The following is a 281,965-nucleotide window of genomic DNA, read 5'->3' as shown; positions in this document are numbered from 1 at the left end:
AGAAATGCCCCATTAACATATATGAAAAATGGATAGACTTCCTAATTGCAAAATAGAATGAACAAGTATGTTCTGCTTGATATTCTCTTAAAAACACAAAGACACATTTGCAGCATTGTTGTATAGTAAGTGATGCATTATTGGTCCACATGAAAGTTATGGATGCTAAACGAGTGAGGTGAAGGTGCAGACAGAAGATCAGCCACATGCGGCGACCGTCATGAGACACGAGAGTTTGCTCCGTTATTAAGAAAAGCATGTGAATCCAAAGGAGCTGCAGTGATCCATCATTGCACTGGGTAGCACTATTGTTAGCGTAACGCTCATCAGAAGAAAACCTCACCTGGGACTTTTTCACAAAGATCAGCGTCTCACCTTTGCGAACAGTGCTTCAGTAAACCCCGTGGAAATGAGTCATGTGACCAAATGTGTTTTTGAGCAAAAGAAAACACCTGCTTTTAGATTTATGGGGCAGCTGCTGGCACAGGAAACATTTCTGAGAAACTCAATTTAGTAAATATCAGCAATTCCTACATGCAGACTGTCAAAGGAAAGGTGAGGTTATCCACCAGAGCAGGTGTGAGTGTGAACGGTCATCCGTCTCCCTGTTTTAGCCCTGCGACAGGCTGGCGACCTGTCCAGGGTGTACCCCGCGTCTCGCCCAACAACCCAGAATTGTATAAGCAGAAGACGATGGATAGAATGATTGATGCAGCCCTCAACAACAGTCCCAGTTTCTCATGTGGCCCCTTGGGAAAATGAATTTTTTCACCCTTTTTCCAGATCCACCCTGAGCCTTAGGAAACACACTGAAGGGGAAGCTCTCACGGAGCTCCCTCACTCTCCTCTGACTTAAAAATCAGTGAAAGTTTTCAGGCAGATCTTAGCTCTTAAACATACTGATCCAAGACAGCCCAAATATATTTCAGAAAGATTTATAGTGTAAGTTCTGCTCAGATTACAAATGAAAGCCTTTATGTGTAGTCTATGAATGCATCACATTATGAATGAGTTTACTTCAGTGGCTGAGCGAATAAAACCAGTGACTGTTCCCTTCGGTCACCAATTTATAATCAGTCATACAACACATGATCAGAGTTTAGTATATTTAGCAAAACTGGGATAAAAAGTCCATGCAAGCATCAACTGAGAAATAAAGGGACCAGTGTTGTGCCAAAAAATGATTGATATTTCCAAAAACGATCACCTGTATTTAAACTGTTATAAATGAATTTCAAACTTATACCAGATATAGCTCTCATGAGTCATTTTAAACTTTTTTATCATAAAGCAGAAGTTAATCGGTTTTTGGTAGCATAACTTTAATATATCCTTTATTTATCCAGGTCTGGCATTAAGAAAGACATGCCATGGAAGAGAGCCAGAGATTGATAACAAGTATGATTCAGTGCAGAGCGGTCTATTAACACATAGTGAGTGAGAAAGGTGACTGAAGAAGAAATACTCAGTGCATCATGGGAATCCCCCAGCAGCCTGCACCCATTGCAGCATAGCTAAGGGAGAATTCGGGGTCACCTGATCCATCCCTAATTATATGCTGTAGCGAAAAGGAAAGTTTGAAGCCTAATCTTAAAAGCAGAGATAGTGTCTGTCTTCTGAATCCAAACTGGAAGCTGGAAGTGTTGTCAAGACGTTAGAAGTGACCAAAAAAGGACTGGGTTCATTATAATTTAGGAACAATAACACAGAGTCACAAAAAGGCTTATAAAATGAGTCTTTTTTTTCTTTTATACATAAACAGTTTATAAACCCCGCTGACCACCGCCCGTCTATCCGTGTAAGCACATCTGTGACACAGAAAAGTCACAGAAATGTTGGAAAGTTCTGGCACCGTGAGCGCGCGGGGGCCTGCAGTGACGGGCACTTCCGTGCTGTGATTTAATTGGCTGAAAGTTTGTAAGCCAGTCTTAGGCTCCGCCTTCCTCCCTGTGTTGAAGAGTAGCGCAGCACTATAAAGGCTGTGAGGCGGCGTGGACGTGGACCGGGTCACTGACCGGAAGTAACACAGCAGGTCATCACAAGACCGAGAACCGGCAGGCTCCCAGGCAGGTGAGTGGCTCATCCCACAGGTGTGTTTCGTCCTGACAGCAGTCCTAGAGCCATGTTTTTAAGCTGTTTAACCAACTAACTCGTGCTGGTTACCCAGCTGAGCTTTAGCCTTCGGTCTTACTTCCAGTTAAAGCTGCGGAAACAGCTTTTCTTTCAAATAGAACTCAATGAAGACGAGAAGCTAAGGCACAGATCGGAGACTGATTCGGAGAAGCCGTTGGTTTGATGCTGTGTTAATTAACGAGTCGTAGTTCCTATTATGGGTGAAAGTTCACCGAGCAGAAAGGGGAAGCAATGAAAGAGGGACCTGATTAGCTCTGCTGGGAATCATCGTCATGCTGCTCAGAGCCTTTGCTTAAACTAATGTTGTGCACTCGGTTACCTGAATCTTTTTGAGCTTCTGAGCCTTTCAAAATCAGGCAATCTGTTGTTGTGAGATTTCATCTCAGGTTGTGGCCTCAGTGTGTGGGCATGTGCTCCGAGTAGTTCAGACAGGTAGTGACTTTTCCCACTCGGATTCATTTTTCAGTGGATAATATTTTCGGTGGATGGTTTCACAAGATAAAAGGCAGAGCTCTGTAGACCACATTATGTTTCACTTCTTTTAAATCGTCGGGTGACCCCCCCATCAAATAAATCCAGGGACCATTGCAGGGCTCTGACTGCTTTCCAGCCCATGCAAAATAACATCACACATCTGTGTGTCTTTTTTAGGTGAAACTAATGCATAGAAGACACTAACCCTTTCAAGACTTTCCCTTTAACCTACATAAGATAACATAAGTGTCTCAGTAGTTTCTGATAAAGCGAAGTCACCTTTGAAATCAAGACTTTGAGTTTTAGCTCTGGCTAATACACAGTAGTTTCCCCATCCCCCTGATGTGGCTCAACACTGCAAGGATGTCACACACAATGCAATAGGAAGAGGCTTGATGGGCTTTTATGGCCACTGTACTGGATTCAGTTGTCAGTGAGATGATCATTTTGAGAAGTCTAAAGCAGCGGGTTGTGTTGCATAAAAGCCTTCTTCATAACTTGTACTGTTATCGCAGGTTCATCTCGCACTTGATATCAGGGTGCACACTGTCAGACTTTGCTTTGTAATAAAGCTGGTGAAGATCTCATCAACTGCCACTCAGGGAAAAAAAAAAAAACGGTGTTGCTCAACCAAGCTGTTGCAATAACGTGTAATTCTGAGTCACACGGAGCCCAGAAAGACCTCTTCTGGAATGCCAGAGCTCACGAAAAACAAAAGTGAAATGATTTTATTCACACTGACATCCAAAATGTGTGAAGTGATTGAATAGTAGCTCTATAAAAATGCCATTCGTAGCTGAAGCTGTTGGATTTGAGGCTCGTCTCTTGCTGATCGCCTCCTCCTGTCAGGTCGATGAAGCCGACCTGAGCACTGACTTCAGGTTGCCGCTGGTTGGCTGCACTCCTCAGGATGCTGCTGGCTGTTTCTCCAGCAGGACGATCTCAGGACTCCTACTTCTCTCATTCATCTGCTTCTGTTGTGTACATCAGGTCATGCATGTCAGACGCTTGTTAACAGCATCCCAGTTAATACAGGTGGAGTCCATTTGTCTGTATGCCATCTGGCAGAACGCAAGCAGATGCCATCCACATGTTGCAGGCACCAAAGGGAGAAGGGACGGATTTTGCTGCAGATGTTTCTTTCCAACTGGCTAACGGGCCTCTTTCCTCCTTCCTCCTCTTGCTTGTATCTCTTTGTTGTCTTAACTGTACGCTTAAGATACAAAGACAGGTGTGTGTGTGCGCTAAATACCAAACTGAATATCCCCTCTTAGTTCAATCTGATGTGATGAGTCTGCCTACTCTCTGAGGTTTTCCTAGCTCAGGATGGGTCCTTTGGGGGAAGTGACTACCCACCTAACAAAAATTGGTCAGAATACAGTGAAGCTAATGAGATTGTATTACCTCATTAAATAAAACTAAATGCATTTTCTTTAACTTGTAAAGAATATTATTTGTATATGAGACCCTAATTTAAATATACAGTACTGTGCAAACGTCTTGAGCCACCCCCAATTTCTTAAAAAAAATTAATAATAATATTTCAAGAAAGTCTGGCTTTTGGAAACAAAATATAAAGTCCAGGCTTTCTCGAGGTCTTTGAAAGGTTTTCTTTGGACATTGGCTGCTTTTTCACTTTACTTCCTTTCCTATTCAGTTCTTGTATCTCACTGTTGAATCTTTTTTTTGTTTGTTTAGCCACGTAATGTGACCTATGAATCATTTGTCCACACATAACAGAAGACTTGGAAACAGGACCAACTTTAAATGGTCTCTTCAGGCACTTTTTTACCAACAGCTTGTCCCAAAAAGACATCATTTGGTCCTTTTTTCTTTGGATAAATGAAGGATAAATGAATCGAGATTCCCAAAGAGCTGTTAGGTGAAAACTTGGCATGGTATGGTGTGTGTACTTAAGAAGTGTGAGGCCTAAAAAAAAAAAAAAAAAAAAAAAAAAAAAAAAAAACCATCTACAGCAGAGTATCTGAAAGTCATGTCATTAATTAAAAGGAAAAAAATTCAGCAAAGGCCGAACGGATGATCTGGACCTTCAGCTGATCCGTCTACTGTTCACTGACACCTCATCAGAAAATGTCTCGGTGGAAGGGCGGCTGTTAGAAGCCTTTCTTGATGAAGGGAAACAAGGAGGAAAGGCTGAAGTCTAGCACATCTGGGCAGAAAAACACACAGTGGAACAGTCAGTCATGGATCAGCCTCCCCAGAGCCTGGACCTCAGCATTATTGAAGCAGTGTGAAGAGAACAAAAGGCAGAAACATCTAAAGAGCTTTGAATGTCCTTCAAGAAGCCTGGAGAGCTATTCCTGAAGATCCTCACAGAGAGCTGCTCAGAGTTCAGACTGAGCTGAAGGATAAAACTGCTTACACCAAATTTTTCATATACTGTTCCATGTATATTTGCACGAGTTGGCACATTATTATTATTATTATTATTATTATTATTATTATTATTATTTTTTTTTTTTTTTTTTTTTTTTTTTTTTTTTTTTATGGTGCTTCTGATTTCTGTGATGCATTACACACAGGTGTCCTAATACAGGTTTTTATAAATCCTAATTCCCACTCCTAGAAGAGACATGACAGGCTGGCTAGGGTTGAAATGACCTGCAGTGAAAATGAATAAATTACTAATGAATTTTACAGCGTTGCATGGCCCAGTTAAGTATTACATTTGATCTTCATTTAAGACACTTTTTCATTGTATTCATGTAATATGGTAGTTTTTCACTTGAGTAATTATTTTGGCCTAGTTCTCATTTAAAGAAATATCTTACACCAGCGCAGCACTGCTCGCCGTTTCCCGTTAGATTAATAATATCAGAGGTCGTCCATTCTGCCTACAAGCCTTCACGGGAGCTCGTGAACACTCGGTGCCCTGCGGGACCACGGTTCGTGCCATTAGTTATGATTTTCCTCGGACTCTCATCCATAATTTGAAATTATCAGAACTTTCATAACCACGGAGTTCTCTCGCATGATTTATCATCCCTGTTTTCTTTTTATGTTGTAGTCACATTTCCTTCGTTTTTAACGCGAGTGCGAGAAAAATGTGAGGATCCGTGTTCTGTCAGGGAGCTGTGCTCGCACTTAGAAGTCCAAGAATTGAATTAAAGGAATAAGCCCCAGATGATTTTTGTTTCACTCTTTTTAGCAACAACGGGGACTTCTGATGTGTCGTCCAGGCATTTGTACTTTCTTTATTTCTAATACACTTCAAAGCATAAATCATTCTTGGGAGTTTTCCTTTGAAGCTGCTGCTGCTGCCAGTGATGTTAGTCATGTTACCCTAACTGCTGTGAAGAGCTGTTAAAATGTCAGGCTTTTATTCTTGCAGTCTTGAATCAGATTTTGGCTCAAATCTTTCCTTCAAACACAGATAATCATGCAAGAAGAGCTTAAAAATCATAAGTTCAGTGATTACGTATGCATAATGCCTACGCCTCGACTTAACAAACACCTGTCTCACTAATTCTTGCTTCATACACGGCTTTGTTTTAATGATGCTGGAAGTTGACAAGAAAATACTCACTTCCAAATATATCAGTATCAGTTTTTAATGCAGTTTCATCTGTGTTGCATCATAGTGTTGACAAATGAATTTGGCGTGGCTGAGCTGCCTTTCCGCATGCATTAAACTGACAGGACAAAGATTCATGTGAGATAAAGTATACCAGCTATTTAAACACGGAGTATCATAGAGAAAACTGTTATTTCATCATGCACAGCGGGCAATGTGAGGCGAGTCTCTGTTTCTGACACTCTGTATTCCACGACACAGATTGAATCCAGCAGTCACAATGGCAGACAGCGGGAAGACTAATGAGACTGCAGCTCCGGCAGCAGAACCAGCTAATGGAGAGCAGCAGGTGAGGGGCACTGTGACCTGAAATGATACCTAATACATAACACGAGTCTACTGTGAACTCATTTGACACTTGATATTTCCCCGTTTTGATCATCTACTCTTGGAAATTATTCAGTATTCCTTATTGATTACTAATACAGAGCTGAACTATACTGTACTGTGAGACAGGATTGGGCTTTCAATAACAACGATGGTTCTGTTTTTGTCCTAGACTGTTGTTTCACGAGTGAGCAACTTGCCCTTGGTCAGTTCGGCGTGCGAGGTGGTTTCAAATGCCTACAGTACCACCAAAGACAGCGTTCCCCTGCTGAAGGGAGTGATGGATGTAGCCGAGAGCGGGGTCCGGACTCTGGGTGCAGCTGCCACCGCAGGGACCAAACCTCTGTTGAACATGATCGAGCCACAACGTAGGTTCCCGTCTCTGCAAATCCGATGTAACGTATGATAATTGCACAAAGATGTACCTCAAACAGATATTTCATGCTGGTTGCGCATTAAAGGTGAGAAGCTGAAGTCAAATCCATTGCTGCCTCAGGGATGGAATGCAATAGAATCATAAGAATGTGTTTCTTTTATTGTCATGAGAATAAACTTTCCAAATTTAATCGTGGTGTAATTTGAATCTCTGACACTCATCCAGTTCTAGCTGTACTGTAAACCTGACATGATCCCGTTGTGTGTGTGTGTGTGTGTTTGTTTTTTTACTGAGTGGTATTACTTTGACTGATTCTCGTCTTGTCCTTCTGTTGTGCACTTGTTGCAGTTGCCACTGTAAACGAGTACACTTTGAAAGGATTGGATAAGATGGAAGAAAAGTTGCCTATTCTTCACCAACCAGCAGACAAGGTCAGAGTGAAACCTGTGCTGTTTTAATGTAGCATCAAAAAAACCTAACCCTGTTGTGCTTAAATGCCGTCATAAAAATCCAAAATGATAGACTTGATAAAGAAAACTGCTCTCTGGCCTCCATCATGTGCTTTCTTTTCTTCATATTGGTGCATTCTGGATGATTTTGACAATACAGAAAATGCAAAATGCTTCACTGATCATTGCAGATTTACCTCTTTTCCACTAACGTGTTGTCACTGCTGGCACTAATGCAAACTGAGTAGTGGCACTCTTTACAGCAGCATGAGCACAGTTTATAATCTAGCATTAATGACGAACACTGGGGTAATTTCAGAGGAAGAAAGTCGTGGCAGAATTTTATTTATTTTTAATTCTCAGAGTCGGCACCAAATCGAGCTCCAGCACCACGTTGGTTTTCAAAAGAAGGTAATTATCTTATCTCGACTTCCTCAGGTGGTGTCAGACACAGTGGGAATGGTGTACCAGTCTGTGGCAGGGGCCAAAGAAGCCGTGGTGGGGGCTGTGATGGGTGGCGTCGAGCTGACCCGGGCAGCAGTCAGCGGAGGAATCAACACCGTCATGGGCACCAGGATGGGCCAGATGGTCAGCAGTGGGATGGGCCTGGCCCTCAGCCGATCCGAGGACTGGGTTGACCAGAACCTACCGCTCACTGAGAGGGAGCTGGGTCAGTAGCTGTACTAATCACTTCATCGAAAACACTGGGTGGTAATGAACCCATTTGCGTGTTGTTGAATTATATGAATGTGTCTTGACAGATAAAGGTTTAAAAAAATGAATAATTGAGATTATCCCAAAAAATAAGTCTTAAAAGCAGGATGAGGTAATCTGGTGAAATGGGGGGGTGGTCATCATGACTGTTGAATTCGACCACTGTGACTGAACACGTGGATGGTCGGTGCTATTCATAGAGAGGCAGGGCATTCCAGTGAACTTCCCTTCTGTTAACTTGGCCCAAAAAGTACCTGCAATTTCCAGCACTCACAGCTTTGACACCTGCTACCGTGATGTCATGTTATCGTGACAACCTGCCATACTCCAATGTGGGAGCTGCAAAAGAGTCCCTTCTCTGATTGTGGCTATGTGGCACAATTGCAACTGTGGCAGCAGCACAGTTGAAGTTGTTCCTTCGTAACCATCAAAGTGGCTTTTAATGGAGGCACAGTGATGCAGCGTTATGTCCTTTTGCTTGCACAGAACTGATCAGAGGCTCTGTAGTGGCTCTGACCAGCAAAACTTCAAACAGATGGGGAGTGTGTTTCCATCAGTCATGACATACCCAACACCCTGTGCAATGAAGATGCTACATATGCTAATGGTCTATTTCTTTTAGTAATCTCAGCGTCACACATCTGATTTAACACTCGCCTTTTTCAGCTGCTGTGTCCGAACCTGCCAGCAGCGAGGTAGCTATATCTTCAGACAACCCCAGCTACTTTGTCCGGTTGGGGAAACTCTCCGCTAAGGTACAGGAACGAGCTCTTCAGCACTCTTTGGATCGGGCACGTCACTACCGGGACGCGGCCTATGGTACGGTGGCTCAGATTACCAGCACTCTGGACCTGCTAGAAAGCGCCCGCGCCAGTCTTGGTACAGCAGGTAACCAGATAGGAGGGGCCTCGGAGAAACTCCTGCAGCACTGGACTGAGTGGAAGCAGAAGCACGAAGGACATGATGGGCAGACGGAGTCTGAGTCAGAGCCAGACGGGACCAAAAATGAGCCTGAGGTCAGGACCGAAAGTCTTTGATTATTCAACTGTGTTTTACAGATGTATAGCATAGCAGCATTTTTACTTTAAAGTAACCTTTAACACATCATGAACATGAGGACTTTTCTCTGAAGGGGAAATGATACAATAGTAGATGCAGGTTGGTAATACTACTGCATATTTTCAGGACTGAGAGGTCTGTGTTCCCAGACCTTAACTTTAGCCTTAGTTTAATTAGAATTTGGTTGTTAATCCTTTTAAAATCACGTTAATGAATAATATGAATGAATCTGCCGGGCCATTTTAACAATCCACTGAAATCTGCCTTGCATCCACCGAGGTCTTCAAGGTCAACCTAATGATTTATTGGTGGAAAACTGACAAAGTCTTAGAACTTACACACCACACATGTACAGTTTATATTCTCATAAAGTTTCATCTCACATTTGACCTCTGACCTCTCCTTCAAGGTAAATAGACTGATTTTTGAAGGTTGAAGTGATAATGTGTAGAGCCATTTAAAAATTACTCTACACACAACAAAGGCTGTTATTACAGCCTTTGTTTGTATTGAGAACCTATAGGCATATAGGGAATGAAATATGGGAATTCTAAATATCAAATTACTTTGGACCTTATGACCTCCTCAAGGTCATAGGGTCAAATTTTCATAAAATGTCTTTTGTTTCAAACAGCTTAATTCTTTTGCCTTTGTTTGTACTGGCAACATTTACATTTCACATCTGTCTGTCAAGTTGATCACAGAATGTGTGTGTTAAAGACATTATTGTCAAAAGAGAGAGAATGAGCTGCCTAGTTAATTAGAAATGTATTATATGATATAATCATCTCTATGAATAATGTCCAGTTACTTACAGATCAATCTATGATCTGCTCCTAGATAATGTTTGTCTTTACTGCACTACAAACTTCAAGTACATTTTTAAAAGAACAAAGAAAACAATATTAATATATATCCCCTTAAATAAATGCTGCCCAGAGAGAGCTGGCTTGGCATAGGTTCGCACTCTGAGAGCTTCTTATTTACTTTCCACCGTCGTTTCCTTCTGTGTCATTGTTGTGCTGTTTACATTTGGACTGTCCCGTTATCAGATCTTTACATTTTATTCATTTGTTTTTTGTTTCCACTTACGTTCACAGCAGCTGGAAAAGCAGACCCTCTCTATGGTGCGTGGTCTGAGCGACCAGCTGCGGTCGGCGTGTGCCAGCGTGGTTTCAAGTGCTAAAGGTCTGCCGAGCACAGTCCAGGACCAGCTGACCGCGGCTCGACAGTCTGCCGAGGAGCTGTATTCCTCTCTGAGGAACACGAGCACCATCACACCGGTCCTCCTCGAGCGGAGCCGTCATCAGCTGAACCAAGTACGCACCGTGCTTTGCTGTCTTTACTGCTCCAGCTGTGCAGCTGCTTAATTAAATGTAGCTCATAGCTCGAGTTTTTATTTTCACCCACAGCGCCATCAATCTCCACGTTAGTTCTTGTGTAATGTCACTGGAAAGTCCCATGCACTGCTAATGCTATGACATTTAAGTGTATGTTAAACAGTTACTGACCACTTTATTAGGTACACCTTGCTACTGCTGTGTTGAACCCTCCTTTTTTTTTTTTTTTTTTTTTTTTTTTAACAAGGCCTGGTATTTACTGGTATTTGAGTTACTGTTGCCTTCGTGTGAGCTCAACGCAGTCTGGCAGCAAGGTCTGGTTATTTTCCTGTGACGTCACCAGGCATTTTTATCTGGAGAACTGCTGTCTTACACATTGGATAATATTGTTAATTATTTATCTATTTGTTGGACCATTCTCAATCCTGGATATGGTCGTGTAGGAAAAGCCCAGCAGATCAGCAGTTTCTAATCATTTTTCTTTCCCATTCTGATGCGCCATCTTAACCTCAGCAGGTCGTCTTGACCACATCGAAATTCAGAGAGTGGCTTCCATGTGATTGGCTGATTAGATATTTGCATTAACAATCAGCTAATAAAGTGGCTAGTCAGTGCAACTAATTTGTTTTCAATCTGTGATGGTGCTCAGTATTATTTCAGATAATTTATCCTCTTATTAACTATACATTTTTATTAAAACTGTACGTGTGTCTGTCCATCCCAGGTTCAGAAGTCTGTGGATGGTGTCATGGACTATCTACTGCACAACACGCCGCTCAACTGGCTGGTCGGACCGTTCGCTCCTCAGATCACTGAGCATGCAGAGGGCGACGCAGCAGAGAAGGCCGGACCAAACGAGTAGACGCGAAGACTTCCTGTGCTCCTCTGAGATAATTCAAAATGGTGTTAGAGGACTATTTCTAGATGTTGATGGATCAGCTCAAAATAGGTGCCATAATATTCATGAAAAGCTGTCATCATCATAATTCTATCAGTTTTTGACACTACATTTATCATACAGAAGTTAAAACTTAAAATGTGGCCTTAGAAAATCATGGTTTTGCACTTTATTATTTATGATAGATTTGTTGGGGTTTTTTTTTTTTTTTTTTTGTTTGTTTTTTTTTTAAATCTCTGAAAGATTAATCTGTGTCTGTAAACATTTTTGTTAGGAAGGAATTCAAAACCTTCCCAAAACAAAGTAAAATCTAGTGGCTTATAGGAAAAATAATATAGAAAAGACATGAGGACATCTTGGATCAGATGCATTTCGTTTGTTTTTGAATTTTACCTTCAGTATTCACTTTGTGGAAAGAGTTAATTGTCAGTAAACTGATATGTAAATAAATTTCTAACACTGCAGAATCATGTGGGAGCGAGTGACTCTTTATTTATGTTTGGAAACAGCCTGACACACAGGTTAGAAACGGGAGATGTCAAACAGAAAAATGAGGATAAAAATAAGTCTAGAGAGATTATTTGTTTTGTGAAGAAGAAATGATTGATTTCCCTGTTTCATCACAAAAATAAGTCTTTTTGTGGCTGTGGAACTCAAGAAGCAGCATTAGATCAGTAACATAAAACAAAATAACTGTAACATTAAAACTCATAAATAAAAAGGCCAAAGTCAAGGATCGTGTCCACAGAGGGACTGGGGCCGAAAGATGCTGCTCTGACCTTGTGTGTGATGATCAGCTGTGGTGGTGCTGCTGGTGGAGGTGGTGTAGGTGTAGTTTGCTGTGCTGGCCCGTCGCTCTGAGGGCTGACACTGGCGGTGACGTCATGGTCGTTGTTTCGAATGTCGGGAGCTAGCGCTGGGTAGGAGGCCGCGCGCTCTGCTGGGGACACAGCTCACTCAAATCTGAACCCCTCCGTCGTCGACAGCCGCCGATTAACTACGTTTCAGGTAATGTCTTCATCTCCGACTGATTCGGCAGATTCCCGGGATGCGGTACCGGTCATAAACCCAGCCGGGACGCTGTCGGGAGGCGCTCTAGTTTTGGGTTGGCTGATTGCGTTAGCAACTCGGCTAACAGATAGCCCGCTAACACTAGCGTTTATTCGATTGAAAAGCCGCGATCTGCGTATAGTTCGTCACCAAGGACGCTGTAGCTTTTAACTTTCGTGTTTTTCACGATGACACGGGGCCACCGGTCGAGTTTCGTCCTTCCTTTTACACCGGTATGCAGTGTCAGACAGACCAAACGTCCAGCGAGGCTGTTTGCTAATGTTTGCTGTGAGCTATTCAAGCACAGGACGCCAATTGTTTTCTTGTGCGGACAAACTCGGACTGGGAACAGCCAGCTGGAAGTTGTTCGGCTAAACTGCAAGCAGCGCACTTTTAACGTTTGCCAGCGCGTCGGTATTTAGGGTTTCGTACTGACGGGGTTTTTGTTTTAGTCTCGTTGTCTTTTTCGCAACTTTCTCCATGACCGAAAACGTCTTGTGCGGCGGAAGAAAGCGTGAAACAGCTGAGTTAGCGCATGTTTCACACACCGTCATTTACCTTCTAGGGTGTGTGTGCGGCTCTTTGGACCTTTTGTTTCCGTCACCGTGCACAGCTCTCCGTGTTTGTTCAAACTAATCCCACAGCTTCCTACTTTTAAAACTCGTGCTTGCTTTGATGTTGTAAGAGGTGCAGTACATTCGGCGAGCCGTTTCACTGGTATTTCTATTCCTGCTACGTTTTTGTGTTTTCCAATAATTTTGGAGCATAGTTTATTTATTAGTATTTTCAGTGTGCCAAAGCCCAGGCCTGATTTTTTTAGTAGTCGTGGACTTTGGCCTTCAGAAGTTGGGGTTGGTCTTAATTTTGGTTTATGAAGTTATAAACCTGCGACAGACCTTCATTACAGCTGCAAGTAGTGGACCATAACCTTTAATTCACAAAGACCTCTTTTCCACTTGTCCAGTGCCTAATCTAGAGCTGGTTCAGTGCATTCCAGTAAAAGGGGGGGGGCGGATGACTACTTTCTGTGCCAGAAAAGTGTGAACCAGCTCAGTGCTGCAAATTTACTGGTGGTAAAAGTTGAAAGGGGCTTCAGCTAGAAAGTAACAGTATTTACCGATTAAGCCTCAGGATTAGTCTGCTGTGATTGTCCTTTTCTTTAAGCTATGTAAAGATCAGTCCTCGAGCCTTTCAGAGCTGGACTGGCTCTGTGTCGGTGCAAAAGAGGTAAAAGAAGTCATGATGTGTTCAAACTCTACTCTCATGCTGCAATGCCAATCTCCAAGCTCTTTTAGCTCCAACCTAAAAGCTTTGTAATCAAACAGGGACTGCTAATTATTCTCACTAACTTCTGCAACCCCATTTTCAGGATTATCCTCTCCCATCCCCCTTACCCCCTCTGTCAGAGCATGGCTCAGGAGACCAATCAGACGCAGGTGCCAATGCTTTGCACTATGGGATGCGGTTTCTATGGTAACCCCCGCACCAACGGCATGTGCTCGGTCTGCTACAAGGAACACCTGCAGAGACAACAGGGAGGGGGGCGGTCCAGCCCCCCTGGAGAGAAAGGTAGGAAGATGGGAGAGACATGACCTATAAAAAGCAGGGGTCTGCTGGATAAGGGTGTACCAGGTGAATAAGTCAGGAGCTTTTAAATGAGTCACTCAAAAAGTGCACTGGAAATAGGGAGCCGAACTAGCTAAAAGGGGCTGGAGAACAGAGGTAGCATTAGCTGCCTACACTGTGGCATCAGAAAGCAAGAGAGTTACATTGCCATCTGTTGTTGTACATTAACTCAAAGTGCATCTGATCATGGTAAACAAATACATGTAGGGAATGTCAAGACGCTTAGAAGCAAGTGGAAAGTCATCCATGTGTGAGGCAACAACAGATTTTGTGTCATTTGTGGTATCTGACTGTCCTCCTCCCCCCTCCCCGACACACACACGTGCACACAGCTGCTACTTCACCAGCGGGATCACCAGGGTTGGCCAGTGCAACTGTGGAGAGCACAACCTCAGAGGCGGGTACAGAGGTGGCAGGAACCCCACCTGAGGAACAAACAACCAGGTATGCTGAGTTACGTGTAGAAAAGCGCCGAGAGCCGTGTTGTTTCATTGAGTCATTGTGAATCAGTGTTTTAGATATGATTCATCAAGGAAAAATATACTCCGTGTTGGCTCTTTGACTAGTCCAGTCAGTTCATACTAGTACAGCAGCTTGCCTCTGCAGAAGGCAAAGCGGGTAAGCAGTTGTGTGCATATTTATTTATGAAAATAAAACCTTCTGTCACCATGGTGCAGTCATTTTCTGGGTGAAAACATTTTTACCTTACCCTGACGACCCTAACCTTCTGGTAAGAACTTTTCAGCTATTTCAATTTGCACGTCGACATTGACAGGTGAGGTTGTGATGAGCTTCTGATGATTATCAAAAGCCAAATTAAGTGTACGATGGGCTGTGTTGTCATTGACACTGGAAGAAAATTAGCTAGAGGATGGTGTAGTTTAAAACTTAGCTTGAGGTCCTGTTCTGAAAAACTGCAGTGTAATGCTGAATAATTTTTTGCTGGCCAAGTTCTTTTTCTGCTATTCGGCGTTTTGAAGGGCCTCTTTTATAATTTGCTTTAACTTTACCAGTGGGCTAACCTTTTTAAATGTTAAAAAAAGATTTAATTCATGCCATTGTGAGGAAAGTGTGATAGGTAAGAAAAGTTCTGCGAGGCTCTTGAAATTGCTAAAAATGGTTTTATATTGCAGCGTGTGCACTGGATCTGTTTCCTCCCGAAGGGGACAAAACCAAAGCAAAGAGAGTACCAAGATAAATTTAATCATTTCAATTCTTTTTTGTATTTGTTGTGTTTTTTTTCAGTATATTTATTTAATCTAAACTGAAATTTACTGACTTGATTTGATGCCCTGTTAGTCCCAGCTCCACCAGCCCAGTAACTCAACAGATGACAGCTATGAGCATCTCCCAGGATTCAGGAGCTGTGGATTCTGATCGAGCAGAGGCCGAGGAGGGTGAAGAGGAGGGTACTTCAAACAGCACAGGTAAACATCGTAGAAAGCAGTAGTTCATTCCCTACCCACCGTCCACACGGTCGGCCCTACTCAAAGCAGAGGAGGACACTATTAAGAACTGCTGGGTGAATAAACAATGGGATGCACTCGCCACCCTGTTCCAGAAGCATCCCTGAAGTGATAAACACAATATGCTCTGTGATGACTCCATTGGTTTCCCCGTTTTATTTCATTTTGCCTTCTGCTTTGTGGCATGTTCTGTGTTACAGTCAAATAACTGTGGAAGGCAATCATGCCAGAGTGTTTTTAAGTGTCTTAAAAATATTTTATAAAGCTTAAGTTACGGCCTCTGACCCGGCTAGAATATTTGATTGGTTGAAGTTAATTGTGTTGTCTTTTTTGCATATGCATAAATAAACATACAGCTGTTTTACATACGGTTGTTGTTTTTTCCCCCACTAGAGCCAGTCGGGGAAGCTGCGCAGGCTTCGTCTGACGGCGACCAGACTCCTGATAAAAACAAGAAAAAGAATCGCTGCTTTTCTTGCCGGAAGAAAGTAGGACTTACTGGTAAGTGAGGGAAGAATTTCACTCGCGTTTCTTATCTGTTTATCCAGTGTTTTATGAGTCAGCCCCTAATAAGACATTGATTTGGTATGTGGTGCAATGTCAAAGACATCTTTAATATTCTCCGTCTGCAGACCTTTTGGAGCTAAACCTGTTTTTAAAGGACATAAATGACAGCTGCACACAAATGATTCTCATGTGCATTTATTCTGTGATGATCGCTTATGTACAGCGAGCGACATACTGCACTTAAGTGATACATTTCACAGTGTGGAGCTCGGTCCTTTTTTTGCCTCATAGGAGACTCTGAGACTTAATAGCAATGATTATATATCAGCTTAATTGAGACCACATCCTGAGTTAGTATGTAAAAATGGGCTCAGTCAAACTGAATTTGTATCAGTGTAAGAATAAGTCTGCAAAATAATCGGGATGTTGTAGGACTGGGTGATGCATTTCTTTCTTTATTTTTTAATATAGCCTCAGTCTCCCTCTGCACCTCGAGCTGACTCCATTTTCCTGCAGCTTGGAGAGAGACACAGGGCTGTTCCCAACAATGAAAAATAACTCTTTAGTTTACGGATAGACAACATGAAAACTGAGTTTTCATAATGTGTGTGTGAAGTCTGTGAATTTTAACTCACTGAAGTTGAAAGATCTGAACCAAGTCATGTGGTGGGATTTACCGACCTAACAAGGCAGCAGTCAAGGAACAATTGCCGTGTTTTTGTAAGGTCAAATGAATGTTTTTGTCAGTGGCGTCTTAGTAGTCTGGTCTGATGGCAGGTAATGCATCTAATATGCTGTATATAAACCCAAACATATGTGGGTTTTACTGCTGGCCCTATCTACTGCAGCACATAGTTTCCTTGCTGCTCTGTCCTCTTGTCTGCTCTAACACACTGATTTGGGGTCAGCACCCGAGAAATGAAACAATCCCAAATTGAAGAAAATAGCCATTCTGCCCCAAAATAATGAGATGTGAGTTTTGGTCTCTGGTGTCCAGATACATGTGATGTCTATAATAAAGCGTCCAAGTTTAATTGACCCATTTGCTTCTTTTTCCTCAAGGTTTTGACTGTCGCTGTGGCAACCTGTTCTGCGCCATCCATCGTTACTCTGACAAACACGACTGTCCCTATGATTACCGGAGCGCAGCCGCTGCCCAGTTACGCAAGGAGAACCCCATTGTGGTGGCTGAGAAGATTCAGAAGTTATGAGGACTGAGAGCAAAAAAGAAGTTTCTGACTTAGTGAATTTGAACAATGGCGACTTGGATGAAAACACCTGATATCGTGGCTTCATTTGTTCATGGTAGTGTAAAGCGGGCGGGGTGGGGGTGGTGCGGTCGCAGCCACAGTCCAGACACTTCCCTTACTAGCATCTCCCTCTCTCTCCACTTGTGACTGCAGCGTGTGTGTGTGTGTGTGTGTGTGTGTGTGTGTGTGTTTGTATGAAAGTGTGTGTGTGCGTGCACATTTGCTTGAGAGCTGGGGAGAGAGCCATGAGGGCTTGGTGGACATTTGCCGTGGGAAGGGCAGGAATTTGATTTTTACCCCTTTTTTTGTTGTTGTTTTTCCACTTAGCGGGATCGTGTGAGTGTATTTTTATACAATCCCTGTAGGTAGCTGAAATGAACGAGGATAAGCTGTTAAGGAATGTGTCAATCGGGATAATGACAGAAACACATTTAGGGGGTCTGGTGACTCGTATATCAGCAAGACCTTTAAAGGGCTTTGGAATATAGTATTTTATCCCAGACTGAAAAATGATGTCAACTACTTGTCAAATTGGCAACTCCTTTACTCTGTGGGTGACCACATGTAGTACTCCAAAGTCTGAGTTTTCCACATACGTCTCTCTTTGATATGTAGGCTTGTATGGATACTGGGTGCATGAAGAGTCATTGGAAGGGGAAAGCCGGGGAGGGAAACAAACAACCTTGACTTAACTGTGTGATTGAATTTTTTTTTTTTCTTCTTTATTTTAATGAGCGTATGACATCAGAAGATCTATATTAATATATTGTAGTTAGCTTGAATTGTGTGATTGCATTCTATTTATTTTTTATCGTTTGGTTGGTCTGTGCTGGAGGATTGGCAGCATGTGTCCGCAAATCTTTAACGATTTGCTCTTAACTTTTACTTCGATTATATTTAAGTAATTCCATCCCGATTATGTAACCAGTGAAGAAGAAAATGCGCGCCCGAGCTCTGACGTGACGGAGCGGAGCCGGGCCGAGCCGCTCGGAGGGAGCGAGTGCAGTAGGATGTCAGTCATTAAGGCTTTGGGTATGAAGCACAACGACGTGTGTCAGCTGCAGAGCACAAGCTACGGTGCCACGCCTGCTCAGTTTTGTTCAGCATTCGGGTCAATTGCAGTTTATATCCGAGCTGTATCGCAGCCTTGCTGATGAAATTGCCTTGTCGAGTTGCTGAGATTTTCCTTCTTCGTATGGCGGCGCGCTCGCCTCGAATAACCTTTTATGTTCTTTGGAGCCGGTATGAAGCTCCACGTTTCTCCTACCACCAGCAGACCACTGACACATGCTGAATGAAAACTGACCCGGGTCGCAGTTGCTCTCATAGATGATGACGTACGTTCTGCTCAACGTTGCAGTGCCGCAGAGTTGCGTGCTGTGCTTTTACAGTGTGCTCAGACTGCTTCTAGCTAGCTTCTTCTAGGAAGATCAGTCCCACGTGCATGTGTGCAGTCAAACACGCGTTGCTGTTTTGTGACTGCGTAGTTTGAAATGAAGCTGGAATGTTCAAAAAGCCGCACAGCAGTAGCACAATGCATGGCCGGAACCATAAGGTTCCCGTAAACAGGACTCTGTTTTGTTTTTTTTCCAAATGTAAATACCATACAGCTCCTCTTCTTATAGTATAACCTCAATGTAGATTTTTGCCAGGTAATAAAGGTGGGGAATTAAGGCAACAAATAGTACTCTCTGTATTAAAGTGCTTTTCATAATTATCCAAAAAAATGTGCTACAACTAGCACTGATGCTTCCCCATCTTGTTTCCTAATTTTTCAGGTTTTTACGTGTAATGTTCAAATTGTTTAATAACCACTAGTATCCCCTGCAGGCCACGTGGTTTCTATTACCATACTAGCTACATTCTTAACCAGCCCCCCCCTCCCGAGCTATATTAACGTTGCTGAATAACAGAGTATCTCAGTCAGTGCTTTTATCCTGTTACTGATTTGTAGCAATAGCGATATTACTGAAAGTTTAAAGGGCCCCAAGCAAGAAATAGAGGGCCGACTGAGGGTTCATCTTTTCATTATTAAAAGCTTTCCCTGTAAATGTTGCTTGATGCGGTTCATTATATATTAATGAAAGCTGGAGAAAAGTTGCATTTGAATTTTCAGGGAATGCAATTTAAAAATAATCCACCGCAAAAGGCGAGGGAGAGGAATAACACTCCTCCGTGTGTCGGCTTAGTTCTGCCTCTTCTGATTGAAAAAGAGCCTTCGTCGAGTCTTTGTGTTAATGGCCGACGTGATGACTTGGCATGGCAACGCCAAGACGTTTTGCCGTGGATGAGTTGAGCCCGTAGTGACGGTGATTTAACTTCTTCCTCCGTCACACCAACAGTGTAAATTTCGAATTGAGAAGGTGTTAACTGTGATATTCAGGGGGACGAGTGGTTGGTGCTGCTCTGCAGTTCGGTGTGTTTTAGACACAGAATTCTCAGACTTGCTGGGTTGATGATTATAAAACATCGTTGCATACGGTAAGCTCGGTTTTCCTTTACAGATTAATTGTCTCTTCATAGGAGAATTTTCCTGTGATGATTGTTCAGTTATGTAAATCATGGGGGGTTTCATGGTTTACGCTCATTTTCTATTGACTGCTCATATCAGTGCTCCAAACGTTTCAGCATGTTTTTCCTGATAAATGTGAGCAGTTTGAATGTAAACCACCACAAGTCACACGAGAAGTTGTATTGCCGTCAGACTGACTGTCCGTTGGCCGACGATGGTTGTCTTTATGTGATTTGAGACATTTGAATCATTCAAATCTTTTGACTGTTTGACTTGCCACCAGCAATTAGGGCTACGTGACCTGAGTAACTGAGATATTATCAGTGCATATACTTGTGTTTGTTTTTTTTTTTCCCCCTTTTCTGTTGCATTGATTATTGTTTGATGTTCTCACACCTTTCATAATCAGTGTCTTCATCATGCACTGGTTTTGATTGAGAATAATAAACCTGTGAGTTAGGATGAATTTTCTTCAGCTTCACTGCAGAGATAAAGACATATTATTCTGTCTTTCAAGATGAGCTTTAGGGACTTGAGATGAAATCTACGATGTTCACAGAGGTGTAGTTGCCGTCCCTTGGCACTCCAGTCCCCCAGAAACACCACCAGATATCTTTTTATTTTATTTTTTCTTTTAAGAGTTAGGATTGTATGATGTGTAAGAGTAAGTATAAACAATAAAATCACAAAGTTTATTTTAATTTACACTTGTCGTTTGTATTTATTTGTCTTAATGTATGCTAAATAAATACTCATTTTTAAATCCAAGCTCCTTGCACTCTGCTTTAGAAGAAAACCTCAGTATTTCACTGTGATACAAGCTGCATGTGGAGATGTGGAAATATACGCGTTTTTACAGCTAATGTAGTTGTGCTGTTATCACCACAGCAGGAATAGCGTTGTATTTAACTGTTATAAATGATTTTTCACATTTTGTAAAGCCATCAGGTGGGCCAGTTCGTAGCCTTTGGAGGTCTTGTTCTAATCTTTCGGCAGTTTGACAGCCCTGCGCTTAGAGGGAGGTGCGCCACAGGTCAATAAAGGTTTCTGAGTTATCACCTTTATCCATACTACTTTCAGATCTCCCAGAATGCTTCTGTCTATAGAACAAGGGCTCACTTTGAGTATGAACATGCTTCTGGACTCATGAAATCATTCCCAGGTCAACACGTACAACACCAAAACACAGAATGAGGAAATATCTTTTGAAGGAATGCCTCAAAGCCTTTCTCTAGCACATGGAGAACAGGTTAATTTTTTCATTTATTCTGTTATCTGTCTGAGTAATCTGAGTTTGATATAGGCTATTCCTGTGTTATTATATGTATAATTAAGCCCGTTTATTTACATGTATAAGACATCCATCCTACTTCCGTCATGATTTAGTCATTAAGGTTAACAATTACAAGTTACACTCTGGGCAGTAGCTTTGTTGTTTGATGTCATTCAGTGTTTAATAAAGTGCCAAAAACTGCTCCACTGATCAGACATTTAAAAAAGCAAAAAGAAAGCAGGCGATGGGATATGTTAGGAGTGAATTCGGATGAGCAGAGGTGTTCCTTTTTCAAAGGGTTAATTCAAACTAGCTTTCCAAAAATCATTAACATTTTTCTAAAAATTTCAGTAACAGTTGCCAAACCTGCTTTGCCAGTTGTGTCAGCCTGTTTCCTTATTGTCAGCTGTTACAGAGAATAATTTCCTTATACTAGATCCAATAATTAAACCCTGGACATCCAGCGTCTACCTAGATGCTTCAGCTGGCCCGATTAGACCTCTCAGGGCCCTGTGGGTTTGTACTAATGTGCCTAATGGACCTTGAGCATATTACAGCCATATTTGTGTTATTAAATATAATCCCTGAGTTTCCTGCTGTGACATATCAAAATATCTGCTGTGAATCTATGAATCATTCATGGCTGATGCAGATTTTTGGGTATCCAGAATGTGACCTTAAAAGGTCTCGATTCATTACTGTAAGAAAATTGGAATTTCAGCTGATGGTCATAGTAACATGTTTTAGAAAAGAAACATTAGATATTCCTTTAAATCTTTTCTTTCAGCTGATCTCTTTAGGGCTCGCCACAGCAGATAACTGCCTTGATTGCCCCTTCTCCCAGCATCCTCTTCTGTCACACCAACCCTTTGCATGTCCTCCTTAACTACATCCATGAACCTCCTCTGAGGTCTTCCTCTTTTCCTCCTGTCTGAGAACTCCATCTTCATCATCCTTTGTCCACTATATTCACTCTCCCTCCTCTGCACACGTCCAAACACTGAGCTGTCCCTCTGATGGATTCATTTCTAATCCTGTCCATCCTGCTCACTTGCAGAGAAGATCTCAGCATCTTCAGCTCAGCCCCCAATTTTTGTCAGTACCCCTGTCTCCAAACCACGCATGACAGGAAGTCTCACTGCCATCTTGTAAATCTTCCCTTTGACTCTTGCTGCTATCCTCCCCTCATAAATCACCCCTGACACTTGTCAGTTCCAGTGCAAAGGTGGATCTCTCAAAATCTGTGCAAAAATAACTGAAGTAAAGGTGTAGGTGTGCAGGGCTGTTTTAACAAGGCCATGATTGGCCTACATAACAGGTTGTAAAGCTGACACTTGCATTTCTCTTGAATAGATTGTAAAGGTGGCTCCTGAGCCAGCAAAGCTCTGTGTGTGTGTGTGTGTGTGTGTGTGTGTGTGTGTGTGTGTGTGTGTGTGTGTGTGTTAATATAAACTGTTGGGGAGAGTTACAGCTTTACAGCGTTGCCCTGTGGGAGACCCACCTTCCTTTAGGACACATTTACTTTAATTATTGGTTATGGTCAAACTTCCTGTTAAAAGGGATTTCTTACTTGGAAGTACTTACAAGTATATATTACTGTATACTTGTATTCTATTGTACATATTGTATATCTTATTCCTCTGCTCCTCTGTCTCTCTTGCTGCACTGAGCATGTGTATGACAAAAGAATTTCCCTCGGGATAAATAAAGTTCTTCTTATCTTATCTTTATCTTATCTTGATCATTGATTTTTTGGGTGGGGGGGGTGTTGGTGTTTTTCTTTGTATTTTTTTCTTACATCTTTACAATATAAAGCTTCTTGGGGTGACTGTTGTTGCGATTTGACTTTATATAAATAAAACTGAACTGAGAAATTAAAGGGGATATAAGCTGTTAACTGAATTGAGATCACACATAGATCCATTAGGGCACAATGTGCTCTTTATTAAATAAAATTAGTTGTAAGTGGCACATATCATCTTTGATGAATCAGCCGGGTCTCCAAGTAACTGCGATGACACTTGGATTATGAGAAATACCGTGAATTGAGCTTCTTTATCTTTAAAGATACAAATTAACAATCAAGTTCAAACGTGTCACCTTTTACAGCGCCGTCATCCGCGCTGATAACACCTTTCCCATAATTGTCCAATGGAAACTTCCTGCGTCACATCCGGTCAGCTGTCACTTCCGGATGCGGTGAAACAGCGGAGAAGTAGGAAAACACCGCATCTGTGTGGATTAATAACGACAGCCAGGGCCGTGTATAAACGGGGAGGACACGCCAGCAGCGTCCAGAATGGGCTCGCGGACAGAAGCGTTCACACCGGGATCTGCGTTTTAACGGCGCTTTACGTCACAGCGCGAGCCCGCTTTTACCGAGCAGCCGTGTTTGTGTCTTCTTGCTAGCTTAAGCCAGCGTAGCGTTAGCTGGGACGCGCAGAAAAACAGCGTCTCTCCGGGAGTCGAGGGGAAGACTTGTCCCTACTGTTGGTCTTCATCGGTCACTCCTTCGGACAGAGGGACAAGGGGCACAGAGGGACATCTCTGTGTTCGTGTATAAAGTTAGTTTTGGTCACTTTGAGGGCAGGACTTTTATTGGAAATGAGTCTCCCAAACTGAGAAGTCGGAATCTTAAACTAAAACCAGCTGCTGGTGTTTTTATTTATTTAGCTCTCCAGGACGCGTTTGGAGAGAAAAGCGCGTCGTTCGTCTGTCCCAGCGCATAAAATGAGTGGAATGTGGCGTTCAGGGACTACAAAGGAAAGCCAGCAGACACTTTGTAAATAACACTTCCCTGTCAGCCGGAAGGCTCCAGCTCTTTTTCCTTGTTCAGCTGACAGGGCTGCAGGCAGCGTCCCGAGTTTGAATTTGGGTCAGGCTGAAGGAAGACTTCCTTGTTTGTTTCGTTTCAGCACAGCTCGTTTCTCTTTGACCAGGCTTCAACTCAACAGGTAGGTCTGCTGGTTCACACGGGGGGGGTCACGTTGGTCCCCGTGTACGTGCATTTATTCTCACTCATGACTTGTAATAAAAACAACGAGCATTAGTCACTGTGGTTTACCTGGAACTCTGTAAAGATCAGTGTGAAGTATGAAGAAAATACGATGGGTCTGTGGCTCAAGTCTGTTAAATCATTTAACACATTTAATATATGGTCTATCACAGCTGCAAAAGCCCAGGTTGGCATTCAAATTTCTTAAAAAAAACAACAACAAACAAAAAAAAACAGATAAACTTATTCTGTGAATAATTATTGAGCCACATTTAAGGAGATTAGGGCGCTCAAGGTGGCAGACTTTTACAGATTATTATTGTTGCTGGGTAACTTTTTTATGATTGACAGTGCATTAATTGAGTTCCTCTAATTTAATGTTTGAAATGCTTTCTGCCAAAACTGGTTAGACAAATCATCATCCCCATTGTAGGCACCCACAGACTAAGGGCCTTGTGCATTAAATTGTAATAAGTGTTTCATTGTGTTAACGTTTGCATGATGTGACTTCATTTGCACAGTGATCCTCTTGTCTGTGTTCTTCTTCTCAGTGAAGGATGAATGGCCTCTCTCTCAGTGAGCTCTGCTGCCTGTTCTGTTGCCCGCCTTGCCCGAGCCGCATTGCAGCCAAGCTAGCTTTCCTGCCCCCAGAACCCACGTACACCTTTCTGCCAGACCCAGAGGCGGGCCCCGCTGCGTCAGGGGCGACGGGGACATCCAGCCTGCGGGCGCGGAGTGGCGCTTCGGTTGCTGGAAGCGGGGGGACCGGGGCCGTAGATGGGGGATGGAAGCTTCACCTGACGGAGCGAGCAGAGTTTCAGTACTCTCAGAGAGAGCTGGACATGACGGAGGTGTTTCTCACTCGATCCAGCCGAGGGAACCGAGTCGGCTGCATGTACATTCGCTGCGCTCCTAATTCCAGGTAAATGGAATTAGCTGTCAGCTGTGACTGACAGGTATGTCACACTCGCTCTGAAGCATTTAAACCGTCTTCTTCCTCAACAGTCCTCTTCACGCCCGGGTTTGCTTTCTTTTCTTTTCTTGTTGACTCAGCTGACGCAAAGATTTTCTCTTCCTGGTTTTTTCTGTAGATCATGGCACACCCGTCAGACTTTATTCTATTGTTTTTATTCTTTCTCATTATTTTCTCTGCTTGTTTGTAGAGCCCTAAAGTTGAATTTACTGTTGTTCGTGATACTGATCACAGTAAAAAAGATTTTCACACTCCCTGACAAGATAAGTTTCCAGTCAGAGACAAAACATTTGCAGCTATGTGGCGTGATTGACTTTATTGGCCGTTGTTGGTAAATGGCTTTATAAGAGGAAATAACCTTCTGCATCCTACAAGGTTTGACAGTATTTTATGAGATGTAAAAGAATTTAACTCTAACTGCTACTGATTAATTTACCAAATGAATTAAAAAGAAATGGACAGGCTTGTGTTACAGTCCATTTATCTTGCATTAATGTGTCTCTAGTATTACAAAGAATGATCCCAGGCCTGACGTGATATGGCAGAGTCATTGTTTTGCTGCTTTCTAAGTGGAAAGGCCAAGAGCAAAGCTGCGGGCTGCAAGAGCTCATAAACAAAACCACAGAGGGAGAATTTCAAAACAGTCGGTGTGTAGAAAAAGTATCAGGTTACTCCAGAGAGCACAACACGCATTCATGAATAACAGCCAAGGGCTAGATACCCAGCGTTCACAGTGGATACCCTGCTTCTCAGGTTATACTAAATGTCTGGAAGCAAGAGTCCTTCGTGGTAAATAATCCTTCAACCTGCAGCAGTTTTATAGAATCAAGTACCTTTTTGATTTAAACAGCAGGTTACTTGTGATTTGATTAATTTCTGTACATAGTTGTTTGTCTGTCTTAAAAAAAAGTTCTGAGTTTAGCTATGCTATTGTTGGCAACGCTAAACAAGAATATTTCTCATGTAACCACAATGTAGTTCGCTATATATCATATTTACTGATAAGAGCACAGCAGAGGCTGGATCATTGGCTCCAGTGCTGATAGTGATTTTTATTTATTTATTTTAAAGGAAATAGGAAAACCAACAAGCGTGCACCTGTCTCTGTCTGTTAGCTCCTTACTAACCCTTCGTCTGAATCATTCCTGCAGGTTTACGGTGCTTTTCTCCCACGGCAATGCAGTTGACCTCGGCCAGATGAGCAGTTTCTACATCGGCCTCGGCACTCGCATCAACTGCAACATCTTCTCTTATGATTACTCGGGCTATGGCGTCAGCACCGGCAAGCCCTCCGAGAAGAATCTGTACGCAGACATAGATGCTGCCTGGCACGCCCTGCGTACACGGTATGTGATGATGCAGTTGGCCCAAACGTGTCCTTCGAGGTGTAATTTTGTTATCCCAGGTGAACTTGTTCTGTCAAGATGGGGCATGAGTTTACAAAGGATACAGCTGAGATCAAACGATGTTTAAAATGTGCACAGGCAAAAAATGCCTTTACTGTGAGAAGTACTAAAGAAGAGAAAAAGCAGAAAACGGACGTTCGAATAAAGGGGCGTGATGACGGGGTGAATAAAGGTGGTGGTGAGGACAGAGCAGAGTGAGGACAGATGCTGTGGGAATAAAGAAGAGAGAGATGGATGGATGAGGGAAGGCTAAGGGGTGATGTATCTCAAGGGCGTTGTAGGGTGATGAAGTGTCTCATTAACAGAAGCAGCGCTGTGCTAATGCAGCTGTAGCCTGGGGGTTACAAAACAGAGCGCTAACTACAGGTTGGCTCATGTAAAAGTCACCGCTGTGTGTCATTCTTTACTCAGGTTTTAATTTCAGCATGTTGAAAATATGCATGTGCTTTCCGAAATATAAAGGTTTCCGTGAAGATACTCCTGTTTCAGAAGAATTTCACCGTTAGTAAACTTTTGTGTCGTGTGTGGGCTCGTGGGAAGTAAAAGATTCACTCATTAACGGAGCTGCGAGTAGTCATGAAGTGAAATAAAAATTTGAATTTTTGAAAAACTGGTTAGTCGTTTTTGGTGACTATAAAAAAATGTACCTGACATTTGACCTTTGACCCTTAAGGAGCAAAATTCTTTTTGAAAAATAACCAAAGAATTAATGAAAGTACTGTCAGTAATCATTAGTACACCAAAGGTAATGTTTGTGGTTTTGGCTGCTCTCTCTCGTCTGTATTACACGTATTTTTTCTTTCTTTTCATTTCTAACCAGGTATGGCATAAGCCCAGAGAACATCATCCTGTATGGGCAGAGCATCGGTACAGTTCCCACTGTAGACCTGGCGTCACGGTACGAGTGTGCCGCCGTGGTTCTTCACTCGCCTCTAACATCTGGTATGAGAGTAGCGTTTCCTGACACAAAGAAAACCTACTGCTTCGACGCTTTCCCCAAGTAAGAAAGAGTCTTCTTACTGTTCACATGTTTTGTATGTATGAAGCTATTCATTACAGCATTTTGTGTTTACGAACAAAATGTTAATTTGATATGAACTGGTTTTGTGTTTGCCTGCGTTGTCCAATTAAAATGATGTTTGATAAACTGCAGAATATCAAACACATCATTGTAATTGGCTGTGAAAGCCGTATATATGATGCATGCTCGGTCATCCAGGTAAGGAAATCCCAGACAGTTGAGCCATTATGCAGCTGTGAGTCAGCTGAGACTGTATAAGTCACGTGGATGAGCTGGAAACAGGATCGGCTTTCTATACTGCCCTCTATCTGTTCGTGCTTCATCTTCTTTCTTGCTGTCTCTGAGTAGGGTGTTTAAACGTCATGCACAAAAACAAAATGCACAATCTGTGTGCCCTGACTGTTTGACTGCCTGTTGATATTTTCACATTATTATTAATCTGTCAGCAGAAAAGCATGATTCCCACTTAGACTTGTGAAAGTGTGTTTGGTCCAGGGAAAACAGACGTGCTGAAAGAAAAGCTTCTCTTCTTCTGAAATGCTGTTTGAATTATTTATTTGTTTTTCATTTTTTCAGTGTAGTGAGTCTTATTTGTTGGAAAATCCTGTTGACATTTTTTTTTTTTTTTTTTTTGGGACTGGAAAATCACGAAGGCAAGGTTGAGTGCATTTACAAACCACTCACACTTATACTGGGTGTACTGGTATCGACTGGATGATTGATAATATCTGCTGATTTGTAGGTTATGATTCGTGGCTGCTCTTCCTCACTATGGAAATGCATTGCTATTATGACCACTCAAAGCACTTTGCAAGACACATCTAACCGTGCATGCTTACATTGCTGCGGAGCTCACACTCACACAGGTGACTACGTTAGGATCCCCGACATGTTTGTTCTGTGGGAGATGTGAACTCCCCAGGGTAAGGCCACCAATGGGGTTTGGACTACAAACCGTCTTTGACTGAGGTGTCTGTGCTAACTATTGTTCCACCATGCCGCTGTTTATTTTCAGACTTTACATAATTACGTCTGGAGGACTCGTCACACACGCTGCCCTGTGTGTGTGTGTGTGCTCGTTTTGTTTATTTTTGAGATACGAGGTTAGCGCTGATCAGTGTTTCCCTCTGTTGTGGCAGCAGGCACTTTGTTAGATGGTCATCTTGAGTGTCTTGGAGTAACTTGGAAGTTACGCACATAAATATCACCACAATTCTTTTATGTTTTTCATTTTCTTTATTTTCAGTGCTGGACAGCTGAGCTGTTTCCATTCACTTACACTGAGTAACAAACATAAACCACAGCTGGACTAACTGTGGTTGCTCAAGTCTCACTGTAAACTTGCAGTTTCCTACCAGAGGTGGTAGGAAAACCAGCCACTCCCCTCACTCAGGAACAAGACCCGAGTGAGGGGACTTCTGGAGAACTCAGCCTTGACCTGGAGTGGGCACTCCACCCTTTTAGAGCTGAGGGCCACGGGGTCAGACTCGATAACCTGATCTCCAGTCAGAACTGTCCACACTGTTTCAAAGCGTTCTCTGTTTCTAATTTCTGTTTTCCTCTTTTTCCATTTCAGCATTGAGAAAGTGTCCAAAATCACTTCCCCAGTGCTCATTATCCACGGCACGGAGGACGAGGTGATCGACTTTTCCCACGGCCTGGCCTTATTCGAGCGCTGCCCGAAGGCTGTGGAGCCTCTCTGGGTTGAGGGAGCGGGACACAACGACATTGAACTCTACAGCCAGTATTTGGAGCGCCTGCGCCGCTTCATAGGACAGGAGCTGGCGGTACAGCACGGCTGACCATCAACACTACGCTCGTCATAATTACCATATTTCCCGGTCCGCTCAAAGCACCTCACCTCCTTTTGTCTGAGATGGAAACCATCTGACCCGTCTTAACCGTCCTGTGTGACGTGTGCACATACTTCAGGACGCAGTTCACCTTTAATGGACCGTGGATCATTTAGACGCAGGGGAAAAGAGGCGTCTCTTCATAATCACAGTGGAGACTGTTGGGGTTTGTGTTTGTTTGTGTGTCTTTTAGCAGAAACTTTAATAGTGCAGATACATGTACTGTGCAATAACATGAAAAAGAGGGAAAGGTTTTCACTGATAGATGAAAAGTAGAACAACGAAGTGATCACATGACCTGGAAAGCTCCTGTCACCACCTCAGCGTACACTTCGAGTGGAACTTCATTTCTGCTAGCAGCTTTTTATTAGAGGACTTTTGTTGAAGCAGGTATTATGTTTCATTGAATTATTGCACCTGTACAGTTAAATTGAAGCCAATTTAAACACAATATATCATGTTTTAAAGGTAGTTGTTTACCTGCATTTTGTTGGCGCAGACTGCATCATCTTTAAAATCGTTTCTAACTTTCATCACGAAGGTTTGAAACCGCTCACAGCTTTTAATCTTGGGAAAATTATGCTGACATAAATATGAGTTTATATTTTGCGTCTTTAATCTTGTTTTTACGTATTGAACTTTTCGCTCAGGTAACTTTTTCGAGTGTTCGCGATTGTTTACCGCGCGGACAGCTGAAGCGCCTCAGATTTCATCCAGCCTAAAATCTGTCCTTCCAACGAAGCGTTCAGCCGAACTTTGATCCTAAATCTGAGCTGCAGTCCAGACCTCCAGTTTGCTGAGCCGTCGATGCCCCCTCACGCACACATCTGTGTCCCACTGCTGCTGTGGGATTGGCTGTATGAAAGAAAGACGTTGAAGAGGCTCAGATGGAAAATTCCTCCAGTTCTTTCATTTAATGGAATGCGTTCGAGTCCATTAGCCCCGTCCGTTTCTTTTAGCCTTGTTTATGTCTCGCACTGCTGGGTCACAGCTGTCGGCCTGTTCCTGCTCCTCACGGTGCGCAGAGACGAGGAGAGCAACACTAAAGTTCAACACATTACTCACCTGCACCCCGTCATCAGGGATTGTTTTTGTAGTGAAGGCAGGGGGAGTAACCACATTCAGGTCCACATTCTGATAGTTCCCCAGTTTCGCAGGAACATCTGTGTGATCAGAGCACATGTTCTTCTTTGAACATGTCAGCAAGATTTATCAGAGTTAAGCAGGAACACTAACACCAGGCACCGTTTTTGTCAAACACTAAACAGATTAGTGTTTCATCTCCATAATTTAGCCTTTATAACAGCTGCTTGTATTATTGTTCTGTCTATGTATACAGACCTGCATAATGATTAAAGGGGACCTGTTATGCTTATATCCATTATTAAACATCACCAAGTTTCAGACGATCTGGCGAGTCGAGGTCAGAGTGCTCAGATCCTGTCTCTGGTTCTGTGTGATGTCACTGAGAGCCATTGTTTATTATGATCTCAGAAAACTGATCAGGTCCTGAGTTCCTGCTGTTCACGAGACCCATTATAAGACAAATAAGGATTATTTTAGGCTGGGAATCATGCAAAGCTACTCTAGTAGAGCCCAAGAATAGAAATATGGAGCTGGAAAGGAGCATAATAGGTCCCCTTTAAGTATCATTTTTGTTTTGTGAGGTGCGTTTTCTGTCTTCTGGGAATATTTTTTAGGAAACATTGGCACATTATTTGATTGATCTCAATTCTTCAGCTTGTTGTTGGAGAAATCTGACTAACCCGTAACAGGAGCCTGACCTGCCTCGTACCTGAAATGGTACAAACAGATGTTGGACCCTGTTGGAGTCGCTGTAGGTGGCTCTGAGGGTAAATGCATATCTGTTGTGGGGGTTTTTCCATGTGTTTTTTTTCCTTTTCTTTTCTTTATGGTGATCCAGCAATCCACCAAAGTTTTAAAACTGTAACCAAAATTGTAATATTTATGACAAATTGTAAAGGAATCGAGTGTTTTTGCTTACGTGCGTTGTTGTATTTGAAGCTTAGGCACGATTGGATTAGACGAACACTCAGATTCCAGCTGTTCTCAACATTTTTGAGGAGAATTTTTAGGCTCGGTGGACAAACCAAAGCTTTTGTTGTTAGTGCTTTACCCAGTTTACCTGCTGCTTATGTTTTATATCTTATGTAAAGAACATCAAACTGAGCTTATCTTCTTATTTACTTCTCTTCACATTTGGATACAGATTCATTGTAAAATTCTCTGTTTGCTAAATAATCGTGTTTTATCATATCACGTTTGCTTTGAAATATGCAAGAACCGAATATGAACTTGATAAATTAACCAAGTTGGGATTATTTGTTTTTCTCTAAGCTGTTTATAATTTCTCATTTGTGCGGGGAGGAAACCACGTGTGTTTGAATATGTTTGTGTGATGAAAGAAGATGAAAGGCCGGCTTCATGCCGACACATGAAAAGCTTTTTCAGACGTGTGGGTTTCTGCTGAGGATTGTTTCAGTTCTGGGTTTTATTTTCATCATCAAACATTCTTATCAATTGTTTATTATACTGACAGTTTTTTAGTTTTTAAAGATTTTTCATGAATTAAAGAGAATAAGTTAATAAATCATAACCAGAAGTTGATATTAAATGTGACTTTTTTTTTTTTAATTTGGTGTCTTTGCTTAAATCTGCCAGCGACGGGTGTTTTCAGCAGTCCCTGATTTTGCGCTCATGGCAGACCTGGCACTGGCTGAATGAACACCTGTCTGCTGTGAAAGGCCTCATGGGGCTGAACAACGAGGCTCCGGGACCGGCTCGGGCGAAGACAAAATGAGTGTTTAATTGCCTGGTGTTGTCTTCTTTGGCTTATGTGTTGGACGGCTTGTTAGCATCTGAGCCGACAGAGGCTCAAATCGTGTTTTAATTAAAGCAGTACAAGGACTCGGGTCTGTCCCAGCCTCCCCTCGCTGCCTGCTACCGTGTTGAGCTGTGGGGAAACGGAGACAGATGGCTCATAAGCTCCTCCCCCTGAACACACACACACTTGCCAGCTGTTTTCAGTGGACCACATAAACTGCGGTGTGTCACTCAGAGGCTCGTACGGATTAACAGCAGCTGCAGCAGTGCGTCCCTCTGTGTACGGCAAAGTTAGTGCATCCTGCAAGAGCAGAGGATGACCTCTAACACTGAAACACAAACCTGAAGCTCAACAGCACTTATTAATCTGCCTTTAAATGTTCCTAACCTGAGGATTGTTGTCAAGATTTAGACTGAAAAAGGAGAGCGAGCACGAGTCGGAGTACAGAATAACTCCTCCTTGTGAATACTTTATCAGCTTCAGGAGAATAAATAACATTCACTCACATGACATTTAAAATAGCACAAAAGTTCAAACACATATGTGAACATTAACGATGGTGCACTGATGCTGCACCTGTTAGCTGAGCCAGCCGAGACTTATAGTAGTCGGAGAATGTTGAGGTAAATTTGCAGACTCGTGTCTTTGAGTGCAAATAACACTATCCATGACAACACAAAGTCAGTTAAAGTTCAGGTTCCCAGTCTGTCCGGTTAGAAAGCACAAACCACTGCGAGTTCTGTTCAGCTGCTTTGGTGCAAATGAAACAGACGACAGGATCTCTAGACGATTCTTCTTCCTCCCTACTCATTTTTCTCAGGTTTTGCTTTTTGTTGGTGTCCTTTTCGTACTGGCAGGAAGAGATGGTCTCAGAAAGGTACATCCATGCATGTCTTCACACCAAGGTTTGCTGTGAGCGTCTGTCACAGAAGGACCGGTATCTGCTCCTCTGTGTGAGAGGAACTGGAGGAGCGCCGACATGTTTCTGACCAATCTGTCAAAAGGAGACTCCATGAGGGTGGCATAAAATCCCAGCATGTTTAACTGGAGCTGTGTTTAGAGCCCAGCACTGTGCACCCTGTCTGCCATTCCCCTGGCCAGCCTCCGAGCAACACTTCTCACAGACACGTCTTCCCGGTTTATTCCGTAGCCATCGACCTTAAACTACTCGAGCACAAATTCCCGCTCTAACCTGGATCAAACTCTATCCTTAACCCTGAAACAGGCCTTTGAAGGTGAAGTGATGACCCTCAATCACAGGGTCTAACGCTACATTGGTCCTCATAAGCGCACCCACCCACCCACACATACTTTTAACTGTTTGTTTCATTTTGTATTGCCTCTTACATGGTGACTGCTTTGAACAAGTAGACTAGTCTCTGCTTTTTAGTTCTTTTCATCATTTCATGTTTGAATTACAATGAAATTCTTTTATTGGCAGTTGTTAGCCTGTCGGCTGAACGAGTCCTTGAAACAACCAAGCACACCCACCAGCAACTTAACCAGCACATCACACAGGGACAACCTATTAATGTCTGTGATAATATTTAGAATGTAAAATCTAGTGTTTTTAAATAAGGGGAATCTCATTTGCTTCTGCTGTGTCCTGTTTTACAGTAAAACCTGTGGATGTCACACGTTCGTCTTTGAATTCCTGAAAACAAATTGTATAACCAAGGAAGGAAGGTCATGACTGCTGCATTCAAGTCAGCACAAACGTTTCCCACTCAGCAGAATGAGTTGGGTTCTGTCCAGAGCAGCAATGTCAGTCCTAACAGAGCGGAGCACGTGATCTGCCACTGCACAAGGGTAAAAATACAGACACGAAGCTTCCTTAGGCCTTACGGATAATAAAGTCATTAAACACGACAGGCAATGAGTCAGAATAGTGATAATAATTTATTTATTCAGAGTCTTTGGCAGTGGAAAACAAACACCGAGGCTGAATTAATGAGAACATTTTCACGTGACGTTTGGTTTTTATCTGCGGTGGAGTGAAAGTGTGAAGGCTTCTGACGTGTGTTCAAACAGACGAACAGATGGGCGTTTACGCCGTTAAATGAAATGAAGTATCCCGCCAGATTTATGACACTCTGACACAATTAGCATGTATGTTAGCAATGCTCCAGTCTGGTATACATGTGTGGCCTGAACTGTGTTACAAAAGCATCGAAAAAGCAACAAAATTACAAAAAAGAAACTCATTTAGTGAAGAGGGAGCAAACTACTTAACGTGGTAGTTTGCACACTCTCCCATATTCACATCCCATTGGCATCTGCTACCAACTGTCAAGTGCAACTCTATAATTCATATAATGAAGGGCAAAGAGGTACAAATACTTTCCATTTCAGTACGATACTCCGCTTTATCCTTTTTGTTCTTGTACAACTCGGTTTTTTTTTTTTTAGATCTGAGAGTCTCTCTAGATTAGAAAGAAGCTCAAATACTCTTTACACCCAAAACATTGGGCAGGTAAGGCAATTCAACATTTGCAGAGGACTTGATAAAACCAAGTACTGGAACCAATCAGAATGCACAAAATGATGCATTCGTCACACAGCTCACAATATGGGGAAGAACACACACACACACACACACACACACACACACACACACACACACAAGCCAGACGTAGCTGTCTGACTAGGGAAACCAAAGGCATCACAGCTTCTGTCAATTATTAATATCATTCAGAATACTGTTAGAGGTCCATTCATTCACGAACAAAGGCAACAGTCGGCTTCTCCTTCTTCCACTGCTCCATCTTCTGTCTCTGCATTCAGCACTCTTCTATTAGGAGGAAGGTAAAGCTTGAGCTACACGTACGTCACAAGACATAAAGGAGTTCATTCAATATCAGAATACTGTTGGAGGTCAGGAGGTTGATGCTCCCATAACATGTGCAAAAAATATCTGTTGTAGTAAAGAGTTCAGGCCACTTGGGGTCACTGTTTCACTCTGTCACAGGCATTAGCAGTTTAATCCACATCCAAGGTTCACGTTAAGGCTGGGCGAGGAATGGCACAGTTCGGGATGAGAGGGAAAGTCCGAAAGCTCGGAGGGTTCCACCCTGGATCCCAGAGAGCTCCTCATCCATTTATATGTCCACCCTCCGTCGTGTCTCGCCCTGGGTTAGTGGTGAACCGGCAGGGTCACAACGTGACTTTGCTGGGTCTAAGCGAGAGGCTCGAGCGGTGCTGGGTCCGCGGGAGCGTGGAACTACATCGGCTACGGAGCTGCACGGGCCGACCTGCCGAGCCCCGCACCCGCAGCAGGAAGTCAAAGTTGGCCGACGTGTTCATGGCGTAAAAAACGTTAGCGTTGTCTGGAATCACCAGTTCTGAAAGAAATTAAGAGCAGGACAAAAATCAGGTAAATTTTACAACCAGTGATACCATCTTCACAACAGTACAGAGAGCAGTGTGGTTCACAAAGCCTGAAAACAGCTAATTAGTGGAAAAAATAAATTTAAAAAAATTCTGACGTGCAAATCTTAAAGAATTGCGTTTTTATATAACAGCTGCTAGAGAGCAATGTTAGCTTACTGATAGCTTACACAGATTTTAAAGTCGATATTTTACCTCTCTCCTCTGAGATGACCTGCACCAGCTCGTATCCTTCCTCCGGCTCCACCTCCAGGTTGTGCTTTGCCATTGCTCTAGCGATTACAGCTGGGGTCTTATCCTGATTGGTCAGCTGTTTGTGGGACAGATTAGATTAAGTTAGCTTTAACATAAACTGTGAAAATGTAAATCTTTAGCAGAAGCGTCAGTATTTATTCACCAGTATGCTCTTGTACAGATTCCCGTTGCCGTGTTCCAGACTGACTCTTATGATGCAGGCGTCCTGGGCCTGGGTGTTATAGGCGAGAGTCTGACTCGGGGAAGACAGGGGTGTGAGGGAGATGGAGCGTCGGTGCATACAGGAAGGCCCGGGGAAGGAGGGAGACGTAGGAATCACGGAGACGCTGGCTGTGGAGGAGTTTGTGTCCATAGAGTGGAGTGAAGTGCAGGAGGATGATTCTGATAGCTGGGGGTCATGATGAAAAACAACAATTATTTTCATTTTTCATTAAAATTATTATTAAGATTCATTATCATCTGACACAACTCCAACATTTACTTCATTTTGCATCTTGTGTCAAAAGAGTTAAATGTAGCTTATACGCTCGCCGGCCACTTGGCTCATTACACCTATTTAACCGTCCAATCACATGTTAGTAACCCAGCAGATTTAGCCATGCAGACAAAGTCAAGACAACCTGCTGAAGTTCAAACATCAGAACGAGGAAGAGACATGATTTAAGAGACTTTGACTGTGGCGTGGTTGCTGGTGTCAGACACACTGCTCTCAATATTTCAGAAACAGCTGATCTGCTGGGACTTTCCAACAAAACCATCTGCTTTAAGCTGAAGAAAGGCCACAGGAACTCCACTCATTACAACCAAGGTCTGCGGAAGAGCATCTCTGAACACACAATAGTTGTTGTGGCAGATTGGCTACAGCAACAGAAGTCCACACCAGGCGCCAATCCTGTCCGCTAGGAACAGGAGACTGAGGCTACAGTTCATACAGGGTCAGAATTAGGGCGCGAGGGAACAGGAGAGTCAGATCAGGGATGCAGCAGCTGTGTGATGAACTGCGTGTTCATATCAACGCGGAACAAAATCTGAATAATGTTTCCAGCACATTGTTGAATCTGTGCCATGAAGAACTGCACCAGTTCTGAAGGAAAATGCGTACCTAATGAAGTGGCCAGTGAACGCTCAAAAATTAGAATATTTGTTAATTCTCATGTGCAACTTCATACGTGTAAAAATGTTAATCCAATTAAAAATTTAAATGGAATCGACTCGTTTTTAATAAAGTTGTGTACTTTTTAGTGCACAGCACTTCTCGCCGGTGGCTTTGTCACCCACCTTGTTTTGCTGGGAGTCGGAGGTGTGAGTCGGGGTGGCGAGTCCCTCGCTGTCCGACGGACTGCCGGAGTCACTGGAGGACACGCTGACCGAGTCCATGCTCTCTCCAGAGCTGCCAGTAGGGGGCGAGCGTGGTGTCTCTCTGATTGGAGAACTGGCCGAATTGCTGTCTGTTCCAAGGAAAAGCCTGAACAGAAAATGAAGCGAGCTGTTAGATGATAAAACTTTAAAAAGTCCCTGCAGTTTCATTTCCTCATTCTACTCTGAACTTCACTTCAGATTTAAAAACAACACTCGTCTTTATTAGCTTCTAAAAATGTCTCCTTTCTTAATGCACTTACAAGCTGAGCCTCTTCACCATGCTTTTTCGAGGTTTGGTTAAAGTCGGACTGCCGTCACCGAGACCTTCAATCTCACAAGACAAGGCATAGCTGCAAGAAAGAGCATTAACAGTGAACCTTCAACCTTCAAGTGGATGGTGGTTTCAAGAATAGCAGTGAGACAAAAAAAGCGCTCAGAGAGCAAAACAACATGTAGAACAGATCAGTGGGAACTAAAGAAATGACAAAATCAGCAGGGAGAGACGATAAGAAAAGACAGAACAAAGCTGCTCTGGTGTATTTGTGGGGGAACAATGGATCCAGCAGACCATGACTCATGCACTAATTTGCTTATTATCACATGGATAACGGTGCAATGAAAATAAAAAAGGTATTCAGAGTAAAGAGTGTACCTTTCCTCCTCGCTGAGCTGAGGCTGTCCCTTAAACCAGCGCAGGAAAGCTGGGTCTGCAGTCAGACAGTAGCTGTTACAGGCCGACTGGAGCAGCTTGATCTGAGCGATCACCTCAAACTCCTGCAGAGGCACAAAGAAGGTTGCTCAGAGTAAACACCACGTGAGTAACTGTAATCACGTCAAAGGAGGCAGACTAAAGACTCACCCTGCGTCTCTTCTCAAAGTTGATCAGACCACCCTGCAGAAGACACAAAGAGCACGCCGTCAGAGCTGTGACGTCAAGCACCAGCGGCCGCTTACGCAAACAGCGTTAGGTGGACAGCTCCACAAAGGCACCGACAAAATTCCTCACGCACTTATGGAAACTTAGGCCCCAGTTTCTGACAGATAGACTTTCAAATGTTCAAACACTTGCACACACGATCAGCAGGTGCTCTTACCTCCACTAGGTCAGGCAGGGCCGTATCCAGCATGGTCAGGTCGGTGAGGAAAGTCCCCAGGTACGGTATCGTTCCCTGCATCGCTCCCTGTGGAGGAACGGTTTGATTATTCCGTGAGATGCTGCAGTAAAGTCACATCTTTATTTACACTTTGTTCTCTGCACATGGCGATGATAATAACAATGGGAGCGTGGCACGTGGAGTAAACAGAGCTGTGTAGCATCACGATCTGCACAGGCTAGCAGTCAGTGTAGAGTACACTGCTTTGTTTGGCGTTTGTTTCTAAAGCTCGTTGTCAGCCGGCATTTGTCTTACCATTTCCTTCTGCAGCTGGAGCCTCTTGTGGGTGCGTTTCTGGTGCTCTTTGGCACAGCTCTCGAGACTGGCAAACTTTGACGTGCCTTCCTGTGGGGCAAACAAAAAAATGGCTCCAATTCTGGTTCCAACCATGCGGCGAACGAGCAATTTTGGGATTTCGAGTAACAGATGGTTACTAAGCTAAACTGGATCGGATATGAAATGAACACACTCACCCTCATGAGTAGCTCTCTGCTGGTCAGGTAGTTGTTATGGTCCGAGAAAATGTCGGAGAGCTCCTCGAATGTCTGCACGCTGTCTCTGCACCAAGCACAGATACGCGTCAGCTAACGTGATGTGACATGGCAGGAAAACACGCGTGCAAAGCACAACGCAGAATCTGAGAAATCTCGTTACTATCAAAACCAGCTGAGATCATCTGCAGAGCCGAGAGTTCGGAGGCTTACTTGTGCACGCAGGCCCACACTCTCTTCAGTCTGTACAGAGGGTTGGACTGAAGTGCCGACACAATGGCTCGCAGAGATGAGAAGTTCTTCCGTATTCTGCACTCCTGTTAAAAAACGATCACAAGTCAGATGACATTCTTACTGATTCCAAGCGTTCGTGAGCGAGTCTGTCTCTTTGGCCGACCTGCGCGATGTCTATCCAGCGCTGGATGACCCGTGCTCTGACGTGAGGCCTGAGCTGTCTGTGCTTCAGCACGGTGTTCACCACGCAGGCCGCGACAGCATTGAACTGCGTAATGGTGGCACGGATGGTGGGAGCGCTGTGCTTGTTGTGCTTCTTGTCCCTCTGAGACCAGACAGAGCCCAGACAATGATGGGGTACGACCTTTTTAAACAGCACCTAAAACACCACCAAGAAACCCCCCCCCCCAAAGAGTACGATGTTAGTGAGGCGACGCAGAAGAAACAGGATGTAACCTTTCCCTCCTGTTTCCACATCATTTCCCTCCACTTACCGCATCCATGTAGGTCAGCTGCTCGGCCACCAGGTCGGCGTCAAACGACAGGAAGTCCTCCTGGACCTCAATCTCTGCTTCATCCTCTTCCCCCAGGCTATATGAGTGGTTGCTGTGGAAACCAGCTGAAAATAAACAAAACAGGCACATGAAATAAGCGACATATCTGAGATAACGCATCGTTTCTCAGCGACGGAGGAAGACATTTTAAAGGAGACCCGCTGTGCTTTTCCCCATGAATACAGGAGGCAGTGATGTGAGCCGTTCTCAGTGTAAACACTGGATCCTCATTAAATATGGTCAAAGTTTACAATACTGACGTCAGCATCATCTGCATGATACCACAGAGAAGCAATACTCATAATATGAACTCCACCCCACCCAAGTGCTCTTCAAATCCTCTGTTTGTGAGGGGCAGCCAATCAGAGGGAAGTTAGCTTAAAAGCAGGGGCTTAATGGCTGCTTGAAGGCCCAGCACAAGGTAAAGAAGGAATTTTAAAATTGTGAATCATGCAAAGCTTAAAAAGATAAATAAATAAAAAGAAAATAGCGGTACCATCAGCATCATCCATGCCGGCCTGAGCCTGCAGCTGTTCCAGCAGACCCTCTGCCTTTCTGAGAGCCTCTGAGCCTGGCAGAGCCTTGCGCAGGTAGTCCATCACCCTGTGGAGACAGGGGTAGTCTGGAGGCTCCTGGAAGTCTTCGGGACACTGATCGAGCCAGGCACGCAGGATCGAAGCCAAGGTGCTGTGGAGAGAGCCGGGAAACCTTTTAGAGAGCTGGAAACACAGGTGAGCGGGAACACTGATGTGCACATCACACTGCAGCTCACTTTCTGATGGCACCGGTGGTTTCAGAGCCATGGCATCTGTCAGCGCCTTGCTCGTTTTCTTCCATGCTTCCATATCTGCCACAGAAAATAAGAAGACGACGCGTTTTAAAAATCGCCACAGCAAACAGGCAGAGTATTATTTGTCAGTTCGGATCGTGTCATTTCAGCCTACTTGTCGAGCAGCAGCTGCAGTACGGTTTGCGTGCACGCGAAGGCTCTGTAGGTGGAGAGGAAGATGGACGTGTAGGTGAGGTCGTTGTCTCCGAACGCCGTGAGCAAAGTCTCCACCAGTCGCTCCAGCGTTCCAGCGCGGATACTTCGGATTTTGCAGGTCTCCAGCTGGCTCACCGTGTGGCCAGGAGGCAGGCGATCCCCTTCCGCCTAAACAAGAAACATGCGAATTATGAGAAATTTAAGCAAAAACCACCAGAAACCGCAGGGTAAGTCTACCGCAGGGACAAAACACAGTGATTCCTTAATTTTCCTTTAACTTGTCACCCATCTGCCATATACATTTTTAAACTGTTGCACTTCTGCAACTGGCTGGTGCTTGTAATGCTTTCACCAATACATTTAAGGAAAGGGTCTCTGAACTCTGAAAGAAATGGAAACAAACAACGAGGGCTCGAAACATCAGGGGGATGGAGGAAACAGTACGGTGACCTATATTTAATTTGAATTTCTCCAGATGTGTCCGACTATTGTGTCTACGGGGAAAACAGAACCGGTGGTTGCAAAACAGCCGGGGAGAGAGAGAGTAAGGGGTGGCACAAGACCCAGAGAGAGAGAGAGACCTTGGTGAAGTTAGCACGCTACAACAGGAAACGCTCCAATCTGCTTTTAATCACAGCGAAGCCCCTCCTCCACCATCCCTCCAGACAGAGAGGAGGACGGCGGCACAGTCGACTTCTCCCCTCCGATAACAGCTCGGAGCACACAAAAAGTCTGATTATTTATCTGTCCGAGGCGATCCACGGCACAGCCACAATGCGCACAACTGCACGCACACACACACGCCTCAAACTGTGCAGACTGGAGCTGCTTTTGTTCACGTACAGCTGACTGTTTATAGTAAATATACTCATCTCATTGGGAGCTCGCTCTTTGTTCTGCACAAAAGACCCATGTTGTTTTAATTAGCTCTAATTGGGCTTACACCACTGTCAATACATCCAGGCAGTGTTGGAGGCTCGCAGCCGATATCAGATTCTTCTTTATGCGCCAGCTCTCATCCCTTATGTCAGCCACACAGTTCCAAAGAAGCTAACAAACACAATATCCCGAAGATCCTTTAGCATTTTCTGGGAAAACTCACCAGAGAAACTATGAAACTAAGAGAAACAATGCTCCTAATTGCCCCCTCTGTGCAGTATAATGATGCACTGCATAACATCTTATTACGGAGACATAAACAGCTCTGTGGAGGAAACGGCAATGCCTTATATTCACTGAAAAAATCCACAACTGTGGGAAACTGTGTCACACCAGCATTCTGCAAAACAGGGGAACGCGCGGGCTTTGTTGGCAGCTCGGAAAGTCAGGAAATCACATGCTTTGGCTAAACGGTCCAGTTCTGGTGAAGCTGTTCGTTTTCAGCAGGCAGCTCAAAGGTGTTGTCTCCACTGGGAGATTTATAGCTCGAAAGTTAAAACAATAGGAGCCTCGGTGGAGCACAATGCCGAGAGAAAAGCCGTTTCAGACAATACAGATTAGGTTTGCTGTTTTTAAGGTCAGCAGTCTGAACACAGATAACTGGACTGCTTTAAACAAAAAAACCCATCTGGACACGATAAAATCTAATCCGGACATTGTTTGCTTTAAAAACATTCACTTTTTTCCCTCTACAGCAGCTGAGAGTGAAGAAAGGAGGTTTTAACAGAGTCTGAACTACTAACGTTTGAAGGTTTGGAGCTCAGCTCCTCGTCAGGGCCTACTCACCCCCAGCCATCTCGCTCCCTTGTTGGCCGCCTGCTGAATCTGGACCCTCTTCAGCGTCACATTGTAGACTGCTCCATCCTCTACTTCCTCCCCCCAGTCCTGCACCGAGCTCTGAAAGAAGAATATCGGTGGAAATATTAGAAAGTTCGGGACAGACGCGCTGCAGAGCTCACCTACACAAGTGTAACTTCAGTAGTTTAACAAGAAAGGAAAGTGATTTTTGCGTATGAGAAAAGCAGAGGGAACGGAAAAAACGCACACATAAACAACCCCAGTGATTAAAAACTAAGAAGAAGAAGTGAAGTGCAGTAAAACATCAAGAATGACCAACTCCCCAACCCCCATCCCTGCAGCCTGCCAGGCCTCCCTCCCTCCTCCTCTCTGTCTCTACTCCCTCTTTTATTCCCAATCCATCTCTTTCATGATGTCTTGGTGTCTCTGGAGCTGAAGTCAGAGCCGGACAGCTTTTCCCCGAGCTCACCCAAGTTGTAGATAAGAGCCAGAATGGGCCAAGTCTCCAGAATAAACACCTCCACAGTAATATTTACATTGCTTTTTTCCCCCCTCTATGAACATATGAGTTTGTCAGTTTGTCTGCTTCTACAAGTCAGCGGCGCTTGATTACAAATCAGTGTTGCAACCACACCGAGACTAAAAGGATCCACGGAGTCGAATGTGCTGCGTCTGCTGCTGGTTGTAAATCACTGACGGCAGCAGAGCGCATAAACAAACAGAGGGAGCAGAGAGGAATCAAAACCCCAAACTGCTGCTCAGATAGAGCGTGCAAACAGAGGCCGAGGCCGGCTCAGACACCAACACATGGAGACGGAGACGAAAACAGAAGGAGCGGACAGCCATCGAAGGATAGGGCGCCTGTAAACAGCACACAGGCAAAATCTCAGCCAAGTCCTCACACAAAGGCAACGGACGCCAAGATTACTCGTCCCCATAAAGTCCACACAGAGGGGCCGCCAGCAAAGAGATCAAGGGCCAAAGTCACCATTAGCAGGTTCAATGGTCAGTCCTGGAGACCAGTGGCGTGCATGCCATTACTCGGCAGTGTTTGGATTTGAACAGAAACACGTGAGGGGCAGAAATTCAAAGAAAGCCAAAAACAAAAAGATGTGATTTTAACCAACTCTGACAGATGAAACCAGCCAGCGCGCCTGCGTTACTGCAAGTCAGAGGATCTGAAACATGTCTGCATGCCCGTCCCATGCTGCTGTTCTCCATCTTGTCCTATGGTCAGCAACATGTTTCTCTCCCTCTCTCTTTTTTGGCTGCTGCCCGCTGGCTGGCACAGAGACAGATAAATACATCAGTGTATGAGTCATGCAGTCCACACACTCCCAAAACAATAGCGGGAGGTCTCTGTGCTGGCTGGCCGGGCTGCTGAGTTCACAGTCTGCACACACGGACTGCTTTCTGAAAGCTGGACAGATTTTTGTTTTTTTAAAAGCTAAACTCTCTTTGTGTATCAAGTTTGCTTTTTGTTGTTGTTTTACCAATGAAAATGCAAATGAAAGCAGCCAGGAACATAAGAGAATAAGTTATCCAAGCATCCAGAAAACAGAGTTCACAGAGAGCAGGAGGTGAGCTTTTTACTCTGCGCTATCTGGGATCCTTCAAAGATCTGCACACAGATGACAAACATTACTCTCTCTCTGCAAATAATCCTAATCTGCACATCAGCCCATCAGCTGGTTGGGAAGAATAACGGAGATAAGGAGAGTGGCGCTGATCTGCTCGCCTGGACCCAGCTGCACGGGCTGTGATGGCCTCGCCTGTTGTTCCCCCTCTGCTTTTTGCTGTTGAGCCCAGAAAAAACCCACGAAGAAGTTTGGATCTGCAGCATCAGGTGAGGACATTTCTCAGCATTACCCACTGAACCGAGCTCCACGTACAGCCAGGTTCGAGCTCAGCGCAACATCTTTACGCAGCAGTAAAAACAACCCTCACCACCACCCCCGCCCTCTCCCCCTCCTTCAGTTATCCGCTACTTTCCCAAGCCTACAAACACTCACCCCCAACCCCCCCTTTTCCACTCTAACCCCCCCCCCACGGACCACAAACAACAGACACTGCGAGTCTGCGCTTGGATTTTTACCATCTTAGTTTTCCAGGCGAACTTCATAGTGAGCGCTTCTCTCATGATCTGGAGGCAGCATCAGAGATCGACGTTTCTCCCGCACGTACACAAGAAGATGCGCTCCTTTCAAAATAAACTGCGATCCGCAAACTTTCACTGCGCTCTTTTCCAAACTCCAAGCCCTCCTCCTCTGTCAACAGGCGCTCGACTCTCCGCTGAATGAGCAGACTCCTCCTCCCTGCACTCGCAGCAGCCCCATTTAAACTCCTCCCCCGAGCTCTTTCTCCAACTTCCATCAGACTGACATCAGTTTGCGCACGCACACGCAGGGCTGGGACTCGAGCGTGCAAAATATTCCACATGCATAAATGTTCTTCCTCCGAAATTTATAAAAAAGACTCAAAAAAGACTAATAACGTGTTTGTAGTATAACCTGGTTATAACCTGGGTTTCATTCATTAATCACCAATAACGCTCATTTGTTTTATAGTCATTTTCATTCATTGCTGTTTTTTTAAGTAAACTATATTTTAGGCTCTACCTTCGTATAGTAAAACTTTTTTTAAAAATTAATGTTTACATTTAATGTATAATATATATGCTTGTAGAAAAAACACGCATTAAAATATTTAAAGTAACGTTTCTTTTAGCCACTCTTTACTGTTTGTCCTCATTAAGTGAAAATTCATCCAGAATATTCACCAGCTCGTGGCTGCTGAGAGAGAGCATGAAGCTTCTCAGGCAGGCAATCCAACTTTATTTATAAAGCACTTTAAAACAGCCAGCACAGGACCAAAGTGCTCTGCAGTAAATAAGTTAAGAATAATAGATAAAACGAAGCAGAAAAAAAGCAAAAAACAAACAAACAAAAAAAACACATAACACATAAAAATTAAAACAGCCCTATATTAGAAAAAACAACAACAACATACAATCAGTTTAAAAAACCCACATCGCACAGGGTGTCAAAGAAGAGGCCTGTCTAATCTCTAAAGAGACAGGCCTCTCGGAAGGTTACCGGTTCGAGCCCCGGCTCTGACAGTCTCGGTCGCTGTGTCCTTGGGCAAGACACTTCACCCGTTGCCTACTGGTGGTGGTCAGAGGGCCCGGTGGCGCCAGTGTCCGGCAGCCTCGCCTCTGTCAGTGCGCCCCAGGGTGGCTGTGGCTACAACGTAGCTTGCCATCACCAGTGTGTGAATGTGTGCGTGAATGGGTGAATGACTGGATATGTAAAGCGCTTTGGGGTCCTTAGGGACTAGAAAAGCGCTATATAAATACAGGCCATTTACCATTTAAAGGCAGATCGTTCCACAGTTTGGGAGCTGCTAAAGCAAAAGCATGATCTCCTCGAAGTTTACGCTCAGTCCTGGACCAGCTGATCAGCTGACCTGAGAGAGCGGGTGGGTGTATAAGGCTGTAGCAGCTCACGGAGATAAGATTGGGCTAGGCCATGGAGGGCTTTAAAAGCAAATAAAAGAATTTTAAAATGAATGCTAAAAGGAATGGGCAGCCAGTGAAGTGAAGCTAAAATATGGAAATGTGCTCAAACTTTCAAGTGACAGTTAAAAGATAAGCTGCAGCATTTTGCACCCTCTGTAGATGAGTAAAGTATGAAGCACTGACCCTAATATAAAGTGCATTACAGTAATCCAGCTGAGTGCTAACCATAAAGACCATAAATAATTCACTCACTTCTTTTTTAACACGGGTTATGGTGGATTTGGGTTTTTTGTGGTTTGTTGCGCCAGTGTGGATATCCTGTACTTTAACACATTCAGGGTTTTCTTTGGGTGATTATGAAACACACCAGCTTATGGATACAGCTCACCGGTCCGATTACAAATGATTACGATCACAAAATGAAAATACTTTCATTTTTTGACTTTTTATGGTAAATGGCCTGCATTTGTATAGCGCTTTACTTAGTCCCCCCTAAGGACCCCAAAGCACTTTACACTACATTCAGTCATTCACACACTGGTGATGGCAAGCTACATTGTAGCCACAGCTGCCCTGGGGCAGACTGACAGAAGCAAGGCTGCCATATCGCGCCATCGGCCCTTCTGACCACCACCAGTAGGCAACGGGTGAAGTGTCTTGCCCAAGGACACAACAACCGAGACTGTCCGAGCTGGGGCTCGAACCGGCAACCTTCCGATTACAAGACGAACTGCCAACTCTTGAGCCACGATCGCCCATTAAAGTGGCAATTTTCCCATTTTCATCCTAATTGGAGTCATAATTCTTAATCAAATGGGACACTTTAATAAGCAAATCATTGCAGGAGAAAGGAGAATCTATAAAACTATAATTTCCTTTCCATATGGGCAGTTAAAATGAAGATTATTGCTGTAATGCATTAACATACAGATGTTGTTTAAGAGGATGAAGTGATGGACTGTGGGCCCTTCTTGTATGAAGCAGCTGCAGCCTCGCAGTCCCTGCGTGGGACAATACAAGGAAGGCTTCAGATGGCGTCACCGCTACTGTGCATTGTCAGTAACCGGAGAGGAGAACAGGCTGAGTGTGTGAGAATGGATAACTCTGTTCCACTGTGTCTACACACGTACTCAAACAGCCCACTTTTGTGAATAAACGGGACGATGTGAATCGAGTGGCTGCGTTGTGAGGGCTCTTTTGGTGTATTGTAAACAAATATGAAAAAATGAGCCACCTGTGACTCATTTACACGCGCTAAAATGCTAAATTGGTGATCCAAGAGTCACGAGGCCTTATCCAGAGGGGACACTGGATAACACTGCTAACTGTCTTCTGGAGCAGTGGGAGGTAGACCTGTGGTGGTCCCCTTTTCAAAATTGTGTGTTTTTTGTGTGTAGATGCGTAATCAGCCAACCCACCTCCCTGGCTCTCAAACGTCACCCTCGGCGTCACTGGCTCCCACTGTCGTCCACGGTGAACCCCACTCACAGACACACACACAACACTGCACTGCAGCTCCGCCCAGCTTTGCCAGGAGTACATCTAAGTTGGTGCTTCTCCATGTGCGGTAACCGCACAGGATCGCCTTTTCTTCTAGCTGACTCTTCATCGTGCTGCACATCTGGCTGCTGTCCAGTTCCCAGGCCAAGCTGCCCTGGTGTCCGCTCCAGTCTTAGGAACTCTGGGAAGCCCAGAGTGCCAGTGGGAAGGTTGTGACCCCACACGACCTCTAGCTCAGCCCCTTGGGGATTGGAGTGTTGGTCTCACAGTGGGAGTGATGTCATACCTCAGTGTAAACAAGACGTCTGATGAGCGTGACAGCTGCCGCTCTGTCTGACGGACGAGTGGATGAGCGTGCTCATCTTTCAGTTTGATTCCATTGGGCCCCTTAAAGCAGATTTAGACTGCAGATTTCAGTAAATTCAGAGCTGCTTCTGGTTTCAGTCAATCCCAGCTCTGAAGGACAAATCCAAGAGGAAACAACAGCCTGACATTTGGGAAAATCCACCTTCTGTAAGAAGGTACACCAGATTCGAGCCAGCAGGTCAGCTGACTTTAAAGAATGAAATGAACCTTATCGCACTTTCAATTAATTCATGAACCACAGACTGTAGATAAAAGATGAACTTCCAGGACTGAAAGTAGAGCTGTATTATTTTGAAAGGCCAGCAGGGGGCGACTCATCTGTCTGCAAAAAGAAGTCCAATTGTAGAAGCAAAACAAACAAACACTGAGCTGACCCGTGATCTCAGTAAACTCTGTGCTGATTGGTTTATGGTCTTGGTCAACTGCTGGGTTGAAATATTATTAATTTGTGTCCATTTTGTAAATTATGGTCCAGAAAAGAGTCAATAATGTGAAGTATGTCTCAGAGTAGATCAAAACAGACCGTTTGTTTTGTATGTTATAATATTAGGAAAATATAATTGGATGAAACAAAGGTTCTTTTAATCGTGCACAGCGGTGCATGGTGCATCTTATTTGCTTCATTCATTATTAAATATATCCATCCATCCATCCATCCTCATCCGCTTTATCCGAAGTCGGGTCGCGGGGGCAGCAGCCTAAGCAGAGAAGCCCAGACCTCCCTCTCCCCAGCCACCTCCTCCAGCTCATCCGGGGGAACACCAAGGCGTTCCCAGGCCAGCCGAGAGATATAATCTCTCCAGCGCGTCCTGGGTCTGCCCTGGGCCTCCTCGGTGGGACATGCCCGAACACCTCACCCAGGAGGCGCCCAGGGGGCATCCTTGTCAGATGCCCGAACCACCTCAACTGGCTCCTTTCGATGTGGAGGAGCAGCGGCTCTACTCTGAGCCCCTCCCCCTAAATATAGTAAATTAGAAATAAATTCTGTGGAGGAGAGGTGCAGCACTGTAACACAATGCTACAGAGTAAATACTTCATTATACACTGTATAAAAAAACTGTTTTTCCATCCTTGCATGAATACGCATGCACAAATGTAACTCAGCTTCACACATTTCTCTAGAAACCCCTGCTTCCTGTCGCCTGAATGCAAAAGTTCATCATACTGCTCTGTCTGAACATTGCAGACTAAACTCCGACACAGTCGTCCAGGCAAATCCTCATTCCAAGTTTTCCGCTCTGTTGAAAAACTAATGACGTAATTACACTTAGGAAAGCCCTTGACAAGGGAAGGCCATTTTTTGAATAATGGATTAAAGCCATTATTGGGCTTCCCAAGTACTCTCTTCCCTTTGTTCCATGGTCAGAATAGCTACAGCAGAGACAGAGAGGGGACAAAAACAGGAGGAGCACCGCTTGCACTGTTATTACACCACAGCGGGGAAAAAACGCACATTCCAGGAAATCTCCCGCTTCCTGCCTCCAGCCTCTCGACTCCACCGAGGCTGGTGTCCTCATACCTGACTGGCTGTGGAGCCACTCTGTCCTGGAGCATGGTCATAAAGGAAAGGAAAGGAGAGGAAAGGAAAGGAAAGGATAGGAAAGGAGAGGGGAGGTGATTTAGCACTTAACATGAACAGATTACGTGAGAGACTCACGTCAGCTAAGAATGTCAGCACAGAAAAAACAGAAACCGCTAACGCACAGGGGACAAAATTAGGAGGGTCTTGGGTGGCATGTGCAACGTCTCTGTGTTTACACGTTAGATAAGAAGGTCACGTATCAGAGAAAGCGTAGTACACTTTGGAGATTAACTTGAAAGTGCACTATCTGTGCTGTGAGAGGGAGAGACCGAGGCAGGCGGGGGAAGAGTTCACGGCACAGTCAGAAACCAAGAAGATCCACACTTGTGGAAAGACAGGCGCAATACAGCTGGACCAGCTCGTGCTGGCATGCAGAGAGAAAGTCATTCCGTCATGTAGGCCGGAAAGAGACGTCCCTCTCTTCCTCCCGCGTAAACAGCAGACAGGAGATTCATCGCAGTGAGAGGAGTATCAGCTGTGAGCGCAGCCAGATCCTGCCGTGGAAAGTCTCTGCGTCAAGTCCAAAAATTTGCGAGGATCTTTCCCAGTACTGCATCGGAACCAGATGTTGCTCAGAATGTCGTCCATTTCTCTTCTTTTCTGAGTTGTACATGTGCGCGCGCACAGTCACTTAATCACACTTGCCTTTCACTGCGTGTTTGTGTGTGGTTGGTGGGTTTGTGTTTGTGTTTCCAAAGCATGCTTCCCAGCAGAGGGCAGAGTTCATAAACTGCTGTGTTTATCCAGAGTCAGCAGAGGCTCAAGTCACCCCGGGGCAGAGGGAAAAAAACAAGAGGGCTGGATTTATGGGTCAGGATGATCTGCTATAACTTCATAAAAAGCTGAAATGACAGAATCAAAGCAGCTTAAATGGGTCGTTTAGGAGCAATGAAGCAGTGGCAATGCCCCCAGTCAGCACATGTGTTCATGTGACGGGGTTTTAATGATGTGACACATCAGCAGGAGATGGTCAGGGAATCCAGCAAAAACAATAGATGGGCATAAAGACGGTCAGGTCGTCTCTCATGAAAACACACAGCTGCACACAGCTTTTCTTCTGTTTCTCCCTCGCTCAGCTCAGCCTTTGTTCAGACGGCCACATTAAACGCTCCTCTCCTCGCTCCTTCCCACTCTCCCCTCCTCTGATGTCACGTCTCTGCTCCCCTCAGATCTATTGTCCCGGCTGTTGTTGAGCTCGCTCTCTCTTTCTCTCTCTGCCTCTGGACGGATGACATCATTAGTTTCCAGTAAAGTCCAGAGCTGCAGACAAGAGACCCCCCACACCTCCTCCTCCACCACCTCCTCCTCCACACTTCACATACAAACCAAACTAATACAGCTTTCAGCTAAAACTGTTTTTCAGTCCAGGCGTCTCGTTATCATCAAAGCTACCAAATAATGTTTAACGAATGCAAAATTTTGGGGCACATGGTTTTTCTCAGCCTGCATACGGGCTCAGTTGGACCGTTACACAGAAGCTGGATAATCCGATTTCTGGTGACTCAGATACCATGATGCTTGTTAAGGTGATTTCAGGTGTCTCTGTGTTTAAAAGAGTAAGAGAAGTCACGGTAAGCCCTCCCCTGCGTAGCCCCCAACTGTGACCACCCCCTCCCAGATCTAAGCCCTGCTAAGCCCTGAATGAATCGGTCTGGACTGGCTTGGTTGGGCTGTCTGACCCTCTGCTAATGAGAGCAGGACCATCTGTTGCTCAGCCAATAACACATGCGACTCTGAAGGCATCACATGTGCAAAACAAAGCAACACAAACACACCAAAGTGCAGCAGCCAACAAACCAAAACGACAGCAGCGTGCTGTTTCCACTTGTTTTTTATGCACTTCCCCGTAGCAACAAAAACACACTCCTTGATTTCATTTCTGCCACTCAGATTAATTCTGAGCATTATTATGCACATCCACGGGTTGTTTTATAGGAAATGAAACTGCAGGAGATGCACAAAAAGCAAACATTAGCTGCTCCGAGGCACAGAAATGGGGCATTCACGCCACCGGTGATACTATACCACTGACCGAAATGTAGCAAGATGTTTACTCTGCCAGAGAGCGAACACTGTGAAAACCATGTTTCCTTAGTATATAGTTTTCATGTTATTTATTATCCACTGTAAGCTCAGCACAGTTATTGCAGTCAGTAATCTGCTGGTATAAAAGTCTATGAGTGCTGACCAGTCATATTAGAGCTGGAAACCAACAACCCCCAGCTTTACTACAACTGGGTACACACACACACACACACACACACACACAATGCCAGTTTGATCCCAGTCACGGGTCCTGCTAATGCTGCATGTCCTGCCTGAGCGAGAAAAGGAGTAGAGAATTTAGTGTGTGTTTAACACACACACACACACACACACACACACACACACACACACACACACACACACACACACACACACACACACACACACACACGTTGGGTATTCATATCTTGTGGGGACATCTAATTGACATGCTTTCCCTAGCCCCTTACCTTAACCCTAACCATGATAAATGAATGCCTAACCCTAACCCTTACCCTAAATCTAACCGTAACCCAATTGTAACCCTGTCACTAAAACCACATTTTGAGTCTCAAAAATGTTTTTAAAGTCATATTGACCAGGATTTTGGTCCCCACAAGTATAGTAAGCTTCCAATTATTGGTCCCCACATACATATGAATACACACACACACACACACACACACACACACACCACTGCCAAAGCATTGAAAACAAACTAAATGAAAGCCGGTGCTGCCTCATATTAACCCACTTTTAGCACAGCAGTCAGCACCACGCACCCTTACAGCTACCATATGGTGTGATGAGTTTCTGCCCCAGTTGAGCGGGCTGCTCCTGGGGTGTTGTTGCCCTGGGATGGACATTTGGGTGACAGAAACAATGCCTTTAGTATTGACTTTTCACACGAGTCCTATTATGTGACTTAATTAGGTCGAAGTTAACAATACGGACCTCTACAGAGCTGCAGGCGACTAGACAACTTGACTCGCAGCACATGTAAACAGCATTCGTCGTGGCTGACTGACTGAAAACGGCGACCGAGGCCTGCATTTAGGAGAAAAGAGAAGTCTGGCAGTGTAGTGTCAGAAAGTTACTGAACTGTGCTGCTGAAGAGGATATGGTTCTGTTTTTGTGTAAATTCAGAAAGAAAAAGGTCAAAAGGCATAAAAACTAGTTTCGTGCGGACGAACAAATCACCTAAATGTCGAAATCGTTGTCAAGTCATCAAAACAAATGACAAGTAAGAGGCAGAACTGGAAGACTGGAAATACTGAGACGTCACGGAGCATCAGCACTAAACGTGCACTTCTCTCTCCAAAGAAGTCGAGAAAGAGGAAGCAGGAGCGCTAACTCAGCTTTCTGCCTTTCTTTCAATGGAAAACACAGCATCATCAAAACTGCCTGCTCCTGTTTTTCCTGTATAAAGTCACTTCTGTGTTTTGAGCGTATGGCCAGCTGAGGTTATTGAACTGCCCTGCAGGTTACTGTAAGCCATCCGCTAATATTCCCAGTGCCGGACCTGCTGCTTAATTAAACCGCCTAATCACTGAGTGAGAGGAGGGTGCAAAGGACACTACAGACCACAAAATGAAGACAACAGTGAAGCTATCATTTCTATCGAGTCCTTCATTCCTACTTGCCACTAATCCTCCAATGTTGAATTTTATGTAACAAAAGACATGCATTTTATTATCGAGTTTATTTTTTTATGTGCACATTCCAGTCGTAAGTTTAACTGTCAGTGAACCTTTGATACGGACCGCCTCCTCAGCACTCCTCCCTCATCTCTGACTTGAACTGTGGACCTGACAGCTGTCTGCAACAGGCTGAGTATAAAGGAGAAATCACTGCAGTCACTAACTTTATGACTGATATGGTTTCATAACCGTGTGTAAGTGGGTACAAAGCAAACTAAGAATAGAAGCACTCGGAGCAGGTTATCCTACATGACTAAAGGGAATTTCTTGGAGTTGCTGCAAGTAGCTGTGCCACAAATACTTTTCTTTACCTTACATAATTTTATGGAAAGACTAATCCAAGTATGTGGACAATCGCAGCTCTGTAAAAACAGTCAAACAGATAAGCATCTGACAGAAGAGCTGATGTATGTAACCTGAGCATTCAGAGGAGGTCTGTGGGCTAACCTCCAGCATCCTTACCCCTTCAAACAATCGCAGGAAACGGCGCTGTGTGATGGGGCAACATGACAGCCGGGATGTCAGACAGGCACTGAGGAGGATGGTCTTCAGGCACCACTGTGTCACACCCGTCTCCTCTAAATGTGAATAATAACTACAAATACATCACTGCACTGTGTTAGATGCTCAGTGTACCAATAAAAGAGCAATCACAGTGAATCCGCGTGTTTCTTTTGCAAAACCTAAACCTGCAGAAGAAACGCTGCACACACTCAAACTGATTTATGCTACTAGCAGCTAATAGACATGTGGACTTGCTCAAGAGAAGAAGAAAGAGAACGCTGCGCTAATTTCAAAAGAACGACGTTACCCACCCCTGTACAATTCTGGGCCCACACACAATTAGCATGGCAGAGATTCCTGCGAACTGAGTCAGCTGACTTCCTGCCTGCTCTCTGCACACACGAATGGAATAAAAGAAATCATGTGGCTCTTTTTACACTTTCCAAATCTCATCGGACTAAATAGAAGAAATCATGATAGCAAAAAGAGTAATTTCATGCAGTTTGTTTACACTCGCAAAAATGAAATTCGCATGAATTTCTTCTCCAGTGACTGTGATGGGTTTTGAATTGCTCATTGGATCAGTTTCCAGCACTTGTTGAATGCTGTAGCAACAAATGTTTGGCCCCTCCACCACTCAGTGATCTTCCTAGCAGCTTGGATTGAACTCTTGTGTACTTTTTTTCATAAACTCTTAAACAGGCAGGAAACAGACAGAAACCCTCTGACAAGTCAGCATCTGATGTGCTTCCATAGCGTCCTTCGGTTCTCAGACTGAGCCTCACAGTCCCGACATTCACTTTTAAATTTGTGGGTGTCATCGCGGTGGCTTTGTCGATCTTTAATATACCGTTTCTGTTCTTACACCCAGATTTTTTTCAGTTGTGTTTTAGTTTTCAAACGGCTGCACGTCTCTCTGCTTTTCAAACCTTTCACTGCTCGTCCTTTATCCTCATGGAGTTATTAAGTTTCAGCTATTTTGCAATAAATATATTTTATGTTAAAAAATCCTGCTTCTGGGAGATTTTATTCTTTCTTCCTCTTCCTCATCAGTTTGGTTTTCAGACCTCAGTTTCTCTCCTCTACAAGCCAATAAGTGCCTGTGCGCTGTCTGAAAACACCAAACATACTTTCACTTCAGCATAAATACCACAAGTAAGTGTGTGCATCAAAAAAATAGCCACAGCTTAGCTGGAATAAGCCGCTGCTAATTTTCTGGCAGTCATGCTGTTTTGGTAAACGAGAAACACCAAAGATGAATAAAAATAGAGCCGAATAGAAGAATAAATTTAACAAAAGCAAAGTCCAACGCATTATGGCTCCTGTTAACAGAACATTTAGCAAAACACACTCACAGAACGACCAGTAAGGGGTCGTTAGAATGAATGAGAATTACTGCGTTTCATAAGAGGTCAGCCGGACACCCGTCTGTGTCACCAAAGGTTACCGTCGTGTTTGTGTTATTTCACTATGAGCTGTCAGATTATTGCATAAAACTTACTCAAGTAGAGGCCAAATAGAGGAATTATATGACAGACGGCAAAACATTAACCGAGCGATTTCTTAGTTTAATATATGGAGAAAACTAAAGGTGTGTTTCATTTTTTTGTTGTTGTGTAGACAGCTGGATGCAGGATGTGTACATGTTAGCTGTCCCTGTGTAACATCTGCAGATTTTCCTTCCCTATGCTTCTCCTCTACTTTCTCAAGATCACCGTCCGACAAACAGAAGTGGCAAACATCACCCGTATCTTTGCTCCTCAGTGCGTATCTTCAATGTTTATAATTCCAAGCTTCTTTTCTCAGTGTCTTTTTTTTCTCTCTACTCTGGCTCCCAAACTTTTCCATTTACATTTCCAAAAACCCAGCATTTGACAGCACATACACACACACATACTTCAGCACCTCACACATTCCCAAACAACAGAAGGCCTTCATACGAAGGCCAGCAGCTGCCAGATTGTTTAAGGAGACTGGAAATATCTGTGCTTCCCAGAAATACAAATAGATTTCGTGCAAAAACAAGAGTTGATAGATATGATTATTCTCTGACTGACCCAGTGTCGCGGGCTGCTCTCCGGGGAGCGAGGCTGGTACCTCTGCAGGGCAACCCCTCCCTCCCCCTCCAGTAGTAAGGTGCAGTCCAGGTCGGGGTAGTGGTGATGGTAGGAGCCTGTAGGCCAGGGTAGGAAGGTGGCCAGAGGGTAGTGAGAGATCATGCTGATCACCTGCATCAGCGGCAGGGGTGACGAGGATAGCAGATCATACTCTAGCTTGGACGGCAGGGTGGATGGAAACGTCTGGGTCTGCGGCCTTTACGAACTGTGACGAGGTGAAGGGTTTCCTTCAGGATGAACTTATGTCAGATTTGCCCTCCTCTCTTCTCAGTAAGGTTGCAGACTGGTCTTGTCTTCAGCTCAGAGGTGTAACTGATGAGAAATGCCCACTCAAGTTGTCCACCTCAGTCTTCTCCCTTCCTGTTTCTTCTGTTTTTTTTCCTCCCCTCTCAGCGCTCAAGGAACTCCGTTTGCCAACAGCTCTCAGCCACATGAGTGATTAAAGTCTATTGTCTCTCTCTCTCTTTCTTTCCTTGCCCCTTACATTCATCAGAGCTAAAAGGGGAGGAGTTATGACCTAGTGGCCCTGCCCCCCTCCTACGAAAACTACACACTGACTAAAAGCAGAAAAGCACAGTGAAGCTAGAGACTTAAAGTGTGTCTAACATATTGGTCCTGAGGACTCTCCAAAGTTTGCTCAATAAATCCTCAGAGTTTTGAGAAATGATCGTGTTTTTCTCTAAGCTTAAAATCTTCCTTTCTTAATGTTCTCGTCTTTGGATTATAAAAGTCCTTAAAATCTAATAAAATGTTACAGCTGAAGTGTGAACGACCTCATGAAGTTACTGATTTAACTCTCCGATAAGCAGCACAGCTTGGTGGCATTCGTGACAGCGGGGTCAAAGGTCAAACCATAATAAATGTGTAACAATGACGGCCAGAGGGAGAGAGAGAGAGCTTGTGTGTGTGTGTGTGTGTGTGTGAGTGGGGAGGGAATAAGAAGCAGTCATGTGTAAAACACAGAAAGGAGGATTATCTGGGGCCAGGCAGTGCTCACACACACACACACACACACACACACACACACACACACACTGTAGCCTGAGCAGTTAATACTGAACAAGGTGTGATGAAAGCTGCTGTCTACAGTAGCGAGGTGCACTATGAAGTCAGACATCGCATCCGTTTTCTCGAGTAAATAAACAACCATCAGAAAAACACAAGCATCCGGTCAGACACACACACACACACACACACACACACACACACACACACACACACAGACACACACACACACACACACAGGTCTGAAACAGAACTTTAAAGTAAAAGATTTTCATTTACTTGAGAGTTGTATTCTTTTATTTTTAATCTGGTTGGTTTGATGTATTTGAGATTAAAGACTGGTGGCTTTCTTCGCTTTCTGTTGCCGTTCGTCATTTCTTTTAGATTAAAATTCTACTCAAAAATCACTTGATAAGCCAAGAAAATACAAATGATTACAGAAGTTAAACCAGCTCAAATAAACCAGGACCGTCTGCGTCGGGGTTGCTCGCAGATCCAGAGGACACGTTTCCCTCCAAACCGTTCAGAGTGCATTATTTAAATAAAGTGGTTTGACTCAAACAGATAAAACAGAAAAGCCTCTCCCGTTTTCTTTCCCACAATGTCTTTCATCGAATGGGACTCTTTTAAACACATAAAAATATCGTATTTACAGGATCGCCCCGAAAAGCTGACACGGTTCCTGTGGTTTTTACACTAGTGTTTCATAATTTGAGAAGAGACCAACTGAACTAAATCCTGCTAAACTAATGAAACTAGATCAAATAAACCATTCTAAACTTAATTAGACTGAATTAAAGTGAACTAAACTAAATAAAGTTAAAAACACACACATTACAAACTGCTTCCTCACTAATCGTGGGTGTTTGTGTCTCCTCTTGGTCTCAAACTGAGGATTAACTACTCTAAACCAGCTGGACTGGACTAAACTAAAAATAAAAAAGCCTTCAGAAACTGGACAAATTGAACAGAGCAGCAGAGCGCTGATGCTTGTGACGATATTATTATATTAAGTTCTCAAATTGCTGATATGATCACTTCTGGATTTCACATGTGAGGTGTTTCTTTGTTTACATTCTGAGTGTGCGTGCGTGTGTGCGAGCACTTTTACTAAACTTGTCTTTAATCGGTGCAGCAACGCTCCAGCATCAGAAAACCTCCCCTGAAACTCGAGCTCGCTGCGGCCGTGACTCAGACCTTTTCTCTGACTCAGCGTGACAAAATTCCTTTGAATCCCTCGCACACACAGAAATGCAGTCAGGCTCCTCCTAAAATATGCTTATATTTAGCACTGATTCATGATTGCAGCTCATGCATGGAAACAGCACTGAAATGCCTGCCTAATGAAACCGGATGAACCCAGCTCCAATGGAGTGCCTGAAGAGGGAGGATAAACAAGGTCATGACTACCGGTGCCTTCTGGGAACGAATGCGAGCGTGATAGACAGGAAGAGTGAGCAAACACGCTGGCCGCTCTTCTCGCTCTCTGGACGGGCTTCCAGTGAACTGGAAGTTACTTCATTTCAGCCCAAATTGCCTGACAGAGATTTCTACAGCAGCTTTGAGTGAGACAGATATGAAGGCCGGCCGGCCGGGCGGCGTCTTATTCCTCCGTATCTGTGCTCTTTTTATCTCTCATTAAACCCACCCACATTTGGTCTTTCTGCGTAACATGTTGTTCCTGACATTTTCTTATTTCTTTTTCCCACTGCTTCAGTCTGAGTGTGCTGACACAGTCGCAGCGTGGCCAGCGCCAGTTTACACAGCTGGGAAACCAAACCTCTGTGCGCACACACACTACACACTCGAGCTCTGCTCAGCTTGGGTCAATGCAAACAAAATCTCTCTCCCCCTCATTTTCTCTCTCACAGAGCCTCAAACAATGGCACACAGAACAAGACGAACACAATAGTAAATGCTCTGTAAATAAGTAGGAATGAGATAAAGACAGTGGAAGAAGAAGAAAAGTATACTTTGTCCTGCAATGAAGTTCCTCACTGAAACGTTCCCCTTCTCTCTGGGGTTCATTCGCTGTCCATGTGCAGCAACGGCGTAACTTTGTGCGGAGCATTGGGGTGTCAAGATCTCTGTCCAAATAAATAAATAAATAAATAAATCTGAGTAAATTCCCAGATGATTAAACATGCAACTATTTTGCTGGTAATAACTGAAATGAGTAAAGAAAATCAACAGCCTATTCATGCAAGATAATTCATAATTTTATTGGGGGGGGTTATATTGGTTGGGTCTGATTATTGGGGGGGGTCATAACCCCCCTAACCCTTCTGGAAATTACACCCCTGATGTACAAGCTCTTTCAGTGGACATTAGTATGTACTTCACTGAAAACCCACAACAGCAACTTGAACAGGACAAATGATCATCCCTGACATATCTTACACGTCCCTTTATAAAAAAAATATAAATTTCCTCTGAAATGATCAAACATTACACATCTCCACACCGCCCTCTGCTGGCTGTCGGTGGACACCACAAACACAGAGAGGATTTTCTTACTTCTTTCTTTTTACACAACAGACTGTTTATATTAAGATTCTCTTTGTCTCCGCTATGCTGTTGTAGAGTTGCCTTTTTCTCCCTTGCCTCATGCGTACTTGCGCTTGCTCACTGAGTGGCTGTCTGAGGAGCTCTTGTTGACATTGAACAGTTACTTATTATCAGTATGAGGAAGAGAACAGAAGGAGATAACGGGCACTGTCTCCCAATCACTGACCGGGAGAAAAGGAAAAACTAAAGAGAAGCAGGAGGCCGTGTTTCGAGAACAATGCTTTCTTTTTCCACATCCTTCTCTTTTCTTGTGAGTGTGAGTTGAATGTATTGTGCGCGTGCATAAAAGCCCGCATGCATGTGAGTGTATTCGAGGGTGAAAGGGCACGGCCTTACGACAGCACTTGTTGGTCACTGCGTCTTCACTGTTCGGCACAGCAACACTGACTCATTTACTCGTTTACGCAACAATTTCACTTCGTTATTCAAAGAATCGCTAAATGCTTTAATCCGTGTCAGGAACACTGACAGATCACCAGCTGTTTCCTGTGACGACTTAGACTCCCACACTGATATGAGCCGCAAAGCACGCACGGTCATAGATGATCAGTGAACACGTGAAGTGGAGGATCTGTATGTAGGAAACGAAACACTGTTGAACCCTGTGTGAAATAAATAAAGAAATGAAATGAAGTAACTCAAAAATGTCACATTTCAGGGCTCAGGTGGTAGAGTGGGTCATCTACCAGTCGGACGGTCGAGGATTGATCCCCAACTCAAGTATCACGATCCACCCACTGCTGTGTGTGTGTGTGTTTCTGAATGTGACTGGGTGAATGAGACTTGTAGTACAAAGTGCAAAGTACCACTTTATTTAACCATATGTGAGGAGTCTTTTCTTTATATAAAATAAAATATAATCCAATAATTCCAAACCAGGTGACAACTACCACACTTATCCTGGATGTGCTTTAAATCAGCCTAGTTCCCAAAAAGTGAAAAACAGCCCACTAATATTGTCTAATTCCAAAAATTATCAATAAAAAGTTGTGATGATCCTGTTTTCTGTGTCTTTAGTTCTCTGATTTTTTTTAGCTGATGATAGGTTCATCATCATCTTTTGTGTTCCCGTCCCTCCAGTCTTAGTCCGGGTCTCAGAGTTAGTCATTTCCTGTTTTATTTTGATAGTCTTTCACTCCATGTGGATTATGTTCGGTTTTGTTTGTGTGTTTCATTAGTCTGTGATTAATTTGAGCTGTGTCGTCCGCCTGCATGCATATATACTGGCTCACTCTGTTGTGTTTTCCCTCGAGTGCTTCAGGTCCAATTGCTGCCTGCCACACAGCCCACTTCGACACATTTCCTGCTGTTTGGTTCAGTACAAACCAAATGGTAGCAACTCAGTATATTCAAGAAAAGTTCAAACAGAGCCTCATAATGAGGAAGAAAGGTGATGTAGGTGACTTTGAGTGCAGCATGGTTGATGGTGAGATTTTCCCACACAAACATCTCCATGGTTCACAGAGAATGGACCCAAAAAGAGAAAATGTTCATTGAGCAGTGGCTCTCTGAGAGAAAATGCTTGATGCCAGAGATCAGAGAAGAATAGCCAGGCTGCTTTGAGCTGATAGGAACAGTAACTCAAATGCAGGACAGCATCTCTGAATAAACACATCTAACCTTGAAGACCACACCGACTCACATGGGCTCACTACAATTCAACAACATGAGACTGGAAGAAGCTTCTCGGTCTGATGAATCTCGATTTCTGCTGCGACATTCGGCTGGTCGGGTCAGAGTTTGGAATAAACATCATAAAAGCACGGCTCCATCCTGCCTCAACTTAGTACCAACTGAGGATCGTTAATACTAATCATAAATACTACAACATACCGACAAGTATTGTAGCAGTTGGGGGATGCATTGTTGAAAAGCTGGGCAAAAGTAGGCCTGTTGATAAAGGCGTGAAAGTGTTGGCTAAATGGCATCAATAAAAAAAAAGTCTCTAAACATAATGATTAAAATGAGTAAATAGTTGGTTGTAATCGCAGGTCAGTGGTTCTGGTGACATTTGAGACCGACCATGACTGATAAATGATAAAGTAGTAGTTTTGTCATAGTCTGTGACCAAGCGTTCTGTGTTTTGAATTATCATTAATAGTCTTTGATTTAATTGTTATTTATAGTTTCTATTCTCTTGGTTTCTGTCTCTGTGCTTCTCCTGTGTTCTTTGTGTCGCGTCTAGTCTAGTTATGTTTTCATGTCTGTGCTTCTCATCGTTTCAGTGTGAAGTATTTCCTGTTTTACTTTGACAGTCTGCAGTTGTGATTCCCCCGGTCTCGTTGTGTGTGATTTCTCACAGCTGTGCTCTCCTCCTGTGTCATTATCCCTCTGCATATTAGGCCCCTTGTCGTCGTCTGTTTGTTGTCGGATTGTCTGTGTATTACCATCTCTGAGTTCCTGGTCTCAGGTTTTTAGTTCCTTTGAATTGCTTTGCAGTTGTTCCCAGTTTATGTTTTGTGTAGTTCTTAGTCACTTTCTCCTTTCATTTTTATTGTGTTCCTGCCACCATTAAAGATACACTTTCAGTTTAAGTCCATTCGTCAGTGTCTGCAGTTGGGTCCACACTCTCTCCACTCCACAAGTTTATTAGCTTTCATTTATGCGCAGCTCTCTGAAGTGGGTTTAGGGTTAGGGTGGACAAACATCTCCGCTTTGATCCTGTCTGTCCAAAACAGAACTGCCCGTTCAGCTATTTCTGACTATTTGTGACTATGCTGTCATTATCTTTAACCTTTAACATGCTAACTGAGGCCTGTAGACTCGGAGATGGAGCTCTTAGGTGTTTTGCAGTTTCTCTGAGTGTTGCATGATCTGATGGGGGTGAATGTGTTGCGAGGTCCACTTGTAACTGTGCTAAATGATTTCCACTTGCTATTAAGCTTTCTCACTGCAGCCTGATAGACTTCATATTGTTTGGAAATGGCCTGATAAACCTCCAAATTGATTTTGCTCCTCCTGTCATGTTAGCTCACACCTGAATCCTCCAGACCTGCAAACAGTCACAACTTTTGCTTTTACAGCGGCGCTCACACTGATGCTCGTATTCAAATGCAATTACCAGCTACGTTGTACTCTCTTAATTCCTACAGGCGCCATAAAGTTGTACTTAGTTTTTCACAGGCCTGCACGGAGCCCTATGTGAAAACCTTTTTTGTATGTACACTGTGAAAAGCATTACACGTCGAGGTTGAGATACCCACCATGAACTGTAATGTGGATAAAGCAGCTGAAAGCCTCTGTTGTATCTCCCTCTTGTTTCCTGTCATCTATGCACGATTGGTATCTGGTAAAAGCAAAACAGGAACACGCTGCTTAAAGACTGAAGACATTCTTTGTAATCCAATGAGCCTGGACGTCAGTTATTAATGTAATCACAATAAAACCACGGTTAAACGTGTGGAAACAATGTAAAAGTCATTATTATTTGAACGGCTGACATGTTTAATTTACTCAGTTAATCTGGAATGATCATCTTGCCTGTGATATTTGTTTCTGAGTCACATTTTCATATATTGGTGCGCTTGTAGAAGAAATGTGATTTTTAAGATGCATTACAGATGCTTTACGGTGACACCAGCATAACAAAGGCCTGATGTTCAGTGTGTGGCGTGTACATAGGTCTAACCACAGCTCATTTTCATACAATATGGAAATGAGATTCCTAGAAACTTGAAAGCACAACAGCGTGCTTTAGAAATGGCGTCTGTTTGAATGCTTCTGTGGGTGGAAAATTACATTATGCTTTATGGTGTTATGATAGTGAGCTAAGAGTCAGTCAACTTTTAAATGAGAGAAGAAGGAGCAATCATAGAGGGAGGCGGCTGGGACTGATGAATACTGCAGACTCTGTTCTGGTAAAGTAAAGCTGCTCTGCTGCTGCTGTCCCTCTAGTCTACTCACAGCACACATACTTACACTAACACACAAACATTCACATTTTGCAGAAAAGCATGCATGCATATGTGAGCTTCCACACAAACAGGCATGTGTAACACACAAGCAGGCTTTTGTGTAAACTCGCGGGTCTACTGCATTATTAATAAAGTGCAAGGTGCTGTATGTGACAATATTTAATGTCTAAGGGCCCTGCTACAAACCTGCTGCAGCACCTGTCCGGTTTTTCAGGTAATAAAGAGCTGAGTTATGATTACTGGATATAAAATCTGAGCCAGAAAATACAGTAAATACTGTAAAATCTCTTACCTCAGTGCAGAATCCCTCCATAAAATTACTGCTTCCCTGTTCACACACGAGTTATGAGCAGAGCTGTCCACTTGCAGCTCTTCCGCTCTGTTTCATTTTTGCATCATCCAGCTAAACGCATGCAAACATCACATGTGGTAGACCAGGCCCCAAATTTCTGTGTTTTCAAATGATGCAGTTTGGAAATATACACAGCACACGAGAGAGGGCTCCAACTCAGTATACTGAATGTGTTTTAGCCAAATGTGGTGTAAAATATTTATGTCTTACATCGTTGATTTGATCATGATCTGGATCTTAGCATATGTGGTTATGTTATGTAACCATGTGACAGTCCTCATTAAGCAACATGTAGCATTTAATTGCTGTTTCACACATGGCCACCAGAGAGCAGCACAATCTTCTCTTCTAAAGGAAAAGAAAGGAGGGGGGAACACCTGAGGTAAACTTACAAGTGGATTATGGAATAAGAAACAACTTCAGGACATAACAGCTGTATTAGGTAAGGTCTGGTTAGCGCTGCATGAACCAGGATTAATGTCGGCTTTATGTCAGCAGAAAAGTGAATAAATTTGATTTATATCACACATATAATGTAAAGTGTTTTACAGTAAAGACAGAAGAAGGCTCCCAAACTGCTTCTACACATAAAAACACCAACTGCACAGAAAATGAGAGGACAGAGGTGCATCTTCAGCTTAGACTTAAACATAATTCAAGCTGATGGATGTCTGAGGTCGCTCAGATCATTTTAAAGTCTTGGTGCAATGAGAGCAAAAGCATGAGCTAAGACGGGAGGAGAGCTTTGTGCTCAATAATCAATTACAGGCTCTTTCCATTTCTCACTCTCTATCTCACAAGATCCCATCAAAACTCCACCACCCCCCGCCCTGCTTGCCCATTTCCCCCTCCACCCTTTTCTCTGTCAGATCTTGCATTCGCAGGAACTATAAAGTTTGGAGCTGAATTTCACTCATCCACTGAGCTGAAAGACAAACAGTGGAGGACAGTGCAGGACTACACTGTGCTCCACATGGTCACCACTCTAACCTTTACAATTACTGGGAAGTTGGAGCTGTGTGCAGGCTTCACCACAATTTGTGTGATCCAATGAGGAGCAAAAGCCTCGACTTCCACTGGAGGAGACAGCAGAAGATCATGGGAACAAAGCAGCAACATTTATGTTTGCTGTTCAACCGATTACACGATAATATGCATTACTTAGTGGAAGCTCTGTTAGTCCCAAAGGAATAACACACACACACACACACACACACACACACACACACACACACACACACACAACAATAATCTAATTCCTGCAAGAAGACTGATAACATCTGTATCAGTTTATCCTGCAGAGTCAATGAAAACACAGAAATAAAGAAGAAGTTTTATTAGTTCAGCCCAGCAGCACAACTGAACAAAGACCATGTGGACATGAAAACCTTTGATAATCCAGTTTTTCCAAAATATTTAGCACACATAATTCCAAAAGCATGTGTCTGAAATGGCTGAAACGGCATATCACGCATCGTTCAGGCGTTACGTAGTGTGAGACTGGCGCTCTGAAATCCTAACCAGCAGGTCCAGCCTGCCGCACAGCAGAGACTTTGGGTCTGTTATCCCCCCGCGTGGCGAGAAAAGGACTTTTATTGACTTTGTGTGCATCTGACATCATTTGAAGCAGTGACACTCTTGGGTACGATACATCAGCCTCCGTCCTCCCACACATGTTCAGCTCTATAAACACATGCATATGTCCACATGCACACGCAATAACACCAAAGGGATGCTGATGGGCAGTTTCACACGCTTAAAGCTTACAGAGTTGTTTTAGGACAGCTTTTAGTTTCTTTTATTCTTCCACTAAAACACATCTGTTTTCTTTAAATAAAATATAAAATTAAATTGTGATTTTTTTTTTTCCACACCCTGCAAACGATGCTAGCTGTCTTCCATGTGTCGCTTGGATTTTTTTCAGGCCTAACAGTCTCCACATGCTGAGAGGAGGCACGTGGGAAATAAATAAAGCTTTTGTCAAACGCCCGCTGGCCCTCGTCCCAGTTTCTTCATCCCATCCTCTTCCTCTGTGCGCCCCTCCTCAGGTAGCAGACTAGGCTGACAGCTCAATACCGCCTTTATCTGTTTGGACACCTGCACTATGCATGCACAGAGTGTCTGCTTGTACTGTCTTTTCAGTGTGTGTACGCATGGCATTCACTGTGTGTTTTTTTCTAAACACGAGTCTTTCTCTTCGAGTCTCCGTATCACAGTTCATCACGCGACGCCCGGGCCGCAGGAGGCGGCGAGTCTCCCGTCACGCTGTTTTGCGCCACGGGCCTTATGCGACCCTGCTGGGCCGTTTTGCGGGCGTGCTGTCGGTCCCAGTCTGTCGCCACGGCATCATCGTCCCAAATGGTGGAGGTCTCGGTGTCGCTGATGTACCCCGGCTCTCCGGTGTAGTGTGTGGGATAGATGAGCAGCGGCTCAACGGAGAAGGCCTTCAGGTCTCGGGGCCCAAAGTGAGACATGTACTCAACGCTGAGAATACAGAGGAGAGGAAGAAGAGAGGGGTAAGAGACAACGTTGAAACAAACTTCATGATGATAACAGCAAGTTTGTTTTACTTTGGCTGCAGACAAGAACCCAAATACATGAAGTCAGAGGAGACGCTATGTGGATAGAAATATTGGGCCACACCTCTTAATATTTAAATAAAGCACTTAGCCTCTGCTACAAATGGACCTCCTAAAGGACCCCCTGCAAGCATGCATGCTGGGACGCCACCATTAACTATAGGTGGAACTGAAGCAACCCGACAGCCAAGTTTCAGATCACATGTCCCGAGTGCTGAGGCTCCTCCTCTCGCATTAACATCAGCACAAAAACTGGGCGCCAGGAGCTTCGTGGCCGCACAGCTCCTGTACGTGAAATGTGTAGGTAGCCCAGTACTATTACCTAGTAAGTTACTTCAAATAAGTAAACTATTTCTTCCTATTTTTACTCTTACTAACTGCAATTTGCATACTATACACTAAAAGCGCTAAGAGGTATTTAGAGCTTAATTAAGGTATTGATGGGTCCACACTACTTTGCCTTCACAGGGGTTTAAATACAATTCTTCATATTTTACTAGAATGCTGTCTGTGTGCAGATGAATTCAGGGTAAAAAAAATCCAAACTGTTAGTAGAAAACTATTTTGACAACTTTTTCTTTTCTGTTCTGTTTTGTTTGTTTGTTTGTTTGTTTGTTTGCTTGTCTTAATCAATTTTAAATCATGCTTTTTATCTATTTTGTTTTTAATGTCTCTGTAAAGCACTTTGAATCACCTTGTTGTTGAATTGTGCTATATAAATAAACTTGCCTTGCCTTGCCTTTAAAGAGAAAAGTTCAAACATTTTTCAGCTTTTTGTTTAATACTTTTTAAGCCAAATGTAAAAGTTAATATATTTGGTTTGTGGTGTGTTTATCTTTTTCAAAATCTCACTTACATGAAACAGACCAGGCAGTTCTAATCACTTGTTTAAAGCCCGTTAACACTCCACAAGGACGGTGAAACCCTACACCTTTATTAGTGCTGAAAGGACCTGACCTGCTGCCTCTTCCACACAATGAGGTCTTTCACTCTGGCTTCACTGTCAGATATTCCTCTTTCTCCTGCTTTTGCGTATTTGTGAGCAAAGACGGGGATGGAAGACAACAAAATCCCACACGAAAAATGGAGCTGATAACCCTGCTGTTTACACTCTATCGTACAACACATGGCACTTTTTCCCCCTCACACTTTTCCACATTTCTCTCACAAACTCTCTCACTGTTGAATACACACAGCGTATTTGTGTAGTAATCTATACACTCCACACTGGACACACATCGCCGTATATTTATATAGTAACACACACACTTGCACAGTGTTCATCTTATGCACACCCCCACACTGGGAACTCTATCAATGGGAATCCTGTCCCTCTTTCCCCAACCAGCAGGAAAAGCCGTGCTGGTCTACATTCCTCAAAGAGAGAGGAGGAAGGGGGTGGAGACGTGGGTGACACAGGGACGCAGGAGGTGTACAAAGAAGTAAATTTTGCAAGGAGAATGTAGTAAAGCGCTAAGGAGAACACGAAAAGAATGGTGGAAACCAGAGAGCCAGGAAGAGTGGACGCCACATCGTGGCAATGAAGGTGCTACACTAAAATAATGTGGGGGTGCTGAGCAGGAATCCCCAAGGAAAAAAAAATGAAAGAGAAAAGCCGGCATTGTGTCTCGTGTAAGGCACCGTACCCAGTGAACCCCCAGAACAATCCCAGCCCTGTGGGCGAGGAGCACAGAGAGGGGGAAGGAGCTGGTGCTGGTGAGAAAAGCAAAGAAAACGGGACAAGAGAAAGTGAAAAATGATGGAAGCAGAGACATTAAAAAGAACATAACAGACAGATGTTGTGGTTCACCACCAGAGCACAAACTAGAAATCTACACACTGCCGTGCAGTCTAAAAATCACAACAGAGACATGCACGTGCGTGTCCGTGTCTATGTATAGATAATTACTGCATAGAAACTGCTTTATTTCTGTGCTGCTTCACTTCCCTTTGAGTATGACTTTTTATGCATAAACTGGATCCTCGCATGCCAAAAGTCCATACACTTTTAAATTTAGCCTTGGCTATGTCATCCTCTCCACGTGGATCACCTGATCCACTCTTAGGTAAGAGTGCAGTGCACCTGCGATCATCTATTTGTGGTCCTCAGTAAATATTTGCCCGTCTGTTCAGAAACCAGACCGTCTAAAGGGTCTTTGTCTGAGTATCACACAGAGGCGTTGTGTCCTGCACCGTTGTGCAGTCCTTAAATAAAACCCTCTTCCTCTGCATCCCATCCATGTTATTTACAATGTATCAGATTAAGCACATTTCACGTAATTGCTGTAATTTAAAATTAAAGAACTGGGTCGTAAAGACAGACTTGGGGTGTTTGTTGAACATGATGGGCAGGAACTCGTCAACAGGGAGCATCTTAGGCAAAGGCTGAGCAGCCAGCAGCTTTCTGGCCCCTCGGTGTGACAGTGCGTAGCCGAGCGTCCAGTAGGAGTAGTCAGCCTCGACCAGGTTGTTTACACCCTCCACCGACCGCTCCGGCTGCTGCACCTGCATGCGTTTACGGCCCACGTAGCTGAAAACAGACCAAGACAAATGCAACGTTAACCAGGCTTTGTTTAAATGTGCTCGAATGACAAGCATTCATAAAAATAATGAAAAACCAGAAGATTTCTGATTTGAATATAGCTAATGTCAAGCAGGTGATCTCACATCAGGTCCCAGTCCAGCTGGGTGTTGTCTGTGTCATCCATTATGGCCTGCAGCCGTCGCTTAAACCTGGGCTCAAACCTCACGTCATCCTCTAAAACAAGAACCTTCTGGAGGTCACGCTCCACCACCTGACGGTGACAAAACACAAACACTGGGGTTAAAATGAAAGCGTGCCACGAGTGCTGCTCTCCTTAGATTGAGTTTTGGCCATCGTTTTCTGCGATGACTGGTTTTTTTAAACCGAAAAGTTTTTCCTCGTTTTACTGTAGTAATCAACGATGCTGTGTCTGTCTGTCTCTTCTTTGGACAGTCATGAATGAGATTAACAGCTTACAGCCATACCACCCTGAGCACACCTGAATATGTCTGATCTCGGAAGCTAAGCGGCGTCAGGTCTGGTTAGTACTTGGGTGGGAGACCGCCTGGGAATGCCAGGTGCTCTAAGATTTCAGATGGGGGTTGGCGACACGGCATTGGACACTCTGGACCAAAATTGTGCAGTTTTTGTGCTTTTCATTGCAACTTCTGAGCCACATGGACACCAAAACAAGTGGTGTTCGTGTTTACTTCTGCACAATGTTCAGTCTTTTGCACATAACTAGTGCACTGTCTTGTTTCCGTATCATTTTGTTCTGTCTGGTCTTGCACTGTCTTGTGTCTGCATTTTTGCAATTTGTACGCACTTGCACTTTATGTAGTCCTGTGTTGATTGTCTGTTATATGTAGCATCACGGTCTTGGAGGAACGTTGTCTCACTTCACCTGTGTACTGTACCACTGCACATTGTTGAAATGACAATAAAGGCACTTGATTTGACTTGATCTGTTCATGTAGGTCATGAAGTCAGGCACCAGTCTCTGTACATCAGCCAATAGCTCCCTATGTTTCCTGCTCCCTCTGTGAGCTCTTCTCAAACTTACAAAGCGCCTCCTTTTCATAGTGTTACTGATTTAATCAAACCCACTCAGTCATGAGAAAAAGAGATTCTCTGAAAAATCAAGTACACTAGATGATTCAGCACTTTCCAGTTTCATTGTACTATTGTACTAGGTATGACTGTGCTATGACAATAAAGAGTTATCTTACTTGAAACACCACTTTTAGCAGCAGTGACAGCATCCAACTACAAATATAATCTATATAATATAATATAAATATATATCAAATGATCTCAAAGTTTTTTCTGTTAATTAATAAATCATTATATTAATTTTAATATCAGGGTGTCAGACACCAGCTACTCTGAAGGAATTAAGTATCGAGTAAAACAAAACTTTAGCAAGTGGAATCGATGCTTTTAAGTTTGAACACTTTTTTTTTTTTTTTTTTTTAAACCTTCTTTATCTGATTTAGTGCTTTTGCTCTCTCTGGCCTCACCTGTGTCCATATAGAGTGATGGCTGAGGAAGCACCCGATCTCCCCTCTGGTCAGTACCCGACCAGAGTAGGGGTCCTTATAGCCTGGCAACATCTCTATTCCCAACCTCTGCAGCTGGGACGTATTCAAAGCCCTGAGAGAGGGAACAGATTGAAAAAACGATGAAAAACATCATATATCTGCAGTTTACACTCACTGCTTTGTTAGTCATCAGTAAAAACAGCCGCGGTGCCGTGCAAATAAACACAGGAAAAGGGACTAGAACATTCTCATTTGTGGATTAAAATAAGCAGAGGAGGAAAAGCCAGTCAAGTGTATTTCTACAAATGCAAAGTATCTGTAGCGTAAAAACAGGCTTTCGTGACTAAATTAAAGAATGTATGGTTTGGATTTAATCATCATCGGGTTCATGGATGCCTGTTTGTTTGGAACCTACTTCCCGTCCACTGCGTCTATCAGCGTGGAGTGAATCCCCAGTGCGGCCATTGTTTTCAACATCCTGGTTCTTCTGTCCAGCCGGCGCTTGAGGTTGATCAAGAAAACCTAAGCAAGCAAAGAAAATCAGAGATATAAGAAAAAACTGTGAAAGTGCAAAGAGACAGTTTTGGTTACACTCTTGTTCCTCTGGGCAGAGCCAGCACTCACTGAAAAAATGATTTTTAACCATAAACATGAAGGATTTAATCATTAAAATGTGACAGTATAAACTAATGTACATTATATATAACATTTTACTCTTAATTTACATGTAATCAGATTACTCAAAGTCAGCATTCTGGGCACAAGCATTTTTTAACTCACTTCATCAAAGCCCATCCTGCTCTGGGGGGATGGTGGAGAGTACAAATACTCGGACGGCTCGATATCGTGGTCAACTGTTGACACAGAGAGGAGGGAGGTGAAGGGTTATAACAGGATAAACAGGATTAGTAAAAGCCTGAACTTCCTCTTGATTGTGATGGTTCATTTGATTAGGTTTATATGAAAGCTCAGCAGAGGGAGGAGTAGTAACAGAAGTCAAAGGGAAAGAAAACAAGAAGAAATGGGGGTGGCATGGATAAACAGAGTGGGGAGGGCAGCAAGATCACAATCATGGAGGGTCATGGCGGTCAAGAAAGAGAAGAAGCCAGGCTGAGAGGCGGAGTAATCAAGGAATGACAGATAGCAGTCACAATAAGTGTGTAACAGAGTGTGTTTGTACTCACTCAGAGCCTCTGTGATGGTGTGTATGAAACTCTCGCTTTCATCTTCAACATTTTGCTGTGCCTTGAGAGGGACGGGCAGGAAGCCATAGTGCTCTCTGTTACACACATACATCTGCACACCTAAGACACACACGCACACACACACACACACACACAGGGATGTAAACATAACCTCTTGACCCAAATTAGATTACTTCGGGCCCTTGCGCCTCCTCTCACGTGCACACAGTAAATAATCTCTGAAACCAAACAGAAACTCTTCCCAACCCCAACCTGAATGAGAGCGAGAGGCTGCACAGGCTTGAAATCATATAAATACACTGATCGGGCAGGACATTATTACCACTGACAGGTGAAGTGAATAACACTGATTATCTCTGCAGCGGTCGGTATCTATTAAAAGGTCCAGGGAAGGAAGAGTGGCGACCCAGCAACAGGTTCATGGGCGGCCAAGGCTCACTGAAGCACGTGGGGAGCGAAGGCCGGCCCGTGTGGTCCGACCCAGCAGACAAGCTGCTGTTGCTCAAACTGCAGAAACAGTTCATGCTGGTTCTGATAGAAAGGTGTCAGAAAAGTTTGAGGTGTTGACTCCGCCTCCAAATTCCCCAGTTGCAGTCCAGTCGATTATCTGTGGGATGTTCTGGAGAGACAAGGATCCACGGAGGCTCCAGCTCACAGCTAACAGGACTGAGAGGATCTGCTGCTAACATGCTTGTGCAGATACCACAGGTCGACTGGAGTCCATGCTTTGATGGGCAACATCTCTATTCCCCACCACAGTATTAGGCAGGTGGACATAGTCGGTCTGATCGGTGTATGAGCTGATGATGGTGGCTTGTTTATGCCCAAACATGCTTCATGCTGCAGAACGTTTGAGATTTTATTACATTTGTGAATGACTCTGGTCTAATACGTGCAGTGAAATAATGCACAACTGCAGGCACCTAAATGCACAGCTATACATGCTGAAACAAATTTTGAAAAAGACGTCTTTGTTTCTTTCTGTGCCTTCGGGTTTGCATCTGTTAGTGCTTTTCCTTCTTCCACAAGTTCAATCCTAACAGTCGCATTTGTTCCGTATCGGATTATGCAAATCCACAAACACTGATTTGGTTGCACACACTTATAAACCTCCCCCATGTTCAGCAAAGAAGACACATGGATCCATTTATCTTACTCTCTTGCTCATTTACCTTAATTTGACACATGTGCATGAAACCAATGAAACGCTCTGTGTTATACAACAGTAAACATCTGCACAATAAAAAAGTTTGCAAAAAACTGCAGGTGCATGAATGAAGTGACAGATAGCTCCGAGTTCAACACGGTGAAGCTGCTATGAGGCATTTCTCTCCTTCTGTGGTCTGCTGCAAGCCGGCAGATTCAAACTGACCTGCTTGACGTGCCGAGAAGGCAAACACCATGATGTCATCAAATGCCCAGCTGTAGTCTGGGTGAGGGGGGTAGAAAGCCAGGTCGCTGCTGGATTCACGACGCAGGTCCAATAGGAAGGTGCTGTGCACCATGGGAACGGGGAAGCAGCCGAGCCGCTTCCACTCCCTGATTGGCTGGTAGTCTGGGGTTCGCTTGTAGTAACCCTGACAGGAAGGACGGAGTTAAAAAAAAAAACCCGGCATGCTGCTTAATAAATCCGGATTAGTGGATGGACAGAGGGTTGAATTTAACTGTACCTGTGGAGTCATGCCACACCAGAAGTTAGAGTAGAGAGAGCGCGATTCTAACATGGGAGCCACCAAGGTTAAGTTCTCAGCCATCATCAGGTTCAGCACGCGAGGATTGGTCAGCAGGTTGTCGCTGTCCACAAACTGAAGAGAAGCAGGCGAGAGCAATCACAAACACAGAACGCGAAACATGAAAACAGAGATTCCCTATGTAGGTTCCATATACACAGACGTTAGCTTAAACACAGTCACAGCTTCTTCAAAAAACAGCCCTCAAAAATTCATTAACCATCAAAATGTAAAAAGCTTTAACTGATATATTTTATATTGTACATCAGACAAAACAATCCATTTAAATATAAAAAGTAATTATACACCATTGTGTACACATCTAAAAATGATTTAATGCTCTCACTGCTCAAACAAAGCTAAACATAATATCACTTCAAACACACAAATCACATTAATGTTAGCTGTTTGGCGTCTGCTTTACACATACGGCACACTTTGTTATTAAGTTTCTGTCAGAGTAAAGAAGTTAAACTACAGACTGAATCCCTGAGATATGTTTAAATATCGTCTCAGGTTTTCTAAACCTGCCATAAAAGCTGCTGTAGTGAACAAAAGGCCTCTGTTAGCACGACTGGGCTTATAATGCAAGAAATAAATGTGTGTGTGAAATTAAAGTTTGTGCTGATTCACAGAAAATGTCTTTCTTTTGTCTCTGGACCCATTGTAAAACAAAAAACTGACATTTCTACAGTTGATCGTGAAAAATTGAAATTTCTTTTGTTTTACTTATTTACTTTGGTGCACATAAATGAGCTACACGACATCTTTTCAGTAGGAAAAGTTGTAAACCCCCATTAAAAATCAGTCCTAACTTTGAGCCCTCTTTCACATCCTAAAAAAATCTATCAAGCAGATCAGATTGGAGTCCTTGCCGGGCTGATTCAGGTCCATGGGCCTTATGTTTGACACCCCGCCTTTAAGGATCACAGCAGCACACAACCAGCCACCAGGCTGATCCACTGCTGCAAATGTCATTGGCTGATTTGGTTTTGTTCTGAGGTTTAATATGACTGTAAGCACTCAGCAGGAGACTGGCTCTGCTTCTAGATTCTGGGGAAAGAGCTACAGGGTAAATACCTACTGCACATTTAAATTTAAACTAAAGAGGTTACCAGGATGTAGTCAGCCCATCGTTCCCGGGTGGCCTTCAGAGCAGCCTGCCTTAGCTTCATTACATGGTTGAATCTGGAAGGAGGCCAGTGTTTAGGGCCCCATTCGTCTGTGTAGGACCTGAGAGAAAAAACACACTTTTTCAGTGTCCACTATCCCATCAATGGGCACAAATGATTTATGAAGAGAGAAGGAACTAGACTTGGTCTAAACAGGTCTGATGAGTGATTCTCGTGGATTTACCTCGGCTCCTCCATCGGTCTCCACTCCACGTAGTGATAGACGTGCTGAGCTCTCTTCAGCCATTCTCTTAACATGGCGGTGGTGTTGTCCACATTATGGTCTGTCGCTGCCCTAAATGACCAACGCAGACAACACAGGACTCCATTCAATGAACAGCCACAAGTTCAACTGGAGAAACAACAGCACAGCTTGTTCACACGCATCTGCTGAACACTTTTCCCAAGCACACCACGCCAGGACTGTTTTCACTGTGCAGAAACGAGAGGAAGTGAAGAAGAGTCGAACACAACGCTCAGAACTGCAGACTGTGGTCAGCTTGATGTAACAAGGAAGGGGTAGGTACTAACAGTCAGAGCCATTAAATCCATGTCAAGGGAAAAGAGTTTCTTCTTAAGTACTGTCTGTTGTTACAGCAGGCAGTTTCAGTGTTGCAGAGCCTCTTTGCTGCCTAATTAACTGCAGTGCTGGAGAACAGGCAAAGTCTCATGAGTCACCGTGCAGGGAAGTGTTACTGCAAGCCTACCATAACCCTGCTTTCAGCCTGACTGCTAGGTTTTGAACAATTATGGGCGCTGACAAAGAGAACCATTAAACCACTCCAACTTTGGGCACAAAGACTTAAAAAAGCAGGAATAACTGCAGCTACAACTATCTTTAGCTTCATTAAATTGTGAATGTTGATGCAATGTTATTGGAGCAAACAATAAAATGTTACAATGCAATTACTTCTGTCAAGCCTCACCCTAACCCTAAAACATGTCCAAAGTTATACCTTAAAGAATAACTGTTTATGATATGATCTCATATGAATACATAAACAGATTTAGACCCCGGAAAACAGCAGAAATACCTGTAAGCATCGGGGTGTCACCCCTGTGGTTTGCACTCTTTCTTTGCAAAGATTTCCACTTGAGCTAACAGCTGACTCAGAGGAGACAGTGTGACTACTGTATGTGTGAGTGGGAGCTTGTGTGGATATATAAATCTGTGCGAGAGAAGTTAAGGCCACAAACATGCCCTCGTTGTGGTTTTTGCTATCACTTCACTTTTTGGGGCAGCAGAAAAATAAACGTCACCTGCCACAAACTCACTTTACATTTAAAATGTCACTTAAGGAGGAGAGGTCGACAGAACTGGAAACAGAAGCCATTTGAATGTGTGTGTACACACACACAGATGGAGTTTTCCACTGCTTGCTGTAATATTCCCTACTGTACTGTCTCCAGAATCACACCCAGTTTTAGTCTGGATGAACAGAGATAGAAACACCAACACGCCCAAAGTTCGCTCCTCTCTTCTCCTTCCATGTTTCACACACACACACACACACACACACACACCTGCTCTCTGTACGATAAACTTTTGCTGACATGCTCATTATCTTCATATAATTACATGTAAATAAATTACATCCGTGAAGAAAACAGATGTGCAGTCTTGTATTGCTCACGGAGGTTAGCCCGACCATCAGGGCGAGCTTATGTTTGGGCTTTAAGTCAACTCCAGTCAGGCCAATAAACTCTCCGTCCGACATGAACAGCTGGAGAGAACCACGAGCTATATGATCAATAACTCTAATAGCATGTGTGGTGTGTGCACGTCAGTACTTGTAGATGCGTGCGGCAGACCACGAGGATGTTCAGAGCTGTGTTTTACAGCAGCGTGGCTGTGTTTGGACATTTTAAATATACCCGTCTGCCCGAGTGCGTCGAAAGTCAAATGTAAGTAAAAGCAGGTGCACAATTTTAAGCAAGAGAGCAACAAAGGCAGAAAGAAGCTCTTGATGAATAGCTGCTGAACACACTGAAACACCTGAGTCTCTGGTAATAAGCAGATGTGCCCACACATTACACATTTTTTCATCTGCTAAACAGCATTTCGCTCCAGGACATGAATATGTTCCCACATGCCAGCTCTGATGGAAAGATCCAGCTCCAGGCAGAGGTTTGACAAAACAGAACAATGCACGGCACGAGAAACTGGGACGTAACGTACAAGCGAGCACGTGCATGGATGGGACACAAAGGACGGGCGAGATGTGTGGAACGAGTGACTGAAAGTGAAAGGAGAAGAAAAGTGGCTTTGTGTTTGGTAAACATACGCTGAAAAAATCATTTTAAACTGTTCTCAGCTAAGACTGAGTACTTCAGTGAATACCTCACAGAGCTCATTAAAATCACTTCCAAACCAAAGATTGTCCTGGCTTTGTTTTGCCCACACCATATTAAAATACTAATGATGCTTTTGTTCAATCTGCAAGGATCTAAATCTCTGCAGAGTTCTATTTTATTTTTATAGGCTCGTTTTGGCAAGATGCTCTTTCCAGGTAACCGGCCAACTGAAGGTTGATGGGTGTCTTCAAAAGAGCAGCAAACAGTCTGCAGCCTCTTACAAATGGTTTGGAAAATATGGGAAGGACTGATTTTAGAAATAATTGTCCTCTGTTAAGAGGAATTTGTAGCTAAAGCCTAAAAGTATACTATACATACGTGTATATATGTTACATATTCAGTAGCTGGTAGAACCAACTTTGGCTGTAAGAACTCAAAGTACCTGTTTTCTGTGTGACTTTATCAGTCTCTCTCATCACTGTGGAGGAATTTTGGCCCACTCGTCTTTACAAAGTTGCTTCAGTTCATTGAAGTTTTGGGGAATTAATTTATGCACAGCTCTCTGACGGTCAGCTTGAGGTCTGGACTTCTTTTTCAGCTGTTCTGCTGGAGATTTGCTGCTGTGCTTGGGATCACTGTCCAGTTGTATGACCCAGTTTGGTCCCAGCTTTGACTGTGAGACAAACATCACATTTGTCCCATATGTCCTCACATTTGACTCTATATACAGAGGATTTCATGGTCCACTCAATGCCTGTAAGGTGCCCAGGTCCTGTGGCTGCCCTCCACCACCGGCTTTACAGTTGATACGAGGTGTTTGCATCTCCGCTTGGATCTGTCCAAAGAACATTGTTCCAGAAAACTTGCAGTTTTACATAGTATGACCCAACCTGTGGACTCTGAGGTGGAGCTCTTGAGGTTTTTTTGCATGATCTGACCTTCAGCTCAGGTTGCTGGCCTTATGATTTGGATCATTGATAATGTTGGTCCTCATTGATTTTGTTGGCACTGCTGGGTGCTCACACTAACTGATGATCAGTTAATGAAGTGCAGTTGATTAGCAGCACCTGCCTGTGTTTCACACACTGATTCTGCAGCTTGGCTGTTTTTCTTGAATAAATAAAAAGACAGTGTGTCATTATTTATGTGTTTCTGTTTATCCTAATGTTAGACCTGCTAAGGACCAGATTATTTCTATAATGTCCTGATACATCAAACATTAGCATTTATAGTTTTCTTTACAGTAACCGTGTACAGCATCACAGCTTCCCTCTGGGTACATAAATATAAATTAAGCTATTGAGAATGATCCGCAGCTGCTTTAGGATTAAGTTTGCTTTCTGACTCTTTCCCCCTGAAACACATCCTGTTAGGCTGCCCCTCCTGCAGCCCAGCCCCTCTGAGCACTAAGAGCTCTGAGCACACTGTGATTTTCCATTACCAACATTGCATCTTAGTGTTCCTTATGATTTCTGAACATGAGAAACTTAGCAACGTATGAATCCAAGCAGCATGTGCACACAATGTGCACATGTGAAACAAACAGTCCGAGGCTTCTGTGTATAGGCACAGAGAAAACACACTTACCCAGAGTCGACCTCATTTTCTGCTCCGCATCAGGTTTGCAGAACAGCCGGGGCTCCAACTCATTCGATCTTACTGCATTCATTCTTTATTACGAGGCAACTATCATCCCCTCTGGTGGATTTCCTCTACCTTTAGGCTGGATCAGCGAGACCTCAAAGAGCCTCTGCAGTTTCTTTCAAATCCTTCAGCTGTGCTGAGATGATACTTAAACCTCTGCAGTTTTTTGTCCCTCTAGCTATGGGAAGTAAGATAAAAATGGATGTGCAGGCATCGATGCACAGGGATGCAACACGACTCAATAACTGGATAAATGCAACAATTTAGGATCTTGGATTTATATCCCCCTTCTTCATCATTCCATACCCTTTTTAGTTTCCTCTCCTGCCCGATACTGTCCCCTCATCACCTTTTTTTAAGGTTAGGGTAAGCTGCAGCCTCATTATTCTGTTGCCTGCAGCCGTGGGGTTAGGCTCAGCATCTGGATAGCATATGCTTCCTGAAGCCTCACCTACACATCCCATCATTCCTTCTCTCTATCACTTTATGGAAGACATTTATTCTTCCCATGTTATCAGCACACTGGACTCAGAGCATTTTAGCAATCTGACTTTTCAACTTTAATCCCTGTTGGACCAATCACGCGCTGCATTCCCGTCTCATACCGACCCCAGATTTCATGTTTCACAGGGCTGGTGTAAGAGCAGGGGATTAGTGTAAAATAAAGCAAATCAAAGTAGCACGTGCACACAGTGTTACACGTGAGAGAAACAGAGTGAGGCACGATAAAAACAAATCATTTTAAAAAAAAATGTCCATATATAAGTCAAAATTAAAAAAAAAAAAAGACTCTGGGCAATGTTTTGTTAGTAACATTGCATAAAAATGATTACCAAAATTATTTCACACACTCTTCCTTATGGTTATCCAAGCCAGAAAGGTGTGCCAGATATTCTGGCTTTAAGCACAGAGGCTTGACTCTGAGATTGGCCCATTGAGGTAAACACAGTTCTGAAAGGCCCAAGAGGCTAGTATCAGCTGACTGTTTATTCAATAAACTATCTAATATCACTGCCAATAATGACTGGGTGCTGCATTTAATTAGGGAGTAAGAGTACCTCTTACAGGCGTGAACATTGATGCCTTTAAAACATAATAACTGTGATACAGGGTGTGCTTCTTTGGGTTGACTTTGCTATACAGTCCGTAGGCTGACGTGGCTGTCGGCTTCGTGACGGCCCGGCGGGGCAAAGGGGAAAGAGGTGGGGGTGGATGGGCAGAGAGAGATGGAGGAAGAACAGAGAAGAGTAGGGAGCGGTGAGCTGAGACGTCTGGACTGAAATTCCTCATGACTTTCAGGGTCAACAAAAGTACCCAAGGCCAACAGACTCGCACTGTAGTGTAATTTCTGGCATTCATATTCAAGGCTCGAAAAAGATAGTCATCAAATGCTCATTTCTTCTGATTGGCACAGAAGAAATGAGCCCCTCTCATACAAGCCTGCAGTCTGAGAGCAAAGTGCTCCACCTGAGATCTCGACAAGAAGGATTTTAAATTCAGAGGATATGTTAATATGGTTCTTGCTTTAATCATGTGAAGGTCAAAGGATTCTGTCATTCAACCTGCCTCTATGCATGAGATCATGTGACATATGATACACGTTTTCTTACCACGGCAGTTACAGAAGGCAGAGCCCACATATACAGAAAGACATCCATTCACATTTTAGTAAACTCAATAAACTTATAATTATATAATTATCTCAAAGTGGTTTAAAGTGAAGTATATAATTAATTTTACTTTTAGATCCTGTTTACATGTAATTAATAATCATATATTATAAACTAATACAGTTCTTGCGTGTGCATCTGTCCTATTTTGGTCATCCTTGTGGATCGAGCTGCTGACTGAAGCTTCTGAATAGGAATAACTCAAAGGAATGCATGTATGAAAGAGCTTTGACAAGGGAGCAGCTAGAAGTAAGACATGCAATTAAAGTTGCAGTCCACAAATAACATAAAATAAAGGTCAACCAGCAAATATACTACAAAAAGGCGATACACTAAAAAGTGGCAATCCCAGACTCTAGTTTTACATTTTCATCATTTAAAGTTTAAGTTTAATTGATCAGTTTCACTGAATTATTTCAACATACTGCTCTATATGCTGATGATATGATTGTGTATGATTGTGTATGTCTCCCTGAATCTATTTTTTAAACTCACAGGACACCATCTCAGTGTTCATAGGAAGCTGTTCTCAGTTTTTTCAAGTTAATCTCAGGTGAATTTTGGCTTTTTTTGGCACCAAAACCCTAAATATGTGTTCTAATGCTACGGATATGTAGAGTTAACATGTGTAAACGTGTAAAGTACGTTCAGCCAGTGAATTACATCAATACTTTCTTATTGTAAAAATAAAGGTTGGAGGTTAAAATGAACAGAAAGACAGAGAGAGAGAGGAAATCAGCAAAACGTTGAGATGGAAGAAGAGATGGAGGACCGGAAGGATGTCAGGGAAAGAGTGGAAATGACACAGTGGGGCAGAAGACAAGTCAGTAAAGTGACTTTGACAGATTAATGCTGCTGAAAGTTTTATTTTTCACCCAAAGAAAACTTATTCACGTATTCATTACACTTAAGTCTAATGAATATCTTACTAGTTATGAAAATGTTTTTCTAAATTCTTTATCTCACTAATTCCTCCTTGCCTTCCTCTGCATGTCCCTCGACGTCAACTAATCTAATTTCATACTCAGGCCTCCCTCATCCTCTAGACAATACCAAGCTGTTATTGTGTTTAGGTATTTGCATATTCTACTGCTGTTGTGCTGCCAACTTCTGACCATGCTGCTGAGGGGCTGTGGAGCACATGGGGCATCTAAGCGAGAATTCACCGTCTGGAGCCCAGCATGGGAACAATCATTTCCACTCCAGGGGGGGAGAGAGAGCGAGAAAGAGAGCTTGAAGAAAAGGCTGAGGGGTTGGAGAGTAAATCTTTGTTTACTGCACTAGATTGAACAAATATGTCGATGCTAGAGAGAAAACATTCCCATGAAGAGCCCGTTGCTGCGGGGCCGGTCTGTTATCAGGTACAACATCAGCTGCGTCCTTTCAACTTTACAGAGAGTTGATGGTGATGCTGAGCGCAGGGCTGGCAAAGATTAATCTTCGAAGTTACCGAGTTTGGAAAATGGTCGGAGGGCCACATACTGTAATAACTTCTACTAATACCACCTAATGGGCTGGTGTTAAATAAAAGCCCTGTTTCCAGAAAGCTTTCAGCTGTTTGGGTGATGCAAGAAAAAATGTGACCACACTAAACATGCATCTTGTGCTCGGCTCAATCTTTCAGGTAAGGAAATCCCAGGGATCTGATTCTGTGTATCCAGACGAACAGAATCAGATTCCTGGGACAGATTTCAGCTTTTTTATCACTTAACGTTTTTTAAGGACTTCTTTGTTCTGAGATGGAGCGCCACACTTGTTCTTTCCAGGGATCTGTTATTAGAAAGATACTGAGAAATCGAGCACCTTTATTTAACTTTTATTTAGCCCATTATCTTTACTGCAGACAGCGACACAAGCCATGGATCACGTGAGTTTTACTTTGTCACAGCAGACTGGGGGCAAGACCCTGTGCAGGATCTTAACCATGTAACTTGAAATAATTCAACTCAACTCAAACTAGTTGCACCGCTAGATGTGGCTTCGGTGGCTCTGAAGCCAAAAGTGAAGAAATGGAAAACTAGCTAACCTTTAAGGTATGAGTAAAATCAGTTTAGGATAACTTCACGTTTTCAAAGCAAACTGTGCTGCAGCTGAGAAGAAAAGAGTTTCCTCTGCTCCAGTGAGTTTGTGTCATTACCAGCTGCTTATCTGGAAAATGTCACCTTGTGTTTCTGGAAATTATTTAAAAAAATCAGAGCAGATGTTTGAAGACATTTAAATTTTCCCATGGACTGGATGTGACTGCAGTCTTCAAGTGATAATGAGTGGGAGGTAAGAGATGATCGTGGCCTGTTTCTGGCTCACTGTGGGCCTGGTGGTTGTAAAGGGGAAGTAAATGGAAAACCGGGGCAGAGCCAGAGGAGCAGAGCAGAACACACAATCATTATGTGTCTAACAGAACACACACATGTCCACATCAAACACACAGGGTTCATGTGAGAAGAGATGCTGTGCACGTGCTTGAAAATCCAGTCATACTTGTAGCAGAACTAAGAAGATCATTAGATACAGTCATATTTTTCCTTAGTAAAAAACTTGGGGAAAATAGCACTATTCTAATCGTTTACAAATGCTCACGCTGTCAGCACTAACTCACAACAGTTTATCCCGTCCTCATAATTTATTCCATACACTTGGAGGAGCTGCTCTTCAGAAAAGTTCTGCCCTGTCCCAACAAAACCAAGAACAATTTCTCCTTCACTGGTGCACTTCCACAGAGGAATGAGCCCCGAGGTAACACACCTGGCACGGCAAATCTGCTCCGCGCTCCAAAACCGATAAGCCCGTTTTATTCTTTCCGCTTTCCTCCACTGTGTCAGTCGGAGGGAATATAAAAAGCCTGGTGAGCAAAGGGCTAAAAGAAAGAAACTATGTAATGATAATCCTGCACAGCATCACAGCTACACTCAGCTTTTACTGGACAATATGACAGAAATCTCTATGACAGAAGGATCTCCAGAGTACACAGCACATTGTTCACCAAGGCCTTCAGCATGTATTCACACAGCCGTGGAACATTGCGAACTTTTACACTCATCGTGCCTGAGGCTTTTGGGTGCATGAGGACTTGCAATTATCTCATTATTTTAAAAAAATAAAATAATAGCTGTGGTTGGCTTTTTAGGGTTTCCTGTTATTTTGCAGCTGTACAATATTTCAGTCAATGAAATGCAATGACAAGAACTGCTCATTATGTTAAAAGCTATAAAAAACATACCACAAGGACCATTCCCCATTGTGTCTGAGTATAAAGTGCAGTGGCGGTCATAAATATGGGTTAAGTGGCTTTACAGGATAATAAACAACATGACATTATGAAAGTGAAAAAGAGAGTCCCTCTGGGAAAAGGCAGCGATGTTAGCGTTCTATTTTCCAGATTCAGGTCCACAAATCATCACGACCTCCAACTGAGCACCTGGGAAAGCGCTTCAGATGAACACAGCCGGCAGGCAACACACAGCAGGCAGCCAGCGAAAAGCAGCATTAGCAGGAAATTAATAGGAGGCTGTGCTGAGTTTGAGGTTTTTCATGAATTGTGCATCAAACATAAACACAGTTCAGTGTACGGGGAAATCTCCATCGCCTCCTTTGAAGGTGAAACTCTTAAAACTTTTAACTGGCCAAGGATAAAGCATGAAGTAATCTCAACTCAACCTTGTTTCCTCCTACTGTTACCAGAAGCATCAGAAGAAATACAAGCGATCTAATGTCATTGTTTCCCGTCATGTTCGTGCCTATAAATCACAGAGATGGCAACGCCCTTGATGAGTCACTGAGTTTGACGCTTAAATCCAATTTCTCTGACCTTATTGTTAGCCTTTCTAAACATCGGCACATTTCTCTTTCAGTGCCCGAAAGGAGAAAAACAACAAGAGGATCGAGGAGAGCAGATTTGGTGGAGCCAGTGTGGGAATGTGGATTAACTAACCTGCTACCATTGTTGACCACCTTCTCTCTGCACAGCTGCCCCCTCTCCCGCTAATTCCCTGCATTCTTTCACTCTTTAGCAGCAGTGTGAGAGCTTTTTTCAAGCCGCTGCCACCTCTCTGCGAGACCTGTGCCCGCTTGTAGGGGGAAAACTTTTACAGGCAGGCAGATTTGTCTGACCTTCCCAAAACTGGCAGAGAGTGGTGGAGATCTGAGCGGATGATCAGATTGCCATAGAAACTGGAATGAAATGAAATGGTCATCCCAACATCCACAGCCCTGCAGGAGAAAATCTTGCATTAGAAATAGCTATGTGACCTTACCCAGATGATTTAAAGCGGTCAAAAATACTTGAAGACAAAGGATTCAAAACTCTAAAAGCTAAAGAAGCTTCTCAGTTTGATATCATATTTTATGTTATTAAAAAGCCGTGGATCCAGTGGAAAATATTTAAGGAACAAACAATTTTAGGTTTTTTTTTTTTAAATTTAAGTACCGTGAGCTTATTTGACTGAAGACTAGAGAGGACTCGCACTTAAAACATTGGTCTTTCCAGTGTCTCCCTCTAAAAATCACCTGAATCCTTCACCACCTTTCCTGATCTGTTCCTATTGGACTGCATTTTATGAAACGGGTATGGAGAAAGAAAACAGTCCTCTGTGGCGTTCAAGCATGAAGATTCCGAGAGCGAGTACAGTGAGGAACACCGTGTCCCCTCACAAAAGCGAAGCTTCACAGCCACAAAGTTTCCCTTTAGGTTTTATCACTTGGCCCATAGACAAGCTGAGGATGGCAGTAAAGCACACCAGCTACGCTCCTGGATGGCTGTGCAACATTAAACCACAGAGTCTTTGGCTCTTACCTCATGGGAACTCCAAACTCATGTCTCTATTTGCCCAAGCAGTCCACAGCCAAACATATAATATAAAATAACAGCTCAGATGCAATAATGTTGAGGTCATCAGAGGGAATTTGTGTTACTGTTTTATTCTCAAAGTGTTTGCATCACCCATCTATCTGAGGAGCTTCGGACATGCTGATGTTTGGGTTTGAAGCTGTCACATAGCAGTAATGAGTTTTGTAAAAAAAAAAAAAAAAAAACGCTGTAAAACGCTCTGACACGTATTTATGCGTTTAGGGATAACTGAACTACAATTGGGCATTCATTGGGCGGTTTGGCTTACACGATGGGTAACAGTAATGATGACAGCAGAGAAGCACAGAGCTGCAGTGAAACATGTCATTTTCCGGACCGACTTAACCACACAGACACTTTTTGTTAACTTAGAAAAATAAGAACTTTATAAACATTAAAACTGTTTCCAATTACTCCTCCTTTAAATTAAGCAGCACCACATATTACAGACTCAGTGTTCTGGAGGTGTTGCTCAAAGTATACTGTTCACATCATCTTGCATCACTGGACGGATGTTAGGGGAAATATTTTAATCAGCTGCACCTAAAACAGACATGTGTTAGGTGCTGATATGTTTCAAGAATGTAAAGCTTTTTTGTGGTTCTACTTTAACTGCAGGGTACAGAGATGCCTGTCGTAGCTCAAGGGGCCCTTCCTCTGTTAGTTAAACCACTCACAAAGCCATGGCATCTCAGGCACTTTGGCACTTTGCTGTGTAATGAAGCCTCCCTCCTCTTTGTGAGTCCCTCTAGTGCCGCTGTGTATTCTCCTGAGGGTGTTTCAATTAGACCCTCTGCAAAGAAAAGCAAGACATTCAGCAAGGGAAGGCTGGGAAACAAAAGAAAACACCGAAAGCCAGAGACCAACGCCAACAACACTGCAAACCTTCAACACAGAGCTGTTTCCATCTGCCATTTCACATGTTTTGCACTTGGATATTTAAGCCTGTGGAAGCCAGAAATCACCCAGATTCTCTTTGATTAGATCCATCAGCCTGCAGAACCCACATCCTGGGCACCCACACACACACAGACACACACACACAGTTTACGCATGACTTCCCATCCTGCTGTCAGACCAGCTCAGTGTCTCCTTTTATCCCCTTCACCTGCAGGGTCTCTCTTTGATGGCTTTTCATTATCACAGTCAGCTCTATGAGACCAAACGGAACACAGGACCTCACCTGGGGTGAGGCCCCTTCATACCCGGTAGCCCCGCTGCTTTAAAGCCCCGTTTCCGCAGGTTTGTGCTGAATCAGACAGAATGAACCGTGATTAAGGGTTAAGTCGAACCTAACATGCACAGCAGCCCTTTCATCTTCTCCCACAGTGTGCAATTTGGGCGCCGGCAGACACGCGAGTTAAGTACATCATAAAACTCTGCAACAGGTCTCGGAGGTTTCCAAGAATTAACGCGCACACCCGCTGCTTCTCGTTACAGATGCTCAGCATCATGTAGCTCCTAGATGTGCCCTGAAAATCTACGGGCCACTGCCCGGAATAAAATACGGGTTTGCAGCCTGTGAGTGCGGCTCTCACCAGATCGCTATGCGCTCTTTCGGGTACTCCAGCCTCTCGATGCAGCCCAGGTAGTATGGCAGGCTGTGCGCCGCGTTACGAGCCACGATGGCGATCATAACCTTGGGCTTCAGCAGGGAGGACTCAGGCTTGATCTGCTCCTGCACCGCCGTCACCAGCTCCGACACCCCGCCGGGCACCAGAGCGCACAGCAGCACCCACAGCACACCGGCTCCCGCAGTCCCGGCAGCTCGCATCGTCGCTTCCAAAATCCGCCGCGAGTCCAGAGAGTGAGGCAGGGAGAGAGGAGTGAGCCGAGGATCAGCCACGCTGCCACTGGGAGGGAGGGAGGAAGGAAGGTGTGGGTGGGTGTAGGTCTCCACACCTCCTTACTCCTCCTACATCCCTGAGGGCTGCTGCTGCTGCAGTGCCGCAGTGGAGCCCTCATCAAACTTCTCCGTTTACTCATAATAATCATTATTATCCAGAGTCTCACGGAGCACCTTGGATTCTAATAAATTACCTGCTTACAGTAAGCTGATGATTCTTTAATCATCTCTATCAGTTTTTAGTAAACTGGGGTAACAACCCTGCTCGCTATACTTCTCCTCATTTCTCCTCCTTCCTGCACGTTTTCCTAAATGTTTCTTTCCTTTTCCACGCCTGGAGCCTTGACAGCCTTCTGGATGCCGCAGAACTGGAGACCATGAAGTCATCAACTCTGACATCAGCTTCGCAGAGTGCTGCACTTTTTTTCCCTCTGGAATTCTTACAGCACGGTGCAAAAGTCTGCAGCCAACCCGAATCTTTTATGATTTGTTAGGAAAATGGGAAATAGATGCAGTGATTTACTAAAACATTTAAACGTAAACGGAAATATAGTATATGAGACAAAAGCAGCGCTTGAAAGTGAGCAGCAGTGATGTTTGGTGTGAGCAGCCCCTGTGAGGGTCTTCAGGAATAGTTCTCCAGTCTTCTTGAAGGACAGCTCTTCTTCTAAAGCTCTTCTTTGGATGTTTCTGCCTTTTTCTCTGTTCTCTGTCAGAATGATCCCACACTGCTTCAGTAATGCTGAGGTCTGTTGCACAGATGGCTGCAGACACTCACTGTTGTACCTCCCTCCTGACTTTCTACATACACACTGGTTATGGTTTGAACCCAAATTTTCAAACGTGGATTCGTCTGTCTGTCAGGCCTGTTTCTGCCAACTTTCAGTCCAGTTCTTGAGTAGTTCTCAGACCTCAGCCCTTCCTCCCTGTTTCCCTTCCATAAGCATGGCTTCCTCACAGCGACCCTTCCACTGACACCATTCCTGATGAGGTTTCAATGAGCAGTAGATGCATCAGCTGAAGGTCCAGATCATCTCTCGGGCCTTTGCTGAATTTTTCCCTGTTTCCTAAGGACATGACTTTCAGATATTATCACACTGCTGTAGATATTTTTAGGCCTCACACTTCTTCTTTTGTCCTCGACTTGTATGTTTTCTCACATTTGTTAATGAATCATCTGGCTGGTGCAAACACTGAAGATACAATTTAAAAATGATTCTTTCCACAGTTGCTGACACTAAATTGATTCATCCCTTGAGTTAAGTGCCATTTTTATGCTTGAATGATTCATTAAATTTAACAAAAATGATCAGGTACGAGGACTGGGACTGAAAGCAGAGTCAAAATCAGCCAGTGTTTCAAGAAAAGAGCTTGAGAAAGCTGGAGAACTGTTTTAAAAAACAAGAAAGTTTGGCGGTTCAGAAGAAAAACATAAAGAATGAGGGTGGTATGGTAGTTAGCACTGTTGCCTCATAGCAAGAAGGTTCTGAGTTCAATTCCTCCATCAGGCTGGGGTCTTTCTGTGCAGAGTTTGCATGTTCTCCCCGTGTTTGCATGGGTTTTCTTGAGGTGCTCCAGCGTCCTCCCAAAGACATGCAGTTAGTGGGGATAAGTTAATTGGAAAATCTAAATTGTCCATAGGTGTGAATGGTTGTCTGTGTCTATGTGTTATCCCTGTAACAGACTGGCGACCTGTCCAGGGTGTACCCTGCCTCTTGCCCTAAGACAGCTGGGATAGGCACCAGCCTCTATCGCAACCCTGAAAAGAATAGCTCACTCTTTATATTTGTACACATCCTTAAAGTTACATTTATTCTGATAAGTGAAGGGATAAACATTTCTTTGTGAACTGACCTTCTTAAATTAAATGAAGCCAAAAGTGTACTGTCATAAAGCTGAAAACTTGGGTGTCTTTTCCTTTTTTTTCATTTTAAAATCTGAAGGTTTTTCCAAGAACTTCTACACAAGAATATTTATCTCCACATGTTGCCCGGCATGGGCCTGCAACACCTTTGTACAGATATAGAAAACAAACCAAGCAAAAACAACAATACATACAATGGGAAATAATGTAAAACACGTTATCATCAGGCAAAGATTCCATTTCCTCCAATCAGAGAGGAGACACAAGTTAAATGGCAGGTCTAAAACTGAAGTCTGTGATGACATTTAAAGTGTTTAAAGCCAAACTAGAGGCCTTTTTTCTTCGAATAAAAACAAAGTGTCTAACTATCCCGTCACACAAGGAAAATGTGTCAAACACATATACGAATATTTCAGATACAGAGGCAGAAAAGTCACAGTCCACTCGCTTAGTGTGTCTAAAATGCTCCGCCTTGCACTCCAAAAGTCAGCCTCTCTACAGCCATCTCTACATCCTTTTATGATATTATATCTTCTGCTCTTATATGATTACAGTAACACTCGGGTAACCTGTTTTAATTATAGCTCACTGACAGACACAGACAGACAGACAAAGCTGGCTTACTGCTGTCCCTGTCTTGACTCAGTTGTGTTTATGCAAGCTAGGATCTCTGCCACCTGGTAATGAGAGTATTCTGCCATGTTGTCTGCTTTTAGATGCTCTCTGTCTGCGTGATGCCTCAGCTCCCTCTAGTGTTTTCCCAAAGACATGAAAACATGCAGGGCGATTCAGAATCACAGTCCTGACACCCCACCCTCACAGATTTTGGACCTGTCCTTGTTATTGCTGCACACAGCTGTTTTAAAAAGGGTCAGAGATGAGGATGATGGCAGCTTTCTCAGGGTCACATAAACAGCAACAACATTTAGGTCCAAACTCTGGCCATTCTGGACCGGGAGTCTTCAGATTTCAGCCTAAAAAAGAAGAAAATGCTCATAAATCAATGACTAAACCCGTGTTAGTCACTGTACTCTGCACTTTCTCTGCAGCTCTCGGAGAACAACCTCGCCCTGCTGGACCAGCGTCAGTTTTAGGCACCGCTGGCTTGAATTCGCTCTTCTGTCACAGCAAAACATCTGCTTTGTAATTTTGGTTGCGTACTTGACGTGAAGCCATTTGTCTTTGCTGTAACTGATCTGTGGATGACAGATAGAGCTGAACTGTCTCTTTTTTCCCCTCATGTTTGGGAGAAATGTGTTTTAAAAGCTGCCAAGGTTCTGGGTTTGTTAAACTGTGGTTGCTTAAATAACTGTGCTTTCTCTGCTCTGGCTTGAAATAGAAGGGTAAATCCTTCCTAACTGAAAAACTAGAAAACCGTGTCAGAGAAAGCTGGAGGATAAATATGTACTGCTATTTTCTCTACCAGGAGGCTTATAAAAGCAGCTGAAGAAAGGATTGTGCTTCCTTTGACAACAAAGCAAAGGTTATACTTACTTTTATTTTGCTGTAGTTTAAAATGGAAAATACAAGAGTAAAGGCACAGTCCTGTGAAACCTTACCCACCCAGCACATACTACGACAGCTGCGCACAGCAGTCTTTTAAAGCTGTTTTGCTTCGGCTCACTGGAAGCAAGTGATTTCAGGAGAGGAGAGGTTGCAATCCACTCTAGTTGCAATGCCAGCGAGCTGATTTATATGTGGGCGTGTGGACTGGTACGTAGGTGGGCGCTTTAGGACTTCACGCCTGCCTGCTGGGCTGTCTGGGTGATGTACACCTCTAATAGATAGTGCCTGATCATGCAGAGAGCCCTTTTTAGGGTGTGCACGGGCATGTGTCAGCATCATGGGGAAATCCCAAACCAGCAGATGGTGCTGCCGGTTTATCCTTGCTGAATTCGATTTCTCTTTCTCACACACTTACAGTCTTATCTTGAAGGACTTCAGATGGAGACTAAACCACTCATCCCCACTTCCAATGGTGAAATTTTTCCCACACGTGTCAACTAAAAACAGCTCCTATTCCTGACACACAGCCTCCTCAGGACCACTAGACTCAAGGCTGAAGTCTTTCCTCTGGCGCTGGCTGCTTACTCAGCTGATGGGAATTTGGCAGACCACAGCAAAATACAATACAAGTGCAGAACCAGGAGCCAATCAGGCTGTGTGGCTATCCATTTCACTCCTTCCTGCACCGCTGGTCACTTCGGTGATGCATGGAATTTGCAAAAATGTGCTTTTTCATCACAGCTGAGCCATCATCAGATCGTGATGTTGACATTAAGTAGACGCATCCAAGCGGTTGCATTGCTCATGGGCGTGTATGCGCTCAACAATTAGCTTCCTGAGATTTAAGTAGGTCAATTCTTGTGGGTGTGCAGCGTGAATGCAAATGCATCTAATTCCACCTTTCGTAAGCCTTGGTCTCCCCCTCGCGCGAGCTGCATCTTCTCCAGGGTAATCCATAGCATGGATCCTTAGAGGTTTTACATACGCCTAGTTAAAAGACACGGACATATTATTAACTCGCGCTGTAGATGGATGGAAACTGTACGCTTCTCCACACAAAATGAAAGTGAGGAGGTTCAGGGACTGACATTGTGTTTAGGTATGTTTAGAGCTCACAGAGAGGATTACTCCACAGTGGGTATTAGGCAGCCAGGAAGTGCTGGAGAGAGTTAAGACACTGAGCAGAGGCCTGCTGGGCATCCAGGCAGGAAGCCATCCCTTTGCCTCTCACAGCTGACTCATACTGTCTACGTGGGCAACGTCTGCATGTACACACACACACACACACACACACACACACACACACACACACACACACACACACACACACAAACATGCACCATGCTCCCACATGCAAAGCATATTTATACGTTCATGTGGCTGTCATACGCAGGAATCGACATGTTCACCTGCATGTGTCAGGTGATTAATTTCTATCCAAAATGCAGTACTGTCTACACATGTGGTTAAAACTGAAGTGAAGCCAGGTTTAATTTTTATAATACATAAAAATTATTCTGCCCTCTGACAGTATCTCAAATTTAAGGCCCGTTGGAGTGCGGCAGTCTTAAAACTTAAGCTTTAAATTGATTCTTTTTTTACACTCTGCTCTTTGTCCTATTAAAAATTCATCGATATAGATCTTCTAAAAGCTATCTAGCCTTCCTCAGACACCTTCAGGTGATCCAAATATCAGAGTATATTATTTCTGCCCGTCAGTTTATTTTCCTTTGATGCTAATAATCCCAGGATGACTAAATCCGAACGTTTGTTTTACAGCTTGTGGAATTTTTAAGTCTACATCTGTAATCTGGATTAAAACATAAGTCATCCAACCAAGACAACTCAACACAAGCAGACCTGGAGTCACTCTCAGATTAATTAGTGGGTTTAAATCTCAGTTACTGGTGTTTCTCAGGAGGTGCTAAAGTTTTAAAGCTTTTAAGGGAAGTTTAAAGTCACTGCAGTGTCGTTCAACTTTTAATTCATGAAAGTGAATTTAGCTCAAATATTTTTTTAAGAATCTGGATTTAAATCACTCAGAAAGCCAAGAACATGTTGTACTTTAAAAAGACTTTCACACTTTGGGCTGTTCACACACACACACACTGGAAGCAGGGAGGAGTGGGCTCTTTATTGGTACTTACGTCAGGGTGGAAAGAACATTTTCTTGCCCATATTCCTGTCTGAGGTTAACGGGCAACATCCGTCTCCTCCTCACTCTCTCCCTCCTACATTCTCACCTCCCCGACTCCCTCATTTTAATTTCTCGCTCCCACTCTCCCCCTCTCCGTGTCTGCCTCCAACACTTTTATTTCTCTGTGTGGGAGAGCCTTGCCGCGAGCGCCGTCCCACAGGGAGCCTTTCACGCTGCCGATGTGCTCAGCGGCTGCTGATTGTAACCTCATGCGCCCCTGCAAGTGAGTCATGCAAGGTAAAGAAGGAGTTTGTGTGTGTTACAGAGAGACTCCTATTAAAGACAGCGGGGCCACCAAATGTTCCCTTCATAATGAGGAGATCGGCTCTACCAGTGTTACCCACTCAAGGCATCATACGTGCAGTCCCAAGTGTGCACATTAGGCCGAGCTCAGGAGCACTCTGGGGTTTACAGGCATGTGAAGAAGAAAGCACGCCCGCTGTCGCTGGCAGGAGTTTCTCTGACCGGGTCTTAGACTCAGGTGATTACAAGCCAAGATGAGCAACAGCATAGAGTAAACCACCAACAGCTGCATTTGTGTATCGTCATTGTTATTTTCATCACAGAAACAGCTGATGTGGTGAATTCTGTCACTCACCTGTTTACCTGTGCTTGCCTCCATGTAGGCTGCCTCTCCACCTCCATCTCTTTAGTGCTGACATCACACCTTTTCCATCAAACCATCCTTCAGAGAGCTTAAAAACTGACACCCACTCCACTCCCACCCAACAATTATTATCAATCATCATTTTAAACAAAAAAAAGGATTCAAGGTAAAATGTCAGTGAAGTAAAGGCCAACACCACAGCCTCAACAGACCCCTGTTCATCTTTACCAGCATGAATGATATTCATTCAGCTGTGTGCCTGCTGCAGCACACTCCTACATCAAGTCTAAGGGGATATACGAGCATATGATTTAAATATATTTTATATTTATATGATTTAAATGCGAGGCGAGGTCGTGTCCCCCTGCATGTTTTACAATTAAGCTTGTAGATCATGTTGTTTTAAGCAGGATTTCTTTGCCTCCTGAAGCTCTTTGAATAATCTTTGTGTTTGAGAGATGTCACGCTGACCTCCGCTTGATAGTTGGGCTGAATTAGCTCATGCACCCGGAGGGCTCACATTTATATAGAGAATTTCATGAGCCGTGATTTGAATACTTATTGGAAAATTGCTGACACCTAACTGATTTATTTTGACCTAGAAAAAAAAATGTGAGTGCCCACGAAGTTGTTGATCGTGGCCAAAATGTGTTTATATGTATTTATTAGAACGCCTGCAGAGCAGACTGCAGTACTGAGTCTGTGCCAGCAGGTGGCAGAGCACAGCGCTGCAGTTATGAATGAATGCGCTCTGACTGCATGGCTTCAGGCAGCATGACCACAGAAAAATAGACTTGACTTCTCCCTCCTCAGTGCACTGCCGGCATCATGGCGCTCCATTACTCTGCTCCCAGTACCGGGGAGCGCGCTCACACATTAACATGGCACACACATGATCAGAGCTTCTGCGCTTTTTATTTTTAATAGAAAAAAAGTATTTAAAATAATACAACAGTAAGTATCCAGTAAAGATGACAACAGCAACAAAACAAAACAAATCAAAGAAAAAGAAAAAAAAGTGATTAGGTCTGTGTCTCCACGGCAACCATGCATCCTCCCCTCAAGCTCAGCCCAGTTTGCTGCTTTTCAGTGCCAGTGTGTGTGTGTGTGTGTGTGTGTGTGTGTGTGTGTGTGTGTGTGTGTGTGTGTGTGTGTGTGTGTGTGTGTGTGTGAGAACACTGAGCCAAAGCAGAAATACGGAGCTACATGGAACACCTCTGACTGATGCACATGACAGTCTGCTGGTGAAATGAGGAGGACACATTAATGTGTTTGAGTGACTCATATCGATACGCAGAGGTGTGCTGGAATGAGTGTGTGCTACCATATATACAAGAATAGACTGCACGTGCACGTTAGCGCGGCTCTGCCAGGTTCTGGTAAAAGGCGGAGGACGGATTGGGTTGAGACACAGATGCGGTGAATTATGCAGCTTCACTCTGATTGCTGTGGCGGTGAGGGCGATAATGGCTTTGATGAGGATACACTACGATGGAAGCCAAGAGTAAAACAAACTGAAGAAAAGAACATCATGGAAGGGAAGGGCTTGAGTGAATGATTGGCTGGAACAGAATAAAAAAAAAAATTAAAAACAAAAACAGGGTCCTTGACTTCAAGGCAGGAGGAGTTGAGTTTCAAATCACCAGCTCGCTCCATATTCTCTCTTATTAAAATATCCCCAAAATATTCCCCCCTTTCTCCGCCTTCCCTCTTCCTCCCTCACCCGTTCTCTCAGGCTGCCGCGGCCCAGGCCGGCCTGACTGTAGCCAGGCAGGCCAAAGAGTTCAGTGTGGATCCTGGTAGTGTTAGATAACTACTTCCCTGCGCTCTCTCTTCTCCACTCGTGCATCTTGACACACCAAGATGTTCCTCCTTCCTGGGCCTCCGTATTTGGGAAGTTCTTTTGTCCAATTGCAGGGGTTAAATATAGACAGACAGACAGACAGGAGGACAGATGGAGGCCTGCAAAGCCGCCTTTATCCAGCTCGAGGAAATGGCCGTGCCCGACCCGACAGAGGCGAGTCCTTCATCGAGTTCACGCGATGTGTGCACATCCGTCACCGCGTCATCCTCCATCCCTCCCTCCTTTCATCTGCCTGTCCCTTCATCACTCGCCACCTCCATCTGTCCACCCGGGGCCTGAAGGGGTGAGGCGCTAAGTAAGGAGGGCTGTAGTCTCTGAAGAAAGTTTTCTTTATGCCATTCTCTCTCTCTGTCTCTGTCTCAAGCATCCCCCACTCTTTCACTTGTATTTAAAGTATTATCTTTGCCACATATTCAACAACTCACAAAATCATACCAACATAAAGTGTCCTGTCAACACCCCATTGGTTAAACACTGATTTAGCGCTCTCTCAGGCACACGCACACACACACACGCACACACACGGTGAGGCTCTCTGTGGGGGTGACTCCTGGGGGCCTCTGTGCTATGTCCCATCTTCCTCCTCCTCCTCCGAACAGTAGTCTCGCCCCTGCAAACAAAGGCATGACTATGAGAAGAGCCGACACCTGTTACACCACCCTCATTTACACAGACCACCATCAGTCTGCAGGCACCCAATAAAGTGCTCAAAGGTGGGCTAAACTAGCTGCTCTCCTTTCCTCTGCAGAGCTTCTCCAACTCTCCTCAAAGAAGTTCTGAAATCACAGGACGCCGAGTGCAGTACTGTATTATTTCCTCTCTGTATTACTTTATAGTAATGATGCTTTTCAGATTAAAAGACTTTTACTTCAATGTTAATGTGACAGATATGTTTTCTTTTTTCAGATTTGCAGATTGCACTCACGATGTTTTGATTAAAAGACCAGACAGTAATTAAAGCTCCATTAATGGGCTTTATTTTTGGGCCACATTAACATATTATGACCCAATTGCATTTATACAAGAAAACAGCGGCCTAGTAAAAATCCATCATGTAACCCTATCCATCAGACTCTGCAGCAAGTATCACTATCATTCATCCGGAGATGTGTTTTTTCCTCCAGCATTCACCGTCGTTCTCATTTGTGCAGCTCTCTGTTGATGTCAAACGAGTCAGAGAGCTGATTTATAGAATCACATTAAATCTGTGCCATGGCTGGAACACGGCTTTAACTACACACTGCAGTCACAGACCATAATAGCTGTGACTGTTCGGAGGCAACATCCAGTGTAAACACAGTACATCAGTCTGATTTTAGGATCCCGTCACACAGGCCTAGAGACCGGTTGCAGAGCGGTTGCTGGCAGTTGCACCTCCCTGTGATTTGATCACTCATAATTTGCAGGAACATTCAAACTTCTCACCAAATTTCATAAGAGTTTGAAAAAGAAGATGACTGCACTTCTTTACGTTTTTTAAAAATGTTCCACCTCTCATCCAGGAGGCTGCTTCGGGTCTGATGGATGAGAAGGAACGCCTTTAAAAAAAAAAAACACGATGACCGAAAACCTACGCGGATGTACTCTCCGATTTCAGCTGCAACCAAAACAGGTCCCAGGGAGCAACTTTTACTCACTCCTGGAATCAACTCCAGATGTTTGAAATATATTGAATATACCAACATTTTATTATCCTCACGCTGTAGCTACATTTCCTCACCCACGTTTCAAGGCCGAGGTGAAAATTTAAATCCGTCACAGCGAAGCTGAATCGAGCGTTACTCACTTCACTTTGGGTGCTTCTGACTGTTTATGAGCTTGCAGCGTAATTCAAGAGGCAGACTAAGAGCAGCGGGCGCTCATCACCGTAGCGATCACCTGTTCCTCCCCCTCAGTGAGGGGGATGTTTAATGGTTTAGGATCCAGCTGTTACTTTAAATGCCCTGCCCCTCCTTCTCTGCAACCCTCCCCAACAAACCCCACTTCCAGCCTCCTCACCTTCTCAATCTTCTCATCCAGCATCCTGAAAAATTCCTGCTGGCTTTCTGACGTGTGAATGCTGAGAGACACAGACACAAATGGAAAAGTTAGAGAGGGGGGGAGAGGAAGTTGGAGGATGGAGATGAGGAGGAGGAGGGAGGCAACAAATACATCATGAGAATTTTCCATTACAACCCCCCCCATACACAGACACGCACGCACACACATCCCTCACCACAGTGTGAGAAACAGTTCTGTTCAGAGGATTTTAAAATATCATTTAATAAAGAATTAATGCAGCAAAAGAGTAAAGACAGCAGCCGGCAGCAGCCGTGATGTACGCACGCAGAGGCTCATCAACATGCACGCAGCGGGGGCCGCCCACGAGGCAGGATTACAAAAGCCAGACACAAAATATCGCTCGCTTCACGTCATAACATTAACATACTGAGGTGACAACTTAATGGAAGCAGCCGCTTATGAACGCATCAGTTCAGCCAGATTCAGACGCGCTTCAATAATCATTTCTGTTTGTTTTCATTAAAACTCGTTAGAATAAAAAGGGTCCGGCTTGAATTCGAGTGAAATAACGTTCAGCCAGATAACCTCGGTTTATTTTTCATACGTAAGATTATTTCACATTTTTCCAGGTCCCGTTTCTACTGGCTGCATGGCTCTGAGAGGGGACCCCCACCACAGTTTAAGAACCTCTGGCTCAACAGTTCATTTTGAACGGGTGGAGTCTGAGGTTTATTCCGAGCTACTGCGACAGCGTTTCTTCTGCGGCACGTGGCTGTTTGGAATTTTCCGAATATTGCTTTTTTTTTTTTTTATCAGCGTGGAAACAGAAAGAGAAACTGTGGCTTCCTCTGTCACAAAACCAAAAAATGTATATTACGTAATGTGAGCAAACCGTACCTTTGGCAACATTTGTAATTCAAATTACCGAAGTTGCCCATAAAGAATAGATGTCATTATTTATTCCCACTGCATGTTTACGAGATTAAACCCGCCACTCATGACTTACTTGGATTTGATGTTTGGTGCAGGAACCTCTTTCTGCTGTTTGCCCTTGTGCTGGACATTACTCTTCTCCTGAAAACGCACACACATGCACGCCATTAGTTTTCATTATCAGCTGATAGATACGTTTAAAACAAACAGCTACATCACTGGAAGCAAATGTCACATCAAACCTGGATTATCAAATTACAATCCTCACCCAGACGGCACTGCGTGACAGTCATGGGAAAGAGGCATAATGTATGTATGCCTAATAAAACTGATTATCGGCTCTGATGAAGGTTGATCACCATGCATGCGTTTCCTGCTGTGTTTCCGCAACATGCATTTTCCACCTCTGAGTCTCCGAGTGAGGATTTCTTTCTGAGACCAAGCAGCTACAATAACGACACGGATGCTGGTCCGACCACCAACGGAGCACGGACCGGAGGCTTACGTGGCTATGTAAAAACGCAGCTTGTGTCTTAAAACAACTCATTTGGCGCCGTATAAATAAAACTGTATTGAACACAGTGCTTATCTGTTGTGTCTGTACTGTGAGACGGTATGACTCATGACTGCAGACCAAATCTACCTACAGGTAAAATAAAATAACGTGAACCTGAATATGAAGGCAGACCTAATTTACATGACGCTCATTCTTTTCAGTCAGTTAGTGATCTGGAGAGGATAAAAACCTGTTTTTGCAAGTTTCACCTTTTGAGGAATAATGCATCCAAACATTATTATGTAACAGGGAAGCTGTTCTGCAAATTTCTGAAGCAGAATGACTTTCCCAGTCACGATATAGTACGTCTTTGCACCACTGAAGACCTAAAAGTTTTGCAGGAGGGAGTGAAACCAACCGAGCGATCAGCCCACACATTCCACACACGCCTCATGTTGTTTCTACCTGCATGCGAGGCAAGTTTTGTGTGTGGTTTTTGCACTAAGACAATAGGTGTGTACGTGCAGGCCGGTCAGGCTGACGGAGCCGCCTTTGGACACAAACAGCAGCCCGTTCGCCTCATCTGATGGACTGTCAGGAAAAGGTCTGCGAGTCTGTGAGCGGATGACAGGCTGTCAGCGGATGGTGTGTGCGTGTTTGTGTGTCTCACCAGGTTCTCCTGGTTGCGTGCATTCACTCGGTTTTCATCCCCTCTCATGTACTTCACCTCCTCCACTCCCTTCTTGTATTCGTCTGGAAAGAGAGAGAATGAGGGATGATTAAAGGAGGGAGGAAAGAACAATAAGTTGCATTTATCAGAAGAAACACGGACCAAATTCCTTTCAGAAATAGTTTAAGAACGGCTCGTCAGCCTTACTGTAACCTCGCTGCAACAGCAACATGGCCAGCGACTATTCCATTGATTGTTGTTATAATTGGTTCAAGGTAATCTGATAACTATGACCTGATGGGGTGTACTGAAAAGTGGAGATGACAGCTGAGGGATAAGCAGGAGGACACAAGTTTCCATTTTAGCTACAGCAATTCATCTGATGAGAGAGAAAGCAACGACGGGCAGACACCGAGGGAGAATAAGTGAGTAGTGGGTATGTGAAATATGAGAGGAGACGAAAAGGGGGGAAGGAAAAAGAGAGGCGATAAGGAGGAGTAAGCTGCAGGGGATTAAAGATCAGTTAAACAGCTTCTGGGCTTCATGGACAGCTTAGACGGTTAAGACAGTTAAGACAAACTCAGAGGCAGCAGGAGTGTTGGCCGTCACCGAACAGCGCAACCATCTGCACGGTTAAACTACCGCGCCCAGACCGCCCCGCCTCAGTCAACCCCACGGCTCAGACTCGGGGCAATAAATCATCCAAAGTTATTTTCCTGATACCGTCCGAGCCCCGATGATTAGCCCAAGAACAGCTGAGATATCGCGATGCACACAGTCAACCCACACAAGTGCAAACTGTGCAAACTAACGAACGACAGCCGATACTCATTATGGATCTTATCATTAAGTCCATAAACAAATATCACAGTCCTTTATGACTTCCACTCGGGTTGTTCGGTTTCTGGTTTTCATTGTGTCCATGAACACGATCGCTGGACGAGTTTTGAATGCAGTGTGATCAAACTTTGTGTAGAGCGGGGTCATGTTAACAGCCTGGCTCACGTCCATCGAGGTCTTCGTGATTTTGTCATGAAAACTGACAAAAAGCCTTAAAACGTGTGCATATTGTCAAAATATAAAAGTAAGATTTAAAACGTCAGATCTGACCTCTGACCCTCCTTTAAGGTGAACAGACTGATCTGAAGGTCAGAAGCTGAGTTATTTAAAACTACATTTGCATTGACAACATATATGCTTACAGGGAATGTCACACAGGGATCGCGCTACTTTATTACGACTTTTTTAGACACATAACAGTAACAGATTAGAACCGTTTCAATAAACGTACAATATTCCACTGGTTTATTGCTAAATGTGTAACCGATGGAGTGAATGCTACATGTGCACTATATGCACATGAACATATGGAAGACACTCTACTGTTCCCTTAAAAGTACACAGTGCCCAGAGAGCGAGCTGCCTGGGCGGATGTTTGTGCTCTCCGGCTGCTTCTTGTTGTATTTTAGATGACATTAATGAGCCTTTAAAGACCAAAGTGAACACACTGTACAGTTCCAGTATGACGAGGCCTACTGCCAGCCATGTGTTTATCATGTTTATTGATGATTATTTATGATCAGTGATGTGGGACGCATTGAAATGGTTTTAGTACCTTTAGACAAGCTCTTAATAAGAGTGACCGTAACGTGAAATGATATGTACGGCACATTTGCGTAACTCCGAGCCCCGCCTAACCTTGGGCAACAACACAAGCTCTGCTGACTACCTTGTAACTGATAAAAGCAGCTGAGACCGCGATAAGTAGCAGTGTCTTTATCTCTTACACACTTTGTATTTTGCCCCCACGATCTCTCTGCAGTGTGTCTGTTGGCGTGACGTCTGTCTATGCCCCCGCGTACCCGGCTGAAGGGTTCGCCCAGCTCCTCACCTGATGTGCGCTTAAGCCCACGATCACCTGTGTTTTTACATCGCGCACGTGTGTCTTTAGAGCCAAGTATCGGCGTGCAGCTGAACGGCCCTTATTCGAAATAATTAGCGAGAGAAACAAAGACAGAACGCTGGCAGAGATTAAGAGAAAGAGACGAGAGAAACAAATGCCAGCTCCTTTTCTGCTGTTTGTCTCAGGAATGTAAACGAGTCGGAGCAAAGCAGCTCCTGTCTGAACATGCCGACACACACAAACAGCGCTGTAACACAGCACAGGCTCACCGAGCTCAGATCTGCTCTGTAAACACAAGTGCATACGGTGCTACTGTAGGAAACGGTTTTAAGAGCCATTTCCTCTGCTCTCCTGATGGCAGAGGGGCAACAGCATCAATTTCAAGCTATATAATCTGTTTTTTAGGGCAGAGACAAATGAACAGAGGGGGTAAAATTAGCTGCAGCTGCTGGATTTACACTAAATCAGCCTAAACTGGAATGTTCAAGCGTTATAATTTGGGTGAGCTGCAGCCTGAGAGGTTAAAGTGTCTGAATGTTCTGCTTCTGTCACAGGATAGTAGCTTAACGCGACGATAAACGGCAGACAGATCAAAGTGACCCAGCTTGCACCGATCAAGAGTCATCGCATCACAGACTTTGCTTCAATTTAGATAGGAGCAAAAAAAGTGGTCACGCTGCATGAGTTGTATGTGAAGTGTGCGTGCGTGTGTGGCACGCTGTGTCACAAGAGATGACATGGGTGTTTCGTCACATCGATGCTGGGCTCGCTTTGGGTGAGAGGGAGGGAACCCGTCGGAGAGGGGAAAGATGAAAGGGAAGAACTATTTTGAGAAGCCGTGATTTTGTGATGTGGACGTCGTTCACATCTCTGATTACAGAGCGGCGCTCCGCGCTGACCTTAAGGTACCGGCAGTCAGCGTGTGTGTGTGTGTGTGTTCACATGTGTGTGTGCGTGTGCACAAGCATGTTTCATTGCAGATAGAAATGGAAACGTCTTTGAATCAGCACGTTTGTCATTTCATGCGAGTGCAGTGTTTGTTTGGGTATGAGTCATTTAAATCGCCTTATTTAGGCGTGTGTGTGCATGTGTGTGTGTGTGTGCTCTCATAGCTCTCGCTGGCCTGTCCTGTGGCTATGTCACTCTGTCCTTCCTGCTGTGTGTCCTCCCTCTCAGCCAGCCTGGCTACAAGCCATCACCGGTCTGGCCGTGACATTCACACCTGAACGCGAACCCTCAGCTCTAACAGGCGCACACACACCAACCATCGCTCCAATCAAAATGACAATCAGCTTGAAAGGAGAAGAGAGAAAAAAAATTGTTTATGATATTTTGAACAGAAATCTTGCCGGCGGGGATAAAATGATGAAAAACAGGAAGAGAACGATCTCAAACAGTTTGTTACTGCAAGGCCCGTTTAACATTTCGGCTGGAGTCACTGAACTATCGGAGGAAGGTTATACAGTTAACTACAACTAAACTAAAGCACTGGCTGGGGGAACACATTAGGCACACCTTGCTAACGCTTCAGAGCTATCTTAATTCTTTATGGCACAGATTCAGCACGCTGCTGGAAACATTCCTCACAGATTTAGGTTCATACCGACACGACGGCATCACATAGCTGCTGCATCCATGATGTTTACCGCATCCTAAAGTTGATCTATTGGATCAGATTACAGGGAACTCATCATCACGAACAAGAAACCAGTTTCAGACGATCTGAGCCATCAGAAAATGGGCACGGTGTGGACTGGCTCTTATATAGTGTTTTTGGGGTGGCTTTAGCTCAGGTGGTAGAGCAGGTTGCCTACTAATCGGAAGGTTGGTGGTTTGACCCCCTTCTGCTCCAGTCTGCATGCAAGTTATTAACCCCTCTACTGAAGTATGAATGTGTGAATGTTAGCTGGAAAGCACTTACATACAAAGAGCATATAATGGGTGAATGAGGCAAGTTGTGTAAAGCAGATTGAGTGCTCAGATAGAAGAGTTAGGCAGGCTGTGGCGATTTAACGATGCTCAGCAGGTACTAAGGAAAGATCCCTGCACCCTTACACCAGCAGCAGCAAGGCAGGATGGATCCACGATTGTTACACCAAACTCTGACCCGACCATCTCAACGTATCAGCACTAATCGAGACTCATCAGAGCAAACAGCCTTTTTCTGCTGCTGTCCAGTCTGGATGAGTTGGTGCAGATTGCAGCTTCAGTTTCCTGTTTGTAGCTCACAGGAGCCGTCGCAGCCCATGTGCTTCAAGCTTCTACATGCTACGGATTCAGAGATGTTCTTCTGCACACCTACTTTGTAATGAGTGGTTATTTGAGTTATTGTTGCATTCCTTTCAGCTCTAAGCAGCCAAACCAGTCGAATCATATCATCTCTGTGACGGCGGAGACGGCCACGTCGGAAAATCCCAGCAGAGCAACAGTATCTGAAACACTCACACCAACAACTACATTTACAGTCACTTAAAATCACCTTCCTTCCCCATCCTGGCAATTAGTCTGAACTTCAGGTCATCTTGAAAATGTCTACACGCCTCAGTGCCCTGAGTTCCTGCCATGTGATTGGCTAATTGGATGGCTGTATTAGATTAGACTGAGAGGTCACGACTGACTCAGAGCCCTTACATGTTTATTAAAATGCCAAAAAGATACTCTGATATCTCATCTCTGAGTAATACTCCCACACATTATCACCGAAATAGCAAACTGATAACACGACTAATAAAAGTTATTGACTCATGATTAATCAGTAAGTAAGTAAGAGATGCAGGAGACACGCCGGGCGCCGGTATGTGTTTCCACACAGCTGCTCACAAATGAAATGCATCAGTCAGTGACAGCTTGTCTCTCACTGTCACTAAAACTCTTCCAAGATGAAAGAAACCCGAGGAAAGTCTCATCTGTGTGAAAACGGTCAAACTTCACGTAAAAAGAAATAAAAACATTAAGTGGAATTTGCAGTGTTGGGACAGCTTCTCAGAAATATCCGACACTGAGACAGATCGTGCTTTTGTTTGATGAAGGCTCTCGTCTGATCTATCGTAACGAGAAAGTTACAAGCAGAGAAGATTAGCGCAGGCTCTCTGCTCATCTGTGAGCTGAGCAGATGGATTCAATAAGTAAACTTTACTGCATAAACACGACTTTCAGAGAACTCTTACAAAGAGCTTAAACACTTCTTGTGTGCATTAGAGCCTCTCCTTGATTATCCCAGTGACATCAGGGGATGGATGGCACCGAATATCCTTAATTTTAATGGAAAAAAAAGACTGAGGTCAGCATTTTTAAATCCAGTTGCTCCAACTGTCTCCCTACCTTTGACTTTTCCACCTTGGCCATACATGAAAAATCCAGCATCACTAATTTAGGTGTGAAAATGGACCCCAGCCTAAAACTTAACCACCACATGCAAGTCAAGTCCTCCCTGTTTTTTAAGTGCTTTCAGTTGAGGCAGCTGTCAAATATCAAGCCCATCCTGTCTAGATGCCACCTAAAGACATTGATCCATGCATTTATCACCTCTCATCTGGATTATTGTTACGCTCTGTTGACTGGAAGTAGCCAGGCCTCCCTCTCACGTCTACACCTGGTACAAAAACGCTGCTGTACGATTTTCATGACCCTGTTTCGGCTTGTGGCCTTCATCAGGGTCATGATGAAGGCCACAAGCCAAAACGCGTTGGTCTGGTAACCTAATAAAGCTTCACGTCATCAGATCTTTGTCTTCCCCATGCACCTGGGATGCAGGCGAAGTTGTGCCAGAAAAGCAAACGAGAGCACATAACTCAGATTTTAGTGTAGTACTATTTCAAATCTGGCATTTATGAATGAGCTGATTCATTGTTCTACACTTGTTCTCTCATTTTTTCTACAGCACTTATGTTGTTTTTAAGTGCTTTGGAAATAAAGTGATGATCATGATGATGATGAAGTGCATGGGAACAGATATTCATACACAGACACTTAAATGCTCATTTCCAGCTCCATAAATTTTGTTGTTGGACTCCAAAGTAGCTTCCTGTGATTTTCTGTTTAAAATAATCTTTATTTATCTTATACTGGACCTCAGGACATACTTTAAACCAACCTGCTTTCTGATTGGCTGCCCTTCACAGAAGATTTCAGCCGCAGGTGGTTGGTACCAAGGTCGGTGTGACCATCCACCATTTTAACAGCAGAAAATGAGGAAAGGAACAACAGGTCAGCACAGGGCTGGACTGCATTTGAGCTGTCTGTGCATGACTCTGAGTTAGCTTCCTCTTAAGTTCAACTTCTGTAATCAGCTGTGGAGCTTGTGGCTTCTGAAGATCACTGAATGAATCAGGTTTTTTTGCCTCCCCTCTGAACGCAGTCCCACTTAACCACTGAGCTGCTGATGAGCCCTCTATTAAAAACGCAAGAGACCTTTAATATCGAGGTCCATTTAACCCAACATCTGCAGTCAGGAGTCACACAAAAGTCATTATCAACCCAAGTTAACCTCTGGTTTCTCAATGATCACGTTCCCATGACGGAGGCGGTGCTATATGATTCACCAGAACCACAGACAGGCCTACTGTCAGCAGACCAAGTAAAAAAACTGACAGATGAGCAGTGCAGTTTTAAAAGCTCTGTATGGATGATCATCACCACAAAGAGCTGGTGCATTTGTAAAGTTTAAAGGAAGGAGTGTAATTGAACTGATTAGTATTGCAGTGTTGAGTTCACTGAGACTCGGGAGAATCTGACAGATGAAATTCGTGTTCAGATGTGCGGAAGACGGTGTCGGTTTTTAAAATCTCTCAGCTGCAGCCCCGAGGGTGTTCAACAGTGTGAGAGCAGGTACAGAACAAGTATAAAAGCACAATTCAAATGTCAGCCTAGCGCACATGCAAATGTGATATAAAGGTCAACAAGTACAAACGTAGGTGCCTTGTTTTCAGATATTAGAGCTGATAGGGAGGATAAAATTAGGAGAAATCTATTTTTCTACTAATGTGCGTCAGGGAAAGACAATACTTTAAAAACTTCCTCTTACTCTCTGCACACTGAGGTCTGAGGCATCTTTCCAGGTCGCAGCCTGCTCTGCAGCGGGTTGTGTCTGCAGCAGAAGTTAACATTGCAATGTATACCAGCAAGAAGTGAGCTGCCTTCATAATACTGAAAACCCTCTTTTTCTCCTTCTTTTCCATAAGTGGTCATCACAGCAGACCATCTGCCCCATCCCACCACCCACCTCTGTCACACCGACCCTCTGCAAGTCCTCCTTCACTACATCCATGAATCTTCTTCATCATCCTCTGCCTCTCTGACTCTGAGCTGTCCTTCTGATGCTGCTCTCACCTTCTGGTTCCACATCTATCTTTCCATCCCAGGGATTGAACCGGTGACCTTCAGGTCTGTGCGCTGCCCCGGAGAAGGGTCGTTTTCACTCTGTACACAACGTACACAGAAACTGTGTCATTTGTGACTTTGGGTTGTCAGTTGTGTTTTGTGTTCCTCGAGGCTGAACAGGGAACCGTCGGCACAGCTGGTTAATTCAAGAAAGCAACTGGTCTGGGTTTTTTTTTTTTTTTCATCTGCGATAATATTTCCAAGGTCTGATTCTCATTCAGCAGTCCGATAAAGAAAGCCCCGAGTTTCTTTGAACAATAATTTCTGAGCAATCCCATTTTACTCCCAGGAAGTGACTGTAGTGTTGTCTGCTTGTGGCACAGAAGGACAGTAACGTGTTCAGTCAGTGAGACTGTCGAACCTTTCAGCACAAAAGCTTAGATAAACACTGAAACTGCACACCGCCTTGTTTTCTATAAATGTTGAGCTGCCACATATACAATCAGACATACTTGCTATCTCCACTCTAATCTCCTCTGACTGTAATTATTACAGACATCAGCAGCACGATGTTGTGGAGAGTGTTGCTATTTTCCCTCGTCGTCCCCTCAGCGTTTGTGTAATGGAGCTGAGCCTTTTCCGGTTATTGTGCGAGAGCTACTGAGAGAGGGTTGGGGAGGGGAGGGCAGGGCATTTTGGGGGGGGCGGGGTGGGTTAGGGTTAGCGGCCGGAGTCTGAATATCTGGGACACACAAATACACACTCGCGCACAAGGACAGACTGATTGCCAGACAATCTGTTGGAGGCAGATCTGCGTGAGCATGAATAGGACTTACTGTCTAGCCGAGCACACTGATATGAAAACATCAGCACATACGTGAATGCAAACACACCGACGCGCAGCCCGCTGGGGTTACACTTGTGTGCGTAGGCTGACCAGAACTGGCCAATGTTTTCCGCCTAAGTCATGAGAAGTAAACCGGATGCTGCGAGCCAGTTTGGCAGCGGTTGTGAAGGGTGGCGAGTCGAGTGGGAAAGAATGACTGCACAGTGTGTGACGATGACGGCGACAGCAGAAAGATGTGCACGCGAAGCGGGTGAGGATAAGGAAGGGGGGCGTTAAGAAGGGAGATGCTTTTGGGGGTTTGAGGCCTGGGGTAACTCTAATCTGCACAATAAAGGTCACTTCCACACACACACGTCGGGTATTCATATCTTGTGGGGACATCTAATTGGCATAATGCTTTCCCTAGCCCCTTAGCTTTAACCTAACAATCAAAAATGAATGCCTAACCCTAAACCTTACCCTAAACCTAACCATAACCCAACTGTAACCCTGTCACTAAAACCACATTTTGAGCCTCAAAAATGCCTTCAAACATGTGGGGACCAGGATTTTGGTCCCCATAAGTATAGTAAACTTCCAATTTTTGGTCCCCACAAAGATATGAATACACACACACACACACACACACACACACACACACACACACACACACACACACACACACACACACACACACACACACACACACACACACACACACACACACACACACACACACACACACACACACACACACACACACACACACACACACACACACACAAATAGTAGTCCATCCCATGCACTGCCATTCCAGATTCCTCTTTAACCAACTGACAGTGAGACTAAGGGATAGGATGGGACTAAGAGGGAGGAAGGAGGAGGGGATGTGAAAGGACACAAGGTTCTGACCTAATGTTGTGCCAGAGAAGAGAGGAAAAGAGCTGGGAGAAACACTGGGAGATGAAGGCAGGAAGAGAAGGAGGAGGGAAGAGAAGAGAGTGTAGAGACCCAAAATAGTGTGACAGAGAGAAAAAGGAAGAGAAGAGCGAGGCCTTGAGAGGGGGGACGGGAAGACAGAAGTTGAGAATAGATTGAAAAAAAAGAAAGAAAAAAAAGACCCGCAGCGTCAAAACACGTCACTCTCTTCCTCTCTCAAGGAAAAAATGTTCATCTCATTGCTCTCCTTCATGTCTCCTTGCCGCGTTCTGGCGCAGCTCAGACGACAAAGCGGGAGACGAGAGGGCAAAGAGAACAGAGAGGAGCACGAAACAGGGAAGGAGCAGTGTTATAGAGGGGTTACAGGGAGGAGGTGAGAGGCTGGAGAGGAGTTAGAAAGATCAGAGCGAGAGGGGGATGACGGATAGACAGAGAGAGGGGACCTCCTGTGGATCATCATCTGCCACATCCATTCACCCGCCTGCAGCTATACCAGAGTGTTGCTCCTAATTCTTAATCGCCGTTAATCCCTCCACCACCCATCATCTCTCTCCGGCTCCAGCTTTTATTCCTGCCCCTCATTACACAACAGCCGGCTACACGCTGCTAAAGAAAAGGGAGCAACTAAGGACCGTAGTATATTCATTACTAATTAATCTCTCTGCATTTTTTATTAATCAAATCTACAAAATTAGGTCGTGTTTGGGAGACACATTTGTAGAAAGTGAACATTGTTAAAACTGTTGTTCTTTTGAGCTAATCCAGCTGTTTTCCAACCTTTCTGGCTGGTTACCAAAGCAGTATGGACTCATGATGCCCATCAAACACCCTTCGTCTGCTTTGTGACAGCAGTGATGCTTTTTACAGTTTCAGAAACCTTCACTTTTTACATTTTTGGCATTTGATGTCAGTGAGAAGACATATCCCTGTTGTTCTACTCTAATAAAAATGCAAGAATAGCAACACGGAGATGGAACGAACACACCAGGTCCCCTCCAAGGACACAACTCAACGCCGTCATCTCACTAACTGGTTACTTCCTCTCTTACACGAACTGTCAACACAGACATCTCCAATAAAAGCGGCGGTGTTGACAGTTATTGTCTGAATTGGAGAACTTTACACTTTGCCGAAGTACCGTGAGCTGTAACAATGAGGATGTATATTGTGTGGGCAGCCGGGGTAATGGGTCCACGCTGACCAATCAACTGAGTGAAATGGAGCAGTGAAGATTTTATTGACATCCGTGCGCGAACTGACCGGTGAAGACGTCGCCGTTGCTGTAGGCCTTGCCGCGTCCCTCCTCATCGCTGGGCACGGCCGACACCTGCTTGGCCGAGGTGCAGCCCATGGCCTCACACTCTGAAACTTCTCCTCATCGCACTCTCACCTGCACAGACAGAGAAAACAAGACTTCATATTCACGACAGACACAATAAAACGAACAGCGCTGTTGTTTTTACAACGCTCTGTCAAACGTGATCGACGGTTTGAGCTTTTATGGCGACTCGCGATCGGTGCAAAATGTCGTTTATGTCGTTTTTTTTCATGCAACACGACCTTCAGACATGATTTATCTTCATTTTCCCATGCCTCTGAATCAGGAAACCAAAGCACACTTCACAGAAGTGTGAATTCACACCTGGCGTTAAGAGGCTCAGTAGAAAGAGAAATGCACATTTATAGCGCATGCTGCAGGTTATTACTTCCTCATAAGAGTTTCTTTCAGAGCTAAATATAGCCACTGCCATTAAATACATGGAGAAGCAGCAGCAGGGGTGCAGTGCAGGGTAAATAAAGAGCATAACCCATCTGATATATGCTGTATGCTTTTTATTCTTGTTATACAAAACACCAAAAAAACAAAAAGAAATCCATAAATAAATAAATGTGTTTGATGAAACTGAACACAAATGTATTTAAATGTGAAAACATACGGAGCTATTCACACCTGAATATTTGGATTTTTGATCTGAAAACACTACTAAGTGATGTTTGTTGGAAACCTTTTGGTTTCTAACAAACAGCAACGTCAGCATCCGTACCTTTGGTCGTTTGGTGAATATTCACCACCCTGAAAGCTTTGTTTGTTTCCAGCTGTTAAATGTCCAGTTCCCTCTTTTACTAAATGCCAAACTATGTTCCTCAGATAGATGTTTGCCGTCTGTCTGCATTGGGCCGTGAAACTGCCAGTGTAAAATACACTTTAGCACGCTGTGTCTGTGAAAACTAAATTAATGGGTGAGCTAAAAGAGTGAAGCTGTTGGTCTAAACAACCAAAAATAATTAGCTGAACTCTACCAGTATCACAGGAGCTGCAGGTGAACTGATCAGTGACACAGTTCAGGTGTTATTTAGTCTTTGGATTCATTAATACAGAGTTAATGACTCTGCACTTATCACAGTCATTAATTGCAGAGTTAAAATAAAAACTAATTACAGCACAGCCCGCATAGATTTTGAGCCAGATAGCAATGCTGATTTTTATTAGTGAGAAGATAATATTAATATAATGCCCAGTATCGGTGGCTGCAAACGAAAAATCCCAAGTTCAAGGACACGGGAGGAGACACAAGCCAACCTCAGGGGGTCACGAGTCCAAACATCTGGCATCAAAATCTGCCAAAGCTGCTGAAAGTACCTCTTCTTCTAATATCCTGCCCAAAATATGCAACATAAAAAGAATAGGTACATATTACTATATATATAAATAGCTCATTAGCAATTTCACACATGCTCTGCACCCCTGAACTGTATGACCGAGGTGTTTAGCCCACCCCCGCCTCAGCGTGTGTGATCTTTGTGCTAATGTCCCGTGTCCCGCTTCCTGCACGCTCTAGCCGAGGAGACACCTCACCTAAAATTACACCAAGCGTTTCCAGTAGTGACAGTGCATGTATATCATGTGTTATCTGCAACATATGAGAAAAAGGCAACTTCAGAAAAAGTCCCCTCCCTGATTTGTCCGACTGTCCAAAGTTCATTAATGTAAATGTCTGACTAACTGTATTTATGAAGTTACACAGAAAAGGAGAAGCGATGGAATTTTATGGGAACTACATATCAGTTTAATGGGAGTATTGCACCACTATCTGCTCAGTCGTGATGCTTCTCTGCTACATGAAGCAGACATTGCTGAAGAGATAACCCCTTCCCTAGATTACACTAATTTGTGTTACCATCCATTAAAAACAAACAAAATAAAAAAAATTGTTTTGCATATCTATAATATATAAGGATGCACTGATCTGCTGACACAGGGTGAAAATCCAATAGCTGTGTTAAATGAACGAGGTGTTCCTACTCTGAGGAAGACACTGCGATTATTCTTATATCGAGTGTTGACATCATCAGGATCAACAACAAAGGTGTAAACAGGACTGAGATGCATAAAATGAATGATGAAGTCTCTCTACACGAGCAAACGCTGCTGTGCTACTGACTGTGACACAGCAAACGCAGAGCAACAGGGAGCCGCGTTCACCGGCATCAGCATCGAGCTTTTCCAGTCCGGATATCCGATCCAAATATCAGATTGGTGATCTGATCTACCTGGAACATCGGCAATACTAATACAGCTCTGTGCTATTATACTGTTTGGCCTGTTCATGCTGTTGGTAAACTGATATACTTAAAATTTGAAATGAATATTTTACTTATAGATAGATAGACAGACATTGTATATATGCTAAAAAGCGTTATTTTAGCCCGTTGCTAGGCGGTTGCTAGGCATGTATAATGAAACTTTTGTGGATATGAATTTGATGTCACTCTCCTGAAACATTTCTTTTATGAGGTGTTGAAGGTTCATAAATGCTAAAAACTAATAATTTTCATCTGTTGCTAGGCAACTTGATGCATTTTTAATGCCTGATATAGATGAGAACCATCAGATAAGTAATAAACTACCGGTAGTTCAAGTTTGAGTGCAGATGGTCCCAGAGCAGTTTGCAGACAAAGACACCAACATACTGATTTTATGCATTACAGTAAGATTTTCACTTTCAGCTAACCTGTAACCTGTAAACCAGTCTGACTCGACGCCTAATTTTCTGCAATTACTTCAACGCAACTCAGAGCTTTGTTTGAGAACATCGGGAGGGCAGGAACAAACTAAACCAAACTCATCGTTACTCTATAGAAAAGAAGAAAACCCTCTCACCCTGCAGAACAGCTAACACAAAGCTGCAAGCGTCACCATCAGTGAGTAGCACACACTGTATGTAGATAATTCCTGTGTCACTCACACATGCCATATGCTGTCTCTGACAGGCCCATCTGACTGCTGCCACTTACAAAAATGCACACACACACACACAGCTGATTAAATCTGTGCCGCCGGTACATAAATAATAAGAGGTGGAGTGAAGAAGAGGCTTTTTGAAGACACTGAAAAGAGAGAGAAAAAAAGACAAAGAGAGGGAGGGTGGGTTGAGATGAAGGGGGACAAGGGTGAAGGAAAAAGGCCGACAATAGGTGGGACAGAAAGGGTCCAGAGAGGAGGACGAGTGCAGAGCTTCAAAAGAGCACCGCCTGGCCCTCGCTGCTCCTTCAGAGTGTTTGAAGTTGACAGGAGGCCCGTGTTTACTCCCGTCTTTAGGCTGCGGCCCACCAGCTTCCATCTCACTGGACATGACACAAAGCGCCAGGTGCACAGCGCTCAAGTACCTGCGTGTCCAGGTACTATGGAGCCCAGAATTTACTGGCCAGTATTATCAACAAACTACGCTGCTGCTGTTCCCTTTATCACAGACTGCTTCATTCACTGTCACTTGTTACTTGGCAGGTTGTCACTCGGTGAGGCAGCAGAGGAGCGTCGAGGAGACTGCAACAATTCTCAGGAACAAACCATGCATAGCAACAAAAAAAACCAGAAGCATCCTGAAATTAATTATCTTTCAATGCTCCTGTGAGACTCTGAGATGTGTGAATATTCAGTGCAAGATGAGAGAACTCATATATGAATCCCTTTCTCAGCTCTGCAGGAGAAAAGACATTAATCTCTGGAGCCTGAGCAGAGCTTACACATGAATTTCTCTAAGGGCCTACAGGCAAGAGGGAGTAATACCTTGCGGGCAAGAATCCAGACACTTAGACACACACATGCAAGCTCGGGATGAGTGTGTGTAGCTGTGTGTAGGGTCACCTGTGGCCTGAGTAGGAGTTCTGGTCTAGAGAGCAGCTTATCAGCCCGTCCCAGGCAGCCTGGGATACCTCTTACTACAACTACCACTCTGGAACAACTCAATTATGCCTCACATGTGCTCATAAAGCCGCCATCACCTCACACACAGCTGGGAGATCTTAATGCAGCAGTCTGAGGCACGCTGTCGTAAAGACACAGCAATAATCTCATCCCGCATAATCTGTCTCTTGACACAGGCACATAAATGAGGGAAGAAGCACGAGGCATGCACCTGGAAACGCTGCCGGAGGAGCGCATGTTATCTGTCAGAGTCACATCACAGTGAAGTGGAGAATCAAACGTCAGAGATGGAGAAAAAAGATAGAAAAAGAACGTGCCAACAAAGGTAACGGGAGAGAGGACACCAAGAGCGAGCAGCCAAGTCTCTCTTCACTATTAGCGTACAACTGAAGTGAATATTAGATGAACAAAGCACAGAAACTCCCTTTCCGAAAACCACCGGAGGACATACGCTGAGAAATGTGAGCAGCCGTGATAGACGTGAAGTTTCAAAGGGTCTCTAGTGTGTGGGCAGCATCTGTTTGAAGGCTTTGATTTGTGTGTATTGAAACATCAAATTGTGAGTAGGAGCAGGCTAAAAATAGACCTAGCAGTCCCAGAGCTATTGTTGTGTGGAGGGATAATGCTAGGCTGTGGATCCTTAGGCCAAGCTGCTATTACTCGGGTTATGCATATAAGCTACAGCCAGAAGGGCAGACTATTACACAGCCAAACACACCTATAAATAAATAACACCAAGGCCAAAGGCTCAGACATTCTTCAGTGGCACATAATTCAAGAAGTCACATCCTTTCAAAATCAGACTTCTGCTCATTTTAACACCTGGTCTTCTCACAAGCATTACAAAAATCTATGGTAGGTTTTAACAAGGAATGCTTACATGAAGGGTTGAGTGTTGGTTTCATCATAAATATTTTCAGAGCTGCACAATCAGAAACACAGGTAGAGGTGGAAATCACCAAACACCCCACGATATATATTATGTCTTTCAAGTTCAACTTTATCAGTATTTGTTTTATATATTATGGTGTAGTTATCTCACTTCAGTTATTTTTTGCTGCCAATCCTGCTGAGATGTTACCATAAGACAGAATGAGTCTGCAAACAGTCTGCTACAAGTCTGCCAACAGTCTACTACAAGTCTGCTAACAGTCTGCTACAAGTCTGCCAACAGTCTACCAACAGTCTGCTAAGAGTCTGCCAACAGTCTACCAACAGTCTGCAAACAGTTTGCAACAAGTCTACCAACAGTCTGCTAAGAGTCTGCCAACAGTCTACTACAAGTCTGCTAACAGTCTGCTACAAGTCTGCCAACAGTCTACCAACAGTCTGCTAAGAGTCTGCCAACAGTCTACCAACAGTCTGCAAACAGTTTGCAACAAGTCTACCAACAGTCTGCTAAGAGTCTGCCAACAGTCTGCTACAAGTCTGCAAACAGTCTGCAACAAGTCTACCAACAGTCTGCTAAGAGTCTGCCAACAGTCTGCTACAAGTCTGCAAACAGTCTGCAACAAGTCTGCCAACAGTCTACCAACAGTCTGCCAACAGTCTGCAACAAGTCTACCAACAGTCTGCAAACAGTCTACCAACAGTCTGCAAACAGTCTACCAACAGTCTGCAAACAGTCTGCTACAAGTCTACCAACAGTCTGCTAAGAGTCTGCCAACAGTCTGCAAGAAGTCTACCAACAGTCTGCTAGGAGTCTGCCAACAGTCTGCAAACGGTCTACCAACAGTCTGCAAACAGTCTGCAACAAGTCTACCAACAGTCTACCAACAGTCTGCAACAAGTCTGCTAAGAGTCTGCCAACAGTCTGCCAACAGTCTACCAACAAGTCTACCAACACTCTGCTAACAGTCTGCTACAAGTCCACTTGGGCCGTTTGGTACCGGGCCGTGAGAGTTGAGGCTCGGGTATGAAATTTATGGTTTTCATGGTTTTTATCGTTAGGTTTTTATCATTAACTCCATTTCCCTGGGTCTTTTCCCGTGTGTTATGAATAAATCTTCTTTTTTTGGTACCCCTACTGATTTTATTTTGTTGTATTTATCTGCGACACCTTAAAGGCCAGTCCGTGAAAATATTGTCGGACATAAACCAGCACTTTGTGTCAGCTGTGGTTATTTTAAAGTGCTTTATAAATAAAGGTGGTGATGATGATGATGATGATGATGATGATAAACCGGTCCGTGGCGCAAAAAAGGTTGGGGACCGCTGTACTAATAGTCTGCCAACTGCCAACAGTCTGCCATTGAACTGGGTCAAGTTGGCAATTCCATCCTTTTCTGATGATTCACCGATTAACTGTGATAAATCATCCAAATTCACACATCTGTTGCTGCCTGCATTGACAGAATTTCACATTTAATCAAACTTCATAATAATAATTAATTAAAAAATTCATAATCTGCACACAAAATATGGAGATACCATACTGAATTGATTCTCCAGCTCTAAACCTCCACCTCTAAACGCATGCATTTTGCTCAAAATACATCTTAAATCACCACCGTAACACACCAGAATTAACAATGAAAATGTGAAAACTGTTTGTATTTTGGTTGACGCTTTGTTTTGTTTTTTTAAAATTAAGTCCATTTTTACCTCTTTATGTAAAGCAAAGTGCAGGTAAGTCGCTTTTTGAGGGAACTTTACGGTTTAATTTACAAACTACAATGAAACGCTTCAACAAAAAGCCACCAAAGGATCGTCCACTTTACTGCTGCACGAGCCGTGCTGGCATCGTACGCTTGCACGTGTTCCACTGTACAGTGAGATCAGTGCATACACTTTTAGGACTGGCGACTCCAGCAGGAATCAGCCCAAGTTAGTACTGAGCTCTGCCCAATGCGCTATTCTGTGCCACGTGCAAAACCACAGTGGGGCGTTGCTCAGTTTTGATTTAAATAGGGAAAAAAAATCCACACCACAGTGTGGGGCAGCTGTTGAGACAAAAAAAAAATGTGCTCAGCCAATTTTTACCTATTGAAGACGTGTTACAAATAAATAAGTAAAAACTGGGAGTTCTGCAGTGTGTGAGCTGCTCTGTTTTTTCCAGTGTTGATTTAACCCACAGGACAGCAGGACTGAGCTGCTCTGTAGATGCTCAAGTGTGTCAATGGGACAAGCCTGGCGAGTCAGTGAATACACACACACGGGCCATGTTGGCTCACAAGCTGAGCCAACATGGTCCAATAAACATCCAGTGTGTGAAAAGGATAAAAAGTTCTTAACACCAACTGGCACACGACCACCTCTGGATCCAGATGCTCAACATTCATTGTGAGCATATGGGCCAAAACAGAGGGGTAACCCACTTTAAAGATATAAAGAAGTTGTGATGTCAGCTAGCAGCTCTTGCGTCATTCAAGCCGATCTTACCCCAGATTTGGCGCAGAGCCTCCTGTCGCTGTTTCACCTTGTAAGCAATTTTAAGCAGTTTGAAACAATAATCCTGAGCCAGGCGATACAAAGAGCTCTTCTTAAATGCAGACCAAGTTGTATATTTAACACATGGCAAATAACCAGACCCTGAAAATGATTTGGCAAACACAGAGGCCTGCCCATGCTTGCATATGTTGGTGTGGGACGTGACCTGCCCTCAGGTCTGTGAACAAGCCTCCTTTACAAGTCAGTTTGTTAAAGGAGGAACTCAGAAAGCGCTGTGAGGAAGATGTGAGTGCTTGCACAAACACAGGTCGTGCACACAGGCCGAGTAGTGTGCAGTGCAAGGGCTTCTCAAATGCAAGATTGTGCCAGAGGGAGCACAAGCAACCACAGAGCCTGAAAAACGGGCCAAACAAAGGCGGAAAACTGGTTGAAGCATCGCAGAGAGAGTTTTTGTGTAACAGGTTTATTTCTGCGCGTGAACTGGACATGTGTGTTTAATAGTTCCCACCGTAAAGCTCCCGGCTGTGATGGGGAAGTGCTCGCTCAGCAGCCATTTAAGCCTCAGGGAGAGTGACTTCAGGGCAGCCTCACCTGTGACAACACAGCGACAGTTTCTACCTTTGCTTCATCGTCCTCAGAGCTGAGTGCTGAGCTATGCTTTAGAAACTGTATGTCAAAAACACAAAAAGGTTTGGATGCTCTTTAAATCAAAAAAAGAAGAGAGAATTCAGCGGTTTGAAACTACTTAAAGCCTATATTTTATTGAAAATAGTACAAAACACAACATATCATTAGGCTCTTTTTGAGTTTACTGCCAGGAGCACGTCTGCCTCGGTGACGTGCTCCTGGGCAGCTGGACTTTCAGAGCCATCATGATGTAATACCTGCAGACTTGGATGACATAATTAAGGACTTCCATGAAAACAAAAAAGCTCATCTGGAATGCAACATGTGTATAACCTGTGTATATCATTCAGCATTAATGGTGCCTTCACAGGTGGAATACCTACTGATATCATCAGCCAACTAGCCTCTCTCCCCCTTTATCCAAACTGTGTGCCCTGCGTCACCCTCGCTGCCTCTGATACTGCAGCTTCGAAGGTGGACGCCAGGTCTGCAACCACTCAAAGTCAGTTAACGTCTTCATAACAACCTTGGAGCATGAAGACGGTGATAAAACAGGGATGGGATAGAGTTAGTCTGATATCTGCTTGTGGCTGAATGGAGTCAAGTTTACAATTATACGTAGTCTGCAATGACGCAGCATTTAACTGCGATAAACAGATCAAATCTGTTTCCTTCTAAATGCACACAAATTCACAGTAACTACTTAGATCCAGAGCCCAGTCTAACTTCCTTGAGCTGAGACAGAAATTTTGGTGACAGCCTTGCTTTTATACACGATTATAACCAGAATACAACCAGCTGACCGGTGACCAGTTGGTTGGAGTAACTCCTTGGACTTTAAGCAATTCAATGTAGTCACCACCCACTAATTTTTCCTAGTCACAAGGAAGTTGCCATCCTATTTTTACTCCAGTGAGACGGAGCCAGTAACTGTTTCCCTTGGTTGAGTAAAGCCAGCAGCATGATTCACATCATTTTCATACTCAAACAATCCAATGACCCCGGTGCACTGTAGATTGAGGCATAATCTTTTAGATAAAAAAATGCTTCATCATAGGCTTCCCCTGCAATTTCATGGAGCGCAGCAGCATGACAAGATAACAATACGCGACATTCATTCGCTCACAGCTCTGCTCTGTCCTCCAGAGACCCCCATAACACCCCAAATACAGCCGTTGCAAAGAAATATGGCAACACATGAAACTATAAACCACCACAAAAATGGCACAGTCTATCCTCTGAATATGGAATAAACACCTGCAAGTGTTTGAGGTTTGGATGTTTTCTCTGCAGCACTCGGTCGTATGCTGGCTCCCTAACTTGGCACTCTGTCATCAAAAATTTGAGAACACCACGGGACAACTGGGCCTCGATCCATGCCAGGAAAGAGTCCTCACAGCATATCAGAGCCACTGGATCCCTCACTGTAGGGGTCACAAGTTCACAATTTTCTCTGAATTATTCATCCTTCTGTATGTGATGATAGAAGACAACTCCAGAAAAAAGTATGTACGGCTAAAATAAGCAAACAGTAAAGCTCCCTGAGGGAAAAAATATTGCTCTGCATAATTAACACTTTAAAAATCCTTATTTATCTTATACTGAACCCCCTCAGTTCAGCTTATGTGATAAAATCTATGACTAAGTGATCAAATCTGATTGACAAATCATCTCATATGTACTGTGTCATGTTGCATAACTCTTATAGTGAGAACTCAAACACACTGCACCAGCTGACCTAATAAACACTCGGCTCAAAAATCAAAACGCTCCACCTGGAGTCACTGCAAATGACTCGTACGGTGAATCGCAAGCTGCGGTGTGTTGAGCGTGTCTTTGCATCTCTCTGTGACAGAGCACAGTGTCGGCAACTCGTGGGCCAGTGCGCCATAATATTTACTCTAGCCAGGCAGCAAATGCTGCACCTCTCCTCCTGTCCCACTTTAGGTACTCCATCAGCCTGACAAGCCTGGGAAGTCATGCCAACACAAACGCACACACACACAGGCCGGTGGACAGTAAAGGTCCATCATGAGTGTTCTGCTGCTGCTTTGTGTGCCTCTCTTCTCTGTTTTTCACTGTCTGCCGTTGAGTGGCTCTTTCCTCTTCCTCTCACTGTAGTAATGAGGATGACAAGCAGCCATGGGTGGAGGAGTGGACGTGGAAACAGAGGGGACCCTGTTCTGCTGAGTGAAACTGAAGCCCGGCCTTGTGACTGACAATGAGAGGCATATTGCGCAGAACTGAGGCATGTGCTGGTGAAGAAGCTGGAGTAAGCTTTAGACAAGCTGTTACATATTTCTGGTAAGAGGCCAGTGTTGTTACTACAGGCCCACAGAAGTTTGCACAGCTCTCACCATTTCCTTTCAGTGCTGTCACTCAGAGAGAGAGCGAAGAAAGACCAGTTAAGCACTCTAATTGAAACGTGAGCTGCATTAAGCCGTATCTCGGTACAGGTAAAAAAAATCAAGCCATAGAGAAATGAATGATTTCAACTAATGCAGGCTAGACTAGAGGATAAAATGTCTCCTCTGAGGCCTGCTAATGGCTGGCGTTAGTAGCACTCAGTTCCCTGAAAGAGCAAAAGGCAGGTAGTCATTTCTGTGGGACTGAGGCGAAAGCAGGTCAGAGCCTAAGGTGGCTGACTGACAAGGTTTCAAGGCAAAACTGCGGAAACAGGAGAAAGATGGAAAAGTAATGGGGAAAAATTCTTGGGCGACATGACGGCGATATAATTAACAGCATCCAGGGAGCGTGAGGGGTTTGGAAGTAATGGAGTAAACCTTTTAAATGCAATATTTAAAAGCTGTACTTGTGAATTTTTGCTCTTCTCCTCTATAGCTGAATATTGCAGGTTCTCCAAAGTAAAAGTACTGCTGCTAATTAATGGTAGAGCTCTAAAGGTGGTTCATGTTTTTACCATCTCTGTTTTTATATCACCGATTTTCTTGTTGATCACGTTTGCTGACAGACAGCTGCGCAGCTGATGGTGTGGGCCTCCTCCAACACAGCAGGCACACAAGGTCAGACGTGTTTATGTTTTCTTACCCAGATCCATCTGAACTGCCAACAAACCAACCCACGAGGCACACAATTAAAACCGTGCCCGCATTAATAGTCATAAGAAATTACGCATACGAATCTTTGCATAATTGGCAGGACGACTGGCCAAGACCCTTCAGACGACTGTTTGTGTGGGAATAACACACACTGAATCTTTTGCCTCTTCAGGTGGCTGCCTGTGTTTAAAATCTCAACACGGCTGGTATCACATCTGCAATGTTATTCTTTCAGATGCAAACCAGTGTTTTTGGTCGGTCCATTATCCTACACACACACACACACACACACACACACAACAAAACCTTCCAGCAGTTTACCCTGATGACACCCAGAAAGACATTATTGTGATTTACAATATGGCGATGTGATGCCGAAGACATGCATATTCAGGATAAGTGTTTTGCCACACGTAGTTCTGCTTGTGATGAATTTGTTATATTTGAACAACCAAGCAAGTTCCAGATACGTTTGTGCAGAAGATGCTGAGACTAAACAGGAACTAGGGTTTTGCTGAAAGGTAAAACCAACCTGCACTCTCATCTTTATGCACAGACTCCAAACATCAATATGCAGAATTTGTAGGTGAGAGACCATATTTTTAGTACACGGAGCTTTCTGGGTTCGGCTTGTAGTCCAAATGCTATGGACCACAGGTAAACTCGCAGGTAAACAGTCGAATCCATCAGATAACCATCAGCTACCATCTTGTGATGCCTGGAAGACAGACGCTGAAATCTTGGCCCTGATGTCTGCTGGTGGAACTGGAAGCTGGGCTCCAACAACCATGGCTCAGTTCATACATCCTTAATAACAGAGCTGAGTGCTCTAACTGAGCATTAACAGCCACACAAGGGTGTCATAGTATGGGAAGATGGAACTGGTATACCGCCAACAGGAACCCCCCTCCTCCAAAACACTGACCTTTTATGTAACTTTTATATAATTTTTCACCACCACCTACTTGTGCATTAACAGTTCCACAGCTGAGACCCCATCAGCGACCCTTTAACTAGAGTGGAGATTGGAAAACAGGCGAATAAAAAGAAAAAGAAATGGAAAGCAAAATCAATACTGCAGTCTGTCTCCATCCCAGCTGGACACTGAACTGTAAACACAGGCAGGGACACAGAGACAGGACGCTTCGTCGTGTGACAGAAAGCACGTGTGCAGGCCACTCAGCCAATCCCTGTTCACACACAAAGCGAGCAGCCAGAAGACAACCCTCGTCCACCGATCTGCACACGGAATGCAAAATAAACAGGAACGCACGGAGCAGAAGGAGCACAGCGGCGGGTAATGACATAAGTGCGGGTTTTTTGGGCTTAATGTTGCAACATTTGCCTCTTGCACTTTGTTAATTCGGCCGGGTAGAAAACCTAATCAGCCTGCGATGCCCTCAGTCAAACTGACAGGTATAGTGAACCTGGAGGATTGAGTTGTGCTGACCTTGTGCTTTCCACACTGCAATACAGACTACCTCATCACAGCTGACAGCACTCAGCCGCACCTCCCACAGAGCACAATGCCCGCAAAGCGAACACAAACTGGATGGAAGAGACAGTCACAGGAACTCCCTCCCACACCCACAGACAGAGAAGACATCCTGCGGTAACCATGGAAACCCTCCACTTCCCAAAAAGATGACACGTCAGGTGTTGCGGGATGACCCTATGAGTGCCTGTGTGTTCACCTGGATCGCTGTTAATCAGTCGAAGGTGAGGAGGCCACAGGTGGATGAGGAAGAGGCAGGAAGACTCAGAATAGAGAGGAAGAGAAGGAGTGTGGAGAAGTGAGACGTTTATATTTCAGTCTCTAATGCTAGCCACCGGAACCAGAAAGGCATATGTGAGAAACAAGCACACACACACAGTAACAGATAAACAAGTGAGGGAGGGAGTGTGGAGGAGAGAGGCAGATGGAGGCAGATAGATGGAGATAAAACAAGGCTAAAGTCAGGAGGGGCATCACAACATCCACCCACAGGATTGCTGGTCTGGCCCTGATGGGAGCTGCAGGTGATGGATGCTGTCCCCTTTAACTGTCTGGCTACACCAGAGCTGCACAGCCACCTAACGGATGTAATGATCTGCTGCTGATGGCACGCTGAAGTCTACAGTAGCTAATGACCATATGGTACATTTAAAGGCAGCAGCCAGAAAGGCGGTTTGGAAACTTCTGAAGTGCCTTTGGCGATCCGGTGTGCTTCATAGTGTCTGAGGAAGCAGGGAAGGATCCATCTGAAACAGACTCGGGTAACTTTGAGCTAATGAGCTGCAAATGGTCTGTGTATCAGATGTAATCCTGGCTGCTGTGACTTTGTTCATACAATCCAGCAGCTTCTGTCTTCCTCTGAGGCAGTCATGAGGAACAAAGACGATCAGCAGGTCGTTCCCCCGCAGGCCAAAAGGCTGCTGTGGACAGAAGGCAGCTCAGAAGTTGTACCACAGGTTTAGCAGCAGCAGCAGAGGTGTGAGCCCCTGGACGGCCACAGAGCTCTGCTCTGTCCTGGAGCTCGAGCCGCTTAACAGCTGTGTCCAGCTGTGCTACAGGGAGACACTGGGAGCTTTGTTCCCCACAGGGGGAGTCAGTGCTGTGTGCGTGTGTTCATAGTTTCATTTCCACAAAGGTTAACGGCCTGTAGCTTCGACCAAAGCTGCTCTTCCCTGTGAGGAGTGTCTCCCTCCCAGACACACGGGCTCCCAGCAGCGGGACAGCCTGGCACAGCCGCCAGGATGTGTGGAAAATTTGAAATGCGCCGAGCCAACGCTGTCCACGGCGAGCGAGCGAGCGAGCGCATTCACACAGTCCAAACGCGAGACACGAACACAGCTCCGTGTGGGCTCCTCGTGGATTTTACCACCAGTAACAACAGTGATAGTTAAAAACGAGCGAGAGAAACAGAGAAACAACGCGTCGTTAGCCCCACGGCCAGCCCCGCCAGCGAGAAACCATCGACAGTGTGCAGGAAGGAGAGCGCCCGGTAATCACGGACACTCGGGAAACAACAACAAAAGAAAAGAGTCCACGGACAGCAGGACAAACCGCACCTCCGGGACACATCAGCAGGCAATCCCCGCTGCTACTTACTCAAATGAACCGGTTCCACTCGGTCCGGTGGAGGAGGAGAGCCGGGCGATCTTCCGGCTGTGTCGGGCGGGATCTGCGCTATGGAGACTGGAGAGCTCAGGCTCTGAGCCGCGAGGACTGAACGTAAACTGTGGCTTGCGTCATTTCACCAGGATGCCACTATTGCGCGCAGCAATGCAGCCATCTTGCTGAGGAGTGCCCCACCGAGCCACCAATCAGCGCCGGGCCCGAGCTGCACATCACCGCTGCGTAAAAACGCTCCGAAGGCGCTGAGCAGCAGGAGAGCTGCTCGCATTCACGAGACACGCACGTAAATGTGCACATAAACAAAAGTGCTGGAAATGTACCGAGTACTCACCTACCTCTGTCGTGTACTTTTACTGCGTTTTCATTTCTTCGCACCGTATTAAAATAACCGCCAGCGAGTGTAAACATGGGATCGGTTCAGCAGATACTTGTACTTTTACTCAAGTGACAAAAACAGATTTAAATACATATTTCTGCTAAATATGATGAGCACTTCTTGCAGCAGGGTTTGAATCACTCTGACAGTAATACCATGGCGCATACTGACAATTTCCCAATTACACGTCTGTCACGTTGACTCGAGTGATTTGATGGGGGTGTCCGCCCACTGCACAGAAACCTCTGTCGGAACAGAAATGATTTTCACATCTCCTGCCTCTTTGTTCCACAAAAGCCAGAATATGTTCATCATTTCCTCTCAAATAAGATTTGTTTTAAAAATGGAATATTTTAATCACATGAGAACAGTCGGTGCAGTAAAACAGCAAAGCGACATTTTTAAGCCTCCTTCTGTTTGACTTTTTTTTTTTTTTTTTCATTAAATCAAGCACTCTGTGTTCAGACAGCAAGTTCCCTTTCATTCGTTTTTATTTATTCTCACCCTGTCAACTTATTGGCTTATTTCTGCAGATCACACAGCGCCCCCCTGTGGCGCCGTTATCCATCCCGTCGTGCTGTTGAGGGTGTGTCTGCTTCACCCGACATGGTCCAGAGGCTGTTGTGGTGTGAACCAGAACCTGAGCAAACAGCCCTGTAGTAATTTCAGTCAACATACATATTTACACTGACACGTGACTTAGTAAAGCCTTCAGCAATATCAAGCTCGGTGCTGAGATCCCGCAGCTTATCCATCACCAATCCTCCTCAGCTGTGATCAACGTGTACATATGATAAGGCCCGAGACCACCAAACAAGTAAACCTATGAACACGTTTAAATAAAACTGATTGGTCAGTGGATTAATTTGTGAGAAAGCAGTTGACCAGCACTGGACTGAGTTAAAGTGGTCAGAAATGCATAGAGAGAACAACAGTGAAGTAATATGAAGTGGAAAGTGAGACAAAGTTAGAAACAGTGTGGTCCATGTCATGGTCATAATCCATCAGATAGAATCTGCTCAGACAAAAAAAACAAAGTGTAAGAACCTAAAAACAACTCCCTTATGGCCCAGAGACAGTACGTGGGTCGCCTTGGCACGCGATACCATTTGCCGAGGGCAAGAGAAGACATCATCCCCAGCTTCCTTTCGATTCATAAGACTAAGGCCGGTGACACGTGAAGATGCACTTCCTCGCGGTCGCTCCCCATGGCGGGATCAGACCAGTCACAGGGCAGAACGCACCTAACGTCTGTCAGAGCTCATCCTTCTCCATCTGCTTGAAGGCCTCCAAGTCTTCTTGCCAATCAGCCAGCAGTTCGTCGACCGACTGGCTGCTTGAGTCCGTGTCTTCCTCGGGCTTCTCCGAGTCTCTGTCCTCTTGAGGCTGAGCCGCAGCCGGCTCCGCCTCTGCAGGACTGGCTTCCTCTTTTGGTGCACCAACTTCCTCTGCAGGACTAGTATCTTCATCCACTGGACTGACTTCCTCCGGAGCGCTATCGCCTAGCTCCAACGTGCTCATCTGTGACTGGCCTATAGGTTCATGTGAGGTGGGAGTCGTTGCCTCAGTCAAGCAGTCCTCCTCCGTTTCTTGCACATCTCCACCTGAAAAGGAAGCAGGGGCGTGAGACGAAACAGCTTTACACACAAACACTGCTCCCCTCCCTCCTCTGTAATCTATAGATGCCTCCTGGTAACCATTCTCAGTCAAAAATAGAACCGTTTTCATCAAGAGGCTGACAACTATAACAGCATGATGCTGAATGTGAGTCATGTTTCCCACAAGATAAAACCTTCCTCACATAGCTCCACAACTAAACTGAGAGTCGGCTGCGAAAATGAACCTGGCAGACGGATGCAGTGTGAATTTGACACAGATCTGGTCAGCGATAAAGCGTTTTCAGTCTGTTATCTCTTCTAAAAATGCAGCCGCTTTTTCAGCTGCAGATTGTGAGCGAGTTAAGGAACGAGTGCGCCCGTTTAGGACTGCCGCTAACCCAGAGGCTCGCATGATTCAGGTGCAGATGGGTGCAGGCGATCTGGTCATTATGGTGTCACAGTGGCTCTGTGGTTGCACAGACTCGCCATTAATCAAAGGATCTGAGATCCAAGGTCTGCAGAGTGCACAGCAGATGCTCAGACCCAACAGCTCCTACGGTGCAGATGTGCAACTGGAAGTCATTCTCATAATAACGGCCTCTCTTTAAACTGTTCAGGATTCGTTATAAAGATTTGTTTTTACAGCTGTTTATATCAAAGTAAAAGCAGATAAGTGTGGTCAAACCCTGCCACTGTCCTGTCTTCCTGTGAAACCTATGATGACCAAAGACAGAAAAAGCAGCTATGACATAAACTCTTTGAAGGAGGAAATAACAAATGACACATTTCTGTGATTGCACCAAGCTTCTCTGTGAAAGTCGGGAACAGAAACCTGAGGCAACGAGCCAGACTGCACAGGATGAAGACCCACAAGCATTACTACAAAGAGGAAAAACAGAGATTAAAGAAGAGAGAGGGAAAAAAAAAAGCGCATACTTACTGCCCTCGATCAGGCTTCCAGGAAGAGGTTTACCTTTGAATATGGCCGCTGCTCATCAAAAAGGACAGAGTTTGCAAGAAAGAGAAGAAAGCAAGACAGAGAAGAGAGAAAGGCACTGTTACACAGAACAGAGAAAAGGAGGGAAAGAGCGATAAGGATGCAAACCTCCCCCATTTCCCATTATAACCACAACTAGTGGGTGGTTTTGGAATAAGCCACAAGCTCTGAGACTTCAAATAACGCCCGAATCCCTGCACCCCATCTTTATTTTATGGAGCCACGTTAAGGCTCAGTCAGCGGAGGCATAAAAGCACACTGACGTGATGAGTCTCACGAAGCGAGCGGAGAGGAACAAAGAGGAACCATCAGGGAGAGTGTCACACCTCTGTCTCTGGCTTTGTCGCTCAGCAGCACCTCCACCTCTCTGTACTCCTTCAGCGCCTCCAGCAGGATGTTGCCTTCCTTGTGGAACAGGAAGAGGAGAGGCAAGGTGACGTCATCGGTGCTGCGGCCATCCCCCGCCATCTGAAAGAGTGGAGCTGTGTCGCTGCTGCTGCCCTCGTTATCGTCTGCAATGATAGGGGTTTTTTTGTTTTTAAGAACAGCTTCTCGTTTTTCTAGATGAAACATAAAAATAACTTATTGTTTCGTGAATCTGCTCAGAAACGTGTTGCTTTGCTGTTTAATCACGATGCTGTGAGCAGAAATTACTGGGCTGGCTGTCTTTGAGATAATTAGGTTGTCGAGCACTAATCTAGTCACTGAGCAGTCATCTTCCGTCTCGTGTTATCTGCTGCTCGCGCTCACCAATGACTATGCCTCCAATGGCGCCAGCCTTCTGGATGTGCCGGGCCTTCTCTGCAAACATGCACTGACCCCTTTGGAGCAGAGCGATGTGACCCTGGATGTACTCAGCGTTAGCGATCTCACTGCAGCCGCTGTAGGGCTCGGCCACAGTGACAAAGCCCCGCACCTGCACAAACGAGGCAGAAAAGAGGCGAAGTTACAGAAAGAACAAAGACCAACACTAACAGCACGTATCTCAGAGCTCTGCGAGCAAGCACTCGTGTCGCCATCTGTGATCCTGAAGAAGAAACGTGAGAGCCTCACTTACAAAAGCCCAACAGAAGGACCCTTTAGTGACCACTTGTAACCCCGAAGCTTGGCGAGCCCACTCACCCCTGTGGAACTTTTGGAGAGATCCGTGCCAAACTGTGCCGGGCCAGCGGTCAGCACCACCCTGCCAAAGAATGGATGTGAGACGATTTGAATGGCTCTCGGAGGCAGCTGCTCTTTCTGCTGCTGACTGGACAGCTCCATCATCTCCTGCATGAACCGCACGCCGTCCTCCGCTGCCACTGCGCTCACCGCCTATGGGCGACAGAGAGAGCGTTTAAAGGGTGAAAGAACGTCTGAAAGTCTTCAGGCCCAACAATGTCTGATATCTTGTATGCGCACATGCTCTTCTGCATTTATTACTTATAAATTATAAAGAAATATTTTCAGATTTTAAAAGATATTTTTCCCCCATTGCTTCCAGAGACTGACTGGGTGGTCAGAGCAGTTCATAATGAGCTTCTTAAACCTGGTTATTCTGATTCTAATGCTCAGCGTGAAACAGCTGAGAAGCAGCAGTAAACCCATTTATCTCAGCTATGGATACTGTGTTTGTTCACATCTGGGCTGCGTGGTGTTGACCTGTGTAGCATGCTGGACCAGCTGCACCCTGCCATCCTTTAGGTGGATGAGACTGACTCCCATCCTCCTCAGCAGCTCCAGATGTTCAGGGTTGTTTGCCATGAAGTCCTGAGCCCTGAGGGGAGGACGGCCCATACCAGGTTCCCTGACAGAAGGCATGGGAAGAAGCAGCGAAAATGAAAGACAGAAGAGGTGAGCGATTATAGAAAACAGATCATTACTCGCAGCCAGGTTTAACCTGTTTAGCGTGCATACCTGTAAGGGGCGGGGCGCGGGCAGCTCTTATCAACGGCGCTACGGATCGGTTCTCTCAGGATGCGAGGGAAGGCAGGGTCAGGAAACAGGAGGTGCGTATTGGGGCAAGTCCAGTCAAAGTTTGAGTCGTCCAGCTCCTCCTCTGACTGAAACATCAGGAACCAGACGTTTAAATCAAAAGGTGTCCATGGTTTCATCACTTTCTAAAAGTTTTGTTACAGCGGAATGGTTTTCGTCACCGTTCGATTTGAGGGAGCAGGTGAGGAGTGAGGGGCCATGGAGAGAGACAGGGGCAGCAGGTGTGCCTCAGTTGTGAAAACGTAGTCCTCCACGTCAAACGGTATGTCGTCCGGTTCAGCAAACAGCAGGAACAGGTACTTAAACATCTCAGCGAGGAAGAACGAGTCCATTCTGAAAAAAACGACCACATAAATTCTTTAATTTCTGGGAACTGCAAAGAAGTCTCCTTACTGCGCAGCGACATGGATCCACATGTTTGATTCGGCAATCAGGGACACCCTCCCCAGATTTGTATCTCCTCCCAGTGTAGTTTATAAAATGCTTTCACCACAATCCCCATCCAAAGATTAAATGATGGCATACCATCGACTGTGATAACATTTTGTTTTCCCCTTGCATTATCTCCTGTATGCAAATCTAATGTGGTGTAAGCATATCTAAACACAGTGCCTGGTTTCACAATCGTCACTCAAATAAGGAGCCTATCGTTCCCACCGATCCTCGTGGCTGCCAGTCCGTACATCCTTCATTGCTGCGAAGCCGCAGGGAACACGAGCAAAGCGATTGAGGTTGTCCATAATGGTGCGACCTGCCTCCAGGTAGTAAGGGTCTCCTGTGGCCTGGCAGAACGAGAGGGCAGGCGTGCGATCACCACACAAGGACAGCACATCAGTGAATTTTAATGAGACTACATATCTATAAACACATATCAGTGATCTGTATGTTGAAGGGTGCTTAATTATTCCAGCATTTCTGACAAACTAGATAAATTCTCATGCACCTTGAGATATGTCAGAAACATAGTAGAAGAAGCAGGCTTAGCATAAACTACTGCATGTTATTAAACCCGCACTGTGAAATGAGAATGCCTGCATTATGTCAAACTACTTGATAAATTACCTTGTAAAGGAAATAGGTGCTCTCTGCAAATTCAGGCCTCAGGGGATGTTGGGCCCAGTGTACCCTGAAATCAGTAGTGAAGGCCTGAGGACAACCGGAGAAGGACAAAGGGGTCAGCGCACTCGTGCTAAGCAGCATAAATAGAACAGACAGATGACGGGAAAATGCAGCGGTGTAGTAATAAGTGCAAGCTTGTTCGTTTCAAACTGTTTTAGTTGGCAGCACAAGTCATATGAGGTTATCTGACCGAATGGTTAAATTTCACTGAGCAGATAGACTACCTCTGGCAGGAAGTTGTGTTTTTTGGTAACTTGGTACAACATCTCATGAGTCTCGATGGCAGGGCGGATATCTCCCTTCAGCACCTGGGACATAGGAAATGTTAGTCGTGTTCCTGAAATGCTTAACGACCAGCAAAACGTTCGAGTTCACATGATCTAATCTGACCTGCAGCCCTGGGAAGAAGGCCAGCAGAGAGTCCATCCAGGTGCGAGCAGGAAGCAGAGGTTTGTGGATGTGGACGTCCAGCAGCAGAGGAGGCTGGCTAATGTACTTCATGATAGATGCGTAGTGCTAAATGGGACACGCAAAGAAGATACAACCGTTAAGATAAACAGAACAGACTACATTTTGTTTTATTGCTTATTAACTGTAAACTGTGACCCGGTATGGTGCGACTTGGCAGGTGTGTGTATGTTTCCAGTCCCGTCAGTGAGAAGAGAAAAGATAAATACAGAAATCTGTCATGCATAAAAAAGTTCAAACTATTCTTCTTGGGTAACAAACTGTTCTGCGAGCGTCACATGAACAGCGACCTTTGTGATCAAGGACTCGGCTCAAGCGAGCAACCTTAAATCTGTAACGCTGCTTCATGAGGGAGATGCCATTGTGACAAATGCTATTATTCACACAGTGAAGCATCAGATTACTCCAGCAAAGCGTCTGTGTGTGCGTGCTTACAATATTGAACCGCTCCAGAAACAGGTCGTCTCCCAAGAGGACGTAGGCCTTTAGCAGGTATTCATAATACGAATCAATTCCTGCTCCGACTCCGCTGTCTGGAACACACAAAATCATCACTTTATAAGACGAGAGGAGTCAGAGGACACATAACAGTTCTAGTTTACCCACAAGATCCTACCGTACTTCAAATCACTTTTCCTATTTCCTTCCTTCAATAACAAACACTGCCCCAGTCTTTCTCTCTCTTCCTCAGTCACAAGTCCTCCCTATACCTGCTCTCTCACCTCTTCGGACCCACTCTCCAGAGTGGATGTTGATCGTGGTTCCCACCAGATTGCTGTTTCTCTGCCTCTTCTCCCAAAGAAAGTCCAAAGCTCTCCGGGCATGGGCCTGTTAGAGGGGAAGGGTGCTTTATCGATTAACCAGGAAAAATCAATCTGCAGCAGCTCTGCACTCTTTGAAGGATTACAGAAACTGACTCTGTGCTTATTCAGCAGTTTACTGCTGCCAGGAACTGAAACAGTGTAGAGCACAGAGAAAGCCAAAGAAAAATACCTGTAATCAGAATAAAACGCTGATTTAAAAAAAAAAAAAAAAAAACAGAGCAAATATTTCCTGATGTGACTCGTTTTATTATATTTCCACGAGCGGCTTTTTAAAAAAGAAAATTGACATGTGCAGAGGATAAATAAAGACATATTTAGCTGAATGACAACATGGCGTTGTGCTTACTAGAATAGTTCAAGGAAACGAGACTCGGCTTTAAAATGATTTGACTTTATGTGAGGTCAAAAATCTGCAGGGCAAACTAATGAAACAGAAACACCATCAGGTGCTTCCTGATTAACATCAGCGCAGAAATGAACAGAAATGATGACAAGCAGCAGTTTTCAAGTCTGCATGCACTTGTGTAACAGCAAAAAGGGAACTGGGAAGATGTTGTTGTTTTCAAAAAGAGGTGACAGAGCTGAGTTTACTCAGTTACCCTAAATATGTGCAGCCCCAGGCGGATTGGGGCGGGGGGGGGACACAGGCAGTTATGATGTATCATTGTTAATTTAAGATATGAGCACTGTTTAAAAAATACATGTTAAACAAGAAAAAACAGAATGACATCTCACCTGTAAACATGAGACACTACGTGGCATTATAATATTTACATATCATTACATAACAGGATGGTTTCATAAAGCCAAGGATTTGCAAACTGATCTCAAATGAAACTTAAACTGTGTGTTGGGTGTGGCTGCTCGGGACACAAAAAGAGCTCTTAGACAGCCATGAAGTGCCTCAAGGCGCAGAAACGGTGACACGATACAACTAAAACAGAGACATGTGGTGTGTAAGTGATTGCAAATGTTTAAAAGACTAAGAGCTCAATCTGAACTGGATCAGCAGAAGAAAACGGATGGATGGAAAAAGATGTGCATTTTAAATTACTGCTGAAATGCGCTGCTCATAATGCTTTGCTGAGTGCTAATGTCCCCGCTGCACCACGTGATCATACGACGGCCACGTGTTACCTCAAACACAGGGTCCCCAGTGAAACGGCTTAAAGCGGCAAACTCCAGGATGATGGTTCCTGCGCACGCTGTGCAGGTGTCCGTTTCTGTGCCCGTCCTCGTCTCGGGCCCCCTGACACCATGTTTCAGGTTCACCTGTCAATCGGAAAGGAAAAGAAAAACATTTTAACTCTGCTTTGAGAGACGCGTTTGATCTTGCGAGAGGATTTGCATGAAAACAAGTCAGCCGAGAGAACGTCTGCATCGGGAAGCGGTGACAGCTGCGAGCGGAGCAGTGAAGCAGAAAATGGAAACATGAAGCCGTGAAGTGACAGAATGCCCCGAGCAAACGCAGGTAACTGTTTGCAGTATGTGAATAAACTCAAACATTTCTTTTGTAATAGACATAAAACAAATCATCTTTACTAAAGATTCTGTAAGTCTTCTATTTTTTTTCATCGCACAGACGTGGATCGACTCTATGACTGCGTCACATATGACCTGCACTCTTCTTACTGAACAACAAGCGAGCTGCTGCTATCCTCCAAGCTGCAGAACATCAATAATACCCCTTTTAAAAAACCATTTGGAAGCCTGCTGTGGACATTTAGTGCATTTAATAAAAGAAGTCACACTGCTAGAGTTGGCTTTTGCCCAGAGGCAGGGAGCAGGACACTGCCTCAGTTAGGGAGACCCTGCATACCTGCACTTCTACGACTTGCAGGGGTCAAGGATAAAGTAGGCATAGGAGAAAGAAAGCTGTATCTTAGTATATAACAAAATAACCTCCCACAAGCCTACATCAGTTTACATACATTCTGTAATTCTGCCCGAGTGTTTCTGTCTTACCCTGGGATAAGGCAGGCCACTGCTGGTGTTGAATGCCGGCAGCAGTCGGAGCCCCAGGTCTTTGGCCATGTGTAGGAGCTCATCCTGGTACCACTGCATGTGCTGACCTCCTTCTTTCAACATCACGGCCATGGAGTGTCCTCCCAGCAGACCTCTGATCAGACGCACGCACACACAACATCCACATACAGCGAATTTAGTACAACACAATCCTATCATTTTAAAATGTGGGACAGTGCACGGGGTTGTATTTGTTGACTTTAACTATCTGAAGACAATTTAATCCAATCTCACCCGAGGACTCGAATGTTGGTCTCAAAGACGGACACGACGATGTCGTTGTCCAGCCGCACGTCTGACAGGACTCGCCTCACTGCGTCTTCAAACTCTGTCGTCTTATTTAAAAGCTGCAAGCCAGAAACGGATGACTGTGAAACTGGGCTCTATTACACATAGTTTAAATATCAAATGAAATGCACTGGAAAGAAAAATAATCCCAGAAATACCTAACAGGAAATTTATATTTAATATTAAGGACTCCAGACACATTGCACAGATTTAAATGTTAAGCAAAACAGCACATGGAATCATCTGTTCTACACAGCATGTGATTCTTATTCTTTTATTATTTTTCATTAAACAAATAAACATCAGGAGCAAACAAAGCGTACTCACCACCAAAGTGTCCAGAGTATCGATGAGGGTCAGCGAAAACCTTTGAGGGGGAAATCGTAACAGTTTATCAAGAGTGACACAAACAGACAAAACCTCCTGACGAGCTCCAAAGCAGTAAAGTAAATAAAGCAACTCGGACTGCTGTGGCCATAACAAAGGCAGCCTGGTACTCACTTGCCAAGTGCATCATCTATGTCTCCACGGCTGGGCTCGAGCCCACGGACTCGTCCTCTGCACGTTAGAGGCATCAGCTCATCTGCTGGGTACGCATGGTCCTGGGAAACACACAAACACACTTTAGACAAAGTGCTGATGCTGTCAACCGGACCGTGTGTTCGCAGATTTGAACAAATAAAAAAAAATGCTCACATAATGAACTTCTCTTAGCTCTTCTGTTTACTCACCATATAGTTCTGATATGCATGGTCAAACATCTCAACCACTTGGTTCCTTAAACAAAAGCAGACAAACAGAAAGAAGTCAGCAGGTATAACATCTGCTCAGATGAGAAAAAGCATGAGTGTTTTTTCTTCAACTTACTTCAATCTCTGCTTCTCCTCCCGGGACATGGCCTGTCCGGGGCTGCATAATGCTCCCAACAGTATCAACAAGAACAGTACTGGCGGCATTGTGGCGTGCTGGGAAGATTACAGCTAAATGCACACAAACCTAAAGTACACTATCTAATCTAATGAGACCACCCAGAACAGCGTACACTGCTAAAACTAACTTATTCCATCCCAATCGTTCTTTTTTTTAGCTTTCCCTGTGAGGTAATGTCTAATGAGCAATGCTCAAAAATAGCACGAAGAGTCAGTTTTGGCTACTTACGCTCTATCGGTGTAGACCCCAAAGAGTGGCTGGGTAAAATGTGCGTCCACAGCTGAAACTACGGGTAAAATATCCCAGCAGGAATGAGTTCAAGTAACCAGATATTTAAGCCTAGCTGACAGTATGTGCCAGCGACTGGTTGTAGTGGAAATATGCGCCACCTCTTGGGAGCAGGTCCCTGTACGTGTCACACCTGTTTACGTTCCCAGGTTCTCACCTGGGCTGATTCTACACAGGATGTGTGACACGTTGTCATGCAAAACCCTGACGTTACATTTAAAACTCCATTAAGACGAAACCCTGCCGAGCCAAACCAATCCAGCTGGAAACCAAACCGCTGTTTTCCAGATGCTTTTTGCCTCACACACCAGTGGAAAGTGTTGGGAAAGCTTCTCGTTTTTACGTTATAACGGTTCCCGGTGATCTTTATAACTCAATGTGAGCCAAACCAAAATGTTCCGAGTTAACAGTCCATGCCTTATCTGTATTTATAACTCTTGTCCTCAAACAGCCTGGTGCAAATTAAACCAAGAGTCTAGGCAACACCTCCCGCTATCACCTGGCCTGTTAGAAGAAAAGCTTCCTACATGCGAGTTAATGATTTCCTCCTCTTGACAGCTCTCTTTCGTCTGCTACTTAGAAGAAGCCGAGCACTTGTCGGTCTCTAATTAGCTGAGCGGTGCTAACTAGCCGGGCAGGTGACAACAGGCGACCCGGGAATACGAGATGGGTCGAAAAAACACCTCTCCATCGCTGAACGGCGGGCCTTTCCCGGGTATCTTCTCCGTGTTTTTTGCTATTAAGTTGATAATTTCGCCGTACGGCTGTGTTTCCCCAAGCTAGCTGCCGTCAAAAAACCGGATGCTATTACGATGAAAACGTCAACAACATCCGCTTCCTGGACGAGTAGGCGGGGTGGTCGTAGGTTTTCTTTGTCCTGTGGCACTTTCTGTCAGGCTGAGAAACAGTTAAAGACCTCTCGGTTGGAATTTGATAATGTAACTGTGAGTCAGTAACCAGCCTGTCAGAAAACACATAGGCATACTGATGATGTCTATATGGGAGTTACACACATTACCTCCGGTAACATGACGGTTACACAACGAAGCGGAAGTGCTACCTGACAGTCAAAAATGAGGAAAAAAAAATAAAGGGTGCACTTCTGTGTCGTTCATGAAAGCTCAGAAAAAGTAGGTACAATCCCAACGATTAAATTTGCAATCACGGCCTTTAATCTAAGGCAAATAACACTATAATAATCTAATAATTATCAATACCGCAGACGAAACAAATTCAGCCAAATATCTGTCATTTTATGTGAATTCTTGCTTTCATTGTGTTTTCTTTGTTTACTATTAGTAACTTTTGCTTGTATGGCACACAGTTATTGCTCCCCACCTGTAAAACTACATATTTCACTTATGTGACTGTCCTGTGACTGTATGGCCACATGAAAAATCTATTCTAACTTTTTACTACTTTTCTGCACGCGCTGGTAGCGCTACAATTAAGAAATATCCTGATGGAAAATGAATGCACCATAAATGCTGAGTAAATTCAGTCCTATCAGTACATTAAAAAACAGTCCGATATGTGTGTGTGTGTGTGTGTGTGTGTGTGTGTGTGTGTGTGTGTGTGTGTGTGTGTGTGTGTGTGTGTGTGTGGGGAAAGTATTTAATTTGAAATATTTTAATATAAAAGCGGATAAAGTTCATATTTACTTGTTATGCAATTTCCCCCAACTAACTACATTTCCCATGGATCTTTGCGATGTTACTTGACGTTTAGTTGTTTGACGTTCACATGACAAGCATTTCAGCAAATCCCTGCCCAAGAAAACAAGTTATAACCAGGGATCCACTTCCCTTAAAACTGAAATCTATGCCAGCGGCTCTCATAAGGAAAGACCGTGCAGGTAAGCCGGCGATCGTCTTTGGAGCTGCTTTTGATGCTCCATAATTTCCTTTTCATAGTATATCAGTTTACAGCCCATCTTCTGTTTACATACCGTGTGGTATATTATAAAGTTTGTGAGTCAGAACAGTGCGCTGATGTCAAAGGCTGTGGCTCGCCTGTTTGTTCTGCGGTGTTTCTTTTGTTTCACTCCAGTGTGCCTCTCTGTGCCAGAACATGATGTCTATCATGGCTCCTGCCGCCGACAAAAAGCTCACAGGACTTGTTGCAGCCACATTCACTCCGATCACCAGTGAAGGGTAAGGAGATCTGAAGCCCCTTTTCTCCTGTGTGTCTGTTCAGTAAAAGTGTGTGAGATGTATGGAAACTGGGGAGGCGCAGGGACGGGCATCTTACACACCTGTTGTCAGGTATTCTTTTTTTGCCACATGTGTAGGCCTATATTTTTCACATTCTCCCAAAACAGTGAAATCAACCTATCAGGGATTGGACCTTATATTGACTACTTGAAAGAGAAGCAAGGTGTAAATAAAGTGTTTGGTAAGTTTACCGGAGGATTCTTTCTTTTTATATTTGTGTTTTTTCTGTATTCCCACCTGAATCAACTCTAATATTGCATGATTCATCCGCTGATTTGTAGACATACTGTTGTTTTACCGTGGTAGATATGTTGCTCCTTTGTTAATCACATTAACCCTATTCTGTGGTGTAAATATAATCTAAAACCATAGCAAGTTAGCTGAACTGCACAACTCAATAAAACATTATTGACTTCTTATAAATATCCCATGTAAGTATTTAACTGATGATTCCTTCTGAGTATAATATCCAGCTTTTTAGAAACTTTGCATCATTTTTACTCGAATTATTGCCTTTATGAAATATTATATATCACATCTATCATATCCATGCAAGGATGCAACACACTGGTCTCCTGCAGCTGCTGGGACGGCATATTCAAAATTAGTCCCAGCTAATGCATACCTTTGGTGTGAAATGTCTGAGGGTAATCAGAGAAAACAATCATGCTCTGTAAGAGTTACCGCAAAAATTCACTCTGGATTATGAATGCAATGTTTTTGTTGAACATGCAGTGACATGTGGCTGGAGGCAAAATACCCCAGAGAACAGAATGAAACATGCAAAGAAACCCCACTCAGTCTCAACTTTTTAATGTCTCTTTGTGTAATCTGATTGGTGGGATTATTCTGCAGTTTTCCTGCTGTGTCTGTCCACAAAACACTAAAAACCAGGACCCGTGAGGCAGTTATTGCACTGTTGTTCCACCAGGAAACCAAACTCCACAGGGTGCCTTTTTAATGCTGCTGTTAGCTGTTAATGAAGACCTCGTGTAATAAAAGGACACATTGGTCTTTACACTTGTTATTTGCAGTTTAAGCATTCTTCTTCAGTTCAGACACTCATCCTTGACATTTCTGCTTAAGCTGAAGTAGATTCCCACGTCTCGAGTGCCGGCTGTTATCTGCAGCTCTTTCATACACAGAGAAAAGTTGAGACGATGTCAAGATCCCGCCCTTTCCTCCGCACAGCTCTCCCCGTGAGCCAGGCGTGACTCTGAAATGCTTACCGCTTCATTTTCCACTTCACCAAAAGCCCGTGAATCACTGTAGCTCAGCCTGAGCTTCTCCTGTGTTAATGTCTCATTTCCACACTACTTTCTGTGAGTGCTTAGTCAGCAGAGGATGTTTGTGCTGATCTTTGTACCTCATTGTGTTTTTATGCTCTTCCAGCTCTATATAATTTCCCCATCATTGTCTGCACCACTGCTTTCTAGACTTGAAATAGTTTTGTCCTGTGAATTATCGCACAGTCAGCAGTCTGTGGCATAAGTTCCACGATGACTGGTCCGCAGTAGCGGTTTCCTTCGTTTCTTACAGTTTTTCTATCCTTTGCTGAAGTGGTGGCAAGTGGGCTGTGCTAGACTCTTATAGGCTATGCCATCCTTTTATGTCTATTTAATCACATGCTTTTTGATCTTGTTTGGTTTTTAAGACTGAGAATTTTGAGATTTAAGTTTCAGTGATGTGGAACTTGGACAGACGTTTCTTTGCTTGCAGTGAATGGCACCACGGGCGAGAGCATGTCTCTCAGTGTGGAAGAGAGGAAGCTCCTGGCTGAGGAGTGGTGTCGAAAAGCAAAGGGCAAGTAGGTCATCACAGGCAATTAGATTTTTACTCAATTTTTACTCAAAAACCCCCACAAAAAAACAAACAAACAAGCAGATGCACATTATAGCTATTACCTAAAGTCATCGTGGGCATTAAAGTGTTGAGTATACAGTTAAAAAATAGATATTGAGGAAATGTTCTCTCGCCACAGGATGGACCAGGTGATTGTTCATGTTGGCTGCCTGAGTCTTAAAGACACCCAAGAACTGGTGAGTTATGCCATGATTCCGTTTTCTGTCGAGCTCCTGTGTGAAAATATGTTTAAATTTAGTAACACAGGGTTAAAGTGGAGTTTCTTCCACACTGGCCTAGTATCACATACTGAGCCTCACCTTAACCAGGACAGACTTAACCTGAGGTGTACACAACACGCCCATTAGATAAGTCGGATTTAATATTAGCAGTGTGTTCAAGCACCACATGTGCTTGCAGTAAAAATAAAACACTGTTTCTATATTACTTTATACTAAATGTTTTCAATTTAAATGGTAAAGCTATCGAAATGTTAGGCAGTCACTGTGTTGCAGGAAATTTCTGGTCCCAGTCAGCGAATAATCTGACACACGACGTCCTGTGTGACAGTCACGGGTCAGTTAAAGAACAGCATGTTGTTTGGTGCGGGTTAGAGGTCCGTTCATTGTGTCACAACCCTGCTTAAAAGGGTCTGTCAAAGAAGTCAACAGATCAAACGTGTGTTTGTGTGTGTCTGTCAGCACATCAGCGTGCATGCAAGGCCTGAGTGCACAGTAAGTCTGAGTGAGTGTGTCAAAGAGGAAAAGCAGCCAGTCAGGGGGAGAGGAGAGAGCAGACTATGAGGCCTGGTGTAAAGTCTCCAGAGCACATGACGTCACACATCACGTGACCAGTCAGAGATGTTATCAGGCAATGGCGTTTATTGTGGTAATTATAAATCTATTCAGAATATCCAGATGTCATATTTAATAATTTACCTGGTTATTATTATCTAATGGGGTTTCTTTTCTTTCTTTCTTTTTTAGATAATTGATAATCCATTCATTTCCTATTTTTCGTTGTCCTTCTTCCAGGCTCACCATGCAGCACAGATTGAGGCCGATGGCATAGCAGTCATTGCTCCGTCCTTCTTCAAGCCCAGCAGTGCAGGTGTGTGATGTTTTTAGACATGCACATTGCAGCATTATTAATACATTTCATACATGACATCATGTGAGCCTAAAAAAAAAAACCTCTGCATCTCTTTTCTTGTCACCCTGCTTCAGATGTTTTGAGGACCTTTCTCCAGGAAGTGGCTTCAGCTGCTCCAACTCTGCCCTTCTATTATTATCATGTCCCATCAGTCACTGGGGTTAACGGTGAGCCGGTCTGAGTTTTGGACATTCCTAACCACACTTAAATTTCATATGTCTTTTATGATGTGTTTTTTTTCCCTGTTTGTTTTATTTCTTTAGTGAAAGTGAGAGAACTAATAGAAGGTATTGAGAAGGTCATCCCTTCCTTTAGAGGAATCAAGTTCACTGAGAGTGACCTGATGGACTTGGGCCAGTGTATCAGTTACAGTCCGCCTCACTGGTCAGTCCTCTATGGCGTGGACGAGGTCAGTCTTTCCCCTTTTTGTAGCCTTTTGTCACTTTAACCTTAGCCGTGGAACTATCTAAAAAATGTCATTCGTTTTAAAAATAGCAACTTCTAGGAGCTTTGGCAATGGGAGCCCATGGAGCAGTTGGCAGGTGTGTGTGTGACCTTTCATTTGCACGATGCTCTGTCTTTATTCCTTCTCTATGCTCAGTAGTTTTATTTCTCTGCACGCAGCACATATAATTACGTAGGATGTCACGTCAACAAGCTCATATCAGCGTTCGAGACCGGCGACCTCGTCCAAGCCAGGACGATACAGGTACTGCTGATCTCTCTACCGCTGCTGTGTGTCCTTGATCATTTGTACCACTTTGCTCACATCTGTACATCTTTAATCTGATTTCCACGAGCAGTTCAAGATTCAGGAGCTTCTGAGTTTTGCCATAAAACTTGGTGAGTGATAGCTTTGCTCTGCCAAATCGAATCTGACATAGTTATCCTTTAATGGTGTCTTTTTTTTCTGCATTTAATAATGTGCTGTTGTTGCTGACAGGTTTTGATGTGGGAGTAAACAAACAGTTGATGAACGAGCTGTCGGGCTTGGATCTGGGACCCCCTCGTCTCCCGGTGATGACATGTCCAGCTGCTCGTGCTCTGGCCATCAAACAGAAATACGACAGCATCTTTCCTGAATAACGATATGTCAATGCTTGAACATCCCTCATTCCAGTAATAGATTACACAGACATTCCCCATAGATTTACTCCATATTGTTAGGTCTTTACCCGACTATGTTAAGTGTCCTCATCAATTAACTGTGAATATGGCAATATACAGGACTGTGCAAAAGTTTTGAGTCACCCTTCATTTCTTTATATTTTGCTTCCAAGGAGCCAGACTTGTTTTTGTTCTTGTTCTTTCTTGTTCTCGAGGCTTTCAGAAAGCTGCTTCTTCACTCACTTTCGGTCCAGTCCTTGTACCCAAGCATTTTCAGAGGAATGTGAATGATTCAAGTATGAAAATGTTCCTAACTCAGGGAATGAACCAGCGATGTGTCTGCACATAACAGAAAACTTAGCAGAAAATAAATATTAAGTTAAATCTTTAAGGAACATAATTTGTTCCCATTTGTTCACCTGAATCTATGAAAAATCTCAAAGATGATGACAATTAGACACAGAATATTATTTTGCACCAAGAAGATGATTTCCAAAGAGCTATTAGCCAAAAAAAATCCTGGCATATTTTAGCACGATGTGCAGTGTGTCGTTAAAAATCTGAGCAAAGTGGACAGAAGAAGAAGTCTCATCGGCTGCAGATGAAGAGTATCTGAAAGTCATGTCCTTAAAAAACATGAAATACTCCAGAAAAGACCTGACACAGAACCTGAGAGATGATCTGGATCTCCAGCTGATCTCTGTCTTATTAGTCTCAGTGGAAGGGCGACTATCAGCACTACCCGTGCTTAATGAAGGGAAACAAGGGTATGGCTGAGGTATGAAAACTACACAAGAACTGGACTGAAAATCAGTGTAAACAGGTCTGATCGAGTGAAGAATCCAAATTTGAAAGTTTAGTTCATTATTTTATCAATATGTACAGAGGTACAGCAACGAGAAGGTGCTCTGTCATGTCTGTGAAGGTTCTCAGTCATCCAGGTCATTGTAGTCTAAGAAGCTTGGAAAGAAAAGTGTCTGGACTTCTTTAAGTTTCCTTGAAGACGTTTCACCTCTCATCCGAGAAGCTTCTTCAGTTCTAAGAGCAATTGATTGTGGTGACACTACTATAGGGCTTAAAATCTGGGACTCTCCACCAATTGCTCTTAGAACTGAAGAAGCTTCTCGGATGAGAGCTGAAACGTCTTCAAGGAAACTTAAAGAAGTCCAGACGCTTTTCTTTCCAAACTCCTTAGACTACAATCACCTGGATGTCATGGTTTGGGCTGCATTTCTGTCAGTGGTGTTGGAGAGTTTTGTTAAAACTGATGATTTATGAACATAAAAAAGCACCATCAGAGTTTGATCCACCATGCAGTAACATCTGGGAAGCATCTGATTGGCAGCAGCTTCATTTTTCAGCACGACAATGATCCCAAACACACTGCCAGCACAGTGAAAGCATACCTGGGAAAACTATCAGTCATGGATGGGCCTCCCCAGAGCCCGAAGCTCAGTATTACTAAAGCAGTGTGGGATAATCCAGAGGTAGAAACATCCAAACATCCAAGAAGCCTGGAGAACTATTCCTGAAGATCCTCACAGAGATGACAGAGAGCTGCTCAGAGTTCAGACTATGCTAAAGCATAAAGTTGCTAGACATAAAAACACAGTTTTTGCCTTATATGCTGTTTTTCCATGTATGTTTGAAACAATCGCTGCACCTGTTTCAAAATTTCATAGCAAAATATGAAGAAACGAGGGGTAGCTCCAAACGTTTGCCCTGTACTGTGTAGAATAAAAATTTAATTCAAAATAAAATACTTCAGTCATACACTGTTTAACTACAACATTATAACCACTTGCCTAATATTGAGTGGGTTAAACCTGTGCCAGAAAAACAAAGTGAGGCGTGAACAGGAGCCCTCTGAGCTGTGGTGTTGGATCTTGGTCAGCAGTGGGCTGCAGAGACGAGCCTCGTTGGATTGGAACAGCTCCTGGAAACCTTTTTTTTTTTATGTATCTTTAGCCATTTCTCAGGATTATTTTTGTGTACTAGGACCTACGGTTTACCAGCAGAACATCACATTGCAACACACTAACATAAAAAAATCTGTTATTCCCCTCACGTAGGCGTGTTTTTCATTTTGTAGCTGCTCTGTAACAGTTTCCAGCTGTTTCACATTACCAAACCTTTAATGTTCGAGGTGTAAGCAGGTGAAACGGCAGAAGTAAAAATCTTTTTTGTTTTTTGACAGCCACATGGTGTGTTTGTAGCGAGCGAATGTATTTTTATGGGCATTCTCCACTGACTTCAAAGGTTTGATATTTTAATGTAATATGGAAAAAATGATGCTGTAGAAAAGGTGGCACAGTTTTTACATTTGTGAGAATGGAGACCGTCACAAATCAGCAGTATTATCCTGGTGTGACACATAGCAAGCTAACCAGGTCTTACTGTTTGAAACCATGACTGAAGCTGATTTGACTCATGTCAGTGCTCCTATTTAAGACGCATGGAATGACATTTTAATAACAACTGGAAATGATCTCTTTAGAGCACCGCTCCCCAACCCCCGGGCCTCGGACCGGTACCGGTCCGTGAGTCGTTTGGTACCGGGCCGCGAGAGTTGAGGCTCAGGTGTGAAATGTATGGTTTTCAGGGTTTTTATCGGTTTTCAACGTTATTTTGTTATCGTTTTATCGTTAACTCGGTTTTCCTGGGTCTTTTCACGTGTGTTATGAATAAATCTTCTTTTTTTCGGTACCGGCACTAGTTTTATTTTGTTGTATTCATCCGCGACACCTCATTGCAGGTCCGTGAAAATATTGTCGGGCATAAACCGGTCCGTGGCGCAAAAAAGGTTGGGGACCGCTGCTTTAGAGTACAAAAGTTAAAAAGTGGGCATCATTGCTTCACTTCTCGACTGATTGTGAGGTTCAAAATGGACTTCAATTGAATACAAAATTGAAAATGACAGTTATGACGAGCTGTATCCGTGAGAGACAGGATAATAATGGAAGTTAAATAATATGACCTGTTGAATGAAAAGGTGTTGGACACTATAAAGCTCCTAATGATGAAAGGGAGCATTGAAGACATGAGAAGAAAGAGGCCTTGATTATTTTTGTTGATTATTGTTTGCTTTTTGTCTTAAAAGGGAAATGTACTGTAATTATAACAGTCGGGCATTTATTACTAATAAAGGAGTTGATCTCTTTGCTGATTAGCACTGATCATGTTTCTTTTAGTGTTTGTAGAGACTAACTGTGGAAAACTGAGTACACCCTCACCGCGTCCATAGGACCCGAGAGGGTATCGGCCTGGTGCTGCTGATCAAATGCACTGGAATATGATTATCAAGTGTGAGAACTTCTGTGAAGGCACTTTTCAGGTCTCTGGCATTCAGATGTTTTAATGCCAGGAGTGGACGCTGCAGTAAATTCACCCCCAAAGTCAGACCTTGCAATTCTCGGACCAACTGTCTAGTTTTTATTTTTAATCCAGTAAACAAAAAAAAAAAGGTTTTTTTTGCTTAGTTTAAGTTTAAAGTTTTGTTTCAAATGACTGAAACACATTGCCTGTGGATTCAGCTGCTGCATTAACCATCTCCCGTCCAGAATATTTTGGAATATTTTGCATTTTTCATCCTCGGCATGCTCATGAGTGTTCATTTGTGTGCTTTCAAATCATTGAGAATATCAGGCACAAGTGCACTGACTGGTTTTTGTGTTTCACAGTCAGCACATTCTTTAGTCCTTTCGGAGGAAGATCAGACTAGATCAGACAAGGAGGACTTCATGAGGTCATTGTGACACAGTATTTATGCGTTTATCCAGTATTTGTCTCTCTTAAGCTGTGTTGACCCAAGCAGCTATTTTATCAGTGATATAGAAGAACTCAAAAATGATTGTAAGAGATGTGAAGTGACGTAAAGCCCATTCAGCTAAAACACACCGTTACAGACTAAATCAGTGACTACATTTGACTGGAAACATTTTAGACTTTGGCTCCTTATAGATCTCAGCTATCTGAACTGCTTGCAGTTTTGACAAAGTTTCCTCTCTTAACTTACACATCATACCTCAGATTTGCCTTCTGCTCCTTTAAACTGCTGATCTAAAGTTTTAAACTGCATACAAAGCTGATCTTTCAGGAAAATGTTGCTTACGTCTTAAATGTTAACTGTCAATTTGTATTTCGTTAATATTGTAAATAGTATTGTATACAATAACCAAACCCAGCCACAAGGGGGCCACAAGCCACCGAGACCCTCCTAGTGTTAGTCCCAGGCCCATTTAAGGAGGAGCATTGTGTTCGGAAAGGCATCTGTAACATTGTGACCAAATTGAACATGTGGATGATAAAGAATGAGATTGAATTACGTGAGCCTGAGCTATCCAAAGCAACAGACAGCAAGACCTGCTGTTTGGTTTGGAGACATCAGAGGGACAGCTCAAAGTCAGAGAGACGAGGCTGAGAGGGAGACGATGACGATGAAGATGCAGCTGCAGGAGGACATGCAGAGTGTTGATGTGACCGGGGAGGATGCTGGGATAGGGTGAGATGGAGGCAGGTGATTTGATGTGGCGACCCATACAGGGAGCAGCTGAGAGACGACTGAATATAGCAACCGATTAGTTACAGGAGAAACTGTGGTGCGGGATCAGTAACTTGACTAATTTGAGTCATTTAACCACATCTGGCTAGTTTAAAATGGTTTTGAGTCCTTTTGCCATCACTTTCTTTTAAGCATTGTCTTTTCATTGTGGTCTCTGGATTACTTGTCATGGCAGGGAACTAATTAGTAAGTGTGTAATGAATACTGCTTTAAATGGAAAATTCAGTTCAGCTGATAATAACTGTTGACTCAAAGCATTTTAAACCGTAATGTAAAATCACCTAAGATTTCTGAGAGAGTACACCAGCCATCAGAGGACCCTCTATGAGCAAGCACTTGGCAGAGGGGGACAGAAAGAGCCCCAGCGGACCCAGGGAGGGGCAGCCATCTACTGCAGCTGGTTGGGAAGTGAGGGGAAAAGAGATGCGAGACAGAACTGAATGTAAAATAATGGAGAGAGGAGAAACACATTTAAACTGTAATACTAGACGCTTGTGGCATTTTTTCTGATTCATATCTGACCTTATCAGAGATGTTTTACCTCCTTAAAACAAGAGGAGAGATGAAAAACTGCTCTGTGGAAAAAGCTGTGGTCACTCTGTGCTTCTCTGTTATTTCAGGGCCGTAACAGACTTCCTGTGTACATGCAGCAAGACTCCCTCTCATCACAAGTGACAGCACTGAAGTCATGAAACTAGTGAGTGGTACATGTAAATAAACTCTCGCGGTCACAATTTCTGCTGCTGGTTTTGAAATATTACTTAAATTCAGTCCTAAAAATACTTTGAACGGATGTACTGCAGATGAAAACAAATTGCTTTGTATCTAATGAATACTGTGCGATGAGTGATGCTGCAATGTGATCATTCTTATCTCTTTAAAGTTTTTGTTTAAAATTATAATAATATCATTTGCAATTAACTCATAATGATAAAAAGCGGAGCAAATGCGACATCATTCTGTCCAATAATCATTTGTATCGAGCCAAGGCACATGGAAACTGCTTGGATTTATACTCATTATAAGAGCATTAGTGCTTTATAATACAAATGTTCATTTTTTACAAGAACAGAACTGCCAAGCTGACATCCACCAACAGCTACGATATTTAAAACCAAACCAAACACTACAGCAGCTCTCACTACCATCTAGTAAACCTTCCCTTTCACTCTTGCTGCTCTCCTTCTGTCACAAATCACCCCCGACACTCATCTCCACCCTGCCTGCACTCTCTGCTTCGCCTCTCTTGTACAGTATTTAAACTCATCCACCTTCATTACCTCATTTCCTTGCATGCCCATTTTTCCACCGTCCCTCTCTTTCGCACACATGTATTCTGTCTTGGTTCTTCTTCCTCTCTCTCAATGGCAAACCTCCACCTCTCCCGGCTCTCCTCCAACTGCTCCTGACTCTCACTACAGATCACAGTGTCATCTGCAAACATCAGAGTCCACAGAGATTTCTCCTGACCTCATCTGTCAGGCTGTCCATTGCCACTGCATACAAGAAGAGGCTCAAAGGAGATCCCATATATAATCCTACCCCCACCTTAACCCCATCTGTCACTCCTACCATACACCTCACCACTGTCATTCATGAAATGTCATTCTTTATGAGGCGGAAATCTCTGTGGACTATGATGTTTCCAGACAACATTGAGATCTGCAGTGAGAGTAGGGCCCAGGTGGAGGTGAGACTGGAGAGGTGGAAGTATGCCCTGGAGAGAAAAGGAATGAACACTGGTTGAAGTAAGACAGAATACACGTGTGTAAATGTGATGGAGATAGGTGAGGATGCAGGGAGCAGACATAGTGATGGAAGATGAGTTAGAGATGTTTGGGCATGTGCAGGGGAGGAGAAGTGCCAGGTAGGAGGAAAAGAGGAAGACCTCAGAGGAGTTTCATGGATGTAGTGACGGAGGAGAAGAAAGCAGACCACACGCTGTGGCGGAAGCAGCCAAAACAAGAAAAACAAGATAAAGCAGCAAATTTAAATTTGAACTTAACAAAATCTAATTTAACTAACAGAAGAATGTCGTAATTATATTCCAACAAATACCTGAAATTAATAAGTATCGTATCAGAGACGGCGATGCGGAACCTTTGTGTCTGTCCGCCTGGTTCCGCGGCAGGATTTAGCTGTGACACAAAGCTGTAGCGTTTCCGGCCAGCTCAGCGTCAGTGCTGCGGTGTTGTCAGTTTTCAGCCTGTCAAACGGAGCTTCGAGGAGTCTGCAGTGTGTGCTGAGCAGCGGAGCTTTTCGCAGAGATGGTGCTGCTGACGATGATCGCTCGGCTGGCTGACGGCCTGCCGCTGGCCGCCTCCATGCAGGAGGACGAGCAGGTGAGGATTATTAGTGAACGCCTGTATCCTGCACTGTTATAGTGACACGCTAGCCAACGTTAACCCGCCGCCAGCTGTCACGTCCGCCATCAGAGCACTTGTTTTCATCCAGATGTGGGTCGTTCGAGGGCACCAGCACCACCCCCACCATGACTTTCTGGTTTTGCGTGTTAAAGTTAATTGAGCCGTTTGATTTGCTGATAGGTGTCCTGCTGTAGGCCTGTCCACCTGTCCACCTCGTTATTTACCTGCCTGAAGCGACTGAGTCATCAGACTGCTTCTGCCACAGCTTTTTATTTCACGTCATTACAGCATCGCATAAGTTCAGGACTGAGATATGAAACTTTGACCTCTCAGCACCATATCACCCCATTAGTGCACTTCGATCTCGCATTGGGGGGTTACTTGTGGTTTCTACAGTATTTAAAAGTAGAATGGGAGGCAGGGCCTTCAGCTTTCAGGCCCCTCTCCTGGACTCAAGATAAAGCATATAGTTAGGGCTGGAACAGGTGACCCTGAATCTTCACTTAGTTACGCTGCAATAGGTGTAGGCTGCTGGGGGATTCCCATGATGCACTGGGTGCTTCTTAATTCACTCACTATGTGTTTATACACCTCTCTGCATTTAATCTTTAGTTATTATTATTAATCTCTGGCTCTCTTCCACAGCGTGTTTCTGTCCTGTCTCCCTCCTTGAGCTCGGTTCAGTGGGAGATTTCTTCCTGTTAAAAGGGAGTTTTTCCTTCCCACTGTCGCCGAGCGCTTGGTCATAGTGGGTCATCTGATTATTGGAGTTTCTCTCTATTATTGTACGGTCTTACAATATAAGACTGTCACCAGGCTGGTACTGATGTATGGCCGAAAGATTGAACATCCATCCATTCATCTATTTGCTAATATGCTCATCCAGCTCAGGGTGGTGGGGAGGCTGGAAATTGGGTGAGAGCCGAGGTACACCTATAAGGCTGATATTTCAGTGTATCTCTAGTAAAATAAAGTCAGTAAGAAACAATTAAAGGCCTAGTTTCTTTAATAATTTCTTCCTAATTTTTCTTTAGTAGGAGCATGTAAAGTTGAAGCTCCTTTAGACTGCTATTCTTACCAAAGTCAGTACAGAGATGGCAAAGGTATGTTCAAGAAAACTGGAAAAGGGTGTTCCCATTACACTGTCCAGCACTGACGTGGTTATTTGTCAGTTAGTAAGCGACCGACTCACTTTATACCTATCATTCATTATTACACTGGTTAATACTGAGTGACTCCAGTGAAGTAGAATCCACTCCCCACATTTTATTATTACCTGTAGATGAAATATGCCTGATGACGTTGGTGGGCTTCTTGAAATGTTCAAATGGATGCCATTTGTAACATGAGTTGTTGCTTTTAAAACCTTTATGCTTGTGCTCGCCTTGACTCTAACATCTTTTCCTCCTTCTCTTGTTTGCTTTCATGAAGGGAAGTGAAAAGGTTTGTTGCGTCTCCGCTCTGTGCCTCAGCATCACATGTGTTTCTCAAACAGCCACATTATCTATCTGTAAATTAGTGTCACCGTTTAACGTCCCACCGCTGTCTGAGTCTGTCTGTAAAACCCTCAGATACATAACGTGCTCAAATCTACGTTGCCTTCATTTCTTTTGGTGGTAAAATAATCACATTTGCTTCTAATTCTGCTGCATACGAGTCAGATTTTGATTAAGTTCTGTGTTCTCTGTGCTCGATATCAGTACTTGTTTTTTTTTAAACCACTTATGCTTTTCATCTCTTTAGCTGGGCCGGGACCTTCAGCAGTATCAGAGTCAAGCTAAGCAGCTCTTCAGGAAACTCAATGAGCAGAGCCCCACACGCTGCACTTTAGAGGCCGGTTCGATGGCGTTTCAGTGAGTGAGAATCCAAACTGTCTCAAAATAATCGTCTCTTCGTGGTTTCTGATGAATTAAGCACACACGGATAGATGTTTTCAGTGCATTTCCACATGCTCCACTCAGAGTACATTTTTATGTTGCTTTTTTTTTCAGCTATTGTATAGAGAAAGGAGTGTGCTACCTGGTGCTTTGTGAAGCCAGCTTTCCCAAGAAGCTAGCCTTTGCTTACCTAGAAGACCTCCAGGCAGAGTTTCATGAGCAGCACGGAAAGAAGGTCCCCACTGTATCCCGGCCTTACTCCTTCATTGAGTTTGGTAAGAAAACAGATGTATCAGCAGTAGTAGTATAAACCAGATTACATGTTAAACCTGTGCAGGAAACACTCGATCTGTGCTCTTGATCCTGCTCGTCATAAAGCCACAAACAACAAATAAGAAAAACAGATAAAAACATGTCCAGTTATCTTTGTGAGAGCCATCAGAACAATCAGATTATGTGAAACTTAAAGTCTCACCTTCGTCTGTACTCCTTCAGAGGCAGGTTTGAGGATTGAGACTTGGTTTTAGAGCTAAACTTAGAACGAGGTTTAGGTTAGGGGGTTTTGGCACTTAGCTGTGATGGTTACGTGTAAGTATGCAACGCTGCATACTGAGCAGAGCAGGCAGCAGAAACCTGAAAACCAATCATCCAAGCAGTTTCAGACTAACAGAGTTATCTGATTATTTCTAAGATGCTGACGCATGCTTATGTGCTTCTGCTCCTGGTGACTATTAATATTTTATATGTTCAGTGAAATTGTGGTGCCAGGGGCTGATTTTTTTTCCTCCCTGCAGATGAAGTCAGGGTATAAATCATTGTGAAACCACACAGAAACCTCCAGGCTGAAGACACTGAGGTGCCAGAAACTGCAATTCCTCTAACAGCCGCTTGACATGTTTGTGGCTCTAAAAACAAGTCGGTCGCCACAAAGTATCCAAAATATGAGCAGCAAAAAAGTGTTTACAAACCCGGGCAAAAGAATGCTAAACTCTGGGTTTTAATAAGGGGTCTGTGTGTGAAACATTTCTGAATCACTTAAATTAAAATGAAAAATACTGATAACAGGAATAGCGAGGTTTATCAGAGGACTAAAAGGGAAGAAAAGGATCAGCTCTTCTGCGACTAGATCTGTTTAATATGTCAGCGTCAGCAGTCTCTCTGCTCTCATTCAAAGCTGAGAAATGTTTTCTATGAAATTCAATAAAAATCCACTTTAGTCCTGCGGGGAAAGTGGATCCTGGCAGTCAGCGTGTTTGTCACAGTCAGGGCGGTGAAGTAACTGAACACACAGAGCCTGAAAGAACTGTGGGCTGTGTCTCTCTCTTCAGACACCTACATTCAAAAAACCAAGAAGTCGTACATCGACAGCCGAGCGAGGAGGAATCTGGGCAGCATCAACACAGAACTGCAGGACGTACAGAGGATCATGGTGGCGAACATCGAGGAGGTGCTGCAGAGAGGAGAGGCGCTTTCCGGTGAGTGTCTGTCATCTGTGGCGTGTTCGGGTCAAACGGAGGCGTGATGGGGGTTTTCTCTGTGTGCTTGTGCTTATCTTGCTCCTTCCCAACCCCCCTTTACTCTTTTCACCCTCTGCTTTCTCCTCCTCACAGCACTCGACTCCAAGGCCAGCAACTTGTCCAGCCTGTCGAAAAAGTACAGAAGCGACGCCAAGTATCTGAATACCCGCTCCACCTATGCCAAGCTGGCAGCTGGAGGTGTCTTTTTCATCATGCTCATTGTCTACGTACGCTTCTGGTGGCTCTAAGAGAGGAAAGGGAAAAAGAAGGAGGAGGAGGAGGTGCCGAAATGCGAAAATGGGCTGCACAGAGTCTGCAGACACTAAGAAAAGCTGTCACCTTCGACTAAAAACACAGGATTCCTGCTCTTAATAAGACTTTACAAACATGCCACCGCCCATTTTGTCCTCGCCTGTCCATGGATGTGTGCTCTGAATATAAATGATGTCATAGTACATAGTTTTATTAATAACAATTACACAACAATGCTCTCGTAGTAGCTGGGGATTTCAGATGATGTGCGAATGTGGGAGTGCGTGTGTGTGTGTGCAAAAAAAAAAGAAGTTTTGTGAGTTTTCAAAGCTGTGTTGTACTGTAACAGGAGCGGCTGATTATCCATCTAATTTCATTTTTCCTGCGCTTCCTTTAATAAAATAATCATGGCAGTGATGGACAGCATACTGGATCCATTAAAGTCTAAGAGATTTCAAAGACATGGCATTAATATTTTTAGGATGTTAAATCGCCCCGGCAACGTAATAAGAAAAGAAATCCAAGTCACCTGTTGTTGTTTTGTTTTGTTTTTTTTACATACTGTGTGGAAGCCTGCAGACGCTGCTTGACCTGATTTAATTAGCTGGTTTTTTGCCAAGACATGTGGGATGATGGTGAGCCAATCAGTGACTGTACAATAATTATTGAGTAAAATACAAACTGTGCTCGGTGGATCACTGAGGGTTAATATTTAAAAGCTTATTATTAATGTTTGCATGGTTAAATAAGGAGTAGGTCCAATGATGAGGAAAAGTCTTCATGTCATGTGAAAGTGGCCTTGATTATATTCAGCTTTAGCCTTTAGAACTGTCTTTTTTTTAAGAGTGGCTTTAAAATTGTAATATTTCCAATAAATGGAAACTCCATGTGTGTGCGTCTTCATTGTGAATATTATATGGTATATATTACTCAGTATTTGAGATAGAGATTAACTTCAGGTGATGAGGAATAATACATTTAATCCCAATAATTTTTGTACAGTCTGGTAACCCTCAGCCGCATGTCAGCGCTCCCACCATGACTGCAAGCAGGCGTTCACAGATGTATTTGAAGTTCAGCGGGCTCCTTTTGTTTTGTAAAATTTGTAGACTTCATTTAAAGCTGAGAGTCGCCGCTGTTCGCTCTCAGCTGGAAAGGAACCCGCCTCTTTTCTTGTTCTGTCTTCTCTCTATGAATAAAGTCTTTTACACTCAGGCGCTCGGTCTGTCGGAACACTGAGCTGAGCCTCATCATCATCATCATCATCATAGTAAAGCAGCATACATGGAGTCAGCAGTGGGGTGAGATTTGATCATGTGGTTTGTGTACTCATGACTGCCACTTTATAAGGCACACCTGTCTGATCAGCAAATCACATGGCAGCACTCTGAGTTTAGGCATGTAGATGTGTTCAAGATGACCTGCTGAAGTTCAAAATGAGCATCAGAATGGGAAAGAAAGGTGATCTAAGTGACTTTGAAGGTCAGATATTGGACATTGCTGTATATGAAGCATGTGACAAACTTTCTCTTTCTTTATCAATTGGAGAACCTTAGATTTCCACACCTACAAAAGTTTTTAGCGGTTTGCAACCGCCAGCAAAGACTGGCGATACCACCCACGGCCAGCAGGTGGGGCGCTGTGCTCGCTGATGCAGTTCTGAGTTTCTCAGTCCTGAAATAAACTTCAGCGGCTGGTGTCCTCCTGTTAGTCGAGCTCTAAATCATGGGTTACTGTCAAAACTGAGGGGAAAATACAGGTTACGCCTTTGGAGTGGAAAAAAAAAGCAAAAAAAAAAAAAAGCTCGACAGCTATGCATGCAGGAGCACGAAAATGCAACAACATATAGCAGCGTAAGCAGAGCATTAGTCAGAATCTTGAGCTTGAGGTAAAACAGGAAATGTCAGAGAGAGAAAAAAGAGAAGCAGCAGAGTAGCGTGCCAAACACAAACCACAGGGCACAGGCTAACCTTTTCACCTCTCAAGGGAAGTGGGTATTTGTGAGTTTGGCCTCAGTTGCCATTAACTTATCTTTGTTAGCAATCTTGTTCCACTAAAACTGCTTGAAGACGCTTGTTTTGTATCTCTTCCCTTTTTCTTTATTAACGATCACGGCCCGTGTGTCTCAGTGCTTCTCTACACTGCTCTGACTGTTGGTTTTGCAGCCCTGTCAGTTTTCATCGTGTCCTATTTATCCGTTTTTGTCACCATATCTTCTCTGCCAGAAATCCCAAGCTACGTTCAGTATTTATTTTCAATTATTAATGCATAATCGAACATTAAAGTTTATCTAAAAGTTGAGATGTGCCAAACTTGCATAAAAACAAGCACGAAAACACACCAGCAGCCAGAGCAGCGGTGCAGCCGTGGTTTTTGCACTGCATCTGGATTCCCATCACACACTTACACTAACTGAAATTTCTTGCTGGCCACCGATACTCTGTCACCACGTTAACATAAATGCGTTCTCGCTTCCTTTGCGTTCACTCTTTTTCTTCAGAAATAATATTTGGTTTTTTTTATTATTTAAATGCACCTAAAGGCGAGCGTCAGGCAGGTGAACTATGAAACACGGCGTTTGTGTTATTCTGCAGGTGTGTCCCTTTCACAGTTTTTAGAGAGAGAATAGCTTCTCTTCATTCACTCCATTGCTCTTTCTTTCTCTCCTTCCTCTCCAGGTTACCATAGCAGCAGTGAGTGTGTGACAGTCATGTGAAAACGAAGCTGATTGGATTAAAATACTTTGTGTGATCAGAGGTCAGGAAAATGGCACATGTACAGAACACACAGTCTGACTTTACCACACACACGCACACACACACACACAACTGAGACATGCTGAAAGATCAGTTCTTTCAACTGATCTGACTGTTTTTTTTATCAGTTCTGTGCTCTCTTGTCGACTCATATTGCCCTATCTCGATTAAATTTCCTGTCAAAGACACAAATAGAACTACGACACCGGCCACCCACTCTCGACTTCTCCCGAGACTTTAGTGATCTTAAAGAAACAAGGCATTAAAGAAATGTGACCTTTAACTTTAGTTAGTTTGTTCAAGGGTTGTGCAGAATGAAAGAGATTGTAGCGCATGAAAAATGAGACAGCCAAAGTTTCAGTCATGTTTCTGACAGAGTAACCTTATCATTTTACCTGATGCAAACACCTGATCGCTATCTCTACCAAGAAAATATTTTGTGGTTAGTTTGGCTGTTTATTAGCAGAGTAACACAAAACTATAACTAGCAGTGATGCTGAGCCCGGCTTTGAGTGAATAACTTCTCAAGTGATTTGGATCTAGTTTTTTTTTTTTGGTTCCTTTACAAATTGCAAAATAGGGGAAAAAATCTGACATTTTTATGTCATGTCATCAGAAATACATATCCTATGAAAATAGGAAAAAAAACAGGATACGTTTTCTTGATGTTATTCAGGAAACATCAAAAACTAATCTGGATCCAGATATCATTCTGCTTTCAGTGACCCAGTTCTTACACAGGTATACAGTCATTTCATGATCATTGTTTCCTTCCTGTTTTCCGTCTACTTTGTTGGTTGTTTTGACCAAAGGTTTAACACAAAATGCATTCATTTTATCTTAAAACTGGTTCTGCACTATGTAGCATTACTTACACGTTACTTTAAATTACATTAGACTGTTCCAAGATAATTATTTCTTGTAAAAACCTGACTTGTTACTCCCTTATTCTAACCTGCCTACCTTTAAGTATTTACATTGTAATTACACATGGCAGCGCAGTGCTTAGCACTCCTGCCTCACAGCGAGGGGGTCATGAGCTTGAAGAAGTTTGTGCAGCTTCCTCCCACAATCCAAACGCATTCAGTGATCCCACTTCAGATGTTATCCGTCCATACAACGGGCATTTATTAGCAGAAATCAGCCCCATAGATATGGGCCAGTAGGGGCCTTCTCCACCTACTAATTTGTTCAGAAGGTTGTTATCTTCCATTTAGATGGAGGATCACTAACAGGAGGATGGGAAGACTCCAGAATCAATCAGTGGGGTTAGATTAACTGGTGATTCTAAATTCTCCATAGTGTGTGTGAACGGTTGTCTATGTCTCTGTTTTAGCCCAGCGTCAGGCTGATGACCTGTCAGGGTTTATACCACCTCTCAGCACTTAGTCACAGGCTGTATTATAAAATGTTACTGTGATGCTACAGCCTTCACTATTAATTATAAATACCTGCAAAGAATTTCTCTGAGACCTGTTCAGATATAGTCTAAAGCAAAACAGGGGGCTGACCAATATGCATGTGTTTAAATCAGTCTAAAGGGCTAAAGTATCATTCCCAGTATATTCAGAGTACACAGAAAGGCTCGTCCTTCACAATTAAAAAGAACTGGGAAATCTGATTTCTTCAGTCAATCAAATAGAAATAGTTTGTAATGAAGTGAAAGCAGAATGATAATTCACTCTCATAATGTGCCTGCTAGTCACCTCTAAAGGCCATAATATAAAACATATTCCATCAAACTTCCCACCTCATCCCAGTCTCTTCCCCATCATCCTCTTCCCTCACACCCCCGTCTTAACCAATCAGACCAGGGGGAAGCTGCAGAGAGAGCAGCTGTACAGCAGAGGAGCGGGTCATAAAACACAGAGGGCCGAAAGAGGAAGTAAAGGGACCTGATGAGTTATTGCCCTACAAACGTACACACCGGGTCCTGGGAACCGGGAACTTCTCACAGGGGGTCAGCGTGGACCTGCTGGGCCCACTCTCCACTCCGTGTATGCTTTACCACCTTATTGCAGACCAATGACGAGCTCTCACATCTTCCCTACAATAATACTCCACGTCCATTTAGAAAAAGAGCAAACCTGTAAAAGAGTCATAAATTCTCTTTTGAGAGCACAAAATATTTATCCTGAGTGCTAAAACTGCCTTTAAGGTGTATAAAAATATGGCTTAAACAAAGACGGGAGTGGGGGGGTTAAAAAAGAGGAAGCTCAGCCATGTTAAATTTAATGTCAATTAATTAGTTTAGTGATCAAAAATGATTTATGATGATGTGCTGTGAAGTGCACAGGTATCTCAGTCTCTTCTTGACTCTCATTCATCTCTAGGATATTATTGTCGCATGCATGCAGTCCTGAGCTGTGACTGTGAGAAAGCGATGGCCGAACTGTGAATTCCAGCCGTGCCTGCTTTTTAGTGGCTTGTGACTTTATGATGCAGTTAACACTGGAAGATATGCCACACACACTCAGTTTTGCACTCACTATAACTTTCAGCATGTCACTTGAACTCAAAAATAATATGGTCTGTGCATATTTTGTACACTCAGTGTGGAGAAAATACCCTACAAACAAAATCCATGTTTCTTGTGACCATATGATGTCGCAGAGTATGAGTTGGTTACTTTAACCTGTTAGTTGGATATTAGATTAGTTTGACCCACACGCACCCCTGGGCCTGGATGACCGGGACGTGATGGACGACGTTTGAGATTTAGGTGCCTGTATGTTTATGTGTTCCTTCTGACATTACTGTGTGTGTCTGCGTGTCCCTGTGTGCTACGTGTTAATAGATTAGGCGACCTTGGGTTGGAGTTGCTGAGACTTCTCTCAGATCAAAATATCAGCAGCAGCATAACAGGTGCAGTTGTTACAGAGACTTGGTTGCAGAGGTCCAAACTTTAACTTTTAACTTCGGTTTGTTTCTGACGTTTAAAATACTTTTACATTTATAAAGGTTTCACAGTTATGTTACATAAAAGTGATATGGTGATATCATTGTTTTGGTTCAATCCCAGTGCTTCAGAGTGAGCTTAATGCAGTGTCACACAGCCTTTTTATATTTTTTCCACAGCAGATCACATTCGTTTCAGTCGTACTTCCATCCGTCGCCTATCTGAAGTGCAAACTGTAGGAGGTGTCAAAATTAACACCAACCTACACAACTACTAACATTTCAAATATTATTCCAATCTGTGCTTCTTTGTGGCTAAGATGTTAGATCCTAGCCCTGATTGCCTGCTTTTGTTTAACTCTTACTTTCTGCAGCCGACAGTAAAACTATATTCATCCCAGAAGCTCCGTTTTAGAAGACTGAGGGCTGTTTGCTTTCCACAAGTGAGAATTCATGTGCATGTGCGGTGTGTCCGGGGATGTATTTAAAATCCTATCAAAGTGCTCTAAATTTGTGTCCAACTAGTATTACTCAAATGCATTGCAAACCCTCGTCTTTGTGAACTTGTTTCGCTGCATTAAAGAAACAGAAAAACTGTCATTCGTGAGTTGAGTTAAATCAACTCAATAATGCTTACATATACAGCTAATATGCCAGTTTGTCTCTGCTCTTTGTGACTCGGGGAGTTGGGAAGAATGGTGTTATATACGTGTACTTCTGGGCGGGCAATATAAACCTTGCAGGGCCCAGATGACACTGCTGGGGCTGTTATTTTCCCACAGTGCAATATAAATAGCCTGCTAGTGTGGGGTGACGGTGGGCACGCTGGGACGCTCAAGGGAGGATCCCATCCACACGCAACAGCACATTCCTATCCACCTGGCCCTGCCAGAGCCCCAGGTCAACTTACAAGATGTGTTCTCATACGCGTGCATGCATCCTTCCTCCTCACACCTTTCCTTCATAACCTGTTTCCTCACCTCTCTGCCAGCAAACCCTCTTCCTCTCGTCGGGGACTGAAGTTTCTGCCCACATCACGCTCGGCCACATCGTGACTTCGCACTCTCTGACTCTCCACCTTTGACCGCCGTGGAACGCTGTGACGCACACATTTGATCATACACACTATCTTAGTTTCTCACACAGACCTGATCACAGAATAGCAGGTCAGCCACTGCCAAACGCTGCATTAGTATAACTTGTTCTTCGAGACCAAAGCCGAAGACTGCTAACAGCTAAGCTGTGTGTGCTCACTAACTGATTTATCAGCTCAATGAGAAAAAATGTAAAGCCTCAGCTTTATCTTGATGAGTGTTTTAGTCATAATAAATCGGTTTTGAGTGATTACAAGTGTTTATGAAATTACACTTAGTATGTTGAGCTTGTCAAGATGTCCCCATCTTAAAGTTTTACAACAAAATGAAGCCAGTAAAAAAAAAAAAACAACTTCCACTGGTATGTTTACTTTCTCTAGGCTATCCCATGTCTCACCAAGTAAATGATTACACTGATTCCATGCTGATCTGAGACCCTTTTCAACTTACGTGGGCATTATCTGCCTCTTTGTTGACATTTCGATCATATAACCTCAAGTTCACACAGTAAAATTATTTACAATGTTTAAATATTTTGAAACCCTTCTATCAGATTTATATCTCTCTGTAAATAAGATACCATGTGGAGTCTTATCTTGTTGGCCTGACGAGTGGCCAATCTCCGTCAGGGAGATCTGAAATCTGAAGGATCACTCTCATGGCTGACGATTTCATTGTAACCTTTAAGACAATATATCCACAGGTCTTTTATCCTCTGGAGGCACGCATGTCACACACGTAAAGCTGTCTGCAGGCTGTCTCTTTTATGGCAGTCAAAGTGGGTCAGTCAGGTGATAATCAACCTTAAATATACCCCCTCAGCTTCCTGTCCGCTAGATCTGCTTACCCTGTAAAGATGGCATTAGATAAATGATGCTTCCTGTGCAAATGTGCACGTGTCTTAACAAAGGCACAGAGGTCACGAGAGCTTCATACCTACGTTCAGGCTCATCTCAGCAAAGCCTGCACAAAATACCAGCTTGTCAACACTCTCAGGGAAGCTTACGGACTGCACTGAGGTTTAAGAGTGCTGTTCTCAATAGTGTAATTACACAGTAAGTATGAAGCATATAGAAGCATCCAGAACCGACATGCAGCAACCACTTCAGCTATGCACAACTGTTGATGCAAGCAAATCAGCTGCCACAGCCGGGTAATGAAAAGCGTATCGATTCCTGCCTCTACTAATTATAGAAAGGCATCATATACACACTTCATACTATCTGCCACCATCAAACATAAAGGCAGTGTAACACTCTTCTTGAATAACAGGCACTGATTTGGTTTCACATGGCTGTCACGCTCTGGAAAGATGGCATGTTTATGGTTAAGGGGAGTGGACAAGATCACGCACAGACTGTCCCTGGAATAATCAGTCATGACTATCTGTCCCCTGTGTGCAGCACAGCTTTACAAGCCGACAGCTGGAGTCACCCTTGACGGATGAGTTTCAAATCGGCGTGAAGAGCCCAAACACTGATGAAAGTGGCTCTCACCAGCGTGGCAGGGCCTCGTGGCTCTGAGCCAGGCCAAGGGTAGTTAAAATACAAAAGACTAATACTGACAAAGTTGGTCCAAAATGTGCTGCATGAAAGCTGAAGCGCTGGCAAAGTAACTACATTCTTTTGTTGCCTAGTAAACTCTTGATAAACAAGCGACCTGAGGCTGAAGCTGCTGATTAGTTTCAGAAAATGTGGTTTAAAACATCAGGGTGGCTAAGCTTTCTTTCACTTTTTACTGCTTTCTCTGAAATCATGTCAAACTTGTGTGTTAACGCATTCTTTTCTCAGAGTAATGGCAAGGGGGAACTAATCAGTGTTTTCTGGTTATGAGGCAGAGCCACACCCTTTCTCACGCCATCCTTCCTAAATTACAGAAGCCCACATCTGGGGTGACGTCATTAGGACAACAGAGCTGCAGACAAAGTGAACCTTTCATGTGATTTATATCACTGCTGGCTATAATATGATATTTATAAGAAATTCTGGATTTCACTAATCGCCTTTAGTGACATAATGAAAGAAATGGGAATGCAGAATCTACTCACAAAGGGAGCGATGTGTGTGTGTGTGTGTGTGTGTATATATATATATATATATATATATATATATATATATATATATATATATATGAAGAACCACCAAACATGAGACGGGGGTTTGTCAATAAAAACAGCTTCTGACCAAACTGTGTGTTGTCGTGCCAACACCTGACAGCCAACCATGCATGGAGAGCAAAAGCTTGACATTGGCCGCAGCAACAAAAGCATTGTCAGTACGGACCCCTGAGGAGATCAATTTGCTCTCCTCTGGTTCCAGGCCTTTCAGCAGAGTTGAATAGAGGACAAAGGGCCGCTGGTGGCAGCAGGAGGCTCGGCAATGTTTCTCTAATGGGGTGTAAAGACAAACAAATCATTGGGATGAGACACTGCTTTGTTATTGTGATGAGCCTGTGATTTACACCTGGATCATTCCTCCTGATAGGGGATAATGAGTCTGGGATTTCTGTGATCACTAACAGGTTATAAAGCAAGTGTGATGGGCCTGTCTGAGCACGGAGGAGTGATGAAGCTTCCAAGAAAAACAAAGCAACAGTTTGAAATCCCCAAAGCATTTATTGCCTTTCAAATGTTTTCCTTCTGGTAGGTAAACATGTAGGCTCCTGGCTACCTGTGTACCTGTAAAACTTGTAGCTTCTTATGCAGCTCTTTCTGTCCAATGATACTGATTTTAAATGAGTTTTAAAATTAAAATCATTTTAAACAGGCTCGTATATTTCTTTTTAAAAATCACCTTTTATTAAAAGGAGGGAGGGTGGCGTGCAACAAAAAGTGTTTTTGGAGCTCACTAGAAGTCACTGTTGATCCACATTCAGTCTCCGATGTTTTACCTTTAAAGTCGAGATTTCTCTTCCCCCAAAACACCTGAAAAGCGCGGAGGAGCTAAGCCCGGGCAGAACCGCAACGGTAACGAAGAGCGCTGCTTAAGTGTGGGCGTTCACAGACGTACCTGGAAAAAACGTGCAGCACCCGGGGAGGAGAAAGAAAAGAGAAGAAATCATTGAACGGGTTAATTTTGAGTCATAGCAGACTTCGAGAGAAGTAGAAAAATGAGAAAAAAAATTCCTCCGCCGCGGCGACACAGAGCGAAAAACATCTAAACCCTCCTCCCGTCTCGTTCCCGAGATAAAACAAATATCAAGCGGCACGGTTTTTCTCCACGTGCTATAAGGAAGCTAAATTTGGATTTAAGCTCCGTGTTTTAACCGTGTTTTAGTGTCTTTTTTTAAAGCTCCGCGATAGATCCTCGCGGCGTCCGGCGGAAGGATACGTGCTGCGCTTCTTCGGTGGCCGTGCCTTGAGTGAGCGCAGAGAGGTGGAGGAGCGAGCCGCTGCCGTGTGCGACAACACAACTTTAACTTTATATGAGTTTTAAACGGTTTTAATGAGACGGCTCGTTAAACACGTACAAGGAAAAAAACGTGACATGTTCAGAGTCCGCGGCTGATCTCAAACGTCTGCTTTTTCCCGCCTGAGCCATCTCCTGCCAAACTTTCTGAGAAGTGACGAACCGTCCGGGGAGACAGCTCAGCTTCGGGCTGGCGACCTTATGTGGATTTTACAGAGAAAATGGAGCAGATACCCGTGTTCTCCCCGGGGAAGTCGCTGGCCTTTGTCTTCTGCTTCATCCAGGTCTCTTTAGGTAAGTTTGTTGCTGTGGCGAAGCCGTGGTGTGTTTTACTTACCGGCAGCTTGTCATCACGTTTTGTTGCCTCTGCATCTGCGGACACACTTAGCATCTCTTTACACTAGCTAGTTAGGTGAGGTCGGTTTTAACCTGTTAACTCTTTTAAAAAATAAACAAAGAAAAATAAACTTTTCTTTCGGCTAGCTTTATATCGGAGGTGAGTTATGGAAGAGGTTTTAATCGAAGTTTGAGGTGACTTGGTGGGGGTTTTCTGGGCTCCTCCGTGGCCTTCTGAGACACACGCTGGGTACCTTTTACTTTGACTGGACTCTCCTGTGCTCATGGCCGCTGACTTTGTATTCGTTAGATTTAAAATAATGAGAACGGCTTCACACCTCCATGTGGACCAACCTCGTCCCCTGTGCCTAATTCAGGGCGTTATGGTTTAGTTAATCCGAATACTACGGCCTAACGCACGGCTGTGTCGCACCGCTGCCCAGATGTTGAGCAGCGAGAGCTGGAGAAAGAATTCAAAATGGACACTTTATCTTGTTTAGACTGCTCAATTAACAGAGTGGTGTCAGCGCACACTGACGGTAATACGCTTTCTGCGGTGTTGCTTTTCAGCATTTGGGGGTTAAATGTCATGTGAGTGTACAGTGCGGTTGTGTGTAAGAACTGAAAATGTTAATGAAGTTCGCAGGAATGTGCGTGCAAAATACATCGATGTACATTTTTCAGTATAAATGGTAATATCAGCATCCCCCACACCTGTCTTTTATTCAGTTTTTCCTAACCAGTAAATTCTTCTTGGTTTTTGGCCACTCCCTTATCTTTAAAAGCAGTTAAAGTCTCTATTTAGTTGGCTTAAAGCAGCAAAATGACTCTGGCTGGAGGTCTACCACAAAAACAGACAGTGATGCCGTTTTGGTTGAAACGCAGTTACCCAACTCGTTACCTGCTGGTTTGGTCAAGGTGATACCCAGGTAACAAAAACATAACAGTATTGGCATCGCCCAGTTTGTTTTCAGGTTATATTTTATTTTTTACTGTTGTTTTAGAAAACACTGGTGCTTTAAATATAACTGAAATACATAACAGTTTGTTGACAATGATTTGTGTATGTAAACACAGCTGCATCGTCTGGTTAAGATAAGATGCAGCTCACTGGTGAACATCACAGGGATGTGGCTGGGGTTAGATGGGTTTACCTTCATTCTGAGCTCTTCTGTGGTTATGTTTTGCATCTACAGATGACCCTGATCATTGACCTTTGGTGTTTCTTTTTTTAATGAATGTAGTTTTGTGATCACTGGAGTGTGTTTCTGGGCTTTTACTGTAATGTGTGTGTTGTTGTTTTTCTTTTTTTTTTCTTTGCTTAGTTTCAGTGGTGGCTCAGAGAGCCATGAAAACACAAAATAACCTGCTGGCCTTTGTACTCTTTTTACATCCTTTACATAAAGAGAGTACAAAGGCGGGGGAATTGATTTCTGTCCCACATGTTTTTCTAACCTTTCAGCCCAGAGCTCCAACCCTGCTCTTCTCTCTCACGGTTTTTTATGGATTATAGGTGACTTGTGAACAGTGAAGTTACACAAAAGGAAGACAGACAATGTAAAAGTGCTGTAGGCAGTGCAAGGAGAAGCACAGGAATGTTGTTGGTGTTTGACATTCCTCCCTCCCTCTCTGTTTCTCCCTCCCTCTCTCACATGCTGTTTGCACCACAGTCAGTCGTCCTCGTTTTTGATCTCATTTGTTGCCAGTAATGAAGCTTCATAATGTCTGGATGCTGTCTTTGCCACATCCTTTGATGCGTGCAAGTCAGCTATTCATGTGACAGGATGACACGTTAAAAGATTTTGATTGTTTTGATAGCACGAAGGTGGTTTCAGGTTAGTTAATTCACAATGAAAGCCTGCCAAATGATTGTGGGTTGAGAGCTTTTAATGTGAAGCGGGAGAGCACGAATCACAGCTCAGTCTGGGGAAACGGCGCAAAGGTTTGACCTTATTCTCGGTCGGGGCCAGAGAGTTCTCATTCTCGAGGAAGCGTAGGTGCCGATGTTGTGGCACACGACACAGTGTTGCCCCTGTGCTGCCGGCATGTGGATGGTTGCAAAGGCTTGCCCAGTGCAACCGGCAGACTGCTACTATGCGTGTGCGTATCTATTTGCGTGTGCGTTTGTATTGTATTGTACATACACGCTGACAAAGAGCAGCGATTGTACCACCCGCGGTTTACTTGCATCTGACCCAAGCTGCCGCCTGGTGTGAAATATGACTTATCTGCAGCAGCCTGTGCCCAGTGCAGGGAAAACAAAGATGTTTATTGAGCAGCCCATAGCTTTTCATTATTTGCTAATCTCCAGCCCTACCTACTCACTGTAGTCGTGTTACTAATAAAGTGAATTGAAGCATCCTGTCGGTGACACAATCCAACTTTCTCACACAGCCTCAGTAAGCTAAATTTGCTGTCGCTTTATTGTGGTCATATTTCAGATTGCATACAGTTAAGTTAGTCATGTAGCTGCACAGCTCTTCCTCGTGTGTTTTTCCTCCATGTTATTTGTTTATTGTAGTAGTAAAAAAAATTGGATAACCACACATGTCAGTGGGAACTTCTGAGGGCACTGTCTTCCGCATATATTTGGTTTTGCATTTACATGCACGAATACAGTGAATGTGGCCTCTCTCTCTAGTTACCTTCCAAAGAATAGATGTAAATCTATAGACTTGGTGTGGTTATGGTCTTGAAGTTGGTTAGCAGTCAAGATGAAAGTCCTAGTTATGGGCTTGACACCATTGTTCTGCGCACTGCTCAAACCACCAATTCCTACTAAACCAGTTTTGTCTGAGTGACTTTGATCCACGCACATTAAATACACTTCAGGCAAAAACCAGAATGAAGCTGTGTGCACGCCCTACATGAACCACATGCACCATTACTATAGCAGGCAGAGTTTGTGGCTGTGAAGGTCGAGGGGATTACAAAGCGTTGTGTCTGCACTGTTGAGCAGGTTAGCAAATTAACAGGGAATTACTGCGGCCTGCATTCCTTGGCCAACGCGGCCCCGTAATCCTGGAGACAGGCAGGCAGGGCGCATGGAGTAATGAACCAAGCGGTGCACATCAGACCGGAGGCAGAGGGAAACTACACGGAAAAGCTCAGAAAGAAATGCTTTGCCGTAACAGGCCACAGCATTAGTCTCAGTCCTGTGTTTAATATTCAGTTAATCAGAAACTTGTTACTGTGATCGCTTCCAGTGATCAGTTTGTCTAGCAGTGCTGTAGCGAGTCATCAACCGCAGGTACCTGTTATCTTTACACCTATGCACAAATTACATTTTTAAAAAAAAGAGTTTTACTTCTGAAATGGGAGACGGCGTTAACCAAAATTCACCTAGAGTTATTGAAAACCAATGGAGTGTTTAGCTCACGGTCTGAGCTAAACATGCACTACAGTTTAAAAAACAAAAAAAAACAAAAAAAAACTGACATAAGGAACAGCACCAGCAGAACTGCTCATAACTAATTAAACAGAGCCAGCATCTTTACCACATTACTTCACATGGCACGGGTAACTTGTGCGTTAGTGAAGGCACCATTAATGCTAATTGATGTACAGGTTCACCGCACAGCCTGCATCTTTTTCAGGAAAAGCTTTGCGTGTTTCAGCGAGACGGTGCCAAACCACATCCTTTGAGTTTTCCAGGAGCTTTACTCTGTAGTACCAGAGTCCAGACCCATCACATATTGAAAACATCTGCTACATCAGGAAACCAAAAGTAACGAAGGATGTCTCAAACAGATGAGCGATTTAAGTATGGGAAACATTTTACTTTCAAACCTTCAGAAATCAGTCTGCTCACTTTGCACTCTCTTAACATGTTGCTGGAATCAAATAGCAATCAGCGTATATTTAGAAAAATACCTAATTAAACAAAATGAAAATTTTCTTATTTAAAGATGAGCTTTAAAATAACTTAAAATACATTTACTATATGATAAGTTTGCACACAGTGGTAGAAGTAGGGAAGCAAGGTCAGATTGTTTTCCACTAGATTCTGAACGATCAAGGGAAAGTCCCTAAATTTGTCTTGTCTGGATTACTCTCCTTGTTTCTTTCTTTCTTTTTTCCCTTCAAAACACACACACACACACGCTGAGAAAGCGATCCAGCGCTGTATCCTGCTGTCCAGCTGTACAAAAACACCTCGGCCCCGCTCTGTACGCTCAGTTGAGGCTCGTCCAACTTTTCCAGGCAGTAAAAAGCAGCGAGGCAGTTGGTTGGTCAGTGGGATAATTACTGAATCATTTTTTCCCAGGATTTTTGTCCTCCATCTTAACCTAATTTTCATCAATTAAAGCAAATGACTACTTTAAATGCTTTGTGCTAGTCGGTGGTTCACCCATGCGTTTCTAATGAATGGCTTCATAAAATATTTTCAGTGATTTAACAGACGGCAGTGAAAGTTTTGGGACAGCTGGTGTGGTCAGAGTTGCATTAAACAATGCTCTGGATGTAGTCCTCAGTAGTTTATTACAGATAGCCTTGTATTTAAATGTGCAGTGATCTCTCCTGATAAAAATACACAAGATCAGCTCCAGACATCCCAGTTAAGCATGTTACTGTGTCTTCCTGTATGACACCACCCTCCGTCTGAAGCAGACCTAGAAGACTTGAGCCTTGAAGCCCGTGCTTGGTCTGCATGCTCACTACCGCCACTGTTTGTGTGGGCCAGTAAAGCTTCCCTAAGGGTAACAGTGTTTAGTTTGTGCTTTGTCTCCCACCGCACATGCTGAGCTAAGGGTATTTTATTGCACGTTACCATGACAACTGCTTGGCCTGCTGGATATGGAGGCTTGTACAGCAATTCCAGGAAATGGGGTTACTTCCTCACTCAGCGCGAACAACTTCCTGCCCTCGGCTGTATGGGTATTTGCCAGTACTCTGGGACACTCATTCGTGTGGTGTCTTTGTCTGCAGTTTCATAATTACTTCCCCATATCAATCCACAGCTATTAGCTCAAACTCTGTCTCATCTCCTCTCCCTCCCTCCGTGTCACTACCTATTCGTCTTTTTTTTCTTCCCTCTTCTCGTACGAGCTCTTTAGGGACCTGTTATGGTGACTTATAAAGTGAGCACCACCAGCCAGATTCCACTTGCACTGTGGTTTCGGGCTTTTCTTTACATAGATTTTTGTTACATTTAAGTCTCAACGTTTTTAGCTTTTAGGGCTTTCACATGAAAATATAGGAAGCTTAAAAGAGCACATCGGTTTGAGTGAGTGCATTCTGAACTCGACAGCCTGCTGGACATAACCACTGAGAAATGTCTTGTTTAACATGTTTTAGACGTGTGGTATAAGCTGTGCAGAGCATAAAGGTGGATTGTGATTGCTCAGTGTCCTGCTTGTACAGTCCGTCTTACTTTTCTGTCTTTTTCTTATCAGCAGCAGTCGGCCTACAAAGCTCCTCTGTTAGGTTGCCACATAGTGTGTGGTGTGATACGGGGAGAGTGTATCAACCGCACATCACATCAGTGCGAGTGTCACTTTCACCCCTGAACTACATGCTGTCACAGTAATAGAGGGGCATTTTGATTACAACTGCGACTGTCTGCTGTGGGAGTTGCTCAGCTCACCTAAAAAAAAATATCCAAAAGCAGTTGTTTTTGGAGAATTTCCTGATGGCAGTAATATCTGTATATTAATATATTATTATCTTACATTTCTACTTTTCTAATATGCGAGACATTGTCCTGTGTTTCAAGCATTTTCACTATTTCCAATTCCAGAAGTGAGATTTCTCTCTTGGAGGTTGTGTTACACATTGTGTGACCACAGCTCATAGTGACGTTCTCATGTTCCAAAATTTTGTGACACTTCCACCAGAGTCGGTGCCAACATTACTGATTGCTGCCACTGTAATAAGCCCCGATTGTATCACTGCTCCCTTGGCCACTGTTGTGTTTATGTCTGACTCTTCACCATCGTGACCGGTGTCACTGTGAAAGAATGCTGCCAGTGACTGAAAAGGCTTTTAACAGACTAATTAGTGTCATCTGGAGGTGACAATAATGCTAAAAGATGACTGTGTCAACAATGATGAGCTTGCCTTTTCTCAGCACACTAAATACATTGAAACTCAAAAAGTGCAGTGCAGGGATTTCTTATTTTAGAACAAGTTAAACATTAGCAGCAAACAGCTTTACTGGTACAGGGCCAACTTTAAAAAAACCTGACAGCTGACAGAGTTATATTACATCATGACATCAGGTAATTGTGAAGTCTTTTTTTACACCCACTATAATCACAGCTGGTTCAATTATGGATGAACTCCTTTCATGGTTGATAAAAGCCTCTAAAATCCACAAACCTGGCTTTTGTCTACCCCGTGAAAGGGCACAAGTAGCTGTTTTTCCCAGGTCAAGTGAATTTGTGGTAGGCGGTGTGTATTCATTAGCCTCTCTTTTGACTGTTACTGATGAAAACTGGATGCCTGGATCAACATGCAAATTTTTCACTGCAGCACTGCATATGCTCAACTAGAGTTTGCACAAAATACCAAGAGATGATAATTGATTTGCAAAAGGCAACAGGTAAATGATGTTATCGTGATTTTTGAACCAGTGGAAGAATTACTTAGATTTAGCAAAGCTAAACCAGTCCAGAATCCAGGTCTGTTCAAAGAATTCAATTGAATAAGTTTCAGTTCACAGTAACAACATCCAGAATGCACATTACCCTTTTTTTGAGACAGCTGGCACTGCTGTTGAGAAATCAGCTTTGTTCCTTAGGCTGAAATGTTTGAAATGGCTAACATCAAAAACTTAGGAGGCTAACATAATGTAACTGTAGCATTAGCAGGCTACTCTGTAACTGTGCTAACATTTAAGTCTACCTTTTGAAACAACGTTTTAAGAAAGGAGTTTGGATAGTACTGACTACTATTATGTAATAATACTATATTTCTGGTATTGTGCCATTCCAATAACAGATCCATTTTACAAGTTTAAATAAGGTACGTGCTGTGTGCTGTTCTCTATGCAACTTATTGCAACTTATTTCTGTGCAGCCTCTTACAGTTTTGAGTGTGCAATGATGTTAACATGCTAAAAGCATGAGGACAGTTTGAAGAATAATCTGCACAAAGGCACCTGTACAGAGTCAGCTTCCATCACCAGGGATCACTCCCAACTGCTCCCAGTCTTATCACGCTGCACAGTCTATAAATCTGCTTTTGTACTCCACTCATGCTTTGCCGTCTTCTTTAAACACTCACTCACACACACGCGCACGCACACACGCGGACACACACACACAGTTTGAAGATAAGGTAGCAGCAAGTGAGAAAATGAACAAGGGCTTTTGTTCCAAGGATCCAAATACTCATGAGCATTCAGTCAGGTAACTTGTGTGTTCCTTCACAGCTCACCACATCTGGCGGTAGTTTCACTGTTGACTTTGTCGATCGAGTCTTATCAAGGCTCTCATTCCTGGGAAATGTTCCTGTCCATGGATCATTGATAGTAAAGTGTGAGAACGACTAGGTGGAAGGGATACAATGTTACCAGTCTGGATTACAATACACTCATCAGTCATATGAATGTGTGTGAACCAATTGTTTTTATTTTGGAAAAACGGATTGCTAAACTGTTTTCCAACCTTCTCGTCAGGGAATTGGTAACCTGTGTAGCGTCGGGTAATTCAGCTGTGTGTGTGTGCGCTTTTTAAAATGGCGTAATAAGAGGCAGGCTGTCCCAAATCTGGTAAGATCATTGCATCTGGCATTACGACAGCTTGTATGGGAAGCTCGTCAAACCAGTCGGGGGATGAGAGCACAGTTTTCCGGTCTTTGCTCTCATGCTTCCATTCTTTCATTCCATCTGCCTTCATACACCCGTCTTCTCAGCTCATCATCCTCTATTCACTCAACTAAAGAACTAACCAGCAAAACACAGAAAAGCTGTCTCCTAGAGGACTAGTAGCCGGTGTTAGCTAAGTGGAATTCTTTGTAATTACTTCTATAAAAGCAGATAAAACATGACTTTTACCTCACATTATGACTTAAAAGTGATCAAAACAGAAAAAACCCTAGGGTCACATGTCTTAACCACATAAGTGTGGATTTTCTTCATTGTGTTAATATGTATGCATGATTTTTAACCAGGGCAAGCGCAGACGCTGCGTGTCAACAGAAGTGGTCCCAAAATAGCGCGATATAGTCTGCGGTCTGTCATACAGCAGCAGCAGTCTGATTTCAACTCACACTGAAGTGCAGTGGATGCCTGTGCAAGTGTGCATATCGTGGGTAGCATGTGTGTGTGCATGCCTGCTGGGATTATAAATTTCACTGTGGTTTATGTACGATATCCCCGTGTCTAATGTGCTATGTCCATCAGCCTCACTCTGAAGCATAAGTCTCTTGGACCAGACAGTGAATGCACAGCACTTTCAAATAAGCTGTGTGCAAATTTATCAATAAAATAATCATAATAAACAGGATTATATGTCATTACTGCCCTCGTGGCTTTTTAACTTGAGTGACACTGTGATTAATCTAGACTCAGGAAATAACACCACTGCTGAGCGCACTTCCTGTAATGCAATGACTGTTTTGTGAAGACATTGTTGGCGTTTCTTCTAAATCAGCTGACCTACCCTCAGTTTTGTAAAAAGAGCTCTGTTCTGCAGAGTGGGGATGCATCGTATAACCACCAAACATGTGAGACTATAAATGAAGCAAAGTGCTAAGAAACATTTATACAAGTGCTTCTAATAATTTATGACAGTTCTGCTTAATTAATCACAGATGTTAAATAATGGCCTCCTTGATTTAGCTAGCATATCACATTTACAAATAAAGGCAGAGAACACCACACTTCTGTCTGGCATGTTGGGCTGGCGTGGTGTGCGTGAAGACCTCCTCAGCAATGTGTCTCTGGCGGCTCGAAGGCTGCACAATGGCTGATGTGTCTGGTTATGAGTGTCTCAATAGTGTGGAGAGAGATGGTCTTTGTTGTCTTCATCAACGCTCATTTTTGTGTGTCTGTGACCACTGCCTGATTTCAGACTGCCTCCGCATAGCTGGAGAGATGAGTTGCGAGCCCCCCGCCTTGTGTCTCTGTAGCAGGGCAGGAAGGAAAAAATTGCAGTTCTGCTTGGAGGGTTTCCCTCACAGGGGAGAGTGTGCGTTTGTGGTGGTGTTACCATTTAATGGGGAGAAACCTGAACGAGTTTTAAATACTCACTTTTGAATTTCAAAGAGTGCAAGCAAAGCTGGGGCTCCCCACCTTTGAGGAACATTTGAGTCATTTACCAATGCTACTTCTTTGATATGCATGAAAATACTTTTTGCTGTCATGTCATGTATTTCTGTGTTTAGACAGTCATAAACAGGAAGTCATGAATGAAAATTATGAACAGTTATCCCATCATTGTACCAACACATTTAACAGACAAGGACTAACAGCAGTACAGCTAATTGTTAACTTGTGTTTTTTCTCAAAGCTGTGATAGTTATGTTATTAACAGAAAACTCTGACACTTTTAGAGTACATCTGGGTCAGCTCCTTAAAAATACCCCCATAGAAGGGGAGTGGATATTCCTCGATGCAGTGGGTTTGCTTCAGCCATTAGACGTGTGTGGTTATGGTAAGAGGTGGCGCTGGGACAACCTCAGTGAGTCCAGCCAACGCCTAGTCATGTTTTTGAATGATTCCTTCCTCAAAACAAAAAGAGACATTATGTCATAAAAAAAAAAAACTGCCATAGTGGCAAGTCATTTATTTAGAACGGTAAAATTATATTGTGTTGTTAAGATAAAAACTGAAATGTTGGGATGCCTACTGAGTAGCCTGCTAATGTTACAGTTACGTTTGTACAAAGTAGGGCTGCACGATTTTGCATAAAATGAGAATCACGATTTTTTTGCTTAGAATTGAGATCACGATTCTCTCACGATTTTCTTTTCCAGTATAAATATTTATTGCACTTATTAACTGCACATCAACTTCGTAACAGTTGAGACTGAACATAAAAACAATAAATGAACATAAAAACAATAAATGTCTCACATTTTGTCATTGCCCCAAAATGTTGTACTGCTTGTAATTCCGTTTCCACCATTGCTCGACACTGCGTGTATAGAGCAGGTAGTGCAACATTTGAAAAATAGTTGCGGGACGGCACTGTGTAGCGTTTGTCTAGGGTGTTGATCATTTTCCTAAATCCCCCGTTTTTTCCCTGCCAGCTGGCTTCGGTATTACGTGGTATAAGGCTCCGCCCTTGTCATTTGTTGAGCAGGAAGAGTGAGCGCTTGTTTTCATGCAGATTATGTCCCGGATCAAAATGCGGTACAATCGTCACCTTTTTTTTTTCTCTTTTTTTTTAAAAATCGTTGTCATTTGGAAATGAGATCACACATAAGTATGAATTGAGATCGCGATTTTCTAACGATTAATTGTGCAGCCCTAGTACAAAGGTTTAATGTTAGGCCAAGGTACACATGTGATTTCACAGCAGCAGCTGTGCCAGCCTTCTCAAACAAAATGATAACATAAGCAGGATAACACTTAGGTGTTTTCACTGTGAAATTACTCAATTTGAATTCTTTGAATGGAACCTCTATGTTGATCCGTGCTTCATTTAATTGGAAGAATTTCCTCCTGTGGTCCAAAAAAAACCACAATAACATTGTTGTGCAAACCGGTTATTCCTCAGTCACCCCCATCCCCTCAAATACAAAGTATCTCTGACTCTCTCATCAGTGACTCAGAGGAGAGTTATGAGTGCATATGCTGCCTAGAGCAGCGAACCCATAAATTTCACACCTGAGCCTCAACTCTTGCGGCCCGGTACCAAAAGACTCACAGACCGGTACCGGTTCATGGCCCGGGGGTTGGGGATCGCTGGCCTACAGTACCAGTATCATATCTGGGGATATGACTCTGGGGTTTGTTGGAAACTGAGAATTAGACATGTCTCTCCTTTACCTGGCAAGATTTTAGAGCATTTATTTTCAGCCTATACAAATGTTCACATTTCACTGAGAAAACTGTTACTACTCTTTACTCTTATAATATGAAGATGTTGCACATGCATGATAGATGACAACACAGATTGGTTTATAAGTGGATGCTCTGGCTTAGCATTGGCATTTATTTAGAAAGTGTTGTGGATATGAAGTGCCTTTCTGGTCTTAAAACTCTCCTCTTGTCTCTTGCAGCCCTGCAGTGTGTAGATGATAAGGCACCTTGTATAAACAACGCTACATGCCTGAAATTCAGCAATGGAACTGAGTACTGCAGGTAAGATCCACTGGCCGGGCCTGCAACAGCTACACCTTTAGTTTAAGTCGTGGTGCACACACTTTAACAACACTCATCACAAAGTGTGAGCACAGCAGTAGACATGCCTCATAAGGGGACTATTGGATGTGAAAGCCAAGGCAGGAAAAAAGGGGGTTTTAGATCAACCCCAGTCTATTCATGGGACCATGAGGTTTTGCTCAGACACGACTGGGGGAATAAAAGACCGCTCTGTCTGACAAAGTACTGGGAACAATACCAACACACACATTTCCACCTCCAAGATTTTATTTCTGGGACATTTCAGGGGTTTTGTTACTCTCTCTTGTGTTTCTGTAGAATTGATCGCTCCAGGCTCTGCTAACACATTTTACTGCCCACCTTTCTTTCTCTTTTTTTTGTTTTTTGATTTGAGTGGGATGTCAAGGGTGGTAACATTTTTATTACAGGAGAAAAAACTAGGACAAAAAAATTAAACTGAAGCTTGAAACAACCTGTGAATGAGTCTCCTCGTAGCCTTGGTGTAATCAGACCAGAGAAAGGCCCACAGCGTAAAGGAGTCCAATGGGCTGCTTGATCTAAGCCTTCCACTTTCTGACAGCATAGGGTAGTTTGTAATTAAGACTGTGTAGTGTTTTTAATTGCATTGCCACTCCCAAGCCAAATTCCAAACACACATGCACCATCGCTGGTTCTTGAAGCTGATCATATTTCATTAAATGTGATGAGAATCCTGCTGTGCGTCTGTTCCCAGAGTTTGTGGAATTTAAACACTGCTACTTGTGCAAGAAGGGACGACAACAAAAGCAACATTCCTTAATGTGTTTCACCTTTTTTTCCTGTCTGTTTGGAGGAAAGATACACATTATTGTACAGCTGCCTATCTCGGTGTACACCAGTTTGTTAGTGCTTTGTGTTGATGAGAAAAGAGACGCATGCATAGGGGACGTGAGGAGATATTGCTACATCAAGGCATTATCTAACATCTAAAGATAGGCAGTTTTTAGTTTTACAGATATTTCTCAGATGGAGGAAGAACATCTAAATAGTGGTGGTCAGTGTATTTTTACAAACCAAGCTTAGAAAACAAAATCGCCCAACTTCAGAACTGTGCCATTAACATGCACAGAGTTAAATATGGCTTCATTTAATTTGACATTTCTGCTGGTATTCATTGGCATGCATATCTTAAATCATTTGCAGCCTTTTAAGGCTTGACCACATCCTTTTAGGTTTTATTTTTATGATGCTGTTTATTACTTTACTGCTATTTAACTGTGGTTACAGGTTATAATATTGTATTTTTACGTTTCTTCTACAACGCGACTAATATTGGACATTTTTGAGAAGCCTGGCTTTATTCACCATTCCTCCTCAGCTAAGTTTTTCCTCTCCTGACCACAGAGTTGGTATTTTTTCCTCTGATTTAAGTGATCCTGACAATAAGATTAAACTGTAGAAAGCAATGTTGCCCTGTAGAGACAAAAAGAGAAGTCTCTCAGTTTAGAAAGTCAGCTGACAGAGAACAGGCCTACTGTTAGACTGATTAGGTAGTCGGACAGTTTTTCTGCTGTCTGAAGCAAACATGAACAACATGCACACTTATGTGCACATGAAGGCACACACTTTCCTCTGTCCAGGCTTTCTGGTCGCAACTGCGTTTTATTGTCAGTCAAAAGGCTCATTGTGCAAAAAATCTAATTATGTCCCTATTAGTCTCCTCAGTGTATTAAAGGCAGCCGGTTGTAAGTAAACAGTCACTCTGGTTATTTGACTTGGACCTGCTTAATTATGTCACATGGATCATGCCAGAGGTCAACAGATAATTAATATGACAGGCTCATGCTGGGTGCATGCTGGGTGCTTGAAATATTTATTTTTGTTTCTTCACAGCATGAAAACATTTTTGGAATATGCATTTCCCGTAGTTTCACAAGCAGCATGGACGAGTGTGAGTGTGTGAATCCGGCTCATGAAAAACTCGTTTCCTTACAAAGTTCATGCTCTGTGTTAGCTGTGATATTGTAAAATTTCTTATCTGGTTACTTTCTACAGAAGAGACATAAAGACTAGCTGTGAACCTGTCTTTAATTGTCATAACTGTATTACTGCTGTGGTAGTACATATAGAGACATTACAAGTTCCTTACAAGTATGAGATCCTTAAAGACAAAGAGGACATTTGGCCTGCAGTTGTTCCTAAAGAGCCAATTATCAGCTGAATCCTGATACATTTAACTCAGTCCTGTCATTGCATGCATACAGTAGAGGTTCAAAAGAGTTTCAGCATTGTAGGAGCAGCCATATCTGTTCATTGTTGTAGTAAAGATCTAGGTACTTATGTGTTATAGTTTTATTTCCTCACTGTATCCATATCATGAACCAACTCTACATTTCCTACGTCATGATTATAACATTGTGCACACATTATGTGCGAGTCCTTGGTGGTTTTCATCATGTTATTTATTTTTTATTTCCCATACATAATGGCTTAAAAATACTTCTCTGAATACATGTCCAGAGGTTGTTACGGGAGACTGGCTTCTAGAAGTAATTTGGTAAAACAGCAAACTTTGAAAAACCCTTCTGGTTAAACTGGGCAAACGAAGCACCCGACTGTTTCAGAAAGGGTCTTATGATTAACCGTTTTTACTGCAGAAGGAGAGAATCTATAAGCTTCATTCACCTTATTTGAAAGAGTGAATGTGCATAGAGTGAAACAGTAATACTCGAACCTCCACACCTCCTCTCTGCACGTGCAGTACTTTTTCAGTTTGCCTCGTTTCTGCTGAGATCCTGCACATCCTCTTAATTCTGGAAAGTGTAAAACCGGTTCAGTAAAAGAAATGAAAGAAAGAAAACTACAGTTTTCTTTTTGCTGTACTATAGGAAGTACAGTTTAAAATAATGGTAGTTGCTGAACGCAGCATCTGAAAAGTCTTGAGATTTTTTTTTTATTTTTTTTTTAACACCCTCTCTCTTTAAATCATGAGTTTTGGACGTGCACATGGTTGTGAGAGTAAGTCAAAGTGGATGGGAGAGGCCCGTTGGCTGGCATGTAGGGCAGGGTGCAAAAAAGCACAGAAGCTGTCTAACCGGTGACACTACAAGCCATCAGCTTTGGGCGTGAAAGTCATGAGTAATTCACTGTGCAGATTTGTGCATGCCAGTGTGCCCGGATAGACATTTCTAAATGGATGTTACCTATCAGTATATTAGGTAACAGAACAGAAACTTTGGTCATGTTTGTGGGCCACAGCGGAGTCATGAGGGTCACATGCCATCTGACTCACACTCTAGTTATTACCTGAGAGGTTCAAGCGAGATCGAGACTACACAGATCATTGTTGTTATGGCATTTTAACCTCCGGAACACAATCTGTGTCTTCCGCTGGGTCATGCTGCAAACTGATGAACTCTCCCTCCTGTTTTTTTTTCTCCCGCCTTTACATTTTAAACCTTTTCTTAAAGGTGAGGGGAGCGTTACTGTGTTGTGTAGACCTGCTGCCTTTTTGATCTGACAGGTAGAATTAGCCCGCGAGGCAGACGGAGGAAGCGAGAGGGCCAAAACAAAAGAGGATGTCTCTTTTCAGGTAATTTGAGGAGTAGTACCTTGGAGCACAACTCCTTACTAATGATGAGAGAGGGGGGAAGGGAAGAGTGAAGAGGGGAGTGTAATTTCCCTCTTGCTATGCCTCTTTCATCAAACTGTCACTCATTTATCCTAAGTCCCTCCCACTAGTTCAGGGATATACTAGATGGCATTTGGCCTCTTAATCTTTCCATGGCATCAGTGCTGAATATTTCTTTTTAGACTATTTTCCAGGATCGTTATTGTTGAGCTCTTCACCCACTGGCCTTATTTAGTAATTCCTGCGTCATCTCCCATTTGTGTCTGTGGACTTGGAGAGCTTTATTAAGGTTTGCTACCTCACATTAACTTTTTTTTTGGGGGGGGTGTGAGTACATATCACAGAAAATGCAGACAAAGAGAAAATGTGGGAAAGAAGTAATGTTTTAAAACCACTCGTTCCTTCCTGATTCACCCTTACACTCCTCCAAACCACGCTCCTCGATCAGGCGCACACAGATTTTAACTGCGTTAGGCATATGATCCAAACTAAACTCAACAAACCCTCAAGCTGGAGATTGGAACCCACAGCAGTGATTTCCCACTCTTGCTCTCCCAAGACTTATCTCCTTCCCACAGCCGAGCTAACAACACTGTAGATGTGGTTGAGACTGGAGCCATAGTGATAAGAGTTTCTTTGTGTGCGTGTGCTTGTACTTGTACTCTGTCTGTGTGTCTCAGAAAAGTCTAGGGCACCTTAAGCCCCGGGCAAGTTCACATGCTGGCACCCATGGAGAGGTCTGAAGTTTAGATTTAATATTTGATAGTCAAGATGAAGCTCAGCGCAGCCCTTGAGTGTGTGCTTAGAGGCCCAAAAATGTCACAAGACATGCTTCATGGCTTCAACAAAGCATTGTTTTAACTTATCACAGAGTATGAACCACTGTCATCACATTTTCCTTTATTTCGTCTGGTGTGTGAGCAAGTTGGGGGGGAGTAGATAATCAGATTATGATGAGGGCTTTAAAAAGCTGATAGTCCCATGATTTGGGAAGCTGAAATCAAATCAAGAAAGTGTGCAGTCAGTGTGATCAGTGTAAAATATAAACTGCTGCTGCTTGCAAACCTTAAGTAGGTTCAAACCTCTCACTCAGAAAGAGGAAGACTTACAAAGCAGCGGGGAATGTAGCAACCAGACCATAAACCCACATACAGTAGGGTGACAAGTGGCCCTCTGTCGCACATTCGTGCAACACCGTGAGGTCAAAACTACCTCAGTTTTGTCATAAGGTTACACGTTGTCCATATGATGAAAAGGATCTAGCCGGCGTGACTTTCCTCACTTGGTTATTGCGGAAACAAATAGCAGTCAGCAAAGAAAAGCAGCTGTTATCATCCAGCGAAATTCAGTCTGACTTTGCTTTTAGTTCAGCGGTCATAAATCAATGACAGACGTTAGTGAAATCCTCTGACTTTTTTATTCCTGGCCTGTGTCCCCGTGGGAAGTTTGAAGCAGATTTCTGAAATTAAGAAATCACAAATACTGTGCTTTTGTTAGTGTTAGAGAAGCAATTAAGGGATGACTTCATCTGGAAAATGTACTGGGTTTTTCCTGTGTACAAAAAATCCCCCCCCCCCCAAAGAGGTTTGGCTTTACCCCAAAGGAAAATCACCAGGATTGTGATAAAATATTTTTAACCAGTTTGGGGTTTTTTATGTTTTTTTTAGGTGAGGTTTCATTTACTTGAGTAAATGTTTGGTTTTTATTTATTATTAAATGACAATAAAATGAAATAATTTGTGTTAAGTAGGGTTGCTTTAAACTGAAGTTACTTTTCCCCTGCTCATTTCTAAACGGACTGTGTGCAGCGTAGATCTAAATATGGACCTTTTTCAGGCCGGCAGAGCTATTGGCAGAGAATACACTTTAAACGACCGCAGAATCAGGATAATGACAGAACAACATAGAGAGATCGGTAAAAGGAGCACTCGGAGACAGAGGGAGTCCTGTTCTGTGTACCGCGGCTGCTCAGATGAGCCTTTTTGGACATGTTTCTAAACACAGCCTGCGATTTTTACCACATGACTCGAGTGTGGACTCCACCCTGCACCGCACTCCTTTGCTCAGTCCTCGTTGATGTTTTTTGGTCCGTCTGCACGGCCTCCTTCTCCTTCTAGCTCTCTCATTACCTTTGTGTCTTTTACTTCCACCTCGGTGCAGCCTCTTCGTTTAATCCTGCTTCCTCTTTTTAACTTTTACATCTGCCCCCCCCCCGTATGGCAAAGACAATTTTGGAGCTATTCATGGTTTCTACTCCCCTCATATTTCAACCTTAATATGTATCTTTAACCGCATTTTAATTTCCCCTTCAACAATAAGCTCTCTGCAATGTGCTGAGGTTTCTGCTGGAAAGACCTGTCCACACACTGTGTTTGCACAGTGCCAGTGGAAACAAAGTCCTAACAAGACTCATTATCATTCAGTTAGAAGGCAAATGGCCCCTCTAGCATATGTGCTGGAAGCTCACTCAGTATACTGCTCATTATACTCCTGGCTGTGTCTGTAGAAGAGCCGTAGAGGCTTCCAGCACAACTTCACCTACTTCCAAGGTACACAGAGCTCCAGCAGCGCTTGCAGCGTATAGAACAACTCTAATGTTTAACCGATGTGTTTTGGCTTGTAACCTTCGTCAAGGTTGTGAATAAAGTTTAAATAAAAAACATTTGCTGTGCTCTAATCACCAGCAGAGTTCATCAGTTCAGTTTTTACTGTATTGTGATGCATGTCGATACAGGAAAACTGTGATAATGTTATCAGATACACTGGCAAGCTTGGACTGTAGTTTCAGCATTTGGATTCACCTTCCTTCAAAACTGTGATAAAGTTGCAGCTCTAGTCTGAATGTCTGATCTGTGTGCCACAAACACCCTGTGTAAGCGTCTGCATAGCTAGCTTGTCTTTTTTTTAATCCCTCAGAAATCTTGCAGCACAGCTTCTTTTGTGAGCAGAGGTATTTTTGCACAGAAGCAGCAGCGAGATCAGTAACATGTTCTGTACTTGTGACATCCATGCGTGCACACACACGAATAAAGTGCAGTGAATAGGCCACCTATACTCTGCCAAAGCAGGGAGTGATCCAGGGATTGAAATGTGAGCTGGTTTATGTGCTCCATTTTTCTCTCTCACACAGCTTCTCTGCGATGGCCGCGGGGGGAGACCATGATGGAGTTATTAAGTGTAGCTGGGACTAGAATAGTGTCTGGAAGAAGAGGAGGCGGTGGGGTTGTATACTTGAAGGTGGAGAGGTAGGAGGAGGGGAATTACCACAAAAGAAAATAGAATTAGAGCGTGGGCGATTTCAGGACATAGGGATTAGGAGCGAAGGTGGTGGGGGATATTACGTGAGTTTGTGAGAAACAGTCCAGCCTTCACTGCTCACTGAAGTCCTCACAGCTACGGAGGTCAGCATGAGGTAGAGGAGGAGGAGGAGGAAGAATACGAAGAAGAGGAGTGGAGGGAGCGAGAGCGAGCACAGGATGGGGGTGCTAATGTGAACCAGCTGTGGAAACCTGACACCTCGAGAGCGGGTTAGAAATGAGATCTGGAGGAGTGAGAAAGGCAGGGAAAGAAGGGCTGCAGGAAACTCGGAGCAGTAGGAGAAAGCTGGAGAAAACAGGAGGGACGGAGGCCTCGTGGAGCAAAACAAAGAATCCATTAATGAGCTGTTCCTGTGTTGTTCACGAAAGCAGAGCTCGCCGTGTTAGTAAAGGTGTCCTAATCCCTAACTGTGTTCTGTTGTGCGTATGGAAATTTGTCAAAGGCTCACACTGCGGTCTGCGTTTTTAGGGACAGACCCGTTTGTCAGTGTGTTGTTATCTTTTTCTCAGCGAGGCACCACTCCCTGTCAATAATGGGAATCATGCACAGCCTTGTCTGTTTGCCTCAGGCTCTAGTGAAACAGCCAGGAGCTAATAATGAGCGCTCTATGTGGCAGCGAAACCTGAAGGACAGGACAGGGTAACGTTTCCTGACGCCATAGCATTTGGTTCTATCAACACTGGTAGATAGCACCAGTTGAATTTAATAGAACTCACCATGCCTCATCCCTGTTTAGGGATTTTCACAAAAAAGGCAAATCACTTGGATGGGGGTTAAAAATTGTTCAAACAAATATTGCTTGTGTATTGCAGTAAGAGCCATTTGAAACCTCCACCAATGATGCTGAAGTATGTGGTGCATGATGTCATATTTAAGCCTGTACGCCATCTACACACAACCCTATTTGAGTTTGGTGTGGAAGTTGTAGACCAGCCTTTGGCCAGAGCTTTAAACCTGGCAGGGCTGGGAATTACATAGCACTCGATAACTTTGGTATCTCGATATAGAAGCTGTGTGATTCTCGATAAATGAAAGAAAAGCATAAAAAACAGGAAATATTGTTTAATCACTGGTTGTGAGTGTGGTATCGCATTTCAATAAGTTGGCTTTTTCAACCATCTAAAACCATTTTGATTAGCTCCATGATGACGAGTCATGAAGTAGTCATGACTGGCATGTTAATCTGCATACTTAGTAAAAATATTCATATTTGGCACATATGTAGTGATGACACGTCACGAAAGACGGTGGTATAATTTTTATTGGCAAATTCACATAATTTAAAAAAAAAAAGCTGTTCCCACCATCAGTGTATAAAACAAACCCGTGGTTAACAAAGTTATTTAAATAAAGCTCAAACTGGGCTACGATTACATTAAAGGAGAAGTGTTGGATTTCCCTGGACCTCGTATCACCCCCAAGTTTTAACAGTGAAGATGTGTAAAAAGTTCAGACTGAAACATAAACCTGGCATTAATCTGGACACGCTTTTCTTTGTGTGACAGCCCGCTAACGTGATGTATGTCCGAGGGCAGACGGCCGTGTCATTACTTTGGGAGAGGTGGGCGGAGAGGTTGTCTGGGAGAAGAAAGAGCAGTCCTAATTCCCAGGACGGCCGCCTTGTTGTGATATCACGAGCAGGCCGCGGGGAGGGACGTCTCTTTGTTTGTGTGTTTTTGTGTGTGCTGTTTGAAGGGATGTGTTTTGGAGCGTGTAGGGGTCGCGGTACAAACACACTGATACAGCAGCAGAGACAGACAGGGTGGCCGTGACTAATTTGTCTACTACTACGCTAATCTATTATCTCATCTGCCCAATTAATAAAACAAAAAAAAACAGAGTGTGTGCAAACAAAAGTCTAAGGGGAATTTGTTCATCTCTCTCTTTTGGTAATAACCTTTTGATAGTTATAGCTTCATTTTGACGCTGTTGTTCAGCAAATCACCTGAAAGTTTGTCTCAAATCGAGTGAAAGTTTTATGTTTTGGTCTCATGAGTACACAGGTATTTTTGTAATAAAGGTACAGGGTGATTATTAGCACTATGTGGCTCATTGATGTGTTTTTAATAAGTCTGGTGGACAGTTCAGGTGTTTATATTATGTGTAGTTTGGGATTAGTTCAGTTAAACTATTTAAAAAAAAAATATGAATGTTTTGCTTAATATGTTCAATTTGGTATGTTTTTAAAATCTGTGTACACAGCCCACTTATTGTGCACTCCATTTGTGAACCGTTTAGTGTTTGAGTGGGAACGTTTTCTCAGATGTTGTTTGTCATCTTTGGATGATTCACATGTCATACCAGCCAGAAGTTTCACAGATGCGATTGATCTGTGAGACTGCGTGGCATGATTCATGACTCTCCTGTTTTCCCATGCTCTCACAACCTAATATCTTCAAGCTGCCTTGGGGTGGAGCAGCCAGCAATAAATAAGTCAGACTGTGATACTAAAGTACAAGTAATTCCCCTCTACACTGTCTCATCCGATCTTTATGTGGGTCACAACACAAATCTGTAGGTCTTCCATTTATAGGAATCATCCTTTAAGTTAAAATTGTCGAGGATGTTTAAGTCTTTCTCTTTTTTTTAAACTTTAGTAACACGTTTCTGCATGTGTGGTGTTGGATACTCGGTGGTGTATCTCTGCTGTCCTTTTTGTGTTACCTGAGCCCCTCTGGGGAGGCAGGATTAGAGGCCTCAGTAAGAGGCAGCAGGTTGTTCTGTTCCCCTCAGTCCCCAGGTGGTGTGTCTGTCACACGCAAGAAGATGACATGAAAAAATAACATACACAGGAAATTGTCTGACTTTTTTTCTTCTTCTCAGTAACAAAATAACACTTATGATCAAGTACTGTCACACATGGAGAAGTGCTAAGTGAAAGTGGGTGGGACTGAAAAAAACAGAGGAATAGAAAGTGACGAAGGGAACATTGTCTTTGATAACATGCCTAGCTGACTTATTGCGTAATACTGTAATTTTTTCTCCTCGCTGCTCGGCATGGAGCTGAATCACTTTACTGAAAAAAGGAGAAAACATGAAATCGAAAGAAAAGGGGTGGTGAAGAAGAGAGGAAAAAACACACACACACACATTTTGCAGACCAAATGTGGTGGTAACTTAAATAAGTCAAGCATTCTTGCCCATACTGTTGCCTGTTTGTCTGTTATGTATAGTTTATCCCATTGTCCAGGTTATTGCTAGCGCTTTCCACTTGTTGTTTTCAGTTTCTGCCATGCTGCAGTCAACAACTTCCAGATAACTCCACCTCACATCCTTCTGCTTCTGAACTTCTCCTTTGTCACGAATGACCCCAGTTTAACCCTTTGACCAAACCCAGCTTCTGCCTTTTTTCTGAGCGGGTTTATGGGGAAACAGCTCTGGGGCTAGGGCACTTCCTTTAGTTATCTTAGAGTTAGTCTGTCAAGACACAAACAAACCCCATTTCTGTGAAGAAGCTTATGGTAATGCAAGGGCTTGTATTCAAAATGGCTCTCCTGGGTTAAAGACATTAAACATGCACGGTGCATACTAAGTGTTAAAAGTCTGAAGCATCTAAAAAGCTATTTTCTCTTTATGTGCAGCCACACATTTTGCTAATACTCCTACTAAGGGATGTGGTTTCCCGCATGCTGTTATGTAGATCATTATACAGAAATGGAAAGACAGTGTATTAGACAGTAGTGTTTACTTGTGCTGGTTTATTTGTTTCTTTGATGTGTGTGTGTGTGTGTGTGTGTGTGTGTGTGTGTGTGTGTGTGTGTGTGTGTGTGTGTGTGTGTGTGTGTGTGTGTGTGTGTGTGTGTGTGTGTGTGTGTGTGTGTGTGTGTGTGTGTGTGTGTGTGTGTGTGTGTGTGTGTGCTACATGACTCCTATACAGCTGTTACCCTCAGCGCTCTATCAGTACTCTCAGTAGTAGTCGTCTGATGTGGTGGATTACATCCACCTGAGTGAAACTCGCCCTTTTGTTTTGTTTGTTTGCGCTGTCAGGCTCACATGCTTATTTGTCTTCTTGTTAAGCTCATCTTTTTGTTGTATTGTCTGTATTTAAGGCCGATAAGCTTTCAGTTTTGAGCGTTTAACCTCTTCCATCACTGATTTGTGTTTTGATGTGTGCCCAGGTGTGCTCCTGGCTTTCTGGGGGAGTACTGCCAGTACAGGGATCCCTGTCAACCTGGCTCCTGCCAGAATGGCGGGAAATGCACTGTGAACATGTTACTTGGTGTGCCTCCACCGGGTAGTTCCACCTGCTCCTGCCCTCTTGGTTTTACTGGAGAGCACTGTGAAACTACCCAGAACTCCACGTGTTACCCACACAACCCCTGTGAGAACCAAGGTCGCTGCACGCTGCTGTCGCTTGACAAGTACAAGTGTGAGTGCCCGGTAGGATGGACAGGTAAGCTCCCGTTTGATCGTCTCTGCTCTTTCAAGAGCCTGATGCATTTTTTTTTATATCCCGTATGACTGTTATAACCAGTTATAACTTTTGGGTCTTTGAAAGATATTAATAATCTCTAATCATGTCACCACCCTCTGAGAGTCATGAGTGTCATAGCTCCGCTGTGCTGAATAGGAAGTGAGATCCAAAGACCTAAATGTTTGTTGTTCATCCATGCTGCATTCATGAGCATCCAACGTCATGCTTCGTTTCAAGCAAAACAACAGATTTATTACACATTTCCACTTCAAGGCTTCCTTTATTATATTCATTAAATCTTTGCTCGCACAAATACAGATGTGTTATTATTTTTTTTATTATACATTCCACCTGTCACACTTTGCTGTGACATATATGATTAGATCTAACTCTCAATTCCTTTTTTCTTTTTACTCCTGAAGTACAAACCAAAATGCATGCTAACGCAAGTTAGTCCCCACACCCCCTAATCATCTATCAGTGATTTATTTTTATATTCAAGAAATAAAATGATATCAATAAAATTCTGAACTTTAGTTACTAAAGCATAGAACGTGGAAAGTGTGCACGCTGCTTTTCTTCTGCTTTTTAGGCTGCATTTCTCGATCGGTGACCATTAAATCTCGGCTCTTTGTGCACTCTTGCGTCTTTCAGGAGCACGCTGTGAGTACAAGGACAGCTGTCTCTCTACTCCATGTGCCAACGATGGAAAGTGCAGCGCTCTCTCCGGCGGCAGATACACGTGTTCCTGTCCTCCTGGTTACGAAGGTCCTCGCTGCCTCAATGACACGGATGAATGTGAAGACACGCCCTCCCTGTGCCAGAACGCAGGCCGGTGTGTCAATACCCACGGCTCCTACAAGTAAGAGCCTAGTTTTTGATACCAAATTCAAAAATGCTCACCGTCAACAGGAAACGCTGATCAAAATGATGTCGCTCTAATTTCTGCTTAAATTTGTGAAAATGATGTTAAGATGTTACCTGCTCTGCCTTTGATGCAGGTGTTTATGCACTCCTGGGTTTACGGGTCGACATTGTGAAAGCTCGTACATCCCCTGCACGCCTTCACCGTGCCTGAATGGAGGCACCTGTCACCAACCCTCTGATACCACCTACTCATGCCACTGCCTTCCCGGTAGGATTTCACAGTTTCCGAAATTCAAAAAAAAACAGCATGAAATAAAATCATAGAAAAAAATTGCTACCACAGCTGTTATTTATGTATAAATGAAAGTAGGTTAGTGTTTCTGAATTGTTACACTATGGTGTTTTGGGTGCAAATAGTCTGATGTTGCTGGCTGTGTCGTATCTGACACGCAGCACTGTCAGACTGCTACAGTTAGCGGATACATACAACAGATACACACACCTAATGTTTATATAGCACCAGACGTTGTTAGAGGACGGCATACTAGAGCATTATGCTTCACTGTCTTCCCAAATCAACACTTCATTAAAACCACTAATAATCAAATGTATTTATTTCATGTACGTCAGGTTTCAATGGAACTAACTGTGAGAACAACATCGACGACTGCCCTAATCACCAGTGTGCCAATGGAGGAACCTGTATGGATGGGGTCAATACCTACAACTGTCAGTGTCCTCCAGAGTGGACTGGTAAGGCACTTTCATGTGCAGTTATTTATGTGTGACTAACATCTTCCATATGTGCCACTCTTATCTGTGGCTGAAGATGACCTGTAGTCTGGAACGTCGTCTCTCCATCCAACAGTTTTTTGACATTTTGGCTACATTTGATTGTTTTCTACACACTGCTGAGGACTGCTAACTCTGCTAACACGTTTGCGTGGCATCCACAGCACTTCTGTTTACAAAGTGAATATGCAGGCAGCAGCTTTCTAGGGCCTGTCTGAGTTTTGTAGCACCGATGGTGTTTTAATGATTCGAAATGACGACGTTTGAGTCCCTTCATGAGGCAAAATGATGTAATTTGGTTCCCTGTCAGAAGCTCAGCATGTTGTAACGTGGCAGGCAAAGGATTAACCTGTTCATTTTAAATCCCCCCCCTCACAGGTCAGCACTGCACAGAGGACGTGGATGAGTGCCGGCTGCAGCCAAACACCTGTCAGAACGGAGGTACCTGCAGCAACCTGCCCGGCAGCTATGTCTGTGTATGCGTCAATGGTTGGAGTGGACCTGACTGCTCTGAAAACATTGATGACTGTGCAACAGCTGCATGCAGCCAAGGCTCCACATGCATAGACCGTGTTGCATCCTTCATCTGCGTGTGTCCTCACGGAAAGACAGGTGGGCGTTCATACGAAACCCTGCACAACGTTAACTCTAGTGTAAATAATGGTGCCATGAGTTCGTACTGAAACTATAGATTTCCTTGACCCTTTCCTTGGTAATTCAGAGAAATGCTGCTTTCTGTGGAACACGTCTAACCTGAACTGGTGTTTTTCTAAGCACATGATGCCTCTGTTTTTGTTAAAGAATATTGCACAGGGAAATGAAACTGAGCTGTTACTCTGTAAAACAGTCTAATTATACCATAGAATATTTTTTGCATTTCCACCCTGCTGATTAGTCAGGACGGTTTTGGCGTTAGAGTAAGGTAAGCCTCCCCCAAGTAGCAAATTTGCATTGACTTTGTTTTTCTCTGAAACGGGTATAACCATGTGCAGGACTCTCCGGGGACATTTTGTCTCACCCTAGTTTGCATTAAAGTCTTTTATTTTTTTACTCATTTGTTTTGATGTAATGTTCTCAGGTCTGCTCTGCCATCTTGATGATGCCTGCATCAGTAATCCCTGCAGAGAGGGCTCTCAGTGTGACACCAACCCCATTACTGGTATGTTCAACTGTAACTGTCCACCTGGATATACTGGGCCCACCTGCAACCACGACAGAGATGAGTGCAGCATAGGTGAGAGTCTTCCCAGCAAATAAGCTTTAATCTCTGCCGGCCTCTGTTCTCGGCTATTATTTATATGCCTTCACTGTTTACCAGCAGGCACCAACCCCTGTGAGCACGGTGGGCAGTGTGTGAACACTGATGGTTCCTTCACCTGTAACTGTGTTCGAGGCTACGCGGGCCCACGCTGTGAACAAGACATAAACGAGTGCGCGTCAAACCCTTGCGAGAATGACGGCACTTGTCTGGATCGTATTGGGGAGTACACCTGCATTTGCATGCCTGGTAAATTTCCTGTAATTTTTAAAAAATAATGTTATATTTGAACACAGCAAAATGTGAAAATTGACACATGTGAAAATTCTGCGTTTTACAGTCAGAAACGGGTCATTTAACCACAAACCTTAGAAGTAAATAACAGCAGTGTCATCCACTTAAAGTTTCCTCTGTGTCCTCGATCCATGACCTTCAGTGTTTTTGTTGTTGCGAAATTATATAGTTGTTTCTGTGTACTTGTGCAGGATACGAGGGGAATCATTGTCAGCTCGAGGTGGATGAGTGTATGAGCTCACCCTGCCTGAACAGAGGCAAATGTCTCGATCAGGTCAGCGGCTTTATCTGCGAGTGCCCAGCAGGTTGGTACACTTTCAGCTGTGTTAGTGCATTCCCCTGACTCATTTCTGCCGACTGAACCTGTTTTTAAAAACTAAACCTTAAATGAAACTTATCAATATGTTAATTTTGTTTCTTATGTTTCTAGGCTTCAGTGGGGACATGTGCCAAATAGACATAGACGAGTGTTCCAGCACGCCCTGTTTAAACGGAGCCAAATGCATCGACCGACCTAACGGATACGATTGTGAATGTGCTGAAGGTAAAAGGAAATTGCAACATGTTTTTGACCCAGAAAGTAGTCGCTGAAAGTCAATTCACAGAGTAAGAAATTCCCCTCTACCCAGGCTTCACTGGTCTGCTGTGTGAGGAGAACATCAACGACTGCGAGCCAGATCCATGCCACTACGGTGTGTGTCAGGATGGTATTGCCACCTACACCTGTAAGTGCGATTCTGGATACACTGGCTCCATCTGTAATATCCAGCTCAACGAGTGCCACAGCAACCCTTGTCAGAACCAAGGACGATGCATTGACCTCGTTAACACCTACAGTTGTCACTGCCTACCTGGAACCACAGGTAAGTACTGAGTGTGCTGCAAAGATTCTCCAGAATCTCATTTAATGGGGCAATGTGATAGAAATGGTGTCACGTGATACGTGAAACAAACACTGTGACGTTATTCATTGAGAAAAGCTTGAGAGAAAATGAAGTGTGATGAAAAGTCATTCTGAAACACGATAGTGTGGTCACCAAAGTACAAAGGAATGTAATCATTAGAGCGGTTAAAATAGTTTAGTCTCTTAATGGCAGTCGTAGCTGCAGCAGTAGCCGTTCACACTGAACAGTTTTAGTTCTCATTCCTCATACAGCATGTTTAGAAGTATAAATAAGCTCTAACTATGCTTCTGAGCATTTCTAAATAACCCATTTCACAAATGCTGTTGAAGTCCAAAGTCACATAATTGATTCTTCTGGTGACTTGCTTAAATTGAATGAAAATATCCCGGTCCCTCACATCTAGAGCCTCTCGTGTAGTTTGAAGTCTACAGTACTCTTCAGTGTAGCAGTCACAAGTCTCGGTCAGGCGGTTAAGCCCACGTTGCTTTCTAGATTAGTAAGATCTTCATTGTGTTTTTACCACCCCAAGGCTTGGTACTGAAGTCCTGCATTCAGGCTTCATGCTGTCACTTCCCCTCTTCTCAAAGTGTTTCTGTTATTTTGTTCTTCTTCGCTCTGTTCACGTTTAATCATCATTGCTCTAATGCTAATCACTGATGTCACACTTTAAAGCATTCCTGTGGTCTATTAAAATCTTTTTATATATATTTGGTCATATTTTCTCACTTATTGCTAAATTCCTTTTTTGTGGTCTCTTACGCCCCCTGGTGGTAAATGACATTCTGTCTCTCTGCATTTGAATGGAAGGAACAAGGTTTTTGGTCCTGACCTGTACAGTATCTGTGAAGAGCAGAATGATTGCATTGTCCAAGTTAGTTTTAAAATTTGTCTGTCCTCTACGTGCAAGCACTCGGTGACTGTGGTGAAGAAGAGCTTCGCGGAAGAGACTTTGAGCACAACCAGTTCAGTGTGAGGTGCATATAGAATCACAAGTAAAAGGATGATAAGCAAACTTAGCTGATGACAGTTTAGCTTTTTAAAATTCATATATACTTGTAATCAAAGGCTGCCGCACAGAACATGAAGTCTGCCGGGTGTGCCAGACGTCCCAAAACTGGTCTCAGGCTTAGTCACGACAGCCAGCTGGTTCAAAAATCGTAGATTTTATAACAGCTGCTCATTTGCCTCTAATGCAACTCCTTACTCGCATTAATCATCAGATTCTTTTACTGTGCCACTTTTATATATTCCAGCGAAAGGATAGACTTTTAAACCCGACTGTTGTTACACGACATGAATTTGTATTTGTGTACTTTCTGCTCAGGTGTGAACTGTGAGATCAATGAGGACGATTGTGCCAGCAAACCCTGCGTTCATGGAGAGTGCCAGGATGGCATCAACAAGTACAAATGTGTTTGCACCCCGGGATATTCAGGTACGTTTTTGCCTCATGAACATCAACGTGTATAAAAGGCCTCAAAGCTGAGGCAAGATAAAGTGGCCTGAAATCATCTCGTGTCCTTTTGATGCTACTAATTACCTTTAACTTGTTCTTTAACAGGAGTAAACTGTGAAGACAACATTAATGAGTGCATGTCAAATCCATGTTTGAGTGGGGGAACCTGCCAAGACAAGGTCAACGGGTTTCACTGCCTTTGCCCACCCGGCACCCACGGCCCTCTGTGCCTCTCTGGTAAAGACCATTGTGCTCATCAGCCTTGTCAGCACGGATACTGTGTCGAACAGCAACACGGGTAAGTTATGGTTATACTGGTGTTTTGTGTTTTACATTATTGGCATAAGATACAGTCATTTTTTTTTTATTATAGTGGGAATTTCATCCAATTAATTTTCTCTCTACTGTTAATTTGCACTTACTTCAGATAGATGTGCAGGTTTTGTTTTTTCCAACACGTCAGCATTTTTAAATTTAACATCTCTCCACATATATATGCAGGAGCTAATGCTGTTACTGTGAGTCAGTTAAGATTTTAAACATCTTTCCTTTGTGTGAAGGTACCGCTGTGAGTGTCAGGCTGGATGGGAAGGACAGCACTGTGACCTGGAGAAGAATGAGTGTCAGTCAAACCCATGTCAGAATGGTGGCACCTGTGTGGATCGACACAACGGCTACACCTGTCAGTGCAAACTTGGCTTTGGAGGTAAACGCCACCGCTGTCTTTCATTTTATATAAGAAGTATTTTAAAAATCTCCTCCAGTCCTTTCTGAATTAATGCACAGTGCAGAGGTTCCTTGTCGCGCCTGTGTCAGATGCCTGTGCTCAGAGAAATTTCCAGTTTCAGCAGACTCTGTTTCTGTTGAGAAACTTTGCCGATATCAGCGAAACATCGAGTCTGACACGTTATTGTTGACTGCTCTTTGATCAGGTATGAATTGTGAGAAGGACATTGATGAATGTGCATCTGGCCCGTGTCTGAACCAAGGCGTTTGTATAGATCAAATCAACGGCTACACCTGTCAATGTGGTCTGCCGTTCACAGGTCAGTGATGGCACATTTACTTGCATGTAATGTCACAATTTTAAGCTGCTGCCTGGATATCACTTTGGAGAATATTTCCATATGCATGATTTGATTATTACGAATCTGTGTGAAAATAGGTAAACACTGTGAGGTGGAACAAGTTCCCTGTTCCTCTCATCCATGTAAAAGGGGAGGTGTGTGCCATCCAACTCCAGATTACACCTCTTTTACCTGTCGATGTCCTATCGGTTGGAAAGGTATGTGTTCGTCAGCATGCGTTTGTGTGTGTGCTTGACGGTGGCTGTTAGCCGTAATATTAGACCTACATTTCTAATATTGCGTATCACCGCTGGAATTATGCCGTTCCAACTGGTTTTTGCTTTTTGTGTTTTTGTCCACACTTGCGTAGGTGCGCTCTGCGATGATGATGTAAACGAGTGCAAGAACAACCCTTGCAGATATGGCGGTCGGTGCTTAAACAGCCAGGGGAGCTACACGTGTAACTGTCTGCCTGGATACAGTGGACACAACTGTCAGATAAACATTGACGACTGCTCACCAAGTGAGTTTAATTTGGTCACTTTGTCTTTGGATCCAATATCATCGTAACTTCCACCAGTCTTTTATTTAATTTAATGATGTTTAAAATAAATAACAATCAGCTGTTATTTAATAATAACTCCTAAAAGCCAAAGGTGCTCATACAGTTTGAGCCGTGCTCAGATGTGTGCTTGTTTATTCAGTAACTGGTTTAGTGAGCCTGTTCCTCCTGTCGTCTGTGTTCTGCAGACCCGTGTCTGAATGGAGGCTCTTGTGTGGACGAGGTCGGGAGTTTCTCCTGTAATTGCCGCCCAGGTTTTGAGGGAAAGCGCTGTGACATTGAGGTTAACGAGTGTGCCAGCCATCCCTGCAGAAACGGCGCCTCCTGCGAGGACTACGTCAACAGCTTTGTATGCAAGTGCCGACCTGGCTTTAACGGCATACTGTGTGAAAACAACATCCCCGAGTGTACTGAAAGGTAAGTGCCCTGTCGACACGAGAGCCTAAATATGCTGTCTCCCAATATGTGCGACCTGAGTACGAATCGGTACATATTTCTGTATCAGTAGATTTTAAAGTGCTGTTTTCTTTTTCTTCCTCCTCCCAGCTCATGCCTCAATAACGGGTCTTGCATCGATGACATCGGCAAATTTACTTGCCGTTGTCATCCGGGTTTTTACGGTGAATTCTGCGAGTATGAGAAGAACGAGTGCGACTCTCAGCCCTGCAAGAACGGAGGCACCTGCACTGACGGTCTGGGCACCTACCGCTGCACCTGTCCCATGGCATACAGTGGACAGAACTGCCAGGTAAGTGCGCAGTGTGGGTCTGCATAATTCTGTAATTCCTTTGTACGCACAATGAGAGTTGACACATTTTAAAAGGCTAATGGGGTATTGTCATCACCCCGCTGGGGTGCAGCGTTGACACCCAAGTTTGAGAATGTGATAACTCGAGAATGAAGCTACGTATGAGCTTCAAATTGATACCATTGGTGCATCTACTTGGAGGCTGCTTCAGTGCTTTCTGTAGAGCCACGACAGGTGGCCTCGTGCACTCAGATCACTCATATTTGCTGCCTTGTTTTAAACACTCGATGTCATCGAAGGCACTGTGAGTTGTGCTGGTTTGTTTCTATGAAATGATTTTAAAACCTTCTTTTTGTATGCAGAACTATGTGAACCTGTGCAGCCAGGTGCGCTGCCGTAATGGTGGCTCTTGCTCACAGACAGCAACTTCCTGGACCTGCCACTGTCAGCCTGGATGGACTGGATTCTACTGTGATGTGCCCAACCAGTCATGCCAGGATTTTGCTGCCAGGAAGGGTGAGGAAGTGGTTTTTGGCAGAGATATCGAGAGTGATAATGACCTACTGTTTATATTGTTACAAGGAAAATTTGAATGCTAAATGTAGCCTGAGGATTTTATTACCTTCCTGCTTACAGTTTAATCACTGTAGTAGGCTGCCTCTGTACACGGTAAACTCATCATATGTGTTTGGCTGCAGGTCTGCAGTTGGAGAATGTATGCAAGAATGCTGGCCGGTGTGAGAATGTGGGAAATTTCCACAAGTGCCACTGCCAGCCAGGATACACGGGCAGCTACTGTGAAGACATGGTCGACGAGTGTCAGTCAAACCCTTGTCGCAACGGTGCTACATGCAAGGACTATCAGGGAACATATGAATGCGTAGTAAGTGCACTCTCAGCTTGATATGTGTGAATGTTTTGGCAGGTTTCATGTTCAGGTTCTATATGCAAACAACTGAGCTAACCTCTGTGTTTTGTTTCATTGTCCCAGTGTAAACCAGGCTACCAGGGGGTGAACTGCGAGTATGATGTGGACGAATGCCACTCTAAGCCCTGTCTAAACGGAGGAACATGCATCAACCTCATCAATCACTTTAAGTGCGCTTGCCCACCTGGAACACACGGTACGTGCACATAATAGAAGATTCGATTAACAGCTGAGGAAGCTTTAAACTTAAAGTATGAACAGAAAGTGATGCTAATGTTTGAGGATAACCTTTCCTGTTTCTTTAGTTGTTCTTGACGTGGGAAAGGAAATGTTGATTGGATGTTGTACTTTTCAAAAAAGTTTCTTTAGATGGATCTAAAAATAAAACTGAGAGCAAATTAAATGCTGTCTGTTCTCTATGTCGTAGGACTCCAGTGTCAATTTAACGTGGATGACTGTGCCCCCAAGCCTGGCTCTCTGGAGCCTCTCTGTAAGAATGGAGGACAATGTGAAGATGGCGTGGGCGGTTACAAGTGCAACTGCCCGCTGGGGTTCACTGGTGACCACTGCGAAGGGGATCTGAATGAATGCAAAACTCGACCCTGCCACAGTCACGGCAGCCTCGACTGCATCCAGTTGGTCAATGACTACCAGTGCCGCTGTCGCCTTGGATACACGGGTATTTTCACATTAACCTCTGAAAACAACACAACAGCACCACAAGTAATTTTTGCTGGTCTTCTAAAAGGCGACGAAATGTGTTTCCTCAGGTCGTCATTGTGAATCCATGGTGGATCTCTGTCTGTCCAGTCCGTGCCGCAACGGAGGCGTCTGCTCTATGAACATGAGCTCGGTGCATGGCTACAGCTGTTCTTGTCCTCGTGTAAGTTTTCTTTAAAGCTGGCTGTTTTCTAATCTAAGCGATCTCCTCTTCATCCCTCATATGGCCTTTACAGCTCTTGTTATTTGCCCATTGTGCTCATCAGTTTTTAATAACTACTGGTTTCATTCTTATTGCTTAAACACTCCTCCATCAGTCTGTCCTGTATCTACTGGTGATAACAGCGAATGGAAAAGGGCAGGCAGCCATAAGGCTAGAGAAAGACGAGCCTTCTTTGTTTTTAAAGAAATCCAAATTTTCCTTTGATTATGCAGAAAACAGCAGGGAACAGTAAAAGCAAAACAGCAAAGGTGGTTACCTCCATTCAGCTTCTGAAACTGATCCAGTGTAGAAAATGAATAATGGCATGAATTACTCATGATAATGGTGAGATGCTGTGTTGCGAAGATGACACAACTTCATGTTTCACTCTACATGCTCTTCATTTCACACACCAGCAGGAACATAATACAGCCTATAAGAATGTATAAATGTTAATGATTGTCTTTGATTCTGCTGCCGTGTAGCTACGGCCACGACAACTGTCACATCTGTGGCGTGTAACATAACAGCAGGTTGGCTGTTTGTCGTTCTTCTGCCTGAACGTCAGTGCGTGTTTTTTCTCTGCACTAACTTCTTGCTCCCTGTCTGTTCTCATGCTTGCTTCAGAGGGCCACACCATGGCTCAGGTACAGTAGAGTAGCAACAGTCTTGTAGGAGAAACTAAATGGTTGTTGTAAAAGTTTGCCTGATAAAGTAATATCTACTGCCTTACTATCACACCTAAACAGCATGTTGTGTTTTATAGGGCTATACCGGGTTGGACTGTGGGGAAATGCAGGACTGTGCAAAACAAGGATGCCAGAATGGCGGGCAGTGTGTGAAGATGGCGTCCGGCCATCTGTATTGTCAGTGCAGGTCGGGCTTCAGCGGGCCACACTGCGAGAATGAAGTGAGATGTCCGTTAGTCTGCCAAAATGGAGGAACCTGCATGAAAGACCAGGCATACCCATACTGCCGCTGCCCGCTCTACTTCTCCGGACGATACTGCGAGAACAAACAAATGACGCCGACGCCCCGGAGTTGTCCGTACGAAGACTGTGCAAGGAATGCAGGAGACAACGTTTGTGATGATCTGTGTAACAACCACGAATGTCAGTGGGACGGAGGAGACTGCTCGCTTCAGAGGGAGCCGTGGAGAAACTGCAACGCCTCTGTTCCCTGCTGGGATCTCTTTAAGAATGGGCACTGTGATAAGGAGTGTGACAACCCCGGCTGCCTCTTTGACAGCTTTGAGTGCCAAACGACCTCAAACTCCTCCTGCAAGTATGTGACTCTCCCCCTGACTCTTCTGTAAACATGTGTTTAAAATCAAATCCTTACCTCTTGTTCTTGATTGTGATTTCTGTGTAAGGTATGACCGGTACTGCGCGGACCACTATGGTAATAAAATCTGCGACCAGAGCTGTAATACGGAGGCTTGCGGTTGGGACGGCCTGGACTGTTCTGAGATTCCTGCCAATTTTGCGGGCGGCACGCTGGTTCTCGTGGTCCGTCTGCAGCCTAAGGAGCTGCTGGGAGACCTGAGGGGCTTCTTGCGCTACCTAGGAGCTCTGCTGCACACCAACGTTCAGGTGAAGCTGAACGAAAACAACGAACCAATGGTTCTGCCGTACTTCGGAGCACCGAAGGGACAGGGACAACATGCCCAGAGAAGCAAGCGGGAGCTGCACAAGGAGGTTATTGGGTAAGGATACGACAGACGCGTAATTTCTTGTCTGTGCATTTCTTTGCCAAATGAATCACAAATTTCTAGCTTACCGGTGACTGAATTTCACTTTTGATTGCACAGCTCCGAGGTGCACCTGGAAATAGATAACCGCAAATGTTCCCAGAGCCCCTCTCACTGTTTTTCAAGCACAGAAGAAGTCGCTTCCTTCATTGCAGCAGCCCACATCAAGGTTGACCTCCCTTACCCTCTAGTGTCTGTTGACAGTAAGTAAATCTGTCATTCAAAAATGAATGGAATATAAATGCTTTATATGCATTTTCAAACTAAAACCTCTGTATTTACACTTGTCTTTGTACCATTCAGGTCTTCCTTCACCCGATACTCCAGAAGAACCACTGATGTATCTGATTGGAGTGGCAGTGGTTGTTATTCTGCTCATCCTGGTGCTCGGGATGCTAGCAGCCAAAAGGAAACACAAACACGGCGTCCTGTGGCTGCCTGACGGCTTCATGGCTGCTAAAAATGACAAGAGGAGAGAGCCTGTTGGACAGGATGATTTTGATATGAAGTGAGTTCATGTACAAATGAGCACCGTGTGCGTAAAACTAGGTGGAGAGGTTGAATGTGCTCAGGTGAAATACATGCTGTAATGCAAGAAGGTTGTTGTTGAAATGACCGCGATGAGCTTTCAGGGGACCATAGAGTATGACACAGATACAAGCAGGATGAGAGTCATTGTCTTCTAAGCTGCTTTTGTTTCTATATCAGGAATTTCAAGACTGATGGAAGCATGATTGATGGAAGTCAGAGTCAGAGATGGCTGGAAGACGAGGCTCCATCCAAGAAACCGAGAGTAAGTGAACAATAATGACGTTTGGCGTATACGGAAAGGCTTTGGTCTTTGTGAGTTTCACTCTGAGATCTGTTACTTTTTATAGACTGAAGACAAGCCCTTGCTGCCCATTGCTCTGGACGGAGGTGTAGATCGAAGAGAGTGGACCCTGCAGCATCGCAAAGCTGCTGACATCACCCTCACTCCTCCGCAGGCCGACCTGGACGCTGACTGTCTGGACGTTAACGTGAAGGGACCCGGTGAGGGGAACAAAAACCTTTAGATTGGATAATTTTTCAAAAATCTGTCTTACTAATGAATCTTCACTCTTTCAGACGGCTTCACGCCGCTGATGCTGGCATCGCTGCGCAGTGCCGCCCCAGACTGCAGCCTGCATGGAGAAGAGGAGGAAGAGAGCGGAGATGAACCGGGACCGAGCGTCATCTCGGACCTGATCTCTCAGGGCGCGTCTTTGATTGCTCAGACCGATCGTACCGGAGAAACCGCTCTTCACCTGGCTGCCCGCTACGCCAGGGCCGATGCCGCTAAGAGGCTGCTGGACGCCGGAGCAGATCCAAATGCCCACGACAACATGGGGAGGACACCGCTGCACGCTGCTGTGGCGGCTGACGCTCAGGGAGTCTTTCAGGTGAGACGCCTCTGCGATCTGGTGCAGATCAGTGTGACGGCCAGTCGCGTTTTATTCACTGTGTCTTTGCACCCTTTCAGATTCTGATCCGTAACCGTGCAACGGAGCTGGACGCCAGAATGAACGACGGCACGACTCCACTGATCCTGGCAGCCAGGCTGGCTGTGGAGGGCATGGTGGAAGAGCTGATCCACTGCCACGCTGACATCAACGCTGTGGACGACCACGGTCAGAAAACTGATCCTCTTCTTTGTCTGAAGCTATTTAATGTGTGAATGAATTCATTAATGAATGTGAGTTTTAATGTAGTATGTTAGCAGGACAAGCGTATCCCAATGCTCAGTTCTCTCTGGTGTGGTTGGACAGCAACCGCAGGGACTGGCTGCGTTTACGTTATTAGCTGTCATTTTAGAAGTAATAACAGTTTTCTGGCTAACGCGGCTCTGGTTCTTCCCTCATCTTCCCATCATTTTAGGTAAATCTGCTCTGCACTGGGCAGCTGCAGTCAATAACGTGGAGGCCACACTTGTGCTTTTGAAGAACGGAGCCAATCGCGACATGCAAGACAATAAGGTGAGATGTTTTGTTTGCATATGCTGATTATAAATCACAACAAACACAAGGACAGTTATGAAATAGAGCTGTAAAGAAAAAATTGCAGACTTTATTTCCAGAAACATATTTTCTCCCTAAAATCTGCCAAAGATTTAAAAAGCTGCTCTGTGTTTGCTGTGTCGGCTGTGGGACACGCCCTGTTTGGGCTAAAATGAGCGTGTAAACAAACTGTGGAGCCGGTCCTGCTTTTCCTGTTTGTTCGTGTTAAAATAAGAGCTCCTTACGCCATGCTCACCGCTCCCTTTGCTTCTTTCAGGAGGAGACCCCGTTGTTTCTCGCAGCCCGGGAAGGCAGCTTTGAGGCGGCTCAGGTTCTCCTCGACCACTACTCCAACCGTGACATCACTGATCATCTGGATCGGCTTCCCCGCGATACGGCTCAAGAACGCATGCACCACGACATTGTCCGTCTCCTGGATCAGTACAATCTGGTTCACAGTCCCCACAACGGGCCTAATCACATGGGTGGAGGAGGAAACTCGTCTGTTATGTGTGGAGCAAATGGAGCAGGCTACATTGGCATGCGCCCCGGACCACAGGGGAAGAAGAGCAGGAGGGGTGGGGGTGGCACAAAAGTGGGAGGTGTTGGTGGAGGGCCAAAAGAAATGAAAGACATGAAGGCAAAGAGAAGGAAGAAGCCTGCGGGAGGAGAAGGGGCAGCTGTAAGTGCTGGGGTGGGAGCAGGAAATGGAGGAGGCACGGCAGCAGGAAGCACCAATGGCGTGAAGGCAGCAGGAGGCCTTCCAGAGAGCTCCGTCACCATGTCACCCGTCGACTCCCTGGAGTCTCCTCACTCCTACGCAGGCGATGTTTCCACCGCCGTCTCCACCACGGCAAACTCCCCGCCCCTGCTGAGCAGCCCCGCCTCCAGACAGATGCTGCCCCCTGTCAGCCACATGTTGGGACAGCAGCAGACCTGGGTGAGCATGAGCAAACACGGATACAGCCCCATGTTCAGCCTGGTTTCTCATCAGATCCCGGGATCCCACACCGGCATGGCCCAGCACCACGGCCAGGGTTGCGGCGTCGGGCTGACCCCCATGAACGTCACCGTGAGCAGGGAGCAGCTGCCGCCCATCGTCACCTTCCAGATGATGACTCCGGGAGCAAGCCAGACCATGCTGAAGCAGCCTCAGCAGGGGCAGGTGCAAGTCACGCAATCCCAGGGTCAGAACCAGACTCAGAGTCACTCCCAGCAGGCTCCGGGGCACCTCCACTGCACCCCGGGGATGATATACCAGATATCCGATCAGATGGGCATGGCTCACGGGCTCCCTCACACCCTGCAGCACCCACACGCTGTCGGCCACGGAGGCCACGCAGGGATCGAGGGCCAGTCTCGGGCTCTGCCTTCATACCCGACCATGCAGAGCCCGGTGGATAAATACCCAACGCCTCCCTCGCAGCACAGCTACACCACAGCGGGCTCGGAGGGCACCACGCCCAGCCACTCTGCCCACCCGCCCAGCGAGCACCCGTATCTCACCCCCTCACCCGAATCCCCCGACCCCTGGTCCTCCTCTTCCCCGCACTCCAACTCGGACTGGTCCGACGTCACCACCAGCCCCACCCCTCTGGGGAACTCCCACCACACACTGCCGTCATCACACCACACACACATTCCAGAGCAGGTGCAGCTGCAGCCGCAGTCGCAGCAGATGCCGCAGGCTTCTCAGCAGCCTCAGCTCGGAAACATGCAGGTGTTTGCGTAGGCGGAAGAGGAGGAAAGCAGAAACCGACTGACTTTGGGGCTTCTGTGCACTCATAGTAACACAATCAGTGCGTTCTCACGTCTCTCTTTAATCCTTTATTCTTCTATAATAATCAGTCACCTCTTATGTTATCTTCTCTTTGTACTTCAGAAGACTCTGTATAGTTTCTTAAACATTTTTGAGTAAAAGTCTTTTGGAGTTTTTCTCGGATCGGGTTCTTCTAAGTCCAGTGAGGCAGCCTTTGCTTTCTGCTGGCTGGATTGAGACTTTTCGTGTTTTGGCACCAAACACATAAACTGATCATCAAGGAACTTCTGACCAGCTGGTGCGGGATTAAAAAAAGACCGGAGAGAAAAGACTGTGCACTTCCTGCATTGAGATCGTCCGTCTCTGTTCAGTGTAATAAACCTGCCAGTACTAACACCTCATTGAAACCATTCACTTTTTTTAATACGATGGGTCATATTCAGTGGATATTTTTACTCTCAAAGGAAAACCACATGTTTGTTGCATTCGTGCTTTTTATTCGTGTTTTTGCTGGGTTAAAGGGGAACTGCACTGAGAGGCTGCTGTACGATCAGAAAGAACAACAAGTGCATGTAGCAAACGCACGGCGAGGCCTGCTGGGCGGTGCTGCGTGGGTCTGCGCTCGTCATGTGAAAGTTTTCAAAGTATTTCAGAGGTTTGATGAAAGTGACACCTGCTAAACATCAAATATCTGCCTGCACACTTCAAAAGGTCAGAAAATGGAGCTCCACCTGCACGCTGTCGCTGCAGTCCACGGGTGGTGTAATGAGAGTGTGCGGTTGTCTCTCTGCAAGTGGTACAGCGGTATTTGCGTAATTAATACTGAAAAGCGTACATTAGTTTGTCACCAGATTCAGTATGTTGTATATGAAAATGTACAGACACTCCAAGCATCTTCTGCTCGTTATATCTGAGTTTAGCATGTCTTTTGTTTTGTTTTTATATGAATACGGTGCACACTTCCTGTATAATTCTGAATCTTGCCGAGGCAAATCGCCGTGTCTTTAAAGTGCCTCTGTTATAAATAGTGTTTCCTCCAAAGTTATATAGCCATAGCTACAATCAGTGCATCTCCGCACCTCTAACGGTCGTAAATCGTGCGTAGAAGGAGAAAGTCATTTGTCTTCTTTCTTAAGGTCGATGTTGAGCTTTTATGTGGCTGCTGTGTTTAAAACAAAAAAGGACAATCGTTCAGCGTTTAGAAAAATCTCACATACCAAATTTTGTTTTATTCAGCCAAAAATATGAAACCTGTGTCCAAACTTGTCATTTGTTGTTCTTGTTTGAAAAGTCAGACACACAAAAGCTGCACCTTTCTGCAGAGTTGTATTTGTAGACCCGGCCTGAAAACTTCCCAAATCCACGTTTGTACGAATGTAGGGGCGCTCAGGCATCAGACAACTTAAGAGTATTTTGTATGAATCACAGCAGCTCCAGTGCATATGCAAGGTTATGAGATCATGTCTATATTCTGTATATAAAATGTTTTTTTTAACGTTCACTGTACTCTTCTGTGTTAACCCAATAGCCCGTAATATACCTGCAATATGAAGTAGTTGTTACCGTGTTTGTGTGTTGTAGAACTAAAACTGATCAAACCTGTTGGATTAAAAAAACAAAACAAATGATCGAACGAATGCTTTACTGAAATAAAGCCCAGATCTCCACACACGCGTGCACGTGCTGTCTTTTCTTGGAGCATCTTCGTGTCTCGGCAGGTTTTTACAGGTGTGTCATTTGCAGATGGATTTTTGAGGGCCTCCATGTTAGACCTGGTAGATGTAGCGTCGTGTTTTTCGCTCGGCCTGGTAAATCTGCTGTTTCTGAAGGTTAAACTTGAGTCAGCCGCTTCATTGTTTTGTCCTAATTGATTCAGGCTTCATCTGTATGAATCATCTTGGTAAGCGGTAAATGGATGGGTTATTCATATAATACATTTCTGCTCCTACTGAGCACTTAAAGCCACGTGTATACAGTGCTTTTCTTTATGCACACATGGATGCTCTTTAATCCGTCCTCAGACGCACAGTGCAGACGTTGTACTGCCAATAAAGCAGAAAGGTTTGAACAGTGCCTGGGGTTTAGATCGAGTATTTTCATATAATGCAGGTGTAATTATGTACTGTTGCATCACTACATAAATACACCAAAGAAGCCAAACTGAGTCATGTCTGTCCTTTAAATCTACATTTGAAACTACAGCAGTGTCTCTGGGTACTGCTCCACAGGTCAAAGGCAGGAAAGTGGACATGCAATGCCTACAGATAATTAAGTTATAATACTGTTGCTTTTTACAGTTAAACAGATCAACTGAAACACGATTCACATTTGTGAAATGCTCATAAACGGGGCCAAACATCAGATAATAAACACAAAATACAGCATTTTGAATTTTATTTAACCAGGAAGAACAAAAAGACTTGAGATTTATGCACAAATCCATGCAACAAGTACAAGCGATGAAAATAAAATACAGAAACAATCAAAATGTATAAGCTGCACTGTCAATAAAGGATGAATACCTTAAACAAAGATAATATATTCACACAGCCTGAAGTTACTGCATCCAAGTCATCTATAATCACTTTACATTCCTGAAGTTTCTTTAGTTTTAGTTGACTCTGCAGATTATTTGAGGAAGGCGCTGCAAACCTGAATTCAGTGCGAACCTTTGGGACAGACAGATGAGTGAATCCTGGGACTTTGTAACTTCCAACATTTCTCTGCTGAATGCAAACCAAGAATAGGTTTTTAAATAAGAAGAGCTCAGTGGCGGTGACATGATCACTGGTGTAAAGACAGATTTAGAGAGCCTGCAGAGGTCTGTGGACGTCTGTATGTCACAGTAAAACTTGAAAGATTTTAAGTGTGTATTTCTTTTCCTCTGTGTTATACGTGTGAGAGGAAAGCACGGTCTCCTCACAGAGAGACGGTCCTGGGTTCTCCCCGTGTGGCATTTGCATGTCTGTGTGGGTTCTCTACGGGTTCTCTGGCTTCCTCAGACCAACTGCATGTCAGTCCAAAGACGTGCAGTCGGGAGGTTATGTGAAATGGTTATTCTAAATTGCCTATAGGTGTGCATGGTTATCTGAGGCTGATGTGACATTGTTTAATTATTATTATTCACATCTGCACCATCAGAACATCTGTTTTCAGCACCAAACCTCAGTGTGAGAATGTTGACACACTCACTTTCTGCATGGTCCTTTAAAGGCTTACAGACACACTAACTCATACCCTACTGAACTTAAGCACACAGATACACACCAAATCTCATCCAGGAGATACGATACTGTCAGAAGTGTTTTTGCTTCCTACTAATGTAAGAATCCTTCCAAGGAGACTGATTAAATTCTATTTTATGCCTCAGTGTGTTTCTATGTATATACTGTAGTTTATTTCATTGGCAGCCTGTCCAGGATGTACCTGGCCTCTCATCCTATGGCTGCTGGGATAGGCTCCAGCCCCCCTCTGCGACCCTGAAATGCACTATAAATGATCTGACATTGAGAAAAATGTTCCATCCCATTAACTTCAGAAGTTTAAAACCATAAAACCTTTACTGAAAATGCAAATGATCGTTTATATGTAAAAATAATAATAGTAATAATAATAATAATGAAGAAAAAAATTGAGTCAGATATTTTCTGTTTGGAGTTTTCTCCCGTTTCTCCTGCGGAGGTGCTGCAGTTCCCTGTCAGGCCAGCAGGAGGCAGAGTCTCACACTAACCCGAAAAAGACGAGAACACGAAGAAGAGTTGCTAACGCGGAAGTCGTACAGGATCTAATCTTCACTTGGCTGGAGTTTTCTTCCCCGTGGAGACTCTCTCCGTGTAATTTGCTCTTTCTTCTGGTGGGTGTTTTAAGCGGGATGGCGGGTCGTGATGCATTGGTCGGTGTGAGCGTGCTGAAAAGTTAACGGGCGGTTGATATCCGGTGCGGGTCAATGGACGCCAGGACCTGAGCTGCTGTTTTGACAGCTGTGGTGATCCGCCAGCACCGTGTCCATCTGTCCGTGTGTCCGTGTGAGGAGCCGCAGAGAGCGGACAGCGCAAGACTGAACTGAGCCTCTGCGAAGTTACTGGTGAGCGGACCGGAAGGTGAGACCAACCGTCGGGATTTCCCACCGTCTCGGAGTAAAACACCTGCTCCTGTTCTTGCATCCCCCGGCTCTGTTCTCCTCTGCTCCTCTTCAGTCTCCAGCTGCTCACCGAAACGCGGCCATGGCTTCTCCCCGGCTCAAGTACCTCTCTCTGGGCGTGCTGGTGTTCCAGACCACCTCCCTGGTGCTCACCATGCGTTACTCCCGCACCCTGCAGGCCGAGGGCCCGCGGTACCTGGCCTCGTCAGCGGTGGTGGTGGCTGAGGTCATGAAGATCCTCACCTGCGTCCTGCTGGTCTTCAAGGAGCACAGTGAGTCCGTGTACACAGCTCCCGGTACCGGCACCGGTCCTGTCATGTGTGATAAACTTTAGGCCACAGTGAAGTGTTATAAATGCTCAAACAGGTCCAGCTGGATGTGAGCAGGATGTTGATGATGCTTCTTTGATCTGTAAAGCACAAATCATGCTGGGCTTGTTGTTTAATCCCAGAACATGAAAGATGATTTAAATGTTAAATATGTCTGTGGCTGAGCAGCTCCTGCAGCAGGAAGGCAGTTCAAACTGATCCAGTAATCCAGGACCACAACTGTGAATGCTTGTGACTAAAGTGATTTAATCTTATTTCAGCTTCAGTTCTGTTTGTTAATAACTTCATCTGTTCAGAGTTTACTGATGTTTGCTTCATCAGAGGTCATTTCTTCCCGATTACCTCAGAGGTTCTGTTTCTGAGTTAATCAGAATGAATTCTGAGAACTTCCACTAAAACTAAAGAAAACGGGGATCCACACGTCCACATGAGCTTCCTGATTGGATATCATCAGTCTAAAAAAACAAAACAAAAAACAACCCTCTAGCTGGGCTCTTGTGTCTCGTTGTTTTATCTTCCACCCGTGGGTCTTCGTTTCCCTTTGCCTTGCTTTGCTCCGGTGCCGTATTTGCTCTGTGTCTGGGTTTTCTGTCGTGACTGCCTCACACGTGCTGTTGATCTTTGTCTGTTTGCAGAGTTACAAACATCTCGTGTGCACAGATGGTCACGTGATACTCGTTTGCAGGCCTCTTATTTCAGACAGAATCTTTTTAACACGAAACTGAGAGTCCTGCTTTAAATTGGAAATGTGTCAGTGTGCGTGCAGCCTGAGGATTTGCAGTCAGGTTTGGTGGACTTTTCCTGTCATGCTGAAACTACAGTTGGTGGGTTTTCTGGATCAGTGAGGCTCAGAATTTGTTTTTGGATATTAGCACAGTCTTTTTTTCCCCCCTCTGCACAGTACACCAGTGGATATGTAACTGAAAAGTACTTCATTCACTGGTCAGCAAATACAGATGTTTTTATACACAGCCTCTGTTTTCAGAGGCTCAGAACTAATTGGACGACTGCCTGAAACTGTTTCATTGCCAGGTGAGACGTGTTCCCTCAAAGTATTTCATTAATCTGTAACAAAGTACTTTAATTTTGGTATTTCATTACAAATGAAGCAGACAAGAGATCTGTAGTTGTTTCCAACGGTTGCACTTGTATTTCATGGCTTTTAACTGGAATACGAGATTGAATTAAATGTTGGTGCGAGGCCATCATCAGGCTGGACGTGACCCGGCTCCAGATAAGGATGGACGATTAAACTGTATTAATGTATAATATAAAAATAAAAGCTTGTTGTTTTTATGATTTTTTTTTTTTTTCTTCATAGACCAGTAAAACTCTGAGCCACTTACCCGGTTCTGATAGGATTGTATTGAATTATTATCATTAACATTAATTATTAACATGTGCTCAGGAAACAAACGCTCATTAACTTGAACTTGAATGACAGGAAGAGGAAAAATATGGAGGAGGAGAAAAACGACTCATGATCTGAACAAATAGCACATTGTCTGTCAACCGCGGTGGAAGCGGCGTTATGACCTGGGCGCGTACGTCCGGGTCTGAGTCACCGAACCAGCCCACTCACACTTATTGATGATGTGACTGCTGATAGAAGCAGCAGGATGAATTTAGATTCAGCCAAATGTTGCAAAACAAAACTGTCTGAAGAGCCTGAGCATGCTGCAAAAGCAACCCGAGAGGTTCTCACGGCAAAGAAATGTTATGGTCTTCAACCGCCAGGGCAGTCCAGAGAGACTTCACCACTTCTGTTTTTACTTTCAGAATATTAAAAACAGTGACAGGAAATCCTCAAGAGGCACCGAAGCGCTCAGTCATCTTTGCGTACTTTGATTTCACTCTAAAGCTCCAGGCTTGGTTAGAATTTATAATCTATACGTGTGGTTTGTGTCTTCTTTCCACGCTGCAGGTTACAGCATGCGCGCTCTCAACAGCGTCCTCCGTCAGGAAATCATTCACAAACCCGTAGAAACACTGAAGCTGGCGATCCCCTCGGGGATCTACACACTGCAGAACAACCTGCTGTATGTCGCCCTCTCCAACCTGGACGCAGCCACCTACCAGGTAAGCAGCACGGCAGGTTAATCTGCGGGCCTCGCGACCACCGTGACGACTGGAGGATTGATCGCTTGTTCCTTTGTCTCCATCAGGTGACGTACCAGCTGAAGATCCTGACCACGGCCCTGTTCTCGGTGTCCATGCTGGGCCGCAGGCTGGGCGTCTACCAGTGGCTCTCGCTGCTGATTCTCATGGCTGGCGTGGCCCTCGTGCAGGTGCCGTGCATATTTTCTAACTCGAATTACTTTTTCACCATTTTTAGAGACAATCAGCTGATCATTGCATCTTTTATTTGCTCTCTTAAAAAAGCTGAATGTTTAGAGATAGTCAGACATAAAATGCAGGAATGAAAATGCACCTGATGGAGGCGAGCTCAGAAATGTTTTGAGGCTGACAAAAAGACATTCAGGAAGTAAAATGGGTTCGTGTATTCAAATCACAGCCAGCTACTTTACTTATGTGCACTAAGCTCAGAGAGAGACTGGAAAAAGCAGTTTTTGCACACAGCTGACACTTTAGTCCTCTTTGTCTGCTGAGCATTTACTCACTGAGTGTGCCGGGTTTTTTATTTTATTATTTGTTCTGATATTTAAAGGCCAAATAAATAATGAGGCTTGTACTAGAAGACTGAGTAAATGTTGGCTGCTGATGAATGTGTCAGAGGAATGACTGTTTTCATATCACCTCCTCCTCGGCTAAACAAAGAAATTTACAATCGGTCGGCTTTATACCTAATCTGAGAAATATTTAACCGCGAACGGATCTGTTTGTCCAAGGTACGTGCAGGAGTGACCGTGGCTTATCAGCGGCACTCCGTGAAGGCTCGCGCTCTCATGTCAAATATGATGCTAAGGAGCAATGGTTCTGTTTCCATCTCAGACCCTACAAACACACAGAAAACAGAGTCTGCAGAGAAACCCTGCTTCTGTTTCGCTGCTCGTTTCCAAGCTGGTGCTGTTACTTTTCACCCAGCGAGGTTTGTTGCGGAGCTGATGGTGCTGATGCTGGAGGAATTGACAAAACAATAGCTTCACTTTGTCCTGAATCTTTATTTATCCAAAGAGAAAAGTGTGAGATTTGTTCCTGTGCACATCCAAAGCTCCGCATCATCTTTTTTGTGCGTTAACGCCTGTGTTTTCCTGCTTACTGCAGCACATCACACTAGAAGTCTCACTCTGCAGCTTTTTCACAACGCAGCAAAGCTGTGACGATGCCGTGTCTGAATATTAGGTACCCGGCATGAGGGATTCAGTGAGACTTCACTGTGAAAGATGATCATTACACAAAGTTTCAGTTTACTAAGTTCATACGAGTTTCTCTGGAACGTGCACGTTGTATCCATTGGATGTAAAATACACAGCTCAGGTTTGTTTGTTTTCTCTGGGCATCATCACATCGAACCTGTGACACACTGGATTGTGTAGCACTGATTATTTTTGCAGCATGTACTTTTATTTAGCAGGAGATGTACAAGAGAAGAGAAGTCTGCTCCAAGCAGTTATCATAGACTGTATCTAAATGATGGAGGAGGCCATAGGGGTGTTACCCATTGGCTCCTGTTTGGAAGCATGTAGTGACTGAATGTGGATGAGAGGTGTAAGTCATGAGCCATTATCATTGACTGTGTGGGTGTAATACATAGGGGCCGATACCTGCTCCTCAGCTGTAAGTTAAACAATGCTTTTCGAGCAGCAGGTCCCATTATTTTTAATGTAACTGCATCAGAAATGCTCCAAAAACACAGTGACTCCAGTTCACTGATAGCTGTGCCTGCCTGTTTTAGGACCCAAAGTAACTGGTCAAAGTAACCGTGACCTTTAAACAGGTGAACCTGGATAAAGTGTACTTCAGTATTGAACCAATAAAGAAGTTTGTTTCTGCCTCCAAGATGGGCGTTTCTCACGGCAGTCTGTAGAGAGTGACTCACGTTTAGAGCCAGAGAGCTGGGGGTGAGATCTGGTCTGGTTCTGTCAAATTGGCCTCTGAGCATCTCTGACACTGGCCTGTCAGTCTTTTAAAAACCAAAACCTAAAAGCTGCTGTGCTGCAGGACCTCGAAACACACAAAGCACACTTTGGACTGTTTCGCCACATTTTGAGGTGGATAATCATTCCTTGAAATGTTTGTTGGGTTACGATTTAACTTCTTAATCGTATACATGGGGAGAAGAAAGCTTGAAAGAGTTTGTTTTTTCACCTGTGAAAATTTAAGGCTCTCCGGTTTGTGCTTGCAGTGGCCCTCTGACTCTGCCTCCGAGAAGGAGGCCCCGTCTGCGGGCTCCCAATTCGTCGGCCTCGCCGCAGTGCTGGTGGCGTGCTTCTCCAGCGGCTTCGCTGGTGTCTACTTTGAGAAGATCTTGAAAGAGAGCAAACAGAGCGTGTGGGTCCGCAACATCCAGCTGGGTCGGTATCCATAAACAGGCAAATCAGTCGCGAACTGATATACAGCCTGTATATGTTCTTGAAACGTGGTCCAGTGCAGTGAAAAGTATGAAAAATAATGTGGAGGCCAGAAGAACAATGATCTGAGATGCTGTTGCTTAAAAGTGATAAATGGACCAGCAAGCTCCCACGTGTGCAGCAGTTCTTCGGGTCTTTGCTCGAGGAGCCAGCTGGGCTTTTTACCCTCCGATATGTTTCTGTTAGATGAATGTTCCTGTCTAGTTTATTTTTATCCTGGAACGTGTGAGTATGTGCTGAGTCTCCTGCGATTCCCACTGAGCTTACAGCATCTTCACCTGTGTTAAACCTCAGAGCCTCAGCAGCAGGAACATCAAAGACGATCAAAAACAAGCATTTAATCATTAATTTAGGCCTGATTTTAGTGGAAATATTCTTGGTATATTACTTAATAGAAAACAGCAGTGTTGGGAATGTTGCTCTGAAGCGCTCCGTCTCTGCGTTTCAGGGATGTTCGGCCTGGTGTTCGGGCTCTTCGGGATGATGGCCTATGACGGGGAGAGAGTGAGGGAGTCTGGAATGTTTCAGGGGTACAACATGGTCACCTGGACTGTTGTGGCACTGCAGGTAACTTTCACTCGCTGTGCTGTCGAGTATATCGTCGAACTTCTGGGCTAACAGACTGTTTAACGCTGGGGCTCGGACTCCCCGTTGGCCCTACAGGTCATGCCTCTGTCCATCTGTGTCTCTGTGTTTGTTTTCTCTTCAGGCCCTGGGTGGTCTGGTCATAGCAGCGGTCATCAAGTACGCAGACAACATCCTCAAGGGCTTCGCTACGTCACTCTCCATCATCCTGTCAACACTGATATCGTACTTCTTGCTGGAAGACTTTGACCCAACCAGGTAAAGAAAGCAGTCGCTATCTTTTTCTCAGTTTTTTCCTTTTTGCTTTTCTTTCCCTGAGCTCAGAGTTTTCTGCTCTTGCTTGCAGTGTTTTCTTCCTCGGGGCCGTTTTAGTCATCGTGGCCACTTTCCTGTACGGCTACGAAGGCAAGCCTTCCCCCAATCCCAGCAGGGCGTAGGACAGACGGCTGAAACTACAGCAGCCGCAGGAGGTCGTGCTGACATGAAGGGAAAGGAGGACTGGAGAAAAAAGAAGGGGAAAGGTCTTTGTCATATAGTGCGAAAACATACAGGAGGATGTAAGGAGGTTTGGATCAGAGGAAGGTTTTTGGGTTTTTTTTTTTTAATGTTATAACAACGCTGTGACGAGTTTCACACCAAAAGTGCCTCAGCTGAGAAGGAGAAGCAATGAGAGACGAAACCAGGAGGGCGTGTTTTACTTTTCTTCTGCGATTACAACAGCACAGATAATCCGGCTGCCACGCCCGGTGAAGGGAAACTGGACCGACTGATTGTCTTCACCAGGAACTAGTCTGACTGCCTGTTAGTGTTACGGCCACGTCAGTCAGCCAGTGTAACAAAGGAGCAAGGAACCAGAGGGTTGGCCTTTCTATTCTTCCAAGCCACATTTGCCAAGAAGCCCAGTGGCTGCCGCCTTCACCTCGGGGTGTTTAACGCTCTAACAGGTACTCCTGTCCTGTTTGGCCTCTGTAAACTCAGAGGCCGAATGAGCTTCAGCTCTGAAACTACAGCACCTCAGCGAGCTCTGGGTTAGGCTGATAAAGGCGTGTTTCTGTAGGCTCAATCCTCAGAAGTACAGAAAACACTTGCACTACGGTAGCTACAGTGACCATAACCGGTATTGTTTTCTCACGTTGCATTTTCTTCGGCTATTTTTGAAATATGGAGTGTTTTTGTTGCTAAGCAGCAGTCAGCGGGTCACCTCTGACAAACGTACACATTGAGCGTGAGCGCCAGGACTGTTACGTTGAATCCCTCCCTCAGTTCAAATGTTTAACAGCGAGAAATGAATCGAGCTTCTGTTTTGTGATGCTTTAACAGCTGGTGGTTAATTGAAGCAGTGTTTTTATTTGAGAAGTTACACTGAATATTGGAAATCATGTTAACCTTTGGTGTAAGTATTAGCACCGTTGACATTTAAATCTATAAATTAATGGGCGGTTTAACTTATTCATTAGGCTTAGCTTACTTTTCAGAACCACTGGTGACGGTTAGCCTCTGCCTGTGTAACGGTGTCATTTGGTGATTTTTGTGGCGGAAAAATCAGAATGTGGTCCAGTGAAACTGAAGCTGGTTACATCATTTACAGAGAAAGTAACGTTTGATTGTATGATTTGGTTTTTTTTCCTGAAACTACTTTTTTTTTTGGGATAAAGCGGGTATAATTAAGAACTTTATTATTTTAATTACCAATATGTGAATCTTTTATAAAAGAAACATGCTTCCTTTGACTTATGTGCATGTGTCATTGTGTGTCTCCTCTTTGATCTTTCGTACTTTACCACAACACATAGACTGTATATAAAAGATGGATATCTGCTTTCAAATCTGATGTCACTGGCCGCATGGATGTCCAAATTATTTGGTTCCTGTGACCATCGCTGAGAGTTAAAAAAAAAAAAAAAAAAAAAAAAAAAGTCTTTTATCCTCCATAAAACAATGAGTGTGGCTGTTCCCCTCCAGGAGTTAGAGTAAAGTTTAATATCCAGGCTTGCATGAAAACGAGGATTTACCAGGTTTACTGGAGTTAGAAGTTAGCAGGAAGTTGGCTCGCTCCATGTTTCAATTTACTGCTGTATTTTTTCTGGCTCATCTAGCTTTAATGCAGCCGTTCAGATCAACCGCGTAATTTCACAGGATCAATTTGCAGCATTAATATTTTTCAGACCAAATTAAATTTTTCAGATTTTTCACACGGGAATAAAACGGATCTGACCAATTGGATCACTGCATTTGGTAACGAGTGTGGTCAGAGCTGAAACGCACACCGGTACTGAATCATCAGTGATTTGGAAACGGTCAGATAATCCCGTGTGACCTCAGACTCACAGCTAGCTGCTGCTCCGGGTCAGTCGGCTCCCTGAAATGATTCCTCTGCCTCCTCAGATGTGGTCCCAACTCTGCTGATTCCTGAAACGTGCACGAAAGCATCGACTCAGGGATCGAACCAGAAAATCGTCCCTCCTGCTGCTGCTCCTCAGAGTCAGATGATCCAGAATCTCCGTTTCTTCCTTTTCTGGTTCAGAAACATCAGGAACAGTTCATCATCACTTCATGTTGACTTCATTTTTTCCACAATTTTTTTTTAGTTTTTTGGAGCAGTTCACATAAATCCATTTTCGTGTCATATTTTCACAACTCGCTCGGTGTGTAACGGTGTGTTCACACCGAACGCGATAGAGGCGGCCAGAGCGTCAGGTTTACATGTAAAGTCAATGGAAAAGCGCGATGATACGCGATTGCGCGTCTGGCGAAAATTCGGAAGCAGATTTGCATTGCGAAAACGCCAAAACTCGTGAAACGCGCGTCAGTGTCCCGCGTCTGGCGCATTTGACTCGCGGAAAAAACCACGCGCGTGAGTTTTTGTGTTGCATTTTGTGCATACGCGTGTTTCGCCTCTACCGCTGGAGTTGGAAAAATTTGAACTCCAGCGTCAAATCGCGCCGCGGCAACCAATCAGGAGCCTGGTGACGTGGCTGTAACCAGGTCAAAGGGGCAGATCAAACCAAAGCCCTTCATTCTTCATTCAGTATGGAGGAAAAACTCATCAGCTCAGTGGCTAATCGTCCAGAACTATACGATGCTAGCTGCTACTTCTACCGGGACAGGAATAAAAAGGACCTAGCTTGGAGGCACATAAGTGAGGAGATCGGGCAACCTGGTAAGTTCATTTGTTCTTCTTTTTAATTTTCAGACTGACCCGATGAAGCCGCGCAAAAGCTAGCAAGCATGCCTACTGTCCCGCTATTTTCCCACTGATGTACAAATACCTTTCCGCTAACAAGATAATGTGTTTATTCAGAGGACATCTGCAGGAAAAAGTGGGAGAGCCTCAGGGACACGTATAATAAGGAGAAGAGGACATGGAAGGAGAAGAGGAGTGGGTCTGCAGCAGGATCGGGGAGGAGATGGAAATTTTACGCGGTCATGGGGTTTCTGGACCCCTTCCTCACCCCGCGGGACACTAGCGGCAATATGGTGCAGACCGTGGGGAACTTCGCCCCCGAGGACGAGGGACAGCTCGGAGAGGCAGCAGGGGAGTTTCAGTCTGAAGGTATGTTTACAATGAATTAATGTAGGCAGTTAATTTATGCGTGTTGTCATATAGGAATATATTTTGTTTATTAATAAACAGTATACAGTGGTCCCGCAGTTCATCCGTCACTGCCTCGCCTTTTCGCTGATTTTTTTTTTTTTTTTTTAGTGCACCTTACAGCTTTCAACAATGCCATTCTGCAGCCTGATTGACAAATCTCCTCCGTGTCGTGTCTCCTGCGCCAAATTTACCATGTTTGGTTTTGATAACCATCAAGTCCAATAGAAAAAACAGCACAAAGACACTCATAACTATGACCTTCATTCGGAAATAGACACCTGCACTGCGAGGGAAAAAGGCGCACAAAAGTGGCGCCACAGACGGAGAAAAAGCGCGGCATAATAATACTTTTACGTTTAAAAATCGACAAAGGTTTGCACTTTGAGAATGAACTTATGAGAACTGCGACTATTGTTCATGTGCTGCAATAAATGAGGGACCACTGTATATAACTTCTGCATGACTATTGTTTTCAACCTGTTAACATTTAATATTGTCTTGATAGAGTCAACTGATTATGCAGCAGAGCCATCCCCTGATGCTTCTTCTGGCTCCCCAGTCCCTGGTCCCTCCACTCCTGCTGCTGCACCCACAGGTATGTACATCAAGCACTGATAGCTTTTTAGTCACTTGGATTCCCTGGTGATCACCTTTACTAAATATTCACAACCAATCTGTTCATATCCTGTTTTTTTTTTTTTTTTTTCAATTTTGAAAATAAATCTAGTAGCAGCCTTTTCAATTCTTTGTTTTGTGCTGTGTTTTACAGGCCCACAGAGGAGGACAGCTCAAAAGCGGTCGAGGGACGGGTACCAGGATGGTCCATCGGTGGTGGAGCTGGCCATCCTGGAGTCACTGAAGAGGCCACGCCCGTCTCCAACGGAGTATTTCCTCCTTGGCCTTGCTCCTGCTCTGGAGAGCCTGCCGCCTCAGACACGAGAATTCGTGAAATTCCAAATGCACAAATTAGTTTTTGAAAGCAGCACAGCTGTGTTAAATTTTGAAACATTGGACCCTAGCGATCAGTAGTTTTCTGATGAGGCAGCAGGCTCTCCAGGGCAGAAACAATGTTCTTATTTTTCTCCTCATTCTCCCTGAGGCTCTTCCACTCCAAGCTGGGTCCTTTTTGTTCCTGTCTTTCTGTAAATAGTTAAATTTTATATATTTATGTTTAATGTTGTTGTTATTGAATTTATATTTTTTTTTTCAAATAAACATTTTTAATGACTAATGTCTCAGTTTTACTACACAGCAAATATTCGCACCCGACTTGACACATGTAGAATGTATTTCTTATTATACTAATGACAAAATATACTAATACAGTGGGATGCAAAAGTTTGGGCAACCTTGGTAAAAGTCATTATTTTCCTGTAGAAATCGTTGGTTGTTACAATAAAAATTGTCAGTTAAATATATCATACAGGAGACACACACAGTGATATTTGAGAAGTGCAAAGAAGTTCACTGGATTTACATAAAGTGTGGAATAACTTTAAACAAAATCAAGCAGGTGCATGAATTGGCAACTTAAAAAAGACAAATGAAATGAAAATTTAGTGTATATCAATGTGTCTCTCCTATATGATATATGCAAGTGACATTTTCAATTGTAACAGCGATTCATACAGGAAAATAATTATTAATAAGGTTGCCCAAAATTTTGCATCACACAGTATATAGGAACATAGTGAAGACAAGTTATTTAAGAGAGTAAAGAGAGGTTATTTTATTTTGGAGTAGAGCTCCATTTATTAAGAAAATGTTAAAAAGGCAGGAACACTCTTTACAGGTTTGTGGGTGGCTCTTAAAAGAGCCGTTGGGAAGTCACTCAGACTTCAAACAGGCTACTCCTTTGGCTGCCAAGTCACAGCTCCCTCCGCCGAGAAGTGGGCCATGAACTTCTCCCTCACCAGGACAGCCTCTCTGGAGGAGTTTGCTGCTACACGGCCCAGGCTTTGCAACGGCTCCACCACAACAGGTGCCACACTCCTCACAGCAGGTGCCCCTCTCTCGTCCAAACAGCGCAGAAAATTGTGGAGAACACACGTTGCCTACACACTCTTCTCCGCAATTTCAGGACGGAGCTCCATGGAGCGCCGATACATCCTCCACTGTGCGGAGAGGACACCAAAAGCACTCCACTATCATCCTGGCCCTGGAAAGGCGATAGTTAAAGATCCTCTTCTCTAAAAGGAGGAGGCGTCCAGGGAAAGGCCTCATGAGCTCACGCCGCAGTGGGAACACTTCATTAGCCACAAACACATGGGGCTGGGCTCCACGGTGTTCTCCACCAGGTAGAGGCTGGTCAGGAGGCAGATGGAGAGTCCCAGCCCGAAGAGCCTGACCAAAGGTGGAGTTGGCCAGAATACCCCCGTCGCTGGTCCTCCCGTACCCCCCAACATCAATAACTCGGAAGCGATACCTTGCATCCACAACCGCAAGGAGAACAATGGAGAATGTTCCTTTGTAGTTGTGGAACATGGATCCTGAGTTGGGGGGTGCCTTCGTCTGGACGTGCTTCCCATCCAGAGCTCCACAGCAGAGAGGGAAGTGCCAGCGCTCCTGGAATTCCTCTGCAATGGACTGCCAGTCTCCCGGTGAAGGCACAGCCATGAAATCATCCACTAGACAGTCCCAGATGGCTGTCGCTACCTGGGGGATGATCTGGCTCACGGTAGACACACCAACTCGAAAACTGAACGCAATGGTCCTGAAGGAGTCCCCGGTGGCAAGGAACCTGGACAAAATTGTTTAAAATTAGTATGATGCGTACTGCAGTTACAAAATACATTATTCAAATTCCAAAACACTTTGGTGATGTTAGATTTCAATTACAAATATATTAGATATTATCTAATATACACTATGTAATTATCCTTATAATTTCTGTTGGAGGTGCGAATGTGCACGCGTCAAATTAGGGGTGTTTGTATGCATATGTTTGGTATGGCAAGCTCGCGCCTATCGCGTTCGGTGTGAACACACCGTAAAAGCCTTTAGAGTCGATCTATTTCCTAACAATAAAAGCTGCCAAAAAGTGGACCAAACTGCAGTCAAAAGGACCTCTGAGGTGATCCATTTGTTAATAACAACCACGAGGTTCGTCATGAATCTGCTGTGTAGTTTGGATGACACGTTATTAGGGCTGCCACATTAGTCCACTAGTTACGATTACGTCGACTCTCAAAATTGTCGATGACTAATTTAATAGTCGACGCAACGTTTGAAGCTTTGTGAGATCCTGAAAGACGCAGGAATAAGTAGTAGGATTTAAGAGTGTAATAACGGATTGAAACAGAAGATGGTAGCACTGCATGTACAAGGATGCCAGCTGCCGTTAAACGGCAAAGAAGAAGAAGAAGCAGTCTCAGGTATGGTAGCTGTGTCCAAATTCAGGGGCCGCATCCTTTGGAGGCTGCATTTGTAGTCCGATTACATCACAGCGATGCAATGACAGCTGTCCAAATTCGAAGACGCCAACAAATGTGTCCTCCCTTTCCCCCAGATTTGAAGGATGGGTCGGGTGTATCCTTCATGGCCCAACCTATCCCAGAATTCATAGCGCGGCCCAGCCAATTCCAGTTTTTAACAATGACGGCAGCGACTTAGTTTTAATATTAGTCTTTCTGGGTCACAAAATAAACTTTAAAGATATTTTCAGGCGAGGATGTAGCTGTGTAAACTTCAAATATCTGCTCAATTTATGCAGACATCACATATTTGCAAAAGTGCTCTGACATTTTCAGAGACGTCTGTTACCCACCAGCTTGATAGGTGACCGGGAGGTCAAGGCTCACTAGAGCTGGCGAGAACAGCGAACTCCTGGCACATCGTTTTCAGACCCTGTGGTCTTTCACTACTCAGGTTAAACATGATATACAAGTCATTTAGATAACTTAAAAATGTTATAGTTTGGCTTTTTTCAGTGTTTTATTTGTTCCTGAGTAAATCGGTTTAGCTGAGATTACAGTTATAGTTTTCACACAGCTGAATAAACGTCAAACAGAAAACTGATTATCAGAAGTGTGAGATGGTCGAGAATTTACTCCAGTGTCCTGTTATATTTTAGATAGCAAGGAACAGACGGCCGAGTTTATTATACTCCACCGAGACAATCTGCAAATTTCATTAAAAGTTTAATAAACTATCATCTTTATTTTTAGTTACGACATACCTTAAACTTTTCAAGCTGTAAGATAATGACAGTTATATAAGAGCAGACGCATGCTGGTGCAATAAGCTTTACGTTTTAATCCAGTAGATGCATGATCTGATTAGTCGACTAATCGCCAAAAAAATCGTTGACTATCAAAATAATTGTTTGTGGTAGCCCTACTTGCTATTGAAAACTGACCCTAAGCTTCATGTTCTCAAATCTTAGTCGGCCTGGAAGTGATTCCCTTATGAAACATTCAATTTTTCTTTGTCTGACAAACTCTGAGCCTGTGGGCTTTAATTTCATTGTAAGGCTTTAAAAACTGATCTTAAATATGTGCTCCACACATGTGAACAGCGCTAATAAAAAAACAGAGAGGTCGACAGTGACCACTGATCGCTCGGTAGGAGTTATTGCTATTTAGAAACTAGAGCAGCTTTTTTATAACGCAGTTAAAAAGACCCTGCTTTAAGATCCTGACTAATAATTGACCAAATAAAAATCAGTTTGTGTTCAATAAGATGTGAAACTATGATCAGAAGTTATAAACAAATCTGGAAAAGTGCTGAAAGGTTGTTTTTCGAGTAGATTTCTATACAAGTATCTTATAATCGCTGAAGTCGCCTCCTGCTGGTGGTTACAGAGAACGCAGATATAAGACCAGCTCGTGCATCTTTTACCTACAGTCTGTGAATGTACCGTGGGGGAAAAGTCTTGTAGCCTCTTTTACCCATGTCAAAATATTACACTGTACCTGGACTGTGGAGCGACAAACAGGAGCAAGTTCACACTTTATTTTTGGCATTTGTTTTAATGAGTTTAAAAACACTGCATGCAAAAGCCAGACAGTCTGAGAGAAAGGACTGTACGTCCTCCACATTAAAACACTGTAAAACACCGTCAGCCCGTCGCTTTCAGACAATCTAACGTCGACCGGCAGGACAAGTAGGAATAACGAGTCAGATTCACACGAAGGGCCGTGCAGCGCTCTGCTCCGAGCCCACAGGCACGGCTGTTAACTGTAAAAGACACTTGAGGCCCGGATGCACTTTGACGGCAGACTGTGTGAACCTCACGGTGAAGTAAAAATGTATTTTTAATTAACACGTTATTTTAATCGGGGCATGTTGGGGAAAAAAGTTAACAACTATAAAAGCATCAGTTCTCTGAACAGTTTCAGTCCAATAACGATCATCTTCTAAGTTGTCCCATCGGAAGTGCTGCTCGTGATTGTCGGCGTGGGCTCACAAACTGCCCCTGTGTCATGGCTACAATAATCAGGGTGTTAAACTATCTCTTTGTCCACACCGCTGTGCGGTTAATGTGTGTTAGGGTTCGCAGTACGCCGGCAGAACAGTCCTTCCTGGTGATCCTGGCTCTATATGAGGTGTGTGTGTCTGTGTGTGTGTGTGTGAAGGCTTGTTCGGTTCGCACCAAGAGTAATGAGCAGCATGGGCAAGATAATGTGGTTACATCATCCATCTCTCTTCATCTCTGTCTCATCCGGACCAGCTCAGCAGTTCAGCAGAAGCCTTTTTTCTTTTTTTTCAGTCCCGCTGAGGCCGGATCGTCCACACGCTCACGTCATCCCGGTGAGATTCTACTTGTCTGCGTCCACGATGAAGAAGAAACCCCACAGCGACGCCGTCCTCGCTGAACGTGAACGCAACACAAACACTAACAACTTTCCTCGGTTAAACTCTTACACAGCACTTTAGCGTACAGAACAGAGCAGGCCACGAGTGTGCCGTCTTTAAGGCCGCGAAAACCTTTGTCAATTGTATTTAAGCTCCGTCACTTCTTCCAGGGCCTGAGTAGCTACAGCACAGGTATCAGTTACATCCCAGCACTGATGTTCAAACTTCAGACGAGTCTTCCCTCTGTTGTGCAGGGCCGGAGTGCACGCCTGCACGGCCCAACGGCACCAGAAGCAGGGACTAACAAACTTTCTGATCGTCAAAGTCAGCGGTGGGGAATTAAGGCGGTTGTCCCCTCAAGATTCAAAGTACTGCAACTCTGATGAGGCCATCAGCATGTAATGCAATTCTCAGCCTGCTTATAAATATTATTTTTGTCTGCTTTTGCGTCTCATCTGATTATCCTGTTAGCAGAATTGGCCTGATATGATATGATGTCCAAAAACGGCCAATCAGATGCACGTGGTGTTCTACTTGGGCGGTATGACAACAACCGGAGGGCCTCTCCTCGGCCTCCACATCAGAACCTGGACCTCGTTGGCGTTGGGCCCCCTCATGGCGTTAGGAGGGATGGGCTCTATTTGGGTCAGCACCCGCGGCTGGTCCTGGTGCACCCGGCCCACCAGCCTGGCCCTGGAACCCAGAGGCAGGGACGGGTCCACTGCGATGTCAACCCTCATCCTCCACTTGATGGTGTGGAGCAGGATCTTTTCCCTGGATGTGGTGTTGAGTGCCACCAGCCAGGTGGTGAAACTCTGGTCTCTTTTAATGTTCGTCAGTAAAGGTGTGTTAGAGCCGCTGATCCACAAAGTCCAGGTAACATGGGAGGAAAAACTGTCGTTCATGCTGACGATGAAGCGTGACGGCTTGGACGTGGGGCCGACTATGGTGACTGTCTCTGTTGTGTTTCCGTACCAAGGGTAACTCACGCCATCTGAGTCACTGATGGCCTGGACCAGGCCTTCACGGAGCTGAGGCAGCTCCCAGCTGGACCTGGAGGAAGACAGGAACCAAGAGATCTCTGGGTAACTGCAACATTCATTCAAAAGATGTTTCATAGATTTTAACTGACGTTCAAACTTATTAGAAACACAAGTTAAGCCACTGTTGCACTGTATGACGTGTAGAAACACGGTGCAGTCCTTCTTTCAGAATGAGCACCAAATCCGGCGATGAAAGTAGTCCCCAACAAACGCATTTGATCCCTGTTAGCTGCCCTGGGATACAGATGTGTAATGCTGTCTGTTAGTTTGCTAATGATGCCAGTTGACTAGATCCAGTTGTGGTGCTGTGGCAACTGTTTCTCCTACACTGAAAAAAAGGAAATGTTGGATTTACTTAATTCAACAGTGTGGACATTGGTTGCACACAGATGTTTTGCTTTGGCTACAACTTAAACAACTAAGTTAAATCAACACAAGGTATTCATATTCAATACACCTGTGCAGTTTGTGTTGATAAAATGTGATTGAAACATGTTTAGATGAAGTAATTTCAGCAATTGGAATATTTTTATCCTTTACAAATTTCTCACTTTATTCCAACACTATTCAGTAACTTCTTCCCTGATACTACTTGTTTACTTAAAAACTACATGTTGTCTTCATATTGGATAATGTTCAACGAAGATTAGCGACTGCCAGAGTCACAGGAACAGAATCTGTCGGTGGGCGTTTGAATGAAGGAGGCTGACGAGCTTCGTTAACCTGCTGCGTGTACAAATGCTCCCCGAGCGCGTTATTATAGTTATTAAAGTGCACGGAGGTGTGCTGTCACGCATGCGCTTCCGTTTTCCTGCATCTGAAATCCTGTCACGCGCGAGTAACTGGGACTCAGGTGACAGAGGTGTGAACTCACATGCCGACGTCTCCGTAGGTGTTGTAATATTCTTTATGAGTGCACGCCTGGATCCAGCCCACCACCCAGGTCTCGTTGCGCGGGACTGGAGGCATCACAATCTGTGCAGACGCTTTGAAATAGGGCGTCTTGTACTGAAGACCACACAAGCTCTCCTCGATGACCGTGGGGCAGTGGTCTATGGTGGCGGACAGGTCACACACTACGATGCTCTCCCGTTTGATGCTCGAGTTGTCGCTGCCCATGGCTGTGCGGGTGGAGGTGGCGGTCAGCGGCGGCTAAGTGAGCCTAAGTGAGCCTTGGGTAAAGAAAGCAGGTGGGTCAAAGTCCTGGCTGCAGGACTTTGACCCAAAATTACAGCAGCACATATAATCTGGTTGCCACGCCCGCTGAGGTGAAGGGAAACTGGACCGACTGATTGTCTTCACCAGGAACTAGTCTGACTGCCTGTTAGTGTTACGGCAACATCAGTCACTCAGTGTAACAAAGGAGCAAAGAACCAGAGGGTGGCCCTTTCTAACTATTCTTCCAAGCCACTTTTGCCACGTAGCCCAGTGGCTGCCGCCTTCACCACGGGGTGTTTAACGCTCTAACAGGTACTCCTGTCCTGTTTTGGCCTCTGTAAGCTCAGAGGCCGAATGAGCTTCAACTCTGAAACTACAGCACCTCAGCGAGCTCTGGGTTAGGCTGATAAAGGCGTGTTTCTTCTAAAATTCCTGACCCTAAGCTTCATGTTCCTAAATCTTAGTCGGCCTGGAAGTGATACCTTTATGAAGCATTCAGTTTGTTTTTTTTTCTGGCAAACTCTGTGCCTGTGGGCTTTAGTTTCATTGTAAGGCTTTAAAAACTGATCTTAAAGATGTGCTGCACACATGTGAAAAGCACTAATAAAAAGCCAGAGGTCGACAGTGACCATTGATTGGTTGGTATAAGTTATTGCTATTTAGAAACTAGAGCAGCTAATAAAGACCCTGCTTTAACATCCTGACTGTAATAATTGACCAAATAAAAATCAGTTTGTGTTCAATAAGATGTGAAACCAGGATCAGAAGTTATAAACAAATCTGGAAAAGTGCTGAAAGGTTGTTTTTCGAGTAGATTTCTATACAAGTATCTTATAATCGCTGAAGTCGCCTCCTGCTGGTGGTTACAGAGAACGCAGATATAAGACCAGCTCGTGCATCTTTTACCTACAGTCTGTGAATGTACCGTGGGGGAAAAGTCTTGTAGCCTCTTATACCCATGTCAGAATATTACACTGTACCTGGACTGTGGAGCGACAAACAGGAGCAAGTTCACACTTTATTTTTGGCATTTGTTTTAATGAGTTTAAAAACACTGCATGCAAAAGCCAGACAGTCTGAGAGAAAGGACTGTACGTCCTCCACATTAAAACACTGTAAAACACCGTCAGCCCGTCGCTTTCAGACAATCTAACGTCGACCGGCAGGACAAGTAGGAATAACGAGTCAGATTCACACGAAGGGCCGTGCAGCGCTCTGCTCCGAGCCCACAGGCACGGCTGTTAACTGTAAAAGACACTTGAGGCCCGGATGCACTTTGACGGCAGACTGTGTGAACCTCACGGTGAAGTAAAAATGTATTTTTAATTAACACGTTATTTTAATCGGGGCATGTTGGGGAAAAAAGTTAACAACTATAAAAGCATCAGTTCTCTGAACAGTTTCAGTCCAATAACGATCACCTTCTAAGTTGTCCCATCGGAAGTGCTGCTCGTGATTGTCGGCGTGGGCTCACAAACTGCCCCTGTGTCATGGCTACAATAATCAGGGTGTTAAACTATCTCTTTGTCCACACCGCCAGCGGTTAATGTGTGTTAGGGTTCGCGATACGCCCGGCAGAACAGTCCTTCCTGGTGATCCTGGCTCTATATGAGGTGTGTGTGTCTGTGTGTGTGTGTGTGAAGGCTTGTTCGGTTCGCACCAAGAGTAATGAGCAGCATGGGCAAGATAATGTGGTTACATCATCCATCTCTCTTCATCTCTGTCTCATCTGGACCAGCTCAGCAGTTCAGCAGAAGCCTTTTTTCTTTTTTTCAGTCCCGCTGAGGCCGGATGAGCAGATCTACAGCAAATGCACCGCCTGGAAAATCATCAGAAGCAGCGTAGAGGTTTCTGGTTTGGGGCACTGTTTCACCTCCTTCTAAGGTGCACGGAGGAGAGGAAAAAGCCTGAAGAGATCAAACCTCCCGCAGCACCGACAGTATACAGGGTAACTGTAAGGCTAGACAAGTGTATTTGTGGCTCGCAGCCTTCATCGGGGTCATCATAAAACATATTACAGATTAAATGATGCAGATGTGAAATAGAAAAAATGTAAAACGCACAATCTCAGCCACGTGTGTGATGTTTTACGAGCACGATGAAGGCTACGAGCCAAAACACAACAGCCTAACAGTGAACTACGCTGAAGCTGTGAGCTCGTAGGGAAACAGCACATACTGTCTTTCATTTTCAGCTGCGAACCTTCTGACACACACATCACGACAGACCACCAGAGACGCTGCGAAGCAAACACTTCCTCTCACACCGTCACGTGTTTGGATATTTTGCTCACTGCTGAATGGACACTTTTTGAATGGACGAAACTTTTTTCGTCACCCTGAAGATGAACCGTCATACATTTTTTCTAGATATTTCAAATGCTGTTTGAAGACAAAGAAAAAATCCTGTAACCCTCAGATGAGTGAGATTTAACAAGCGTTAGTTTGATATCCCAAATCTGGATGAGCAGGTACGTTGACGACAGCTGAAACGTTGCTGTGCTTCAGCAGATTACCTTCTAACTGCAGGGCTGCACGCTGCCAGGGTTAACTCAGAAGAAACTATGTTTTGGTGTGATCTCAGTCTTACATGAGTGTAGCTTGGTATCAGTACGTTCTTCAAATGATAAAACCGTGTTTGACTGTAGCAGGCTGTCATCAACACAGGCATCTCTGGCTTTTAAAAAGGCAGGGAGGGAGAAGCTCTGCAGCTCGGACGAACTGGCCACGTGTGATTGCAGGAGGGGGAAATAGTCCTGCTGCAGGGCTTCAGTCATGTCTGTGTGTATGTGACTGAAACCAAAGTGTTATTTCTGCTTTTCCTCTGATATGTCAAAAACAAGGTAGCTCTGTGTTTGCATGTGACAATCTTTAAAACACAAAGAAAAGAAATGACCCTACAATGTTTCGGCTTTACAAACGAGGCCTTGTGTGTGTGTGTGTGTGAGTGTGTGAGGCAGTCTGGTGTGACACAGCAGCACGCCTGGACCCGACCCCGGGCTCCATTATAGAAAGCACACAAGCACAAACAGAGACACGCGTCCACACGCTCACGTCATCCCGGTGAGATTCTACTTGTCTGCGTCCATGATGAAGAAGAAACCCCACAGCGACGCCGTCCTCGCTGAACGTGAACGCAACACAAACACTAACAACTTTCCTCGGTTAAACTCTTACACAGCACTTTAGCGTACAGAACAGAGCAGGCCACGAGTGTGCCGTCTTTAAGGCCGCGAAAACCTTTGTCAAATAAGCTCCGTCACTTCTTCCAGGGCCTGAGTAGCTACAGCACAGGTATCAGTTACATCCCAGCACTGATGTTCAAACTTCAGACGAGTCTTCCCTCTGTTGTGCAGGGCCGGAGTGCACGCCTGCACGGCCCAACGGCACCAGAAGCAAGCAAACTTTCTGATCGTCAAAGGCAGCGGTGGGGAATTAAGGCGGTTGTCCCCTCAAGATTCAAAGCACTGCAACTCTGATGAGGCCATCAGCACATAATGCAATTCTCAGCCTGCTTATAAATATTATTTTTGTCTGCTTTTGCGTCTCATCTGATTATCCTGTTAGCAGAATTGGCCTGATATGATATGATGTCCAAAAACGGCCAATCAGATGCACGTGGTGTTCTACTTGGGCGGTATGACAACAACCGGAGGGCCTCTCCTCGGCCTCCACATCAGAACCTGGGCATCGTTGGCGTTGGGCCTCCCCATGGCGTTAGGAGGAATGGGCTCCATTCGAGTCAGCACCCGCGGCTGGTCCTGGTGCACCCGGCCCACCAACCTGGCCCTGGAACCCAGAGGCAGGGACGGGTCCACTGCGATGTCAACCCTCATCCTCCACTTGATGGTGTGGAGCAGGATCTTTTCCCTGGATGTGGTGTTGAGTGCCACCAGCCAGGTGGTGAAACTCTGGTCTCTTTTAATGTTCGTCAGTAAAGGCGTGTTAGATTCGCTGACCGGCACAGCCCAGGTAACGCTGGGGTAAAAATTGTCGTTCATGCTGACGATGAAGCGTGACGGCTTGGACGTGGGGCCGACTATGGTGACTGTCTCTGTTGTGTTTCCGTACCAAGGGTAGCTCACGCCATCTGAGTCGCTGATGGCCCGGACCAGGCCTTCACGGAGCTGAGGCAGCTCCCAGCTGGACCTGGAGGAAGACAGGAACCAAGAGATCTCTGGGTAACTGCAACATTCATTCAAAACATGTTTCATAGATTTTAACTGATGTTCAGACTTATTAGAAACACAAGTTAAGCCACTGTTGCATTGTATGACGTGTATAAACATGGCACCAAATCCACCGATGAAAGTAGTCCCCAACAAACGCATTTGATCCCTGTTAGCTGCCCATTAATAGGTTCCAGGAACACGCATGTAACACTGTCTATTAGTTTGCTAATGATGCCAGCATGACCAGATCCAGTTGTGGTGATGTGGCGAACATGAACATGTTGGATTTACTTAATTCAACAGTGTGGACATTGGTTGCACACAGATGTTTTGCTTTGGCAGCAACTTAAACATCTAAGTTAAATCAGCACAAGTTATTCATATTCAATACACCTGTGCAGTTTGTGTTGATAAAATGTGATTAAAACATGTTTAGATTAAGTATTTTCAGCTCTTAGAATATTTTTATCCTTCATAATTTTCTCACTTTATTCCAACACTATTCAATATCTTTTTTCCCAGTACTACTTGGTTACTTAAAAACTACATTTTATCTCGATATTACATTATGTTCAACAAAGTTTAGAGACCGGTTAACAGATTTATAGCAACTTCCATCCATCCTCTTATCTTTATCAGGGTTGCAGGGGAAACCCTGGACACATTACCAGTCTATTGCAGGGCTAACACAGAGAGAATTTTCACCAATTAACCTAACCCCAATAACTATGACAAAAATAACACCATAAATAACTGCATGACTTTTAACTGTGGGAGGAAACAAAGTACTTAGAGAGAACCCACGGCAAACTAACTGGATTGTGGATTTGACCTTCTTGCTGTGAGACAACAGTGCTAACCACCGCGCCGCCAATCCAGACTTGACAAAAGTAGGAAAGTCATGATTGGAAGGCTTGATGCAGAATTTTCCTTTACGTTTTTTAAAAATCTTCGACAGGTTAAACCACAATAAATAGCAATAACACACACGTGGTGTGTGTATGGTTGTTTGCCTCTTACAACTCCAGTGATTTTCCTGTGGTTTGAAATCTTGTGTCATCTTGTGAATTTCATGAGTCCAGGCAACTAACCACTCTTATTAGATTGTATCAGGTCATCTGAACAAGAACAAATTAAGTTGTTGAATTTCATGCAGATCCTACGTAATTTAATTATGTTCACCATAGAAACATGAAATAATTTTGTTCAAATTACAAGTTAGACTTTTGTAAATATAACAACCACCCAATTTGCTTTTTTTGACTGTATTTGGAGATATTTGTTGTTTTTGTTTTGCTTGTTTTTTGATTGGCTGTGGATTCTTTTATATATATATATTTTTACATTTCTACCATACCAAGCTTTTAGTTTTGTGATACTGTATTTCATTAAGCTGTTTTGCTTTTTAAAATCTATTTTATTACAGGAAGTTTCTCTTTGTTGGGCCAAATTGTCTAAAGAAAGAAAGAAAGAAAGAAAAGCTGTGATGGTTCAGTGTGCCAGTGGATTATCATCATCATCCCTTTGTTGTACTCAACAGCTTTGTCATCTGGAGGCCCCCTACCATCTATTTACCATGCCATGTGACCAATCCGATGACAACCTAAACCCCATCCTCTCACCCGTGCATCCAACACCCACACCCCTGCACCCAGCAGGATTAAACACCCCCTCGCATATGCCCTCCAGACATAACGCGTTTGTGTGTGTGTGAGGTGGGGTGTGTGGGGGAGGACATGTCTCCGTGGGCACAATTTGAGTGTGAGAGCAGCAACTGTTGTTTAGCTCCTCTAATAGCAGCTTTTCTATTTAGGTGCCAGAGTCACAGGAACAGAATCTGTCGGTGGGCGTTTGAATGAAGGAGGCTGACGAGCTCCGTTAACCTGCTGCGTGCACAAATGCTCCCCGAGCGCGTGCAGCTCGGGCACGAACGCGTTATTATAGTTATTAGAGTGCACGGAGGTGCGCCGTCACGCACGCGCTCCCGTTTTCCTGCATCTGAAATCCTGTCACGCGCGTGTAACTGGGACTCAGGTGACAGAGGTGTGAACTCACATGCCGACGTCTCCGTAGGTGTTGTAAAATTCCATATGGGTGCACGCCTGGATCCAGCCCACCACCCAGGTCTCGTTGCGCGGGACTGGAGGCATCACAATCCGCGCAGACGCTTTGAAATAGGGCGTCTTATACCGAAGCACTATGGGCGAGCTCTCCTCGATGACCGTGGGGCAGTGGTCTATGGTGGCGGACAGGTCGCACACCACGATGCTCTCTCGTTTGATGCGTGATTTGTTACAGGCGATGCTCTGGATGCAACCCATAGCTGTGCGGGTGGAGGTGGCGGTCAGCGGCGGCTAAGTGAGCCTGACAGGCCGGGGAACAGCGCAGCTGGCCGGGAATCCACCGACACCGCGAGGCTGTGCATCCGATGAGATTATAAGGCAAAGGTGGGTGCTACCACGCTGCAGGCCCGGGAGGGTACCCGGTAACGCAGACACCCGCCCTGCTGATGTGCGAGCACATCTGCCCGCTGCTCTGGGGCTGACCCTGCGCGCTGACCTCCGGAGGAGCCAAAGCAGAAACAAGGGAGCAGATAAATCGAGTGTCACGTGAATTTTAGATGCAGGGATGATTGCATCCTCTCCTCTAAACCCCAGCGGTCAGTTTCTCCCGGAGGATGCGATCCATCCGCGCTCCAGCTGCAGTCCCTGCCCGTAACCTTTGATCCTCGCCTTTCTGCCCCGAGCTGTCATGTCACAACAGGCGTCGGGGGACCGGCGGACGCTGGGACACCGGCAGGGGGACCCGAGGGTCGGGCGGCGGTGTTTGGCGGTGCTGAACCGTGCATGAGATGCTGCTGCTGCTGCTGCCGGTAACCTGAGCGAGGTCGTTAGGATCCGTCATGCCTGTCCACTCGACCGGAGGGAAACCCGGTGGAACAAGCCGGGAGTCCGAGGATCAGCGGTGGGGAAACCAGCCTCCTCCCAGCCTCCACCCGGAGGGCAATTCCCCATCAAAGCCTCCAGACCCCGGGCATCAAATCCTCGCAGTGCAGAGCGAAAGAGCGCCGAAGGATCAAAAGAAGAAAAATCAGAGAAACGGTGTCATAGTAACCGCGCCGCGTGCACCGCGCCGTCCTCAGCTGATGAAGGCTGCGTGGCTGTGCGTCGCTGTTCAGCCTGCGCGGTGCTGAAGATGCTCAGCCGACCAATGAGCGGCGGAGGGAGACCGCACGGGAGCAGCTCTGCGACCTCTCCCCCCAAAAATACCAAACCCCACAAACACGGAGCCGACACTGTCCACGCACGCGCCACTCTGCTCAAATTTTTTAGGAGTGACTCCGCCCACGCGTGGCGCTGGCAAAGCATCTTCCCGGGGATTTGTTCCGAAGAACAGCACCTTTAACAGGAAGGGTCGTTTAATTGGTTTGAGAACATCAAGCTTTTCAAAATAAAACTGCCACAGTCTTGGTAAAACGACATCACCTCACGGTGCTCCGGCGTCTGCAGCCTCCCCCTACCTCCACCCCGGCAGGCGGAGGTTTCTGAGCCGTCATAAGTGTTTTACTGGCCTTGCTCACCTTACAGCTACCCAGAAATTACACTACTACTTTACATATAAGTATCTACACACACACACACACACACACACACACACACACACACACACACACACACACACACAGAGAATACGTTGTTCATCCTTTTGCTTTACGTCTTTTAACATTACAGATTTTTCTGTTTATAATAATAAAGCATACATGGGACATTTCCATTTATTAATAAACAACTAGTCATAAGAATCTCAGATGTGGTGCCACAAAAATATACATAATTTATTAGAGATAAAGAAGCTACTTGTGAATATAAAATGCTGCAAATTGTGCTGTAGATGGAGAAGTGGGTCAATTTAAGTTGATAAAGATGGCTGAATGCAGGATGATGGCTTCTGAAAACAGCTTAAACAAGATGCAGATTCTGATTTATGTGCAGTGCTGTGAAAAAAGTATTTGCCCCTTCTTGATTTATTAGTTTACAAATTTCAGATCAAATAAAATAAAAAGAATTTCATTTATTAAGGAAAAAAGTTATCCAAACCTACCTGCCCTGTGTGAAGTCATTGCCAGCTTCAGGTAATAACTGTTTGTGCCACCATTGATGTCAGTAGTAACTGACATCAAACATTTAACTGGTATTGGAGGCCATTTTTGCCCAGTCTCTTTCTTATTGTTGAATCATGACCTCTGACCTTAACAGATTAAACTTAGCTTTCCAAAAACGTAGTTAATCACAGTTAATTCAGAAAGGGGCAATTACTTTTTCACTGTATATATCAGGTTGAAACCAAATGTTTATAAGATGGTAAGTTCTATAATTCCAACGAAATTACAGTACAGTGCGAACTTGCTAAATTTTGTAAAGAAATTGTATTTGCATTTGGACGTGTAATTAGTTGTTTTATCTATTTATTTCTTTTGTTCGTTTTCTTTTTGGTGCGTACTTGACCTCCTGCTTTATGTGCATCTTCACTTTTATCTGAGGAGGGGTTTAATAAAAATAAATAAATAAAGTCTCTTTTTTGTGCAACTTATTTAAACGTCGCTTTAAAACCGACGCGTTTAAATGCTTTTATTTTGAAAACCAACCATTTACAACCACATCTTCTTCATTTCCGGGTCAGGTTGCTGATTCACATACAGGAGGAAAGCGGCGTGTTGGGCTTACAAACTGTAAACATGGTGCCATTATAAAAAGTGGAGAGTCATCCCGGGTGTGTTACAGCCATGGTGAGTTTCTTATTTCACAGTTTAACTTCGCAAAAGCCCAACTCTAAAGCTAACACATGTGCTAAGCTAACCAAGCTAATGGTAAGTCAGCTAGTGATGCTGAAGCATTCACGCTGCTGTCTGAGTCAGACAATGAAACAGGACTTTCTCTGTTTAGTTCGCTCCGGTAGAAACCATTAACAGAAAAAAAACAGCAACATGACTTGATTCAAAACTGGGTCAGTAATCTTGATCTTTTTTTTCATGTGACATATTTCTAAGTATTTAAAACAGCCAAGATATTAGTTAAAATTCAAGCTTTCCATCGGTCTTTGTGAGAAAAACTAAACTTTTGTTGAACCATGTTGAGTGGTCATGATTTAAATATGTTAGTTACACGAATGCGTGTTGAATGACGCGAATGAGTTGACCCCCTATGAGCAAGCACTTGGTGACAGGGGGAAGGGAAGAACCCCTTTTAACAGGAAGAAACCTCCGGCAGAACCAGGCTCAGGAAGGGGCGGCAATCTGCCGTGACCGGACAGGACAGAAGACAAGTTATAGAAGAGAGCCAGAGATTAAAAATAACTAATGATTCAATGCAAAGATGTGTATAAATACACAGTAAGTGAAGAAGAAACACTCAGTTGATCATGGGAATCCCCCAGCAGGCTACACCTATTGCTGCATAACTAAGGAAGGATTCTGGGTCACCTGAAATGTTGCAATGAGAAACTGTAGCTTCAGATTTGTAATCCAGTCTGACTTCAGTGTGATTAAAAATACATCCAGTGAGTCTCCCGCAACCTGATGTTTTAATATATTTTCATTTTGGTGACCTGTCTCGTTTCTCCAGGTGCCTTCAGACTTTAAAGCCCTGATCCAGAGATTTTATCATCTTCAGTCCGAGCGGGTCGAAACCTACCGGCTCTTTGAAGAGTACGTTTGAATCTTGTGATAATGCTGTTAAACACACACAGTCCTGTCTCCAGTGATCACATCATGTACACAAACAAGAGGAATCTGTATTAAATGACTTGCTGCGGGGTTTTTTTCCCCCTCTGTTGTTTTTGTGATGGCTGCTGAATGTTTTCCAGGGGACACGAGGCCTACTTGAGGACAGGGCCCCATTATGACTTCGACCACTACAGGCAGCTGGTCCATGAGATAACGCAGGCTTTCTGCGGCATCTCTAAGGAAGTGCTGGAGATCAAGGGCAGGCTGCACGACGAGTTTGACAGACCAGACCTCTCCGAGCACATTGAGAAATTGCAGAACAAAGAGAAGGAGAAACTTGAACTGGTATGTAAACACTTTCTGCATGGGTCACTTTTTAGACCGAGGCAAAGTCGAGCGGAGTCTAAAATATAATATATGTCTGTGTTGTGCAGAGGGTTTTCCTGAATGGGCCTTTGGAAAGAAATTATGGATGCCAGTAAAGACGATCACAGTAAAGGCAACAAGGCTGTGTTATTTTTCTTGTCATAAGCAGCACTTTCCACTCACTTTTGACCATTTGTTAAACATAAATATGTATTTTACTTTAGCAAGCCCCCGACAGCATGCCTTATAGTACCTGCTGTGAACACAAAGACACACACAGTGTTCGCACTCGTTCAGAACATCTAAAACGATTTAAAACTATAAATATATAGATTAAAGAAGATTATAAATGACTGGCCAGAAAAGTTGAGCAGTTGTCAAAGAGGAATTTGTGTTGTTTAATAATGTGGTGTTAAACCGTACCTGATAGATAATGTTTCAGAACTTTTTCCAAAACTGGATGCAATTCTACTGATTCACCACAAGGAGGCAGAGTTTTTGCTTTAAATGAAAATAATTTCCTAATCGTTCTTCAGCAGAAAGCAGATTTCCCCACCATCATGTTGAGTGTCAGAAATCATTTGTAGGGCAGCAGTTTGTTATAAATCTTCCAGTTTACATCACCGATGGAGTAAAGCTGTGAGAAAAGCTTCTGGAGGGATATATTTGAGATTTCATATTTGAGACCTGGATCTTTTGAGGTTGATTTATCATCATTTTTTTCCCCTGTCCACCTCTCACACACATATACACTCTCTATGCTAAGAGTTGATTTGAAAAGGAGGCATGATCAGGTCACTGGTGTTTCTCAAGACTTGCTGTGAAGACGTGGAGATGGTCACCACACGGTGGTGCCAGCAGTCGGCCTGTGGATGCATATTTCCATCACCGTCAAAACTGGAGGACACACTTTTTTGACTTACTTTGTATTAAAATTGTATTAAAAGTAAACAGTATCATCTGCTAGGAGTTAAAGTGCTTCAAAAAAAGGCACAGCACCACAAACACAAGCCTAATTTGCTGGGATGAAATCCAGCAGTGAGCTGCCATCCATTAGCCTCCACCAGTCATTCAAAGTGACCAGCAGGTAAGCTTTAGTATCACATCCTTCATCCCGGGATAAAATGCCCAGCACAAGAACCCCTCCATAATAATGTTACCATGGTGATTTAAGTTAGGGGCGTGGCCGCTTTGATTGACAGCTGTGCAGATGCAGCCTGCTGTAGCTGATCGCGAAGCTTCACCTCCACCAGTTTGAGCCACAGTAATGAGCCTCTTGACCTTTTTTAAACCTTTATTATTATTAAAAATGTTGATGTCTAGGCTGGATGTTTGCTTATTAAATGATCGTTTTATTATACCACTATAAATCATAAGAACTGTGCTTTCTTACCAGCTTACAGCAAAATAAATACCATAATGTGACCTATAACGAAGGAGAAAAGGCCAAGTTAATTTTGAATGACACCATACTTAAAATCATTTGCAGAATAATTTGTCTCCTTTCCTGTAAAATACCTGAAGTCATGCACTATTAAAATGATTTAAACACTATAGATCTGTGTTTCCTTATTCTAGTGTGCCTACCTGCATGTATTTGTGGATAAATATAATTTTACTGTCATTTGAAATATGAAACATTGAAGTTCCTTTTAATTACAGGGAAAATTATGCCCTTAGTCACGGGCAGTATTACAGAGTGTTGGACAGTTTGACCACCTCAGTGCTTCCCACATTCTCACAGACTTCGGTACATCTGGTGTTCAGAGATGCTGCTTTGTTCTTTTGTATAAAGGTTTACATTCCTCTATAATTCAGCTCCCTTTCTTCCAGTAATGTTATAAAGCTCCCATTATCTCCGGGTTAATCATCCGCCTTTCCTCCATCCTCTGCTGATGAGTGGTTTGCATAAATCTTATCTGATGTGCCCTCTCAACAGACGGCTAAGCTGCAGCTGGCCAAGCAGCAGGCCCAGGATCAGCCGGAAGACCAGAGCTGTCAAGAACAGATTCAGGAGATCAAGCATAAGTAAGAGCTGCCATTACAGCCCCTCAGTTTACTGTGCTCGCTTCCCATCAGCTCGCTGCTGAGAGGCTCATTTCTTCTTCTAATTGATCCGATAATCTTTGTAACTGTTCCATATCAAACCAGCACAAATAAAAGTGTGTGTGTGTGTTGCTTCCTCGCCCAGGATCATCCAGAACAAAGAGGCTCTGAGTGAGATCATGCAGGACTTCAAGTATGACTCAGAGGAGTGCGACTGACAGCTCGCTCCCAGGAGGTAGCCTCCGTCTCGGACACTATGAGCTGCACTTATCGATCCCCTCCCCCTCCACCCGGCTCCACCCTGCTCGCCGCTGCAGTCTTATTCCTCCCGGAGGGCCTTTAACATCCATCCTGCGTGAGTGTTTGTCTGCAGGCATGCGTTTGTGTTACTTCAGGGCTCAAAGAAAGAACTCTGCTGGCGCCGTAATGAAATGTGTATATAAAATATTCAGAAGGTGTGATCGGTTTGGAGACGCTCTCTTTGTTTGGATTGTATTTTTAAATAAAGACACTTTACAAGACAAGTTTTGCTGTTAACTAATAACCAGTACACTTTACATCACGCACAGTAAAAACAGATAAAATATTCACTTAAATGTGCAATAAGCTAAACGACATTTGAGCTGATCTGGTGACATGCTGCAAACTTTCCCTTCCAGAGACGTGTTTATCTTACATTCAGTTAAATACGAAGCAGTTTGAACTTTTTTCGAGTATAAATTTGCAGTTTTTGAAGGCATTAATAGTTTTTGTTATTGCTAACAGATCTAGCAGACAGACTGAATGAAAGGCTGCTTTGTCTCGGTTATCTCCCACCCGGGCCTTTTAAAATCAAGAGAGTGTGAGCGCACAGCCTCTGCAGCGTCCCTCGGGCGGGAGTTGGACCTCTCACGCTGCGGGGACCCTGTGGACCAGTCATCCGTCAGGGTTTCTCGATGTGCGTCTTGAATTAAACGCCACAGTCAAGCCGAGTTTCTGTGCTATGAATTATCTTCTTGCAGAATCTGAAAAGACAAAAGCAGATGGTTCTTACTGGGATAATTCAGCTAGGAAAAAAAAAGCCACCTCCACTAATCGTCACATTTCTCCGTGTGACTGCCGCTTTTCTCCTCGTTCTTATTCACCGTGTTGCCTCTCGTTGCCTTTCTCTCGAGGTAATCAATGGGAAGCTGTCACCCTTTGCGGACAAAGACATTATTCAGACTGCAGCTCGTCCCCTATAAAGCACAGAAAAAATCCAGGCACCTCTGAGCTAATCAAGTCAGGTAGACCGAAGGTTTTTTCAAGTTCAAGGACTGAGCGTCAGAGGACGTGAACTCCTCACAGACACTCACAAACACAGCAGATCTGGAGGCTCTGCGTGCCATTTGGGCTGAGTTATTTCTGTGAAAGGGGAACGCTCGCGCCAAGAGAAAACAAAACACAAAAGGAACACATTACCGAAGGCTGTTAATTACATTTACGTGTTCATTTCTCTTTGTTGTGGCCATCAGATGAAGATCAGAAGTCCACTCATTAAATATGTAATAAAATCAGAGTGCTCGACTGAGAGCGTGTCTACTTTCATGCTTCCACCTCTGGGCCTGTAAAGTCTAAACCGCACATTTTACCCGATCATAAAGTACAGACTGAAACTTCACAGAGCAAGTTCAAGAGAAATCCTTCCCCTTTGTGTTTGCAAAGATGCCGACCATATGATGAAGCAAAGGCAGGGTCAGAAATTCAGCTCGGGGCGCGGCGGCTCGCGCTTACCTACCTGCTTGCGCGTTTTCTGCGATTTCTGCAGCCACACCCTCCACTGATCGTACAGTTTCATCGACATGCCGCCGCAGCCGTAGGCGTGCTTGCGGACCCAGCCGAAGAACTGCTTGAGTTCCCGCCGCAGCGTGGAGTTCTGCTCGCCGCTCTTAGGATCGCACGAGCCGCTCTGCAGCTGCTCTGGGAGGAGACGGGGGGGAGACAAAGGAAGCGAGAAGATGTGCAGGTGCAGTGTGAGCACAGGTGTGACTTTTTAAATATCAGAAGAAGTTATGTATTAAAGAAAATGACGCATGTTCCTGACCCGACTGCTCTTTGAATATTTGGGATGATTCGTATAAGTTTGGAGTTCTTTTCAGGTCTTTATTAGACAATCAAACGGAGCAGGGTTGAATTGAGACGCTGCCTTCGGAAGGGTTGACTCTCACAGGCGGGAAAACTCGTTCAAAACAGTCATTGCTGCAGACAAAAGCTTCGATTCCTATTTTTTCTCCTTGCAATCAAAGACTTTAAAATACACTTTCCATCTTTTTGCTCCTAATCTGTCTGATTGCGTGATAAAAACAAACACTACAAAACCGAAAATCCAAACAGAACTTTAGTTTCATTGTGACGCCGTGTGTTTGTGGAAGCGACACTCAGTTTCTGGGAGAGGGCTGTTGTCGTCTGCCACCATCAATTCTTTATTGCAAACAACAGAGCCCGATAACGACTTCCTCCCCCTGGGAAGTAATGACCACATAACCTATGTAACTCATTATCTGCTCCTCCAGCTCCCAAACCTGCTTCCACTCAGGCTTTATAGGCCCTGTGTGTGCCGCTGACAGACATGCCGCTTTTTAACTTGATCAATGTTTGAAGCCGACGACAAAAATCTATCAAACGTCCCCGCGGCTCTCCGCAGTTCCCTCTAATCCTCCGTCTGGAGATCCCTATCAAGGTACGTAGCCTATTGATGTTTGGTTCCTTTTAGGCCACATGCGGTTTGAATCTCCTTGTTCAGGATGTTGGATCGAGAAGGAGGACACATTGTTCTTTTTTTGGCTTTTAATTGGCAATGAAAGGTTGATTATTGGAGAGAACGGAAAGAACGGTCAAGATTTGTGGGCATCACAGACGCTTGGGAAGCATTTAAAGGCCATTTAAGCAAAGAGACGGTCAGGGACAAGAAGGACTTTAGTGATGAATGTTTGCTACATCCAGGCTGATAGCTTTTAGTTGGAGACGGTGTCTACTGTATTTCAAGTTCGTACCACTGCTGGGCGTGGAGGCGGCGGTCGGATGGCTCCAGTCGCTCCAAATGCCGGCCTTCCTCGAGCCAAAGATGCCCACTGGGTTGCACCTCACCTGGACAAAATAGACGGTCCCAGGCAGGAGGCCTGCGAGGCGGCACGATGTCAGATTGCCGACATTGTCCACCAACTGACGGAGGGGTAGGAAAGAAACAGAGTTTGTAAGGAGACAGTTTGGACAGCTGGTGGAGGAAAAGCAGAAAGGTCATAAATGCCTTTTGCCGATAAACCACTGTGAATCCATTTCTCCCTGCTTTTGGTGCAAATGAAAATGAGGACTTCTGACCTGAAAGTGCTCAGATCCATTCTGCAACATGACACTGAGCTTAAACTTAAGGCTAGAGTCATACATGATCAGTCCTGCAGCACATGGTACAAGCCCTGATCTCAAATCCACAAAAGACCTGAGACAAATTCACCAACTGTACCTGAAAACTGCAGCTGTACCAAGAAGCACGCTGCACACTCCTTCAACAGGAGATAACGATGTGATTTTGGCTCTGCTATTTTCTCCTGACTGCCTCTTATATAAAGTTAATTAATCATTTTTAATTTCACGGTCTTAGTTCTGAACGCCTCCCCATATTATTTTTAGCGTCTGAAACTTTTGTTTGCTCTGCTTTCATCCTGAATCTCTGGATACTGGTGACTTCGTATTCAATAAATATTACTGTGTTTGCTTAATCTTCTCATTCAACAGAGAAACATACAACGCAGAGAAACAGTGAGGAGCTTTGGTTAGAAAACATCAAAGAGAGTTTAAGGAGGAACATTTGGTGCACTTTTGGATCAAAACCAAGCTTCAACACTTAGAAGCTATAAATCACTAAGGACAGCAAGGAGAAGATTTGTTTTACAGTGAAGCAAGAAGCTTCACGTTCATCATTGCTCACACGTTTCCACAGCAGCTACAGAGAAAGTGTGTGGACCACCTTCCAGTCAGCGCTGTCCTCCAGTCGGTAGCGTATCTGATATTTGGCCTGAAACAGGATGTCCTTGAGCTCGGGGGGGCTGGCCCAGCGGACCGTCAGCTGGTCCTCGAGATCGCCGACGCGATTGACCTGGACGTTGGCGGGAGGGTCTGTGGTCACTGCACACACAAGGGACATCTGTTAAAGGGTTTGCATGCAGCAGGTGTAAAGTCCAACAGGGCGGGGACGACCAGTAAGAGATGAAAAGTATGAAACTACTCGGAGGCTGCTTCTTAAATCATTAACACTCTTGCGAGTATTTACTATATTTGGCCTCATCCTTGGTCTGCTTTACCACACGATCAAAGCAAGAGCTGAAGCTTCACAGGGAATTTCCACAATACAGATGAACTAAATAAATACCTGTCATGTGGAAGGAAAAGCAGTGCAAATAAATATTTAATGGGGACTAAATATTATCCAACTTCATATTTATATCTTTGGACTCCATTGCAGCAAGCTTGTGTTCATACTAATCCGAATTTATCTGATAGCAGGACCTGGTGCAGCACCTCACGTCATCCTCTCTCTGAGACATACCTCTCCTTTTCAGCCAGCCTTCTTCCGATTGGCTGCCTGTCAGAAACAGTAGGTTTCAACATCATTTGCCTTTATTTTTTCTGCAGTAATAACCCAAAATGAAAGAAACCATTCTTGCACTGGAGAAAACAACAGTTTACGACCACAGCTTAAATAAAATGACTGTGATGGCGTGCAAGATTCAGTCTGCTCAAACTGGCATTTACATGAAAAATTGTGTTAAAATGGAGCAACTCAGATTCATTTTTGTTTCCAAATCACACCAGTCGCCTCAAGACAATCAGATGAACCCCTGTGAGCAAAGACTTGGAGACGGTGGGAAGGAAAAACTCCCTTTTAGCAGGAAGAAACCTCCGGAGATGCCGCTTTCCAGTTAATGAGAGAAAATCATACCAAAATAATCGCCTAAATTTGCTGCTGTCTACAGACGCAGAAATTCCCATCTGAGATCTGAGAAATTCAGAAATTCCTCCACAAACAGTGATGTGGTTTCTGCAGGACGGTGAGCTTTTGCAGCTTTGCTTTCAAACAGGAAAATAACCAGAGCACAACCAGCTGGTGACCAGTGGAGTCGACTCCCTACTTCAAAGAGTCGTGCTCATTATTCATTCACTGTCACGTTTTGGCATCTGTCTCCAGTTACACAGCACTTATCTGCAAACCTGCACACCTCTGTCAGAAAGACTACAATCTGCAACTGGTTGCCTATAACCAGAGATTTTTACTAATCACAGGTAGGTTTCCATGCTTTTTTTAACTCTAGTGCGAATGAGTCATTAACGTGTACCCTGTTATGATTTTTTGGACCAGCTGATTATAAAAACGTGTGTGATTAGGACAATTTCAAAGTGATACCACGTTATAGGAAGACTACTTGCTGTCATGTTCAGAGGTTCCTAATTTATCATTTTAATAGTTAAATGCTATTAAAATGATAAATTAAAAACCTGGTGCTGTTCATTTAGCGTGTGCGCTTCAGTTTAGGTTAGTCTGTAGCTCCTGTGAGAGCACGTCGTCCCCTCAGTCAGTCAGAAATAAAACAAAGTGGCTCCATTGCTTTGAAAGGGAGGAAGATGAAGACAAAGAGGATGGCAGCACGAGAGGGAACACTCGTTAAAAATGCTTCCTATTTGTAACCTTCCGCTTGAGACATCGCTCACTGTGTGTCGGCTGGCGTGTCTCTTTGTTCGGCTCAGGATGAAGAGGGAAACTGAGCCGGCAGAACTCATTGTTTCTGGTATTCTGGCAGCGCAACGCATCACACACGGCGGCGCTCCTCCTTCGCCTCCAGCCCACTCACAGCCTCCACGCTTTCTGTTCCTCAGTATCCAATGAGGATTCACGGAGAGAGGATGCTGAGTTCCAAAAAACAAAGGCTGCTTTATGAAATGCGACAGTTTACCGGAGGCCTGTGCAAGCAGATGAGGGCTGCACTAATCATAACGCCACAATTTAAATTCCAGGAACCTGTGAAGCCATCACATGAGGGGCATCTGCTAAGGTTAACTTTTACAACATGACAGTTTGTCTTAGAGCCACACACTGGAGCTCTGCAGACAAACGTAATAGGAAAGCTGAACTGAAAATCTCTGTTAACGTTAGATAAACGTCTCTCACTCACCTACATCGAGGATGTCCAGGGTGGTGATGTCAGAGGTAGCAGAGCCCAGCTGATTGGTTGCTTCCACCCAGATCTCGTACGGAGTGAAGAGGGCGATGTTGCGGGGGATGTAGCAGGAGTAACGCTCGTTTCCTGTGCTGTAATTTTCACACTCCTTCTCTTTGCCGTGCCATCTGGACACAAGAACAGAGACTGAATCTTGGTGTTTGCCGCCGCAGAGGCAGACGGTGTTTTTAGGCGTTTGCATCCTCGGAGTGAACTCTCCAGTCTACCTGAGGGCGGCGGGATGAGGTAATCACCTGTAAGCTGCGACAGCGGGTCTGGAGGCACTCACCTCAGTTTGTACTTGAGGGTGTATTTGGTCGGGACGTGGGTCTCGCCCTGCCCACCCAGGCTCCAGCGGCAGCTCAAGTCCTTCGTGTTTCGGGACCAACAAGTTAGATTGACGGGCTTCTCGGGAGGCACTGGAGACAAAACGGAGCAGAAAACAGTAGAAGAAGAAGACTGGTGTCAACTTATTAAAATAAATAAAATAAAAAACAAACAAACAAACACTAATGTCGCCTTAAAGATACTGCATGAAAAAAAAGCACAGACAGACATAAAGATTATAATCAAGAAGGAACAAAGAGTAAGAGAGCACTAATCACACACACAGTCAGTGTGAGCCATCTGATGCTTCATGTGGTTTTAATCGAGGTTTCTTTTAAAAAAAAAATGAATTTTGTCCAGAAAAAGTTCAGCTGGAAATCATTTAACTTTGAAATCAACTCATTTAATGTTAAAATGTTCCGATCAGAAATCTCTGAGAAAGTTACAGATTTACCGACTTTACTCGAGTACTGACACCTCACTTCCTAACCATAACTGAAACTTTTACACAAACATGCTTTTTTAAATGTTTTATATAATTTGGATTTTATGAGTTACGTCTCTCAGGATATTCTGACCAAAGTGATAAATTCTTATTTACATATAAGCAAGTTTTTCAAATTCATGTCAGAGTGAATGTTTATTACAACCTGAATCCCTTTGCTTTGTTTTTGGACCATCTCCTAATCTTTCCTCTCAGTATTAAATAGGCTTCGTTCCCATAAAATGATCTATTATGGAAAATATATGACTATACTTTCATAATGTAAATATTGTGTATGTGTATGAGTATAACAGCCTAATTAATCTGCTGAGTGATATCACAAAAAATATTTTCTTCATCAGCACATTAATGCAATAATGAGAATTATATTAACCTGTAGTATCACTTATATAAAAATATTATATAATATATAATAAAAATAACTATGATTAGTATGATTCTTATTATAACTTGCACAAATGAAGATTTCTGATTAGGCAGACTGAATAATAACAGCTGAATTCTTTGAATCGTGCCCCCTACAGGACGACACAGGAGTTACATCTCCTGGTTCACGTCGCCTGTTCAGAGTTAGTGAGTTTATTCTGCAGTGATTGCAGTTCTGCAAAATTAATACTGAGCTAATAAAGCTGATCATGTAATTCTGAAGTGCGCTCATTTATAATGTCATCTGCAGAGTCGGTGTTCACCATCCACTTACTGCCCACGTAAAGGCAGGATCCAGCCAGGACGTGTCCGTCCGCTCCGTGGCACACCAGGTTGTCTCCGGACCGTTGCTGGGATCCACTGAGGCCGTGAAGGGTGACGCTGAGGACGCTGGGGGACACCACACTGTAGGCGCTGCTGGACACGCGCGCTCCGTTCAGCGTCCAGTATAAAGTGCTGGCGTGCACGCCGAGCTCGGGGCTCAGCGTGCACGTGGCCGTTAGACTGGAGCCAATCAGCAGAAAGGGGTCCTGAGGGGAGATCACCGCCACATCTGGGTGTTGGAGACACACGGACACAAAAAAACCTCTTAAGCCAAAACCAGTATGAAGGCTTCATGTGATAATCAAGTTCTCAAAGTCTAATTAGTATTATGCTCTAATTACTGAATGTGACAGAATACGCAGAATCTAAAGTTGTTTAAGATTATCTACAAAACCCCACAAAACCAGAAGATCCTCACATTTATGCCTGACCAATAAAAAGCTCCTATAATACATCCTGTATTGACGGGTTTTAGAACACCCCCTCTCTCTTCCCCCGGCTATACATGAATGTGAAATTATTTAACCAAAACGTTCCTCAGAGGTGAAAAATCCTGTAAACTTGCTAATGTTCTCTTTCCTCGCAGGACTACATTTAAATTTGAGGTTTGTAGCTTCCCCCCAGTCATCGTTTAACCATAATTAACTGCGCTTTCTTCAGCAGCATCACACATCAGCGCTCGGCGGCTGTTTGTCTGAGTGTTTCTCAAACCGACAGCAGAGCCCGAGGTGAAACCGCAGCACTTATAACAAGAAATCATTAGAGGCGAAATTTTTTGGCCAGCCGTGGGAAAACGTGTGTGTGCGCGAGTGTGTATTCATATCTTTGTGGGGACCAAAAATGGGAAGTTTGCTATACTTGTGGGGACCAAAATCCCGGTTCCCACTAGTTTGAAGGCATTTTGAGACTCAAAATGTGGTTTTAGTGACGGGGTTACAAGCATTATGTCAATTAGATGTCCCCACAAGATATGAATAACCGACGTGTGTGTGTGTGTGTGTGTGTGTGTGTGTGTGTGTGTGTGTGTGTGGGAAGCAGCAGCCTCTCGGCACATATTTATGACCCAGTAATGAAGCGGATTTATGGAGCCCCGCTAGGATCAGTGTTGAGGTCACCCCGGTTTACTGGTGAAACCCTTGAGTGCTTTTACATACCGCGACCCTCTGAGGCGTGAGGTTTGCCCCTGTGATTGATGCCCATGAGAAGTCCTCCTCTCTGTGTTTGAATGGCACCACTGGGCTCCTTATTCACAGATATTTGAGTTAATGTGTAGAGTTTTATGAGCCGTGCTGCAGGTGGGCGGCGGATAAGCTTTTTAACATATGTTTCACTTCAGTGTTTTAATCTGTAATGTAAAGAGAAAATGTTTGAGGAAGAGCACAGCACTTCTCATCCTCGGCCCTCGGTGAGAGGGAATTAAACGCAGTGCTAATTATGAGCGCAGTAAACAATATATCTGTGATAATATGAAAAATGAATACTGTTCTAACTGCACACCTCAGCTGCGTCACAGAGCATGTGGAACACTGTTTTCGGTCTATCCTTGTTATGGCGCACCTCATGACCGCGTGTGGGTGTGTTTCACTGCAAAACGCTCAATCAGGAAAGAATTTGGGGGTTTTTAGAAGTACGCTGAGCTTTGATGTCACAAAGCGATTAATGACAGTCAACATGAAGGTGTGTGCAAATGTGATGTACATGGTAGACATACAGTGCTGTGTAACAGTCTTGAGCCAGCCCTCATTTCTTTATATTTTGCTAGGAAAATTGGAAACATGTGCAAACACACACGAACATACAACATTAATCCACACAGCACAAGTCTCTTTGGCGAGCTCTCTTATCATTTCTTCAGGAACAGATCTCCTGCTTTGTTGAGGGACACTCCGAGGATCTGAACCAAACATGTCAAATTTGGATTCATCGCTCCATCAGACCTCTGGCCACTGGTTTCCAGTCCACTTCTTGGTTAACCTGGAACACCTCAGCCTTTCCTCCCCGTTTCTCTTGCTTCTTAGCCAACCTTAGACTGAGACCATTTCTGATGAGGCTTGGTGAAAGCCATGTTGGCGCAAAAACAGTAGTTTATGCCGTCAGACTGTGTTATTTTGATGTTTTTTTTTTAACTAAAGGAATGGGAACTAATGATGTGTTTTTGCAGCTAGTGACAAAAAGCCTAAAGACATCAGTTAAAACTAGTTCTTTGCGAAGTTTTCTGTTATATGTAGGCACAACATACCATTGTTCATCCCTTGGGTTAGATGCCTTTTTCATGCTCGCATGATTCAGTGGCCAGTGTTAACAAACAAACAAAACCCATTCCTCTGAAAATGGTCAGGTCTGAAGAAAGGACCGAACATGAGCGAAAAAGCAGCCAATGTCCAAAGAAATACTTTGAAAGACCTTCAGAAAGCTGGAGAAATATTGCTCAAGAGCACTCAAGCATACATTACAGTATATAAAAATGCTTGAAAGGGAAATGAGGAGTGGCTCAAGACTTTTGCACGGTGCTGTATGCAATTATCTGGTATCAATTTTGCCATAAAGCAAGTACAAAGTCATAGATAAGATTTCCTCTGATCTTCTTCATATTACCTCACTGACTGTCAGATATCAGACACAGACACATTTACTGCATTAATAAAGTTTAAATAAAGTTATTTTGCAGATAGTTCTGAGATACCAAAGTTTAATCTTTATAATCGTTGTGATTAAAAATAATAATTTTTACAGGTGAGGTAAAAAACTTGTTCACGCAGTTAAACATGAACTTGTTCTCTTGCTTCGAGCGCAGCTCTGCACTCTCATCTTTTTTAGACCGAGGTGACGTAGCTTTATCTGAAGTTACCGAAAGTTCGGTGTTACTCACGTGTCGAGGAGAACAACACGCGTGGAACCAGGAGGAGCACCAACACGATGGGAATCATGCTTCTGTCTGCTGCTGTCCGCTCGCAGCTCCAGGAGCTGTAGCCGGAGGAGGAACTGCGCAGATGCACTCCGTGAGAGAGGATCCCTCCTCTGACTGCAACCCTCACGCTCCGCCCCCCCACAGACACACAGACACACACACACACACACACAGTTACACTGCTGCCATTGTTCCTATGCAGAGATGCTTCAGGTGAGGCGGTGACAACTGTCAGTTTTGAAAATCTCACCTTTCCTGACACCACCACGCCTATCGCAATACGTCATTTCCTGTCAGTGTTAGGCGAGGCGTTATCCTCATCTGTTAGTGATGGAAGTTAAAGTCATGTGATACTAAATGTTTAAAAAAAAAAAAGAAATATTCGCATGTAAAAATAAGGAAACCAATCATCAATCAGTCATCAGTCCAAGTATCGATCTCCCTGTTCTCTCACAGCAGATTTAATTACACAACCCCACTGAATGCAAAAGCTGTGGGTTTTTGGTTTTTTTACACCTGTGGAAACAACTTATTTTAAGTTATTACAGTTTATTAGATGTAATGTGCGAGAGCAGGTACATACTGTATTTTGTGTTTTTAATCATATTTGGGCTGCAGTCTTTCACCACATGGATGTAATGCTCTCACCTCTGAGTGAATCTGTTCTATACTGAAGAGTGGGAGGCATACAGTTGTAACCTCGCCTAATCCAGATGTTATTTCACAAAACACATTTTAAAACATCTGCACCAAAGATATTTTTACCGATGGAAAAATGGATTTAAAATATCGCCCCTGCATTCACACAGAATGGGCCCTAATGAGATGACAGGAAGAACAATGCTGGAGGTTTCTTCCTGTTAAAAGGGAGTTTTTCCTTCCCACTGTCGCCAAAGTGCTTGCTCATAGGGGGTCATATGATTGTTGGGTTTTTCTCTGTATTTATTATTGTGCTATCTACTGTACAATATAAAGCGCCTTGAGGCGACTTTTGTTGTGATTTGGCGCTATATAAATAAAATTGAATTGAATTGAATGCAGAATAAAAACTGCATCACATGTTCTTCCAAACACGAAAGAAAAACTGTAAAAGATCATCTGCAGGTGAGGCTCTGCTTAAGTTTTTACATAGAAAATGGAGCGCTGCTCAGGTCGATGTCCTCACAGCATCAGCATCAGAGGGTCCAGAGAGTGGTTAGAAATATTAAGAATAAAAAAGGACACTCGCCCACAGATATCCACCCAAAGCAGAAACGAGTGATGGACAGTCACAGACAGAGGAGGATCCAAAACACTCTGTTTCATTAAGAGCTTACACACAGTTAGCTCAGATACTCTCAGATACTCACACATACTCTCAGATACTCACAAATACTCCCAGAAACATATTGATACTCTCAGATACAAATGCTCACAAATACAGTTATAGGTTATATTGTATTATATCAGGGGCGATTTTAGCCCATTTTTGGGGGTGCTTCAGCACCCCCAAAATGAATCAAAGCACCCCCAAAGATTTCTTACTTTTTTTGGACAATATTTGCTGCCTGTGTGACACACTGCTAAAAATATAAAAACCATACAGTAAATGGTTGAGACATAACATTTTAACAACAAAAGTATAGATAACCCCCCCCCCCCCCAAAATGGTTTGTTCCAGCTCGCCTCTCCCCTACTCTGGCTCTAGCGCTGTTGCTACCAGAGCGATGGTGGCTGAGACGCAGCGGAACGGAGGTGTAAGTGCTTGGCTTAACCTTCAGTTACTCTTTATATAGTTAGGTAGGAGTCAGACCATGTTTCTGTTTAGCTGAAAAACATTACACCCAGGTAACCTGCAGTGTTCAAAACATGTTTTCCGACGATGTTTGCTACCCTACAATCCGTCCTGCTCTGTAGTAAAATCAGCGACATTTGACCGTCCTATTGCTCCCATTGAAATGTATAGCCTATAGCCTATTTAAAATCTAAAACTTAAAATTGTCCGTAGCCTACTGTTGTTACCACTGTCCTGTTTGAAATGGATACTAACTAGTTAACTGACTGGATGCCCATTAACCTTATAACTCCTGTTGTGTGTGTTTGTGTGTGTGTGTGTGTGTGTGTGTGTGTGTGTTTGTGTAGAGAGAGACAGCCAGGTTCATAATGGATATAAGGAAGTTTTTTCAAAAAAAGGAGCTACATTCAGGTAAAAGTGTAAAATCAAATGATCCGTCAATCAAAAATAATGTTGGCTCAGTATTTCAATATTTATATCTATTATTAGATGTTCATGTGGTTTGGTTATTTGCCTTTTGGTTGAAAGTACACTGAGAGAGGACTTTTTGTTAGTGATCTTAATGGTATTTTTTCATATTAATGTAATTTTTCATCTAATTGAATACAATCTATTTGTGTATGATTGTCAGTCCAAAGAGGGAGAGAGGAAAGAGGGGAACGTGAGGAGAAAGTAAGGTCAGGAAGAACCAGGTAAGAAAACAGACAGGGAACAGTGACAGGCAAAACAGAAACTGTTAAACTGACAAAGAGAAAAAACCTGATTTTACTCATACAATCAGGAAGTTGTTTTCTCCCTACATTAAAGCTGCTATACAGAATCTGCAAAACAAACTGGGTTGAAACATTTTTGACCCTCTTTAACAACATTCCAACATAACATTATCATTGATTGGGGAGATTAAAATTAATGATATATTTTTATGTGGTTCAGCCACAACTCTACTAAAACCTCAGCCAGTAATAGATAGGCCAACTTTTGGACCGTCCAGTTGTCTGTATGACTGCTGCAGTACATGCATCACATTTGCACACTATCAGAAAGTGCCACACAGAGCCCTGGTGGAGTGAGGAGCTGTAAAGAGAAGCAGAGTGCTCTGTTTATATTCTAAAAATGTTTTAAGCTAGCCTGTTTCAAAGATTCTGTACTGCAGCTTTAAATGTTTTCCAAAAGCACACATACACTTATCAGTGTTTCTCAAACTTTTTACAGTGTGTACCACCTGATAAAAATGTCAAGCTCTCCCAAGTACCACTATGAAAGCATGAAACTCATAAATCTTACAACACAAAATGATTATTATTAAATTAGTAAAATTAGTATCTGCAGTAAAGATTTTTTATTTGTAATAATTTATTCTGTTTTGGGAGTGTTTTTTATGTATCTGTATTATATTATACATACATATTAAAAGTGAATCTCTGTCCAAAAAATGCACTCAGTTTACTTCTTACTCACTATGAGCATCATTCATTATTCTCCCCCAGGAATTAAGGTTAGGATATGTATTTTTTTTTTTTATTTCAGTCCATTCTTCTTTTGCAGCATTTAAATAAACTTTATCAGATTTGATGGTTTTGTTACAGACAAAAAAAGTGTTTTGCTTTTCTTTCACAATTGTGGGGATTAAATTGTGTTAAAATGTACAAAACAGTAATGTCATTTTTTGAGACGAGGACCCAGGCACAGAGACACTTGATGAATTTAAGAATCATATGATTTAAGAAAGAAATTTGCAGACTTGCACAGAGATGGTAAAATTATGATGACTGATAACGGAGATGAAGACAACAGATGATGACGACAGGGAGAAACAGGGGACAGTCAGAGAGAACTTGGGACAACTGGAGACATTTAAGAATGCAGGGACTGACAGAGACAGGGAAGAAGTCTCATCGTGACGTGTAAAGTTTATCTTGCCTGGCTGGGCAGCTCTCTGGGTGCTCAGCACCCTCAAAGCTCTAATCCTAGAATCGCCCCTATATTATATTATACTATGTTGCATTATATTATGTTATGTTATACTACGTTACATAATGTTATATTATTTTATGTTATGTTGTGTTATGTTATGCTACATATACTCTGTACAGCACTCCTATAACTAGCATCGGTTAAACTTTTTCACGATCCCCTTTTTTCAGGTAACCCAGCAGTGAACCGTCCTTCTAACAGGCGTGACCGTGAGTTGCGTGTTGTGTCTCTGTGAGGTCTCAGGTGTGGGTCAGGTCCTCCTCTCCGCTGCTCGTTTATGCACTGCAGCAAAGGCTGCTCTGCGGATCGAGTAGGCTGTTTGAGGGGGGCCGGCGCGTGCGTGATGATGAGGATGATGATGCGCGTGACGCCAAGGGCAGAGGCAGATCAGCAGAGCGGCAGACGGGACCCGGGCTGAGGCAGCAGCAGCATCCGCAGCAGCAGCGGCGCCACAAAGCGACTCTCCGAGGCTCTCTCCGGGATCTGGCATGCTTCGGCTCGGCGGCAGGATGTGCGCGCTCTCGGCCCTGCTCTCCGTGCTCCTCGCTGGACTCGCTGCAGCGTCCTCCGATGTGTTTGACGACCAGCTGGGCGACATCAATTACTGCAAGAAGCAGTGCGCGCTCACCATCAGAAACAAAAGCCCCGCTAAAGTAAGTGGTCCCCGGCAGGCTCCATCCCGCTGCGGCGCGCAGCGCAGACTAACGCGGGAGCCAGAGCTCACGATAACCCGCAGTGAACGTGTTTAGGTCCGAGCGAGGGCCTCCGGGACGCTTCGGCGCACTTAGGCCGAAAATGGATGCAGCTGATTTCTGTGTGCATCTTAAAGGCCAGTCGAGACGTGAACTGCGTCAGTGACCCACTCGGATCCGCTGTTTGTGGACCGGTTTACGAAGACAAGGCCACACCGGAGGGCGGCAGGCTGAGACCGTGGGGTTTGTGAGTTTCCGTGGATTACAGATTTCATGTCTCGGGTGTTTGTCTCCCCCCCTCCTCCCCCTCTCCTCCTCTGCTGCCTTCAGGTGTGGTTCAGACACCCTGCAGGGCGGCAGGGGGCAGAGCTGCAAACACCCGGTTTGAAATCTGCGATCCAAAGCTCTGCGTCCATCACACAGAACAGCGACTCCAGACATGCCGTGTACGCATTCACCTTCGCGCTTTGGGATAAACAGCCTTTCTCCTCCCTCCTATTCAGCGCGGAAACGCAGTAAAGATGATGAAAATCTCAAGGCTGTAATAAACCGGCCAAAAACCTCTTTGTCTCGTCTGTTCCCAGCGAGACCACCAGAGGACGCTGTTTCTTTATTTGCATTAAGAGCGTGGTGAGAGGAGAATGCAGCAATGTGCATCCTCCTCTCACAACCAGTATCCTGCAAAAGTTTTCATGGAGCTCGCTCATTACCATCGGCTTTCTCTGGCAGCATCTAAACGCGTCTTATAAACTGTTTATGTCAGGCCATAATATTACAGCTGCACCGTGTCATTACGAATGCCACGACCCATCTATGTCACAGCTCCTAACAAGGTTATCTGGAGTTTATCCAAGACTACAGGAGACATCTCTAATTTTGAACCCCCCCTTCTGTCTGTCTGACTGCTAGGACTCCATAATGAATGCCTGTCACCGCGGCTGTCGCCTCTACTCCATCTGCCAGTTTGTCAATGGCAACGCTGGCTTTAATACCAGCAGGGAGGAGTGTCAGGGAGGTGAGTCAGTGTGTCAAGCTGTCCATTGGGCTGTTGGTTTGACTGGGTTCAGCTGAAGCAGCTGAGCCCTATCTATCTATCTATCTATCTATCTATCTATCTATCTATCTATCTATCTATCTATCTATCTATCTATCTATCTATCTATCTATCTATCTATCTATCTATCTATCTATCTATCTATCTATCTATCTATCTATCTATCTATCTATCTATCTATCTATCTATCTATCTATCTATCTATCTATCTATTTTTGCATTTTCTTCAGTGTTAATTGTAAATCAGATGGAAAAAAGAAAGAATCTTGAAGAGAGGTCACAAGGGTCAAAATCCGTACGAAGCACAATGGTTCTTTTATCTCGACTTTGGTGTTTTCGTAATCGTTGGAAAAGACAACTGGAGTTGAAAATAAAATCTGGAGAGCAACATCAAAGCTCTGGTAAACACTGCAGTGTTTCCTGAAAGCTGGCAGGCTCGTTTTTGTCAGGGTGGGGGGTTTCAGGCTGTTCTCCCTGTTTGAACTGCTGTATTGAAAATCAATGATGTGATTTGCTGTCCAGACAGCAGATGCCCCGGTTCCTCCTGCTTCAGTAACAGCATTGTGGAGCGAGTCGTCTCTGTTGCGTCTGTTCTTTCTGCCCTCACCTGTTTTATTTCTTCTCTGCTGACTTCCCTTTTGTGCTCATTCTTTCTCTTCTCACTCCTTCATCTGCACTGTCAACCTCCTTTTGCTCTTTTCCTTTTTTATATATTCTGTCATACTTCACTACTGCACCCTCTCTCTCTCTACAGCATGCCAGGAGGCATATATTAAGCTGCTGGAGCAGGAGGCCTGCAGCACCGGCTGTGCCAGTCAGCCTTCCGAACCTGAGATCAAGAGAAGGAAGGTGAGAAGAGCACTTTGCGCTCGATAGGTGCACCCAGACACACACAACTTATAGGTGTCAGTTTAAACTTGGCATGTGTAAGTACATTAAACACAAGTGCGTACACATGCTGAAGCACAGGAGACCACCCTTAATGCCATCCTGCTCTTTCTCCTGCAGCTGAAGGCCATGACTCTCCGCCCAAAGCCGCCCTCTGTGATGGAAGCCGTGTCCAGCTGGTGCAATGACATTGTCAGCTCCGCCCAGAGTTTCATTTCCTCCACCTGGACCTTCTACCTGCAGGCTGACGACGGCAAGGTTGTGGTTTTCCAGGTAGGACCAGCTGGCACTGGGAGATGGGGAACACCGAGCAGGGATGTCAAACTCATTTTAGACTGTGGGCCACATACAGCTTTGATATGTTGGCCGGGCCAGTGAAACTCCAATTTCTGTCAGTGTAAACAAGTTTAACTCCACAGTGAGATACCTTAATGTAAGACAGAGAAGCAATTTCATCAGAAACGCTGACGACTCTTTGGGCTTAAACTGTAAAGAAGTAAATGTGTTTAATCTGTAATTTAATTACCTCGGTCCATTGTGAGTGGCCACAGGGGGAGCTCTTCATCAGCAGGAAAAGCTGTAAAACTTGTGCAAAGTCCAAAATTTATGTCCTTCACATAAATTCACAAAGCCAACCAATTGAGCCGGATAGTGTCTTCGCTGAGTCGATTCAGGCCCTGGACCTTATGTTGGACACCACTCCCATAGGCTGTATATAAAAGAATGATGTCGTGTTTTAAGGATATAACTGCGGGTTGGATCTGACTGCAGTAGCAATGCAGGAAAATGTTTACTGAGGTCATCGATCCCACGGCAACACGCGTCATCACCGGCTGGCTGTTAGGAACGTTTGTTTTACGTTTCAGTTATGCCCTGAACGTGTCACCTGTAAATAAAAACAGCAGTGTGAGCATTTACGCCACTTTTCTTACCCGGCATTCAAAACGAATTAAGACAAACCACCAAAAAGATGGAATCCTGTTTTTTGCTTCGGTCAGATCTTCAGTCTGTTCTACAAATTTCACACCACATGACTGGAAACACAGAATATTTTCATTTGCATGTACACAGTATCTGCACAGTATGTTCAGGATATATTCGTTCATGCAGGGTCTGTTGCCCACCGGTGTTGGAGAAATATAAAATGACTACTTACAGCGATTTTACACCTCATATGTTTTTAATTGGAGGTTAAAGCAAGCCAGCGAGCCCTTATAGATTACTGGATGAGCTCACCTCTGCTTCCTTCCCGTTAGGACTGTGAAATGTGTCCTCTGGTATACACTGTGTGGACAGCCTGGGCCAGCGAGAGCTGAGCTCACAGCTCATTTTAGAGTCAGTACATCTGTGAAGGTTGAGTGAACAAGGGCACACAGCGGGGAGGAGGAAAGGTGGCTGAATTCAGAGAGCTGGATGGTTTTTTTTCCCCTCACAGCACTTTAATTGTTTATAAATTTCCTTTTAAATGATGTCACTTCCCCTCGCTGCCATGCATATTTGATGACCAGCTGTTGAACTCACCTCGCGATGGAAACTCACTGCAAGATTAAACAGAACAGACTACGCCGAAGAACAGTGAAAAAGTGAAAGTGCTGCTTCCACTGTGGTGCTGATGCAGACGTTTCTGCACTGACAGCTGAGGTCATGTGTGTCTGGTGACCCTGGGCGACTTGGAAAAAACCTCTCTGTTATCCATCACCGTGCGTCTTTAGATGCAGAGTGGAATCAGATTCAGCATTCGTCGCGTTTTCTGTTATTGAAAAGAGTAAATTCAGATGTTGGTGGTGATCTTTTTTTGTTAAAGCCAACACAGTAAACCACCTCTACATTAAAGCTAAAATAAGATTGGCTCTGTTTAACCACCGACTGCTCAACCAGATCCTCCAAAATCAAAAACCATCTCTCCCAAGTGTTTTCCCGTTTGTATAAGTGACTTCAATGGCAGTTATAGCTACATAATTAAAGGCTTCCGTGGGAAATGATAGTATTTATGCACTCTAACGCATACACACAAAGGCTTCTGTATAACACAGAGCTGTCTGTTATGCTGAAATTCACTATTAGGTATAAAAATGTGTGTGCACGCTGGGCTGTAATTCTCAACCTCATATATGGCGATGGAGCAAGCGCAGAATATGAAATTACCGACATTTCTTTTGGACTCGGTGATGGATGTTTGCTCTTTATGGCAGCGACACGCAGACTGGAGCAGCAGGGGGAAACCAGCAGGCTCTGAGAGGCAGTGAGAAAACTATCAGGCCTGTGTTTAGTGGGCAGCTGGCGAACCGCCACCAACTCGACAGATTGACTCCCCGAGTGTTGAAACAACAGAAAAAGTCAGGCTAAGGATCAGGACAGCAGAGAGGAGGGGGGAATAAACCGCTGTTGCCTGAAATACAAATGGCATGGCTGTCCATTACAGGCTGACTGTATGCAGAGAGCTTACTGTATGTGTGTCTTTGCCTGGCACCATGCTGTGAGGATAATAATATGAGCAAGCATCATAAAAACAAGCAGGAGGCTCACGGGAACCAGACAGTATACGATTCTCAGTTATTCCTGCTGAAGGGAAAAACAAACTTGTAATTTTAAAGAAAGACTTGCAAAGCAGACCCCTTTTATCCCTTCTCACCACCACCTTGTTGTTTTGACAGCTCAGCCCTCGATGAGGTGGCGGGAGAAGAGCGTTTGAAACAAAGTGGATCGATTAAGCGCCTCTTCCAGCTGAGCCGTGGTTTTTGTTAACAAACAAATTGAACTCTGTGTACGGTGAATGCACAAAGAGAGGGCGCTGCTCCATTTCTTCCTGCATTAGTCATTCTGCCCAAATGAATTGTAAAGAAAACGCCTGAACAGAACGCAAAGAAGTGGTGACACAGCAGCGTTTGGAGGAAGTCTGACTCACAGGTATTTTGCTAGAATTATCGATATTGGTGAACTGACATAAGCACGGACACAAGCGACACGTGTGCTGGATGCAGAGCTGCTGCAGGGAGCGAGGGTGTGGACGACAAGGACATCACAGTTTAACTTGGATCCCTTCTTGATGTTGATTGATCAGGACTGTGGGCTGGATGGGGGGGGTTACGTTTTTGTCCTTCGAAAGGGTAGCACGATAGCCCCCCCGTATGCATATGTTAGTGCATGTTCCTGCATAGGCACGGCGAAATACTCTTGGCCACAAACCAGGAAGACTGAATATGTGAGGTACACCCTGGACAGGGCAAGATAAACAGCCACACACACTCTCAGATCCACAGCTACGACCAGTTTATCTGACAAACACGTCGTGGAGGACACCCCCACAAGCGAAACGAGAACATGTAAACCCCATAAACCCCATGAAAACACAACACACTGTCTGCAACATAATAAATAAATCATACGTATGATATCTGCGTGATGGCTGCTTTGTTTTCCAGAAACAAAGCTGTGCTGTTCTGAACTTTGGCATCCAGAAGGAAGAAACTGAAACTCATTGGTCAAAGCAGAGAAACCCAGACCTCCTCTAGCTCACCTGGGGGAACACTGAGGCGTTCCCAAGCCAGCCAACAGATTTAATCTCTCCACTTTGTTCTACGTGTGTCCCGAGGCTTCCCTCCAGTTAGACATGCCTGAAATATCCCTCCTGGATAAATCATCTCCTCACCCTAATATACCAGATTGTTCTTTCTAAACGTACCTTAAACTTGCGTAGAAATGTATACATTACCTTGATATGATCGTTTTCATGCTGCTATTAAATTGTTTAAAAATCATATTCAAAGCAGCAGTAACAGGTCCAAGGTCAAAGTCAGACAAGAAAGGCAGTAAGCTCGAGTAGCCTTTGCCCTCGCTCTCATAGTGCGGGACAGATGCAGATCAGCTCGAGCATTTCAGTCTGCAGCAGGTGAAAACCTCGCTCTCACTTCTACCCTGCTTTTTCCAGAAAATGTAAACTGGTTGTGCACGTGGTTTCGGTGCACGCCGTCAGAAAGCACCACGGTGCACGTCTGTGAGTATTAAACATGAGTGAGAACTAAACTCAGTTTCCAGAGTGACTGCAGTGCATCGCAGTGCTTTGCTGCTCTGGTCACGTGACTGATATCACTTACCAAGTTAGCAGATCACTCATTTCCAAAACGAAGTAAAGAATAAAGTGAGAATGATCCTCGATTATAGTGTCAGACACCGTAAGAGGTTTCAGATCCCGTTGATCCCGTTGAGTGTCCGAATGGATGAATAACGGGGAAGAGGACACTCCACGGGGATGTGTTGTGCTGTTAGTAGGTCTGTGAGAGTGTGCTGTTGCTGAGGCCAGCAATAGTATCGTTACAACTGACTACAGCTGCTGTTAGAGTGGAGGGAGGGTCAGCAGTAGGGAGGCAAAATCCTCTTTTAATGAGTTCTCCAGGGGAACCGAAAACATCGCGCACGTAATGAAACACACAACAGTGCAAATGGTAACAGCAGGCTCTATGTGGGTTTAAAAAGATGTTTTTCAGAGATGGTGTCCCACTAAAAGGAGCTTTAGTGAACTTATTTCAGTGTGTGAGAGAAAAGGAAACTGAGCATGCTTGAAAAAACGAATGATAATGACAGCGTTGGTTTCACACGATGTTAAATGCTGAAGTACGAATAACTGAACTTTTACTGAACAGAGGAGAAAGATTCAGAGTCCGGAAAGACTCTGTCATTATGCTGAGAAACTCACGGGGACCCGTGAGATTAATAGGGTGAGCGTTTGTAGACTGCACCCTCACAGACGGGTCTTAAAGGGCTGAAATGTTCTTGAATACAAATTTGAATCATCAGCTCCAGCTCCAGGGCTGTCTGTGGGTGAGAATCTCAAATCTTTGTGTGAAGGAGAGAAAAGAGAAGCAGGTGTTTTGTGTCCAAAGTCAGAATTTACGCAAAGGTTAACTGAATGTTAAAGGTTTTCACTATGATCGTGACCTGAAGGTGATCAGCTGGATGCCTTCTGTGGGGTTTCTATGTGTTTGCTCTGACTTTTCTCATCACTTATTCTTATTTGGAGCTCCTCTGATGCCGTTTCCCTCTCCTCAGAGCCAGCCAGAGATGGAGTACTCTCTGCCCGAGCTGCAGGCTCCTCGATCCAGCGTGGCAGACAAACCCTGGCCTCAGGTCCACTCTCATACCCAGAGGCCCCACGGTTAGACCAAAATGCTCTGCACATCCATGCTTCTGCAATATCCCACCATCAGTTGTTTCAGCTAGAACTGGTGTCCACTTTTTTAACTCTGTGTCAGGTGCGAGGGGACACGGGGAGAAGGGAACTCCCAAAGCTGCAGCTAAAGGGAAACACGCCGTCCAGCACGCGGAGGACCCCGCATCTGAGCACGACTTCCTCGGCTGCATGTCCAGGTTAGCTGAACAATCACCAATTAAATGATTTAAGCAGAGTGTTTCTCATAAATTTAAATTGCTTTTACACAAGTGCTCCTTGGAGCCAGCGTGAAAATGAACCTAAAGACACTTGAAACCTGTTTGATGAAGCTAATCTAACACAGCTAACAGAGCCGCAGTATCGTGCAGTGTTTGGCAGTGGACACATTTAACCGCCCGACCTTACACTGACGTCCTAACCGACAAAGACAGCTGAACAGATCAAGTTCATCCTGTTTGCAAAACTCATAAAACGCCATTTAGAACCACAGAGAATCAAATAAAGTGATTCTTTCACTAAATGAGTTACAACATGCAGAAAAATACCTCTCTGATTCTTTGACTTTGAACCTTAATTGCATTAACGAGATGCTATTTAAGGCTATAAAACATCTGCAGTGCATTTATTTATAATTTGGCGAGCTTCTCGGTCTTTCTGGCCCATTCTCACGCCCTCCCCTGCTCCCCCGCTTCCTTCTGCAGACGTTCAGGCCTTCCGCGGTGGATTTTAGCTGCTTGTCTCTTCCTGTCTATCATGGTCATGCTGTGGCTCAGCTGTGCCAGCCTCGTTACCGCACCGGAGCAGCACATCAAGACGCAGGTACACATTTGGAAAAGAAATGACTCAACGTTAAATCATGAATTCACCTGCTCTGCCTGGGTGGGCAGTGCACCTGTGTTTTCTAATCTTGGAGCTCCTTAAGGACACCTTTAAAGTAACGCAAACCAAACAACAGCCCACTTCTATCTGAGTCTGGATTTCATTCCAGGAAGGCGGCATAAACATTGCTTTGATATCTGATTCTTATCAGCATTTCCCATCCACAGCAGCTAGCATGCCTTCTCCTGGTCTTCCCTTTCTGCTCATCCAATCCGTTAGTCGTTAGTGAGGTGCACTTCATCTGCAGCCTGTCACAGCCTTAAAACATGCTACCAGGCTGCAGCTGGATCATCACACGCATGTTTTGTGCACTCCGGTGTCTCACTTTGCTTTGTTACTGAACATATCTCAGCCACACACACAAGTTTTATTTGATTTATTTATCTGTTGATAGTTTACACAAGTTGTAATTATGAGTAAATAGAAGCTGCTGTGGCGTATGTAAACATGCTGTGAATGCAGTGGAGGACGTACATCGTGAAGAGTTCTTCAGTCTTCTCAGAAAGCTTTAAAGAAAAGGGAATGTTTCAAACATTAGATAATCGCAGCATTACCAACTTAGACTTTGAAGAATTTTTATATATTTGACTCTGATAAACTGGGAATACACAGATGTGTGTTTGTCAGGTCTTTTGTCCTGGATCCTCAAAACGCGTGCGGTAAAAATCCATGAAAAAAAAACAGGATACAGGTAGAAATCTCCTCTTTCCATCACTGAAGCTGTCGGCTCCTGTCAAACCTCAGACGTGTGCCTTCTCTTCCCTTTAGAAAAAGGAACTTTTAAATCACAGCAGTACACAAACGCTTTCCTAGAACTGTCAGTTTATCCACGCCGTATGGTGTTTTGTGCTGTAGGTGAACTATTACTCTTATTTAAAAAAAAAAAAAATTCTTTGTGTCTTTTTAGCTGAGTATCAACGGAGATAAAGAGTTTCTGGAAAACACCCACAAGGTCAACCCGTACCACCTGAGTCCTGTCATTGCCGTCACCGTAAAGCAGTCGGAGGAGAGCCAGGAAGCCGGGCCGCTGCCGGTGAAGGTCGACTTGAACAAAACGTGCGTTTAGGATGGAGCGGCGGGAGAGCGGCTGTCTCGTTTCAGCGGGTGACTAAACTCTGAGGCTCGTCAGAGAAGAGGGGTGGGGTGAAAGAAACACATCACGATGCTTACTCCATCAGCAGAATTTTAAAAAAACATATTCTTAAGAGCATGGCACCCTCCATCTTTTAAAGTGATCTCACACAAACATCTAGCTCGTGTCAGTCAGTTGGGTTTTTTCTGTGTCAGCTACACCTGTCATGCATTTCATTACCTTGTACAATCCAGGTTTCGTCAAGCGAGGTCGTTCCCTAATGGTTAGCCTGCTCATTGCTTATTGATGAGTCCCGGCTCTCGTCTCCGAGCCACGCGCGAGACAAGCAGAGAGGACAGACCGCAGCCGAGAGCGCTCGTGTCATTCGTCAAGCGTGGACAAGAAGACAAACGCGGAGCTTCATCTTAGATTCAGTTTCCTTCGTTCTCAGAGAGTTTGGATTAATTAGTGGCTTGCTCACAGCAAAGGGGAAAAAAGCTCTGAGAGGAAAGGAAGATGAATGAAAGGTGAGAGTAATTCCTCGCAGTTTATGATCCGCTCGCTCAGTCAGCACCGTGATCTGTGCAGAAATGGCCTCGAAATTGAGATTCGCGTCTTCGCTCTCGACAGCATGAAACGGTTCTCAGGTGAGTGACCCTCGCCGAGTTCGGAGGTACAAAATCAGCACGTCGGCGTCTCTCGTCGCCTCAGTCCCGCGTGTTTTCTGGATCTTTGTCTTTTCACACAATTAAATCTTAAACCGGACGCCGTCTTTAAAAATGAGCAAAAATCGACCTTAATTTATTTTCTCCTCGTCATCAACGTGAGTTACCCGTTAGTGTTTTTGCAGTACCATGTACAGTTCAGTCATCATGCAAATGTAATTAGTCTGTATGTAAAATACTGTAACATCAGCTAGAGAGAGACACACAAAGACAGATCACACCTGTTGCTATATTATTAATAATGCTATTGTTATTATTATGATGATAATTATTCTGTTATTGCTCTTCTATCACTTCAAGACTTCTTAGCTGTTATATGTGCTTTCTAATAGCTGACTATTTTGTATGTCCTAGGAGCACATACCGAAGGATTCCCTCTGTAACAGTGTGTAATGCAAAGCTTTTAACACAGACCTTTGTTATTGAGCACAGTCGCAGTCTTAGAGAAGATTTTCTGTTTTCCTCTCAGTGCTTTAGATGTCCTGTAGCGCTCTCTTTTAATCCAGGCTATGTAGACAAAAAACCGTGCATGCAAGTGATTCTTTGATAGTTTATCTTAACCGCTCGCCACTACGGCACAACTCTACTGTAGACTTGTGATTTTTTGTGTTCATATTACTGTAAACCTTGAATAGAATGCGTAATAACGAATGACAATATCCTCATGATATACAAGAAGGACTCTTAATAATAATTTTTAAAAAAGCCATCCGATCGATATCTGTGCCGGAGGTATGCCGCAAGGAACGTCAAGATGAATTTCAAACTGTATTGTTTCCTTTTTACTGGTCTGTTAATTTTCAATGAAACGATACAACATGATGAAATAAAGTGTTTTCATGGTAAGCGTGATTTTTTTTCATTTCTAAAGAAAACCTCAGACAAAGCGTGCACTCGTGCGTGTTTGTGTCAGCGTGTGTGTGAAGCTCGTAAAGACAGAAATAATATCAGGCTTAACGGTAGCACAGAGAGCAGACGATTAATGGCAAATGGTCCGGTACTTATATAACACTACACTGAAATCACATTCATACAGTGTTTTATTCTAAGCCTTTAAGCACTTTAACCGTGACGCCACACACGCAGTCCAGTGGGTGCTCTGGGGACCATTAGGGGTTCAACGTGCAGACTGGAGGAGCCGGGGATCGAACCACCAACCGTCCAACCTCATCTAACTTCCGAGCTGCAGCTGGACACACTGCAAAGATTATTTCAGAAGCACCCAAACAAAGTAAATGAGCACATGAACATCACTCACACGTGTCCCCCAGCCTGAACAGAGCGGGTCCCAGGGTGTGGGCAAAAAGGTCATCAGGCTGAAATGTTGTTGTTCACTTTTATACGGCCAAGACAGGCAGCCCATCTGAATTCATTATTCAGTCACACTAATAACATTTTTAAATAAGCTTATGATACTGATAAGTATCATAAGCTTATTTAAGTAAATTATGACTAGTAAGTAATTAATCTAGTAAATAATTTGTTTTCAGTTTCCAACAAACAGGAAAATTAATTGACTAATCATTTTGTTATTTTGTCATTAGTTTGTTTAATATCAAATGATTATTTTTAAATATATATTTTTTAAGAGAGTGTATCATAGCACAAGAGTCAATAACAACTATATTTTATTAAATTATGACTTTAAACTTTCCCTGTAGTATTTAAAAATGTTAGAGGTGTTTTGTAATATATATTTTTTATTATTATTTATTTTTACTGATCAGTGAGCCCATTCTCAGCCCCAGTGCGTAAAAACCACACTCACTATATAGCAGTCATTATTTCCACCTGCCTAATACTGCTGCCTCCACTAGTCTCCAGCTGTGGTGCTGTGGTGTCAGCCGTGAGGTGGAGCCTCCGTGGATCCAACTTGTTTGTCCAGCACATCCCACAGATGCTCGACTGGACTGAATGTGAAGGATGTCAAGACCTCAAAGTCGATGTTGTGCTCCCCAATCAATCCTGAACCATTTTTGCTTTCAGTGCATTATCCTGCCGAAAGAGACCACAGCCATCGGGGAGCACGGTTTCCATGAAAGTTTGAGCGATAGCAGCTCATCTATTGGGTAGGACCACCCGGGCCGGCCTTCGCTCCAGTGAGCCTTGACCGCCCATGACCTTGTCGCTGGGGCGCCGCTGTTCTTTCCTTGGACCTTTTAATAGACACTGACCGCTGCAGACCGAGAACACCCCACAAGACACCATACTGTCAAACTCACTTAAATCCTCACACTCGCCTATTTTCCCTGCTTCGAACATCAGCTCTGAGGACAAAATGTTCACTTGCTCCCTGATGTGCCCCGCCCACTCACAGATGAAGAGATAATCCATGTTATCCACTTTACTATGTGTTATTCAGCTAATAAAAGTGACAACAATGAAACAGGACACCCCACCTGGCTCATACTCACTCACAACTTCTCTTAAATAAACATTCATTTCAGCTCTATAATAGCCATCGAAATGATGTTTACACCATTAACCTTTTTATTCATCATCATCACACTTTATGAAAATATGTTGCAATTTTAAGCCACCAGATACTGTTCATTCATTAGTTTTTATAATCAGTCATTTCCTTATTTGCTGTTAACGAACACAAAAGTTGGACTACTTTATTAATTATTGTCATTGTAAAGATAGATAGATAGATAGAATTTCCACTGACAGGCTCTCTTCATTGTGTAATAACTATTTCAGTCCACTTGGTGGCAGCAGAGGTTTGGTGGGAGGGTGATTATAGGACTTTCTGCTATTTTTAAAATCCTGAATCCTGCTCAAGCTCATTCATCTAAACGTGAGTGGGATTGTTTTTAAGATTGTTAATGCTACAGAGAAAAGAGGTTGTATTTAGTTCTTTTCACATCAGACACTTTTCCTTAGAGAATATTCCTGTATGTGAAGACAACTCTATATAACTGTGCCATTACAAGAGGACTCCCAGAGGTAACTGAGTATTTCAAAATAAAGCTACTGGGACAAAGTGCTGAGAGAAGAAAGGATGCATCTACCTGCATTCACCTGCAGGAGACGAACACATGCAATGAAGTTCTTCAGCTCAGTCAGAAGAGAAGAGAAGAGAAGAGAAGAGAAGAGAAGAGAAGAGAAGAGAAGAGAAGAGAAGAGGACATTTTCTTAGGCGTCTCTGTCACAGCATCAAAAACAGATGAGATACAATGAATTCATAATCAAACACCACAAAACAAGGGCAACACAACAGAGCTTCCAGTGCATGTGTCCAATTAGCATAACATGCTGGATGGCTGTGTGAAAGACAGACAGACGGAAGGAAATATCAAAACATGCCTCAGCTGTGACACATAATCAAAGGGAAGAAGCTTCTCTACACGAGGGTGTGATATTACACCACCCAGTGATGTTTTGGCAGGATACAGTTTGAAGTGGGTGGTGGTGCTGCTGTCACTGGTCACCATGCATGGTGTGTCTGTGAAGGCAGCGCTCTCTATTAACACTGCCGTGTTTGTGTGTGCCAACAAGTGACGACAGGTAAAACAGGCCCGTAAGTGAAGGGAATCGGAGTGAGTTAAGATGAAGACAAAGGCCGGGGCCGGGAAGGGTCTGAGGATGGAATATTCTGGGAGTTCTCTTTTGTTTTGTCATATGAGCTCAACTCCTCAAACTGCCGCGTGGGCACAAGGTGCAAATCTGTGTCTTTAACTTCACACTCAGCCACCCAGGAGACGGATTAAAGCTCAGATCTGTCGGCCATACATTCAGACACTTTAGGTAAAGAGAGAAAAATTGCCTGCTGTAGCACCACTCCAGGAACTTGACCGAGCTGGCCTTCGCTCTGTGTGCGCTGAATGATTTGGCAGCGGTGGGATCTCACTGATAACAAACTGGAGAGAGTGGGAGAGAGAGGTTTTCTGTGAGTGAGTCTATCAGGTCTGGTTAAAAATACGTTTTTATTTATTTTTCTGTCCGTCGACGAAAAATAAAGGTACGGATTGTTCTTTTCACACAGACACGTTGACTCATTTAATGCAAATGGGCACTGCTGTCTCACTCTCGCTCTGCACGCCACAATCAGGCCTTCCATGTTGACGCAGGGAAAGATAAACTGAGACTTTATGGTCCTTGCTGCCTCGGGCTCGGACAACACACGTCGCACGAGCTGACATTTATGACCTGACGAGAGCTCTGTCTGTACTTTGAACACAGCAAGTGGACGACCACTTAGTAACTGAGGGTCTCGGCGCTGCTTCCCTGCTGCACTGGGGACCAGGAGGAGGTATCTGGCTCCAAGCACGTGGATGTCATATATCAAGGCTGAGGTCAAGGAAACTGAATCCGCTCTCTATATATGATGATCTGAGCGCAGCTTCAGAGCTGCCTCTTTGCTCTCACGGATGCTTCTGGTGGAGTCAATGAAAAAAAAGCTTCACGTAAATGTAATTTCTTATTTGTGTGTGTGCAAGTCTTCCACTCTGCCCCACAGCACAAGAAAGAGAACAGCAACTGTGAATCCAAAGCTCCAAATTATTCTCTGCTTCCTCTCTGATCACCAAGTCATTGTCATCAGCGTGTCATTCAGCCGTGGGGTGCATCTGAGACCCCGACACGTCAGGTGTCCCTCAGCTAAGCGCCCTTAGGGGGCGCTATGGAACCAGGTTTGAGCGCTGGTGGCCCCATTATTACAATTTAATGGTTTATGTGAGTGAAGAGGTAATGTTCCTCTCTCGCTCTCCCTCCCAGCACAAAGCTGTGTGCTGCTCTTATCTGGCCAGACCTGCTGCAGGAACCAACCTGCAGTGCATTAAACAAGCCACCACACACACACACACACACACACACACACACACACACACACACACACACACACACACACACACACAAACAGGGGGTCCGCGTGTGTGTGTGAGACTGTGAAAATGAACAGAATAATGAGAGAGGAGCGACAGCCAGAGACAGTTAAGGGAAGGAGAAGGAGAGTTCATCAGGGGGATTGATTGGATGCTCCATTGTCGTGTATATTTGTGAATAATTTATCTCAAATATTACACTCAGAGAAAATGATGAACGTGTAATGTGTTCACGCGCTCGCACGGAAGTGACCTGGAGATGAGAAGTTAAATAAAGCTGCGCTAATAGCGGGAGTAATGGTATTAATAGGTAAATGGGTGCAAATTGGCTTTTTAAAATATTAATATTATACATGACACAGCTGAAACTTACGCCTTTAAGCAGGTGGGTTTATTTGGCACCCACGCAAAAGGATCCACGCTTTCCCCAGCCACGCAATATTCTGACTACTTGGGGGTGGACGCATTTTAAAATTAAAGTCTTAAATGGAGCTCTGATGTGTGTGTGTGTGTGTGTGTGTGTGTGTGTGTGTGTGTGTGTGTGTGTGTGTGTGTGTGTGTGTGATGAAACCTGTCAGCTCTGCAGCCGTCTGAGTCACACCAACTGTGTGTGACAAGTGTCAGGATGGATGTGATTGTGTGTCAGATAAGCTCCGACATGCTGGAAACTTTTGTGTTTTTGTGGAGGGGGTGAAAAATCCCCCTACACACACGCATACATTACACACACACACACATATCCACCGCCGCGGACTAACTTTATTTCACCACATCTGTCACAAAGCTCGCCTGCGCCTAAAACAAAGATTCAATCAGAGCTTTAACAGCGCGTCAGATCTGAATTCCGAGCACCCCCCCACCCCCCCGGTCTTTCACAGCCGAAGCAGCCGTGCACGTACACATGGGGAGACAGACATGTACATACAGCACGGATGCTACCCGGACTATTAAACTCCAAGCTGCCCGACACGCCACTCTCTCCAAACTAAGCGCGCAGGCACGAGAGGCGGTTTCAAGCTGCCCTCTCTGTGAATTGATTCTACTATGAGCCTGCCCGCACTCTGCTCTCAGCGGCAGGGGGGGGAAGCCGCGAAGAACGTTAGCCCCTGGCCGGGTTAAAACCTTGCGTGATCCTTAAAATTTCACAACACGTATTTTGACACGTGTCCGTGACATTTGTTTTTTCGCAAAAAGCACAAAAACAGCTTTTTAAAGAGTGAGCTGGACGAGTCTCTACGCGCGCGCCACCCCCGCGCTGCCAGATGGAATCGTCCACAATTTATTCCAGGGAAAGACTGACAGTTTTTTGGGTCATGAAGCAGCTGTTCAAGTCAGCGGCCTGTCCCCCCTCCGCTGGAATAAGAAATTAGTCCATTTTAAAGTAAATAACTAAAGCCTCTGGCCGATAAGGAGGAATTATAGAATGGTGTGCAGGCTCAATTTAATGTAGAGAGAGAGCCCCCCCACCCCAAAACAGTTGAATCCAATAAATACGACCCCTCCCCTCCTCCATCAAATTATTTAACACATTGGTGCTAGAGTTACACCAACTTATTATCAACACAGGGGATGGATGGGGGCCCGTATCATAAGCAACTTACTGAAGAATTACATTTGCGGGGCAGTTCTGTGGTGCTCGGCTTTATAATAACTGCCGGTTTGAGGTAGAGGGAATGATGTGATGTAAATAATGACATGAAATTAATGTTTGGCGTTTGAATGAAATTTTAGGCTCCCGAAGGTCAAATTAGATCACGTAGAATGCAATCCTGATTAGTTTTGATTCCTAATTGTCAAAACTGATTGCCAGTGTCACTGATGATAATACCGTCTTAACGAGCTCCATTTGCGTCAATTATCACTCCACTTAGAGTTTGACAATAATGTAATGTATGGGGGGGATGCATTATAATAATTATGGTCTTTGTAGTTTACCTGAATATAGACTCGTAAAGTTGTTTTTGCTCCACTCTGCCTTTTTATATCTTTTTACGCACCATTAAAACGTTTGCTGAACATAACGCCTGTTTGCCACCTTTAAGTCACTTATCGTTTTGACCTTTCAGAGCAGGTACGATGTAAGACTTAGTGTGTAATTAATTCTTCTCCCTTTAAAACAAATGCCATCTAACACCTTGATTCTATTAGTTGAACATATTCCAGGTTTTAAAGAGCTGTGCTGAGAGGCACTTGGTTAAGTAACATCCCAAGTATTGTGCCAACATAATTAAGTTTCATGAACCACATGCTGTATCAGATTAGCCATTTGTAGATTCGTGTCATTTTGGTATGGAAGGAAGTATATTACGTGTAGCTCATTATCAGTACAGAGGAGCTAATTCTTAATGCTGCCATCAAGTCTGCCATGCTCAAACGTCATTTAGGAACTATTTTGTTTGTAAAGACAGGCGGCAAGTCTCCGAGCTCCTGCTTCATGCATCAGATCAAGTATCAGCTGATCATCATTTGTAACTCTGTTATATCACCAAATGTGATTAATTTTGCAGAAAACCATATTTTCATCAGAGTAAACACCTCCTGGTGCGTATTACTTTGAAATTTGTGATTACATTTCCTTCACTGTCCATCTGTCCATCATTTCTTTATATGATGGGCGGCATATAAAGGAGCCTGACTTCCTTGTGAATTTTTGAAGTGCTCTTTGAAACTCTTTAAACATCTTTCTTTGGATACTGGCTGCTTTTCACTCATTTTCAGTCCCAACCTTGCCAACAATAACAGTTTGACAGACATAAAACTGTAATTCCCAAAGAGCTATTATTTGAAAACTTTGCATATCTCAGCATGGTGTGCAGCGTGTCCTTAAAAACATGGATGAAACTGGGCAAGATGAGGACAGAAGAAGACGTACAATACTATCTATGCAGATAAACAGCCTCTGAAAGTCCTATTCATAAGAAACGGGAAAAAACCCAGCAAAGACCTGAAACAGGACCTGATCTGGACTTCCAGCTGATCCATCTACTGTTCACTGAAGCCTGATCAGAAATGACTTTAGTTGAGGGGTGGCTGTCAAGAAGCCACACTTATGGAAAAGAAACAGGGAGAAAGGGGTAAGGTAAGAAATAAGAAAGAGAGAAAAAGTGGGTGGAAATTAGTGCAACAGGTCTGATGGAGTGATGACTCAAAATTTTAAAGTTTAGTTCATAACATCATCAGTATGTAAGAGGTCACGAGAGAGTTACAACAGTGAGAGTCTAGAGTCATCTGTAAGACACGGTGGAGGTGCTGTCATGGTTTGGACTGCATTTCAGTCAGTGGTGTTGGGGATCTTATTAAAACTAATGGATTTATGAACACAGATTTCATCCACCATGCAGTACCACCTGGAGAGCATTTGATTGGCAGCAGCTTCATTTTTCCATTTTTCGGTATGACAATGATCCCAAACACACTGCCAGTGGAGTAAAATTATACCTGCATAGGAAAACACAATGGAACACCATCAGTCATGGATGGGCCTCCTCAGAGCCCGGACCTCAGCATTACTAAAGCAGTGTGAGATCATCCTGACAGAGAACAGAACAAAAGGCAGAAACACCCAAAGATGAAGCTTTCACTGTCCTTCAAGAAGCCTGGAGAGCTGTTCCTGAAGATCCTCACAGAGATGACAGAGAGCTGCTCGGAGTTCAGATGGAAGGATGAAGGTGGACACACGAAACATCGACTTTCAAACTTGGTAGAATTGTATAAACTCTGTTTTTACCTTATTTTGCATATATGTTTGCACACGTATTCATAAATCTTTACACTTGTTTTCCATTTTCCTAGCAAAATGTAAAGAAATTAGGGGTGACTAAACACTTCTACACAGTATTCATACAAAACAACAATAACACCAAGGACATTAATGATATGGTCTTTATGTAATAAATGTACAGATAGTAAGTGATGTCCATGTGACCAGATGTAAACTGTGTTGGCTTCTGTTTTCTGTTAAATATAAAACTCCAAAATCAAGCTTAACCACTAAACACGGACACAAGTTCTCACTTTGTGTATCCGGACCAAGGCTCGTAGAATAGTCTTTCATACAGTGTTACCCGAGTTTAATTGCCAAAAGATAAATATAAAGAAGTCTGCCTGCTTTCAAAGAGATATTATATGAGCTCCTCTTTTTTTTAGTCCATTTCTTTTATCAACTCATCCATTTCATCTTCTCTCCTCATCCACCTGATCCATTTGTCTCTCTATCTACACTTCTCCCTCCCTCCACACACTTTCCATCTGTTGGCCTTCCTCCATCTCTTCTTCCACTCCCTCCCTTCTCCTGTCTGCCCAGAGTCACCAGTCATCCACCAGCATGCGTTCCTCCTCTGGTCATAATTGAGATCATATGTTGAAGCCAGCGCTGAAACCCAACACGGGACGTCCACATCAAATAAAACCTGCTGTCAGCAGCAGGGCCTGGCTCTGCCAAGCGGGGTGAAACCGTATCTGTGTCGGCCTCACCAACACACCGTAAAACGGGAGCCCAGAAGACCAACAGACATATAGACAGACAGACCACACCTCCCTGGGAGACATTCCTTTCTCCCTCCATCAAAACTACACTTTCTGTAATATTGGTTGGTGCGTTCTCAAATGTCAGAGTGAGGTTTGCAGGCCTTTTCACCTGCAAAAGCTTGTAACTGTCAATCACTCCCAAAAGAGTGAGACGCACACCGATCTGGATGGGATGCGATTTGGATCCACAGGCCAAGAAGCGTGTCGGCTACTGTCTCTGCAGTTTGGTCATGCTTTTGGCATTCTCATTTGTCATCTTATTGCATTACCGTCCTGCACAAAGAGCTTCTTATCCAAGTGTACTTAGCTGACTTTTGAAATTTACTCATCTTTTCTTCAAGCTGGTGCCAAAGCATGAGCATAGCCAGACCACTTAGGTATTTTAATATCACCTTGATTTGTTCATGACGATTGATTTTCAGCTTCATGGACAGTGATTCGAAAAAAAAAAGGCAAGGCAGACTTTTAGTGTAACCTATCTATTCTCCCAAGTGAGTGTTCACAATTACAGTATATACATTTAAAACCTCTTAGCAGCTCAAGTGCAGGCCCGGGCATTTCTTGCCATATTTGGGATGGCATTCAGCTGAATTCCAGTTGAGGTTGAACTTGTTTGCGTCTCTGCAAATCGGGTTCAGTATCACTTCCATCAATTCTGAATACCTGATCCACACTTTCAGATGACAATAGCTAAAGGGAGACTACATTTGCTACACTGGACGTACATAATTGTATGTGATGGACTTATTCTCAGTAACCAAGGATTTTAAAGGTCTTCTTCTCCTTGTGGTGTTGCATGTAAACGGTTTGTGGCCTACCACCCACTGTATAAGGCAGGGGCAGCAGCATTTCCATTTCTCAGCAGATACGACGGAGATTGAATTGCCCTTCTAGTCCCCGTGTCTGAGCAGTGGCGATAGCGATCCAGAGTAAGAGCTGGAAGACGGATGGAGCATCGGCAATGATGGTACTGCTGCCGGTGTCCTGTTGTTCGTCAAGTAGTTGAGAGATCAGATGCTATCGGGGCAGGAGGTGTCTGCTCTGCAGCCTGAGCGCTGCACACAGCAGCCAGTTTACGTAAAGGATAAACAGTGACCCTGGGGTTGTAATCCACTAGAAGGCTGAGCAGGAGCTGTGTGGATTATTGGAGACTAACTGCAGCCTCTCCACTTGTTTTACACCTCAAGAGGATCCTAATTGAGCTAAATCTCATTATTTATGGCTGGCTATGGAGACAGTAATCAGAGTGGCTGGTGTGTCTTTAAACAGATCAGTCAGACGCTGGATCTGTGCATACATACAGGTTCAGTTTCCAGGTTGCTCTCAGGGGAGGAGTGAGCAGTGGGAGGGAAAATGTTCTGCGGTCATTAGAGGCTCCAGTGCGCTCTTCATCACTTTGTTGAACACGTTCGAAAGCGAGCGAGACACCGAGAGACAATATGATGGTGCTTTTGCTGCAGGCTAAGCACACCTGGCAAAAAAAATTAACGTCACTGTCACTCCTAAATGACAAATTTAATATTTTCATAAAACAACATTTAACAAGATATTTTCCGCCTTTATGTCTTCTGATTTAATGAATCTGACTGATGGAGATCCAGAATATTCATTGCAAGCAGCTACCTAGACCAGCAATTTCCCGTATTATTAAAAGGCAGGGATCGTTGATTTGAAGATATGAAGATATGAAGTTTCATTGCTGGCTGATATGAGAATTATGAATGGTGACAGAGGGCAAGAGCTGACCCTGTGTGGAGCCACGGTACTCGGGACTCTGCGGCTCCACTGATAGACAATGGGGAAGAGAACCTCCGAGAGCAGTTCACGTAAATGTCACGCTTCTTGGACTGCTAATAAAAAAAGAACAGGACTCACGATAAAAGCTGCATTAGAGGAGCAAAAGAAAGAGAAATTAAGCAAGCAAGAAGGAAAAAGGAGGAGGAGGAGAGACCAGTATGTTAATATATTTCAGACAAAAGGAAAAAGATATCAGATGAAATGACGATGCGGAGATTTTGCAAAGATTTTGAGATGGCTGGAGCGAGGTGGTGTGGAGCTGAGCGAAAGAGAGAAAGATGAACGAGAGAGGGCTTTGGGAGTTTAGAAACCTCTCAGCCATATGCATTTCTGTGTCTGCAATATACATGCAAATGGTGGCATGCATGAGTGATATGAAAGCAATGAGCATAGCTAGTTTTTCAGCCGCATTACCCTGAATGATGCCAGGCTCCTGCCTACCTCACACACAGAGCTCACGGGGCTGCAGATGATGCTGGACATTTAAGTCTTTAATTTAGCAATTTTCCTCCATCGGTCTTCTCCCAAGGCACAAAAATGAAACTCCCCAACAATCTTCGATCTTTGCAAACCCCAATTTGTATTCATGACTGCTGAAGCTGAAGTCGTAGCTTGTGTTTCAAGAGTTTTTAGCATTCAATTAGATTTTTAAAAAAAATTTTTTTTTATAAATGACAGTTTCGGAAGAAAGATAGAACAGCAGAAGGACAGACATCTCCCTGTAGGAAGAAGAATCTGGCTTTGATTTTGGCACATGCACAGCACATACAGTTACAAAGGAAATCGAGCATAGAAAACCCAGGAAGACATAAAGCTCCGAGGAAGGAGCCCCGTGTTTGGCTGCCGGATGAAGGGAGTCCTGTCTGCAGCAGAATTTATTGGTACATGTAGATTCTTGAGAGGATATCATACTGTTGATTTTACATGAAAGAACTGGATAGCCAGCAACAGTTCTGCATACAACATGTGGGTGGGTTTGTGCTCAAGTCTGTCAGAGGACCAGATTTCATATCATTAATATGAGACTGGGAATGTTTTTTGGAACGTGTTAGAGGGTCGAGGCTTGGTTTTAGGCCTGAATAATGCATTTTCTTATATACGTCCTCACAAATAGAGGCATGTATGTACGCTTTGGCAGATGTAACGATCCAGAGTTTTGGCATAACCCATATATGCAAACCACTAGTCTTCACACATAATCCATCAAGTATAAAATCCACCCTGTGCCATATGAAGCAGAATTTATGGTCGAGCAGAAGTAGTGTGCTCGGAGTCTACTATCTGCTGTCTACTTGCAGAGTGTTTGGGGTCGATGGAGGCAGTGTATAAAGGATGTAGTCCATAAGGCAACGGAAAAGAAGAGTAAAGCTCTAAGATACGAAAATATGAAGTGAATCTTCAACGTTAAAAACCATGAGAAATGTCCACTGCATCCACTGTCTGTCCACTGTCACTCTCTTCCTTATTCTGGACCAGTTGTCAACCAATCAGCACTGGGCAGATGTCAGTTGCAGCTGGGATTTTGATGCATTGGGTGAAAATCCCTCTTTGCTCATTGTCTGAACACAAATGTGTACGCAGACACATTTGCGGGCCGTAAATTATACTTAAATCATCACTGGTGAAGAGTCCAACTCTACTCAACTGTTTGCCAAAGTCCTGGCAATGAAGGGACAAAAACACATACTGTTGGGTTAGGGTTATCACCAATAATGGAGGGTAAATGCCCAGTGTAGGGTTTGTAATGTAGACAGTCCAGTGCATCACTTTGGTCAAAACTAATATCTCTACAAATGCTTAATGGAAGACATTTTTGGTCCTTCAGGAGAGGAAATCCTTCTGCTATCATAAGGCCAACATGATGTTTTCCAAAGCACTGCATTAAATTATAGTAGAGATGTTCATGATGCCTGTAAACCAAATAATTATTGGGCATACTGACTTTTGATCTAACGAAACTGCTAGGTCAAATTTTCGATTTTTCCATTTAACCTTGGTTAATCACTTAATGTCTGCAAAGCTTATGAACCTCTGCTGTACTTTGTTCACAGTGATAATTATTTAGCAACACGTTTAAACTGATGCAGTGTTCAGTATTTAGCTAAAATCATTGCTCTGTCAATAGACCGCCTCGCAGGTCTGCTTTTATATCAGTACACGTATTCCACAGCCGCAAGAGAGCGATGCAAAGGTCTGCTTGGCTTTCTAAGTTTTGTCTTTGCTACACTTGAATGAATTTGCCCAAAGGCATTGACTAATGATGTTTACATGAGGTCTTCACAAGTGTGTGGACTCATCCACAAGCGAGTATCATCTCAGCCTTAGTCTCAATGCAGGAGTCATGGTAAAGCGTTTCTGTATGATCGAGTTGGTATTTGCAGGGTGAAGGCTTACCTATGCATGCATGCATGCATGCTTATTCAGTCTTTTCTATGGCTCCCCGAAGAACCAACAACCACCGACAGCACAAGCAAGAGTAGCCCATAGGCTTGTTTGTGACACTGCCCCCTAGTGACAATAAACAGCCACATGATCTACAGTTTGCACAGCCATGTGTGTTTCTGTCACTTAATGTTTTTGTTCCTGTCTGTAAGTCAGAATATCAGCTTACTATCTCAAAAATTCTGATGTACTGTCCTGGAAGTAGGCTTAGGGTTAGGACTAGGGCTGGGTATCGTCACTGATTTCTAGAATCGATTCTATTCCAATTCACAAGTTCACAAGGTCCCGATTCGATTCGATCCACGATTCGATTCGATTCGATTCGATCCATGATTACATTCTATTTGAATCTGGGAAATGTTGCCTCAGACAGTCAGAAATATTATAATTCTGATCATTTATCAGGACATGTCCGTATTTTTGTAGCTATAAAAAGAAAGTTGACACTTGTGAGACTTTATCAAACGTGTAAGCATCCCAGCAGATGCCTTTGTGTCAAAGTAAGTGAGCATAAAAGACAGAAAAACATGAAGGAGATTTTCCTGTCCTGGCTTTTTATAGCAGATAACCACCTTAAAAATATTCTGCAGTAGAACAAAACCGGAAGAATCCCATGAACTATATGAACATTACCTGATGCTGCTGAAATGAAGCAGAGCAACGTTACAGAGGTTTTATTAGAGACACAGCAAAGCATTTTGCAATTTCGCATAATTTTATAAAGTTTAAATTTCTTCAGTATTGAACAGCAGAAATTAGGCTTTCTTGTCGGAAGTCAGTTAAATAAAAAAAAGAAACAGCGGCCAGCAGCACTAAACAATTGGTGGGTAATAAGCAAGCAAATAATGCAGAAAACAGAGATTTTTAGATGGGAAACTGTTTTTGAAGTACACGGAGAGAAAGAGCTGTGCAGGAAGTGTGATTTTATCGTGGTGGAAGCAAAACAGCAAAAGTAAGAGGGAATTCATGACGATGTTTATGTGAAGCGAAGTGTGAAGCATCGTTTGCATCTTCTTTTGCTTCTGGTTCAATCAATTTTGGTTGGAGAGAGTCAAAACCTGCAGCTTCAGAATCTAGCGCAAGAAAAGATGTAAACACAAAGCGCGGACCCCCCACGCATCAGAATGTGTGAGCTGTCAGCTTTCAGCCCCGACGGCGTGTCCGTGTACGTGCTGTCGGGTGAGAAAGCCCACATCTCACTGATTCTGGTGTGTCGGGGGGTCCGCGCTTTGTGTTCAGGTCGTTGTGCAGAATCTGTGTACCTGCTTACTGTTTTAGCTGTTTGGAGTTTGTCGAAATTTTGTGAGGTTTAACCTGAGATTCTGGCGTTTCGAGCAAAATAAATTTATTTTTGAAAATCGATTCAGGATTTTAATGAATCGATATTATTATATTCAAGCTAGAATCGATTTTAATCGGAAAATCGATAATCAAAACCCACCCCTAGTTGGGACTAACTGTTAGTGTTTGTCCGAGACTCAAAATTGACCAAACAAATGTATTCATTAAGTTCAAAACTTTAAGTTGAAATTTTGCAGTGAGGCAAATCTGGCAAATGTTCAAAGTGGTGAGCAAAGAGTGTTCCTTGTTGTCATAAGGTCATAAGATTGCACGGCAGCACACATAACTATTCAGATCGTCCCCCCTTTAAGTTCTTTCTTAGTCACCTCTGAAAGCACAAATGTTGACGTAAGGAAAAATTTACGCTCTCCGATGTGTTCAGAGGTGGAAACTGTGGACTCCTAAACTGGAAAACCGATGAAAACTGTTCGGAAAAGAAGCTGAAATTTGCTCTTCAACATAAAATTTGGTAAAATCTTAGAGTGATCAGACTAAATTTGAGGTAGAGATTCTGAAATAGGGAAGCTGTCCAGAGATGCCTGTGAAGATGACCTTGAACGTGAGGATGGGAATATTTAAGTCAGGCATGGCTCTGGATGTTTATGGAGATGATCCCACCTCACAAGTGTTCAAGGAATTAGCAAGCTAAACATACGGCAGCGATCAATGAAATAAAAGGGCCACTTTTAACAAACAGAAATGTGAATTATGGAAAAGGGGCTATCTTGCATTTACAGGTGTATGACTTTGCATGAAAGCTGTTAGCATCACACCTGGAGTGTGTGTGAGCTTCATAAACACACAGGAGTTTTAGAGAGCGGAGAAAGAGGAGCCCGTTTAAATGTCTGTCCAAGAGCGGGAGCTGTAAAAGGATTAATATACATGTCACACGGTGCACAGGTGTGTGTGTGTCTGTGTGTGTGCATGTTGTCTCTGCAGGACGTATGGGCAGTCCTGCTGATTTTATCATATTGAGCAAACATCTAACTGGCATACATTTTTTTATTGTGTGCATTTGTACATGAAGCAGTGTATCCGGCCACAGAGAGATTTATTATTCCTCGTGTAGTTCTCGTGGACGTGCATGTACGTGTGCGCGCAGGTCGTTGTGTGAAGAACTGGCAGAAGCCTCCTCGCTCCTCTTCTCTCCTGCAGTAATCAGTAAAAGTGGAGCCCTGGCCTTCTCTACCTCTCCCTGCCTGTGGTTTGTTCGCATACCGTCTCAGCAGAGCGGGTAGGAATGTGTGTGCGTGTGTGTGCGAGGGGGTGTAAGAGTAAGCATTTCTGTGTGTTCCTGTGTGTAGCTGTGTGAGTGTGTGTGCACCTAAACTTCCAGACTGTGTGCATCTCGCTCTTTGTGCTCACATCTGTGTGTTTGTGTGTGTGTGCCGGGAGAGAGAGATTTGGTGTTTGTGTGTAAGAACAAGGGGTGGGGGTTGAAGAGGCCCTGTAAGGGAGAAGACAGAAAACCTGATGGTAGTTAGATGGCCTTTTCCCTGCAGTAAACAGCAGGATATACATAGATTTAAACCAGGCTTTTAGAAGTGCTTTTTCATCATATAAGCATGATAAAGATTTTAATTTTTAAACTGTGCCGATGATAGCTTGGCCAGACTTTAATTGTGCGAAGGATGATATTCAATCTCAAAAATTGGTGACAAATTTAATGCAAATCTGAATTTTCCATCAGGGTGCAGGCTTCATGGGCAATCTGCTGTCTCAGATGAAATGCTGTCTGTTGTATTTTTGTTAAACGGGAAGCAAAAAAGACACGCAAGCCTGTGAGTACTGCGGTTTCACAGTCACATGCAGCCAGAGGAGGCTGGAGGAAGGCATTAAAACACCATTGTTTATGCCTTTTCTCAGACAGTAAGCGGACTCGGTGAGCCTCTCAACTATTTCCCAGAAACTGCTTCGCGCGCTTGCAGTAACACGCACTCATGGCGATGCACACGTGAATTTGTGTCGGAGTCTGTCATGCCGCACGCGTGATGGACATGCAGACAAAACCGTCTCTCTGTTTTTGTTACACGGCCACACAAACACACGCGCACACACGCCTACTATCAAGTTCAGTAATGAACTGCCGCTCTCAAATGAGGCACAACGCAGGGTTTATATTACACCGGCTTGGCATGATCCCTCAGCTGATATAATCACAACGTGATGAGGGGTTGTGATGACACATGAACAGAGAACATTTGGTGCCTCTCCAAAATATGACACTATTATAATAACCCACATAACATGCCGCTATGATGACTTTGCAATCATGGCATTATCATATTTACAGAGTTTCAGTAGCATGCTTTCCAGTTTATTCCAGTCTTATTCTACAACCTAATTACTAACAGGAGAGGCCGTGTGGCCTGTAGTTTGTGATGTTATCTAGAAACACTTTTTGAAGCTGGTCCATCACCTGCTTCTCGGCCAACTGTGACTGGAAGCCAGGGTGATTTTCCAGAGATGTAACGGCTTTCTGTCCTCCAAGACTGATGAACTGTGGTGAGATCAGCAAATTTGGGTGTAAATGCTCAAACAAACAGATTCTCTTCCTTTTTAACTCTGTAAAAGCTGACGGATCGTATGTATTGGACACTACTGACCCCTGATAGTGAGAAGAGGGGTTTTTTAACTAAACCTGCTCAACAGTGTGGAAACATCTCACCAGTTTGTACCTTGTTTGACGCGTGGATGCTGTTTTGGGAGTTTATAGTATTATATTTACAAATTTTATTAAGATCGCTGAGTGTTGGCAGCAGGGTTAAGTTAACACATTGAAGTTAAAATTCAAAGAAATTAAGTTATCACAGACATTTTATACTAGTTTTAGAATTTGTGATCCTATTTTCACTTATAATAATAAACAATACATATATATGAACAATAATCACGACATGTGACAAGTTACTCTGTAATAAAGTCAGAGAGTGACTAACTATGGCTGAACATCGACAGCGCGTGCTCACACAATGGAAAATGACCTTCACATCTTTGTATTGTTTGTACTGACTTTACTGGTTAATGATTGCTAGATGCTCAGGTGTTCAGGTGAGTCAGCCTCAGGTGCTGCTGTGTGCATCTGAATGAAAGTGTTTGTGATTCACCCTGACCTTCACACTTGCACCCAGTGCCACACTCACACTAACAGAGTAAAAACCACAGTACAAAAGGCTCCCACCTTTCTGTCTCTCTCCTTTCTTTGAGCTCATCCTAAGCCACCGCCCAGTCTAATTCCAGCTTGCGTCTCAGAGCGCGGAAAAAAGGAAAACATCGAGTCATAAACACGCCAGATTAGGTCAGAGTTGGTTTCATAACCACTTCATGACCTCTTACTCTCCCTCTTATATGTTTTTCTTTTCCTTTCTGCCGCTCTTCCTCTTTTCTCTTTCCCGTCCTTCTCATTGCTCTCTCTTTCCTTCCTGCAGCCTCTCCTTCTCATCTCTCAGCTCTCCACTTTCTGCAGACCAATCTGTCTTCTATTTGGCTTTGCTCTCTTTTCCAATCTTCCCTATCCCCGGCTCGCTTTTTATGTGCTCTATCTTCACACTCTTTGGCCCACTTTATAAGGTCCCGCTGTACCTCTAAACTTCACAAGTCCCTCACTCCTTGTATTTTCCTTTTGCTTTTTTTCCCCCCTTTTCTGTCTTTTCTTTTTCTTTTTTTATCCTCTTGCTCACACAGAGTTTCTTTTTCTCTGCAGCCATCTTAGTAACCAGCTCTCAGCAACCTGATGTCTCAACATGACAAAAACACATTTTATTACAGCACGTGCAGCAAATCTATAGATGATTGCACGATCATGAAAACCTGAGTGACATTGATCAAAAAGGGCATAATGGTGCATTGTCCGGCTGCATGAGGAAAGAAACCTGAAATGAAATGCACCCGAAGAGTTATTTTTCCTTTAAATCAAACACGTTCTTAGTTTTTTGGTGTTTTATGCTCTTTGGTGTTATAAACTTTGATTTTAATTTGTTCTGTTTCTAAAACTTCTCACAAATTTAACAGATGTCTGTCTGTGTTTTTTCACAGCTCGCAGAGATGCAGCTTTCACGTTCTTTAGAATTGTATTTTTCTGACAAAGACTAGTTTTTATCAATGCTACAAAAGAACCTTAACAGGCCCTCCATCAGTTTTACATATGAAGATCTATGAACTCGTAATGAGAAGTACTGCACGGCCTGTGAAAAACCATTATAATGTCTTCTGATAAAATAACCCTGATAATGTCTCAGCTTCAGTTTAGATGTTACGTATTCCTGGCAGAAAACTACGTTTCAAATGAAGTTTGAAAAATGACATTGCAAGATGGGTCTAATGAAAGTTATAAAGTAGGAAATCTGACAATCTGGTCTTACAATATGTTAAGGCCAGATTATGCTGTTAAAGAACTACACTGCGCGTTATTTGTCTGGCCATGTTTGGCAGTTTGGTGTGAAAACCTGACTGTCACACCTGAGAGAATAAGGTCGCACCGCTGTCCGAACCTTCACACGTAGCGTGCACTTACCACTGGGAATGCTCCATCTGGGTTAGGCGCTAGTCACTAGTCACCTCCAGTCATTCATCACTTAGGTAGAAGACAGACATTTGTTTAAAAAATACTCTGGCAAAAGTTAAAGAACTAATTTGACTTAATTACTCAAGTTAAAGTGAAAAAAGTAGAGGCTCTGCAATGTTTAAAAGTAAAAAGCGGTGCTTTGGAAGATGTTTCAATCAGCTCACAAAGCTCACTTATATAATGTATTAATATAATATTAATAAAAGGGAATGCAAACTTCATTTCAACTTCTAATTTTTAACTCTAATGTGTGTACTCAGCTTGAGCATCTGTTATGTAGAACACAAACAGAGAAAAGACAAAGGAATTAAAAAGCTAAACTCTGTTAGCTGTTGCCTGCACTGTAGTCGGATGAGTTTTCCTCCACAGCCAAAGAGATCAAATGAATAAAGTCAGAGGTTAAAGTGGAATTTGGTAGCAGTGGAAACTATAAGATCAGTTGCAGTTACATTACAATAGAAAAGTTACGATAATTCCTGTTGTGATTTTGTGTACAAGCCATGATCAGCTGACCTGTGCTGCTGCTCTTTGTGGACTTCATCGTGTGAATTCAACAAGTTATCAAATGTTACATGAGCCATCATGGCTGATTGTCCACTTGTAGACAGCATAAAGCTGGTTTTAAGGTGGAATTCAGTAATTAAATCTAATCATCGTGATCACCTTACTTTTAATTTGGTTTAGATTACATTTAGTTTGCTACCCTTATGTAACCTATCATTGACCATGAACACCACAGCTGCTCTGCATCACCCTAACAAAGTGAACCAATGCAAACCTCAGAGCAGTACTGCAAACTAAGTCTACAGCAAACCAAGAATTCTTTATCTGACTTATTGTTAACACAAAGTTGGTGTACTTGAATTTATTTTTATTATGTATTTCTTTTTGCAGGATGTTTCATAATATGAAAAAAACATCAACAACATATAGATTCAACGTGTTAAAAAGATTAAGCTTTAAATTTCCAATAAATTTCTTCCTTTGAAAATAACCTCTCCTTCCTCTCTCATCTCTCTTTTACAACTTTCACATCTCATAGTGAAGTTAGCTTCAGTCTGGTAAATAAAGCAGTAGCTAGCAGACAGATTATGATAAAATGCACACAAACAGTCTGCTGATGTTTGATGAGCTGTTAGAAATTTTGCATTTGAAATTACCTTCTGTAGCACTAGCTAGATGCTTAACCACCATGAAAACAACTTATTTACATGTGCACCCTCTGGCCTGCTTTAACCCCTGAGTATAGTGCTAAAAGTGATGCGTGCATTTTTGCCTCTTTCTTATCTGCCATGTCAGCCTTTGCTTTGATATGCTTAGAAAAACCTATGGTGGCTGTTAAAAAGTCCCATGCTGGAGCCAGTGTTTGGTTTGGCTGTTCCAGGCTACTGTAGAAACATGGCGGCACACCATGATGGAAGACATCCACTCGTTCTGAAGATACAAAGGCCTCTTTCTAAGGTAACAAAGACAAAAATTAGTCATACTTTCAAACAATCATACACTAATGAAAACCTAATAATGGAGAAAAAAAATCTTTATGTGGGTGTGGACGTCGGATTTCTGGCTCTGGAAAGTTACAGAAACAGTTGATGTTGGAAAGTGTCGGGGGAGGAGGTTCTGAATAAGTTTGACCATCCAGCGTACACGTTTGATGAAGCACTCGCTGCCTTTTCAATTTTTTTTTCATCTGTTTCTCATAAGTTCCTCGACTTTCTGCCAGTCTACTTACTTAATACTTAAGTATTCTTTTAATGGTTACCTTTATTTTGTATTCTTGTGATCCCTCTCAGCCCAACTCAAACACTGCATTACTCCTGGAAAAACATAGTTGTAAAATTAGGCTCTGACATTTGGTTTTAAGATAAGTTGATCCTTTAATAAGCTCTAAACATGATTTGTGATTAGATTTTTGAAAACATTTATGAAGAAATTTCTTTTCTCGTTATTTTCTTTCAGTCCTTCCAGAGTCTAAAACAACAGTTCATCCCAGAGCAATCCAACTCAAATTAATGAGATTCTCTTCGTTTATTTTCCAAGAAATGTAAAAACAAGTCCAATCAAACATTTTGTAATACCAGGCGCACATGTTGCTCAGTGAACCAGCTCGACTGCACTGATAACACCCACCCAGTTTCCCTGTGAGCGAATGAGAGATAGAGCCACAGGAATAAAACCATATAGCCTCAGTACACCAGGCTGAAGAGTCAACTTATCTAAACCTGGGCTAAAAGGATAACAGGTAAAATAGCAACAGTCAGTAAATGTACTGGTAAAAACAAAAACAGTCTTACTTTTCAAATTAGCATACATTTATATGGGATGGGGATATTCAATTGCTTTATTACGCACTCCTGTTAGCCTAAACATCTAATCAGCCAATCACCAATCACATGACAGCAACTCAGTCCATTTAGGCTTGTTGACATGGTCAAGTTGACCCGCCGAAACTCAAACCAAGCATCAATTTGATTCGATTCAATTTAATGCAGTTTTATTTCGATAGCAACAAATCACAACAGTGAGGTGCTTTATATTACAACAGTACAGAGAAAACCCCAACAATCATATCGTGGCTCAAGAGTTGGGAGTTCGCCTTGCAATCGGAAGGTTGCCGGTTCGAGCCCCGGCTTGGACAGTCTCGGTCGTTGTGTCCTTGGGCAAGACACTTCACCCGTTGCCTACTGGTGGTGGTCAGAGGGCCCGGTGGCGCCAGTGTCCGGCAGCCTCGCCTCTGTCAGTGCGCCCCAGGGTGGCTGTGGCTACAACGTAGCTTGCCATCACCAGTGTGTGAATGTGTGCGTGAATGGGTGACTGGATATGTAAAGCGCTTTGGGGTCCTTAGGGACTAGAAGGCGCTATATAAATACAGGCCATTTACCATTTACCATATTACCCCCAATGAGCAACTTGGGGACAGTGGGAAGGAAAAACTCTCTTTTAACAGGAAGAAACCTCCAGGAGAACCAGGCTCAGGGAGGGGCGGCCATCTGCCATGACCAGTTGTGGGTGTTGAGAGGAAGACCGGACAAAGACAGAATGGGGAAGAAAGGTGATCTAAATGACTCTGAATGTGGAATGGTCGTTGTACAAGGGAAGATGGTCTGAGTATTTCAGTATTTCAAACTGCCGATCTGCTGGGATTTTACCTCATAACCATCTCAAAGGAAAAGAGAAAATATCCGATGAGCAGAATTCTCTGTGTGGAAATATCTTGTTGATGCAGAGGTCAGATGGGACTGGCCAGACTGCTTTGATCTGATAGAAAGACAACGGTCACTCAAATATCTGCTCATTATAAAGAAAGATATGCAGAAGATGATATGATATTTTCACATCACACTGCCCTTCGTACCAAATGAGCATCATTTAACCACTGCAGCCTGCCCGAGTGTTGTCGCTGACATCCATCTGAATAAGTTTGAATTCAATTCAATTCAATTCAATTCAATTTTATTTATATAGCGCCAAATCACAACAAAAGTCGCCTCAAGGCGCTTTATATTGTACAGTAGATAGCACAATAATAAATACAGAGAAAAACCCAACAATCATATGACCCCCTATGAGCAAGCACTTTGGCGACAGTGGGAAGAAAAACTCCCTTTAACAGGAAGAAACCTCCGGCAGAACCAGGCTCAGGAGGGGCGGCCATCTGCTGCGACCGGTTGGGGTGAAAGAAGAAAAACAGGATAAAGACATGCTGTGGAAGAGAGACAGAGATTAATAACAGATATGATTCGATGCAGAGAGGTCTATTAACACATAGTGAGTGAGAAAGGTGACTGGAAAGGAAAACTCAATGCATCATGGGAATCCCCGGCAGCCTACGTCTATTGCAGCATAACTAAGGGAGGATTCAGGGTCACCTGGTCCAGCCCTAACTATATGCTTTAGCAAAAAGGAAAGTTTTAAGCCTAATCTTAAAAGTAGAGATAGTGTCTGTCTCCCGAATCCAAACTGGAAGTTGACCATCCAGCGTACACGTTTGTGATGGCTGCTTCCAGCAGGATAATGCTGAATGTCAGTATGGACCAGAGTCTGTTTCCAGCACCTTGTTGAATCTGGGCTATGAAGAACTGAGGCAGTTCTGAATGCAAAAGCAGTTACTAACAAGAGGTAACTGATGAAGTGGCTGCTGAGCATATAGAGAAGCATGTATGCAGTGTGTATGATGAATTATTATGAACATATGTGAAATTTCACAATTTCAACAGTGTGACTACACTGGCATATATTTTCCTGCTGGGGAAAATGTGTTGCACAACTTTTATATGTATGTTTGGTAACACAGAAACTCTTGCTTTAGGAATGGATCTTGAATGATTTATAGACCATAAAATTCATTGATCACAGCTTTTCAGAAACACGTAATGTAACTCAGCTGAAAACAAACAGCATGGCCACTGGGCACGTTTGTGGCCAAATATTCTGTAATCTGTTGTGGTAATTTAATTAGCTAAGAAAGAATGTGATTAATCAAATCAATTAGATTGCACTATGAAACATAAATCATGTTTCCCCAGCCTCATTATCAACCTCAGGGTGGATGTGTTAGTGTGTGTGTGATAGAGTGTGTGTGCGTCTGCATGCAAATATGTGTATGTGTGTCTCAATGTGGCAATGTGTCCAAGTGTGACAGTGAGAAAATGTGGATCTATCCTTCAGCAGAAACCATTTTATCTACTGAGGGTAGCAGACTGTGTGTGTGTGTGTGTGTGTGTGTGTGTGTGTGTGTGTGTGTGTGTGTGTGTGTGTGTGTGTGTGTGTGTGTGTGTGTGTGTGTGCATGTACAGCTAGTGTACACAAGAGAGT

General features: G+C 43.9%; 17 protein-coding genes and 1 pseudogene across 25 annotated transcripts; 11 read left to right on the top strand and 7 right to left on the bottom strand.

Annotated features, from left to right (window-relative positions):
- Positions 1–1,932: 1,932 nt before the first annotated feature.
- Positions 1,933–11,835, top strand: plin3 (perilipin 3). 2 transcript variants are annotated; one of them, XM_031726769.2, is made up of 8 exons: positions 1,933–2,070; positions 6,404–6,491; positions 6,702–6,897; positions 7,254–7,336; positions 7,793–8,024; positions 8,735–9,084; positions 10,231–10,446; positions 11,192–11,835. In XM_031726769.2, exons 2-8 carry the CDS (start codon positions 6,423–6,425, stop codon positions 11,327–11,329), a joined length of 1,284 nt encoding a protein of 427 aa, XP_031582629.1. In that variant the 5' UTR covers positions 1,933–2,070; positions 6,404–6,422; the 3' UTR covers positions 11,330–11,835. The 2 variants fall into 2 exon arrangements, with proteins under 2 accessions (XP_031582629.1, XP_031582628.1); XM_031726768.2 differs by having other exon boundaries at positions 10,228–10,446.
- A 101-nt stretch (positions 11,836–11,936) lies between these two features.
- zgc:77486 (uncharacterized protein LOC405808 homolog) lies at positions 11,937–20,477 on the top strand. Of its 2 annotated transcripts, none has more exons than XM_031726799.2 (6): positions 11,937–12,373; positions 13,785–13,984; positions 14,374–14,485; positions 15,341–15,468; positions 15,901–16,008; positions 17,077–20,477. In XM_031726799.2, the coding sequence occupies exons 2-6, from the start codon at positions 13,825–13,827 to the stop codon at positions 17,223–17,225; spliced, it is 657 nt and encodes a 218-aa protein (XP_031582659.1). In that variant the 5' UTR covers positions 11,937–12,373; positions 13,785–13,824; the 3' UTR covers positions 17,226–20,477. The 2 variants fall into 2 exon arrangements, with proteins under 2 accessions (XP_031582659.1, XP_039463288.1); XM_039607354.1 differs by having other exon boundaries at positions 11,937–13,642.
- Positions 20,478–23,225: 2,748 nt separating this feature from the next.
- abhd17ab (abhydrolase domain containing 17A, depalmitoylase b) lies at positions 23,226–31,932 on the top strand. The gene is made up of 5 exons (XM_031726749.2): positions 23,226–24,003; positions 24,596–24,966; positions 26,169–26,363; positions 27,244–27,423; positions 29,021–31,932. Exons 2-5 carry the CDS (start codon positions 24,602–24,604, stop codon positions 29,244–29,246), a joined length of 966 nt encoding a protein of 321 aa, XP_031582609.1. The 5' UTR covers positions 23,226–24,003; positions 24,596–24,601; the 3' UTR covers positions 29,247–31,932.
- A 2,096-nt stretch (positions 31,933–34,028) lies between these two features.
- rgl1 (ral guanine nucleotide dissociation stimulator-like 1) lies at positions 34,029–56,040 on the bottom strand. 2 transcript variants are annotated; one of them, XM_031726752.2, is made up of 18 exons: positions 55,550–56,040; positions 42,287–42,397; positions 40,521–40,729; positions 40,349–40,423; positions 40,073–40,263; positions 39,517–39,641; positions 39,186–39,401; positions 39,002–39,105; positions 38,771–38,855; positions 38,553–38,642; positions 38,238–38,324; positions 38,003–38,035; positions 37,796–37,917; positions 37,404–37,493; positions 37,063–37,249; positions 35,927–36,172; positions 35,725–35,839; positions 34,029–35,483 (listed from the first exon to the last, which is right to left on the bottom strand). In XM_031726752.2, exons 1-18 carry the CDS (start codon positions 55,724–55,726, stop codon positions 35,296–35,298), a joined length of 2,451 nt encoding a protein of 816 aa, XP_031582612.1. In that variant the 5' UTR covers positions 55,727–56,040; the 3' UTR covers positions 34,029–35,295. The 2 variants fall into 2 exon arrangements, with proteins under 2 accessions (XP_031582612.1, XP_031582613.1); XM_031726753.2 differs by lacking the exon at positions 55,550–56,040 and adding an exon at positions 44,394–44,667.
- An 8,729-nt stretch (positions 56,041–64,769) lies between these two features.
- colgalt2 (collagen beta(1-O)galactosyltransferase 2) lies at positions 64,770–86,477 on the bottom strand. Its single transcript, XM_031726734.2, has 12 exons — positions 86,190–86,477; positions 74,384–74,494; positions 74,143–74,260; positions 72,968–73,102; positions 72,670–72,874; positions 71,277–71,396; positions 70,873–70,946; positions 70,508–70,614; positions 70,072–70,204; positions 68,695–68,822; positions 68,351–68,557; positions 64,770–65,932 (listed from the first exon to the last, which is right to left on the bottom strand). The coding sequence occupies exons 1-12, from the start codon at positions 86,423–86,425 to the stop codon at positions 65,659–65,661; spliced, it is 1,848 nt and encodes a 615-aa protein (XP_031582594.1). The 5' UTR covers positions 86,426–86,477; the 3' UTR covers positions 64,770–65,658.
- On the top strand, positions 69,023–69,141 carry LOC116310068 (annotated as a pseudogene).
- A 7,090-nt stretch (positions 86,478–93,567) lies between the features above and the next one.
- On the bottom strand, positions 93,568–123,728 carry zgc:92140 (uncharacterized protein LOC447854 homolog). Of its 3 annotated transcripts, none has more exons than XM_031726788.2 (6): positions 123,354–123,728; positions 108,883–109,012; positions 98,636–98,718; positions 97,543–97,610; positions 96,534–96,594; positions 93,568–95,145 (listed from the first exon to the last, which is right to left on the bottom strand). In XM_031726788.2, exons 2-6 carry the CDS (start codon positions 108,971–108,973, stop codon positions 95,101–95,103), a joined length of 348 nt encoding a protein of 115 aa, XP_031582648.1. In that variant the 5' UTR covers positions 108,974–109,012; positions 123,354–123,728; the 3' UTR covers positions 93,568–95,100. The 3 variants fall into 3 exon arrangements, with proteins under 3 accessions (XP_031582648.1, XP_031582650.1, XP_031582647.1); XM_031726790.2 differs by having other exon boundaries at positions 123,358–123,728; XM_031726787.2 differs by lacking the exon at positions 123,354–123,728 and adding an exon at positions 122,996–123,308.
- A 143-nt stretch (positions 123,729–123,871) lies between these two features.
- Positions 123,872–134,952, bottom strand: edem3 (ER degradation enhancer, mannosidase alpha-like 3). Its single transcript, XM_031726786.2, has 20 exons — positions 133,559–134,952; positions 133,423–133,468; positions 133,193–133,293; positions 133,019–133,058; positions 132,638–132,750; positions 132,344–132,497; positions 131,516–131,650; positions 130,277–130,382; positions 129,990–130,087; positions 129,477–129,602; positions 129,311–129,394; positions 129,030–129,113; positions 128,625–128,749; positions 128,129–128,300; positions 127,890–128,035; positions 127,635–127,779; positions 127,116–127,307; positions 126,744–126,909; positions 126,320–126,505; positions 123,872–125,002 (listed from the first exon to the last, which is right to left on the bottom strand). Exons 1-20 carry the CDS (start codon positions 133,645–133,647, stop codon positions 124,653–124,655), a joined length of 2,658 nt encoding a protein of 885 aa, XP_031582646.1. The 5' UTR covers positions 133,648–134,952; the 3' UTR covers positions 123,872–124,652.
- A 556-nt stretch (positions 134,953–135,508) lies between these two features.
- Positions 135,509–141,216, top strand: npl (N-acetylneuraminate pyruvate lyase (dihydrodipicolinate synthase)). 2 transcript variants are annotated; one of them, XM_031726807.2, is made up of 12 exons: positions 135,509–135,764; positions 135,959–136,062; positions 136,230–136,303; positions 137,842–137,929; positions 138,104–138,161; positions 138,999–139,074; positions 139,191–139,283; positions 139,380–139,525; positions 139,612–139,658; positions 139,741–139,825; positions 139,920–139,959; positions 140,060–141,216. In XM_031726807.2, exons 2-12 carry the CDS (start codon positions 135,980–135,982, stop codon positions 140,200–140,202), a joined length of 933 nt encoding a protein of 310 aa, XP_031582667.1. In that variant the 5' UTR covers positions 135,509–135,764; positions 135,959–135,979; the 3' UTR covers positions 140,203–141,216. The 2 variants fall into 2 exon arrangements, with proteins under 2 accessions (XP_031582667.1, XP_031582666.1); XM_031726806.2 differs by having other exon boundaries at positions 135,510–135,764; positions 135,977–136,062.
- Positions 141,217–146,930: 5,714 nt separating this feature from the next.
- sec22bb (SEC22 homolog B, vesicle trafficking protein b) lies at positions 146,931–152,010 on the top strand. Its single transcript, XM_031726785.2, has 5 exons — positions 146,931–147,126; positions 148,894–149,003; positions 149,142–149,302; positions 150,356–150,502; positions 150,638–152,010. The coding sequence occupies exons 1-5, from the start codon at positions 147,052–147,054 to the stop codon at positions 150,790–150,792; spliced, it is 648 nt and encodes a 215-aa protein (XP_031582645.1). The 5' UTR covers positions 146,931–147,051; the 3' UTR covers positions 150,793–152,010.
- An 8,481-nt stretch (positions 152,011–160,491) lies between these two features.
- notch2 (notch receptor 2) lies at positions 160,492–200,896 on the top strand. Of its 2 annotated transcripts, none has more exons than XM_031726759.2 (35): positions 160,492–161,245; positions 172,460–172,541; positions 183,609–183,883; positions 184,559–184,766; positions 184,906–185,039; positions 185,402–185,524; positions 185,942–186,175; positions 186,642–186,797; positions 186,885–187,070; positions 187,307–187,420; positions 187,546–187,659; positions 187,745–187,978; positions 189,345–189,455; positions 189,582–189,774; positions 190,037–190,182; positions 190,409–190,522; positions 190,642–190,761; positions 190,914–191,066; positions 191,294–191,522; positions 191,652–191,853; positions 192,216–192,369; positions 192,552–192,736; positions 192,845–192,977; positions 193,209–193,460; positions 193,552–193,664; positions 194,470–194,987; positions 195,076–195,408; positions 195,514–195,656; positions 195,757–195,961; positions 196,162–196,246; positions 196,332–196,485; positions 196,561–196,874; positions 196,955–197,102; positions 197,350–197,447; positions 197,746–200,896. In XM_031726759.2, the coding sequence occupies exons 1-35, from the start codon at positions 161,173–161,175 to the stop codon at positions 199,198–199,200; spliced, it is 7,491 nt and encodes a 2,496-aa protein (XP_031582619.1). In that variant the 5' UTR covers positions 160,492–161,172; the 3' UTR covers positions 199,201–200,896. The 2 variants fall into 2 exon arrangements, with proteins under 2 accessions (XP_031582619.1, XP_031582618.1); XM_031726758.2 differs by having other exon boundaries at positions 186,882–187,070.
- Positions 200,897–202,952: 2,056 nt separating this feature from the next.
- Positions 202,953–220,579, top strand: slc35a3a (solute carrier family 35 member A3a). 2 transcript variants are annotated; one of them, XR_005610275.1, is made up of 9 exons: positions 202,953–203,327; positions 203,424–203,640; positions 205,622–205,776; positions 205,863–205,985; positions 208,004–208,172; positions 208,678–208,796; positions 208,939–209,072; positions 209,161–209,560; positions 220,517–220,579. XR_005610275.1 is itself a non-coding variant. In XM_031726756.2 (8 exons), the coding sequence occupies exons 2-8, from the start codon at positions 203,451–203,453 to the stop codon at positions 209,249–209,251; spliced, it is 981 nt and encodes a 326-aa protein (XP_031582616.1). In that variant the 5' UTR covers positions 202,953–203,327; positions 203,424–203,450; the 3' UTR covers positions 209,252–210,544. The 2 variants fall into 2 exon arrangements, 1 of the variants encoding a protein (XP_031582616.1); XM_031726756.2 differs by lacking the exon at positions 220,517–220,579 and having other exon boundaries at positions 209,161–210,544.
- LOC120436249 lies at positions 210,665–213,576 on the top strand. Its single transcript, XM_039606934.1, has 4 exons — positions 210,665–211,974; positions 212,116–212,367; positions 212,915–213,004; positions 213,179–213,576. The coding sequence occupies exons 1-4, from the start codon at positions 211,845–211,847 to the stop codon at positions 213,436–213,438; spliced, it is 732 nt and encodes a 243-aa protein (XP_039462868.1). The 5' UTR covers positions 210,665–211,844; the 3' UTR covers positions 213,439–213,576.
- On the bottom strand, positions 217,447–220,384 carry LOC116310039 (protein FAM78B-like). Its single transcript, XM_039606933.1, has 2 exons — positions 220,123–220,384; positions 217,447–219,258 (listed from the first exon to the last, which is right to left on the bottom strand). The coding sequence occupies exons 1-2, from the start codon at positions 220,365–220,367 to the stop codon at positions 218,736–218,738; spliced, it is 768 nt and encodes a 255-aa protein (XP_039462867.1). The 5' UTR covers positions 220,368–220,384; the 3' UTR covers positions 217,447–218,735.
- A 1,423-nt stretch (positions 220,580–222,002) lies between the features above and the next one.
- On the bottom strand, positions 222,003–227,675 carry LOC116310018 (protein FAM78B-like). The gene is made up of 2 exons (XM_031726740.2): positions 226,633–227,675; positions 222,003–224,554 (listed from the first exon to the last, which is right to left on the bottom strand). The coding sequence occupies exons 1-2, from the start codon at positions 226,896–226,898 to the stop codon at positions 224,032–224,034; spliced, it is 789 nt and encodes a 262-aa protein (XP_031582600.1). The 5' UTR covers positions 226,899–227,675; the 3' UTR covers positions 222,003–224,031.
- A 1,548-nt stretch (positions 227,676–229,223) lies between these two features.
- Positions 229,224–233,235, top strand: rex1bd (required for excision 1-B domain containing). The gene is made up of 5 exons (XM_031726798.2): positions 229,224–229,363; positions 230,199–230,281; positions 230,440–230,644; positions 232,605–232,693; positions 232,857–233,235. The coding sequence occupies exons 1-5, from the start codon at positions 229,361–229,363 to the stop codon at positions 232,927–232,929; spliced, it is 453 nt and encodes a 150-aa protein (XP_031582658.1). The 5' UTR covers positions 229,224–229,360; the 3' UTR covers positions 232,930–233,235.
- Positions 233,236–233,353: 118 nt separating this feature from the next.
- On the bottom strand, positions 233,354–244,037 carry crlf1b (cytokine receptor-like factor 1b). Its single transcript, XM_031726796.2, has 8 exons — positions 243,390–244,037; positions 240,471–240,749; positions 239,228–239,357; positions 238,894–239,066; positions 236,694–236,851; positions 235,723–235,891; positions 234,468–234,649; positions 233,354–233,715 (listed from the first exon to the last, which is right to left on the bottom strand). Exons 1-8 carry the CDS (start codon positions 243,445–243,447, stop codon positions 233,692–233,694), a joined length of 1,173 nt encoding a protein of 390 aa, XP_031582656.1. The 5' UTR covers positions 243,448–244,037; the 3' UTR covers positions 233,354–233,691.
- Positions 244,038–245,854: 1,817 nt separating this feature from the next.
- tmem59l (transmembrane protein 59-like) lies at positions 245,855–259,047 on the top strand. The gene is made up of 9 exons (XM_039606382.1): positions 245,855–245,894; positions 247,347–247,829; positions 248,778–248,883; positions 249,677–249,771; positions 249,931–250,083; positions 254,857–254,962; positions 255,060–255,174; positions 255,679–255,796; positions 256,764–259,047. The coding sequence occupies exons 2-9, from the start codon at positions 247,665–247,667 to the stop codon at positions 256,920–256,922; spliced, it is 1,017 nt and encodes a 338-aa protein (XP_039462316.1). The 5' UTR covers positions 245,855–245,894; positions 247,347–247,664; the 3' UTR covers positions 256,923–259,047.
- Positions 259,048–281,965: the final 22,918 nt, after the last annotated feature.

Source organism: Oreochromis aureus, linkage group 23 (assembly GCF_013358895.1).
Source record: "Oreochromis aureus strain Israel breed Guangdong linkage group 23, ZZ_aureus, whole genome shotgun sequence".
NCBI lineage: Eukaryota > Metazoa > Chordata > Actinopteri > Cichliformes > Cichlidae > Oreochromis > Oreochromis aureus.
Note: the sequence above shows the minus strand (reverse complement) of the source record. Positions and strands in the feature narration are given on the sequence as shown.

Excerpts from the sequence above, each read along its gene's own strand:
- rex1bd (XM_031726798.2), top strand. Across the intron at positions 230,282-230,439 it reads ACCTACCGGCTCTTTGAAGA|GGGACACGAGGCCTACTTGA; the intron begins GTACGTTTGAAT and ends AATGTTTTCCAG. Across the intron at positions 230,645-232,604 it reads AGAAGGAGAAACTTGAACTG|ACGGCTAAGCTGCAGCTGGC; the intron begins GTATGTAAACAC and ends CCCTCTCAACAG.
- crlf1b (XM_031726796.2), bottom strand. The coding sequence starts at position 243,447 with ATGATTCCCATCGTGTTGGTGCTCCTCCTGGTTCCACGCGTGTTGTTC. Across the intron at positions 240,750-243,389 it reads CGTGTTGTTCTCCTCGACAC|ATGTGGCGGTGATCTCCCCT; the intron begins GTGAGTAACACC and ends TCCAACACCCAG. Across the intron at positions 239,067-239,227 it reads ACCCTCAAGTACAAACTGAG|ATGGCACGGCAAAGAGAAGG; the intron begins GTGAGTGCCTCC and ends TCTTGTGTCCAG.
- notch2 (XM_031726758.2), top strand. The coding sequence starts at position 161,173 with ATGGAGCAGATACCCGTGTTCTCCCCGGGGAAGTCGCTGGCCTTTGTC. Across the intron at positions 187,421-187,545 it reads TATCTGCGAGTGCCCAGCAG|GCTTCAGTGGGGACATGTGC; the intron begins GTTGGTACACTT and ends TTATGTTTCTAG. Across the intron at positions 189,456-189,581 it reads TTGCACCCCGGGATATTCAG|GAGTAAACTGTGAAGACAAC; the intron begins GTACGTTTTTGC and ends GTTCTTTAACAG.
- edem3 (XM_031726786.2), bottom strand. The coding sequence starts at position 133,647 with ATGCCGCCAGTACTGTTCTTGTTGATACTGTTGGGAGCATTATGCAGC. Across the intron at positions 132,751-133,018 it reads ATACTCTGGACACTTTGGTG|CTTTTAAATAAGACGACAGA; the intron begins GTGAGTACGCTT and ends TCTGGCTTGCAG. Across the intron at positions 128,036-128,128 it reads CTGCTCCCTCAAATCGAACG|TCAGAGGAGGAGCTGGACGA; the intron begins GTGACGAAAACC and ends CTGATGTTTCAG.
- slc35a3a (XM_031726756.2), top strand. The coding sequence starts at position 203,451 with ATGGCTTCTCCCCGGCTCAAGTACCTCTCTCTGGGCGTGCTGGTGTTC. Across the intron at positions 203,641-205,621 it reads GCTGGTCTTCAAGGAGCACA|GTTACAGCATGCGCGCTCTC; the intron begins GTGAGTCCGTGT and ends TCCACGCTGCAG. Across the intron at positions 209,073-209,160 it reads GAAGACTTTGACCCAACCAG|TGTTTTCTTCCTCGGGGCCG; the intron begins GTAAAGAAAGCA and ends TCTTGCTTGCAG.
- zgc:92140 (XM_031726788.2), bottom strand. The coding sequence starts at position 108,973 with ATGGGCTGCACCTCGGCCAAGCAGGTGTCGGCCGTGCCCAGCGATGAG. Across the intron at positions 97,611-98,635 it reads CACGCAACCAGGAGAACCTG|GAGAAGAGTAATGTCCAGCA; the intron begins GTGAGACACACA and ends GTGCGTTTTCAG. Across the intron at positions 95,146-96,533 it reads TGGATGAGAAGATTGAGAAG|GGGCGAGACTACTGTTCGGA; the intron begins GTGAGGAGGCTG and ends CTTTGTTTGCAG.
- rgl1 (XM_031726752.2), bottom strand. The coding sequence starts at position 55,726 with ATGCAGGTGATCAGCATGATCTCTCACTACCCTCTGGCCACCTTCCTA. Across the intron at positions 40,730-42,286 it reads AGGGAGCGAGATGGCTGGGG|GCGGAAGGGGATCGCCTGCC; the intron begins GTGAGTAGGCCC and ends TTTCTTGTTTAG. Across the intron at positions 38,856-39,001 it reads GTGTGGGCCTGCGTGCACAA|AGACAGCGTGCAGACATTCG; the intron begins GTAAGCCTCCGA and ends TGCTTGGTGCAG.
- plin3 (XM_031726768.2), top strand. The coding sequence starts at position 6,423 with ATGGCAGACAGCGGGAAGACTAATGAGACTGCAGCTCCGGCAGCAGAA. Across the intron at positions 6,492-6,701 it reads CAGCTAATGGAGAGCAGCAG|ACTGTTGTTTCACGAGTGAG; the intron begins GTGAGGGGCACT and ends TTTTTGTCCTAG. Across the intron at positions 6,898-7,253 it reads GAACATGATCGAGCCACAAC|TTGCCACTGTAAACGAGTAC; the intron begins GTAGGTTCCCGT and ends CACTTGTTGCAG.
- abhd17ab (XM_031726749.2), top strand. The coding sequence starts at position 24,602 with ATGAATGGCCTCTCTCTCAGTGAGCTCTGCTGCCTGTTCTGTTGCCCG. Across the intron at positions 26,364-27,243 it reads TGGCACGCCCTGCGTACACG|GTATGGCATAAGCCCAGAGA; the intron begins GTATGTGATGAT and ends ATTTCTAACCAG. Across the intron at positions 27,424-29,020 it reads TGCTTCGACGCTTTCCCCAA|CATTGAGAAAGTGTCCAAAA; the intron begins GTAAGAAAGAGT and ends TTTCCATTTCAG.
- tmem59l (XM_039606382.1), top strand. The coding sequence starts at position 247,665 with ATGCTTCGGCTCGGCGGCAGGATGTGCGCGCTCTCGGCCCTGCTCTCC. Across the intron at positions 247,830-248,777 it reads GAAACAAAAGCCCCGCTAAA|GACTCCATAATGAATGCCTG; the intron begins GTAAGTGGTCCC and ends TCTGACTGCTAG. Across the intron at positions 248,884-249,676 it reads CAGGGAGGAGTGTCAGGGAG|CATGCCAGGAGGCATATATT; the intron begins GTGAGTCAGTGT and ends CTCTCTCTACAG.
- LOC120436249 (XM_039606934.1), top strand. The coding sequence starts at position 211,845 with ATGGAGGAAAAACTCATCAGCTCAGTGGCTAATCGTCCAGAACTATAC. Across the intron at positions 211,975-212,115 it reads TGAGGAGATCGGGCAACCTG|AGGACATCTGCAGGAAAAAG; the intron begins GTAAGTTCATTT and ends GTGTTTATTCAG. Across the intron at positions 212,368-212,914 it reads AGGGGAGTTTCAGTCTGAAG|AGTCAACTGATTATGCAGCA; the intron begins GTATGTTTACAA and ends TTGTCTTGATAG.
- sec22bb (XM_031726785.2), top strand. The coding sequence starts at position 147,052 with ATGGTGCTGCTGACGATGATCGCTCGGCTGGCTGACGGCCTGCCGCTG. Across the intron at positions 149,004-149,141 it reads GCCGGTTCGATGGCGTTTCA|CTATTGTATAGAGAAAGGAG; the intron begins GTGAGTGAGAAT and ends TTTTTTTTTCAG. Across the intron at positions 150,503-150,637 it reads GAGAGGAGAGGCGCTTTCCG|CACTCGACTCCAAGGCCAGC; the intron begins GTGAGTGTCTGT and ends TCCTCCTCACAG.
- npl (XM_031726807.2), top strand. The coding sequence starts at position 135,980 with ATGATGTCTATCATGGCTCCTGCCGCCGACAAAAAGCTCACAGGACTT. Across the intron at positions 137,930-138,103 it reads TGTCGAAAAGCAAAGGGCAA|GATGGACCAGGTGATTGTTC; the intron begins GTAGGTCATCAC and ends CTCTCGCCACAG. Across the intron at positions 139,526-139,611 it reads TCCTCTATGGCGTGGACGAG|CAACTTCTAGGAGCTTTGGC; the intron begins GTCAGTCTTTCC and ends TTTTAAAAATAG.
- colgalt2 (XM_031726734.2), bottom strand. The coding sequence starts at position 86,425 with ATGCGAGCTGCCGGGACTGCGGGAGCCGGTGTGCTGTGGGTGCTGCTG. Across the intron at positions 70,205-70,507 it reads ATAGACGCAGTGGACGGGAA|GGCTTTGAATACGTCCCAGC; the intron begins GTAGGTTCCAAA and ends TCCCTCTCTCAG. Across the intron at positions 65,933-68,350 it reads ATGTTCAACAAACACCCCAA|CGTTGAGTACATGTCTCACT; the intron begins GTCTGTCTTTAC and ends CTGTATTCTCAG.
- LOC116310039 (XM_039606933.1), bottom strand. The coding sequence starts at position 220,367 with ATGGGCAGCGACAACTCGAGCATCAAACGGGAGAGCATCGTAGTGTGT. Across the intron at positions 219,259-220,122 it reads ACCTACGGAGACGTCGGCAT|GTCCAGCTGGGAGCTGCCTC; the intron begins GTGAGTTCACAC and ends GTCTTCCTCCAG.
- LOC116310018 (XM_031726740.2), bottom strand. The coding sequence starts at position 226,898 with ATGGGTTGCATCCAGAGCATCGCCTGTAACAAATCACGCATCAAACGA. Across the intron at positions 224,555-226,632 it reads ACCTACGGAGACGTCGGCAT|GTCCAGCTGGGAGCTGCCTC; the intron begins GTGAGTTCACAC and ends GTCTTCCTCCAG.
- zgc:77486 (XM_031726799.2), top strand. The coding sequence starts at position 13,825 with ATGGCTCAGGAGACCAATCAGACGCAGGTGCCAATGCTTTGCACTATG. Across the intron at positions 15,469-15,900 it reads GGGTACTTCAAACAGCACAG|AGCCAGTCGGGGAAGCTGCG; the intron begins GTAAACATCGTA and ends TTCCCCCACTAG. Across the intron at positions 16,009-17,076 it reads GAAGAAAGTAGGACTTACTG|GTTTTGACTGTCGCTGTGGC; the intron begins GTAAGTGAGGGA and ends TTTTTCCTCAAG.